Raw genomic sequence first — 288358 nt, forward strand, 5'->3', positions numbered from 1 at the left:
CCAAAACGCTGATCGAGTCGGCGCATCAGCTCCTCTAGCTGTGTCTGTGCGCTCGCGGGTAACGCTTCTACAAAATCGGCTGCCCGCCCATCAAGATTCATATTAAGTTGACGTACTGCCTGCGCGTCCGTCCATCCATTAATTTCCTTGGCCCCTAAGAGATTGCGGGCGAATGCCTTCCACGAAGGGGCCCCCCGGCCGGTAAATATCAGTCTTATTTTAGCGTGAGGTAACGCGGGGGTCCGTACCGCTTCCGACACCAATTTGTGGGGGTCGCTAGCCCCCGAGATCCCTCCCTCGATAATACTAACGGCCGGACTAACATCATCAATCGCCCCCCCGCTGCTAAGCGAACCGCCGCTAGGCTCCTCACCCAGGGTGTGGGAGCCGTCACCCGAGGGTTCCCCTCCACCGCGGGTCCGCGTAGCAGGCATGGATAACCACGCACGCGCACACCCACACACAGCTCTGCACGGCACTCACCCAACCCTGACCACTCACGTTAGGATCGCGCACCTGTGTTACACACGTCGTGAACGTGCGCGCACACACGCATACAGCTCCACACGCGATACCCACTCCTGCGCCGCTCTGCGCCGCGCTGGCCGCCCACGTTACGATCGCGCACCTTGGGCACGCCGATTACGCACGCCGAGAGCTTACGCAAGTAACGAGCGCACGCAAGCGGGGCACACGCCGACACGACGACTCGTCCCCTCCCCCACTCGCGCGTGCACGTCAACACAAATATCGTACAAGGACGATTCTCCTCTCACACGGCTGCGTAGTCACGCCAACACACCAAAAGTGCTCTCCCCGGGCGTTAACGCACACACCTCCGTACCCGCACAATCGTACAGAGACCACGGCCTTTATGCGTACAACGACCACACACTCGCGAATGCAGTGCACGCTAATACCACGTTCCAAAAACACCCAACAACACGGTTTTGTTACTACGCTCGAGATTTTATTAGCCCTTGCTAACCAACCGAGCCACCCGTGTGTGTGTGCGGGACAGCAAGGCGCTTCTAACCCACACTCTGGTGCCGTGTAGCCCTATTCTATGCTGCGCTCTCTGCTAAACCGCTTTCCTACTCGTCCTTACCCCGAACTAACCCTCTCCTACGGATCCTACCCTCCGCTCTGAGGTGTTGTAAGGCGCGCAACACGATACCGTCTGTAGTCCTTGGTGACCTTGCGGCGCTCAGATCGTCCTGCAGACAATCTAGCGGCTCGCCCGATGACTCCTTCGTCGCTGACCCCGTGTCCAAACTCCAGAAGAAGAGAGTTCCCTACTGCCCCTGCGTTTTCTTTTAAACTATTCACATCAAAGGCTAGGCGCCCCCGTCCCGACCGCCTTGGTCTCTCGACCAATCCTGAGCCTAGGATTTCCCGCTCTTTTGCGATCCCGCCGGCCTTTGAACTTTCGACCAATCAGTCGTCCCGGTTCCTGATCCCAGCTATCTGCCTTGCTGACCCGTGTTTGTGTTTGTATGCGTTTCTAACTGCGGGGCTCTCTGAGCTCGCCGTGGTCGTGCGATCTCAAATCCGCCCACGGCGCCGCAGTGTTACTTGGCCTGGGAAGGGTCCTGTCCAATTCCCTGGCCCTGAGAAACCGTGGGGTAACCCCCCTAGGGGGCCCTCGGGTGAAAACTCAGGGTAGGTGACCCGACCACGAGGCCCTACGTGGGTGCGGGTGCGTGTTTATGTGGGGGGGGTGATGGGGGGCAGTGCGGCGGTGGAAGCCGGGCGGCTCCCTGGCTCGGCCGAGCGGCCCCGTCGCTGTGGCACCACACAGCTCGGTGCGTCTGGCACCAACGGCAACGGCCGTTCACCACGAAGTGTCGGTGACGCCACCACGGTGCTCGTGCCATGCTCGGTGGATTTTTTAGGTCACTTTAAGAGTCGAAGTCCCGCTGACAGGAGGTCACGGAACAGACCCAGATGCCATGGGTTGACTGACTGAGATGACTGGCAGAAGCACCAACCGCGATCCCAACTGTGCCAACGCTCTGCGTTTTAGCTGCCTGGCGCTCCGCTCATTGTGTGTGAGCATCGCTCATCTGCCCTCCGTTGTTGTCGGAGGGTGACTGCCTTCCAACTCCCCAGTAGCGTCCTTCATGAACCTCCTCCACAGAGACCTATCTTGACACTGCTGGTACCAGGCATCGGCAAGTCCAATCAGCTCCACATCCTTCCATACCACATCAGTCAATCTTTTCTCGAGCCTGTGCTGCGCCCGTTTAGCCCCATCTATCCGGCTGAACAGAAGCTGCTTGGGCATGCGTTGGCTGGGCATAGGGGCTGCATGGCCCAGCCAACGCAGCCTCGACTGCTGGAGGAGCTCACTGATGGGACAGTGTCCAGATCATTCAAGGATCTGTGAACTCATCACACAATCCAGTCTGGTTAAACCCAGGATGGATCGTAGGCAGGCTAACCTGAATGTTTCAAACCTGCGCAGATGTTCAAATTCAGAATATTTATTTATACTGGAGCAATCGGATGCGCTATGAAGCTCCTTTTACAGATGTCCAGTTGGGGCAGGTCCGAATGTTACAACAACAAACAATACAAAAACACAATAGGATTGCAAAGTATAGCAAAGGTAAACAAATCACACAAAAAAACGAAACTATTTTTTATTTGACCAGGTACTATACAGCCCATTGAGCTTCTTCTTCAGACATCACCTGGCCACATATTATAGCTCAACGAAGTGGCCCATATGTGGACATGTATAGCAGGCAAAATAATCTAAACGATCTAAAAACATGTTTCTAAATGTGGAGGGGAAAACCAGAGGACCCGGATAAAAATAAAATTCCACGCGACCACGGGGACAGAGACATGCAAACTCCAAATAAACAAGCATTGGTTCGGGTTGGGATCGAATCCCCGATCTCCTGCATACCAGGCAAGGAAGATAACATCTCGCCACAGTTTCGCAAGCACAGAGAAGGGAGGGCATAACTGTGGCTTTGTATTTGTAGTGACATCGCTGGATGGCACCATGCTGTAAGTGAAGTGCCGGCCCTACAGGACACGGTGGTGGGTGTCGACCTAAGTGGAAGGTCTTTTTAGGCCATGGCCCTCTGGTTGACCCGGGAGGACACGTGACCGGTTAAGATGACAGGGGGGCCCCCAAGAGGGGGCTAGGGGAGTCACGTGATTGGGACCCAGGTTCTTCCCGATGGTTCTGGAAGGGGGGCGTGGCCAAGGGCGGAGCCGGCCATGCCGCAGGGAATAGAAGCCGAGTCCCGAGAGGGATCAGGGTTGTTCATTCCGGGAAAGAAACCCTTCGTCTACGATCTCCGTCCTACTAGTCTTCCAGCACGTGGACCCGAGCAGATGCTGTTGGTCCCAGGTCCGTAGTAACAGTTACTTGGTAACTAGTGTAGTTAGCCGGGTGGTCACCACCCAAGGTTGTCATTGTGTTAAGGGGAAGTGTACCCCGTGTGTTGGAACTAAATAAATACGCTGCCTCCAAAGTCTACATCTGCATAATAAGTTGAGCCCACTACATTTTGAACGACAGGCCAAGTAGCTTCCACACAGCGTTACGCAGCTGATGAAAAGAGAATGTCGCTAAACTGATTCTGAGCTGGTGATAAGCACACTGCCCAATAAGTTGGGCATCTGGCACCAAAACAAAGATCCCCCGTATCGCCTTAACAGACTGTGGGGGCAAGTGCTATTTGTGAGCACCTATAAAGGCCGGCACGGCACAAGAGGGGGTTGGGTAGCCAACACCACACCCGGCCGCCTTTGTTTCCCGCGTGGTGATGTTTACACACCACGCATTGGATGCTCATTTTAGGCTGAGTCGACCTAGGGGATGCTCAGGACCGGTTCAGATAATCGTCACTGGTGATGGTCGCGAGCGGGAATCGAACTCGGGTCGCTGGGTTCGCAGCGGAGTGCGCGAACCGCGACACGACCTCTCCCCATATCTGGCACCACCACTACCTCGACCAACCACGTGGAGGATGGAGTTACGGGCTGCTCCGTAAATTCTCCTCCTCCCTTACCCCCCTCCTCTCTCTCTCATTACCCTCCCTTATTCTCCACCACCCCCCCCATGCGATACACGCCCCTGCATTCCCCTTTCCTCCCTCTCCCTCCTCCCTCCCTCTCATACCTCTCTTTCTCCTCCCCCCCTCTTCTCCCTCCTCCCTCTCTTTTTTTTTACGATCGGTGTAGTCGGCACTTTTCTTCGTTCATCATTTCGTTTTTTTAATGTGTTGCTTTATGTAACCCCCCCCCCCCCTTTTCTCCTCCTTCTTCCCTCTCTCTCTACCCCCTCTCTCTCTCTCTTTTGCAATATCAACCAAACTGCCTTTTAATTTAAGAACACAGCACTTAGTAGTACATTTTGTACAAGGTACTCGTATGTAAATGATTACAATATCTTACAATCGTACGAGCATTTTACACCCATCGCTTACATCCCGTAACCGATGGAATTCCGTACTTGCGAAAAATGGACAGCAGAGGGCTGTACAACAAAATCCATTGTTGTACTGCACCTCTATGCTCCAGCATCTATGCTTCCCATTTTCGCTAACCAACACTGGCCAGCGTAGCAAATAGTCAAATAACCCCCCCCCACCCCCACGACGTGCATGACGTGGGGAGAGACGTTGACTAGAAGTGAATTGAAACTCCGCTGCACATGTCCTCAATCGTGCTTCTCATATACAAATATACATGAAAATACAAGAGGGCAGTTTCCAAGCTCTAAAATGCTTAAAGTTTACCAACACGTTAAGCTAAAAAGGTTCACCGGACACAAACTGAAATCAGCGTGACTATCAAAGCACCGTTTTACTTGACCGACACCCTTTTCAACCAGGCTAACCTGACGCACGCACACACCTGCAAACCTACCCCCCCCCCCTCTCTATCCCCCCCCCCCTCTCTATACCCCCTCTCTCTACCCCCCCTCTCTCTCTACACCCCCTCTCTTCCTACTCTATGTCTATGTTCCCCCTGTTTTCTATGTCATTTTTTTTACTACGACAAGTGCTGCATCTGCACCCCGCCCTTCTCGCAGTCCTACGGCCTCCGACGGTAGCTCATATCTGCATGCAGAGCTCCCCGTCTTCTGGCACCGAGCACACGGCCTCCTCCAGTGCCCACTGCTCCTTGAAGGCCGGCACGGCGTGGGTCAGCCACACCCTGGCTCCGACCAGAGCGCAGAAGATGCCTAGGCTGCTGGCCGGACGGTTCCCCTCCAGGGCCACCTTCCTCGCCCTGATATGGCGAGCTTGGCGTAGCCGACGAGCACGTTGACCAGCCCCTGAAGATGTTGGGATCCGTCGCCCTTCGGGTATCCAACGATGAGGACCGTCGGGGAGAAGTGGAGGCTGAACCTTAGGAGGCTGTTTCTCAGGACCTTGAACAGCGAGTCCAGGCTCTTGCACTCCACGTATTGGTGCGCCACCGTCTCCACTTTACCGCAGAACCGGCACTCCGGGGACGTGTCGGTGAAGCGCGCCAGGGAAGCGTTGGTGGTGACGGTGCCGTGGACGATGCTCCAGCTGAGGTCCTCTCCTCTCTCCCCTCCCTCTCCTCTCCTCTCTTTTTTACGCTCAGAGGAAACAAGAAGATGCTCGGTGTAGTCGGCACTTTGCTTCGTTCATCTTTTCATTTTTTTCAATGCTTTGCTTTACGTGCCCCCCCCCCCCCATTTAAATGAAAGATTTCACGAAATATTTCACGCTCTGCTCTACTCCTTCTTACCCCCCCCCCTCTCTCTCCCCCCTCTCTCTCTCCCCCCTCTCTCCCTACTCTATGTCGATGTTCACCCTGTTTCCTCTCCTCTCACTCCCCCCCCTCTCTTTCTTCTCTCTTTTTTTCTCCCTCCTCCCTCTCTCTTCTCTCCCTCCCCCTCCCTCTCATCTCCCTCCTACCTCCCCCCTCCCCCTCCTTTCCATCCCCCTCCTCTCCCTCCCCCCTCCCTCTCCTCTCATCTCCCTCCCTCTCCCTCCTACCTCCCTCTCTCACTCACGCGTCCCGCACCATTTCCACACAGACGCACGTACGCACGACTCATCCTCGCGTCTTCCTCTCGTCTTCCCTGTTGATGTAAAAACAACCCCCCCCCCCACGAACGACGCCACCACCCCGCCACCCACAGTAGCCATCGCCTGCAGCAGCATCAGCATCACCAGTCACCACCACCACCACGGAATTGCAGCATCTCGCACGGAGCGGCCACAGACACGGAGAGGGGGGAGAGAGACGGACCGGAGGCAGCCAAAGGCGACTGCTGCCGGGGCCGCTGCGTGAGAGCGGTGTGCGGCTGAGAGTCGGTGTGCCTCTTGTCTGCATCCATCGAGTGAGAACACACGCGGACACACACACCATAGACACACACACAACCAGACACACACCACCATAGACACACACACATCCAGACACACACAACCAGACACACACACACCATAGACACACACACAACCAGACACACACACACCATAGACACACACACAACCACACACACACACACCATAGACACACACAACCAGACACACACACACCATAGACACACACACACCATAGACACACACACACCATAGACACACACGCACCATAGACACACACGCACCATAGACACACACGCACCATAGACATATACACACACAACCAGACACACACACACCACGTGGTCTACACACAACTGTTCATGTGTATCGAACACTCTTACCATAGACACACACACAACCAGACACACACACACACCGCGTGGGCTACACACAACTGTTCATGTGTATCGAACACTCTTAACATAGACACACACAACCAGACACATACACACACCGCGTGGGCTACACACATCTGTTCATGTGTATCGAACACTCTTACCATAGACACACACACACACACCACGTGGTCTACACACAACTGTTCATGTGCATAGAACACTCTTACCATAGACACACAACCAGACGGGCACACACGGATAAGAGTGCCCGTGCTGTACAAAACTGTTCATATTCTAGTCAATACTTTACAGCCCGCTGTACACAGACGGCTACACACTGACACACACGTTGTGTATGTCATATGTAACTGTTCGCATGCACGTTATATACAGAACCATGTGTATGCTGTACAGAACGCACACCTAGCAACCCCTTATGAGTGTGCCTCCCTTATTACATACCGATTCAAACCTTATTGGTTCGGGGAAAGGACAACAAACTAAAAATAAAAAGCAATTCTAAAGAAATTATGTTTAAATCTACATTTAAAAGTGCATAACTACAGTGGCTTCCTAATATCAGAAAGAAGAACGTTACAGACGGCCGCAGAAGCGCATCTGAAAGCGCGCGATGTGGCGGCCGTCTTTGTTTGATGGTTAGCCAAAAGCCGCTGCGAGGATGACCGGAGTTTGCGTGATGGTTCATGCTCCTTGATAAGATCAGCAAGGTATTTTTATTTTATTTTTGGCAAACACTTTGTGTGTAATAAGTGCGATCTTATAACAACGTATTTGTTCAATAACCTGAAGCCAACGCAGCTCGGCGAGCACTGGACTGATATGGTCAGATCTTGCAGTACCACCCGTACACTGGTTTGCCAGATGTCCTGTGGAGTAGTGAGTTGCAATAACCGAGCCTTGTCGATACTATGCTCCACGCCACTGTGTTGGTTATGTCAAGACTCAATAGTGGTCGAATGTGTCATAGAGCCCTGATGTGAAAATTTCAGGACTTGACTATATTTTGCACGTGGTGATCAAACGGAATATTCTGGTCGAGTAGACGAGTCGAAAAACTGAATCCTGGAGTCTGCGACTGCCACACCTGATCCTCCCATAAATGTTGTCACCTGATCCCGAGGCACTGCATTCACCACTACCTGGAGTACAGAATTCACAGGGCTTGGACCTAGACTGTGGAATGCCGCTATGCCCTCCCACATCAGCAATTGTGACTCTGTCAGCACTTTTAAATCCAGTGTGAAAACCTATTTTCATTCATTGGCATTTCCTGAACGTAGTTTTATTGGATTTTACCCAAACTGTACTGTAATTGTATCAGAATCGTTATACTGGAGAAGGAATCTGATAAGCTATGAAGCTCTTTTTCACAGATGTTCAGTAGGGAGCGGGTCATCAAGTTACAACAAAAAACAATATTATTAACTTCTAACGTAGTTATTCATTTCATCTGTACTGTATTGTGAGTGCAGTTATTATTTTATTGGATTTCATTTGGAATTTATTGATACTTGGGAGTGCAGTTTTTTTTTGTACAGCGCTTTGAGATTTCGTTATGAAAGGGGCTTTTATAAAATCAACATCACTCTTTGGTTCTTTCGGTAAAGTCACGTAGAAAATAAAATAATAGAATACGACGTTTCGATTGCAACACAAGCAAAACAACATCAGGTAAAAATGAAGGAGAATAAAAACATAGTAAACTTAGAAACACAATACAACACAACACAGAGAGCCGGCCAACACAACAGCCAACATCCCACGTGGCTGTCCACGCTCCTCCATAGAATGACAAACAGAAAGACAGCGCCACTGTGTCGAGGCCTTAAATAGAGGGGGGAGGGGTTGGGGCATAGAGAGAGTGGGGGGGCAGAGGACAATGAGAGAGTTGTGTGGAATTCCGGACCATAGTGGCCGGAGGAGAGACAATGGACTCTAAACAAACCAGCACGGCAATATTTAGAGCAAGAAAATCGGAAGTTTGAGAAAGCAAATTTAGTAAAATTAGGAAGTGTAATGCAATGCAACACATTCTTACCTAGTGATGGTTGCTTGTGTTGCAATCGAAACGTCGTATTCTATTATTATTTTATTTTCTACGTTACTTTACCGAAAGAACCAAAAAGTAATTCCTGCAGTCACGAAAGCTTCGAATCGAGTTTAAAATAAACATTATTATTACTACAGACCGAGTTTTGACTGATGCATACACACTGTCAGTATATGGTAGATTTGGAATGAATATATTACATATGGTATTGTGTGTGCTGTGTGAGTTACTAGGACACCACAGTACAGTATAAGTATATTGTTATACGATTAGTGTATATACACACACACAGACACATAATACACTGTTGCGGGTGTGTGTATATTATGTCTGTGGTGTACAATTCAGTTGGTGATCCAGCCCTCGAGTCAAACAACCAGGCACCGAGAGACATCCAACCTTCCCACCTATTTATATCACGCAGTACAGATAGATAGACAGATAGCCAGGCAGACAACTGGACACGTGGAGAGATCAACAGAAAGACAAATCAACGGACAGGCAGACAGATAGGCAGACAGAGTGGAACATTGACGGATGGACATGCGAAATGGAGCTGCAACGAGGCATCGATTGGTCAATTAGTATTGATTCTTAAGCTCATGCTACCTGCATTGAATCACGTGTGTAAGGATAAATTAATCAGTTTTGGGCAGTGACACGGTCTAGCGGTAGTGCGTTCATCGCCGGTTACAAAGATGCGCGTTCGGTTCTAACCCAGTGGCTGCCCTGGTAAATACTGTGGGTGTGGTAACCGTAAAAGTACGCACCGTTTTGCTTCACAGTGAACGTTAAAGATCCCATTACGGCATTTGCAAGAGGAGGTCATCGTGACGTTCCAAATTTAGAAATTACCTGCAAATGTACGGTATTGGAATGTGCACAACAATAATCGACCCCCGTCCTACGGAAACTTGGCAGGACCCTCCTGAAAAGGTCATGAGACTCGGTGAAGCTTTCTTGGGTGAACAAAACATACAATTATCAGGATATTTTTTTCAAATCGCACACATACATTGCATGCGATGGGTTTGTCCAACCTCTGCAGCTGCATCAGTAACAGTGATAAACAAGATTCAATTCTTGAATCGTATCATGACCCTGAATCGTGACAAGTCATCGACTAAAGAGAGACAAAACACGCCAATAACGAAGTACAAGGTCAGACAGCTAAAAACAGACGGACAGACGGCTAACCAGACAGACAAGTCGACAGACAAATGCCATCTGAATAGGGGCCGTCTATAAATGACGTCACGCGGATTATGGACGATTTTTGACCTCCCCCCCTCGTCACACAGCGTCACAAAAAGTCAGACCCCCCCTCAAATATGACGTCACAAAGCTCTGCCCCCCCCCCCAAAATCATATTTCCATTTTGAAAATAAAACATGCTTCAAATCGCTTTAAACTATTGTCATTGTAGTGCCTATTTAATGTGGCGCTGCACTCTGATGTCGTAGGAGTGTTGTTATAACAATTAGTGTTGTTATAACAATTCTAAGTTGATTTAAAGTTGCGCATTTTGATGTAACGTCACATTTCTCCCCCCCCCCCCCTCGTCACACATCGTCACAAATGTCTGACCCCCCCCCCAGGTGCGTGACGTCATTTATGGACGGCCCCATAATGGCCACAGCAAGACCTGTGTGCTCTACTCATTGATCGAAGCCTGACATCGAGGCACTTTCTTTGCGCCGTACGTAGCCAGCCTATAGCTGTTACACACAGCAGTGCCTGCCAGCCCAACTGCTCGTACATCACGACAGTGGAATGGCGTGTGATGCATTATCACTACGGCATGCTCTGTAATATCACCACATGCTCTGTGTTGACAGTGACTGTCTAAGTTACTGTCGTCAATTTGGGAGCGGTAGTGTAGCGATTCAATCTAGATTTGAAGTTTTCGTGACTGCAGGGATCCATACTCTTTGGTTCTTTCAGCAAAGTCACGTAGATGTAAAACAAAATAAATGATATCTACGTGACTTCACCGAAAGAACCAAAGAGTATGAGTGTAGCAATTAACGCGCTGCGCTATGAACCCGGCCATCTGAGTTCGACTCATCGCCATCACCGGTGACGATGATCTGAACTGGTCCTGGGCCTCCCCAAGGTCAAGTCAGCATCAACTGAGTACCTGTGTGATGTGTAAACATCTCCGCAAGGGAGACAAAGGCGGCTGGGTGCGGTGTTGGTCACCCACCCTCTCATGTGCTGTGCAAGCCTTCATAGGTGCTCGCTAACAGCACTTTCCCCAACAATCTGTTAAGGATTCATACTCTTTGGTTTTTTCGGTAAAGTCACGTAGGTAAAAAACTTAAATAAATGAAAACAACTAAATTAAAACAACTAAATTAAATCACGACGTGTCGTGATTTAATTTTGTTGTTTTCATTGATTTAAAATTTTTACCTACGTGACTTTACCGAAAAAAACAAAGAGTATGAATCCTTGCAGTCACGAAAACTTAAAATCTAGAATCTGTTAAGGCTACACGGGGGATCTTTGTCTTGTAGCCACTGTGACGTGATGGGCACACTGTGTGAGCACCCATTTCACCGGATATGAATCCCACTGAATACCAGACCTATACAGCGAATGTGTGTAGCGGATGCGTCCGTAATAAATGTGACTATCGCGGCTGTGTCTATAGAGACTGCCTGGTCCGTACGCACGCGTGTGTGTGTGTGATGCACAGTAGTGTTCATTAGAATCCCCTGCATGTCCGCTGCAGAGGAGGGGGGGGTTCCTTTCTGCTGTAGGGCAGCCTGCACAAAGAGCTCGTTTCCTATTTTCATGTTTTTCATTCTTGTCGCTAAAACAAATGTGGGCTTTGACCTGGGGGTGGGAATCACGCTTGGACCGATTAAGTCGCGGATGAGTGCTGTGGGTGCAGGCCCACTCATGCATGCACACCGCTGGGCATGTGTGCTTGCGTGCACGTATGCATGTAATATTTGTGTGTGTCGGGGGGGGGGGTGTGATCTATGGTCCCCATACTTGGGCAGTGAGCTCACGACCAGCTCTGATTTGGCAGCGGAGGTCTCACTAAAGCAGTTGAGCGGAGCGGCATTATCTTTCCATCAGCTGCGTGATGCTTTGTGGAAGCCGCCTCCTGGCCTCTCGCTCCACGCGAAGCTCTGGGTCTTCTCGGCCACGAACTTTTCTTTTTTCTTATATGGACCCATTTACAGGAAAACCTGCGCCGGCTTGAAACGTACAGGCTGGCCTGTCTACAATCCTCATCCTGAGTTTGACCAGGTTGGATTGTGTGAGGAGCTCGCATATCCTTGCAAGATCTGGGCACAGTCCCATCAGTGAGCTTCGCCGCACTCTTAAGCAATAAATGAGGGTGAATGAGCGACTCTCACAACAACGCTTGAGCTGCCAGGCAGCTCAAGCACAGCTGGGTGGAACAGTGTGGAGCACGAATGGTGGATCTGGCAGCAATCTCAGTCACTCACTTAATCCATAAAACTTGGGCTTGTCACGCGACCTTCCAGAAAGCCTTCGACTCTTCACGTGGCCGACAATGCACCTAGCCTGGCACAAGCACCGTAGCGATGTCACCGCAGATCAATGGCAAATGCCGGTTGCTTTTTTGCTGCCTTGTGCCTTGGCACGTGGGACCACCACGTGTACGCCTGTGCGTGTATGCGAGTGTAATGATGTGCATGCACACATCGCCTACGCTGTCATGTGCTGACACTGTGCGTGCGTGGGTGGGCTCTGTGTGCGCGTGCGTGCGCGGTTGTTTGTTTCTTTGAGAGACGTCGCGCTGGTTACGCTGCGACCTGGGTGTGATCGATTTGCAGGTGTCGTTTTACTAAAAGGGGTGGCTTTCGGCTCACATGGCACGTCATGGTACAACGACTCATTCCAAAATTCAAAGGAATTGCAATTCAAGGGGACTGCATGTACTGCGCTGCAAGACCACCACGGCTAGGTATGGGTTTCACACTGTTGGGCTCCGAGTTCCCGCATTCTCAAATTCCTGCGCAGCATTCTTTACAGCCTCACCAGATGACGACGACTGGTCACCTTCAACATTGCACCGATTTGCTTCATTAAACAGCTGGGAGTGGACCCTTAAAGTAAAATCCTTCTTCAGATTATCGTTGTGAATGTACATTGGGTCTGACGAGAGTAACTCTAGGAAGATTAAAATGACATTGGTATTCATCAAGTCCGTGTTCGTTAGCAAAGGGGTGGCTCTCAACTCCACTGTAAGGCTATGGTAAATATCGACCATGACACTCACAATGCAACGATGCCTCCATTAACTACCACCATTTACACAATGATGTTCAGTGCTGGGCGTGGTGGCATACACTTCGAGTAAACAGTTATCATTGTAGTGACATCGCGGAATGTCACTGTGTAGTGCCGGCCCTAGAGAGGCACGGCGTGCGGTGTAACGACATCGCGGATACCACTTTGGTGTGGGTGTAGTACCGGCCCTAGAGGGGCTCGGTGAGTGCTGATTGATAGCGCGAGATGGCATCACGCTTGGCGTGCACTGCCAACACCACAGGATAGGGTGTGGGAGTGCCGGCGTAGGAATGGGGTTACTAAAGGACATGGCACTCTGGTTGACCCGAGAGGACACGTGACTAATTAAGTCTACAAAGGGGCCCCAAGTGGGGGCTAGGGGTGGTCACGTGGTCGGGATCCAGATCCTGCTCGAGGATTCTGGAAGGTGGTCGTGGCCAAGGGCGGAGCCGGCCACGCAGCAGAGAATATAAGCCAGGTCCCCCCAGAGGAACCGGCGTTGTTGTTCATCCTGAAGAAACCTTCGTCTACGTCCTACGTTCTACCGAGCCTCCAACACGTGGACCTGGACCCAAGCTGTTGGTCCCGGCCCGTAGTAGCTAGTTACGTCGTAATTAGTGTAGTTAGCCTGGTGGTCACCACCATAGGTCTTTCTGTTAAGGGGCAGTTTCCCCGTGTGTTAAATGTGTTGCCTCCAAGTGTACGTCTGCGACTCAGTTGAACTCACTACATTATTATTACCACTGCGCAAGCTTTCGCGGTTGTGCTGCACGTGGAACTTAACGTCGGACATTGCGCCGAGCGATACTCGGTTCAACGTGAAAAGACACAGGAGAGGAGTGATTGCGAGTTATCATTGCTGCAGGTGGTGGCAAACGCCTGCAAAACCTGGTGCTTAGGAGACGCAGTTGGTGGTTCATGCAGATGCGACATCCATATGCTGGTCTACGAGGTGGCCACTAGATGTCAGTACAGCAAGTAGGCTGCTAACCTGTCCGTGTGGACTTTTGAGTATTGTTCCTTTGTATGCATGGGCCTTCTTCAGCCACTCTGGCTCCCTCCCCCACAAACAATTAGTGAATGTGGAACTGGTTCCAGAATTGTATTTGTTTTTGTTTGCGTATTTAAAATATTTAATCTGGAATACGCCTTGATGGAACAGATCGTTTTCAAGGGTGTGTCTATAGTTTAACTCATGCATAGTGACCCAGTTATGACATATATACACATCAAATCTGTAACTGACACAGATTGCATTCATGCAATGAATACGTGCGAAAAAGTAAACAAACGTTTTAATTGCAATAACATGAATGCGCCCCCTCTAAGCGTGCATTCATAAACAAATGACCGTGGCTGGTGGCCGGCACAGGACGTTGCTGCAGGGCACAGCGCTTTCATAATCCGGCGGCGAGACATTCCGTGCGTGGCTCTGCGATGTTATCGGAGAGGGACTTCAGAGAGGGAGGACCAAGTGACCCAGACAACGGGGCACTGGGATTTGACACCGTCGTTTCACCACAGTGGGGGGGGGGGGCTCTCTCATCCACACTCCACTGCTCTCCCAATGCCCTCCGTTTCAGCAACCAAGGCCTCCCGTCAAATTTCCCCCATTTGATCGTTGCTCAGTAGGAGATCTCTCCTTCTCTGTTGCTGCTCCAGATGACATTAGCAGAGTGGGGGAGTGGTGATGCTTTAATCGGTACCCTGCACTATGACAAACCTGTCAACCCCTTCTCAGTGCCTACCTTATTACAGACCAATTCAGACCTTATTGGTCACTCCGTGCCCTTATACATCTCAACGTTCATCCCACAAAGTCCCATCACAAGGGAGAAACACAAACATATAGACATTTTTTTTTGCCCGTATTGAAACGGCTGTACGTCGTATGGGCCTGAAAACTCAATTTCCCTGTACAAGAATACAGTGGTACCCCAGAGATCGAACTTAATTCGTTCCAGAAGGCCATTCGAACACCGATTTGTTTGAACACCGATTTGTTTGAACACCGAATTAATTTTCCCCATAATAATTAATGTAAATGACATTAATTGGTTCCAGATACAAGAAATCTCTCATTATACAGCATTTTTACATGAATTTTACAGTAATTACATGTGTAGTACCGTCGAATACAGATCGACACCCGGGGTTGAGGCACACTGACGTTTATTTACAATAAGCACAGGGGACACGTAATACTGGAGGGGGTAACGGCCCCCTCACCCGGATAGCTGGGGACACACGGCTATCTACCCTGACCTGCCTCTTAATCCTCCAATCTCTGGGCTAGGGGAGGCTGTCTGGCCCGACACTGGTGAGTCGGGCTACGGCACCCGGAGTCCCAGAGTCCTAGCTCTGATTCACGGGGCCCCGCCGCTGGCTCGGTCCTGCGCGGCCCTTACAAGGGCGGCGTCCCAGGGGAGACCAGGGCTCTCACTAGGCAGTCTTCAATCTTCAAGAGTTACCAACACATTCTGCCCCGAGCCCTCCGGCTCATCCCCTTATATCTTGAACCCCTCCCCGCTGGGGTGGGCCCTGTGCGGACGTCGTTGCGAGCACCCTCCCGTGTGCTCACGAAGCCCCGCCCACTGTGCTAGTTTCTCATACGATCCCATACATATCACCTCTACACATATCTCCTCCGTAAGACCCCTACATCACCCCCCCCTGTACAGCTCGCAGCCGTCCCGGCTGCAACATTGACAATAAAAGTTTAAACCATCTCCATCCGCCCCAGCATGTGCCTCATTATTTTATCTTTCTTTTTTTTCTTTAACAATAACGCAACGAGAAGAACAACAGGAAGGAAAAGTAACCCGACGAACCCCCCCTGAATAAATACGAAATCCGTAGGACGAGCGTATATACACGTGTTTCTCTTCCTGGAACCCCCCCAGCACACACAGAACACACAGAACACACAGAACACACAGAACACACCCAACAATCGTACAACGCAACGTGCAACGTGCCGGGAACACAGCACGGACGCCCCACACCGTGAGCACAACATGCGAATGTACACCGGAAAGAGAACCCACAAAAGATGCAAAAAAAAATTTTTTCTTCTTTTTTTTCACAAGAGTTTGCGCATTTTTGCGCGCGTCCTCGCCGCAGGCCCGTCACACGGGACAGGCCCGGCCGGCAGGTCGTCGGCCGGCAGGTCGTCGGCCGGCAGGTGTTCATCACCGAGTGAGTCTGTTGCTGACGTCGCAAGACCCTCAGCATCCCCTGCGGGAGGAGGAGGAGGAGGGCCGGCGTCCCGGCGAGGCGTCGTCCCCCGCTGTCGAGGGGAGCGGCACCCCGAGGCGACGTGGCCCCGGATGCCGCAGTTATAGCAGCGCGGGAGCGCAGGTGGTGAAGACGTGCGGTCGGAGCGGGCCGACCCATCCCGGTCTGCCCGTACTCCCATCCGCTGCTGCTGTCGGAAGTCGGCGGCGTAGACCTCCTCCGTCGGTGGGGTGATGGCAGCCACCGTACGCCCGGCCGCTGCCCTGCTGGCCTTCCTTCGCTGCGACAGGAGGTTAGCGTGGAGGAGCCGTGCCGCTTGGAGGGAACCCATCTCTGCGTCCTCCTGCGCGACGATAGCGACGTCCAGGTCGTCCACCAGCAGAAGGATCTTCTCGGTGACCATGGCGTCCACGCCTTGGTCATCCATACGAGAGAAGGCCGTCTTTGCGAGCGCCAGAAGGCTCGTACGGTAGGCGAGGGGCGACTCCTTCGCACCCCGCTGGCGATCGTAGAATCGCTGCCTACACTCCGCCGAAGGTCCGTAGACCCCAGCCAGCAATTGCAGCGCCATCTGAAGAGTAGAGCGCTTGTCCCTCGGTGCGGACGTAAGAGCGGCGAGGGCGTCGCCGTCAAGGAGCGCCGGTAGCGCGCAGAGGGCTTCGGCGTCTGACCACCCCGCCATCTCTTGATGTGCGAGGAAGCGCTGCTGGAATCCCCCCCAGTCGCCGTCCTCAGCCACAAACTCCTTCAGCGGGGGCAGCCTTTGGTGTAGCGCAGCGACCGCCGTGGAGGCCCGCACTTTGCTGTCCCCGCAACTCGGCTGAGCGTCAGCCCGAACGACAGATGTAATCGCCTGTCGCGCAGGTAGTGACGCTTCGTCCGAAGGTGGTGACGCGGCAGCCCCAGCGGAGCCGATGTCGGACCCCAGGCTGAGGTTGGCCACGCCCTCGGCAGCTGCAGCGGCGATGGCGGGACTTTCAAAAGTGCCGTCGGTAGAAATGGCGGGAAGCCGAGTGATGGTCTCGAGTGTGGCGGCAGCAGCGTACAGCAGCTCCGCCAATCTCGCGTGCGCCAGCCGAAGTCCGTCGGACAGCGACTCCCCTTCCTCCCGATGCCCCGGTAATGGTGCATTCGGTCCCGGCTGCTCGTTGCCCCCATCAGCCGTCTCTGGTACCGCACTTCCCGCGGTGTCCTCCGCCTCATGCACCCCGGCCCGAGCTGTTCGGCGCGTGTCCATGTTCGTTGTTGTTTTTACTTCTGACGCCAGATGTAGTACCGTCGAATACAGATCGACACCCGGGGTTGAGGCACACTGACGTTTATTTACAATAAGCACAGGGGACACGTAATACTGGAGGGGGTAACGGCCCCCTCACCCGGATAGCTGGGGACACACGGCTATCTACCCTGACCTGCCTCTTAATCCTCCAATCTCTGGGCTAGGGGAGGCTGTCTGGCCCGACACTGGTGAGTCGGGCTACGGCACCCGGAGTCCCAGAGTCCTAGCTCTGATTCACGGGGCCCCGCCGCTGGCTCGGTCCTGCGCGGCCCTTACAAGGGCGGCGTCCCAGGGGAGACCAGGGCTCTCACTAGGCAGTCTTCAATCTTCAAGAGTTACCAACACATTCTGCCCCGAGCCCTCCGGCTCATCCCCTTATATCTTGAACCCCTCCCCGCTGGGGTGGGCCCTGTGCGGACGTCGTTGCGAGCACCCTCCCGTGTGCTCACGAAGCCCCGCCCACTGTGCTAGTTTCTCATACGATCCCATACATATCACCTCTACACATATCTCCTCATAAAATCATATAAAAAAAAACAAGAAACACAATCAATAAATGGAATAAATGAATAAATATATGGAATAAATTAAATAAATGAACATTGAACTCCACTTTACCTGTAGTAAGGAGAGTTGATGGCTTGAGTGGAAGGTGGTGAGGAGGAGGTGGTGGTGTTATTGTTTGGAAGGGGAGTCCCCTTTGTCTGGGCAAGCGTCATGCACGCTGGCCATACGCATCTCAGCCGTACAGGTTCTTTCAAGTCGCGATTGCCCGTTCGACCTCCGAATTTCGTTCGGTTTCCGGGACAAAAAATGTTCGGAAATATCGTTCGAACATCGATTTGTTCGAGTTCTGGTGCGTTCGATCTCCGAGGTTCTACTGTATAGGTAAGCCGTATTGGGTTGACAACAGGTATGCTATGAACTCAGCTGATTTGTAACGCGTTCGTGAACTGATGTTAGTCATGACAACGTTTCTTTTGGTAGGATTTCATAAATGTCAATGTGTTCTACACCCACCTCCACACTTTTACCAATCGCCCAATGATGCTAGTTGTAAGCGCCATCGAAACGTCATGCTCAAATTGTAAATGTTGTGAGTTTGCTCTCCAACACACACACTGGTGTGCTGAAGTAGTAACTAATTGGCATGTTCCGTTTACGTGACAACCTTCAAAATTGGCTGTCGGGTGGAGGTGGCTGTACGACACACTTACATTAACGCGATTCAACCCAAACAACGGTATCCGTGAGCTGAGCTAATTGTCTGGCCATGGCTAACATTAGTGGCAAGTTATATCGAAACCAGACCTGGACTCTTTCACCACCCCACACTGATCAGCATGGTGAAGTATGGTCAAACAGTACTCACGACTGACACGGCAGGGTGGAGGCCGTCATCCACCAAGGAAATTGACAAAGCACTGTACGTTAAATACCAGTATAGTAGACTCGATTATTTGCGCTAATGACGGGGAGGACGGCCGCGGATAATCCAAAAATATAAATTTTCCTTGGATCTGCTAAAAACCACTAATATAGATATACATTATGTTTGAGCCTAGGAAATTGAGGTTTTCATCACTAGCGTGCTCAGTGATAACACTTTCCTGCCCCCGCACAGAAGGCTCGGCACACTAAGTGGATGATAGCAGAGCCACGCCAATCAACATCAATCAAACGCTGCCCACTGTTGTAAAGATATTGCAACTACTGTACTGTAGAGATGATTCCGTGGATTTCTGATTAACTGGAGCACATATTTGTTCGGTTTAAGCATGTGACTTGTAATACATATTTCCAAGAATAACAATGTGTAACTGTTTTTAGATTATTAATTTGGGCTTAAGGGAAAATCCACGAGTTATTAATTTATGTCAAAATATCAGGTGCGCGGTTAATCCGCAAATTGTATAAAACTCACGCGGATTAATCGAGACTCTAGTGTATTTACACCGTGCAAACAGTATCAGATACTTGCTTTGCTTTCTTTCCCATCCCCACACCGATCACAGATGTTACGAAATGCCGTGAGACGTGATGACATCTCATCTCGGCAGCTTATTTTTTCGGAGTTCGCGTTGAGCTGACTGGCATAGCCTCTTGGTCGGCGATCGGCCGCAGAAGATGACGTCGTGGTCACTTTTGATGTCGCTTCAATCGGCCTCTTATCTACGCTAGGTGGTGGCTAGGTGATGGCGCACCCTTACGCCCTTCAAAGCATGTCGGTCTTTTGGAAATGAAACTGAAAAAATCTGTACGTGTAATATTCAGTTGGAATAAGCCAAATTGTGTCAGTACATTATCTATGGTGGCAGTCGTCATTGGACACCAGGCTGAGACCATACATTCACCAGATTTGAGAACAAAGTGTATTCATTGGTGGCTGAAAGCCAGATTTATTGTACATATTATTATTATTATGCTTGTTTACCAAGGAAAGTACCACTGAGAATCGAGGACCTTTTGTCATGAGGGTCCTACCAAGTTTTCCCAGTGATGGGAACGATGTTGCTGTGCAAAATCCCCATTGAGTAATTTGCGGCGCTGGTTTATTTGTCAAATACCGGTTGCACTGTGCGTGTATTTGTTTGGGCTATTTGAGGAAACTGGAGAATCCGGAGGAAACCCATGCAGAACAGAGGGAGAAGACACAAACTCCACACGAAAAGTCACCGTAGTCGAGAATCGAACCCAGGCTTTCTTAGTTGTGAGTGTTACCGCACTGCAAAAGATGCCAGTGTTTGATGTCTCAGTGCTTTGATAAAACCATGATGTGACCTCTGAGCTAATATGTAATTTACCCAGGCAATCTTCAGTCTCAAGACTCCTCTTCGTGCGTCGGAGGAAACCCACAAATAAGAGGAGCGGCCACTCAAAGCAATCCGTACAGATAGGTCTGTAATTCGGGGCTATCAATCTCCCATGTCTTACTTGCCATGTCAGAACGTTGCCATGTGTTTTTGAGAATACCAGCGTTATTTTAAGGAAGCCTCTTCAGATGCGTGACTGTATTAGTCTGACGTGAGCATACGTGTGTACATGGAGACCGAATCAATCCTGACACAGGAGCCATGGTGATGTCCCCACCACTTAGTGGTGATTCCTGGTTGTTGGGTTTTTTGTGTGCGTGCGTGTGGGTGCGCGCGCGCGCGCGCGTGTGCTTGCGCGTGTCTAGGGAATGATGTTGCAATGGTCTCTGCGCTGCACTACGCCCCCGTAACTTGGGTTCAATTCTTGCCAATGCTTGCAAATCAGTTACAAGCTGCAACTGAAACTGTGTTGAACCTTCCCTCGGTCAACGAAACCTTAAGTACGTTGCGAACAATGCCGGATTGCAGACAATGGTGGCCGGATGTGGTACTTGCGACACCACCTGTTCCTGCGGGATGCGGGCCTTCACAGGTGCTCACTAACAGCGCTTGTTATTATGGTCCATTAGGTTTGCCAGGAGATCCTTTTCTGTGTGTGTGTGCGCACACACATGGCATCTGGTGGGTGTGTGGCCTAGCCGCCCAGCAGTCCTTTCAATTTCGCTTGGATAGCATTGCTATCTCCCTGTCTATTTGCTCCTCTGCTTTCCTGCCTGTCTTTCCATTTGTCTTTCGATCTGCCTATCAGTCTGTTTATCTGTCTCTCCGGTTGTCTGTCTGCCTGTTTGTCTTCGTTTCCACCAATCCCTACCATACAGAATTAATGCAAACCAATGGCAGGTATGTGGGGCTACTGATGTGTGGGGTGACTGCACGCGTGACTCACCTGTCTGCCTCTCTGCGTCGTTCACCACAGACGCCGCATCCGCACCCTCTCCTCCTCCTCCTACGCCTCTGCGGGGGCAGCCAGGGCGCCGGTGTGCGAGCGCCACTCGTCCACGGGAGGCGGTGTGGTGGGCGCCAGGCGTGGGGCCGCCGGAGCCATGATGGAAGAGGACATTGAAGTGGCTATAAAGGTAGTGGTGGTGGGGAACGGCGGCGTGGGGAAGTCCAGCATGATCCAGCGCTACTGCAAGGGCGTCTTCACCTCCGAGTACAAGAAAACCATCGGGGTGGACTTCCTCGAGAGGCTCATTCAGTAAGTGCCTCTGGCAGCGCTGGGGAAACCCAGAGAGTGCCTCAGTGGTGATGGCTCATTGCTCTGATATGTGACAATTTAGTTTCCACCAAAGCCTCCCTCTCTGCCTCCCTAGTCGGTCACATACTCTGCATCTCATCCCCTATATTATGCATAGCCTCCCTATCTCAACCACATACTCTGCATATTGAACAGTTTCTCCTTATCTCACCAAAAGCCACAGAGAATCAAATCCACATATTTGCTGACATTTTTACCTCCTTCTGCCGGTCAATACTTTTCTAAAATGTCTCGCGTTAGTCTGCCCGTTTGTCATATCAGCGTGAAAATTGTACTTCCTTGCCGCACGCCACGCTTTGCCTCACCGCGATTCAGGCAAACCCCCCCCCGCAGCCACCGCTGAACTCTGGGACTCTCTCCCCCCTCCCCTCGTCTTCCCCACCAGAGTCAAACTCACAGTCACTTTAAGTCTTGCGACAATCGCTCTCCACTTTCACGTCTGCGTCGCTGACGCTGATAAGGTCCACGGTAGGCCCTGAGCTCGTGCCAGCAACTTTCAATAAAGCAACAACAAAAATCTGTTAGTTTCTGAAATTTGAAATTCTGTGTGGGGTGAATCCCTAAGGGAAATATCCCTGCAGCACTGACACACGCTGATGGAATCGTGAGACATGAGTACGCGTGTATTGGTGCCGATAGCCCGTGCCGCACAGCCGAGGCACGCCAGTTAGCACGGCGACAGCAGGTAATGCGTTTCGTGCCTGCATGTGCTAAAGAACAGCATGTGATATGAGGGTGTTGGAACACCGTGAACCCCGTAGTTAATGCATTTTCAGAGTTTGTTCAAAGATCACAGCCCTGGTCTTGTATGCCTGGAGGCTGTGCTTTAATAACGCCTATTGTGTTTTTCGATTTCTATTGAAAGCCATTGTTTAGATAATTATTATTCTAATCTGCACCTGCTGCACTGAATGGGCCGTAGTTGCGTAGAGTCACAGCAAGGGGTTGGAGCGAGGCCCAGGCAGGGACTGATTTATTTAAACGTGATTTATCGTCAGTGCCTGACCAAGCTCCTCCTTCCTGATGCGCACTCAACGATCGTTTGCATTGAGCCCTAACAGCAAGAGTCGCAATAAAACGAGTTGGCCAAGAGAGATTGCTCCGTGTGTTTTTCCTACTTGGATTCTCAGTTGTTTCGGTTTGGCTCTGAGTCTTGGGGTATTTTCACTTAATCCCAAGGATCATAAATACACTTCTGAGTTTGGCTTCGGCAATTTAACTATTAGCTATTCAACTATTTATTTTATTTTATTAGGTAAGGCCCACTGAGCACTATAGCTCTCTTTCAGACGCTACTTGGCCACAAACGATAGCTCAACTTAGTGGCTTATCATGTGGAAATGTGTAGCAACACGTGTTGATTCTAAATGCGGTAGGAAAAAACCGGAGGACTCGGAGGAGAATCCACACGACCATTGGGAGAACATGCAGACTCCAGGTATCAGGGTTGGAATCGAACCCACGACCTGCATACCAGGCGAGGGAGATAAGATTTCGGCACTGCGGCACCAGTTCATTGGTGACCAATGGTTTCCGAATCAAAGCAGCTGTGAAGGTGTTTATTCTTCATTTTATTTGAAAATAACATTAACTATTATTATTATTACTCCAGCGCTTTGCATTCTGTTCTTATCGGACAGCTCGGACCATACAGCGTGAACCCTGTATCCACCAAATTGAACAGTATTTGGGGATACCGCATTGGCAGTGGGTGCACAGGCACAAATAAGAAATAAACAGACAACTCAGCACATTCAACAGTAGCACTGGATATATAATTGGTGACGTTTTGGGCAATGGCCCTTTTTCGTAGCACATTAAGAAGGGCCATTCCCTGAAACGTCTCTTATGTCTGTTTTCTGATGACTGTGTTGAATTTTCTTTATCTGCAAGAGCCGATTCGTTTTCGGGTTCCATCCACCATCGACTCACAGGGCTCTCCCTTGGGGGGGGGGGATCTCTGTGGAACTTCTCGGGGAGAGGGCAGCGCTGGTAACAGGCAGCGGCGTTCTCTAGCCGTCTCTGCGGCGACCGGCACAGCTTGAGCCAGACGGAGCGCGCAGCACTCGCCCGGCCTCCCCGTCATCGCATGCCCAACAGTCTCCTGCTGTTGCTGCTGATTCTGCTGCTGTTGCCGATTCTGCTGCTGCTGATGCTGCCGATTCAGCTGTTGCTTTTGCTGTTGCTGCTGATTCTGCTGCTTACTTGTCTGATTCTGCTGCTCCTGTTGCTGCTGCGCAGGATGAAGGGGCAGGACGTGAGGTTGATGCTGTGGGACACTGCTGGGCAGGAGGAGTTTGACGCCATCACAAAGGCCTACTACAGAGGTGAGGCGCTGCTGCGGCTCTGCTGTGGGGGCGAACTAATTCACAGCGCCAAAGCACTGTGAACGCGCCGATCTCGACGAATATCGCAAGCCCAGCAGGTTTGAATCTGGTTAGTGCTTCGACAGCTTTCCACGTGTTGTAGGCTCGAGGCTGCGAGGTGACAGGCAGTAGTGAGTGTCACCCCCTCTTACGAGTGGTGGGTTTTGTCCGGGTTCTCCAGGTTTGCTCCCACGTGAAGCCAAACACTCATTCTTGGAGTTGGCCAAAAATCTCCCTTGGGAGAATGGTTCACGAGACTCGGCCAGACTTCGTTCTGTGACATAACCTCCCAGGGCTGCTCTCTGACACAAGGTGGTGCACTTCTCCCTGCTACAGTATCGAATGGAAATCTCTTTCGTCTCACGACATGATGCAAAATCAAATGTCAGAATTAGTTAAAGTCTCGGGATTTCAAGAATTGTCTCTACTCATTCTACACCACACCGGAGCCTCTTAGCAAAGTAACCGTAGTCTGCTAATGCTGTGTCTTTGGGCACGCCTCGAAGCCACACAAGTATGCAAACCAGCTCACTTTTTCGTTTGGCATTAAGAAAATAATTGAAAAAGAAAAACTGTCTGGGAGTGCAGGAGGCGGTTTAAAGATTTACAGATCTCTGGTTCTGTTTGAGAAGCTAATACATCACCCTACACATTAACGTGACCCGACATGCCGAGCCTGCACAGCCCGCCGATGGGAAACGGGGTCGCAGCACCTGCAGCTTTATCTGAACGCACACAGTCCCGATGAATGCCTCGTTACCCAGTCGACTTTCACCTTCAAGAGAAAAGGACATATGATAAAAAAAAATAATGACTTGCATTCATTGGCTGCCCATAACAACGGTACTTCTCAGAGCACAGTCTTTGGTGTACGGTGCTCTTTCTGGAAGACTTTGCAGTTTTTTCCTGGATTTTTCTGTTTGCGCATAGTCACTTTAAGATGTTTTCTTGTTAATTTTTTTTTTTGCGGTTGCACCCGATACAAGAGCCGAATGGCTCACAGGGCTATACCAAATAAACTGAAACTAAATGAACTGAAACTGAAACTTTTTATCCTAGGGGACCCCCTCTGCATTAGGGGGGTGGAGGGGAGCTCTGGAGCCGCATGCAGCTCTTTACGGCCTGCTTTGTGATGTAATGTAATGTACAGACATATTCACGTGCATTGCGGCTCTTGAAATATTGAGTTGTTGTGTGGAATTCGGAAGAAAAAAAAATGGCTCTTCTTGAGCCATTTTGGTCTGCCGATCCCTGCCCTGATGTCAGCTTGTCCCTACACACGGGGGCCCTTGGGGGCCCTGGTTGAGCAGCCGAGGGGAAGGATATTGTGGGGCACAGCAGGTGGCTGTTTGTGGGGAGCAGCTGCCCCACTGCCTCCCGTGCCCCAACAACACGTGACCAAATGTTGACGAGAGATCGCTGGAATGTGCTGCCTCTTGGCTTTCAGCCACAGCGAATGTTCGCCCCCTTTGCTGGCGCAAGGTGGGATGTCTGCTGCCGGCTCAGGGCCGCAAGGGGAGACCGGCACTACCCCAGTGTCAAGAGACACTTTCACTTTTGCGTCGTGCACTTTAAGTTTCGTCCTTTGAGCCTCGTCTTCAGAGATGCATTCCAGTGTCTTTAAACTACGGAGCAAGCGGTGTATTGATCTCTTTCTCTTCTTTTCTGTGCTGCCTACCTGCCTGTGTGCCCATTTGCCTGCCTGTCCATTTGCCTGCCTGCTTTTCTCTCTACGTCTGCATGTCTATCCTCTGCGTGTGTACGTGTTTGCCTGCGTGCGAGACTGTGTGTATGCTTGTCTGCGTGACTGCACGTGTCTGCGTGCGTGACTGCACGTGTCTGTGTGCGTGCATGTCTGTGTGCGTGCGTGACTGCACGTGTCTGTGTGCGTGACTGCATGTGTTTGTGTACGTGCGTGTCTGTGTGCGTGCGTGTCTCTGTGTGTGCGTAGGTGCGCAGGCGTGCGTGCTCGTCTTCTCCACGGTGGACCGCGCCTCCTTCGAGGCGGCGCTCTCCTGGAGGGTCAAGGTGGAGCGCGAGGTGGGCGCCGTGCCCATCGTGCTCGTGCAGAACAAGATCGACCTCCTCGACAACGCCGTCGTCAACAGGTGTCAGCGCCGGACCATCGTCGGCTCATCGTCGCCGTCATCTCTGACATTATCCCTCCTCTCATTGTCACCGCGATCATCAGCGACAATGTTGTTATCAGCAGCATTCTTGTCATCCTCGTCTTCTTCATCCTCGTCGCCGTCGTCACCGCCACCGCCTTCAGCGCCTTCTTCATGATTAACGGTATCGTGATAATCGTCTTCATCAATGTCATCATCGTCGCAAAGTTAGCATAATTGTCACCGCCACCATCTTGCACACTCCATGCTGGACGCGATTGTGAAGCCTGCCACGCTGCAGAGCACAGGAAGATACTAACCTCCGGGTGTAGTCGTAGCCCCGGTGTTCCGCGGTCTTGGCTAACGCTGCGTGCCGCGTGCCCCTTCATAGTGAGGAGGCGGAGGCTTTGGCCAAGCAGATGAAGGTGCGGTTCTACCGGGCGTCCGTCAAGGAGGACCTCAACATCAACGACGGTGAGCTCTGTGCACAGGGCACTGGGCACTTGGAGGTTTATCCATGAGGTTTTCCCTCGCATTGATATCTGTGTCATAGGGATCGGTGCACAGAGCAACGCAGCTTGTTCCATTCTGGTTTCACTATTTTCATTGTCAATTTGAGACGATGCCTGTGCCTGCGAGGAGCGGGGGGGAGCAGTGGTTCGTGCATTTTGCTGCGAACCCGACGCCCTGAGTTTGATTACTGGCCACGGCCAACATCAGTGGCGAGTGATATCTGAACCTGGTCCTGGGTCATTTCTTCACCAACCCACACTGGCCGGCTTGGTGAAGTATGGTCAAACAACTCCCATGACTGATAACGACGTGGGGAAGCCTTCGTCTCGTAATGGAGGAAAGCACACGGCGACACGTCCACATTTCAAATGAGGTCATCTCAATCGGGCTCCCATTGGTTGCATAAAACACCAATGGAGTTGAGATTTGGGTTGATCATTCACACTGTCGTGAGACGTGCGCACGGTCGTATAGGCTGATGGCGTTCAATTCCTATCCATCCACGACATTCGTGGCCGATGTAAACTGAACGTGGCCACCACATTCTTCATTTAACCCTTTCCCTTTCGAAACCAGAAGGAAAGATAAAATAACTTTATCGGTAGCGATCCTCCCACAAGGCCATGAAGGAGGGCGTGTGGCACAGTTTGACGCCGGCTATCATGGAGTGATCGTATCACTACGGTTCTCTGCGGTGAGTACAGTAAAATGTATTAAAAAAAGCAACGGCGCTACTCCTCTTTAAATAAAATGAACGTCGAGCTACTTGCACGTTCCGAGATTCAGCGGTGAGCGGGACACTCCCACCCTGCAACTTGCAGACGTCTCGGAACGAGAAGGGGTTAATAAATTCTACATTGAGCGACTGGTGCGGTATTTAGACATCAGGGCTGAGGAGACAAAGGTGGTCAGGCGTGGCCCTGCCCACACCCACCCACCTCATGTGCCCTGCCAGCACTTCTCCCAACAATCTATGCGGCTAAAAGTTGGATCTTTTGAATTGTTGTTTGTTTGTGTGAGACAGTGTTTAAGTACCTGGCAAGGAAGTATCTGCAGAGCCTGCAGCAGGGTGCCACAGAGGCGCCGCGGAAGCAAATCTCCAACAGCAAAATAGGCGAGTCATCTTCAGTCCAGATTATCCATTTGCTCAAACGCTGCAGCGAGCCGTTGCCATGGCACTCATGTGGCTCGGCAAACTGTGTTTGGATAGCGCTAAGCGGGCACCACTGATATCCTGGGCTTGAATTTAGGCAATCAACTGCCTCACCACACCGTCGCCACCCCTCGTGGTCTTGCCAAGCCATAATCCGTCTCACTCTGACGCTCGTCTCGGCGCTCCGTGTGTGCGATGTTCGTCCCGTTTGCTGCTCACCAATCTTGCACACGGCCCTCGTCCCACCGAACGATGTGCTCCCTCACTTACTAACCCGTGTGATGTCTTGAACTGCGTTTGTTCCACCTTTCTGTGCTTTGCACACTTTTCAGCTTTTGCCATATTTTCTGTTTCAGTGTCCATGTTTCTGATCCATGTCTCACTGATTGAAAACCTTCTCGCACTGCCTTGGTATGTTGCTTTCCATCATGAAATTCACGTTTCCAAAAGCACTCCATTCCGCTCTCATTTCATCATTTTCACCTCGATCCTTCCTTCAGTAATCGTCACATGTGTACCTGTTCTGCTGCGTCATACAGTTGCCTCCCACCAACAATTATTCTCTTGTCCAGTTCTATTAAGCTAGTAGAGTTCGACTTTTTTTTTATTTTATTTAACCAGGTAATGTCCACTGAGCTCTTTTTCAGAAGCTACCCGGCCCCAAATGATAGCTCAATGGGATGGCTTATCACGTCGAAATTTATAGCAGCCAAATTCTCGAAATGAATGTTTCTAAATGTGGAGTGAAAAAACACACAACCACAGTGAGAGAGAGAGAGAGAGCATGCAAACTCCAAATATACAGGCGTCAGGGTCAAGATCGAAGCCACGACCTCATGTATACCAGGCGAGGAGGTTAACATCTCGCCACCGCGACGCCCTCAGATTGCCCTATTCGTGGCTCTAATCTAGTGGTGGGGGGGGGGATCAATTCCACTTTGCCATTGCAGGGTCCCGTCTCCCCCGTAGAACAACCGCTGCTGTTGGCCTCTCTGACACGAGAGCGATCGCGAGCTGGGCGGACGGGGGCGAGTGACCGTCGTTTCTATCCCCACAGCCGTGTTCAACACCGCGAGCGACAGCAGCCCCACGCTGCCCGCGGCCAACGGGAGCGACATCGTGAGCCTGAGGCCCAACAAGCAGCGCGCCAAGAAGAGCCGCGTGCCCTTCAACAGCTGCGGCCTCTTGTAGCGATGGCGCCCGGCACGCCCGGGGAGGAGGCGCGGAGGCGGCACAAGGCGCCGCCCGTTAACGCCGTCGTTCTCGCAGCGGCAGGCGGCGCTGTAGACAAGGAGTCCTCGGGAGACGTGACAGAAAGTCAAGCACACGCGCTCGACCCTCACCGCTTAGAAAATGCTAAGGGGTGACGTCGGTGATCCCGGCGTTTCCAGAGCGGGGCTCGTGCCGGACCGGCTCCTAGATCATGGGTTGAGCAAAACAGGGTTTGGTTTTAATGTTCGTTGTCGAGTCGCAAAACGTTGCCTTGCTCCCCCCCCAACCCGTGCTCCTCGCCCTGGAGCTTCCCGCTCCACCTATGGACGCAGCGACCGTGCATGCGCCGCTCTGTGTGTGCGCGCCGCGCCGTGTGTGCGCAACGCAGCAGGCACCGGCAAACAAAACGTCGATGTAGCCCGACGCTCGGATCTCTCTCTCCGGCCGCGGCGACGCCGATTAATGCCGAGGGAAAGAACGTGCGGTGGCTGTGGATCCCCCGGCCTCTCGGGAGCTCACCGTGAGGCGGTGGAATCCAGGAGACGACAAAATCAAAGCTGCCCACTGCCTGCCGTTTGTGGAAAGGCGTCACCTGCATCACCAGAGGTGTCTCCACTAAAGCCGCTTTGCACATCGTCCGATATCGACGAGTAGAAGGTTTAAATTTTTTCTCCGTCCGCCCGGTAATTTTCACGGGGAGGTCCCAAAGCGGGCCGGCCGTTAAGACTCTTGTGATGCCATCGTTTTGCAAAAAAAAAAATGGCCGTTGTGTGCCACTTGCAGCCTAAATCCTTACATGCATAGAGCTCTTGCAAAAAAACACCCCTAAATGTTGGACTGCTCCTAGATACAAATGGCCTGCCAGGTCTCGATTGGAGGGGATGACGATTATCAGTAGATTTGCACCTTGTTAAAGGATGGGGATAACGAGTTTGTTTTATCTTAACGTTTCAACAGTACCCACGTTTTTTAAAATGTATTATTTGGGTCAAGGGAGTCAGAAGATGCTCATTTCTACTGTATATTAACATTTGACCCCAACGGTAATAAAATGTTCAGAATGCTTCATTTCTAGAACGCATACCTAGAAAGTGCCACACTTGTAAATCCGCAGTCCTTCGTTAATTCGCTGCTGGTTGAAGGCCTCCTCCCCACGCCGTCCCAGTCATGGGGAATGTTTGGCCATACTTCACGCCAGTCAGTGCGGGTTTTGCCAACACTCTGTACTGATGTCAGCTGTCGACAGAAATCGAACTCGGTTTGTCGGGTTTACAGCGCAGTGCGACAACTGCTGTGTCATTGTTCCCTCATTCCGCTTGTTGCTGATTATTAACAGTGGCTAGTGGCAGTCGCAGCCTGGCGTGTTGGGAATGAGCTGCTTTGAGCGTTACGGGTCGGGAAATAATGAACAGCGACATCCAGTGGTGAACTTTCATGTTTTGTAACTGTGTTCCTATGTCCGAGTGCTGTGTTATTGTGGAACGCAGGGTGGCCTAGCGACGTGGAGTCGATCTGGAATGTACAGTTTCCAATCTTTAAAGTTAAGTCGGCGTCTCCCTGTTGATCTCCATCGGTGGTCCCTGAGACGCACGGAAGCTCCACATTCCAGTTGGAAACACCAGTCTCTCCGTAGGACCGCAGGTGACTTCCAACAAAGGGGTATTCATTTTGACCACCATTCGAGGGATGATGGGGCCGAGTCATTCCACGGCGGGGGATTTGAACCTCGTAACCTTTCGATTGTGGATCAAGCGTTTTATCCGCAGCATCACCCAGCCGATTCAAATCTTTGTGGCTGATGGCCGCGTTTTCTGAGAATGATGCAAGCGTGCCAAGGATGACGCTATCGAACGTGTTCTATTGTTTGGAAGAGGAGGCCATTGGACACTGCTGCCTTTGCCAAAATCTCAACATCTCCACACTAAATTGTTAATGTATATTGAACAATCATGGGTCCAAGCGTCTGTTTCACAGGCCAAAAAAACATGTAATTGCATTTGGATCCATCGGTGAGCGAGCCTTCCAAACCAATGTGTGTTTCCCTGCAGCATTTCCCTAGGCGGCGGATCTTCGCCTGGTTTCAACATTGGGAGATGGACCAGAACAATGTGGCCAGTTAAACAAATGCTGACGGGTCTCATTAATAATATTGCCAATCACCGAGGGGTGCAACACCGAGTCTCAATACTTTTCTTTTTTTAAAGTAGGGTCCTTGGCCATTGGGTTCGATCGGCCAATTTGACGAACGGCTTGTGGGAGGAAGCCGGAGTTCCCGGAGAACACCCCAGCTCTCTGAAGGGGTGACACTCGGCACTGACACCGCCTGGCCACCCCACAACCCCATGTCGAAAGTGACTGCCAAGCCCTGATGCTTCCTGTCCACCTGCTAACCAGGCCCAACCCTGCTTATCTTCTGAGATCTGACGGGGGAGGCGAATGGTCGACACAGCTAATAACTGTGGCGACGTAACTAGCACGCAGGCCTCCATTTGAAAGAGGTAACGCATTTAAATGTGCCCCCATAAACAAGAATAATGTTACATATTTGTTCAACGAATAATGAATCCACCGAGTCTCAAGACTAATTTCTTCGGGGAGGGTCCTTGCTTAGCATACGTGGCCAATTCCGAGTAGATTTTTTACGATAGCATTCACGAACATTTTGGAACATCCGTGTGGTTCTGTGACCGCTGTTCCCACCTCAGACTGCTTCTTCTGCCAGAGCGCTGCCTACGTACAACGGCCTCGTGTCCGATTGATGATGGAGAGACACCTCAGTATACATGTGTACAGATCAGGGTTCGACGGTCAAATGACACGCAGCAAAGTTTGTAATCCTCGGAAATCGCACTGTGCAATCGGGTGTCGTGTTGCGCCTGCAAAACACGGGTTTTATGAGCTTTTGCGAGCCGAGCAGCGTCGTTTTATTCAAATAAAGTATTGACACGTGATGGGATTGGTGCAGCGGCGTGCACGCGGATCGGCAAGCATCGTGCGGCGAGGCACGGCGGCGACCGCGTTGTGCAATGAAACGCGTCGCGCTGGGACGCGCCTCGCTTCTCGAACGTTTGTAACACGACGTCTCACGCGAAGGGAAAAAAACCCACACCAGTCGAGCTTATTACTCGCTGGGGCTAGGTGTGAAATAATTGGAACCGTAATTGGCCGACGGGGCTACGCGTGTTTGCCAAGTTTGTGAGATGTGTCCGGGTGGCTCGATGGCTGCGTCAAGGACACTGAGCCTGCACCGCAAGAGGCCCTGGGCTTGAGTCTAAATCTGGTTTTTAGTCACAAGGAACTTAAACTAACTGCATAAGTGTCGCGAGTCTATGGTCTTGGCCTGGTCACCAACCAATAGCAGCACACTTGCCATACGAATGTCGTTTTTGTTTGCTTAACGTATCATAATGTAATAAAAGACTTGACCACGATCTCTGGCTCAGTGTCCTTTATTCGGTCCGTACTGCGTTCCCACACGGCTGTCTCTCTTATTCTCTCAGTGCTGGTTCCGATGTCACTCCAGTCACCATCAGCAGCCCCGCTGCTGTTCTTGTCGCTCTTGCAGCCCCACAGCAGCTCCGCTACTGTACTCCCACACAGCTCCCTTGGCTGTTCCTGCTGCAGCTCTGACAGCCTCGTGCTGTCTCGCCTTCTCGTCGCTCCTGCGACTCTTGGCAGCCACCCCGCTGCCCCTCACACACAGCCTTACTGCCTATCTCTATCTGCAGCTTTACACCTCCCAGTAGCTCCCTACTGTTCCCGGGGTTGGCTCCCGCTTCGACGGTGCCCCCTCGGCTCGTACGCCCGCGTGGCCCCACACCTTTCCATTCACACCCCGACTGCCTTCTCTTTCCGGTTTACCCGCTTAAGGACCCCAACCTTTCACCCACGTCACCTGGCTCCGCCTCCTCGTGACGTCACATCCGGAAGGTCGCTTTCGCCCGCATTACACCACCCTCCCCCATAGAAAAAACCCAGCCGACCTCGGCTGAACAATACCAAAGCGTAATGCGGTGAACCGACCTTCCCCCTTAAAGGACACTAAGCATGCAATATAACAACAAGAACAACAACACAAGTAACATCGACGAACGTACAATAGCATGCGATAAATACGACGGCAAGAACAAGAACAATAACAACATACAATCAACGAAACGTAAGCGATTTGGAACGAGTGCGGGTCGCCGGCCCATCCCGGACGGTCGGCGGCCCACTTGTAGAACGGGGACGCGATGGAACACGAGGAATGACAGGGGGTAATTCCCCTGCTGCGATTGGAAGTCCACCGACGTCTCGTGTCCCTGACGAATCAGTCTTGGTCGTATTCCACGAATGCGCCTGCAGCGGGGTCGGAAGGGTCGCCGGGCTTGAAGGTCCCGCAGCCCTGGCAGGCGCCCTCCGAACAGGCCCACTCCTCCCCCGCGGTGTCACGGTCGGCCTGTCTGGAACAGGTACGACAGGCGCTCTAGCAAGATCAATGGACGCAGGCGGGGAAGAGTCAGAGTCAGCAGCAACAGACCCCGGCAAGGCAACATTGGGAGATGACGCATCACGTAGGGGAGCAACATATGGTTTTAACCGCGACGTATGAACAAACCAACGGCGAGACCCAATCTGAACGCGCGCCGACTGTGGATTGGGAACCTCAATGAGGCGCACAGGACCATGCCAAGGTTTGTGCAATTTAGGAGAGGTCCCCGGCCGCACCTGCGGGCAATGGAGCCAGGCCAGGTCTCCCACCTTCCAGGGGCACTCCCCCTCAGACCGCCGAGCATACCGCTCGTTCCGGGCCTGGGCTTTGGCCGTAGCCACGCGGGCGTTTTCCCGCGCCTCCGTAACCCGGCGAACCGTGTCCTGAATGTATTCAGGGAGTGGTTTACGAGGTCCCTTCACCCCAGTACCCAATTGCACATCCACCGGAGGCACGTTTTCCCGACCATACATAAGGTAAAACGGCGAATACCCTGTAGCCGCATGGGGCGTCATCCTGTACGCCGAAAGCACTCCGGGGATGTGCAGATCCCAATCTGATTGCTGTTCACTCACAGTATGGCAAAGCATGGCAGACAATGTCCTGTTCAGCCGCTCAACCATACCATCCGTCTGCGGATGGTATGGAGATGTCCGTATTTTCTTAGTCCCAAGGCCTGCGCACACTTCAGCCAATAATTTAGAAGAGAAATTTCGGCCCTGGTCCGTGAGGAGTCTCTCAGGCGCCCCCTTGTCCATAATGTACCCAAACAAAAAGGCGTCGGTGATGGCCGCGGCCGACTGATTGGGCAACGGCCAGGCCATCGGCCAACGGGAGAGATACTCAACCCCTACCAGCAAATATTTATTTCCCCTCGCCGATGGTGGGAAGGGTCCCAATATGTCCAGTGCCACCAATTCATTGACTCGAGACACCTGAATCGACTGGAGAGGCGGCACGTAAGGATGTTTAGGCGGCTTACGCCGGGCGCATTCAGGGCACGCGCGCACGTGCCCTACGACATCTGTCGCCATGCCGTGCCAAAAATAATGACGTTGTAACGTCAACAAAGTCTTCTGCACCCCTAAATGCAATAGTGTGTCACAATGGAGAGTTCTAATCAACTCAAATCGCAAGGACGTTGGTACCACCACACGCCAGCTTTCCTGGAACCTTTCTTGCCACATAAGCAGACCATCTCGGAGAGCGGTTCGCGGCCCCACAGCCGAACTCGGACTCCCATTGTCCCTCATAGACCGCTTCCGCATGGACAACAACGACTCGTCCATCATCTGTTCCCGAATCCAGACAGACCGCGGCAGATTCAAAACCCCATCAGTCGGTCCCGGTTCCATCGGAGTATCCGACTTCCCGACGGCCAACGTAAGCGGCTGAGGGGGGTTCAGAATCGGCGAACACCTATGCGTCCCCGACGCACATTTACAAGGGGCGCGCCCTGGTAATCTGGAAAGTGCGTCAGCGTTCGCATGGCGCACTCCCTTCCGATGTTGAATTTGGAAGGAAAATTCCTGCAGCGTGTCCAACCAACGTGCCCACTGTCCCGATGGCTGGTCCATTTTGAGTGCATATTGCAAGGCCGCATGATCCGTACGCACAATAAACGAACGACCGTAAAGGTACGGTCGAAATTGGCGTAGGAAAAAAACAACCGCCAAAAGTTCTCTACGAGTGACACAGTAGCGTGTTTCCGCAGGCGACAAGACTCGGCTACCATACGCCACGACGCGCTCTACGCCCCCTTTAGACTGTGATAATACCGCCCCAATACCTGTGTCACTCGCGTCCGTATCAAGAATGAAAGGGCGATCAAAATCGGGATAATCCAATGTCGGGGCCGTAGCCAATAGATCACGCAGACTCCGAAAGGCCGCCTCTTCCGGCTCTCCCCAAACAAATTTCCGTCCTTTACCCGTAAGGAGATGCAAGGGCCTCGCAATCGTCGCAAACCCCGGCACAAATCTTCGGTAATACGAGGCAAATCCCAAAAACCGCCGAACATCCCCCACGGAGGCCGGAGTCGGCCAATCCCGGACGCACGCCGTCTTTTCCGGATCCGTGGACACCCCCTCTGCACTCACAATGTGCCCCAAATAACGGACGGACCGTTGCAGTAGGTGGCATTTCTTTGGTTTGAATTTCAAATTGGCAGAGCGCATCCTCGTGAACACTGTCTCCAGCCGCGTTAAATGTTCCTCGAATGTGCGGCTGAACACAATAATATCGTCCAAATATATAAGACACGTCTCCCACTGCAACCCCGTCAAAACGAGCTCCATCAACCTTTGAAACGTAGCAGGGGCCGCATTCAATCCCATCGGGAGGCAGTTGAATTGAAATAACCCCTGCGGCGTACGGAATGCGGTTTTCTCCCGTGAGGACTCGTCAAGGGGAAGCTGCCAAAATCCCGAAGAGAGGTCCAGTGTGGAAAAGAACTTAGCCCCCGACAATGCGTCAAGGGAGTCGTCCATACGCGGCAGGGGGTACGCATCTGCCACCGATATCTTATTCAATTTCCGGAAATCAACACAAAATCGCAAGTTGCCATCCTTTTTCTTAACTAAGACCACAGGAGCGCCCCATGGGCTGTTAGATGGCGATATAATGTCCGCAGCCAACATGTCTTCCACCGCCCCCCGAACGTGTTCTCGCTCCGCTGGACTCATCCGATGCGAATTTAACCGAATAGGGGCAGCGTCGCCCGTCTCAATGTGATGGGAAAGCAACGATGTGCGTCCCAAATCCAAATCGTCGGAGCTGAACACATCCGAATACGTCAGCAACAATTTACGCAGCGCATCACGTTGCCCCACGGACAGGGAAGAATTTTCGTCACATAAGGTAGCGATCCAACGATTATCCGAACCCCTTGGCTCGGAAACACCAGCGACCACTCCCCGGCGATGCGGGCAATCGTGCGTCGCAAACGCCGTAGTGGCATGTGCCACAACCGTACCGGCCGGAACACGGATGTTTTCCACCCCCGCATTAAGCACCTGTAAAACCGGTAATTGATCCGGCCGGACGATGGTCTGTGCCCCAACTAACGCCAATCCTGTTGTTATCGTGGCGGATGGCGACAACAAGACCCCTACTGCTCCTAGCCGATTGGGCAGGGGCTTCCGATACCGCAAGGGTATAAGCATCTGTGAACCAGGTGGGATGTCCACAGATGCGACGGACAGCGCCTGCACCTGTACGGCCGAAGCAGGTCGCCCCCAGGGCGACGGCAGAAACGAGATCCGACGGCCCCCCGGCAATTCAATACAATTCTCATTGATTTTAATCAAAATGGGCATCTTTGCCAAAAAATCCGTGCCTAGTAAGCAAGGAACCGCCAAAGATCTCGATATTAACACAACGCCCGAAGCCGACACATCCCCTATAGATATCTTAGCATCCACCTGGCCCACGATACCCATACTACCCCCGTTCGCAGCGACGCAAGACCCATAAACCGGACGCACAGCCCCCGGCGGAATGCCCAACAGATGGAAAATGACATCCGATATAATAGTCGCAGACGCTCCCGAGTCGACCAAAATGCGCACGTCCACACCTTGTATAGACCCCGGTACAGTGGACGAACCCGTAGCGGCCGCGACAACTCTCCGTGCCAATTTGCGCCACTGCGTAACTGAATGACAAGGCCCCGTCGATGGCCTTTCTTTAACAACAACAATAGGATCGCGCAACAAAGGTTTATTCAAATAAAGTATTGACACGTGATGGGATTGGTGCAGCGGCGTGCAGGCGGATCGGCAAGCATCGTGCGGCGAGGCATGGCGGCGACCGCGTTGTGCAATGAAACGCGTCGCGCTGGGACGCGCCTCGCTTCTCGAACGTTTATAACACGACGTCTCACGCGAAGGGAAAAAAACCCACACCAGTCGAGCTTATTACTCGCTGGGGCTAGGTGTGAAATAATTGGAACCGTAATTGGCCGACGGGGCTACGCGTGTTTGCCAAGTTTGTGAGATGTGTCCGGGTGGCTCGATGGCTGCGTCAAGGACACTGAGCCTGCACCGCAAGAGGCCCTGGGCTTGAGTCTAAATCTGGTTTTTAGTCACAAGGAACTTAAACTAACTGCATAAGTGTCGCGAGTCTATGGTCTTGGCCTGGTCACCAACCAATAGCAGCACACTTGCCATACGAATGTCGTTTTTGTTTGCTTAACGTATCATAATGTAATAAAAGACTTGACCACGATCTCTGGCTCAGTGTCCTTTATTCGGTCCGTACTGCGTTCCCACACGGCTGTCTCTCTTATTCTCTCAGTGCTGGTTCCGATGTCACTCCAGTCACCATCAGCAGCCCCGCTGCTGTTCTTGTCGCTCTTGCAGCCCCACAGCAGCTCCGCTACTGTACTCCCACACAGCTCCCTTGGCTGTTCCTGCTGCAGCTCTGACAGCCTCGTGCTGTCTCGCCTTCTCGTCGCTCCTGCGACTCTTGGCAGCCACCCCGCTGCCCCTCACACACAGCCTTACTGCCTATCTCTATCTGCAGCTTTACACCTCCCAGTAGCACCCTACTGTTCCCGGGGTTGGCTCCCGCTTCGACGGTGCCCCCTCGGCTCGTACGCCCGCGTGGCCCCACACCTTTCCATTCACACCCCGACTGCCTTCTCTTTCCGGTTTACCCGCTTAAGGACCCCAACCTTTCACCCACGTCACCTGGCTCCGCCTCCTCGTGACGTCACATCCGGAAGGTCGCTTTCGCCCGCATTACACCACCCTCCCCCATAGAAAAAACCCAGCCGACCTCGGCTGAACAATACCAAAGCGTAATGCGGTGAACCGACCTTCCCCCTTAAAGGACACTAAGCATGCAATATAACAACAAGAACAACAACACAAGTAACATCGACGAACGTACGAAAGCATGCGATAAATACGACGGCAAGAACAAGAACAATAACAACATACAATCAACGAAACGTAAGCGATTTGGAACGAGTGCGGGTCGCCGGCCCGTCCCGGACGGTCGGCGGCCCACTTGTAGAACGGGGACGCGATGGAACACGAGGAATGACAGGGGGTAATTCCCCTGCTGCGATTGGAAGTCCACCGACGTCTCGTGTCCCTGATGAATCAGTCTTGGTCGTATTCCACGAATGCGCCTGCAGCGGGGTCGGAAGGGTCGCCGGGCTTGAAGGTCCCGCAGCCCTGGCAGGCGCCCTCCGAACAGGCCCACTCCTCCCCCGCGGTGTCACGGTCGGCCTGTCTGGAACAGGTACGACAGGCGCTCTAGCAAGATCAATGGACGCAGGCGGGGAAGAGTCAGAGTCAGCAGCAACAGACCCCGGCAAGGCAACATTGGGAGATGACGCATCACGTAGGGGAGCAACATATGGTTTTAACCGCGACGTATGAACAAACCAACGGCGAGACCCAATCTGAACGCGCGCCGACTGTGGATTGGGAACCTCAATGAGGCGCACAGGACCATGCCAAGGTTTGTGCAATTTAGGAGAGGTCCCCGGCCGCACCTGCGGGCAATGGAGCCAGGCCAGGTCTCCCACCTTCCAGGGGCACTCCCCCTCAGACCGCCGAGCATACCGCTCGTTCCGGGCCTGGGCTTTGGCCGTAGCCACGCGGGCGTTTTCCCGCGCCTCCGTAACCCGGCGAACCGTGTCCTGAATGTATTCAGGGAGTGGTTTACGAGGTCCCTTCACCCCAGTACCCAATTGCACATCCACCGGAGGCACGTTTTCCCGACCATACATAAGGTAAAACGGCGAATACCCTGTAGCCGCATGGGGCGTCATCCTGTACGCCGAAAGCACTCCGGGGATGTGCAGATCCCAATCTGATTGCTGTTCACTCACAGTATGGCAAAGCATGGCAGACAATGTCCTGTTCAGCCGCTCAACCATACCATCCGTCTGCGGATGGTATGGAGATGTCCGTATTTTCTTAGTCCCAAGGCCTGCGCACACTTCAGCCAATAATTTAGAAGAGAAATTTCGGCCCTGGTCCGTGAGGAGTCTCTCAGGCGCCCCCTTGTCCATAATGTACCCAAACAAAAAGGCGTCGGTGATGGCCGCGGCCGACTGATTGGGCAACGGCCAGGCCATCGGCCAACGGGAGAGATACTCAACCCCTACCAGCAAATATTTATTTCCCCTCGCCGATGGTGGGAAGGGTCCCAATATGTCCAGTGCCACCAATTCATTGACTCGAGACACCTGAATCGACTGGAGAGGCGGCACGTAAGGATGTTTAGGCGGCTTACGCCGGGCGCATTCAGGGCACGCGCGCACGTGCCCTACGACATCTGTCGCCATGCCGTGCCAAAAATAATGACGTTGTAACGTCAACAAAGTCTTCTGCACCCCTAAATGCAATAGTGTGTCACAATGGAGAGTTCTAATCAACTCAAATCGCAAGGACGTTGGTACCACCACACGCCAGCTTTCCTGGAACCTTTCTTGCCACATAAGCAGACCATCTCGGAGAGCGGTTCGCGGCCCCACAGCCGAACTCGGACTCCCATTGTCCCTCATAGACCGCTTCCGCATGGACAACAACGACTCGTCCATCATCTGTTCCCGAATCCAGACAGACCGCGGCAGATTCAAAACCCCATCAGTCGGTCCCGGTTCCATCGGAGTATCCGACTTCCCGACGGCCAACGTAAGCGGCTGAGGGGGGTTCAGAATCGGCGAACACCTATGCGTCCCCGACGCACATTTACAAGGGGCGCGCCCTGGTAATCTGGAAAGTGCGTCAGCGTTCGCATGGCGCACTCCCTTCCGATGTTGAATTTGGAAGGAAAATTCCTGCAGCGTGTCCAACCAACGTGCCCACTGTCCCGATGGCTGGTCCATTTTGAGTGCATATTGCAAGGCCGCATGATCCGTACGCACAATAAACGAACGACCGTAAAGGTACGGTCGAAATTGGCGTAGGAAAAAAACAACCGCCAAAAGTTCTCTACGAGTGACACAGTAGCGTGTTTCCGCAGGCGACAAGACTCGGCTACCATACGCCACGACGCGCTCTACGCCCCCTTTAGACTGTGATAATACCGCCCCAATACCTGTGTCACTCGCGTCCGTATCAAGAATGAAAGGGCGATCAAAATCGGGATAATCCAATGTCGGGGCCGTAGCCAATAGATCACGCAGACTCCGAAAGGCCGCCTCTTCCGGCTCTCCCCAAACAAATTTCCGTCCTTTACCCGTAAGGAGATGCAAGGGCCTCGCAATCGTCGCAAACCCCGGCACAAATCTTCGGTAATACGAGGCAAATCCCAAAAACCGCCGAACATCCCCCACGGAGGCCGGAGTCGGCCAATCCCGGACGCACGCCGTCTTTTCCGGATCCGTGGACACCCCCTCTGCACTCACAATGTGCCCCAAATAACGGACGGACCGTTGCAGTAGGTGGCATTTCTTTGGTTTGAATTTCAAATTGGCAGAGCGCATCCTCGTGAACACTGTCTCCAGCCGCGTTAAATGTTCCTCGAATGTGCGGCTGAACACAATAATATCGTCCAAATATATAAGACACGTCTCCCACTGCAACCCCGTCAAAACGAGCTCCATCAACCTTTGAAACGTAGCAGGGGCCGCATTCAATCCCATCGGGAGGCAGTTGAATTGAAATAACCCCTGCGGCGTACGGAATGCGGTTTTCTCCCGTGAGGACTCGTCAAGGGGAAGCTGCCAAAATCCCGAAGAGAGGTCCAGTGTGGAAAAGAACTTAGCCCCCGACAATGCGTCAAGGGAGTCGTCCATACGCGGCAGGGGGTACGCATCTGCCACCGATATCTTATTCAATTTCCGGAAATCAACACAAAATCGCAAGTTGCCATCCTTTTTCTTAACTAAGACCACAGGAGCGCCCCATGGGCTGTTAGATGGCGATATAATGTCCGCAGCCAACATGTCTTCCACCGCCCCCCGAACGTGTTCTCGCTCCGCTGGACTCATCCGATGCGAATTTAACCGAATAGGGGCAGCGTCGCCCGTCTCAATGTGATGGGAAAGCAACGATGTGCGTCCCAAATCCAAATCGTCGGAGCTGAACACATCCGAATACGTCAGCAACAATTTACGCAGCGCATCACGTTGCCCCACGGACAGGGAAGAATTTTCGTCACATAAGGTAGCGATCCAACGATTATCCGAACCCCTTGGCTCGGAAACACCAGCGACCACTCCCCGGCGATGCGGGCAATCGTGCGTCGCAAACGCCGTAGTGGCATGTGCCACAACCGTACCGGCCGGAACACGGATGTTTTCCACCCCCGCATTAAGCACCTGTAAAACCGGTAATTGATCCGGCCGGACGATGGTCTGTGCCCCAACTAACGCCAATCCTGTTGTTATCGTGGCGGATGGCGACAACAAGACCCCTACTGCTCCTAGCCGATTGGGCAGGGGCTTCCGATACCGCAAGGGTATAAGCATCTGTGAACCAGGTGGGATGTCCACAGATGCGACGGACAGCGCCTGCACCTGTACGGCCGAAGCAGGTCGCCCCCAGGGCGACGGCAGAAACGAGATCCGACGGCCCCCCGGCAATTCAATACAATTCTCATTGATTTTAATCAAAATGGGCATCTTTGCCAAAAAATCCGTGCCTAGTAAGCAAGGAACCGCCAAAGATCTCGATATTAACACAACGCCCGAAGCCGACACATCCCCTATAGATATCTTAGCATCCACCTGGCCCACGATACCCATACTACCCCCGTTCGCAGCGACGCAAGACCCATAAACCGGACGCACAGCCCCCGGCGGAATGCCCAACAGATGGAAAATGACATCCGATATAATAGTCGCAGACGCTCCCGAGTCGACCAAAATGCGCACGTCCACACCTTGTATAGACCCCGGTACAGTGGACGAACCCGTAGCGGCCGCGACAACTCTCCGTGCCAATTTGCGCCACTGCGTAACTGAATGACAAGGCCCCGTCGATGGCCTTTCTTTAACAACAACAATAGGATCGCGCAACAAAGGTGGTGGGTGAGGTGTAAAGCCTTGCCGAGTGTCTGGTGCGTGCCGACATGCCTGTTTCGGAGGTTCCTTGGTCGGCTTGTCCGGTGTTGTGGGCTCCTGCTGCGGCGGACCCGGGAAGCGGGCCCAGCAATCTTTGGCGTAATGGCCCCTACGGCCGCAGCGGAAGCAATCGGCCTCGTTGCGCCGAAGCGCAGGTCTTGCATCCCGGCGGCCCCGTCCCGATGGCGTAGCGCGCGGCCCCGGCCTTCCGCGTCCCGACCATGGAGAGGAGGCGGCCGTCAGCTCCCGAGGACCCCGCTCATCCGGCACATAGATCGCCCTTGTGGGGTCCCACCCCATTGCGCCTCCTTCCTTGACGGGCCCACCCGTCCATGCCGCCACTTGCTTCCAGCGACGGAGATTAAACTGCGCATCCAGACACTTTGCTGCCGCCCGGGACGTGAGCTTCTCATGCCCACACACAGGCATGGGGATCCCCAGATCCCGAGACAGCTCCAGCATTTTCCCAATATGAGAGGCTCTAGCAGATCCTGTGGCGTGTCAGGATATGCTGCCATGGCCAGCTCCAACACCGCACCCCTGAACGCCACGGGCGATTCTTCGGGTGCTCGTTGTCGTTGAGCGAATCGCCGATGCGCGTCGTCAGGTGGCTCATAGGCGTCGGCCATTTCCTCAAAAACTCCACATAAAGTCTTCTTCTTATCGGCCGTTATGGAACGGAAAAATCGAACAGATTCGTCGTCCAGTAGAGTCGGCAACACTTCCAAAGCCTCCGCATCGGTCCATCTTGCTGAACGAACCGCCGCCAAAAATCGGCAGGCGAAAGCGCTCCAATCGCCCCCGATAGAGAATTCCTTAACTGTAGTAAGGTGGCGACTCCGACTCCTCTTTACGCCGTCTTCCAATGATGGTTGTTCTGGAGGCAAATTCAAAATGGCGTCGGCCCGCGGCGTGGCCAAGATGGCGGTTTGGCGCCGCGGAGCGCGCAAGATGGCGTCTTCTTGCCGCGTGGCCAATGGCGGCGGCAGGGCAGGCAACGTGGCGGCCCGTGGAGCACCTTCTCGTTCCGTCGTCGTCCTTGGCGTAACGAGGTGACATAGATGCGCCAGGACGTCCTTGAGTGTCTCCAGTTGTTCTGCCACCTGTTGCCATCTTTGCTCAGCGTCCGATGTTGTTGACGGACCCGCCATCGCGCCGACATCTTCCACGCCCATCCCCGTGCTCGCCTCAGCAGGGCTCTCCTCCACCACCCCAGCAGAATCCGTGGTCGGAGGGAATTCGTCGTCGTCGGACGAAGAAGCCGATGCTGGCGCCGGGGGAATTTTCTTCCTTACTTGCTTAGACATGCCGTTTCACTTCTGACCCCAGTGTAATAAAAGACTTGACCACGATCTCTGGCTCAGTGTCCTTTATTCGGTCCGTACTGCGTTCCCACACAGCTGTCTCTCTTATTCTCTCAGTGCTGATTCCGATGTCACTCCAGTCACCATCAGCAGCCCCGCTGCTGTTCTTGTCGCTCTTGCAGCCCCACAGCAGCTCCGCTACTGTACTCCCACACAGCTCCCTTGGCTGTTCCTGCTGCAGCTCTGACAGCCTCGTGCTGTCTCGCCTTCTCGTCGCTCCTGCGACTCTTGGCAGCCACCCCGCTGCCCCTCACACACAGCCTTACTGCCTATCTCTATCTGCAGCTTTACACCTCCCAGTAGCTCCCTACTGTTCCCGGGGTTGGCTCCCGCTTCGACGGTGCCCCCTCGGCTCGTACGCCCGCGTGGCCCCACACCTTTCCATTCACACCCCGACTGCCTTCTCTTTCCGGTTTACCCGCTTAAGGACCCCAACCTTTCACCCACGTCACCTGGCTCCGCCTCCTCGTGACGTCACATCCGGAAGGTCGCTTTCGCCCGCATTACAATAACATAGCTTTAAGGACTCAGTTTTATGAATATATCGGTTGAATTTCGATTTAAAGCTTTCGTGACTGCAGGGATTCATCTTCTTGGTTCTTTCGGTAAAGTCACGTAGAAGGGAAGTAATAAAATAATAAAAATAAAACATAAAATAAAACAATTCTCACGACGTTTCGGCTACAACGCAAGCAGCCGTCTTCAGGTGAAGAATGAGACACTACCAAGCTAGGAGCTTATATATAAACTGGGTTGGAGGTGGAAGAGCGCCTTAACAAAAAGAATGTGCATATGAAGAGGAATTTAGCATATTCATGGAAAATGCGTAGGAGGTGGGCGGGGGGGGTTTCAAAGTCATATTATGCCCATGCATTATGCAGGATCAGCAGCACCAAAGGGAGGGGGGGGGGTAGCATTAACAAAGGGAGGGCATGTTAATAGTATGTAGAAGCAATGAAACATGTGAATGGGAAAACGGTGGCAGGAGATCCGCAGCGGAGCAAATAATGCATTCCCTGTGGAGAACACAAGATACACAGTTGATGCCAGTGAGTGGACTGCGGTTTGAAAGTCACCATAAACGTGAACAACAATCAGTTAAGATCTGAAGTGGTTTATTACGTCCGTCCAATGATTGCTGAGCCAGAATCCATCTTCTCGGTTGAAATTGTCTCTGTGTTTGTATATGTGGATCGCCTCATGAACGAATCTCTCATGGTAGCCAGATGGCTTGCAGAGAACCTCTGTCTTGGAGAAGTCAATATCATGTGAACCCACTGAATTGTAACAGTGATCTGCCACGGCTGAGGTGTTTGTCCTACCGTGTTTCAGGTCAGCTTTATGTTCACGGATGCGGTCCGAGACATGTTTGGTTTCTCCAATGTAACTGCTACCACAGAGGCAACTTAGTTTGTAGACGCCAGGGTACTGTATGTCTGGAACCACGTCTTTTACAGACGGAACCAGATCACGGATTTTATATACTGTGTTGAATCGTACCTGAATCTTGTGTTTAATCAGGATTTTGGAGATCTTTTTTGTGACCCCAGCAATGTAGGGTAAGGTGATGGTTTTGAAAGGCTCCTCAGCAGGATCCTTCTTGACGGTTGGAGTGATGGCCTTGCGGATTGTGTAGTCGGAGTAACCATTAGCCCTAAGAGCTTGGCGTACGTGTTTGAGTTCACTGGCAATGTGTTCCTGGTCGGAGATGCATTGGGCTCTATGGTATAGAGTCTTGATGAGGGAGTTCTTCTGGGATGGATGGTGGTAGGAATCCGGTTTTAGGTAGGCATCCGTATGGGTGGCTTTCCTGTAGACAGAATGGCTCATTCAACCATCAGGTCTCCTTTTAATTAGGACATCCAAAAAGGGTAGCTTGCCATCTTTTTAGACTTCCATGGTGAATCTGATGGCTGGGTGTATGGAAGTGATGTGGTCGAGAAATTGGTCTAGAGCAGGTCGGCCATGTGGCCAGATGACAAAAGTGTCATCTACGTACCTCTTCCATAAGGTCGGGTGTAGAGTGGCAGTCTGGATGGCGTCAGTCTCAAATTTCTCCATGAAAATGTTGGCTACAACCGGAGATAGGGGGGAGCCCATTGGGGTGCCCTCAGTTTGCTTGTAGAAGGTTCCATTCCAGGTGAAGTATGTATTGGTTAAGCAGTGTCTCACCAGGGGGGGGTACCCCAGCATTCAGTCCTTGATGAACCAAATCTTCAATGATTGCGATGGTGTCAGGCACAGGAACCTTGGTGAACAAGGAAACCACATCAAAACTGACAAGCAGGTCATCTGGGGACAGGGAAATCCCCTTGATTGTCGATACCAGGTCAGTAGAGTTTTGTACCGCAGAGGTGGTTTTTCCAGTGAAAGGCCGTAGGATTTCAGACAAAAAACGAGCCAGTTTGTAAGTGGGGGAGTTGATAGTAGAGACAATGGGACGAAGAGGTGTATCTTCTTTATGTATCTTTGGCAAGCCGTACAATCTTGGTGGCCTGGCTGCAGAAGGTTTCAACGAGAACTGTTTGGTCTGATCAATTAATGCGGTTGAAGCAGAAATGATTTTGTTGGTTTTGGTGACGAGGCTGTTGGTGGGGTCTCTTTTTATTTTTGTATAGCTGCCATCGTTGAGCAGTTCTTGAATTTTGTTGTTGTATTCTATTTTGTCCATGATGACAGTGGCATTGCCTTTGTCGGCTGAGAGGATGACAATGTCATCCCTCTTTTTTAATTGAGCTAATTCAAAACGCTCATCTTTGCTGATGTTGCTAGCTGGCATCTTAGCGTTTTTGAGGGTTGCAGAGATTTCAGATCTTGCTACGTCTGCAGCGATGTGACTCAAGCCCTTGAGAGCTACATCTACTCGAGCAATTATATCATTAACTGGTATGTGTCTCGGTGTGACTGCAAAGTTTAGTCCTTTAGCTAAAACGGATTTCAGACCTTCAGAAATAGGACTGTTACTGCGATTAATTACGACTTTGTTAACATCTAGCTTTTCAATGTGTGGGTCCGGTTTCTTGTTTGAGAGGCGGTTGAATTTGGAAATCAAGTTGTCCTTACATTTAGTCGACATAGCGGCAGCTGAAGAGGCAGTCTACGGGGAGGGTTTCCACATAACTTTGAGATCCTTCAACAAGCTCCGTGATAAGAAGGCTCAGCTAATCGAGTCTCTCACCTTTCTGAAGAGATGCCGCGACTCTAAGGTAATACCAAACGCATTTACACTAACATCTGCTGCTGTAACTTCTTCTAATGCGAAACGAATTCTGTCTAGAACTAGCTTAGCTCTTATCTCAGAGAAAATCAGACTTACGCGCACCGAACTAGATCAGTTAGACAAGACACTCTACAAATCACACTTATCTTTGAGTGCAACAATGTCCACATCGGATTGGGAACATGTAGAAAAAATGACTGCCTCTTCAGCTGCCGCTATGTCGACTAAATGTAAGGACAACTTTATTTCCAAATTCAACCGCCTCTCAAACAAGAAACCGGACCCACACATTGAAAAGCTAGATGTTAACAAAGTCGTAATTAATCGCAGTAACAGTCCTATTTCTGAAGGTCTGAAATCCGTTTTAGCTAAAGGACTAAACTTTGCAGTCACACCGAGACACATACCAGTTAATGATATAATTGCTCGAGTAGATGTAGCTCTCAAGGGCTTGAGTCACATCGCTGCAGACGTAGCAAGATCTGAAATCTCTGCAACCCTCAAAAACGCTAAGATGTCAGCTAGCAACATCAGCAAAGATGAGCGTTTTGAATTAGCTCAATTAAAAAAGAGGGATGACATTGTCATCCTCTCAGCCGACAAAGGCAATGCCACTGTCATCATGGACAAAATAGAATACAACAACAAAATTCAAGAACTGCTCAACGATGGCAGCTATACAAAAATAAAAAGAGACCCCACCAACAGCCTCGTCACCAAAACCAACAAAATCATTTCTGCTTCAACCGCATTAATTGATCAGACCAAACAGTTCTCGTTGAAACCTTCTGCAGCCAGGCCACCAAGATTGTACGGCTTGCCAAAGATACATAAAGAAGATACACCTCTTCGTCCCATTGTCTCTACTATCAACTCCCCCACTTACAAACTGGCTCGTTTTTTGTCTGAAATCCTACGGCCTTTCACTGGAAAAACCACCTCTGCGGTACAAGACTCTACTGACTTGGTATCGACAATCAAGGGGATTTCCCTGTCCCCAGATGACCTGCTTGTCAGTTTTGATGTGGTTTCCTTGTTCATCAAGGTTCCTGTGCCTGACACCATCGCAATCATTGAAGATTTGGTTCATCAAGGACTGAATGCTGGGGTACCCCCCCTGGTGAGACACTGCTTAACCAATACATACTTCACCTGGAATGGAACCTTCTACAAGCAAACTGAGGGCACCCCAATGGGCTCCCCCCCTATCTCCGGTTGTAGCCAACATTTTCATGGAGAAATTTGAGACTGACGCCATCCAGACTGCCACTCTACACCCGACCTTATGGAAGAGGTACGTAGATGACACGTTTGTCATCTGGCCACATGGCCGGCCTGCTCTAGACCACTTTCTCGACCACATCAATTCCATACACCCAGCCATCAGATTCACCATGGAAGTCTAAAAAGATGGCAAGCTACCCTTTTTGGATGTCCTAATTAAAAGGAGACCTGATGGTTCAATGAGCCATTCTGTCTACAGGAAAGCCACCCATACGGATGCCTACCTAAAACCGGATTCCCACCACCATCCATCCCAGAAGAACTCCCTCATCAAGACTCTATACCATAGAGCCCAATGCATCTCCGACCAGGAACACATTGCCAGTGAACTCAAACACGTACGCCAAGCTCTTAAGGCTAATGGTTACTCCGACTACACAATCCGCAAGGCCATCACTCCAACCGTCAAGAAGGATCCTGCTGAGGAGCCTTTCAAAACCATCACCTTACCCTACATTGCTGGGGTCACAAAAAAGATCTCCAAAATCCTGATTAAACACAAGATTCAGGTACGATTCAACACAGTACATAAAATCCGTGATCTGGTTCCGTCTGTAAAAGACGTGGTTCCAGACATACAGTACCCTGGCGTCTACAAACTAAGTTGCCTCTGTGGTAGCAGTTACATTGGAGAAACCAAACGACATGTCTCGGACCGCATCCATGAACATAAAGCTGACCTGAAACACGGTAGGACAAACACCTCAGCCGTGGCAGATCACTGTTACAATTCAGTGGGTTCACATGATATTGACTTCTCCAAGACAGAGGTTCTCTGCAAGCCATCTGGCTACCATGAGAGATTCGTTCATGAGGCGATCCACATATACAAACACAGAGACAATTTCAACCGAGAAGATGGATTCTGGCTCAGCAATCATTGGAAGGACGTAATAAACCACTTCGGATCTTAACTGATTGTTGTTCACGTTTATGGTGACTTTCAGACCGCAGTCCACTCACTGGCATTAACTGTGTATCTTGTGTTCTCCACAGGGAATGCATTATTTGCTCCGCTGCGGATCTCCTGCCACCGTTTTCCCATTCACATGTTTCATTGCTTCTACATACTATTAACATGCCCCCCCTTTGGTGCTGCTGATCCTGCATAATGCATGGGCATAATATGACTTTGAAACCCCCCCCGCCCACCTCCTACGCATTTTCCATGAATATGCTAAATTCCTCTTCATATGCACATTCTTTTTGTTAAGGCGCTCTTCCACCTCCAACCCAGTTTATATATAAGCTCCTAGCTTGGTAGTGTCTCATTCTTCACCTGAAGACGGCTGCTTGTGTTGTAGCCGAAACGTCGTGAGAATTGTATTATTTTATTATGTTTTATTTTTATTATTTTATTACTTCCCTTCTACGTGACTTTACCGAAAGAACCAAGAAGATATATCGGTTGACTTAACATGAGGGTGTCACTCTTTTTTAGAGGGCACATTGGGAGCACCATCTCGTGTTGGGTGAGACTGGTCTAACGTGAAGTAGCTCCAGTTCTGCTGACCGTAGCAGGTTCAAGGACAGTTTCTTCAACTTGAGAACTTACTTAAGCAGAATAGCTTAGGAAATGTCAAAATGTATTGGAAATATTTTAAGTAGGGTACTGAAGCCTATATTGTCAAATTAGGCTTGGCACACTGTATCACCACCGTAAGGAACATGTGGCACTGCCAAAGACATTTGAACGATCAGCTTAGTCACTTATCGGAAATTATGAGGGGACATCACCAATGGGTTGGGATGCTTTTTTTCCATGATGCACACGAATATATTACAAGATGACCTGATTTTAAGTGCAGTGCTGTAATAACTGTTTCCGGTGAGAAATGTATCTGAATAAAGAATGCCCAAGGTTATATTGCCTTTAAGAATATCAAGTCGGGATCCACTGCATATTCATGTTGGTTTTATTCATAACATATGTATAGGAAATGAATCAATGGTGAGACCAGGTTTGAAAGTGGCTTGATCGGCCAAAGTTAATTTGACATCCATCATCCACGTGCACCGCCACACGTGAAGTTGATTCTGTTTAATCCAGGTGAGAACTGAATGGGCCAGGATAGTGTCATTTACAGGGGCTCTTCTATTTACGAACGCGTTAGGTTCCAGAAGTCTGTTGGTTTTGTTCACAAGTCCAACTTTAACTACCGTCGATTCCAAACATGTTTTAAGGCATGTACACTAAACGCGGGGAATGGTTTAAAAAGTTGTATAATCTCCTGTAGATGCCACTGGTTCTTCATGTTCTGCAGACGGAGATGCCACCACTGCATCTATTGCGCGGTTAAACTTATGACTATCGGTCCGAAGAGGCAACTGGACATGTGGACATGTTTCTTCGTATCTCTGAAAATGCGTAAGTCGAATGTTCGTAAGTAGAGGAGCCCCTGGACAAAAGTGACAGAGCCTGCCACTCACGAGCAATGAATGCTGTGTAATGCCAAGTGAGTAATTTGCGGTGTGATGTTCAAATCTTTTAAATTTGGACCATGCTGCCGGCACACAACGGACTACTCTTGCGAATGACTTCACAGAATCTTTAAAGTTCACTGGCGTGTGTAGTGTTCGGGTTATTATACCGACAGTAATAACCAGGGCGGCCGTTGGGATTTGAACCGTGAACCTCCGTAAGAGGTGAGCGCGCTCCCACAAGGCCACGTCACCGCCGCCGCTCTTCAATGAGAGTTTGTAATACGTCAACATTGAATTAAGTGGTTACGGAAATATTTTTTAATAATTATGTATCTGCAAAATACATTTCAAAGGCATAAGCACACCTGTGTCGCATCTTACGTAAGCTCGCCGACACATGGTTTCCTGTTATAAAACGTTAAATCGCATTATTACAATTTTGTGAGTTAAATAACGTAACCGGCTTGTGTATCCTTGGCAAAGTAACGGAGGCAGGTTAAAGCAGCACAGACTTTAAATTTCAGTTTGTGTGCTCTTTGTGCCGCATAGGGGTTCCCTTGCAGTATCATGTTCAGTTTGGTTCCTGTCTGTGCACGATGCAGTTGTAATAATTTGTTTGGAAATCTGGAATGGGGGCGGGTGGTACCTTCCCCTGGGCCAATTCACCCGAAAGTACTTGGTGCTGTGTTGTTGACGAAAGTGAAATAGACCATGCTCATGTGCCGGCTTTGCGAGCGCGTCAGCAACATTTGCCATAAACAGTCGATACAGACGAATATAAAATGGTTGTTTCATACACACAAATATAAAAGAAATTTGCGTTAACAATCTGGCTTATTCAGACGATTCAGGCTTGCGTTTCTAAACAGCTGTACGCTTACCATTCGCCCCCGAGTTGGAATAGTAGTGGTCTGTGCGTGTACGCGTGCAGTCAGGGATTCAATCGTCGATGCTGTACACGTGACGCATGAAGAGGGACCGCACCAGCAGTTACGTTGTTTTCTGTACTGTGATTTTGAGAGGGAAAAAAACCCACTAGGTATTCCAATTAAACATTGTGAAAACGAGCGTTTTAGTCTGGGTTGCGACGTTGCACGCATTTAACGCTGTTAGACTATGTAGAACTTCTTTCGCACCGTATGTAGCCAACCGTGCTAATCTTAGGTACGGGGAGGGTAACTACAAAGTAAACATAGAAGCGGTTCTAAATAAATTATTATCAGGGTTGGACACAAGAATTCCCCTCCTCCAAGGAAAAAGGGCAGTGGTGGAAATTCCACAACCATATGGTAGGGACCTACCGAACTTCCCTGTAACACATTCCTGCGTAGGAAGCTGGCAGGGACGTTGAGTTGCTCGGTCAATGGCCAGGGTCAACGGCGGCGTGGTGTATTCCGCAAATATGCCCGACTGAGGGCGGGCACAAGCCGGCGTGAGTAGGTTAAACGTTGAGTTTTATAAGGGCACCACGGGGTGACCAGCCCCTCCCCACCCAACCCCACCCCTCCCACCCCCCACCCAGCCCCACCCTCCTCACCCAGCCCCACCCTCCTCACCCAGCCCCACCCTCCCCACCCAGCCCCTCCCTCCCCACCCAGCCCCTCCCTGCACGACGGACGGATGGACACAATAATCCCCTCTGGGCTGATGTAACCAGGAAGTTCCTACCAGTAAAACAGCACATTGTCAACATTGCCTTGGCGACTGGATTCACAGATGTCCCTTGTGGGATGATGACCGTGCATTTTAACCCACCTGAGTAATGTACGGGAATTTGCGGCGATACGGTCAGAACCCAATTTGGACAAAATTACGCACAAAAGTTTTATTATCACAACCGATGGTCACTTACAAATGTTATGGCATTCTAACCCATTACTCTGGAGCTGTGGATTTTAAGGCATAGACAATCACTTATGATGCATGTAACTAAGTTCCAAAGGAGAATATATTTACAAAATACTCAACCCGAGGCCATAAAGATGCAGCAGCACTGCAATTGCTTGGTCAGGCCACTGCTGGTAAAAGGGCCTCCTCTAGAGGGTATTTGGCCTACTCTTCCACCCTGACCATAGGTCTTGGAAGCAGGAGTAACCACTCACAAGTGTAACCCCACCACACGCGCACTGCCGATCAATTGGAGGTGTGCAACTTGACCGGTTTCAAGTGCCACGCTGGGAGATCAACCCGGTGGCCATTACATCGTGGCAGCATCCTTACCCTATCAATCCGATGCCATACACGCTTATCTGATCCTAAGCGATTTTTGTTGTATGGTTTTAATAGAACTATGGGGAGTCCTCGCTTAACGCGTAGTTCACGTAACGTGTTTTCCACGTGAACGCGGTTTCTTCCATTGGGATTTTTTCACACAACGCAGACTGCGCAAACCGTTATCGCGCGGCTCACCGTTGTAATGTGCTTTCTGAGCAGTTGACGGCAAACTACTTTCTTGAGCTGCGCGGTCCCAGCAGTACGATACGCTACGCGGAATGATAGTAAAACGTGGCGGCGTACCCTCAGTGAATTGTACCGCTGCGTGCGGACGTCATCTCACCAAAAATTATTGTTGCCGTCATAGTTATAGGGAAATTGTTTTCGCTTAACGCGGCACTTTTAAGGAATGCACTTACGGCGCTGAACGAGGACTTGCTGTAAACCCAAAGTATGCTTAGGCTTACAGTGGAGCAGCAGCTGCACTGGAATCCATTGCACTTAGGCTGCACCGTCTATGATAGTACCTCTGATTAGCACGCTTGGCTACGTACGGTGCGAAAGATGTTCGACATACATATGAAGACAAATAATCCCCATATAGCCTTAAGACTGTTGGGCCAAGTTTTCAATCGAAATGCATTATCCCACAAAGAAGCCCTACCACAACTTCACCCTTCACTTTTAATTGTCAATTATTTTTTTGGAGAGCACAGGTCAAATAAAGCACATTACAGTTGAAGAAAAAGGCAAAAAAGGTTGAAATTGGAGTCGGCTCTGTTGAGACAATGATGTCTCAGAATTTGTGTAGCTGTAGGAGAGATGGACCCATTGTGGAAAGGTTAATAAGTGATGGCTCACATACCCGTGTAACTTGAATCATATTTACAAAGTTGAGAATACGCTCTGGGAAATTATAAAACATTTCTTGCAAAACGTATTTCTTTACATTTTAAAGCCAACATTTTTTTGGGGCAAACTGCTCACAAATAACTGGAGCATTTAAATTGGGCCAATGCCTCTTTTTCATCTTCTGATCAATATACACCAACTGTGAGTTAACTAAGTGACAGATAAATAAATGGCCTACCAAGATCCAGTGAGTAAATGATAAACATCCACCCTTTCATAAAAATAAAAAAAATTCTCTAGTTAATTTAATGACTGTTTTTTAGTTGCCATGCCATGGACAGGTAACAATACATTCCTGCGGAGGGAGCTGGTAGGAACTTTGGCTTGCTCGGTCAATGGCCAGGGTCAACGGCGGCGTGGTGTATTCCGCAAATATGCCCGACTGTGAGGACGGGCACAAGCCGGCGTGAGTAGGTTACACGTTGAGTTTTATAAGGGCACCACGGGGTGAGCAGACCCTCCCCACCCAGCCCCATCCCTCCCACCCAGCCCACCCTCACCAACCAGCCCCTCCCCACCCAGCCCCTCCCAACCCAGCCCCTCCCAACCCAGCCCCTCCCTGCACGACGGACGGACACAATAATCCCCTGTGGGCTGGTGTAACCAGGAGGTTCCTACCAGTATAAACAAAAGCAATCATCTCATTTCGCCAAGCAGTTACACCAGTAAAAATTTGCTGTTTTTTATCTTGCAGTCTTTATTTTGTTTGGTTTGCCTAAATGGAGCACACTGGCATAATCAGAATGAAGATTTGTCACTTTTAATGTGGATGATACAATAGTCATAGCTCAAAGCAGAGCACTGTCTGTTGATCAAAAATTAATGCTCATTAAAAAATTAAGGAAGGTCAAATGGAGGTTCTGAGGTGAACTGGGGGACAGGTCACGCAGAGAGGTTAGGATGCAAGAGGGGACTGCGTGGACCCCATGTCTTTCAGACTGCGCGCCAATGCCTCCCTCAGCTCGGCTTCCTCCTCGGCGTCTACTGCACTCACACGGCACGCATACACACAGCAGTCACACACGTGGACACACAACACACTGTCCTTTAGCCCACGAGCCCAGACCAGAAATTTCACTTATCGGTACCACAAGGCAGCATAGCTTTTTAGTGGCTCCAATTTCTTTATGTGGCCAATAACAGTGAATTGTGAGAACCCTTTGAAATGTTCGGGTGTTCAGATAATTAACGTCTCAACATACTGTACAACAGCAGAGGGGCTCTCACATCAAAGGGGACCTCGAAGAGGTTTAATTACCCATTGAGGGGACTACAGGGCAGGGAAAGGAGACGATGGTTTGGAAAGAAGTGTGCATTAAAACATTACATAGTGAAGACAGTCCTGGGCAGAGGAGCGGACCAGGGTCTTTAGCCTGGACGTATGAATAGAGGTCTTCATCAGCTGCAAATGATAGTTTGTGTCATAAACCCTTAGAAAGTTGTTACACTTCCTCTTTTGAGCAGGCCTTTCAGTTTACAGAAAAGGACGGTTTGGACATAAGGTTACTGGCACACAACACGCACCGGCATACAGACACACACGCACATGCCTACACACACAAACCTGCATACATGCCGTTACAAACAAAGATCCCCCATATAGGCATTTACAGACTGTTAGGGCAAGTGCTGTTAGCGAGCACCTATTAAGCAAGGCAGGCACGGTTCACAAAGGGGTGGGTTGCCAGCACCACACCTGACCGCCTTTGTCTCCCCAGTGCCAATGGTTACACAACACCGGAGGCCGAGTCGATCTAGGGGAGTCCCACGACCACTTCAAAAAATCATCACTTACAATGACCGTGAGCGGGAATCGAACTGGGGGTCGCCGGTTTTGTAGCGCATCACACAAACTGCTGCGTCACCGCTCCCCACAGACAGACACATGCGCACCCACGCAACCGCACGCAAAGATTCCGCACACACACACGGTAGCCGTACCATTGTCAGAGTCTGAGATGCTGTTGATGAGGGCGCAGAGCAGCTTGGCGTCCGTGTTGTGGGGGTCGAGAATGTGTGACGGGCGTCCCGTGCGAGCAAACTGCTCCTTGACCTCCATGAAGCCCTTGTCCCCCGACAGCACGGACAGGGGGATGTGCTTGGGCAGCTGCGCGTCCATGCGCCCAGCCTACGCGCGAGCAGTACGAGGCAAACGCAGACCATCAAAACACAGGTTCTGGCGCCGAAACGGTTGTGTAGCTAATTAATCATCGTCGCCGCCGCCGTCGTCTGCGACGTTGTCCCTACTCTCGTCGTCTCTGTGATCGTCACCGACGATGTTGTTTATCAACATCCTTGTTGTCGTCGTCGCCAATGTTGCCTTCAGCACCTTCTTCATCATTAACGTCATCGTAATGACTGTTGTCGTCAATGCCATCGTCTGGGTGTACACCCAACACCGGAGTGGAAGAAAGGCAGGCGCATCTTACAGATGACTAGTCGATGGTCAGAGGGCAGATCAGCTCCACGGTAGGTCCTGGTGTCAAGGACATTGGCTCGCATCCGCTGGTCCGTCACTATGTAGTCCAGCAGATGTTCTTACTTGGACCCGGCATGCATCCATGATGTTGTGTGGATGCGCCAATGCCGGAACAGAGTGTTGGTAATAACAAGCCCATGGGCTGCACAAAAATCTAGCAGCCGCCTACTGTTGTTATTGAGCTGATCTGGCCCATGCCTTCCAATCACTCCAGACCAGGTGCCAGCATCATGACCAACTCGGGCATTGAAGTCACCCAACAAGATGACTATCCCAAGGGGCCACTTTAGCCAGCACCTGTGACAAGTCATAGAAAGCATCTGACTCATCGGCCTTGCCTGCATCCCTCCATGGATGTTCGTCTTTGGTGGGGGCATAAGTAACCACGACCACCACTCCTCGCCTGTGGTTGATGGGAAGGCGAGCCCAAAGTAGCCTGGGGCTTACAGCCTCCCACACTTCACCGCCACGCTCCCACGCCCCCTTCATTATATTGTTCAGAAGAAGAGCCACACCCTGTTGTTTGGCAGTCTCCTGCCCCGAGTAGAGGACTGTCCACCCCTCATGGTGGCAGGAGCCAGATCCGGTCCACCGGACCTCCTGAATGCCAGAGATCCAGGCGGTACCAATCCAGCTCCCGACAGGAGTGGCAGCCTCTCCTCCGCAGTGAGCGTTCGAACATTCCACGTGGCCATCCGAAGTGGCTTTTCATTGATTCTGGAGGAGCCCCGAGAGATTCAATCTCCTGGCTCTGCCAAATGGGGTTTGGCCAGCAGACGTCATAGACGCCTGTCTGCCCGGGGCCTCCGGCACAAGCTTATTAGTTAGATATTTCAGTCGTGGTTTAGTGGTAATTTATTGAAGGTGGAGGGGTTACCAGCCCCTCGCACCCATCCAGAGCCCCTATTTAGCCGCCCTGAGGGGAAAGGCCAATCTGAATTGGCCCTCCCCTCACGGCACTGCCCACGACAGCGTTGCCCGTCCGGCACCATGAGGTTAGGGGGTTATTTTGCACAGACACAAAAAATATATACATATATACACCAACACACAACAATTTATAAGTGACTGAATGACAGACCAGACTATGCATCAGTGTTAATGACTGAATGACGCACCAGGCTAACTGTGTACGTTTGTAGGGGTGGGGGGGGGTGTAGCGTTTAGCGCGCTGCGATATGAAACCAGCCATCCGAGTTCGATTCCCGCTCACGGCCATCACCAGTGACAATTATTAGAACCAGTCTTGGGCATCCCCTAGGTCAATACAGTCTCAAATGAGTACTTGGTGCGATGTGGAAAAAACTTTGCCACTCGGGAGACAAAGGCGGCCGGGCGTGGTGCTGGCCACCCACTCCCTGGTGTGCCGTTCTGGCCTTCATAGGTGCTCACTACCAGCACTTTCCCCCAAGAGTCTGTTAAGTCTACACGAAGGGAGGGGGGGATCTTAGTCTTTAAAGTCTTTTGAAACTCACGTGCAGGCAGATGGCGAAGTCGGCGGCGTCCTTGCGCCCACTGCACTGCGGGTGTAGGAAGAAGCAGCCCTGCTGCTGCAGCTGACGGTATGCGGCACAATCCCTGGGTGGCTGCCACTTGTTGCTTCCGCCTTGGTTCGGCAACGCCACCCGGGGGACGAACGCAAGCACAGCGTGAAGAGGTGCAGCCACGCGACTGTCCGTTCACACCGCTGCTGGTGGAAGGGCTTCCACACACGGACTTCCACGCTAGCCAGACATCTTGGAAGTGGTTCAGATACCCACACTTTACCCCACCAGACGCGACCTGCCGATCGGTTAACTGTGCTGCACCCAATTTTTGGTGCTGTGTGGCAGAGGCCGAGAGATTTAAGCAACCTCTGTATGTATGTTGAACTTCTTCCGCACCATACGTAGACAACTGTGCTAATCGGAGGTGCGGGGGAAAGGACAAAAAACTAAACACAAAAATCAGTTCTAAAGAAATTAGTTTTTAAACTAGATGATTTAAAAATACATATCTGCAGTGGCTTCCTAATATCAGAAGAGCGTTCCAGAAGCCGCAGTAGCGCATCTAATAAGCGCGCGATGGGGTGACTGTCTTTGTTCAATGGCCAGCAAAAAAGGTGCTGCTGCGAGGATGACCGGAGTTAGATTGATGGTTTATACTTCATCGTTTAAACTGTCACGCAAGGAGATCAAACATGCAGCATGTGGATCACAAGAGTAACTGAAGGTACTTCATACTGAACAGTGAGCCAGAGCCTGGAATTGATGGCAAAAGCCAGCAGGGTTGCCTTCACATCCAACCTGCCATCGAGAAGTAGAATCCGAAAAGTTTATTTAGACCAGTACCAGAATGCCCGATTCACAATGGAGTGTTTATTTAATTGAAACAGTGATGATAAGAGGTTACACAGGAGTTAAAAACACATTCGGCAAAGCGCCAATCAACATTGTCCATCGCTAGCTTACGATGAAATTGGTTGTCATTTAATTTCCTCATGGGTAGAGGGAGGGGTAAGGATGACAACCATGGCTCATGGCCACTACTCTTACTCGCCCCTTTGCTTACTCCTCACCTTTGAAGCCCCATATGAAGATGCCAGTCTGCAGTTGTGCAGGAAGTTTCTGAAAGAAGTTGGGCCAGTTGTCCAGGTCAATGAGGAGAACGTGTGACATGGTGCTCAGGTAGTCGGCGTCCGGGAGCTCCAGATTGCTTGAGTCGGGGCCTGGTTGTTCAAAAATCCACCCCCCCCCCACCCACGCAGATATGTAAAGCACAAAGCACACTCCACACACACCAAGCACGTACATCATTGTGTCTTGCTCGAGCGATCAAGTCACATTTTCAAGAGGCCTGAAGGTGGCGACATGTTAACAACCTCGCCTAGTATACAGGAGGTCCTGCGTTCTATCCTAAATATAACGCCTGTATATTTGGAGTTTGCATGTATTCCCTGTGGTCGCGTGGATTTTTCTCTGGGTTCTCTGGGCATTCCCTCCACGTTTAGAATTGACATAACATGTTTAGAGTATCTGGCTGCTTTACATGTCCACACGATAAGCCACTTCCATAGAGCTATCATTTGTGGCCAGGTCACTTCTAAAAGAGCTACATAGCTCAGTGGGACTTACCTGCTAAAATAAAAGTTTAGTTTTTAGGTTAGTAAAAAAAAACACGACTTGCCAGACTAATAGGGTGGAGCCCTCGTTCCCAGATCTGAAAGGTCTGGCGCGTGTGTTAGTGTACAGACCAAAATAAGAGAGTACTTGTGGTGTGTTTTTTTTATAGTACTGCAGTCGTTTCGACGGTACACGGCTCCCCTCACTCCCCCTACCATACATCACCCACTGTCGCCCTCCCCTCTCGCTCCCTCCCCGTCACCCTCTACCGCTAATGTATTTCCGCAAATAATCTTCACACACAATGCAACTACATAAAAGTGCAATAGCATGCTCGAGCGCGTTCCGTCATGCATTACATTATGTAAAATATTCCAAACGTAGTGTGATAAATATTCTGAATAAATATACATATTATTTTTTTTATTAGCGGACCTGGTCTAGCTAAGTGCAAATCTGGCTCACTGTGGATTTTACTGTACTTTAACATCTAATTTGCATTATAATAATTCCTAAATAATATACTCTTTGGCAAACATGCACTCCTGGTGGAAGGCCTCCCTTCATGGTGTGGATCACGGCGGTTCTTTGACCGTGAGCCGGTTGGTGAAGTGAATGAAGGGTTGCGACGGGACAGGTTTACATTTCAATTGCCACTGGTCTCTCAGCAGTAGCGAAGAACAGAGCTCACCAGGATTCATTGTGTAACAAGCTAATAACCACCACGCCACCTCCCAAATCATCAGTATGTATACACTATGTCTTTGGTGTCTCTCAGTTCAGAGTAACGGAGAATCTCATAGAACAGAAGCAATTAAAGCAAAATGCCAGCACTCACTGCTTTCCGGAGATGGAGACGCTGTGAACTCAAATGGCATGGGCTTGGGCTCCAAGTCCAACTGAACTTTCATGTAGGCCGCTAAGAAGGGGTAACCACCTCCACCACTCCTCCCAACCCCATTGTTACTGCTGCTCCCACCGCCGCTGACCCTGTTCCCGCAGCGCTGGCACGTGCTTTTGCCTGGCAACAGCTGCGTTCGACACTCTGGACACAAAACCAGGTAGTACGGGCCCTTTTTGGATAGATTAGACTGCTTGTGACTTTTCAGGTGGTCATGAATAGCCTCCAGTAGATAGCTTGCCTTCTTGCAAAAGCAGCACTTGTAAATTGGCCCGCGATTGTCAGCAACCTTGTGCTTCTTCCTGGGCGGTTTCAGAGTCTTCTGCTGCTCAACACTGTCCCTGGGCCTCGCGGCCACGGTGTTATCCTTCTGCGGGGAAGCCCCGCTCGTGCCGGCCGCCTCCGAGCCCTGCGCGCCACCAGCCGCTGCACCGAGCGCCGGCTCTGTCGCGGGACATTCTGGCGCCGCTGCCGCCGTCGCTTCCGTCGCCGGAGTCTCGTCGTCGTCACCGCCGTGGCGCTCGAAGTAGAAGGAGTGGCCTGGGTGGTAGTTCAGCAGGTGGCCCGCAATGCCGTTGCGTCCACTGGGCACCTCAATGCGGCACGAGCAGCACCAGGGCTCGTAGTCGGATAAGTGCGCACCGCCGTGCGTGCGGCTCATGTGCAGCCTCGCAATGCTTTCGGCTTGGAAGACCGTACGGCACACGAGGCAGCGGAAGCGCACGCTGTTGGTTGCCACGAGGTGCTCGAAGGCATCGTCCTCCGTGGCCAGGACGCTGCCGCACTCACACACCCACTGCGGGGCCTCCGTCGCCCTGCCGCCGCCTGCAGCCTTGCTGCTGCTGCCACCGATGATGTTTCCGACACCGCTGCCATTGTCGTCGTTGTTGTTGCTGCTGCAAGCGGGATGTGGAAATGCACCTGTCGATTGCGCAATATACACACACGCGCACACACCAAGCGACGGTAACGCAGCATTTAAAAGGTAATATTTAGAAAAAACTGTTCTAAATAAAATACTCAGTCAAGATCAGTAAAAATGTATTTGTGTTTAACCCATGAAGACTCCAAATGAGCTTCGGGACTATTTCGGGATGGTTCTGCTCAGGAAACCTAGCCAATACCTTTGAGTATTTTTTTTGTAACTGGGAGATCAGAACAGGTGCACAGTAAATCGAAGGACGGCGTCATTATTCACTGCCACCCACTGGCACGGTCAGTGCAGGGGTGAATATCTCATACTCCTCGCTTCGCGCGTTTTCGCTATAACACTGTTCTTTTATTTGGGAAGACTTTCTGAACAACGCGCCTGTTAGAACTCGGTTCCTGAGCGGTGAACAACAAACTACTTTCTGGAGCTGCGCAGCCGAGTGGTACGATACAGTACGCGGAACGATACAGTACGCTGTGTACCCTCATCTCAGTTCTTTGTCCCGCCATGGCACGACTCCAGGCTGGTTTGAGCGCAAATGTTGCTTTTACTTAACACACCTTTCAGGAACGCATCTACCGTGTTAAACGAGGAAATACTGTATACACAGCTATCTGTATGTGGTACCTCACAAATTATAGCGTCCTGAGAACAATTGTTTAAGGGCGTGTTATAAATTATGATTAATCATTACAAATTGGTATCTGCTTCAATGTCGTCTGTTGAGAGGAGACCTGCATAGCTGCTGATTTAAACACCATTACAAATCGTCGTCATGACCTCACCAGGTCAGTATGATGGATACGAAATGAAATGACCAATCGTACCGGCTAAATTGCTCGACTAAAGGGAATGTCACCACAGCCCTTATCACAACTCTACGGCCATCACCCAGGACTGGCTATAAAACCTGAAAGCACGGCCTAGCCCTCGTATGCTTGGCGGGTGGTGAGATGTTAACTACCTCGCCTGGTATGCAGGCAGGAGGTCGTGGGTTCTATCCTGACCCTTATACTTGTATATTCGGAGTCTCCATGCTCTCCCTGTGCTGTGGATTTTTCTCCGGGTCCACCGGTTTTTCTCTCCACATTTAGAATCAACAACACGCGATTAGAGTATTCGGCTGCTATATATTTCCACACAATAAGCCACTTCGTTGAGCTATCATTTGTGATAGTCAGGTCACTTCTGAAAATAAGACCTACGCAGCTCAGTGGGCCTTACCAGGTAAAATAAAAAAAATAGTTTCTAGCTTTTTTGTTTAGTTTAGCCCTGGCTGGCCGACCTCTCAAACCGCATTACTTGCCGGTGTCGGTGGATGACGTGCTGGGCTGTGGACTGTGTGAGCCAGCCTTCTTTCCCTCATGGTTTTTGCCGATGCTGCTGCTGGTTTTGCCGTCGTTGACAGCGGCGCTGTTTACGCCCGAGCGGAAGTAGCAGAAGGCGATGAGGGCGACCTGCATGTTGTTGATGCGCCACACCAGGTGGCCCGTGGCCGCCTCGTGATTGGCGCAGTCGTCCTCCGTGAGCAGCGCAAGGCCAGCGCACAGCAGGCAGCGCCCGGCTGCCCAGAACACCTTGGCCACGTCGCTCACCGGTTGCTTGGCCAGTGCCAGTGGCCACCCGCCCTGGCACTGCAACCTGCCACAAGTCCCCCCCCACCACCACCGCGGGCAAACAAAAGACTTTAAAGACAAAGATCCCACCCCCCATAGCCTTCACATAAGAGCTATTCAGACAGAGGTAAAAAGCGCGCGATGCAGTCACCGTCTTTGTTCGATCGCTAGCCAAAAGCATTGTTGCGCTACACGGCGGTGTTAACGGTCCCGGTGGCGACGACGTGTTCTTGGTGCGGGCCTGCCGGGTGCAGCCAAGACTACCGCAATGCTCCGTTATCAATGGAGAGAAAGCGACCCCCGAGCCCCATGCTCGGTCACCTGAAATGTTCCGTGACGTGACTGTTGCTGCACAGTCCCTGCCCGCAGGAGACGCACGTCACCGTAAATTCCACCTCCCGGCACAGGGACACCAGCATGTTCTTCGCGTAGTCTGGGAACAGGATGGGGCACGGCTCCTTTTGCTTCTCTGCCAATCACAGACAAAGCGTTCAGCAGGTGGAGGGGGTTAGAGGTATCGATGAGTGTGGCTTAACCACAGCGAGCAGGTACGTACGTTGAACTTCTTTTGCACCGCACGAAGCCAACCGTGCTAATCGGAGGCGCGGGGGAAGGACAACAAACTAAACACAAAAATCAGTTCTAAAGAAATTAGTTTCCAATCAGGATTTAAAAGTGCATGGCTCCAATAGCTTCCAAAAATAAAAAAATTGCTCTCCACCGATATCAGCATCAGGTACGAGCGAGCTCATTGGGTGCGCTTACCAATGGGGTAGGTGCTCCGGAAGTGGCCCTGCTGCTGCATGTGCTGCAGGCACTGGTCGTGCAGCGTGAAGAGCAGGAAACAGTCGGGGCAGGCGAAGTGGCGGGAGGACAGCGGGGACGCACCAGGCTTGTGGGGGGGGCAGATGCTCAAGCTTGAGTCATCTTTCAGCTGAGGAGATCATTCGTAATTGGGGAAAATTCAGCACGGCTGCACTATGGGAATATATACGGTATTAGTAATTTGTTACGAGTCGAATTGCCGAACCGAATGGTCCAATTTTGGCATACACGTGGAACGATGCCGCACGCCACGACCAAAACACCAACTTAAGTCTGGTGGCGGCACGCATGGTGAGCGTCAGTGCAGACATGTCGCTTTGGACTTTACCTTGTTTATGCACTCTGTGCAAGCCAACTCCCTCAGAAATGTCTACACCTACATCAAGAAGTAAATCCCTAAGTCTGCGAGACAAATCCAAAGTTTTGGATAAAATTGATTCAGGTGTGTCAATGCCAATGTGTGAAGGGTTTGGGGCAGGAGGCACTGGAGAGTACCGTTGTACATAATTCGGAATATTGGGTAATTCGGCAAGGCAAGAGATCCGCATGTGTCGATTTAACAAGGGTTTACTATGTTTATTTATACTGCAGGAATACAATGAGCTAAAACGCGATTTTTCACAGATGCCCAGTAGTGACTGATCAGAATGTTAGAACAATCAATACGAGAACAAGATAGGAGTGCAATGTATAGAAAAAGTAAACAAATCATACTCTTTGATTCACGTAGGTAGAAAAAAATAATAGATCACAACGTTTCGATCGCCACACAAGCAATCGTCTTCAGGTGGGACAACCACAGCAAGAAAAAACTGAAGAAGCAGTGTGTGATGTCCTCTTCTCCCCCCCCCACCCCAATGCGTCAACTTACTACTATAGGATCGGTCGATACTACTGTAGTGAGTTCAACTGAGTCGCAGACGTACTCTTTGGCGGCAACACATTTAATGACACCAACACAAAGGGGTAACTGCCCCTTCACCAGATAACCTATGGTGGTGAACCACCAAGCTAACTACACTAAATACACTGGGAGTAGCTACAACGGGCAGGACCGCAGCTTGGGTCTAGGTCCACGGTTTGGTGACTATTCTCGGACGTCGAACGTAGATCTTCAAGATAACAACAGCAACACTGAACCCCGGTCCCTCTGGGAACCCGGCTAATATCCTTCACTGGTCGTGGCTGGCCCCGCCCTTGGCCACGACCACCTTCTCGAATCCTCAAGCAGGATCTCGCCCCGACACGTGACCACCCCTAGCCCCCACTTGGGGCCCCTGTGTAGACTTTACCAGTCAAGTGTCCTCCGGGGTCAACCAGAGTGCCACGGCCTATAGTAACCCCATTCCCTGGCCGATACTCTCACACCCCATCCTGTAGGGGTCGGCACTGCACGCCAAGCGTAGTGCCACTCAGTGCTATGACTCAGCGCTCACCGAGCCCCTCTAGGGCCGGTACTACACCCCCATATACGGGATGTCCGCGATGTGAGTCCATCGCACGCCAAGCCTCTCTAGAGCCGGCATTACACCTTAATGTCAGCGATGTCACTACACCACTGTAGAGATTGTATTTACTGCTATCGTAGAGCGGGCGGTGGGGGTGGGGGGGTGGTGTAGCAGCCCAGGACCAGGCTGCCAAGGTGCCACCTCAGCCAGCTGGGCAATCTAGGCGAGGCCGGGGGCTCTGCATGGGACTCGTCATCACCACGGCACTGATAAGTAGTTAACTGCTATAGAGTCGAAAGATACTATTATAAAGTCGGTATATACGACTATAGAGTCGGTAGATACAACTGTAGAGTCGGTAAATACTACTGTAAAGTCGGGCGATACTACTGCAGACTCGGTAGATGCTACTGTAGAGTCATTAGTTACTACTATAGTCGGTAGATACAGCAATAATCAGCAGAAACTGCTAGAGTCTGCAGATACTGCTATAGAGTCAGCAGATACTGCTATAGTCAGCAGATACTATTGTAAAGTTATTAGTTATTACTATCGTCAATTGATACTACTAGAGCCAATAGATACGACTATAGGTTCAGTAAATACTACTATAGTCATTAGACACTACTGTAGAATCAGTATTTACTACTATAGAGTTGGTTGATACGACTATAGAGCCGGCAGATACTACTATTGAGTCAGCAGATACTACTGCAGTCCGTAGATAACACTACGGTCAGCAAATACTGCTAGTCATTAGATAATACTATATAGTCAGTAGATACTACTATAACTTAAGGCTTTCGTGACTGCAGGAATTCATACTCTTTGGGTCTTTCGGTAAAGTCACATAGATAGAATTTTTTTTTAAATCACGACGTTTCGATCGCAACACAAACAATCGTCTTCAGGTGAAAAAATATCGCAGGCGAACTGCTAAGGCAGGAGAAATATAGCGAGAGAACTACTGCAGCAAGAGGTTATATAGGTTTGAGATGGGTACAACCCAAGGGTAAGTGGACGAGGCTAGAGATAGAATTTACAAGTAATGTACCTCGGCCATTGGATTGTTAGAGATTAGCATGTCAATCTGTTAATGTAACTCCACGACTACGGTGCTGAAGAAGCCATTGTATTGCTAGAGATTAGAGATTGGCATGTCAATGTGAGATGCCTCCCGCAGCAGCGGCTGTGTTAATGAGACACATTCAGCCTATTAAACAACGAGAGCCACCGCCACATCGAGGAAAAGGGAAGCAGCGGCTATGTTAGCGAGACATTTAGCCTGTTAATGTAAAGACATTTAACAAGGTAACGTAACTCAGAGAGTCGTAAATAACCGTTAACATCGGCAGGTAGGATGGAAGCATCACAGCCAGTTATGATTTTACTTGGTTAATAACATCCTTCTAAAGATTGCTCAGTTTGTACCCATCTTTTTCAGTTGAAATTGTGTCTGTGTTTATATATCTGGATGCTTCATGAACAAATCTTTGTTGATAACCAGTGGGTTTGCAGAGTACCCTCGCTCTTGGAGAAATCGATTCCGTGTGAGCCCACCGCATTAAAACAATGATCAGCCACGGCTGAGGTAAATGTTCAACCGTGTTTCAGATCTGCCTTATGTCCAAAAACACGGTCCGAGACATATCGCTTAGTTTCTCCAATGTAAATACTGCCGCAGGCACAGCTTAGTTTGTAGATGCCAGGATATTGCATGTCAGGGATCACATCCCTCACAGATGGGATCAAATCACGAATTTTGTGTCCTGTGTTAAATCGAACCTGGATCTTGTGTTTGCTCATGATTTTGGAAATACTTTTGGTGACCCCTGCTATGTATGGCAAGGTAATGGTTTTGATTGGGTCCTCAGATGGTTCTTTCTCAATGGTTGGGGTGATTTATGTACGGATTGTGTAGTCTGAATATCCATTCATCTTGAGGGCTTGGTGTACGTGTTCCAGTTCACTGGCTAGGTGGTGTTGGTCGGAAATACGAGCTCTATTGTGTAGAGTTTTGACGAGGGAATTATTCTGGGATGAATGGTGGTGGGAATCAGGTTTTAGATAGGCATCCGTATGGGTGGCTTTCCTGTAGACAGTGTCCCATTGAGCCATCTGGTCTCTTTTCGATTAAAACATCCAAGAATGGTAGCATGCCATCATTTTCCACCTCCATGGTGAATTTGATGGCTGGGTGTATGGAATTGATGTGGTTAGGGAATTGGTTCAGAGCTGGTTGGCCATATGGCCAGATGACGAATGTGTCATCTATGTACCTCTTCCACAAGGACGGACGTAGAGTAGATGCCTGGATGGCATCCGTCTCAAATTTTTCCTTGAAAACATTGGCTACAACTGGAGATAAGGGAGAACACATTGGGGTACCTTCGACTTGTTTGTAGAATTTTCCATTCCAGGTGAAGTAAGTGTTGGTGAGGCAGTGTTTAACCAGGGCCGGTACATCAGCATTCAGTCCTTGTTGGACCAAATCTTCAATTACAATGGTGTCAGGCACAAGAACTTTGGTAAACAAAGATACTACATCGAAACTAACGAGCAAATCACCTGGAGATAGTCAGATGTCCTTAATTAATGATACCAAGTGAGCTGAGGTAAGTACAGCTGAGGTGGTCTTACCAGTGAATAGTTGTAAGGTCTCAGACAGAAATCGGGCCAGTTTGTAGGTGGGTGAGTCAATGGTGGAAACGATAGGCCCAAGTGGTGTGCCTTCTTTATGGATTTTTGGCAAGCCATATAATCTGGGTGGTCTAGCAGCAGAGGGTTTTGAGGAAAACCACTTGGTTGGTTCGATTAAAGATGTCGAATCAGTGATGATATCGTTGGTTTTCGTAACCAGGCGGTTGGTGGGATCTCTATTGATTTTGGTATAGCTACCATCATTAAGTCCGTCCTGAATTTTGTTCTTGTACGTGGTTTTGTCCATGATGAGTGGCATTTCCCTTGTCGGCTGAGAGGATTACTACGTCATCTCTCTTTTTAAATTGAGAAAGCTCAAAGCGCTCATCCTTACTGATGTTGCTAATGGGATTGCAGCGATTTCCAATCTTTCCACATCTGCTGACATGTGTCCCAAACCCTTAAGGGCTACGTCGACCTGTCCAATGATATCAACTGGGATGTGTTAAGGGGTGACTGCGAAATTCAACCTTTTAGCTAGAACCGATTTTAGGCTGTCGGATATTGGACTGTTACTGTGATTGATAACAATCTTGTCAACGTCTAACTTTTTAATGTGTGGATCTGGCATTCTTCTTGGAAAGGAGGTTGAACTTGTGAATCAGGTTATCTTTGCATTTAGCTGACATTGAGGTGGCTGAAGAGGCTGTCGCGTTGTCTACATGTTCCTAATCAGATGCAGACATTTTTTATGTCAATGTTAAGTGTGATTTCAAGAGAGTCTTGTCTAAATTGTCTAGTTCAAATCGGAGCAATCTTATTCTCTCTGAGATCAGGGCTAGGCCGGCCCTGAACAAGATCCGTTTAGCATTAGGAGAAGTGACAGCAACAGACGTCAGCGTGAAGGCGATCGGTATTACCTGGCTGTGATGTTTCCATCCTACCTTCCAATGTTAGCAGTTATTTTCGACTCTGATTTTACATTAACAGGTTCAAACTAACAAAGCCGCTGTTTACATTGACATGCTAATCTCTCTCACTTTAACATTACTAGCCCCGCCCACTTCATTTATGACCCTTGGGCTACACCCATATCAAACCTTTAAAACAGCCTGCTTCAGCAGCTTTTCCCCCTCTTTTTTCACCTGATGACGATGCTTGTGTTGCGATCGAAATGTCGCGATATTTTTATTATTTTTGATTCACTTTATTTAAATTTGTATTATTATAATTTTATTTTTTATCTATGTGACTTTACTGAAAGACCCAAAGAATATGAGTTACTACTATAGTCAGTGGATACTATTGTAATGACAGTGTGGAGCGATAGCTGGAGAGTATAGTTTTCCCCGGGATGTTGCATATGTAGGCCTTTTTCCAAAAAAATATTAAGAATCAATCTGCCAATTTTTTTTTTCATAATCGATCGGGGTGAGCATGGGATATGAAAGAGTGAGGCACACCCCACCCCTCACACCCAGCTGCCTTGCCACATTAAATCAACTGGAGGAGGTCATAAAGAGCCTTAAATAATAAACTCCAGGGTAAAGAGAGGTTAACGACGATCTGGAAAATCTCCAGATTGTCAAAGGACCATATGACATGACCTCTACGGACGTTTTGGACGTTTCGCAAACATCTCCAGACACAGACACAGTGCAGGGGCAAACGGATATTACCACTGGCGTTTTCTTTAACGGTAAAAGTTCGAAGCTTGGCTATAAGAATAAGTCGACATTATAGACTGCAGTCTATATTAGTGGCTTTAATTATTACTTAATTTATTTCACCCTTATTCACCTCATATTGTTTCTTATTGTATATTTCTATCTACGTGATTTTACCAAGAGAACCAAGAAATATGAATTCCGGCAGTCAAGAAAGCTTAAGTGAAAACTTAGTTACATCTCCAACCTCAGGATATCAAAATATAACTCGAGAATAAAAAGCACGGATCCCTGGATACAGACAGGGAGGAAAGGTTAACAAAACCATTGAAATACCGGAGGTAACAACTAATGGCACTATACAAATCCTGGTTAAACATAAACCAAATAATAATCATGAGGTATTAGAGTAGATACAAAAAGTGGCTGGCTGCAGGGTGACGTAAGGTTAAAAAATACATGGCTCTGAAAGGGTTAAAGGCAATGGCCTGGCTGAAAAGCCGGTTGGCAGCAACTGCAGCGGCAACGATCCAGCTTCACCAAAGACGTGCCCAATGCTCGTGCCCGACCCCCGTGCGCGAAAGCGACGCTCTCACCTTCTCCAGCAGGTGCACCTCGTAATCGACCATGGAGTAGAACATCCGTTGGCACGGGCCACACACGTACTTCACAATCGGTACTCCCTTCAGCATCACGCAGGGATCGCAGGGTGAGTGGTCGAACCTGCAGAGAAACCCGGCCGATTCATGTCAGCCGAGGCCAAGGCCACCGGTCAGTACCCTTACAAAGCTGACAATCACAAGGGGCCTCGGAATACTACCAGCCGGGTTGCCTTCACATGTTTCAACTACAACATTCCTCAGCCGACTGCTATGAAATATATCGTACTTGTAAAGTTTTTTTTGGCAAGGTTGATAAAAAAAAGTTTAAATGTTGTTGTTGTTATTAATAAAGGTAATGCTGCATTCTAGTACAATTAGCAGTGCACATGCAAGGATGTGGATATAAATTCACGTGCTGCATGTGCATTCAGTTTGCATGCACCCAATTCTTTGTACAGTCGATCCCGCTAACAAAATGCAGGCTCCCATGATAGACTGCCTTTCCAGATTCCCATTCAAGTGAAGAGTGGGACAGCATCCCATTCAAGTGAGGATTTTTACATTGGAATCGCCAATAGAACTGCGATTCCTACAGGTATGTGTGCGTACTTTGTTTAGTGTTTGGCTCATGATAAAGGTTTTTTGGGTTAGATCGCATAAGTATAAATGTGTCATTAACCCGCCACCACCCGACACAACCAATTAGTAAGGTTTGTCACGTAAACAAAACGTGCCAATTAGTTACTTTAGCCCACCGGTGTGTTGGAGAATAAATCCACAACATTTACAATTTGAGTACGACGTTTCAATGGTAATTACATTCGGCATCATTGGGCGATTTTGCCAGAATTGTGTTTGGCTGCTATAAATTTCCACATGATAAGCCACACCATAGAGCTATCATTTGTGGCCAGGTTGCTTCTAAAAAAAGAGCTGTATTAGCCCAGTGGGTCTTACCAGGTAAAATAAAAAGTTTAGTTTAGACATCGCCCATGATAGAATTATAATAGAATGTTGGGATATGAATATAATTCCCGCAAAAATAACTTAAGTTAATTCATACCATGAGTAAAGTAAGGAACGGGCATGGCTCGTCATCTACTCCCTGCGCAGACTCACCTCTTCATGTGGCCCAGCAGCAGAGGGCGGTTGTCGAAGGTGCGCAGGCAGTTTTTGATGGGGCAGTTTAGGGCCTCGGTGAACGAAGAAAAAGTTGGGCAGCCTGGCGCCTGCTGGCGCCTGCTTGCGTGCAGGTTGCCTGGCCGCAGGGCTGGGTAAGGTCGCACACACAAAGGGGGATTTAACCAGCTACAGTCTAGATTAGAGATTTCCAGTACACTCACTCCGATTACGAACCAGGCTAGTCTACATAAGCATTTTTGGTTTTTATTCACTTTGTTTTTATTATTCTTTTTCTATCTACGTGACTTTACCGAAAGAACCAAAGAACATAGAGTGAAGTAAGTTGAACGTCTTAGCAAATACCAGTGAATGCACAAATATACCATATACCTACTATAATCACCCAGGAATGTCTGTCTTTAACGCTCGTGACATCATATCCACATCGACCAGCTCCCCTCATTAATATTCATGAGCAGGTGACGTCCTCCAAATGGACACCCCCCCCATTCATAATAATTAGCGGCTGACGTCACTCCATATGGAAGGCCGAGGTGCCTCCTGCCCCCTCCTCAGCGTCAACTTACAAACCTCACTACAAAGGCAGAACCCTCACGTCACACAATCCCCGTAACGCTATTGAGACATCAAAGTAAAAAGGACGTCATGATGAACAAGGGATTATAACCTTAAAATGAAATAGGTCTGTGTCACCATGCCCTTACACATTGCACACGCATTAATGCAATGAATATCACGTCGCGGTCTGCTTTTCGCTTGCAAGCTTCAGATTTACTGCAAAACACCCGTTCTTAGACGGGCAAAAGGCTAGTTAAGTTAGATTTTCAGAAAATGGATACAAATTTCCAGCGACAATTGGGTTTATTTAGCCAATGCGATGGACACCTCTTTAGAAGGACATATGAATGGTACACCAGCCAGTGTGGATAAGAAGAAATTTAAGGGACCTCATAGGTTGTCCTGGGATATAACCTTTCAGAAGTTGTTCTCTAATACGAGTGGCGGCTTCCTGCAAGTATTTGGAATGGAAATATCCTTCACTTCAAGCAAAATTACATCATAAAGCCATTGCAAAATAACTAGGAATAAGACAAAATGCTATCGCCTATTCAGGCCCTCCAGCTAGTTAAACGACCCATGCGACGACTGACCGGGCTTCTTGGCGTAGTACTCAACGCATTTCTTTGCCGCCTGCATGTCGGGGTTCTGTGGGCACAGCCCCAGCATGTAGGTGCCGTGTGCCTGCAGTGAGTCCCTCTGCACCTGCAAGCGCAGCGCGGCACGCGCCTCAATCAGCGCCGCACCATCGCCGTCCGCAACCCCCCCCCCCCGCAACCTTTGCGCAAGCTCCCACAGGGCAGCCACGGGAACTCGCGCGCACAGCTCCCTCCTTTTGACCACTTTCAGACTCGTGTGTGCAACAGCAGGGACTTCAGCTCTCCGGGCTGGACAGTGACACGCAGTGAATGTTGACGCAGCACAGCAGATGTTGACGCAGCCTAGCTGATGTTGGAAAAGAGGAAACCCTTAATATTCGTGAGGGGGGGGGGGTGGGGGAGATACATTCTCCAAAAACGGCACGAACATTAAATCTGCGAATATTAACAATTAAAGCTTAGGAGGAAAATAGGGTTGGCATAAACATATTACGTTTCAATATATGGCCTGGATGAATAAATAAAGATAATTATTGGGTTATTTAACTTACTGTTCATAATTATTAAAGTTAACATTTTTAAAAGTACACATCAGTGAATAAATAAATATTACACACTACGTACAGTAGACTCTTGGTTGTCTACGCTAATGATGGCGAGGACGGCCACTGATAATAATAAATCGCGGATAATCCAAAATGTGTCATTTTCCACAGATCTCTATGCCAAAAACCACCAATATACGTATAAATTATGCAGAAGTTGTTTTTATCAAACTCCGCCCAATCAAACTCCACCCACTGTTTTAAAGATATGCAACTACTGTACTGTTGAGGTGACCACATGGATTTCAGATTAACCGGAGCACATATTTGTTTGATTTAAGCACGTCACTTGTAATGAACATTTCCAAGAATAACAATGTATAACTGTTTTTAGATGATTAATTTGGGCTTAGGGACAAATCTATGAGATATTAAATTATGGCAAAATCTCAGGTGCGCGATTAATCCGCAAATCGGATAAACAGCTCGCGGATAATCGAGTCTACCGTAATTACAAACAATTGTAAAGGAAAGCACTCGCGTGTAATCCGTGTGGCAGTCAAAGATAGACCGAAATGGAGCGCCGCATGGGCAGCGCTCACGCTCTCACCATCCACGCCGCTCCCACGCCTCCGACTAGCACGGTTGGCTACGTACGGTGCCAAAGAAGTTCTCTATACGTACACACGCCATGCTCCTCCCTGTCGGGTAGTGGGGAGCTACGGCCACGAATATTTAAAATACAACCCCGCAAATTTAAAGACACGCTCCAATAAATGAATTGCAAAACCGCGGTTATAAAACCCGCAAACATTAAGGGTTTACTGTTTCCAGTTGTCATATCTGAGATTAAGCATGGAATTTCTATCTCGCTGTATTTGATAGAATTCACAGTAGAGCAATAAGGTTGATTGATGATCCAGCACTCACTAATTCACTCCAGTAACTCACTCACCAAAAGTCAGTCACCTCCCTATCGCTCTTCTATCACTACGAACATGTTTGCTGTTCATTCCTCTAAACCTCACTCATCAATTCCTCCACCCATATTGCAGACTCAGTCAAACAAAATTACTATTCCGTCCCCTCCACGCTGCGTTCAACTGCAGCTCCCAACATTTCTCTTTCCGCTTCTTCCCTCGCACGGCTCGACTTTGGGAATTCCCTCCCATTGTCTCTTTTCCCAAGCGCTTATAACCTTGCTCAATTAAAAAAAACGTGTTAACTCGTATCTAATATAACTCTGATAGTGTTGTATTGTTGCTGGTCCAGGTGCCATTTTAGGCCTTTAGGCCTGTGCTCAAGCAACCGTGTAAAAAAGAACGATTCTCAAACACAAGCATTGCCTCTTCCTTTCTCGTAATAGCCAGCGGGCATCGCCTTTTTCCAGAATCATCCCCCCACCCTGGCCGTAAAATGATGTACGTTGAACTTCTTTCGCACCGTACGTAGTCAACCGTGCTAATCGGAGGTGCGGGGGAAGGACAACAAACAAGGGGAGGTGACGTGGGCACTTACGCGCAACAGCTCGTTGTGCGCACGCCGACTCTCCTTGTCCTCCTCCACGTTGCGGGCGAGACGCTCCAGTGTGCTCTGCACACGCGCTTTGACACGGTCCACGTGATCCTCGGCGGCAGGCGTCTTCCCCTGTGAACAACAGCGCAAAAGAGGAGTCTCGAGACCTCCTCAAGGTCGTCGGCTTCACGCGGACAGGATGGCTCCCATGCCGCCTCTGAAAGTTGTTGAACACATGCAACCCTATCAGATCGAGGAAAGTAAGCAGAACTGAGCCTGGGTAATACTCTGAATGCGGGGCCAGCATGGGCTTGATACAGTATGGGGATGCAAGGTGGTCCAGGAGATGGCGGTGCCGAGCGTTACCCCTCGTATGCGTGGCTTTGTTTGGGTACTCTGGTTTCCTACCACATGCAAAACACTGCTTACAGAGGACTTGATCGAACATCCCAATGCAAAACCCTTATGAAAGATTCTTTAGATTCAGAAAGGCTTTCCCCTCGATAATTATTACGACGGACAAGTCACTTGACAATGATGATTGCAACAAGCATTCCTTTACCGTTCACCACATGCTAAGCGTTAAGAACAGAAAACGAGCTATTGTGCACAATCCATAACAGTGAGACAAGCAATCCTTTCACATGAACTGGTTCACACAAAGTCAGGAAAGTCGCCAAATATAATTTCGACGAGTGTGGACAGCGTGAAAACCGGCGGTGACTGCAAACTATTGTGTATCTTGCCTCATCGTTGGGATTGTTCAAGTTGCTCTCTTCGTCCGAAAGCTCAATGAAGGCAACCACTGGCCTTTGCAGCCCCGCCTGCAAAGGGGCACAGCCGCTTCCCATGAGTTTTTGTACAGCAATACTTTTTCCATTGAATGGAGTGTCAGATTATATGGAGTGCTCTTACCAATAACATCTGGTAATCCAGCAGCATATGTTAACAAGCCTGACAAGACCAACAAGGTCAAAACCGGTTCAGAGTTTCATTGCTTTGCTTAAACAAACATTGCTTGATCATTTTGGTCAAGAAAGCCATTAGGCCGATGGATATACAAATATTTATTTATGGAGCCACAGAACAGAGTTCGGCTTATATATGCAGTTTCCTGTGTGAGCGATGAAGATGTACTCAAGCATTGATGGCCGATCACTGCAGTTTCTCTATGATGGTACACAGAGCAAGTGCATCGCTTTTATGATTAAAATAAAATCTTACACTCATAATACACTAATCATTTGTGCTGATCAAGTGAAACTACAAAAAAGAGAAACGATGCAAAGATGGTCTAAAACAAGACAAGAAATGCATTAAATCACCGAGTTGGGGAATGGTTACAATCCCTAGTACCGAATGCAGGTAAGCAGAATGTCATATAAGCGATCAGAAAGTTGAACCTACGGATGTTCAGGTACGGTTTTCCAGTTAAGACAAACCGACTAAACCAGCTATGCGGTTCAATCGGCTTAGATTAGTTATAGAAGGTTCGGTTCCAGGTTAACCGTTGGCAAAAAAAACAGTTTTAAATCGGTTCAAATGTGCATTTGCTCAAAATTTATAAAACAAAGACCTCCCATGTAGCTTGCATTGCAGGATACAATGTATGCTACACAGGTATTCATTTTGCAAAATTTGGTATAATTTTAGCTGATATATTTTGTTGTGTTCGAGTCACATGTCTCTCTGCAAAGAGGCAGATGCCAAGAGACAAACGGAGATGCAGTAACAAATGGGGCAAAGAGACAATTGGAGATGCAAAGAGAGCATGATGCAGAGATGTAGAGACAGAGGCTGAGACAAACTGAGACGCAAAGAAACAGAGATAGAAAGAGGCAAATGGTGGTATTGGTCAACATGGAAAATAAATGAAGCGTTCATTATTTCATATTTTCTCTATATATTGGTAAAATTTTCACGGATTAGTTGTACCCTTTTCGGCATTATCATGAAAGTAGGAATGAAATGTTATTTTATAAATGTTCTGAAATGTATTTTCATGTTTACTGCTTGTGTTTGCATGAATGCAACTACTAAAGTACAGGATTGATCAAATATGCTTTAATTACTACTTTAATGACAATGTTTTAGAACCCAGCGACCCGAGTTCAATTCACGCTCACAACCAATATTAGCGACGAATATCTGAACTGTTCTTAGGCCTCCTCCCCATGGTCGACTCAGTCTAAAATGAGTACTTGGTGCAGTGTGTAAACATCAGCATTGCGAAGAACAAAGGTGGTGGTCAGTCGTGGTGCTGGCCACCCATCCTCTCGTGTGCCTTGTTGACCTTAATAGGTGCTCGCTAACGGCACTTGCTCCAAGAGTGCTGTTTAAGTCTTATACGGGGGATCTTTGTGTTAGCTGAAACTATGCATATTGTCACCATTGGATTCTGAGTGAGTGTGACCGTCTTACTGCCTGGTCTTGTGTTGACCGTTGAGTAGTGTACTTCTGAGTACAAGATGTCTCACCGAGTGACTCAAGTACCACAGCTAATGTGGCCTTCAGCATCATTGGTTAAAACTGCAAAGTTGGCTTTGAAACCGTATCCATTTTAACTTTTACACCCTGGCTACAAAAAGCAATATTTTAAGGGATTATCAATGCTGGGCAACACATTTTATATTGATTTGGTTTTCCGTTCGACTCTCTGGAAGAGAAGCACTTTTGTTGACAGGCTGGAGTGCATGGAAGCGTGCGGTACCTACAGACACAAAGACCACATCATCAGAGTCTTCTAAGTTATTGCCATTGACGGGCTGCTCAATGTCCGAGCTCTTCTGTTGCTCCATGTCTGTGCTGCGTGGAGCAGAGTGCAAGTTGAAGGTTAATTTGTTGAACCAGGTGAAAACTGAAGAGACCAGTGAAGTCGCATTTACAAGAGCGACTTGGGTTATCAACATGACAAAAAGCAACAGATTTAAGTTTTACGATGAAGCAAATAGAAATCGGTGCTAACACAACCTCGTAAGAGGAGAAATCGAAAATGTTGCAGAAATGTAAACCGACAACGAATATATATTTTGAAAGGTGGCTTGGCCAAATTACCTTTAAATACATTTCTATTACAAAGGAGTTAGAGAAATACAGATTTATAGTGATTGTTGCACGATGTAAACAGACACGACGAACACATGCCACGTTATACAAATACAATTGACGTTATCACAGAGCACAGGGCATGAGACGGAGAGTCTAGGGACCCATCCATAACTCATCAACCAAATGGCAAGTCTAAATGTATATTTCACATTCGTTTCTTAAATCACAAGGGCATTGTGGTGGCAAGGGTCGTTAGATCACACAAGACACGTGAAACTCCCAAACATGCCAAGTACACGAGGCTGCCCAGAGATTGCAGTATCTTACAACAAATTAGTGAAGTGAACCATCATGGGACCTCCTATGCCAGTACCAAAATATTAGAATAGGTTTTCCCCTTTTTTCTGGCAACAGGTGTTAAGATGTTAAAACACCAAACTGAAACCTTTTACAAGGAATCATGTGTGCATTAACCACAATACTTGTGGTCAGAATGCAAACAAAAAACATACTCTGATAGTATATGCATTGCCTTTGAAACTGATTGGTCCACACCAGAGACAGCTTTCTTTCGAGCCTAGTCCCAAAAAGCGTACAGCCTCAAACACATGCAACTTATACACATACACCGGATGAAGAGGGGTAACAAGGGCGTGTGTGCACCGTACAGACACTCACTGGTGCTCGCTAGCAGTTCGCAAGTGTTGGAGGCGTGAAGGAGCTAACTGTTAAAACGGAATGGTTTCTCCACGTCCGTATGTGATGTGTGTGCCTCAAAGTGCACCTAGCCTGGCACAAGCATCGTGGTGACGTCACCTCCGCTGAGTTGCGAATGTCGGCTGTTGTTGTGAGTAGTCTGTGGAGTATTTGTGAGTTGTTTGTGGTGTATTGGCGAGTTGTCTGTGTGCGTGTCTGTGTTCTACAACGTGGGGCGTGTGAACGTAATGGCGGAGGTCCCAAACACTCGCAGGATCTTGCAAAACATTTTCTGAAACTAAACGATGTTTTTTTTTACCAGGTAAGGCCCACTGAGCTACATAGGTATTTTTCAGACGCGACCTAGCCACAAATGATAGCCCAGTGAAGTGGCTTATCGTGTGGACATTTATAGCAGCCAAATCCTCTACACGCATTCTAAATATGGAGAGAAAAACCCGGAGGACCCGGAGAAAAATACACACGACCACGGGGAGACGTGCAAACTTCAAATATACAGCAGGCGTCAGGGTCGGACCCACGACTTCCTGTATACCTGGCGAGGGCGATAACATTTCGCACAATTACGCGACCCCCCATGCGTAAATCCCATGGAAAATTGTACTTTTATAATTATCATTTCGTACGGCCGATATAGATGCAGAGCAACAACTGCGATTTCACGTTGAGGTGGCCTAAGCCAGGTCAACCGCGTCTTGGAGTGGCGGAGTGTATCGTTGCTTGTGACGGCGAATCTTCACATGGGCCACGAATATTGACCCCACGCGATTTCACAAAACTGCGTGAAGCAGTTCGGTTACTCGAGGCCCCCAGGGCGACTGTTAAAAAGTGAGGCCTGCGTGCACTTGTGTTGTTGGTCGCACTAAAAGCAGCGGTGGTCGTTATCGGCAGCAAGCAACATCATTTAGCGTACAACAAACACATTCCTGCGGAAGGAGCTGGTAGGAACGTTGGGTTGCTCGGTCAATGGTCAGGGTCAACGGCGGCGTGGTGTATTCCGCAAATATGCCCGACTGTGAGGGCGGGCACAAGCCGGCGTGAGTAGGTTAAACGTTGAGTTTTATAAGGGCACCACGGGGTGACCAGCCCCTCCCCACCCAGCCGCTTCCCACCCATCCCCTCCCTTCCCCACCCAGCCCCTCCCTACAGGCAAGCAGTGTGTGTGTGTGTGCAAGCGGTGTGTGTGTAGCAAGCGGCGTGTGTGTGCTCGTGTTGATTTTTTTTTTTAAAGCGACGGCCTCACGATTATCGCAATTTTAGTTTTACCCCTCTTAACAACTGCGACCACTAACAACGACAAGAAAGCGGCGAGGAGAGCATTGCCAATGGGGTCAATGACCGGACACCCCTGAGGTACCGTGGTTGGTAGTTGTTGTTGGTGGTGGTTGTTGTTGGTTGTTGATGGTTGTTGTTGGGGGTTGTTGTTGGTGGTTGTTGTTGTTAGGGGTTGTGTTGGTGGTTGTTGTTGTTGGGGGTTGTTGGTGTTGGGGGTTGTTGGTGGTGGTTGTTGTTGGTTGTTGATGGTAGTTGTTGATGGTTGTTACCGTGCAGCCGCGTGCCGCCCGCGGGCGTCGAGACGTTGAACTGGCGGCTGCGTTGAGGCCTCCCGCCACTCGCCTGTACGGTGGCCGCGCGGTTTTTTTAAATAAATAAAAAACCGCGCGAATTCGCGTTTTTATTGCGGCAACGTTTCGCGACCCGTAGGCCTTGCTCTGTGCAAGCGGCGTGGTGGTGTGCTGAGTGGTGGTGTACGGTGGGGTGGTGTGTTCTGTAGTGTTTACTGTGGCGTGGTGGTGTATGGTGGGGTTGTTTGATGTGTTCTGTGGTGTGTTTACTGTGGTGTATGGTGGGGTTGTGTGATAAGTTCTGTGGTGTGTTTACTGTGGTGTATGGTGGGGTTGTGTTATGTGTTCTTTTACTGTATCGTGTTGTACCGTAGCCCTACCTAACCCACTTGTGCAGTACAATGTAAATTACTATCGCATTTATTAGCGACTGGAAGAATGCGATGAGCTATTAAGCTCTATTTTTCTTACACAGATCTCCAGTAAGGGGACATGCCAAAACGTTACAACAAGCAATACAAAAAACACGCATAGGAGTGCAAAGTATAGGAAAGGTAAACTAATCGCTTGCAAAAATATATACAAATAAAACTGAACTTTTTTTTTTATCAGCTAACAATCGTTGAGCGTACAGAGATGCACGTACCGGAGACAATTGTCCGCTTGTCATGTTCTTTTGTTTTCTACAAAACGAATTGTGAGAATTGATATACTGTTACTATTATTATTATTTTGCAAGAGAAATAACCGAGGGAACAGACCGCTTACCGGGGGCACACAAACGCACGTGTGGCCCCTACGGAGATTCAGGAAGTGAATCAAAGCCTCTGAATCGTTGCATGGAGGGCCTCACAAGAGGATTGGTCAGATGAGATGAGATATTCAAAGTTGATTGGCGGGGCGGGGGGGGAGATTCAAACGTTAAAGGCGGGAGACGAGGGCTGATTGCGTTGGATGGGCAGCAGGACGAGCATTGGCTGAAGGGAGTGGGGTGAGCGAAGGTTCGGGGAATATAAGCTTCAAATCTAGAATATAAGCTTCAAATCTAGAATATAAATGAGTTCTAGATTTGAAGCTTTCGTGACTGCAAGGATTCATACTCTTAGGTTTTTTCGGTAAAGTCACGTAGGTAAAAAATAAAATTAATAAAAGTAATAGAAATTAAAAAATATATAATATAAATATTATTTTATTTCTATTATAACTTTTATTAATTTTTATTTTTTACCTAAACATATAATATAATTATTATTGTATTTCTATTATTACTTTTATAAATTTTATTTTTTACCTACGTGACTTTACCGAAAAAATCTAAGAGTATAATATAAATGAGACAGAAGGGGGGAGGTGGCGGTAAGAGAGCGGTGGTGCAGCGGTTAGTGCCCTGCGCTGTGAATCTGACGCCACGAGGTTCGATTTCCGCTCACGGCCAACAAGTTGACGATTATTTGAACCGGTCCTGAGACTCCCCTAGGTCGACTCGGCTTCAAATAAGTACCTGGTGCGATGTGGAAGCATCGCCACTGGGGAGACAAAGGCGTGCGGGCGTGGTGCTGGCCACCCCACCCCCCCCCGTCGTGTGCAGTCACCGGCATTTCTCGGTGCTCGCTAACAGCGCTTTCCCCAGCAGTCTGTGAAGGCTGTGTATGGCAGATTGTTGTATTTGGTGACAGAGAGACGAAGACGACCTAGATAGTGTTATACTCTTAGGTTTTTTCGGTAAAGTCACGTAGGTAAAAATAATAGAAATAAAATGATAAATCACGACGTTTCGGAGGCAACACAAGTCTCCGTCATCAGGTGGGACCGTCACAGCTAAATTTACTTTATCAAGTGACGCAAAATTCCAAGAGACCAGCTCTTAAATACAAGTTAAGGGGGAGGGGAGGGACTTATCTGAATGTGGTAGCCAATGAATGGAACGTGTTGGGGGGGTGGGCGGAGCTAAAAGAGAACAATAGGTGCACTTGTTGTAACCGGTATTGGCTGACAATCCAAATACAAAAAGGGGAGTACTGTTAAACGCCGGGGATAAGAAGTCAACTAGATAGTGCTGTGTACGAATAAAGGCTCATAGTAAAGTGCAACGTGTGCCGGCGTCATTACACGGTTATGTATTTGTAAGGGATGTCAGGGGAAGGATTCCCACCAAAAGAAAGGGGGGGGGGAGCAGGTGAGATATAAGAGAACGGGCGAGGAAAAGGGGAAGAATTGGTGGGAACCGGATCGAGAAGGCTGGGGACGAGTGTGGACTGGGGGAAGCAATAAAAGACGAACCCCCTGCAAACTTGTGTCGGCTCACTTTCACATATTTATTGTTTATCATTTTGCATGGAAGTCTGGTCGCATACCTGAGATGAGAGGGCCCTTCCCTATAAACATCCGGCAGTTCAGCATTGCTTTCAAGCACAGCCTGACTGCTGATGACACTATTAAACTTCGGTATTTAATTGTAAATAAAAAAAATTATGTTACCAGGCAGGCCCCACTGAGCAATATATATCTTTCAGAATAGACCTGGCCACAAATGATAGCTCAAAGAAGTCATTTCTCATCACGTGGAAATGTCTAGCAGCCAAATAATATTGAACGCATGTTGACTCTAATTGTGTCGGGCAAAACTGGATATCTGTGAAAAATAGCTTTATAGCTCATCGGATTCCTCGAGTATGAATACATTCTGACATGCACATTCCAAATATGCAGCAGGCGTCAGGGTTGGATCGATCCCACGACCTCCTGCATACCAGGCGAGGTAGTTAACCTCTTGCCACACTGAGTGACGCACTGTTAAAACTGCCCCAGAGGTTTTTTTTTTTGTGTTGAAACAGTAAATATATTTGATCCTTATTGCGGTACCCCCAAATAATATAAAATGGCCGAGGCAATTAAATATTTTATTTCTGGGTCACTTTTTTTCCAGGGGTGTACTTAACTCCGCGACTGGGGTACCAATCAATCCGAAATCAGTGGTGCTACTCCGCGATGTCGAAACGCAGCGAGGACGATTGTGCTGAAACCCTGAACGCTCGTACGCACCGTAGTGGTGCATCGGGTAGAGCTCGTCCAGATTAGTCAATTGCCGCATCGCTGACCATCAACAGACTAAAAATGACTGCATCAAGGATATTATGCGAGAGCCGGGGTACCTGTGGGGGCTACTGCCCCCCGATTCCTCTCTGTGAGACATAACTCTCGGCTGGCCCCTTGGCCACCTTGGTCATTCAAACACCCTCCGCGTGCCTTCCCTCAAACATTGGTAATAACTACCCACACGCTACTGCTCAACCCCGTGCACACTCTAAAAATAACACGGCAGCTGGGGGTCGGAGGGCAGTGGCGTTGCTCGCACACGCGCGGCCGCCGTGAGCGGGTGATAGCGCTCGTTTAAAGGGCCGTGGGACCGGTGTTTACGGTGGGTGTGAGCCCTCACGCAGCACGAGTATCCACAGCCACAGAACGGAGCGTGCACCCGCGGAAACACCGACCACCTACGTTACGAGCGCACACACAGCACCACGCGCTTTCAGCACCCCCCCCCCCCCCCCGTGGGCACACACTAAACTAAAGCCGTATGAATTATCTCACATGTACCCATGCGAGTCTACCGTCGCTCCCAGTGGGCACACGCTAAATAAAAAGCCGTATGATTAATCCCACGTGTGCCCTTGCGGGTCTGCCGTTGCTCACCGTGAGCACACGCTAAGCAGTTAACGCAGCACAAACGTAAGTATAACCTAATAGAGGGTCAGATCCGCACGTTAACCCGTCATTCACGCCTATGCACACACGCAGCGCGGAGGGTAGGGGCCACAGGACGAGACGCGCCCTCGCGGAGTCCTGCGGGCGCAGCGTTTCTTCCACCGGGACGCGGTGCACCCAGCCACACACGTCAACGCGAGCGCACACACACCACAATTCACTTTCAATACACTCGTAGAATCCACACGAGACTGTGGTTAGTTATTAACTATTTATTACCGGCCGACTGTGAGCCACTCTCCTGAATTAATCTGAATCGGCAAAGCAGGATTAAAATTATCTCCCGTTGGTCTGAACTCGTCTGTTGTGACTTAAACTTATTTGGCTATTACGCTCAATACCAGCTCTCTCTCTCTCTTACTCACGGTTCGACGCTCCGGTGCGCCTGTCCTTGCAGCACTTCGACTCGTCACATGGACGTTCGATTAGCTGAACTGAAGAGACGACCGCCCCGGTGGCTGACTCGAGAAGCAAGATACCTTCTCCCCTTTCTGTGGCCCCTTTTTATCGTTACCCACATCAAAGCTGTCTCTCCCACCACACAGAAACAGCCACTTGAAACTCCGACCAAAACCATCACGTTACCATACATAGCAGGCGTGACCAAAAAGATCTCCAAAATTCTAAACAAACATAAGATCCAAGTCCGATTCAGTACAGTGCATAAAATCCGTGATCTGATTCCATCTGTGAAGGATGTCGTTCCTGACTTACAGTATCCAGGAGTCTACAAATTGAGTTGCATTTGTGGTGATTGCTACATTGGAGAAACGAAACGTCATGTTTCTGATCGTGTCCGCGAACACAAATCAGATCTGAAACACGGCAGAACTGATTCTTCTGCCGTTGCCGATCATTGCTACAACTCAGTGGGCTCTCATGAAATTGTCTTTTCCGAGACCGAGGTTCTCTGCAAACCTCCCGGCTACCATCAAAGGTTTGTACACGAAGCCATACAAATATACAAACACAGACATAATTTCAACCGTGATGATGGGTACAAACTTAGTAATCATTGGAAAGATGTTATCAACCACGCAAAAAAGACTTAATTACACTTTTTTGGACCATCTTATCTGACAGGCACTATTTTACTTTACCGAGTGTTAACATCCCCAGTTATTTTTTGGCAGTGCTCTCTTCATTGCTCAGCCAGCATTGGTATAAACATGGGCATTTTCGTTATTTTGTCTATCATGTGTATCAAACCTCCCCTCCCCCCTCTCTGTCCATTGTGTTGGCGTGTGCAGCGGCAGCCGCGTCCAAGCCGTCGTCCATTGTTTTGGCCCCGCTCCCCCCCCCCTCCCGATGCGTTGTGCTTAGCGCTCCCTGCTGTCTTTGAGCCCCGCCCCCCTCCCTCCCGATGCGTTCCATTCATTGGCTACCACATTCTGATGAGCTCCCCCCCCTCTTCTCCCCCCTTCAACTTGCTTATAAGGGATTACTTCTTGAATCATTGCCTCACTTGATGCAGCTAATTCGGCTGTGACGGTCCCACCTGATGACGGAGACTTGTGTTGCCTCCGAAACGTCGTGATTTTGTTTTTATTTTATTTTCATTAATTTTGATGTTTTACCTACGTGACTTTACCGAAAAAACCTAAGAATATGATTCCTTGCAGTCACGAAAGCTTCAAATCTAGAATTAATGCCCTCTACGGGGAGGAATTCCACCTATCTGTTAGAGTTTTTAACAGACGAGACAAGAAGTCACAGCTTCTCGAGTTGCTGGCCTTCCTCAAGAGATGCCGAGATAACAAGGTAATACCCATCGCTTTCACACTCACATCCGCTGCTGTGTCCTCACCGAACTGTAAACAGATCTTATTTAAAGCTAGCCTATCACTAATCTCGGAGAGAATAAGGTTACTCCGATCTGAACTCGATAATTTAGACAAGACTCTCTTACAAACACATTTAATGTTAACACAAAAAATGTCACCTTCTGATTGGAACCACGTTGATAACATGACTTCTGCTTCTGCTGACTCAATGTCAGCCAAATGCAAAGCTAACCTGATTTCTAAATTCAACCTCCTATCTAAGAAGAAACCAGAGCCACACATCGCAAAGCTGGATGTTAACAAGACCGTGATTAATCAGAGTAACATCCCAATTTCTGACACTAAAAACGGTACTGGCCAAAGGACTAAATTTCGCCGTCACCCCTAAATATATACCAGTAGAGGATATGATTTCTCAGATTGATGTAGCCCTCAGAGGCATAGGACACATCCATGCGGACGTAGCAAGAGCTGAAATAGCTACTATTCTTAAGAATGCTAAGAAACCCACTAGTAACATCAGCAAAAACGAACGCTCTGAACTCGCGGACCTAAAAAAGAGAGATGATATAGTCATCCTCTCGGCAGACAAGGGCAATGCCACGGTCATCATGGATAAAGATTCATACAACAACAAAATCCTGGACCTTCTTAATGATGGGAGTTACTCCAAAATTAAAAACGATCCCACTAAAAGCCTAACGACGAAAACCAACAGTATCATCACGAGTTCGACTTCCCTAATCGAACCAAGCAAACGTCCCTCTCTAAAACCATCGGCGGCAAGACCTCCCAGACTCTATGGTCTTCCCAAAATCCATAAGGAAGGCACCCCGCTACGACCCATTGTGTCGACTATAAACTCTCCAACGTACAAACTAGCCCGTTTTCTATCAGATACTCTGCTCCCTTTCACAGGCAAGACCGCTTCGGCAGTACTCAACTCAACCCAATTAGTCTCTATGGTTAAGGACATGGTACTATCTCCTGATGACATCCTCGTCAGCTTTGATGTAGTATCTTTGTTTACCAAAGTCCCAGTACTGGACACCCTAACAATAATTGAGGACTTAGTCCAACATGGATTGAATTCTGATGCACCTGCGCTGGTTAGGCATTGCCTCACCAACACCTATTTTACCTGGAATGGCACCTTCTACAAACAGAATGAGGGTACCCCTATGGGCTCCCCTTTGTCACCAGTTATAGCCAACATGTTCATGGAAAAGTTTGAATCAGACGCCATCCAGACATCTACCCTGCGTCCTTCCCTGTGGAAGAGGTATGTGGATGACACTTTCGTCATCTGGCCACATGGCCTCCCAGCATTGAACCACTTCTTGGACCACATCAATTCTAGACACCCATCCATCAGATTCACCATGGAAGTGGAGAAAGACGGTAAACTACCATTCTTGGATATTCTGTTTGAGAGGAGGCCTGACGGATCCTTGGGACATTCTGTCTACAGGAAAGCCACCCACACAGATTCCTACTTGAAACCGGATTCCCACCACCACCCATCTCAAAAGAATTCTCTCATCAAAACGCTATACCACAGAGCCCATGGCATTTCTGACAAACACCACCTGACCGGTGAATTAAGACATGTACATCGGGCCCTCAGGATGAACGGATACTCTGACCGTACTATCCGCCAAGCTGTCTCTCCCACCACACAGAAACAGCCACTTGAAACTCCGACCAAAACCATCACGTTACCATACATAGCAGGCGTGACCAAAAAGATCTCCAAAATTCTAAACAAACATAAGATCCAAGTCCGATTCAGTATAGTGCATAAAATCCGTGATCTGATTCCATCTGTGAAGGATGTCGTTCCTGACTTACAGTATCCTGGAGTCTACAAATTGAGTTGCATTTGTGGTGATTGCTACATTGGAGAAACGAAACGTCATGTTTCTGATCGTGTCCGCGAACACAAATCAGATCTGAAACACGGCAGAACTGATTCTTCTGCCGTTGCCGATCATTGCTACAACTCAGTGGGCTCTCATGAAATTGTCTTTTCCGAGACCGAGGTTCTCTGCAAACCTTCCGGCTACCATCAAAGGTTTGTACACGAAGCCATACAAATATACAAACACAGACATAATTTCAACCGTGATGATGGGTACAAACTTTGTAATCATTGGAAAGATGTTATCAACCACGCAAAAAAGACTTAATTACACTTTTTTGGACCATCTTATCTGACAGGCACTATTTTACTTTACCGAGTGTTAACATCCCCAGTTATTTTTTGGCAGTGCTCTCTTCATTGCTCAGCCAGCATTGGTATAAACATGGGCATTTTCGTTCTTTTGTCTATCATGTGTATCAGACCTCCCCTCCCCCCTCTCTGTCCATTGTGTTGGCGTGTGCAGCGGCAGCCGCGTCCAAGCCGTCGTCCATTGTTTTGGCCCCGCTCCCCCCCCCTCCCCCTCCCGATGCGTTGTGCTTAGCGCTTCCTGCTGTCTTTGAGCCCCGCCCCCCTCCCTCCCGATGCGTTCCATTCATTGGCTACCACATTCTGATGAGCTCCCCCCCCCCTCTCCTCCCCCCTTCAACTTGCTTATAAGGGATTACTTCTTGAATCATTGCCTCACTTGATGCAGCTAATTCGGCTGTGACGGTCCCACCTGATGACGGAGACTTGTGTTGCCTCCGAAACGTCGTGATTTTTGTTTTTATTTTATTTTCATTAATTTTGATGTTTTACCTACGTGACTTTACCGAAAAAACCTAAGAATATAAGAACAAAGAAAAGCCGTCGCTGATCCGATGGCCTTCCCGGCCAATCAGATTGCTCATCTTGCGCCGCAGCATTCGGCGCTCTCAGCGCCATCCACATCCCGGTTTCCATATCAAAGGGACTGCCGCTGGCTGCTGCGCTGGCGGCCGTGCACAAGCACATTCGTCCTGCCAATCAGACGCCCACCCTGGTTTCCCGCCGTTCGTGGCTCCGCCCCCCTACCTGCCTGCCGATCCGTGTGTGGGGTGTGTGTGTTAACCGTGGTGGCTGGGCAGCCCCGCCATGACCATGTAATCTCAACCCAAGTCACAGCGCCGCGGTGCGAGTTAGCATCGGGGGAGATCGCCCAATTCCCTGGCCGCAGGAAACCGTGAAGATTATCCCTATGAGAGGGCTTCTGGGTGAAAACCTGTCGGCCAGGTGACCTCCCCTCGGAGCTCTATGGGGGGGAAATGTGTGAGGGTGTGTTTATGTGGGGGGTGGTGAGGGGGAAGCAGTGTTGGCCCCGCCGCTTGGTGGTGGCGAGGTCGTAGATGGGGGGCGCCCGCAGAGCTGCTTCGCGGCGGCGGCATCACATACCGCCATAAGGTTCATTTCCTGAAAAGCTAGATGTTAACAAAGTCGTAATTAATCGCAGTAACAGTCCTATTTCTGAAGGTTTGAAATCCGTTTTAGCTAAAGGACTAAACTTTGCAGTCACACCTAGACACATACCAGTTAATGATATAATTGCTCGAGTAGATGTAGCTCTCAAGGGCTTGAGTCACATCGCTGCAGACGTAGCAAGATCTGAAATCTCTGTAACCCTCAAAAACGCTAAGATGCCAGCTAGCAACATCAGCAAAGATGAGCGTTTTGAATTAGCTCAATTAAAAAAGAGGGATGACATTGTCATCCTCTCAGCCGACAAAGGCAATGCCACTGTCATCATGGACAAAATAGAATACAACAACAAAATTCAAGAACTACTCAACGATGGCAGCTATACAAAATAAAAAGAGACCCCACCAACATCCTCGTCTCCAAAACCAACAACATCATTTCTGCTTCAACCGCATTAATTGATCAGACCAAACAGTTCTCGTTGAAACCTTCTGCAGCCAGGCCACCAAGATTGTACGGCTTGCCAAAGATACATAAAGAAGATACACCTCTTCGTCCCATTGTCTCTACTATCAACTCCCCCACTTACAAACTGGCTCGTTTTTTGTCCGAAATCCTACGGCCTTTCACTGGAAAAACCACCTCTGCAGTACTAAACTCTACTGACCTGGTATCGACAATCAAGGGGATTGCCCTGTCCCCAGACGACCTGCTTGTCAGTTTTGATGTGGTTTCCTTGTTCACCAAGGTGCCTGTGCCTGACACCATCGCAATCATTGAAGACTTGGTTCATCAAGGACTGAATGCTGGGGTACCCCCCCTGGTGAGACACTGCTTAACCAATACATACTTCACCTGGAATGGAACCTTCTACAAGCAAATTGAGGGCACCCCAATGGGCTCCCTCCTATCTCCGGTTGTAGCCAACATCTTCATGGAGAAATTTGAGACGGACGCCATCCAGACTGCCACTCTACGCCCGACCTTATGGAAGAGGTACGTAGACGACACTTTTGTCATCTGGCCACATGGCCGGCCTGCTCTAGACCAATTTCTCGACCACATCAATTCCATACACCCAGCCATCAGATTCACCATGGAAGTCGAAAATGATGGCAAGCTACCCTTTTTGGATGTCCTAATCAAAAGGAGACCTGATGGTTCAATGAGCCACTCTGTCTACAGGAAAGCCACCCACACGGATGCTTATCTAAAACCGGATTCCCACCACCATCCATCCCAGAAGAATTCCCTCATCAAGACTCTATATCATAGAGCCCAATGCATCTCCGACCATGAACACATTTCCAGTGAACTCAAACACGTACGCCAAGCTCTTAAGGCTAATGGTTACTCCGACTACACAATCCGCAAAGCCATCACTCCAACCATCAAGAAAGATCCTGTTGAGGAGCCTTTCAAGACCATCACCTTACCCTACATTGCTGGGGTCACAAAAAAGATCTCCAAAATCCTGATTAAACACAAGATCCAGGTCCGATTCAACACAGTACATAAAATCCGTGATCTGGTACCGTCTGTAAAAGATGTGATTCCAGACATACAGTACCCTGGCGTCTACAAACTAAGTTGCCTCTGTGGTAGCAGTTACATTGGGGAAACCAAACGACACGTCTCAGACCGCATTCGTGAACATAAAGCTGATCTAAAACACGGTAGGACAAACACCTCAGCCGTGGCAGACCACTGTTACAACTCAGTGGGCTCACATGACATTGACTTCTCCAAGACGGAGGTTCTCTGCAAGCCATCTGGCTATCATGAGAGATTCGTTCATGAGGCGATCCACATATACAAACACAGAGACAATTTTAACCGAGAAGATGGATTCAGGCTTAGCAATCATTGGAAGGACGTAATAAACCATTTCGATACACATTAGGGTGAGTTGAATAATACATAGTGTTATATTAAAATGTATAAAGTATAGGGTGGTTTACAGCAATACAGTATATAATTTAATGTTGGGTTTATCTATGGCAGTATATAGTACTGTATATGCTAAGAGAATAAAGTTTAGATGGAAGTATATTATATACTTCTTACGACGTAGAATTGTAAGTTATTATTTGTTGTTAGTAACTCAGCTTATTGTAGAGTATAGTAAGTATCAGTTTATATTTTAGTTTTTTATGTAGTTTTTACTTTGGTTTTCTACGTGGTTGTTGGGTAAATGCAGCTACATATCATTAACATTCCTTTCCCTTATTAACGCTGTTCCTTGTGCCCCCCCGTGGTGCTGTTGATCCTGCATAATGCATGGGCATAATGGGACTTTGAACCCTCTCCGCCCACCTCCTACTCATTGCCCATTGGTATGCTAAATTCCTCTTCATATGCACATTCTTTTGTTAAGGCGCTCCTCCTCGCTACACCTACATAAGCTCCTAGCTTGATAATGTTCTCATTCTTCGCCTGAGGACGGCTGCTTGCGTTGTGGCCGAAACGTCGTGAGAATTGTTTTATTATGTTTTATTTTTATTATTTTATTACTTCCCTTCTACGTGACTTTACCGAAAGAACCAAGAAGATATGTCAATGTCTTCTTCCACAAGCTTTGGCAATGTCTTCATCCAGAAGTGGATTACCAAAGGGGTGAAAATTTAAATGGCAGAATACGATCATGAAACGATTAAATGTCGTGACTCAAGAGATCACTCGGGGTTCACATAACATTCAGTGCTGACAAGAAGTCAGTGTTGTGATGAGTTGAGAGTGGTGGTGGTGGTATAATCGTGGTTTGTGTGGTGCGATAATAAACCAGCCCACAACACAACAGCGTCCACAACAACCGCATGATGCATTCAAAACACAACCAAGTCTTTATTTTGTACATATCAAAATGAAAACAACTCTCAAAAAAGCTATTCATAAAACAAAATCAATCTCTTTAAATTTAGAAGCTTTACCTGAATTGAATTGTGCATGACAAAATGTGCTCTGGTTTTTGTAACCAGTCTGGTGCGTGCATGTGGACTTTTGGTAACGTTCACAGCGCAGCACCAGCGATTAAGGAAGATGTCTCTTTCTGTGGCTCCAAAGTGCATTTACAGTATTTATCTTCAAAATTTATTTTATTGATGTAAGTGGAAGAATTGCTCCTAATTATAAATGCAGAAAAATGGGAGCACATTTGTCACTGCTTATTTCTGTAAGAGTAGAAGTTTTGCACACAAGACAGCACCACATTGACAATCTTAAATATAGCCTCTGAGATAATCACTGTGCCTTATCTTTTCCACTGCACAACTGAGCCATGCCAGGTCGTGTGTATGTCTGTTGAACTTCTTTCGCACCATGCTAATCGGAGGTCCATGCTGAGATAGTTTGGTGTGGCTCAGGAAGCGCCTGATTGCATTCCCACTGCAGAAACCGAGCTGTGCCACTCACCTCACACGCAATGAACGAGACACATGTCCGTGGAGATGCTGTCCTCACGGTGTACTGACTGACACCACATGCAGTGAACGCGTCTATAACCCAGCCCTGGACTTTCTTGTCCCCCTGAGCCAGATTCTGATGTCTTATGAGCCCAGAGTATTACAGCTTGGTACCGTCTTGGTAGTGAGTGGAAAACCACCGTTACTGTTAGGGCTCCATGATGGCTTAGCTCAGGTGTCCCAGTGGAAAATAGGTATTATTAGGTCAAAGCTATTCCTCCGGGTCCACGCTCGCTGGCCCAAGCAGCTCATCACCAGAAGATATGTCGCTTTTTCCCTCGTCGAATGCTTCGTCTTCTTCGGGAAGTCCCGCTGCCATGGCCTCATCGGCCAGGGGGTCCTGTTCAGGCTCTACCCATGCACCATCACTGGCTGAGGCTTCAGGATGGTGGTCCCCAGCAATCTCATTGGCTGGAGCATCCTGCGCAAACTCCTCCATGAAGTCACCATTGGCCAAAGCTGCTTGGTCTGGGCCTATTGATGGGCTCCTGGTGGCTCTAATCAGACGCATTTCTTTGGAGATAGCCGGCTTTCGGCTGAGAACATTTAAACTCCTGAAACAGAATCGTAAAAAACACGAGTTGGAAAAAATCTTGCACGCATTAATGCTTTTCAACATGCACCTGTACTCAGAAATGCTGTATTGCATCAGTAGTTTGGAAGCTGAATGGTGGCTGTCAGAGCAAATATATAACGTTTGCATTTTGAACAAATCATCCTTTTCGCGCTGGTTTGTGTCTGCAAGTTCTTTCCATTAACTCTTTGATGAAATTGGTGGATTTTACATGTGGAAAGTCTTCATCGCCAAGACAACTTTAAATGAAGGTTTGGCTTATATTGTATCATTTTTACGAACGTTATAGTGACCCTATGTGTGAGACACACAGCAGAGCGAATGCATTTTAACGCTTACAATTTAAAACGGAAGCATAAAAAAACAGGACATTTAGAACATGAACCCAGCTATTTTAACTCAAGGATACTCTTTTCACAGATGACGCCATGTGGGGTTTTTTACATCAAAATCAAGGTCTCCTTGGAAATTCGACTGCTGGTCTCAATCGGCTCTTACCTGGTCATAAATGTCATATCTATAACATCCAATGTACACTAGATGGCAACATTCAGTAATTCCCACATCATACTGGTAGGAACCACCTGGTTCCACCAGCCCACAGGGGATTATTGTGTCCATCCGTCCGTCGTGCATTCAAAAATGGGAGGGGTGGGGCTGGGTGGAGAGGGGAGGGTGGGGTGGGGCTGGGTGGGGAGGGTGGGGCTGGGTGGGGGGTGGGAGGGGTAGGGCTGGGTGGGGAGGGGCTGGTCACCCCGTGGTGCCCTTATAAAACTCAACGTTTAACCTACTCACGCCGGCTTGTGCCCGCTCTCACAGTCGGCCATATTTGTGGAATACATCACGCCGCCGTTGACCCTGGCTATTAACTGAGCAACCCAACGTTCCTACCAGCTCCCTCCGCAGGAATGTGTTTTAAGGGAGTGGCTGTAGCTTGTGCTTACCCTTCCAACTCAAACTCGTAAGTGTTGTCTGTGGAATCGGCATTCTTAACCACAATCTTGTCCACTTGAATGTTGTAATCTGTGAAGGAAATTACAAAATTGTACTTTTACAAAAACAAGCAGTACGTGAGGTCACAGAAAACTGCTTCTGTCCACGTTCAACAGTTTCAGTGTTAGTGACGATCACAGTGTGGCTTATGCATATGTAATAAAAGACTCCATCAGGCGATGCTGGTCTCCGTTTGTCTTTTATTCAGGTTCTTCTCCGCACCTCCACTGGCCTCCTCTCGGACCAGAGTCGTTCCGCGCGCGCCCCGCGCACGCTCCCTCTCGCGTGCCACGTATGCTCTCTCTCTCGCATGCTGCGCACGCTCTCTCTCGCGTGCCCCGCACGCTCCTCCGTTAGCTCCTCTATTCCCGCACTCCGCACACCGCTGGCCGACGGCGTGCAGAGGTCCTTCGGCCACGTGGCCGATGGCGCGGATCTTTCCTCACCACCCAACGTGGCTCAGCCTCTTAACTTCCCCGACTGCCCCGATCTCTTCCGGGCTCCCACTTATATACATTCCCCCCACGTGACCCTGATTCCTCCCCTTCCGGATCGTCAGATCCGGCCTTCCCATACTACCCCGCTGGCTCCGCCCCCATTCACCTCGCCTCCCATTGGAGCCGAGGTGAACGGTGGCCCCTCCCACACGCCCCGCAGACCAGGCTCCGCCTCCCAATACCCCGGGCTGTGTGATTGGACCAGAGCCCAGCAACAACCCCATTTACGCTCGCATTACACATATATCGGGTTCTGTGTGTGCAAATGTACTGTGGCAGGATAGCATGGTAAGATTGGGGAAGGTTCTTGGAAGGCTTTAAATAATAGTGTGGATTTAAGAAACAATTCCGTTGTGTGGTTAGAGTCAGCATATTCTGCGAATGGATGTCCTTCAGGAAGTTCAACAGCCAGCGGTCTCATGTCAGGGAGGGGTAAGTTTCCGTGTCACTGACCCGAACAGAGCCGACTGAAATCAAGCCCTGGTAGTGACACAGTGACACTGCAGTGACATCACTACAGTGCCATGGTGGCGTGCTCAAGAGTAGGTTGAGTGGGATTATGAAAAGCCACGCACCGATTTCACAGGAGGCGGAGAGGATGGCTCGCCGGAGCTCCCCCAGATCCACGGCCTTCACCTCAAAGACCATCACCTGCACGGGGGAGGGTCGATGATGGGACATCAGCCAATCAACGATCAATACGCAACCACAAAAAATGTTTCAATACCCGAAAACAATTCGTCAAACCTGGCCCAAGTGTACGGATTTGTTAACTCAACGATGAGGGCCTTTTCCCGGGTGAAGCGGAATTTCGCAAGGATACGGAAGACAACCAATATAGACGTCCTTGCGCTCCAAGGAAGCTTTGTTAATAGCGACTACATCACCGGCTGCAGCCAGCGCTGCGGGTTATGGGCACGGCCGGAATTAAGTTATAAGGGGCCTAAGGCCTACGAAGTAAGGGCCTGAGTAGTTATTACATATTGCAAGTTATAAAACATGTTGATTTGCCTTTGTAAAATTAACAAATTTATCGTACTCAAGGTAAATTCATCAAACATAAATCAGTCATGAATCATAAATCCCTCACGACACATTTTTTTTCGCTGTCACAAAGTCATGAACGATGCCATTCTCTTTGGGTCTTTCGGTAAAGCCACGTAGATAGAAAAATAATACAAAAAATATAAATAAAAAATATCACGACGTTTCGATCGCAACACAAGCAATCATCATCAGGTGAAAAAATTAACCCGTAAAAACAAAGTTTTTCACTATAAATCCTTTATATGCGTGGCATCGGTTTTATTTTATTATTTATTTCTGTTTTTCTTGAGTAAGAGTTTCATTTTTATCACATTGGTATTTTAAATTAAATATGAAAAAAAAAATTCCTAAAAAGTGGAAAATTTTGGAAACATTTTTTCACTAAAATAAATTGTCACGCACAACGAGTCTGTGTGCAAAATGTCAGCTCGATTGGATCACGGGAAGTGGGTTAAAAAACGACCGAAAGATTTGCACGGTCGTAAGCGCACAAGCAAGCAAGCAAGCAAATGAACTTAATATAAAGGATTAAAAAATACGGGGCTTTACCGAAAGACCTAAAGAGTATGAATTCTAGCAGTCACGAAAGCTTTAAGTCAATGATGTCATTGTAATTGAAAGAGAAAATAGATTGTGATGGCCGTGCCACCGGTTGCTGAGCTGTTACTTCAACATGGCATGGAGGGCCTAAAAGAGGGTCTTAAAAATATGAGGGCCTGAGGTCTCAGTTCTTATTAGCCTATGAGTTACTCCGGCCCTGGCAAGGGAGAGACGCACCGGCTGGTCGTGGACGCCCTGCTGGTCCCCGCGAGTCGCCTCGCCCAGCCAGCGCTCGCCCGAGTCGCCATGCGTGCCGACCACCATGAGTGTGACGCGCGGCGCCGACTGCGCCGCAATGAAGTCCTCACCGAACACCAGCACCTGGTACCGGAGCACTGAGCACCAACATGCAGCAGCACACACCGGGCCCGGGTCCATTCATTTAGAACGAATTGCAACCACAAGGCAATTGCAATTGTAACTGCCATTGGTTAGGATCTGACATTGGACAGCATCATCTGCAGGGATACGTAGATAAGCAATAATGTGCGGGGAACGATTGGTGGACTATGCGAAGATGGAGATTGTGTGACCTGGCCTAGATTTCTGCCCAGAGAAGGTGCATCTCACCGGGATCAGACACCAGGCCACAGGCGGGTAGAGAAAGAGAGAGGGGCAGTGACATGTGCAGAGGGGGGAAATACGAGGGACAGCATTGTGGGTGGGGAGTGAGCCCCAGAGCCTCAATGTACAAATTTGGTGTCGAGACTCACACCCCTTGTGTGGGGGTGAGATAGGGTCAGGCGTAGGAATATGGGTAGTATTGGCGTTAAAGGTAGAGTTAGGGTTAGAGGTAGAGGAATTGTTAGGCTTATGGCTGTGTTAGGGTTAGTATTAGTGGGGAGCGGAGGTGTAGCGGTTAGCACGCTGGGCTACAAACCCGGCGACCACAGTTCGATTCCTGCTCACAGCCAACACCGGTGATGATTATCTAAATTGGTCCTGGGTCTCCCCTCGGTCAACTCAGCCTCAAATTAATACCTGGTGTGGTGTGTAAACATCACTACTGGGGAGAAAAAGGTAGTTGGGGGGCCATTGTACTGGCCACCCATCCCCTCATGTACCGCTCCGCCCATCATAGTGCTGGCTAACAGCACTTGCCCCTACAGTCTGGAGGCTAAACGGGGGATCTTTGTCTTTGTTCGGGTTAGCGAGTGTTAGGGTTAGGGATATTGCGAGAATTAGCACGAGGGTTAGGAGGTTCAGAGTCGAGATAGACCCCATGCGTGCTGCACGTTGTGTACGGTATCCAGTTATCGCCACCATCGGCCCCGGCTCTCCCCGCACCCGTCGGCGCTGGTCTCTGGGGCCACTCGGCGGGGATCTCCATCCAGACGTCCCCGCCGGACGGGGGAGGCAGCGCCTCGCCGGGCGCATGGGTGAACGTGGCGCGCGTGCGCACGTCCGTCATGCGGAAGCGGCGCAGGTGCGGGGCGGCCGTGGTGTCGGCAGTGGTGCCCGCGCGCTCGTTCCCTCCGCCCGGGCCGTGCTCCCAGGGCGCCGAGCCGTCACGCGCCCCAAGCCGCACCTTGTACGGCACGCCCACGCTCACGGGGAACGACACCTGCGCGGCACGGGGTGGGGGAACCGTCCGCACGGTCATCGTGTGCCAGCCCGCCGGGTGATAAGACGGTCAGGCGAAGGGTCGGACGGTCGGTGAGTTAAACAGTCGGGCGCTCTTTAAGCAAATCAGAGCGGTCAGCAAGATAACAGCTGGGAAGCTAGGGAGCGAAACGATCAATGAATGAGTGATATTATTTGGTTCTTTCGGTAAAGTCATGTAGATAGAAAAAAGAAAAATCACGACGTTTCGATCACAACACAAGCGATCATCTTCAGGAGGAAAGAGGGGAAAGGTCACCGAAGGCAATCGTTTATAAAGGTTTAAAAAAAGGGACGTGGCACAAGAGCCCCGGCGGCGGCACGAAGTGGGCGGGGTATATGTGCCCTGTGGTAAGATAACAAGGAAACAAACATCAAGTCCTGACTTGACCTGTGCTCCCTTGACAAGAAAACACAAATCAAGTCATGACCCAAAGTGTTTGATGACATATTTCCAATGAGTTTTTAACCATCTTCTTGGTTGAAATTGTGTCTGTATATATGGAAAGCTTCATCAACGAATCTTTGTTGATAGCCAGTGGGCTTGCAAAGTACCATCATCTCAGAGAAATCAATTCGTGTGAGTCAGCCGCATAAAAATAATGATCAGCCACGGCAGATGTATTGGTCCTACCGTGTTTCAAATCTGCCTTATGCTCACGGACATGATCCGAGACATGTCGCTTAGTTTCCCCAATGTAACTGCTGCCGCAGATACAGCTTAGTTTGTAGACGCCGGGATATTGCATGTCAGGAATCTGGTCCTTCACAGATGGGATCAGATCACGAATCTTATGTACTGTGTTAAATCGGACCTGGATCTTGTGTTTGTTCATGAATTTGGAAATCTTTTTGGTTACCCCTGCTATGTATGGCAGGGTGATGGTTTTTATTGGATCCTCAGATGGCTCCTTCCTCACGGTTGGGGCGATGGCTTTTATGGATTGTGTTTTCAGAAAATCCATTCGCCTTGAGAGCTTAGTGTACGTGTTTGAGTTCACTGGTTAGGTGTTCATGGTCATTGAGCTCTATGGTGTAGAGTTTTGATGAGGGAATTCTTCTGGGATGGATGGTGGTGGGAATCAGGTTTTAGGTAGGCATCAGTATGGGTGGGTTTTCTGTAGACAGAATGGCTCATTGAGCCATCTGGTCTTTTTTTGATTAGGACATCCAAGAAAGGTAGCATGCCATCCTTTTCTACCTCCATGGTGAATTTGATGGCTGGGTGTATGGAATTGATGTGGTTGAGGAATTGGTTCAGAGCCGGTCGGCCATGTGGCCAGATGACAAACGTGCCACGCCCATTTTTGAAACCTTTATAAACGGTTGCCTTCGGTGACCTTCCCCCTCTTTCCTCCTGAAGATGATCGCATGTGTTGTGATCGAAACGTCGTGGGTTTTTTTTTTCTATCTGCGTGACTTTACCGAAAGAACCAAAGAATATGAATTCCTGCAGTCACGAAAGTTTTAGGTCAAAATGTAATGATTGAGTGAGTGAATTTTAAGCCAACAAACTTTAGAGTTGATGATAACGTGATCATGATGGTGATATGTACAGCACTCATAATAATGACAGGACTGATTATGATAATTATGATGATTCGGATAATGATGTTTATGATGATAGTGGCAATACTGATGACAATGGTAATCCAGCTTGACTGATGAGCCTGCTTATAATAATGTTGATGATAACAATGGCAATCATTCCGATGATGGTGACGATGGTGACGACGGTGACGGTGACAATGATGATGTTGACGACGGCCGACTTGCCTCGAACGCGATGGTGCTGCTGGCGCCGCCATCGCCCGTGCCGTGCCGGGGGCCCACGAGGGGCAAGGGGCTCGTCTTGCCCTCGGAGCCGTACACCACGAGGCACAGACCCGGGGGCAGCAGCAGCGTCTGCTGCTGCTGCTGCCGCCGCCCCGGGCTGCCCCGCGCCGACCCGCCACCATCGCCGTCATCGTCATCTTCGTTACCCAGCGTCAGCTCCACTCGCCAGCGTCCATCTGGTGGGGAGGGCACGGAGAGGACGGAGAGTGGCTTAGAGAGCGAATATGAGGGTGGTGATATGATGAGGGTGGTGATAAGATGAGGGTGGTGATATGATGAGGGTGGTAATAAGATGAGGGTGGTGATGTGATGAGGGTGGTGATGTGATGAGGGTGGTGATGTGATGAGGGTGGTGATGTGATGAGGGTGGTGATGTGATGAGGGTGGTGATGTGATGAGGGTGGTGATGTGATGAGGGTGGTGATGTGATGAGGGTGGTGATGTGATGAGGGTGGTGATGTGATGAGGGTGGTGATGTGATGAGGGTGGTGATGTGATGAGGGTGGTGATGTGATGAGGGTGGTGATGTGATGAGGGTGGTGATGTGATGAGGGTGGTGATGTGATGAGGGTGGTGATGTGATGAGGGTGGTGATGTGATGAGGGTGGTGATGTGATGAGGATGGTGATGTGATGAGGGTGGTGATGTGATGAGGGTGGTGATGTGATGAGGGTGGTGATAAGATGAGGGTGGTGATATGATGAGGGTGGTGATATGATGAGGGTGGTGATAATGAGGGTGGTGATATCATGAGGGTGGTGATATGATGAGGGTGGTGATAATGAGGGTGGTGATATGATGAGGGTGGTGATAATGAGGGTGATGATATGAGGGTGGTCATATGATGAGGGTGGTGATATGATGAGGGTGGTGATATCATGAGGGTGGTGATATCATGAGGGTGGTGATAAGATGAGGGTAGTGATATGATGAGGGTGGTGATATGATGAGGGTGGTGATATCATGAGGGTGGTGATATGATGAGGGTGGTGATGTGATGAGGGTGGTGATGTGATGAGGGTGGTGATGTGATGAGGGTGGTGATGTGATGAGGGTGGTGATGTGATGAGGGTGGTGATGTGATGAGGGTGGTGATGTGATGAGGGTGGTGATGTGATGAGGGTGGTGATGTGATGAGGGTGGTGATGTGATGAGGGTGGTGATGTGATGAGGATGGTGATGTGATGAGGGTGGTGATGTGATGAGGGTGGTGATGTGATGAGGGTGGTGATAAGATGAGGGTGGTGATATGATGAGGGTGGTGATAATGAGGGTGGTGATATCATGAGGGTGGTGATATGATGAGGGTGGTGATAATGAGGGTGGTGATATGATGAGGGTGGTGATAATGAGGGTGATGATATGAGGGTGGTCATATGATGAGGGTGGTGATATGATGAGGGTGGTGATATCATGAGGGTGGTGATAAGATGAGGGTAGTGATATGATGAGGGTGGTGATATGATGAGGGTGGTGATATGATGAGGGTGGTGATATCATGAGGGTGGTGATATGATGAGGGTGGTGATATGATGAGGGTGGTGATATGATGAGGGTGGTGATAAGATGAGGGTGGTGATATGATGAGGGTGGTGATATGATGAGGGTGGTGATATGATGAGGGTGGTGATAATGAGGGTGGTGATATGATGAGGGTGGTGATAATGAGGGTGGTGATATGATGAGGGTGGTGATAATGAGGGTGATGATATGATGAGGGTGGTGATATGATGAGCGTGGTGATAAGATGAGGGTGGTGATATGATGAGGGTGGTGATGAGAAAGAAAGTAATAATTGGAAGAGAGAATTGATACGAATATGGTGGATATCGGCATAGGGTGATGATAGGAATAGTAATTATGATAATCGGGATGTAATCAGAGGGTAAGCATATCAGAGATGTAATGATTCAGAAATGTAAAACCACAAATGATGCTCATGATACATGTATTAAAATCATGTGTGCAGGTACTGATTATTTCTGATTCAGAAATATGTATGCCACTATAAATGTACACCACCGTAGATGAATACACCACCATGTATCCTAACCCTTCACTTTGGCAATCGAACTGTGGATGGCTCGACTCATCACGTTCATCATGAATACAGTAACGAGCAAGGTTAGGAACGACCGCACGACGGGAGGGATCGATCGCACTGCCAGAGATTGTGGACAGGTCACGGTGGGGGTCTGCGCGTTGCCGTGCACGCGAACCACATGTGTCGCACGCGGCACTCACGGATACGAACACACCCCGCCCGGCGCGTCACCCATGCGCACAATACAGTACGGTCCCCACTTTTACGGGGACACCATGCGTTCGTAAATGGGATCATCATAAATCGGACCACTATTTTCCCACGGAGAGTAAAAACATGGGACGCGTCACTAGCCGTCTTATTTTTCCTTTTATCGGCCGCATTTAACAGGATTCAACAGGTAAAAATCCTCAGACGCATTCAGAGTCTTGTCAGTAGATTGCGTCGCAAACCGAGTTTCTCAGTCGTAAACTGATCCGTGGCGGCGTGATACGAACAACATGAATGCGCATCGTCGTAAATCGGATTCGCCGTCGTAAAACCAAAGCCCGCGTCTACAAACTAAGCTGTGTCTGCGGCAGTAGTTACATTGGGGAAACTAAGTGACATTTCTCGGACTGTGCTCGTGAGCATAAGGCAGATTTGAAACACGGTAGGACCAATACTTCTGCCGTACAGCCGTTGGTGGCATCACAGCGGCATGGCTCGGCTGCGTTACGCACCGGGGACACCAAAGGTGAAGCCGCCCACCGATACCGCACGCGCGCATCAGGACAATGAACGCTAGAATATCATCCGCCCCGAGGCGAGCGAAGCACTCACCGGACTTGGGTGCTGGAGCGTCGCTGGGCAGGGGGGCCATGGTCACAGCACTCGGCCGAACCTCTGTGGAGGTCACGAGGGGCAAGAGGGTACGGCGGAGACGGCCGGTTGGGGGGGGGGGGGGACGCACACACGCTGTTGTGCGGAGACGTACACAGAACGAACACGCATAATCCCATCACCAACATCGTCGTCATCACCAGCAACCATAGTTGTTGGATGAAGGATAATTGGGATTCCTCGTGATCGTGCAATGCTGCAATCCATCTCACTCCTGCACGTGCCCTCCAGGATGGTAGTTGTCTCCAGTTCGTTTGCCACCTACGACTGCCGGTCTGTCGCCAGACCTGTCCGTTGATCGTCGTCGCTTCTAGCCACGTTGTGTCTGACCCTTAACCACTTTTATAAGCAATATGTGTCTGGGTTGTGTTGCTCCTGGAAGCAAGTGTTCTATTTATGTCTCTCAGTGCAATTCACTTTAATTGTTTCCGTCCTCTCCGCTCTGTAGAGTCGCCATTGCCAAAATGTTAGCCGACTTTATATTTTACAGCTGTGAGGCAGTGTTAAGACACAGCCCAAAGACACTTTCAACTCACATTCAGGCTCTCTGTCAAAACAGTCGAACGATGGGACTGCATTCAAGTTGTATTAAAATAAACAAAAAAGCAATTGGCTCTGTCACGAGCAGGCCTGGGGTCAATTATCACTACAATTACAGCGGCATTGCTCGCTAAACTTACAATCATATTACAATTGGAATGAGACACCATAACTGCAGCTATCACCCCGGACAACGGGACGTGCTTCGCTGCGTCCGTCGGGTTGCGACCTCCCGCGCCGACAGGGGTCGGGGCAACCACCAAAACAACAACAGGAGTAATTTTTTTTCGAATTCGGTGAATACGAGACGGTGGTCCTTTGTAAATAACCGTCATGAAACGGTCCTGAATGAGCCGCATGCGGCTCTGGAGCCGCAGGTTGCTGAGCCCATGCGCAAAGAGGAAGGCAGCGACGACCTTAGCCTTGCGCTTCACGTTTGGAGCGTCGCCGCTCGCTTCACCCACCGGTGAGCGGGACGCGCACGGACGCGGTGGGGCCCGCCGCGCCGTCGCGCAGCCAGCGATGAGCCTGGAAGACAGCCTCGAACGGCGCGAAGGGGCCCTCGCGGATGCTCACCGCCTCCACGTGCCAGTCGCTGCCAGGCCCCTTCTCCACCAGCACCTCCCTCAGGGGCCCCAGCTCCACCGCCTCCAACGACCAGGAGGTCACCTGCGGGGAGGACGCAGCTCCGAGCCCGTTCGTAGTGGCGGTGCGCTACCGGCTACGCCACCGCTCCCCACGCGTACATGCAGAGATGCACGGGTGTACACGCACGCGCGCACACTGCACGCGCTCGTGGTGACGTACGCGCCCCTTGGCGAAGCTCCTCTCTCCGCGGCGCCGAGCGAGCGCGCGTCTCCCGGTGTCGCCGCGTTCGCCGGTGACGGTGAGCCAGACGCGCGCCGTCGTCGCAGAGCTCTCCGAGGAGCCCGTGCGCACGCTCACCACGTACTCCAGCACTGCGGGGACACGGGGCGGTGGGGGCGGGGGTCAGGGGTAGTGGGCTAGGAGTAGTGACTGACGTACGTTCTAATGATGTCAGAGTCGATGTCATCACGCCGGGTGGATTATTACGTCGTAGGATCACGAGAGGTCGTGGCGGCTTGGGGAGGAATGACCCTGACCGATGATGATCTTGTTGATATTATAGATTCTAGGAGGACTATGAATCAGAAATGTGTCTCTGTTATTAATTTAATTCATCCAAAAACCTAACATTTTATTTTCAAGCGAAGCCAGCGGATAAACTATTTTTATTTTTACCAGGTAAGGCCCACCGAGCTATATGGCTCTTTCTCAGAGGCGACCTGGCTATCACAAATGATAACTCAATAAAAGTGGCTTATGACATGGAAATTTATAGCAGCCAAATACTCTCTAAGCATCATGTCAATTCTAAATGTAGTGGGGAAAACCGGAGGACCCGGAGAAAAATCCACGCGACCACGGGGCGAGAGGCACACGAACTCCAAAATACAGGCGTCAGGGTGGTGATCGAACCTACGACTTCCTTCCAGCATACCAGGCGAGGTAAATAACATGAACACTTTTTTTAGGATTCTCGTGGCGAGGGTACCAACGTTAGGGTTATGGAGGTTATGAAGTTAGGGTCCAGGCAGGGGGGTGGGTAACCTTTTCTACCATGCTCGACTTGGTGAGTTTTATCCGGTTTTTGGAAATTATTTAACGTTCCCCCGAATACAAAGCTGTAGACCCCCAAATCGATATCCAAATTTGTATTGTGCTTGGTTCGCAGTGCAAGCCAGGCACGCGGTACATTGCCTGCACTTCGCTGCAAAGTGAATTTAAACAACGTCACTCACCCGCTCGCTTGCTCGCTCGCCCACTCGCCCCCCGTTTGCCCGCCTGCCCGCTCGCCCACTCACCCACTCGCCCCCCGCTCGCCCACTCACTCGCCCGCTCACCTGCTCGTCCGCTCACCCGCTCGCTCGCCCACTCACTCACCTGCTCGCTCTGACAGACTAACTGCTCACCGCTCTCTCAACGACTTGCTGTGGATGTTGAGTCGGGACAAGGTAAGGAATGGCACAAACACGAGCTGCCATGGCGATGATGATGATGATGAATTGGCAGGTGGCGGTGGTGGTGCACGTCTGTAATCCAGCACTGTTGAGGTGAGGGTTGGTGGCTCACACAAAAGTTGTGAAACTCCCTTCCCATGGGATTCGAGGAGGAGCCATACCCTGGCTCTGCCAGGAGAAGGCAGTACAGCAACATTGTGGACCTCACCTGTTCCATCTGTTTGGGATAGAGTGTTGCCCCCTCACATTGATTGGTCAACAACTCCTTAATATATAGAGGACCACAAAGCAGTCTGTAGATTGTTGGTGCCGGCTGACCGCGTGGCTCCCTTCCCTTCTCGTCCGCCTGTGGTTACTCCTCGCACCCCTCTGAGTCGTTCTCTCTCTGCGTGAGCGAGCGAATGTTGTCCGCGTTACAAGCCAATAGTATTGTGTTTATTATAATAATTATTATGATTGTTGTGTAGTGAAGACGACAGTGATGACTGTGCCAATGGGGCTGAGTCAGCTCTGGTCACAAATTAAACTTTTGACACCACAACTGACAGCCGTACTGCTGCTGCTGCTGAACCAGCGGAGCTACGTGCCAGCATTTAACATTCTGATGACAACAACGATGATGATGATGATGACGATGGTGACGATGGGGATGATGTTGTAGGTAACAGCAGAGTTCTCCATCGGGGCCGTGGCTGGCGAAGGGGGTCGGAGGAGACTCACCCACAGGGATCGGCGATTCTGGCGATCCTGACGAGAGCAGGGGCAGCTCGGACACCTGTCCGCCATTCTCCGGGGAGAACCAGCGCACAAACGGGAACTTGAGAATCTCTTTGCCGTCCCCTTCTCCTGAGCCTCCTCTTCCATCTCTCTCCTGCCGCTGCCGCCGCAGCGTCACCTGCGCGGGGAGAAAAAAGTCGTCGGGTACAGCACAAAAGGCAGAAACTACTCCAACCGAGCCAGGTTTCACTCACTGATGAATGCCGCTCAAGTTGTCGAACGACAGGCGTTCGCGGCGAGACATTGTTATTACGGGTGGCGAGCAGCGTCAGAGAAACGGGCGAATGTCAACTTTAGCCGAGGTATCAGCGAGCCATGGCCAGCAGCTGACTGCCAAGGAAAGCCCGGTACTAAGTAGGAGTCATTAACACGTAAGGTTTCATCAGTGAGCTCGATCCACAAATATGAAGGACACATCACAGCGATACACTCCGCTGCTCCTGAAGCGGTTGTCTGGCTTGGACCACCCGAATGTGAAAATGTAGCTGTTGCTCTGCATCTACATCAGCCCCCGTACGAAAGAGGAGTGAGCCCTGCACCATCCACAGACTGCAACAAACTCGATGCGGAGGGCGCTAATGTACGGAGGGAGATAACGGGGGACGTACTGTCGAACTGAGCTGTACAGCGTTCAACACAAGGCCGGCCAATCAGCCGGCCGCTGCCGCCGCCATCTACTACAGCTGCCATCGCACCCTTCACGCACCTTGCGGCAGTACCAGCTGTCTCTGGCCTCGCCCTCCTCCATCTCGACACGGACTTTGACGACGGGGCCCAGCTCCTCGGGCAGCACCAGCGAGGCCTCGTAGTGGCGGCCCCTGGCCCGCAGGGCACCCCGTGGCACGCCGATGGGCAGCGCCGCGCCGGCCCGGCAGCACACCGTCACCGAGACTCCCAGCTCCGTGCCGGCGTCCGGGAAGTCACCGGTGTGAAGGCGAAGGGTCCACGAGCCCCCTGCAGCGACAGAACAGGGGCAGGGAGAGACAGATGTGTGGCGCGAGATAGGGAGAGGCAGGAAAGGAGAATAAAAGAGAGGCAAAGAGTTAGAGGGAGGGAGAGGGAAAAGGATAAAGAGCCACTTGCAAGGATTACAACAAATTTCCACTTCATTTCACTCCCTGCACCCCAAGCGCATTTGCTTTGATAACCGATTGCATACGCACCGATCGGTGCAGATTGGTGACGGCAACAATGGAATTCCCTGCATGGCCCTCTGCTAGCAATGAAGCCCCGCAGCACCCTAGAGCACCTGTTGTGTGGATTTTAATTATATTTTTTACATCATACTCACATTTCACCTGGATAATCGCTTGAGATAGATCATCTCATTTTCAACAATACGCAAGCTGGTCAACGAACAGCTCACCCTGTGCACAGCTCACCCTCCACACAGCTCACCCTCCACACAGCTCACCCTACTCACAGCTCACTCTCCACTTAGCTCACCTAACAGGAAGCAGCTCTGCCTAGGGTAGGGGGTATGCTACCAAACTAACAAGAATAGCCATTTTTTTTCCAATTCCGTGAAACGAAAACCTCGATATTTCAAGAGCAGAAAATGCACGCGAATACAAGACGTTGGGTCCTTGATAAAAAAAACGTCACGAAGCGGCCCTCAAAGAGCCGCACGCGGCCTAGGGGGGAACCTCACAGCGGACAGAGCTCCCCCCGCAGGGCCCCAGCTCCTCTCACCGTGCGACGCCAGCGTCTCCCCGAGCCCGTCCCGCGTCTCCCCGAGCAGCCGCAGCGTCCGCTCGGTGCTGCGGTCGCCGACTCCGTCGTCGAGCCACTGGCGGCACGGGAAGAGGAGCTCTGCGTGGCCGGCTGCCCCTCGCGACCCCGGCGACCCCGGGGAGCACCGCACCGCCACGGTGTCGAGGAACCAGCCCGAGCCGAGCCCGGAGGCGCGCACGCCGACCAGCACAGACGTCAGCGGCCCCAGATCCACGGCGCGTACCGTGAACATCGACGTCTGCAGCGCACGCGCGGTGCCGACGCGGCGTTTCAGACGTGGGGTCGGTGGATGGATGCAGAGGTCGTGCGTGCGTGAGCGTCTGTGAGCGCGCGCGTGTGTAGGGAGCGGTGGTGCGCTACGATCCCGGTGATGTTACATTATTACGTGATGTATGTTATCAGAAATGTGGACACTGACGAGGAATAAAATATGTAAGGCATACGTATATATATGTATGTTCAACTTCTTTCGCACCGTATGTAGCCAACCGTTGTGGGGAGCGGTGGTGTAGTGGTTAGCGCTCTGCCCTCCAAACCCTGTGAACCGAGTTCGATTACCGTTCACGGCCAACACCGGTGACGATGATCTGAACCGGTCCTGGGCCCCCCCTAGGTCGACTCAGCCTGAAATGAGGAACTTGTGGAGGAGGAAGCTCGTGATTGATGGTACTGGGCAGTTGGAGGCAATCGCTCACAACAATGAGCAGAGCTCCGGGCGGCTAAAACGCAGCAAGTTGGCACAGCAGGCGGCCCAGCTGGCGCATCTGGCAGCAGTCATCTCGAGTCACTCAACCCACGGCACCTGCTGAGTCTGTCCCGTGACCTCCTGTCAGCGAGCCTTCCGACACTTCACGTGGCCTCAAGGTGCACCTAGCCTGGCACAAGTGCTGCGGCGACGTCACCGTAGTTGCCGTCGGGCTTGTGAGTGGGGACGTGCGTGCGGTTAACGAGCGGCGCCGGCATGTCAGGGTTGCTGCGCAGGGTTGGCGGCGCACGATGGGATGGGGGGGGGGGGCGAGACCCGGACCTGGCCGCGGAGGAAGGCGTCGCGGTGATCGCCGCGACGCAGCGGCCGGGGGCCCGTGTCACCGAACTCCCCGACGAGCGTGAGGTGGACGGGCGCGTGGGTGCCCGCGGCCGGCACGTCCCCGGTGCGCACGCGGACCTCGTACTCCACGTCTGCGCGCGTGCCGAGCGGCACACGTGGGGGGGGAGGGGGGGGGGGAGAGGAGGAGGGCGTGCGGTGTGGGGCACATCGGTTATTTGTTATCGTGGTTGCTGGGCACAGGCCCAGAGGTGTGAACATCGTGGTAGTGACAATGATGATGATGATGACGGTGGTTTCAAGTGAATTAAGTTGACCATAACATTTTACAAGAATGATGGTGGTGATGTGGATGACTGATGATAATGATGACCGGTGATGAAGGCGATTTCAAGTTCAAGGTGACTATGCTGATGACGATGATGATTTCATATAATGATGACGATCACAAAGTTTCTAATTCAATAACGGTGACGACGACGACGATGACGAACGGATCGTCACACGGGGAGGGAGACCGCGCCTCACCACGGAGGGGCTGGCAGTCCGGCCGGATCACCGCCAGCTCTGTCACGGGCTCCGTGCCGTCTTTGCCAAACAGCCACACGTTGGCAGCCTCGAAGCCGAGCTCCTCGCGCGTGTCACGGTCCTTCAGGCGCACCTGGAAACACGGGCAGATGGCGCCTGGTGATCAAAGGGGTTCGGTGGTAATTCTCAAGGTCAACAACTGCCAACAAAGCGGAAAAAATGTCAGGGACCCTAGAGGAATGCTGCTGATAGTGGGGCAGTGACGTGGCCTATCGGTGGCGCATTCACCGCATGTTGCAGAGGTTTCGCAGTTCGAAAGACGCAGGCCGCCATGGTTAATACTGCGGATGCATGTTGAACTTCTTTCGCACTGTACGTAGCCAACCGTGTTAATCGGAGGTGCGATCATCATAAAAACGCCACGCGCCGTTACCTTCACAGCACACGTTAAAGACCTCCTGTAGTCATCACAAAATCACCCACTATGTGCCGGCGTCGCGGTGCTAATTTTGCCAAATAAAAAAATTACCGCATATTATTTATTTGGCATTACACGTGATAATCATCGCCCTCTACCGGTAGACTCATGCCCACTTGCAGGCCAGGTGCTGGGTCACCTTGTGCCACACAGAGACAGCTGCCACTGGGGGTGCCTTTCGAATGTGTCGAGGTGAGATGTGGCGTAAGTTCCTTATCGCGCGTTGAGTGCTCTGAGATGCCCTGGCGTGAAACGCAGCGGCTCTATCAATGACAAATCATTCTCACGATTATGACTGATAATGACGAAGCTGTTGATCATTGGTTGAGTCGACCCCTTGACTGGGCTTTGGACCTGTGACCTTACGATTGGTGACCTTACACATAGCCAACTAATTATCCCGATTCCCACTGGCAGGCGAGGCTGTAAGTGTGCGGAACAAATTAATTCTGTGACCTGCGAGCACTTGAGGAAGGAGGTGGGGGGGGGGCACCTTGCTCAGGAGGATGCCCTTCCCATGCAGACCCTCTGTGCAGACGAAGGACAGCTTCCTGAGGTCCCCGACATCGCCGATGTGCAGCTGCCACCGAGACACGGGCGGCACGGGCGACAAAGTTCACGCGACATCGCGTCACGCTGCAAGGCCGTCGACGTCCGCCGGTATCTAATGCGCGGTCTTGTGAGGGGCCACGGTGGCCAGATGTTAACTCCCTCGCCTGGTACGCAGGAAGGAAGTCGTAGGCTCGATCTCGATCCTGACGCCTGCTGTCTATTTTGAATTTGCATGTTTTCCCCGTGGTCGTGTGGATTTTTCTCCAGGTGCTCCGGTTTTTCCCTCCACATTTAGTAAATGTGCATTCACAGTATTTGGCTGTGATAAATCTCCACATGATATCATTTGTGGCCAGGTCGCTACTGAAAAAGAGCAATACAGATCAGTGAGCCTTACTTGGTAAAACATTTTTTTTTATAGTTTAGTTTTAGCCTCCTGATCAAAAACCGCGTGAACGATTCACCACCGGAGGAGTCTCGCAAAGCCACCCATACGGCTCCCAGGTGCCTATGCTACTTCCAACACCGCCCAGTGCTCGGGTATAACCCACATTCTTTTGCCCATATCATAATTTGAGCGAGAAGCCGGAACACTTCAAAGTGGGACAAGATCATCATTTTCACGAACCCTTCGGTCGCTCTCCTCTCGGAGCTCGTCGTGGCCGTCTCACCAGGAAGGGCCGGTCGTTCACGTTGCCGACGGGCAGCGGCGGCGACTTCCCCAGCGTTCCGTACGCCACGGCGTGCACCGCCGGCGGCCAGATGCCCGGGCCCTCCGCCTCGGCCGACATCACCCACGCGTCCCACAATCCCCTGCTCGGTGCAGCCGCCCCCCTCGCCGGGTCGGGAGGCAGCACCTTTAGTTTTTCTGCGGGGCATGGGAAGCGGTGGGAGAGTAATGGCGGGGGGCGGGGCGACATGGACGCAGCAATGAGATCGCAGAACACGGGGACGCATCGGGCGAGGCAGTCGGGAGCTTCAATTCCGCGTCGCTTGTTGATGCGTAAGGTCACAAGGTCGTGAGGTTGCCGGGTCATGAGGTCGCAAGGTCGGGAGGTCGCACCCATAAGCGAGAGTGACATCTCCACGGGCCCGTGACCCCCGCCCGGCGCCGCCATGATCCAGCCGCCGTGGGAGAAGACGCAGCGATGCATGGCGGCCTCCCCCTCGGTCACCACCACGCGCTCCAGCAGCCAGCCCCCTGCAGAGCAACCGCAGCACACACATCATGCGCAGCACATGCAGCATGCGCAGCATACGCATTGGCATCGTGTACATAACAGCACGCGTAACAGCACACAGGTCAGCATGCGCACACACTGTGTGCACACAACTGCATGCACGCGCAAAAGCGGACGCACACACAGTGACCCACAAATACAACAGCGAGAATTACGTTACCACCACGAGAGTCACAGACATGGGTGGTAATTCCACATTGATGTAAACTAAACTATTTTTATTTTACCAGGTACGGCTCACTGAGCTATATATCTCTTTTTAAGAAGCGACCTGGCCACAAATGATAGCTCAACGAAGTGGCTTATCACGTGGACATTTGTATCAGCCAAACACTCTAAACGCATGTTTCTAAATGTGGAGGGAAAAACCGGAGGGCCCGGATAAAAATCCACGCGACCATGGGAGAGAACATGCAAACTCCAAATATCAGGGTTGCGATCGAACCAACGACCTCCTGTATATCAGGCGAGGTAGTTAACATCTCACCACTATGGCGATATGATGGGGGACAACCCCACTAACGTGGTAAAACCGCACACGTCGACGGCGGTTTAATATTTACACCATGCATGGCTGTACCTAGGCCTCGGCCAGGTAAGGTAATTTACCCTTTTTACCGGGTAAAAGGGTAAAGGTAAAGAGTAAAGGTGTCGACATGCCAAGGGGTAAGGTAAAGGGTAGGGTAAAGTTAGCTCGGAAGAATTACCCGGTAGGGTAAAGGTAGCGCAAAGTATTACCCGGTAAATACGGTACCTTGTTTACCGCTAAAAGCTCCGTGGCCCAGTCCGTGGCCTCCATTTAACAAGTAATATTTTAAAAAACTTTATTTTTTAAACACGCTTTTATTAAATGTACTCGTCATGGCAGAACTCCACGACTCCAGGAAGTGGCCCGAAGCTTGCCATAGCGTAAGGGGCCGTGGCCAATTACAGCCAACGTCAGTTGAGCGTGGACAATTAGACCCAAGCCGAAACAGAACATATACAAAAGTAATGTTTAAAAATATATATTTTTTATGATAGAACATATTGTCATCAGTATGACATAAATATATCAAGTGTGCAGTCGATACCACATTAGGAAGTGGGTTAAAATTGAGTTACAAGATTTGTGGATACGACAACAACAACGACAACAATGACAACAACGACAACAACAACGACAACAAGCGTGTAAAATTGGAATCATCGAGAGTATTCTATATGAATAAAGCGCTCTACCTATAGAATGTACCATTATAAACCTTTTTCATGTGTAGTTCCCTAGTAATTACCTTGTAATCGGGTCATTTGTATGGGGTAAGGGTAAAAGGTAGGGTAAAGGTAGGCTCGTTGCTTTTTACCTTTTACCTTACCTGCTAAAGGGTAAAAGGTAGGGTAGAGTGATTGTATTGTGGTAAGGTAAAAGGTAGGGTAAAGGTAAGCTCTTTGTTTTTACCTTTTACTCTACCTTGCCGAGGCCAAGCTGTACCACAGCAAAATTGCGACGTAAAGATAGCACGCAGGGAAGGACGGCTTATAAACATTCTCTCCCACCCCCAGGCCGAGCCATCGCCACCGCACCTTCCCTGTGGCCACTGTAGCCCACGGTGACCGACCGCAGCTCTCCCAGGTGCACGGCCTCCACCTTGAACACGTCCACCTGCACACGGGGGGGGGGGGGGGGTATGGGCGGACACGGAAGGGCACGGTGGGGGGGGGGCATGGGGGGACGATACAGTGGGAAGTGTCAGTGGTGGTTTTTCCACTGTCTGGTTACATGTTGGGGCGCCGCGGTGGCAAAATGTTACCTCTCTCTCTTGGATATTTGGAGTTTGCATGTTGAGATGTTAGCTGCCTCGCCTGGTATACAGGAGGTCGTGGGTTCGATCCCAACCAGTCTGCATGTCTCTCTCCCCGTGGTCGCGTGGATTTTTCTCCGGGTCCCGCAGTTTTTCCCATTCACATTTAGCTGCTATAATAGTCCAGATGATAAGCCGTGTTCGCGAACACAAGGCAGATTTGAAACACGGCAGAACCAACACCTCTGCCGTGGCTGATCACTGTGTTAACGCGGTGGGCTCACATGATATTGTTTGTTCCGAGACCAAGGTACTCTGCAAACCTTTGGGCTACCATCAAAGATTTGTCCATGAAGCCATCGAGATATATAAACACAGACACAATTTCAACTGAGAGGATGGGTACAAACTGAGCAATCATTGGAAGGACGTTATTAACCAGTTTAGGCCATAACTGGCTGTGATGTCCCCTTCCTGCCCGCCTCTGTTAGCAGCTTCTCTCGGCTTTCTGAGTCACATTCACTAACACAGCTTTTTTCTCCTCCTGCCCCCGATCCCTCTGTAAATTGCATCCCCACCCACTCACTCGTTAAGGCAACCCCCCTCCCATCCCTCCCCCCCTCGGATTAGCTGTTTGCCTTACATTTACTTATATAACCCCTTGCTTGTAGCAGCTTTCTCACCATTTTTCGCCTGATGACGGACGCTTGTGTTGCGTCCGAAACGTCGTGATCTATTATTTTTCTACCTATGTGACTTTACCGAAAAACCCAAAAAGTTTAATTTCAATTTCCAGTAAAGGTGAAGAGGTCACCACCTGGCAATCTCTTAGACTAGGGCAGGGGTCAGCAACCTGCGGCTTCGTAGCCGCATGCGGCTCTTTATGGACTGGTTCCTGACGCTATTTATAAAGAACCACCGACTCGTATTCACATGCAATGCCGAATTCGGCCACTTACCCTCTTCTTATGGGGCGGGCCCCCATACCCGACGGCACTAGCGAAGAGCCAGGTGCCGCCCCACCCCCTTACACTCACCTGTCCCCTGCGGAATGCGCGGGGGCGGCCATCGAGCCAGCGGCGGCCCGAGTCGCCGCGCTCCCCGTGCAGGTGGACGCACACGCGGCCGTCCGCCCCGCCGCCGCGTGCCTCCCCGGTGTGCACCTCCACCACGTACAGCAGCGCTGGCGCGGTGACAGCGGCAAGCAGGGGGGTCACGCGCGGCGACAGTGGCAGGCAGGGGGGGGGGGTCACGCGCAGCGACAGTGGCGCGGACGCAGAGAGACAAACGACGTCGCGCGCACGTAAATCCACGCGGATCGCCGTTAGCGACTAACGCAGCGCTCGAGGGGCGATGTGGCTGCCTTTGCCCGCCGCACCGTGTGCTCATTGAGGACTGAGCCGAACGAGGGTTCAGATATTCGGCACTGATGTTGACCGTGAGCGGGAATCCAACTCGCGTCGCCCGGTTCGCGAGGTTCACAAGCTTCCTAGTGCAGTGCGCTAACCACTACAATACTGCAACAATATACATGCGTGCACACAAATGAACGGACAGAAAGAGCCACAATTCGCCACAAAGTACCGGTGACGTCACCAGAGTGCTTGCGCTCGGCGAGGTGCACTTTAATTGCACGTGAAGTATCGAAGGCTCGTCGCTGACAGGAGCTCACGGGACAGACCCAGGTGCCATTGGTCGACTGACTGAGATGACTGACAGATGCACCGCCTATGCTCCCTACTGCGCCAACTCGCTGCGTTTTAGCCGCCTGACGCTTTGCTCGTCGTTGCGAGCGTCGCCCTCCGTTGCTGCTGGAGGCCGACTGCCACCGAATGTCCAGTAGAGTCCTTGACGAAGCTCCTCCATTGGCGCATGCGCACGTGCACACAAGCACACACGGACACACGCACACACACGCACACACACGCAACGCACACAAGTACTCACCGGGGAGCGGGTCGACCCCTGGCCGCAGCGCCGGTACCTCGGCGTCGTAGCGCCCGCCGGGGCCCCCGCCCAGCCACGCCTCGACGAGGAAACTCGTCTCGGGGGGCCCCCCAGCGGGGGGCGTGAGACGCACGCTCCGCAGGAGCCACGCCGGCAGGGGAGCCCCCCAGCCCCCACCACTCCCCCCGCCGGCCCCGCCGCCGCCACCCCCCTCCTGCGGCACGGAGGTCACGTCGTCCTCGGGGTCCACGGACGCTCGCAGCTTCAGCAGCTCCCCCACGCGCGGCACGTCCCACTGCACGGGGGGGGAGGGATGCGGAGGGGGGCAGCAGACGACGCGTTCTCACGGTGATGCCAGCGTAAGGTCGCAAGACGAATCTGCGCAGAACGTTTATGATGAGTGGTCATCGTGAGGAATTTAATGTTCATGGTTAGAATGAGCGGAGTTGTGTGAAGACCCCAGACGTAGTGATTTTTTGTTTGTACAGCGATTGGCCATGAGGCCGAGAAGATCAACTCAACGCCCTGGAACATGACCCCATTGCTCGTCTGGCTCACAAGCTATCGTGAGAAACTTGGCTTTCTTTTCCGTGCCCAAGCCTTCGGCGCTAACTGAAGGCAAAACACAAATGATGATGTCGGCGTCGTGTCGCACGACGATGAACCGATTGGCAAATCTCGGAGAGAGAGCCGAACGGCCCCATCCTGCACAGGCGAGCAACAAAATAAGCGTTACTCAATGTCGTGGCCTACACAAAGACACACTTGTTCCGACTTGCCTTCCTACAAAATAAAAAAAAAAACGGTTTTTCCATTGTTTATTCTTCCGTCACGTATATTTTGCATGTATCTATGTATGTTGAACGTCTTTCGCACCGTAAGAAGCCAACCTCGCTAACAAATATAAATGCAATGTCTTCATTGTGCACGGTTGCACTTTCTTTTGCTCATTCGGTGTTAGCCGCTGAGGTTGTGATGGAATTTTTTTTTTTTGTTCCACACTCCTGTATGCTGTAGCATTCCCATTCTGCTGCAATGTGCAACCAATGCCGACTCATTGAGGACGATATTGCCACGTTAAATAAAGATCGACTGAAGTGCCGGGGTGCGATGGGGGGTCGGGAGGGCGGAGGAGTGGGGGGTGCACCGTGAGCTCGTGGCAGGAGGACAGGACATGGGTGTGCAGGACGGCGCTGCCCCGCGTGCCGTACAGCGCCAACCGGAGGTGTGGGGGTGCCCGGGCCTCCCTGTGCTCCCCACCCTTTCCTTCCCCCTTCTCCCTCCCCTCCTCCTTCTTCTCCTTCCCTTCTTCCTCCTCCTCCTCCCCATCCGAGCGGGGAGCTCCCAGCACAGTGATCTTCCACTGCGAGGTGGACGAGAGGTCATCCTTCTCCTCCTCCTCCTTCCGCTCTGCCTGGCGAGACTCCGTGAGATGGTTCGGCGTCTCCGCCACGGCCCTCTCGCCTGGCAAGGCATGCGGGCACAACACGATAAAGCACAGAACCTCGGAACCAGCATTCTGTGATTGTCCATGAGGTCAACGACACTTTTGACATGTCACGGAAAGCAGCGATTGTTGAATATCAACAAAACCCGAATTTGAATTCTGAGAGCTGGAACCAGTGGAGTTAGATGAACGTTTAAACAAATACAGTCTGTTCACCTATGGCAGTGCACCATGCCATGCCAGTGTGCCATGCCGTGCCAGTGTGCCCTGCCAGTGTGCCAGTGTCCCAGTGTACTGTGCCAGTGTGCCCTGCCGTGCCAGTATGCCGGGCCAGTGTACCATGCCAGTGTGCCAGTGTACTGTGCCAGTGTGCCCTGCCGTGCCAGTATGCCGGGCCAGTGTGCCATGCAAGTGTGCCAGTGTACTGTGCCAGTGTACTGTGCCAGTATGCCGTCCCAGTGTGCCAGTGTACTGTGCCAGTGTACTGTGCCAGTGTGCCATGCCAGTGTGCCAGTGTACTGTGCCAGTATGCCGTCCCAGTGTGCCAGTGTACTGTGCCAGTGTACTGTGCCAGTGTGCCAGTGTACTGTGCCAGTGTACCGTGCCAGTGTACCATGCCCCCAGTGTACCGTGCCAGTGTACCGTGCCAGTGTACCATCCCATGCCAGTGTACCGTGCCCCCAGTGTACCGTGCCAGTGTACCATGCCCCCAGTGTACCGTGCCAGTGTACCGTGCCAGTGTACCATCCCATGCCAGTGTACCGTGCCAGTGCGCCGCGTCGTCTCACCCAGGAGATGGAGCTTGCGCACGGTGCGGCGCTCGCCCATGTGGTCGTCGAGCCAAGCCCAGCACGGGAAGAGCGACTCGCGCGCCGCCGAGTTGGACTCGCGCACCGTCACCATCTTCACGAAGAGCCCCGAGCCATATCCCTCCCCGTCGTGCCCGATCACCACCTTGCGCACCTGCCCCAGCGACACCGCCTCCACCAGGAAAGAGTCCGTCTGTACGCGGCGCGGAAACGTCGAGTTGAACGTTAATAAACGTGAGCGGGTCCCAGGGCGGGATGCCGGGCGAGGATCGTTTCGTCAGAATCAGAATCATTAGTTATCATGGAGAAATCCGATGAGCTATGAAGCTCTTCTTCACAGATGTCCAGAAGGGGCGGGTCAGAAAATTATAACAAAGTATCAACGAAGGAGAGAACGCGATCGAGGACACGTCCGCCGTGGAGACGGAGGAAATAACACGCAGAGGTCCCCCCAGGAACCTGGAACTTGCCGCACCTCCACCACCGGCCCAGCGGGATCACTCACCCGGCCCCGCTGGAACTTGAGACCCGGTTGCAGCGAGCGCAGCAGCTTGCGACAGCCGGTGTCGCCCGCCTCCCCATACAGCGTCATGTACACGCCGGCAAACGTCTCGGCTCCCCACCGCTCGCCCACGTGCACGGACACGACGTAATGATGGACTGGCACCGTGAGGCGGGGGGGGTGCGACGGGCAGGGGCAGGAAAGTTGTTCACCGTCAACATTCAGAGTATCTTTTAATAAATCATTTCTTTTTGACATTTTTAAATCCTGACTTAAAGCTTTCGTGACTGCAGGAATTCATATTATTTGGGTCTTTCAGTAAAGTCACATAGATAGAAAAAATAATAACAATGAAATAATAAAAATAAAATAAAAATGAAAATAAAGTGAATAAAAAATAATAAAAATATCACGACGTTTCGATCGTAACCCAAGCAATCATCATCAGGATGCAAAAAAAGGGGGGAAAGCTGCTGAGGCTGTTTTAAAGGTTTGAAATGGGTGTAGCCCAAGGGTCATAAACGAAGTGGGCGAGGCTAGTGATGTTACAGTGAGAAATTTGCATGTCAATGTAAGATTGGAAGAGCTACCTCCATGATGAGGGCGTGGAGGAGGCCATTGTATTGTGAGAGATTAGCATGTCAATGTAAGATCGCAGAGCCATAAAATATGAGTGGTCTAGCAGCCGAAGGTTTTAGAGAGAGCTGCTTGGTCGGTTCGATTAGAGAAGTCGAATTAGTGATGATAATGTTGGTTTTCGTGGCCAGGCGGTTGGTAGGATCTCTATTTTTTTTTTTTCTGGCTATTTGTTCTCTCTGCCTGTGTCATCTCCTTGAAATTTCACACTTAAAATTCTAACTTAGCAAATTTTGAAACATGTAGTAAACCAGGCTATGCGTTAATTGTGTGTTAACCGACTTTCTGTGTTGTATTACATCACATTTCGATAATTTACTAGGTTATTTAAATTTCGTGTGCTTGTCTCCTAATTTTCAGGCTTGCCTCCCGTGCCGCGTTTGTCCTAATTTTCAGGTTTGCCTCCCGTGCCGCGTCTATCATCTCACTTACAATAGGAGTACGTTGGCGTGCACCCATTGATCTCCCCGCCCTCTCCCTCCCCCCGTCCCCTCCCCCTCCTCTCTATATTTAAGGGACCGTCACAGAAACGACCATCTCTTTGTGCCGATTTGTGTCCTCTCTCTGTGTGCCGTTGTGATGTCTGTCTGCTTGTATGTCTGTCTATAGTTTTCTAGTTAGATTTTTGTTGCTCACACAGCCGATTTGTGTCCTCTCTCTGTGTGCCGTTGTGATGTCTGTCTGCTTGTATGTCTGTCTATAGTTTTCTAGTTAGATATTTGTTGCTCACACTTAAAATTCTAACTTAGCAAATTTTGAAACACGTAGTCAACCAGGCCATGCGTTAATTGTGTGTTAACCGACTCTCTGTGTTGTATTACATCACATTTCAATATTTTACTAGGTTATTTAATTTTCGTGTGCCTGTATACTCCTCTCTATGTGTGCCGTTGTGATGTCTGTCTGCTTGTATGTCGGTCTATAGTTTTCTAGTTAGATTTTTGTTGCTATTTCTTTTATGCCTGATGATGATTGATTGTGTTGCAATCGAAACGTCGTAATGTGTTGTTTTATTTTGATTTATTATTTTATTTTTAGACGTGACTTAACCGAAAAGAACCAAAGAAGAAGGATCTCTATTGATTTTGGTATAGCTGCCATCATTAATAAGGTCCTGAATTGTGTTGTTGTAAGTGGTTTTATCTATGACGACATTGTCATATCTCTTTTTCAATTGAGCGAGTTCAAAACGCTCATCCTTGCTGATGTTGCTAATGGGTTTCTTAGCATTTTTGAGGATAGCAGCGATTTCAGATCTTGCAACGTCTGCCGGGATGTGTCCCGAACCTTTGAGGGCTACGTCATCCTGGGCAATGATATCATCCACTGGGATGTGTGTCGGGGTGACTGTGAAATTAAACCCTTTAGCTAGTACTGATTTTAGGCTGTCGGAAATTGAGCTGTTACTGTGATTGATAACAATCTTGTTAACATCAAATAGAGGTCAGAAGGCTCAGCTGAGATCCTGGGATAAAATCTTCATGATTAAAATCGGTAAAGTAAAGAGCAGTTCATCCTTTACCCATTTAAACAAACGCTGCCGGAAAACACATTGATTCAGAAGGCTCCCAGGCTGCCGGACTGTGCGTGTACACGTACGTATATATGTCGAACTTCTTACGCAACGTATATAGCCAATCGTGATACTTGAAGTTGCGGTGGGGGGGGGGGACAACCTAAACACGAAAACGAGACTAAACACACACATTCACCATCACCACTGCCCCTCCCGCTGCCCTTGCCAGGGAACCACCAGCTCACCGGGCAGGAGCGGCCGTCCCTCGGGGGCCACGGCAAACTCCCGCGTGGTGCCGCGCTTGCCCCGCGTGCGCGAAAGCCACCCGCGGGCGTCGGCGGGCGCCAGTACGTGCCCTGTGGCCACCTCCTCGAGCCGCAGCGCATCCAGGTGCCAACCCTGCCACTCCGAGGGGTCCTCCACGCTCAGCCGCACCTTGTAGAGCTCCCCCACGTCACCCGGGTCCACCTGAAGGGGGGGGGGGGAGTTGCAGGATGAGCCCACAGGTGAGAGCTGGACGGTTTCGCGACGTAAGGGTGCGAAAGAAGTTCAACGTACAAGAAAAAATCCCCTCTATATCCCCTCTATAAGAGCTGTTAGCCAGCATCTATGAAGGCCGGCACAGCATACGAGGGGGTGGGTGGCCAATACCACGCCCGGTCGCCTTTGTTTTCCTCGTGGTGATGATTACACACCGCACCAGGTACTCATTTGAGGCTGAGTCGACCTAGGGGAGGCCCAGGACCGGTTCAGATAATCGTCACCGGTGTTGGTCATGAGCCAGAATCGAACTCGGGTCACCGGGTTCGGAGCGCAGAGCGCTAACCGCTACACCACTGCTCCCCACAATGGTTGGCTACGTACGGTGCGGAAGAATCTCAACATACATATATACTTACATATTTTATTCCTAGTCAGTGCCCACGTTTCTGATCCATGCATCACGTAATAATGTAACATTTCCCACTTGTAATGCGACGTCGCTGCAACATTTGCTGCTCACTCTCGAAGACAGATACCAACTTGGAGGTGTGAGGAGGAACCACAGGCGAGCGGGAAAGGAAGCAGCCGTGCGGCTAGCCAGCACCAAATTCCCCTGCAAGCTCTGCAGTCCTCTATCTATATTTATAAAGGTGTTATTGGCCGATTAATAAGGGAGGAAATCGGAGCACCCGGAGAAAACCACATGCGTGCTAAGGGGGCGACACTCTTATCACAGGGGTCGGTAAGCAGAATAACAAGAAGAGCCATTTATTTTCGAATTATGTGAAAAAAAACCTCAATATTTCAGGAGCCGCATTGCACGTGATGAATACGAGAGGGTGGTCCTTAATAAATTATGTCACGAAGCGGTCCTTAAAGAGCAGCACGCGCCTCCAGTGCCACAGGTTTGCCGATCCCTACTCCATCCCATATGAGAAGGGACAGGTGGAATTCAATGCGATGCCAGGCTGTGTGTGAATGCAGCGGCCAATCATCTCAGTCAGTCGACCCATGGCACCTGGGTCTGCCCCGTGACCTCCAGCCAACGGGCGTTTGACACTCCACGTGGCCTTAAGGTGTACAAAGCCTGGCACAAGCGCCGTGGTGACGTCACCGCCACTTAGTGGCGAATGGCGGTTGTTTTTGTTGTGTGAATGCTCTGTCCAGGGGGCTGCGTCAGTCGAACCAGGAAGGTGTCGGAGGAGCCGGGCAGGAAACCCAGGTGGCCCGGCCGCACGGACGGCAGCGTCATCTCGTCGGAGCGGCCCTGCGTGCCGTAGGCCACCAGGGAGGCCGAGGCGCTCAGCGGGGGCAGCGAGTCGGACGCCGTGATCACCGTCACGCGGTAGCGCGTGTCTGTGTGCGTGGGGGGGGAGCGGTGGGGCAGCGGTTAGCAGGCTGTGCTATGAACCCGGCGACCCGAGTTCGATTCCCCCTCGACGATTATCTGAACAGGTCATGGGCCTCCCCTAGGTCGACTCAGACTCAAATGAGAACATTGCCACTGGGGAGACAGCGATCAGGACTGGTGCTGGCCACCCACCCCATCATGAGCCGTGCTGGCCTTCATGGGTACTCGCGAACAGCACTTGCCCACAACATTTACAAACCGCTCGATGATGCTGGATGTAATTACCAGCAAAATATCGGACTCAAATTGTAAATGTTGTGGGTTTACTCGCCAACACTCCGGTGTGCTGAAGTAGTAACTGATTCGTACGTTACAAACCTTACTAATTGGCTGTGTCGGGTGGTGGTGGGTTAACGACCAAAAAAAAACGGCCTTGATTGTAAACTCACCTTTTTTCGGAGTCTTGCCAATCTGTATGGGAGCTGCAAAAGAAAGTGTCACGAGCGCAGATCAGATTCGCCTCCATGGCCGTACACTCTCACGTCGGAGGCCGGTCCCATTTAAAACCGAGATCTCTCTTTGGGACCCTTTTTTTTGCCAGAATCAGAGACAATACAAATAGAGAAATGGCTTCGCCCTTTCTGGTAGGCCTCGGCAAGGTAAGGTAAAAGTTAAAAGGTAAAAACAACGAGCCTACCTTTACCCTACCTTTTACCTTACCACAATACAATCACTCTACCCTACCTTTTACCCTTTAGCAGGTAAGGTAAAAAGCAACGAGCTTACCTTTACCCTACCTTTTACCCTTACCCCATACAAATTACCCGATTACAGGGTAATTACTAGGGAACTACTACACATTAACAAGGTTTATAACGGTAAATGCTAGGTAGAGAGCTTCATCCATATAGAATACTCTCGATTATTCCAATTTTAGACGCTTTCTTTTAACTCACTCTGTCTGTTGTTGTTGTCGTTGTTGTCATTGTTGTTGTTGTATCCTCAAATCTAGAAACTCAATTTTTACCCACTTCCTAATGTGGTATCGACTGCAAACTTGGTATACTTAGGTCATACTGATGACAATACTATATTCTATCATTAAAAATTTATATATTTTTAAAGAATCTTTTTTCTATGTTTTGTTTCGCTTGGGTCTAATTGTCCACGCTTAACTGACATTGGCTGTAAATCACCACGGCCCCTCATGTTGTGGCAAGCTTTGCGGCCACTTCCTGGAGTCGTTCTGTTTTTAATAAAGCTGTTTTAAATATTACTTGTTAAATGGAGGCCACGGACTGCGCCACGGAGCTTTTAGCGGTAAACAAGGTACCGTATTTACCGGGTAATTCTTCGCGCTACCTTTACCCTACCGGGTAATTCTTCCAAGCTACCTTTACCCTACCCTTTACCTTACCCCCTTTACCTTACCCCTTGGCATGTCGACACCTTTACCCTTTACCTTTACCCTTTTACCCGGTAAAAAGGGTAAATTACCTTACCTTGCCGAGGCTTACTTTCTGGCAAGTAAATACGGGAGACGTTAAGATGTCACACACCAAATGTATGTACTGTACGTTGAACTTCTTTTGCACCGTACGTGGACAACCGTGCTCATTGAAGGTGACACCTATTACGAGACATCACGTCTTGCATTCACCACACATACTTGTGGTGAAAATATGTTTGCATGTAAAACCTGTGGTTAAACATGGTTGCTGAATTTCAACCCCTCCATTAACATCTCTCGCCTGTTCTCCCAACTGTCACCATCACCACACCACCACTTTTAATAACCCCACCCTTTACCTCAACCACTTTCATCGTACATACCAGTTTTTTTTTAATAAATGCTGTAAAGCGCCTCGGAATAAGGCGCTATATATAAAATCTAGATGATATAAGATAAGTCCCTCGGCCGTGCGGGCTCGCGGTTCGTGGCACGGGCACCGCGTAAGCCCTCACTACCCGACCACCCTCGCCGCACATGGCCGCGCGTGGTTCCACCAGGACTTACCTTGAGCCTCCAGCTCCCGCTCCACCTTTCCGTCATCCCTGCCCTGGTCCAGCCACCTTCACGCCACATGTCGCACGAAATGCGTTATGGCCCGCGAACGTGATGGCCTTTCTCTCACTGCCACGCTCGCTATGTACGTATGTATGTTGAACTTTCTTTGCACTGTACATAGCCAACCATACTAATCGGAGGTGCGGGGGAAGGACAACAAATTAAACATCAAAAGCAGTTCAAAAGAAATGAGTTTTCAATCTAGATTTAAAAGTGCCATCGCTATCGGAAGGAAGAGTGTTCCAGACGGCCGGAGAATTACTAGTATAATAGCCCATAAATGTGTGTAACGCGCGTGACGTCACTCCACATGCCGCACCCCCCCCCCCCCCCCCGTCATTAAGCGGGTGGATTTTTACACTTACGCGGAAGAAGGTCGAGTGGAAATTTTTTTTTTCCGCAAAGTCGCTTCAAATATCACGTTTCTTTACAGAAAGTGACGGTTAACAATAAATCTACGCAAGCACAGTGCTACATCCGTACGTGACGTCACTGCAAAAATAGGCCCCCCGTCATTGCTATCATAAGCAATAAAAAACGCAAATTCGCTTTAAATTTGACGTTTCTTTATTGAAAGTTACTCAAAATAAATAACTCTACGCAGACGTTTATTTACGTAACTATTACAGCTTCCGTCCTAGGATGGGCAAAAGGATAGCTTATAATATTGATAACGTATTTGTACAGCCCCTTTGTTAATCCATTGCTGAATAAGGGCCTCCCCACAGCGTGCAGATTGCGGAGGTTGTCTCAACAGTGGCCAGGAATTGAACTCAGGTCAGCAGGTTCGAAGCGCGGCACGCTAACCGCTGCGTTGCCACTTCCGGCGCACATACACAGGCACCACGAGACGGGTATACGCTAAATAAAAACTTTTTTTTTCTATTAGACTAAACTATTTTTTATTTTACCAGGTAAGGCCCACTAAGCCATATAGCTCTCTTTCAGAAGTGACCTGGCCACAAATGATAGCTCAACTAAGTGGCTTACCACGTGTAAATGTATGGCAGTCAAGTACTCTAAACACATGTTGACCGGAGGATCCGGAGAAAAATCCACGCAACCACGTGGAGAGAGACACGCAAACTCCAAAGATACAGGCGTCAGGGTCGGGATCGAGCCCACGACTTTCGATATACCAGGCGAGGTAGTGAACATCTCTCCACCACGGTGCCCTCTCACGCACACGCACCCACCTCTCGCACGGGAAGACGTATTCCCTGTCCAATTCGCTGCCCGTCACTTTCACGACGACCCTGTCCAGGAACCAGCCCTGCCCTGCAGCAGAGTGAAAGGTTTCGTAGCTGCGCGAGGAGTCGGGGGACCGAATCACGCAAAAAACCTCGATCCGTCTCGCCAGTTTACCATGCGGCGCGCTCTAACGACGATAGCGGCGCTCATTCGAACAAAAGCGGGAGGGGAAATTTTTGAAGCCGGTCGAGCCACGGTCGGCCATGCTTTCGGAACGTCACCTGGGCTCGTGCCGTCGTGACCGATCACCACCTTGCGGAGCTCGCCCAGGGAAACGGCCTCCAGCCGGAACACGTCCATCTGCGAGAGAGAGCGAGCGAGCGAAAGGGAGAGAGGGAGGGAGATTGGCGGCGTGTGGCGCCAGCACCGTGAGTCGCCACCAGAACCAGGCCGGCTGCACGCGGCCATGGCCCGCATCCCACAAGTGAGAACTGTTTGCTGCTTCCATCTCGATGGGAGTGACATTCTGCAGGCGCTCTCCCGCTACGTTTGTTGTAGCTGTGGGGCTGTGAAGCTCTCCGACACGTGTGTGTGCGTGTAGGGGAGCGGTCGCGTGCGTGTGTGTACCGTGTGTGTGTAGGGGAGTGGTGGTGTAGCGGTGACCTGGGATCGATTCTTGCTCAGGGCCAATACCAGTGACGATTATCTGAACCTATCCTGGGCTCCCCTAGATCGACTCAGCCTAAAAGGAGTACCTTGTTTGGAGTGCAAATATCTCCACGAGGTAGATAAATGCGGCCGTGCGTGGTGCTGGCCACCCACCCCCCTCGTGTGCCATACGGGCCTTCATAGATGCTCACTAACAGCACTTGCCCCAATAGTCTGCCAAGGCTATACAAGGGTCTTTATCTTTGTAGGGTGGTACCGCGTGTTGTTCGGCAACGATGTCCTACGTTTTGCTGCACTCGCTGGGAGCTTAGAATACAATTCCTGAAGGTCCCAGCGTGCGAAGCGAGACGTCGGACATCATGCGCTCAAGTCAGATAGCGGGGATCTTCTATTTGTAGTTCTGAGCCAGCGTTAAGTACATTCCACGTGTATGTATCTACGTGTATGTATGTATGTTGAACTTGTTTCGCACCATACGAAGCCAACTGTGCTAATCGGAGGTGTGGGGGAAGGACAAGACACTAACAACAACAATCAGTTCTAAAGAAATTAGTTTGCAATCTACATTTAAAAGTGTATAGCTCCAGTGGCTTCTTTGGAAGAAAGAAAGGAAGTGTCTATGGAGAGGGACTATCTATCCATAAGGACAACAGCTTTTAACTTCACACAAAGTGGCGTTAATATTATTGGTCGGAAAAAAGGGCTGAGTCCACACGCCAACCGGAATGTGAATTCACGCGCGATCACAAACCATCCTCTCCTCGCACTCCCACATTATCCGTCCCCCACCCCGTGCCGCCCTCCCACGCCCAGTGCCGGCCTCCACACACCTGCCCCTCCTGGAAGGGGATGGGGTTGTTGAGGGAGCGGTGGAGAAGTCGGGCCCCCGAGTCGCCCCGCTCGCCCCAGAGTGACGCGTGCACGAGCGTGTCCGTGTCGGCTCCCGCGCGTCCGCCCGTCAGCACGCTCAGCTGGTACACCACCACTGTGGGCCACGAACAACCATCGACTTGTGAGCAACAACAACCATTGGCGTCTCAATAACAACGAGAGCGACATCTCAACCACGGCAGCGACAAGGCTCATGGGTCTGTTCATCGGCTTGATTAGGCAACAGCGTTGGCTTGACTGCGCATGCAGAAATATACACGCACATTTAGTGTGAATTAAATTATTTTCTATTTAAATTAATATGGACAAAAACAGCAGCCATTACTGCTAAGAGGTTGCTAGGAATGGCACGGCATGACAGGGTAAGAAACTTGGAACTTTGGATTAGAGTGTAGGCAAGAAAGCGTTGGAGAGATGCGATCTGGACTGATGGGTGGGACGAACCGTGCAGGAGGGCAGGTTACAGAGCCGGGTACCGGCGTAGCACCAAACCGGTGGCGAATAAAAGGGAAGACCCAAAGCCAGAGGGACAGCAGTGAGATGCATCGCCGTGAAGCAAAACTCAACTCTTGAGCCAAATGGAGGATGGGGTACGCGTAAGCGTGAACCGCGGAGGTTATGCGTCGACTCTCACGACAGCTGAAGAGATGAAGCGACGATGAAGACGCCCCTTTGACCGTGACCCTAGGCCCAAAGCGAGGTCACGTGCGTCACCGTGCAGTTACGACGTGTACAGGAATCTCGCGGCGAAACCGCGAGTGGTCGAGCCACAGGGGCGGTCAATCGGCAAACTGTACCCCAATACATTTGGCGCTGGAGAAAAGGGTTTGCTGTATATATACAGCACAGTGGGAAGCGGTGGCGCAGTGGTTAACACACTTCTCTATGAATCCCGTGGCCCGAGTTTGATTCCCATGTCGCAGCCAACAACAGTGACCAATATCCGAACCAGTCCTGGGGCCTCACCAAGGTCTGAATGAGCACCCGGTGCGATGCGTGCAAAACAACGTCACCACGGAGGAGACAAAGGGGAACCGCGGAGTGCGGCATTTCACCGGGCAGGAGGCGTTTTCCGGGCCGGGGAACAGGCACCTCCCTCCAGGTGTCGCCGTCGTCTCGGTCATCGGCGAGCCAGCGGGTCACGGGCAGCTCCAGGGGGCGGCCGCCCGCCGGCTTGAGGCGCACGCGCTCCAGGAACCATGCGGAGGCCTCGCCCACGCCCGAGTGGCCCACGCGCAGCTTGTACAGCTCCCCCAGCTCCGGCAGAGAGATCTAGAAGCCGCGGAACGCACAGGTGTATATATATGTGTTGTTTTTTAGCGGGAATCAAACTCGGGCCATGGGGTTCATAGCGCAGTGCACTAAACACTGCACCACCGCTTCGCACTATACAGTATATGGTTGTCTTGGCGGTACACCGGTGCATAATAATACACAGGTCCTCTTAAATCAGTCTTAACAATTTATATACAGTACATGGATAAAAAGTGGTTTATTTGATAACCCACTCATTTCAAGTGGTTATCACGTAATTCACTGTTAAGGACCACACAGAGACAATTGGAAACTTCAAGTGATGACACCTCAGGTTGTACTGACCAGTGAGTTACCTGGATATCTGGTTAGTGCTCATGGACTATCTGTGCCCCCCCCACTGCACCGACTGTTGAATGTGAGCGTTGCTCCCTCCACCTGCCATTGTTGCTGTTGCTGAGTGGCTGCCAACGATGCAAGGCCTCCTGCTCCTTTGAGGCATCATCATGATCACCTGATATGCTGCCCCTGTGAGGCACGAGGTGAAATCCCCAGCGGTCTGCAAGAGGGCATCAGTCTGCCAGTGGCGGCGATGATGCCGTGCGGCTTCTCAATTAAAACAAATTTGCGAGGAATTTACGAAATTTAGCAAAATGGCGCCGGCACACAAGGCCCAGGCAATTTCAAATAACATCGTGGGATCTCTAGTGGCCATTGTGTGTATCACTAAATGATAAACATTTTTTTATTTTACCAGGTAAGGCCCACTAAGCTATAGAGTCCTTTTTTTCAGAAGCGACCTGACCAAAAATGATAGCTCAACGAAGTGGCTTATCACGTGAAAATGTATACGTAGCAGCCAATCTTTCAAAACGCATGGTCATTCTAAACGTCGAGAGAAAACCCGTAGAAACCGCAAAAAAAAACCACGCCACCACGGGGAGAGATACATGCAAACTCCAAATATACAGCAGGCGTCAGGGTCGGGCTCGAACTCATGACATCCTGTACACCAGGCGAGGCAGTTAACATCTGAACATAGCGACCATAGCACGCACCGCGATTCCCCAGCAAAGAGCTGCGAACGCACGACCGCTCAGCACCGCGACCTCGGCCGTCGTCGCGATGGCTCGGCCTCCTCACCCGGAAGCTGTCGACGCTGCGCGGCTTGAAGAGGTGGCTCTCCCCGGAGCCGAGCAGCAGCGTCCGCGACGCCCCGTGCTCTCCGTACACCACGAGGCTCACGGTCGCCTCTGTGCCCGAGTCCGGCCCGTCGCCCGTCACCAGCAAAATCTTCCACTCGCTCTCTATCGGTGGGTGGGTTGGGAGGGAGGACACGCGCAATGCCAGCCGTTACCTAAGTGAAGAGAATAATGGGTTTTTTTTTTTAGTGAACGAAAACATAGACTTGACGGAAAGCGCTAATAAGTGCAACGATGACTGCGGCTGCCACGCAGCACAGAGAGCGCAGCACGAATGGAGACGCAGACCGAGATGACTCTGGGGCATTGCTCGAGACCCCAAGGCACTGATGAAGAACCAAACATGGCTATTGGCTACATATAATGTACTTCAAAATAGTTACCTGATAAACTAAACTAAAAACTATTTTAATTTTACCGGGTAAGTCCCACTGAGTTGTGTAGCTGGCTGTCACAAGTCATAGCTCAACGAAGTGGCTTAAGATGTGGAACTTTATAGCAGCCAAATATACTTTAAAAAGCGCATCGATTCAAAATATGGAGGGAAAAACCATGGAGAGAACATGCAAACTCCAAATACACAGGCGTCAGGGTCAGGATCGAATCCACGACCGCCGATATACCAGGTGAGGGAGTTAACATCTCGCCACCACGGCAGTGTTGGCTCATTGCTTCTGTCACAGCCATTACGTGCCCACTGAACCACGGCGCCACCTCAAATGACCACATTTCAGCCAACGTGACGTAGGATTCAGGAGACCGGGGGAGGCCCTCTGCTCCAGGATTTACCAAGTCCAATCATTGAGGCCTTCCCGTAGTTGTAAAATATCAACCGCTCAGCAATTGGGTGCAAACACAAGACAAGACACGAATGCAACTACGACAGGGAGGGCGCTACAAAGGTTTCCTTCCGGCCTTCCGCTTGTGCCCTTGATTGATTTAACACGGTAATACCTCAACTCCGCCACGATGCTGCCAAGTTCCAATGCATTGTCCCGAATTCCAGATTTACTCTCATTTCTCAAAACGGGAGGTGATCGGTGAGCTGTTGCGCTGAAAACGCGACAAGATTCAAGAAATATACATATCCAAAAATTATATAAAAATACATAAATACAATTTTTTTTTCATACGATGTGCCGGCTGGTAGTAAGAAAAGCATCAGCATTTAATAAAAACTGGCTTTAATCGGTCAACTATTTTCTATGTTTTTCAATGTGTTTCATGCGGGACGCCGGACAAATGGATGTCTATGTGAGACTTTAAATTTTCGGACAGCATGTGACCTGAAGCTGGTCTCTAATTGGTTTCTTAAAGATTCTCCTCAGGGCGCAAGTTGTTGCGTCCCTGGCCAATCAGAATTGGATACATGTTATTTTATCCAATCTGATTGGTTCTCGTCACCTGTCATTCAACTTTACGCTCTGGGCCACTACTGCGAGTGCGCAGGCGACACCACTTCGACACTTGCTAGGCTGATCAAATTTTTTGTGTAAACAATGGCAGCAGTTCATCCAAATTCTGTAATTTATTTACAAAAAAACCCTTTCACAAGGCTTTCGCTGGAAGAAATAAAAAAGATAAAGGATCTCGGACCGGACCAACCCGATTTACAAATCCAGCAGCAGGCCAGTGACAGAGGACGAAGCTACACACGAAGCTTCACCCGCGCTTGTTATGAGAAACGGAGGTGGCTGGCTGGATGTGATGTTAGCAATTCTCTTTTTTGTTTTCCCTGTCTTTTATTTCAAAGTGTCGGCACTGAAGTTTTGTGGACAACGACGGGGGTAAGAGACCTCAAACATCTCTCTGACAAATGCAAACGTCATGAAAGTAGCCGCAGCCATATTGATAATAGCATGAAACTAACGTTTTTGGGCAGAGTTAGCATTGCTGAACAACTAGATGAAGGCTACAGGATTGGCATTAGAAGGCACAACGAAGAGGTGACAAAAAATCGACACATACTGTCCAGGATAATAGACTGTGTGAAATTTTGTGGAGCATTTGAGTTGGCGTTACGTGGCCATGATGAGAGTGAGAGCTCAGATAACCCCGGTATATTTCGCGGGTTGGTGGATTTTGTTGCCTCTCTTGATGGAGCATTGAAAGAGCACCTTGACAGTGCTACTGTATTTAAGGGAACGTCGAAATCTATACAGAACGAGCTACTTGACTGTATTGTTGTCTGTTACAAGAGAAGAAATAATCAAAGAAGTCCAGACAAGTAGTTTTTTATCAATCCAAGCAGATGAAACAACAGATATTGCCACACAGTCCCAACTTGTGCTTGTGCTGCGCTACATCGACGACAAAAATAACGTGCAGGAAAGATTTTTTGAGTTCATCCCTCTGCAGTCAGCTACAGCTGAGTCCATTGCTACTGCACTAAAAGAGCGTCTTGCTTCTATCCTTCCTAAGGATCATAAAAGTAAGCTCATCTGCCAGGCATATGATGGGGCCAGCGTGATGAGGGGTGCCACTGCAGGTGTTCAGAGAAAAATACAAGATGTGTACCCAAATGCCCACTACATCCACTGCTACGCACATCAGCTCAACCTGATAATGCAACAGGCCACGTCTCACATATCCAAGACGAGAATATTTTTTTCTAACATTGGTGGATTTGCCAGCTTTTTTTCTAAGTCACCCAAGCGGACATGTTTTCTGGATAAAGTGGTTGCCCATAGACTGCCAAGATCCAGCAACATCAGATGGAACTTTCATAGCCGTGCCATTAATACTGTTTTTGAGCACAGAGAGGATCTCATTCACTGTTTTGAGAGCATACAAGACTCAGGTGACTTCGACCCCAATACTGTCAGAGAAGCAGGAGCCCTGGCCATGCTACTGGAGGATGAGGATTTTAAGTTCTTTCTGGAACTTTATCACCACATCATGCCACATGTAGACTTCCTCTATGCCAAGCTCCAGAAAAAGAACATTGATTCAGTCCATATCAAAGTGAGCATCCAACAGTTCCAACAAGAAATACAAAAGATCAGGTAACTTTATTCCTGTAATATGATCATTATTTGCTTTCTCTTTCATTTTTAACTCTCTTTATCCTTTGCCAAAATTATAATAAATTATTTTTGTCCTTTGCAGAAACTCTCTCCACTCCATTGGTGAGCAAAGCAGTGGTTCTCGTCCAACAAAGAGGCGCCGGGCGCTTAGTTCGGAAGACCGTGAAAGGATTGCAGCAGAGGTGAGTTTGTTATAGAAATCAGTCAAAATACCATTTTACATTATTGTTGTGCTGCAGAGATGTCCTGCCTACATATCATATTCTACAGACTCAAGAAAACATTTTTAGTTTGGTATAAATCCTAACAAAAATCTTAATTTTAATATACAATAGCATCCCAAAAATAATAAATTGGCAACATAAAAATAAATGATCAAATGAAATTTGAAGCCACCAAAAACTACAGTCTTGTATGGGACAAAAACTCAAATGGCTCTATTTTTCTTTTGAAAGTAATTGCAACTGTGACAATTAGTGGTCTACTCCAGGCTACTACCTTACATTTATATATCTATTTGTTTAATTATCTCTATAGGTCTGTGACACAATCCTGGGACACACTAGGGAGCGTTTCTCCTTCACAGACCACCTTGTCTGTGCCACCTTGTTGCAGGCGGACAGGTTTGATGAGTACAAGGATACCTTTCCTGAAGATGCATTGAGCAGCACCATGAAAGCGTACCCGATGCTCAGTGGAAGCAAGCTGAAGACGGAGCTCAGTCTCATCTACAGCAAGGAAGAGTTCAGAGCCTGCCGTGGTGCTGTGGACCTATTCCAGCTGTTTATGGAGAATAATCTCGAAGAAGTCTTTTCCGAAACTGTGACTCTCCTAAAAGTTATCATTACCACACCCATGACCACGGCTGAAGCTGAGAGGTGCTTCTCAACCTTGAAACGAATAAAAACTTTTCTCAGAAACACCATGACCCAGGAGAGGCTGAATGCACTGGCATTGCTGTCCATGGAAAAGAGACTTGTTATGGAGATGACTGACTTTAATCAGAGAGTAGTTGAGAAATTTGCTGGCCAGAAAGAAAGAAGAGCAAAATTTATGTTCAAGTAGGAAACATGCTTTTTGGTACTTTGGTCTGAAATGTATATAAAAGAGAAATATTTATGTTCAAGTAGGAAACATGCTTTTTGGTACTTCTTTTGGTCTGAAATGTAAATAAAGATCATCAAAATTTATATTCAAGTAGTCAAAATGGTTTTTGGTACTGCTTTATATTTATTTGCCCCCCTCAATAAAATAAAAAAAATGCGCCCCCCCAAAAATAAATATCACCAGCCGCCACTGGAGTATACACATCCACACACATAGCAATCATCGCCTCCGACTGCAAACATTTGGCAGGACCCTGCTGAAAGGGAGTCATGAGACTTGGTTATAAATTTCACCTCTTGTCCATATGCGTGAGGTCATCATCACAATCATCATCATAAACCATCATCATCGATCATGGTCAATTGTTTGAGATCAAAGTCTGATTACATCAATCTGTTCACGAATGTTTCAATTCGGAAAGGGCTGTCATGCGTGAGAGGGCAGGCTTGATTGTACGGAGAGATTTAAAAAAAGAAATCACACCGGAGAGTTTAATGTATTCGTCATGCAATTTATTTGAGATGAGATGTACAAGTGGTGAACATTACCACAGCACGGATAGGCTGGCACGTTCTGTCGTTTTTTTATTGTGTTGCGTCTTCATGCCAATTCGCATTACTTCATGAGTATCTTTGATCTCAGGGCTTGCGAATCATTATAAAGTTAAATTAAATAGAAAGATCAAATGTAAAGGTCTCGCATTCGACGATTAAAGATGCCGATAATTTCAGCAAAAAATTACGCCGAGAGACTCGCAGAGCTACACATTTTTTAAAAGTCAAATTTACAAAAAGCAAGGACGTAATCGAATGTCAGAACGCGACGGACACGTGCAGACACGATGGCAATCGCGATCATTTGCAGTCGACGGTGGCACTTGACAATCACGGATTATGGGGGGAGGGTGATTCACGCAAACTCATCGGTGTAAAAACAAGGAAGAGAAAAAAACTTGTGCGCACGCACGGGATCTGCAATGCGTTCCAACGTGCGACAGTGAGGCTGGGTTTCAAGCCGCACGACGGGACGAAGTCATAAACGTGCGGCAATGGGCGATGACGTCGTCGAGAGGCGGTGGGAGTGGGAAGAGAGACACGCGCTTCATTTTTGCGTTGGTTTTAAGAATTTCTTCGAGCACTGGGGTTTTTTTTGTCTCCACGTTTAGGGTAACAGCCCTTGAACAATGTGATCGGTGTTCTCCAGGGCAAAGTTCCGAATAGCAACACGGCTTTGTACTTTAAAATTGTATTCGTGTTGCACCATCCTTTAGGGGCCATCCATTTAGTACGTACGTTATGGAGGGGGGAAGGGGGGGTTAACCCAAATGCGTACGCTTGCGTATGGGGGTCTACTGACAATGTATGTAGCATAGGAAATGGGGGTGGGGTTCAAGCCTCGATAATAATGCAGCCAGCGGTGGACTATCTGTTTGCTTCAACACATTAATATTATTAATCCTTGATCGTTTCTGCGTGGATGAAATATCGGCCGTTTTATAGGATTCAGTGGGGGGGGGGGGGGTGCATCAAGCGTACGTACGCAGGTGGGGGGGGGGGGGTGTAAAAAGTCAGCGTGCGTACAGGGAGGGGGGAGTGGTCAAGTTTTGACTGATTTTTGCGTACGTACTAAATGGATGGCCCCTTACAAGAGTTGTCGTCAGAGCTAATGCAATAACGCTTTCAACCCGAGTTGAAAAGCATTAACAAGTATAGTTTAACATGTAGGTTTTCGCAAACAAATATAGTTTGCATTTCGATGGGCAGAATGTCGGTACCTCTACGAGAAGTAGCACCTACATTGCTAGTTGGGGTGGAGGTGCCCACATTATCCCACCTTGAGTTGCCGATACATCCTCTTACTCGCGGATAAACAGAGGCAACAGTAGATGGAGAAACATGCCCAACAATGCAACCACCGTCGCCACGAAATGGTACGCTCCACAGGTGTGCCAAAGTGAATGAAGGAGCGTTCTATTTCGGGCATGGGGGGGGGGGGTGTTTCGATACAAATGTCCTTTCCCCCTGGGGGCACGGTAACGAATGAGCGGACCGGGCGAGGCAGAGCGAAGCGGCCAAGGCGAGGCTATTTACCGTTCACCTCCGACCTCGCTTCCAGGGGCGTCACTTTCCGGATTTCTGCAGACGATCGCAAGACAGAAAGACGAGCAACCATCAGCACACGGCTCACACGATGTGCGTCTGCAGCACACTCTGCATGCAGGGCATTTGACACTTTCCCCCGACATGAGTCCTCATGAAACGTTGGGCCTCTCTGTCCCAGTCCAGCGAACGAGACTGGCGAATGGCAGGCCAAGAACACGCCCACCGAGAAGGTAGAGCGATGAGATCAGAACAATTTTTATTTTATTCCAGGAGCACCACACTGAGTCATAGGACTCTCTTTTTTGGGAGGGTCTGACATTGTTTTGTTTGAAGATCGTTTCAGCGAATTAACGAAAAAGTGTTTGTTCAACTATTTATTTTTTAATATAGTTGGAACGCTCTTTCTTCCGATATTAGGAAGCCGCTGGAGCTATGCATTATTAAATCTAGATTGAAAACTCCTTTCTGCAGAACTGCTTTTTGTCTTTAGTTTGTTGTCCTTCCCTGCACCTTCGATTAGCACGGTTGGCCACGTACGGTGCGAAAGAAGTTCAACATACTTACAGTACACACGTACTGCATTGGCAGCGGTGCACAGGCAGAAACGACGATGCCTCAACACGTTCCCCAACAACACGGCCCTGCAGAGGAAATCATTCTAGAATAGACGACGTTCGTGGCAACGGCCCCTGTCGCAGCAGAGAGCTGAGGCTGGGCCGTTGCCAGAGACGTCGGCTGTCACGCGTGCTGTTGCAGCGTTCCTCGTTCGGGCCGCGTTACTGACGAAGGTCACAAAGTTTCCGTGATCGCGGCACGACGGCTCGCCAGATTGCCTCGGTCTGTGCGGGAAGACAGCACGCACCTTCCAGAAGTAGCAGCTTCTCTCTCTGGGCGTCCTCGACAGAGAACTCCTCGGGGATCCACCTGAGAAGAAATCGGTCGATAAGAAGCGAGCGGTCGTGGGATGAACCCCAACTAGCCCCCCCCCCCTCAATCAGCCGTGGCGCAACACAACCCCTGGTGCCTGGACACCGCTCAACTGCTGGCGGAGCTCCGAGTTTAAGTTCGATTTTATTTCACCGGCGAATAACTCGAAGATAGCAGGATGAGACTCGTTTGGCAAGAGCGACCTGGGGCGTTAGCCTGCCAGTAGGGGGGGGGGGGGCGACGATTGCTGCAGTGTAAACCCAATTGAGTCATTTGCGGCGCCGAGTTTCGGGTTTGTGTAAATTTTGGACCCTGACGCCGGCAAACACCGGCCTACTCTTTATTTTTCACGAATGATGTCGGGGGACCTTTAACGTCCACTGTGAAATGGAAGTCGCGTGTTGTTGTAGTTAAATACACCCTCGGTGGTAATCAGGGCGGTTGCTGGATTCGACCTGTGGACCCCTGAATCAGGTCATAGGATACAATATCCTCACCCCAGCACACATCGCTAGAAGGGAAGATGGCTGATCATCTATACACATAAAAGGGAAATTTGTGAATGTGTGTCTGTTCGAAATGTTTAGCATACTTCCCAACATGCAACAAACTTGAAATTTGGCATGTGGGTAGCTTCCAGACTGTACACAATACAACACGTATAAAAATAGACTTTTGTGTTTGGGGGAGGGGGGGGGCGCAATAATGGATATATTTTGCACGGCAAGTGAGCGGTGACGTCATATCTGCGATGTCACCCGCATGCAGCAGCGTCACGCAGTGTGCCTGCTGACGTCACGCACCCCCACCCTCCGCGTAGGCCGTGTATTTATCCAAGACAAGAATCCAAGTCTCGGGTGAAGCCGGGTAGTAAAGCTCGTCAAGAATAATAGTGAGAGGATTTCCACTGAGAGAATGGTGTAGTGAAATCAGTTTGTGTGCAGATGAGAGATGGATTGCCTGTGGCTGATGATGATGATGATGATAACGATGATTCTCACCCGAGGTTCAGGTAAAAATGCAATCTCACAGCGGCCCCAGCGAACCCCACGGTGCCGTCACCACCACCATCACCGCCGCTAGCACAACCATCACTCCATCACCACTATCCCCCCCCTCCAAAAAAATAAAAATCCCCCGTATAACCTCAACAGAATGTTGGGGCAGGTGCTGTTTGCGAACACCTATGAAATCCAGAAAGGCACATGAGGGGGTGGGGTGGCCAGCACCATGCCCGGCCACCTTTGTCTCCCTAGGTACTCACTTGAGGCTGAGTCGACCTAGGGGAGGCCCAAGACCGGTTCAGATAATCATCACTGATGTTGGCCGTGAGCGGGAATCGAACTCAGGTCGCCAGGTTCGTAGCGCAGCGTGCTAACCGCTACACCACCCCTCCCAACACCATCACCACTGCTGCCACCACCACATCCACCGCCATCATCACCACCACCACCACCACCACAGCCGCCGCCACCCTCCGTGCGCCATCCTCACCCGTTGCAGGGGAATCCGTACTCGAGGTCGGAGTGCGGCGACTCCCGCACAGACACCGCGTGGCAGAACCAGCGGTCGTGAGCGGTGCGCGCATCGCAGCGCAGGGACACACGGCGCAGCTCCCCCAGGCTCACGGCCTCCAGCTCAAACACGTCCGTCTGGGGGCACGCACACGCAGGCGTGCATTCATACACGTACACGTGTGTGTGCGTGTCGTGTATGTCAACGTGTGTTTGCGTGTGTATGCGAGACAAAAAATACGTGGTTCTTGAATAATAATTGGTATTAGTAACATGCCGCTGCACAGTATCGACTCACTCTCGAAGAGAGAAAACAACTCAGAGGTGCGAGGTAGAACAGAGAAGCTGGAAGGCAGCCGAGTGTTGAGTTGGCACCAACAATCGCACAAGCTCTGTGGCCCTCGATATATGAAGCTGCTATCGGCCAGTCATTCAGTGTTTACACGTGGGAGGAATCCGGAGCATCCAGGGAAAAGTCAACGCATGCAAGAGGGAAACACTCTATCCCATACAGACAGGCCACGAGCGTGGCCACCGTCGCCAGGCAATTGCACCGTGACCGTGAATCAATCTGTTAGACAGCGGGATGGGGTGGATCGTCACGTGCCAAACACAGGTGAGTGCGGTGCCACCGCTGCTAGCTTTGGGGGGGGGGGGGGGGGTGGGGGGGGGGGGGGGTGGGGGGGGGGGTAACCACAACGCATGCGGCCGGGGCCGAGAGTGGGGGCCGAGAGTGGGGGGCGAGGGTGGTGGGGGGGAGACAGCGGCTCACCTGTCCCCGGCGGAAAGGCACGGCGTGGTCGGAGGTGAGCAGCTCACGCTCGCCGCTGTCTCCACGCTCGCCGTGCAGGCACAAGAAGAGGGGCGCCTGCGTCTCCGCGCCCGGCTCATCTCCCGTGCTCACCGACACGCGGTACCGCAGCACTGCACCGCGGTCGCACGTGCGTAACGTGTCAATGCACCGGTAAAGCGTCCCGACGCGCGCAAGCTAAACTAAACTATTAAAACTAAACTATTAAAACTAAACTCAACTATTTTTTTTTCCAAGTTAAGGAGGATGAGTCGACCTGGAGGAGGCCCGAGTTTCGACCCGTGAGCGGGTATCGAACTCGGGTCTCCATGTTCGTTCAGCAGGGCGCTAACCGCTGCGCCACCGCTCCCCACATGCACACACGCGTACGCCCGACTGCCCACCTGATTGCACACACGCGTGTACATGCGAGACTTGCGCACGACACGTACACGCTCGCCCAGCATCCACAAACACGCGCACGAGCGCGCGTCACCCACGGGCCCCGCGCCGTCTCTCCGCGTGAACGATTCCCCCACCCCCCTCCACCTCCCCCCCACCTGGGTGGAGCGGCTTCCCCGTGGCGTCGCGCACCGCCGGCAGCTCGCGCACCGTCTGCCCGTCGCCGTGGCGCCGCGACAGCCAGCGGTTGGCCGGGAAGCGCAACGTGTCGCCCCCACGGAGCCCCCGCAGCACCACCTAGGTCACGGTGGGGCAGGGGATGGGAAAGGAGGTGGGGGGGAGGGCGTTCACGTCACACCCCGCTGGTACCGGGACGTGAGCTCCAGAAACGAGAAGTCAGAGGGGGAAAAGGCAGCGATGGGAAGAATGGGCAAGTGGTGTTGGAGTGGAGCGGACTGGAAAACTCCTGCGAGCTGCACCCAGAGCACTAACCAGCCACTAGCGCTACCCCCCCCCCCCCACTGTGTCACCTGCTGTGTGTGCGTGTGCGTGTCACTTGCTGTGTGTGTGTGTGTGTCACCTGCTGTGTGTGCGTGTGTCACCTGCTGTGTGTGTGTGTGTGTCACCTGATGTGTGGTCATGTGTGTGGCACCTGCTGTAGCTTCCAGTCCGGGTTTTCGCTGGAGCTGTCGTGAGCCATGCGGATCTTGTAGATCTTGCCCAGGTCCGGGAGCGTTATCTGCCCGGGCATGTCAAGTTGATTTCATTTAGCACGGTGAGAGAGACCTCAAGAGACCAGGGGAATGATTTTCAATTTGCAAGAGGTGACCTCGGTCACCAATGTGACTAAAGTAAAACAAATATAAGATAATGCTATGCAAGGGAATAGAAATCGGCGCCAAAGCAACTGCGCGCAGGAAGCGCTGATTGTTCAAGGTCGATAAAAGGAAAAAATCGCACAGCCCACGCAAGCCTTTAGTCTTCCGCCCAACGGCAAGTGTTTTGACCAAAAACTCTCTCCTTCCCGACCGATCTTGAGCCTCCTTCGGCTGGCCGCGTGTTTTTTGTTGCTGTTCTGCGTCTCGGGCCTCTCTCGCACAAACGCAGCGGCCGTACGTTGCTCGGACCCTCATCCACCAAGTCGTCACCACCTCTGGCCACGCGCGCTGGCTTGTGGACGGGGCACATGCCCAGAGGTGGCCTCGTAGGCGAGGATGCTAATTCTATGCCGTGTTCAAAGTTGTGTTACTATTTACGATTAACTATTTTTTATTTTTTTTACCAGGTAAGGCCCACTGAGCATGTAGATTTTTTTCAGAAGCAACCTGGCCATAAATGATAGCTCAACGAGGTGGCTGATCATCACGTTGAAATTTATAGCAGCCAAATACTCGAAGGAAATGTTGATTCTATATATGGAGGGAAAAACTGGAATACTCGGAGAAAAATCCACGCGTCCACGGGGAGAACATGCAAACTCCAAATATACAACAGGCAAGATCCAGGTAAGTGGTCAACTCACAACTGTGCAATGGAGACCGGATGTTGGACAATGGACAACAGGAGCTGATATGGAAAGTGGACACTGGATAACTGACATATGAACAATGAAATCTAAAATACCAGACAATAAATAATGGACACTGGAAAACAGATACTCGACATAGAACAAGGGAAACTAGACAATGGACACTGGACAATGGACACAGGAAGTTGTACAATGAATTGTATGTATACGTCTTCAGTTTTTCTTCCAATTCCGTTCCAATTCCGTATGTCTACGTCATTGGAACGAAATCGATTACAAATGGAATTGGAAGTAAAAGGCCATGCAGGAGGGTGGGTGGCAGAGTTTGGCGCGAGTTCCCGTAGAGTGCGGTCATGTCGCTATGGTTCTCTGCGGTGAGTACAGTACAACGTCTTTAAAAACAGCGGCGCTACGCCTCTCTAAATACAAATAAAACGCCGAACCATTTGAGCAGTGAACGGGACCCACCCTGCAACTGGCAGACGTCTCGGAACGGGAATGGTTTAATAGACAACAGACGATAAACAAGGACATCTGGACGATGGACATGGGTCACAGGCACTGGTTCATGGACACTGTGACTGGGGGTGGGTTGGGGGTGGGGGGTCCTGGGGGGGGGGGGGGTATCACCTGGAACTCGTCCTCCTGCTTGGCGCTGAAGATGCCGTCGTGCTCGCCCTTGCCCAGGAAAATGGGGCCCGCGGAGCCGCGCTCCCCGTACACCCAGAGCTGCACGCGCGCGCCCGTGCCCTCGCTGCCCGTCGTGACCAGCACGCGCCACTCCCACCCTGCGACGATGGTCAGCCGCACGGTCATCGCTCTATCGTCACTCCGCCCCACATTGGGCGTCCGACGTTCATCACTCCCGACGCATCAGTGATCGCCAGCTCCGCTGCGTCGGCGTTTCGTCGCTCTCCTACGTCCGGGCGTGACGGCCGAACAGCCGGCCCGGTGGTGCCAGCGGCAAGGGCGCTCGATTCGACCGATGGAAGGTCACGGAATTAACATCCCAGTCGGGGGGAAGAGGGCGGGGGGGGCGTCATCCCGACTCGTGATTCAAACGATGCGGTCGCTAAAATTTGTGCCCTAGCGTGAAAGATCCCCAAGGCAATTATGTTTGAAAGTAGTTCCAGACATCATCATCCCAGTGATGTTTCTCAACTAGTGGTGGTGCATCCTCTGGTGGCCCAGAGCCGGCAGTACAAGCGGAAGAGTCATTGGGAGATGGAAGCGGAAGAAAACGTCCAACGGCGAGACTGGCCACCGTAACGGGAATGGGGAATTTCAGAATCTCGGCAAGGTGGCGAGATGTTAACTACCTTGCCTGGTATACAGGAGGTTGTGGGTTCGATCCCGACCTTGACACCTGCAGTATATTTGGAGTCTGCGTGTCTCTCTCTCCGTGGGCGCGTGGATTTTTCTCCGGGTCCTCCGGTTTTTCCCTCCGCATTTAGAATCAACGTCACGCGTTTAGAGTATTTGGCTGCTATACATTTCCACGTGATGATTAAAGCCACTTTCGTCGAGCTATCATTTGTGATTGCCAGGTGGCTTCTGCAAAAAGAGCTACTATTCAGCTCAGTGGGCCTTACCCAGTCAAATAAAAAACAGTTTAGCCGTCTAGTTTATCTTGACTCGTGTGGCAGAGCCACGTGTGACCAGTCGACGGCAGCGGCGGGTCAGCCCGCCGCGCGCGACACCCACCTTTGGGGGTGTCGAGCGGCACGGGGGAGAGGGCCGACGAGAGTCGCGGCGTCTCCTCCATCGACAGGTCGAGGTGACGCGAAGCCTTTTCTCTGCCGACTGCGCGCGCACACACACGCACGCACACACACACGCACGCACACACACGCACGCACAAATTCTAGATTCGCCCGTATAACCTTCATAGACCGTTGGGGCAAATGCTGTCAGCGAGCAGCGCCCGCGAAGGCCGGCACGGCACACGAGGTGGTGGGTGGCCGGCACCACGGCCGTCCGTCTTTGTCTCTCGGGTCGCGATGTTTACACATCGCACCAGGTACTCATTTGAGGCTGAGTCGGCCTAGCGGAGGTCTAGGACCGGTGGTGGTGGTGGTGACGTTGGTGACGGTGATGACGGTGGCGACGGTGATGAGGGTGGCGACGGTGATGAGGGTGGCGACGGTGTAGCCAAGGTGTTGGTTGGTAGTGGGGAGAGGCGGCCGGTGTCTCACAGGAGATGACTTGTGGGTAGAAGGTGGTGTTGGCCTCTCCGGCGTTGACAAGGGGCCGCGCCTGCCCGTCGGCCTGCAGCCCCACGAAGATGCCCTTGTGGCGCGCCGACTCCAGCCCCACCGAGCTCCAGTCGCGCTGCTTGTGCACGATGAAGTGGCAGTGCTTGTCGCCAATGCCCTGCGAATACGCACACACGTGCACACGTACACACGTACATACACACACCAGTAGATGTTCTCCTATAACGTGGCGGGAGTAGTTACGTTCCTGAAGAAAACCACCCTCTGGAAAAATCTCGCTATAATAAATAATCAATAATATAGGGGGTAAAGCACAGTCTGCGATAACACGTGAGATGCGTACACAGGCCGAACAAAAACCGAGGCGTGTGGGTAGCATCTAGAAGCATCCAGCGTTATAAAAAAAAAGTGTTCCCAAATACATTCGTCGCGTTATATATCTAATTCGCGTTATGAAAACAACACGCAGCATTATGGGAGAACAGACTTTTTTATTATTTACGTTTTTATATGGCGCAGCAGACCCAACAAAGGGCTTCAGAGCGCTTTGCTGACAAAAAAATACTTGGTAATCTATCCAACATATCCTAGGAAGTAATTAAATGTTTAGTTTCTTTATGAATGGGAGAATTCTCAGCAGTCAGGCGCAGTTCTTCAGGCAGAGGGCCAAGAACAGAAAACGCGCGAGCTGCGAAAAATGTTGGCTTTGGGTCTCCAATGCCCTGCACGGCACAGAGCTGATATGTTCGCCGGTCGTGAGTGACTCACGTATGTGCTAATGATGTCAAAGTCGATGTTATTGCGCTCGGTGGATTATTACGTCGCAGAATCACGAGAGGTCGCGGCGGAATCTTGGGGAAGAGCTGATCCAGCAGTGGATTGACCGTGACTGATGATGATGTTGATGGTGTTATAGATTCTAGGGGGGCTATAAATCAGAAATGCGTCTTTGTTATTAATTGAATTCATCCCAAAACCTAACATTTTATTTTGAAGCTCGGCCCGCAGATAAACTATTAAAATATTAACATTTTATTGGACATGGCCCACGGAGGTATTTCGCTCTTTTCAAAAGCGACCCGGCCACAAATGATAGCTCAACGAAGTGGATTATGACGTGGAAATTTATATCAGCCAAATTCCCTAAACGTGTGATGTTGATCCTAAATGTGGAGGGGAAAACTGGAGGACCCGGAGAAAAATCCACGCAACCAAAGAGAGAGAGAGACAGGCAAACTGCAAATATAGTATACAGCAGGCGTCAGGGTCAGGATCGAACCCACGACCTCCTGCATACCAGGCGAGGTCGTTAACATCTCGCCACCATGGTGCAGTTTTCAGGGGCCGCTGAAACCGCGCCGCTACACCTACCAGCCCGTCGCAGTGGCCGTCCTTGACGCGGAGGAACCTGCGCGGGAACGCGACACTCTCGAACATGCAGGTGCGCGGCGCCACCACGTGCACGCGCAGGTGCGACGCCTCCAAGCGCCGGCCCGCGCCGCTGCACCGCCCGTCCGCCGACACCGACAGCGCCTGCGTGGTGCTCGAGTTGAGCAGCAGCACCGCCCCGTCACGGAACACGCCCTGCGCGCGGCACGCACGGCACGTGAGCGGCAAGACACAGCGACCCCGAATTCTGGGAGGCTCAACCGAGACACGGTGAGATTCACCTGGCAGCTCCTGCCTCATCCGCTGGCCCTGCCCCACGCAGCGAGTGACTCCTCCGCTTCCTCCTCCTCCTCCCTCTTTCTTCCACTGGCCTCACCTGCGACCCGTGGCCCCGCCGACTCTCCTGACAGCCCCGCCCACTACTCAGGTAGCTTCGCCCTTTGAACAATTAACACGAGTTGAGCGTGAGGCCAAAAAGCATTAAACCGGTGATAGATTCCCATTTTTTTTTTGCAAGCTTTGAGAACACCGGGACAGCCGTTTGCGAGACTGGGACTATCCCAGCCAAAGAAGGACACCGGCCAGTGGGCCGTAACCAGTTTGACCAACGGTCTCAAGACGCCGGCCTACTGACCCCCGACACCGGTCTCCAGACACTCACCAGCGGGGGTGGGGGGCCGCGGGAAGCTCACCTTGACGTGCACGTAGAAGAGGCACGCGGGGCCCTGCGCGGCCGCCTTGGTGTCGCCGGGCCGGCCGTGTGGCGTGAAGAGCACGGCGTGGCCGGACAAGCGCACGGACGCGAGCTGCACGCTGCGGTCGTGCTGCACGCACACGCTGAAGTCGCACGCCGGCCCGTTCTCGCTCTGCGGGGCGACACGCCGCGCGATCGTCGTTAACCTCCGTTGTCGTCTTGTTAGCGCGTCTAACCGGTTCGCTCGTCGAGCCGCTTGGAAAAGTTCCACGGCGGGTGGTGAATTTGCATAATTAGTTTGTTGGAGAGGTGAGAGGTTACGGCATTGGCTTGTTAAGAATGTGAAGAGGGATAAAAGGCGCAGGCCCTACAATCGCTCGCTCACGCCAATGCTTCTGAAAGGGCCTCCACTAAGGGGGAGCTCTTGAGAGCCCCTTTAGAGGGTGTTTGTCTTCCACGCTGGTCAGACGTCCTGGAAGAGTTGGCGGTACCGACACTTTACCCCACCACATGCGATTTGCCACTCGACAAACTGTCGAGTGCCCATTTGTATTGCTGGGTTCACAGAAAAAAAACGTACTCATTCATTCAACTGCCGTGCCGGCAGATTGAATAGAACCAGCGCCCTCTGTATTGCAAGTCCAGTGGTGCGCTAACCACTACACAACGGAAGGAGCCCATTCAAAAATGTAACGGGTTATGACGAAGTTAGTTTGATCACTGGTTCATGACACCATTGGACTGTGCTCTGGGTCACTTTGTAGGCGTCGTGGCCCTCACCATGCCCACGACGTGGTTCTGCTCCACTGCTAGATAGTACGCGGGCAGCGCCAGGCTGTTGAACGCCCGCACGTTGCCACGCCGCCGTGCCACCTCAAAGTAACCTTAACACACAGATACACACAGGCACACACGGACGGACACACACACCACCCAGACAAGCCAGATCAGAGGTTTCACCTGCAGATCCTATTGTAATATGAGAATATATCCGGATCACTGACGTATCACAACTTTTCATGGTGATTGGCTCTGCCGGTCCTGGTTTACAGCCAATGGGGGGAAGCCTGGGGGCATGGCCCTGACGTGATGGAAAGGTGACAGCTATAAGGATTGGGTCTGCTGGCTTTGGCCTCAGCCAATGGGGAGATGAGTCAGGGGCGTGGTCTCGGGAGCTGACGAGGGAGCCTGGAAGATTCGATGCAGGCTAACGAGGATTGGCGGAAACGTGAAAACGAACGACACGGGGTCAGAACGGGAACGAACGGAGGAAGGGGCCACGCGGGAGCGGGGCTCCGAGTTGCCACGTGGCAGTGCGTCTCTCTCGGTCTATCTGTCCCTTTCACGTTGCCTATCAGCAGCGTGAAGTAACTGTAACCTAAAGTGAATAAAAGACGGATTCCAGAAGTCGTCTCAACGAGCTTTATTACACTATGATCACGATTATGATTCATCGCGACCAGAACTTCCCGTGAAACCTCAAGCCAGCACCACGGTTCTTCTCCGTGAGCCGGGTGGGGGGGGGCACGCCCTGCTCCCTCCCTTCGCTTCCCCACAATGACCCACGTGTGTGCTCGGAGAGGAGGTGGATAAGGAAGTGGAGGAAGAGATGGAGGTGGAGGAGGTGGAGGAGGAGGTGGAGGTGGATGAGGAGGAGGAGGTGGATGAGGAGGTGGAGGAGGAGGTGGATGAGGAGGAGGTGGATGAGGAGGTGGAGGAGGAGGTGGATGAGGAAGTGGAGGAGGTGGAGGTGGATGAGGAGGTTGAGGTGGATGTGGAGGAGGTGGTGGATGAGGAGGAGGAGGTAGATGAGGTGGGGGAGAGCGCTGTGAGGCCCTCACTGTATTTGTCGCCCTTCTCCCCGAGTGCGTCAACCGAGGCATCAGGCTTGATCCGCAGCAGGCGCCCGGTGAGCTTGTTCGTGAGCTGCAAGACGCTGCCACGCTGGAACTTCCAGCCCTCGGCTGCCCACTGCTCGCACATGCAGCGCACAAGCAGCGCACATGCAGCGCACAAGCAGCGCACAAGCAGCGCGACCCGTCAACTCTCACCACTCGTTTCCCAACTCGCGACAACAAACTCGACCTTTAACCATCAACTCGCGACATTCATCACTCAACTCTCAAAACTCGGCCATCAATTCACGACACTCAGCGATATTTTAGCAATTTTTTGTGCATGCAATTATCAACAACGATAAAATTCGCAACCCCACTTAACGAGAAGAGCACAACGCACACATTGCCGACAACATTACTGACAGCAAATCGCTAATCAACAACAATTAACCCCGCCCTTCTAAAGCCAACCCAGCAAGTGAATGAATCCGTCGCGGCGAGCGCAGCACTCACCAGCTCCTTCTCAAGCAGATCCTGCTCTTGTTCTGTGGAGTCGCACACGGATAGCATACGCGGTCAGAGCCTTCCCATGAGAGCCCGCAGCAGGACGCAGGAATGACATGGAACAAATACGAAGAAAGGAAGGGGCCAGATCCTCGTCCCCGATGGATTTACAAAAACGTCGACGCGTCTCCCGGCTCAAACACCGCGTGCGGTCGTGAACGCTTCCAGTGGTGTCTGTGGCAGAGGTTTTCCGCATTGCCTGTCTCCATAGGACCACCGTGCGTGTGTGTGCGCATGGGGTGCGTGAATTATACGCAACAACGGTTCGTTCAGAAAGGTCGGTGGGCTTGGGCCTGAGACGTCACTAGAAAGATTATCATGATGGCCGGTGGTCGAGATTTCGCGACGGAGCGGCAGACAAAGAAGGGAATGCGCCCGAGAGAGCATATCCAGCAGTGGACTGATCATGGGCGATTATGATGAAATGCATAACCACTTTTGCTGACCAATGCGGAGTTAAAGGTCTCACTCAAATAGAGTGGACTGAACAGAACAGACAAACTGCCCCTACATGTCACACAATCAACTTCACTGTCCAGTTTTTGTCAAAACTCATTTATTTTCTCTTGCTTAGACAAACTCCTCTTCTCCCTGCTTTCCCCATCATTACCACCATCATCACCTTTTCCCAACTTCCCTACCCATCCATCACATTCACTGTTAACCACTCACTGTCACTCTCATCGTCGTTTATTTCACGCATCGTCATATTCGTCATGCACCACCATCCTTCCCATCGACTCATCTCATCACACCTCTGCTGTATGAATAGCTAACTCAAGAGAATGGTTTGACGACATAAGGAGTTAGTGCCAGAAAGACGTGGCACTACTTGAGCCATATTGGCACAAGACAGAGGAAAGTGGAAATGTGCAGTGGACACCTACGGGGCTATCTGCCCATGGATCGTGATGATAATGATTAAGATAAGAACACGTACGTGCCGCGCTCAGCGTTCGATCCACGATGTTGAGATCCCGCGACGTCTTCCCGTCGTCTTCGCCCGTGTCCAGCCAACTGCGTGCGCACGCATGCCGTTAGCGGGCACCGTTGAGGCGGTGACAAGAGTGATGGGCAACCCTGATCCTTTATCCATAATTCACTACGCGGGTCAGCACAGGTTGGAGCAGGGGAGGCCCCAGAAATTGGTTTGGATATCCTCGTCACAGGTGTTAACGGTGGCCGAGAGTGCAACTCAGGTCGCCGGGTTCGCTGTTCCACTTTCGCAAGATAACAACATTGCCTAGCGTCACCGCTGGAGTCAGTCTGTAGACACTGTATGTGCTCCCCCCCCACACTCCCCTGACCAGGTATATTTTATAGCATCCCCTCTGATGTAAAGCAGGCGTGCAACGATGTACTTCTCAGCAATCTGATGAAATGTCACGGTTGGCGGTTGCGATTCCATTTAAAAATATATATTGTTTCCCCCCCCCCGTTCCCCCTACTTAATCAGACATTTTAACTGCCCCATATGAATACATTCCCTACAGGGAAAGTCACGAGCCCAGAGGACACAATCTGCAGGCCGCACGTCCACTGAATGTTCTCTCTCTTGTTGCCGTAGGACTTGCATTGGGTTCAATACAAAAGCAATGTATCATCTCGCTTTTGCTGTCTCGTTTGTGTGGGTACCAATGTTTTGTCTCATTGTACAAGTTTTGTTTGCTCCATCATCCTAAATATCACATAACCCTTTAGTTTGGATAAAAGTCACGCAAATCGCAAACCATGCAACTTTGGCGTGCGTGAGAATCGCAATCCCCGTCTGACCACGTCTGACCCCGTCTGTATGTATGTATGTATGTTGAACTTCTTTTGCACCATACGTAGCCAACTGTGCTAATCGGAGGTGCGGGTGAAGGACAACGAACTAAACACAAAAATACGTTTTCAATCTAGATTATTTAAAAGTGCATAGCTCCGGTGGTTTCCTAATATCGGAAGGAAGAGCGTTCCAGACGGCCACAGAAGCGCATCTGAAAGCAATGTAGTGACCATCTTTGTTCGATGGCCAGTCAAGAGCCACTGCTGCTGCTGCGAGGATGACCGCAGTTCGAGGGTGCGACCGGGGGCCTCACCGGTGGCAGAGGAACACGCTCTCCGTGTCGGCCAGCGGGTCCTGAATCACCACCTTCTCCAGGTACCAGCCTTTACCTGGAATCAGAGTCAGGGCACGGGTCGCTGCAGCAAATTCCCGACAAGAAAGCCCACAGCTCTCCTCTATAGCTCCCCTCTACAACTCTCCTCTACAGCTCTCCTCTACAGCTCTCCTCTACAGCTCCCCTCTACAGCTCCCCTCTACAGCTCTCCTCTATAGCTCTCCTCTACAGCTCCCCTCTACAGCTCTCCTCTACAGCTCTCCTCTACAGCTCCCCTCGGCAGCTCTCCTCCAAAGCTCTCCCCGACATCTCTCCCCTACGGGTTTCCTCCACAGATCTCCTCCACGGCTGTCCTCTACAGTCTGGAGCCCACTGGGACTCCCCATCTCTCTCATTGACGAATTCATTCACGGGCTTCACGCGTAACCAAGCGAGGGCAGCAGGCAGCCAGTGCTGTGTGGGGACGGAGGTAGACGTGGGGCGGAGCGAGACGCAGGGCAGAGGGAGACACGGGACGGCGCAGCGAGACGTGGAATGGTGGGACGGAGGGAGACGCGGGACGGAGCGGGGCGGAGCGAGACACGGGGCGGAGCGAGACGCGGGGCGGAGGGAGACGGGGGACGGAGGGAGACGCGGGGCAGAGGGAGACGCGGGACGGAGGGAGACGCGGGACGGAGGGAGACGCGGGACGGAGGGAGACGCGGGGCGGAGCGAGACGGGGGGCGTAGCGAGACGCGGGACGGAGGGAGACGCGGGGCGGAGCGAGACGCGGGGCGGAGGAAGACGCGGGGCGGAGGGAAACGCGAGACGGAGGGAGACGCGGGACGGAGGGAGACGCGGGACGGAGGGAGACGCGGGGCGGAGCAAGACGCGGGGCGGAGTGAGACACGGGGCGGAGCGAGACACAGGGCGGAGGGAGACGCGGGGCGGAGGGAGACGCGGGGCGGAGCGAGACGCGGGGCGGAGGGAGACGCGGGGCGGAGCGAGACGCGGGGCGGAGGGAGACGCGGGACGGAGCGAGACGCGGGGCGGAGGGAGACGCGGGACGGAGGGAGACGCGGGATGGAGGGAGACGCGGGGCGGAGCGAGACGCGGGGCGGAGGGAGACGCGGGACGGAGGGAGACGCGGGACGGAGGGAGACGCGGGACGGAGGGAGATGCGGGGCGGAGCGAGACGCGGGGCGGAGCGAGACGCGGGGCGGAGGGAGACGCGGGACAGAGGGAGACGCGGGGCGGAGCGAGACGCGGGGCGGAGCGAGACGCGGGGCGGAGGGAGATTCGGGGCGGAGGGAGACACGAGATGGAGGGAGACACAAGACGGAGGGAGACGCGGGGCAGAGAGAGACACGTGACGGTGGAGTGAGACGTGGGATAGAAGGATATGGGGGACCCACCCGGCTCCTCGGAGTCGTGGCTCACGAGCACGCGCTGCAGGCGGCCCAGGTGGACGGCCTCCAGGCGGAACACGTCCGTCTGCACACGGACGCGTGGAGACGAGGTGAGAAAAGACAAAGATCCCCCGTACAACCTTAACAGACTATTGGGGCCAGTGCTTTTAGCGATCACCTATTAAGGCCGGCACGGTACACGAGGGGGTGGGTGGCCAGCACCACGCCCGGCTGCATTTGTCTCCCCAGTGGCGACGTTTACACAATGCACCAGGTACTCATTTTAGGCTGAGTCGACCTAGGCGAGGCCCAGGACCGGTTTAGATATTCGTCACTCGTGTTGGCCATGAGCGCCGACACTGGGGCATAAATTCAGCCAGGGTCTGTCTGGGCCAGTGGGCAGCTAAACAACTGTGCACCCGGCACACCACATTCAGAATCCCTCTTCAATATCTCCAGTAGCCGCGCACCACTTGCTCCAGTCTACCGGCTGCAGACGTTCGGTTTCGTGATTAGGCAACTTAGTGCCTCATACGCTGGATCCAAAGAGTGTTCAACGTTGAAGTAATGAAGCAAGAAAAAGGTTGCACGTAGAATAACACCTGATGCAGGCAGTGACGAGAAGGAAACTGGCACTATTTGGACACGTAGCAAGATGAACAACAGCAGGAAAATGTTCAGTGTGTTGTCGGGAAAAATGGAATGAACCGGAAAGAGAGGAAGAGCTCACAGAGAATGGCTTGACGATGACGACGACGTTAGAAGAGATTGCCAGGAAGATGCTGCACTACCTGAGCATATTGGCACTACGAGACAGAGGGGAAAGTGGAAACAAATGACGAAATGTGCAGTGGACACCTATGGGGCTCTCTGCCCACGGATCGCGATGATGATGATAATGATGATGATGACGAGCGGCCTGGTAAACAAAAGGCGATCTCGCGTCGAGAAACTGAAGCCCCCGGACTGACGCCGACGCTGCCCACGAGGGGTGCCGCCGGCCGCCCGACCCACCTGGCCACGCTGGAAGGAGGTGGGGTGCCGTGAGCGCTGCAGCAGGCGCGGCCCCGTGTCGCCGCGCTCGCCATGCACCGCCACGTGGACGCGCCCCTCCGTGCCGGCGTTCCACAGCTCGCCCGTCGTGACGCGCACCTCGTAGCGCACTGCTGCGCACACAGCCCGGCACAACGGGGGGGGGGGGGGGGGCAGCATAGCTCGTGAATACAGCTGCGACTCCCACCGGCTCGGGCGGGGGAGAAGGCGATCCGTGCGTGGTGAGATGAAGGTAACAATGTCCGGCTTATAGCACTCATAGACGCAAGGCAGAGGTGCGGTGAGACGCCTCTAGCTGGAAAGTTTTGCAAAAAAACTTGATGCTCCCGATTATACATCGATGTGTACGACACATTGTTTGGTCTCACTTTCATTGAGGAGCCTTAATACAAAGAAAGTGCATGACCATGTGGCACGTGCTGTGCTGTGCGTGTCCGTGTGTCGTTTTTCTGTGAAGTCCCAGTTTTTAAGAAAGGCTGCTCCCGTTGTCTCTCTCTCTCCACCTGAAGCATCTGCGGATATCGGGATTTTGTCTCGGGTTTAAAAATGTCATGGGCCTCACACTCGACTGATGATGCGGGTAAAGGGTGAAGCTCCCTGAGCGGTGGGTGGGGCCAACGTGCAGTGATCGGGGCCAACAGCAGACGCAGCGAGGAGGCTGCTCCCTGTGCGGGGGGAGCTGGTGGTTGAGTGCGCGTGGCATTTAAAACTCGCATCCTTCCGAGTGTTTTTTTTTTACGTGGTTAGTTTGTTGCCCTTTCCCCGCACCTCGGCTTATAGCGCGGTTGGTGACATACGGTGCGAAAGGAGTTCAACATACGTATGCACATACAGTGACACCTGCGCGATATTTGCCAAACCTCCCCCCACCCACCCCAACCACCGACGACGGCGGACACCAACCACCGTACCGGACAGGACGGGCCCCGTGCGCCGCGGCACCGCCACCTCCCGGCAGATCTCTCCATCGTCCTCGTCTCGCGAGAGCCAGCGGTTCACGCGCATCTCGAACTCCTCCTTCGTGTGCAAGTCCAGCAGCCGCACCTGGACCCGCGGGGACAACGACGGTGACGGCAGACGGAATTAATGGGCCGGTGGAGTTTGCTCCGGGAGCACAGATCCGGAGAGGGGCCTCAGGAAAGATTTGAGGTGACCCCACAGGCCTCGTCTGGACCTTAGCCCCCGGTCCCCCAAAAAAGTTTTTGGTGGTCCTGGTCAGAGGAGGCGGGCGCAGTGCAAAACAGCGCTGCTGTAAAATGCAGCGCCGTAGCCAATCATCACGTGACGGAGGCTATCCGTCAGTCACGTGACCATTCTCAAACGCATCATTTCTCGAACCCATTGCAATGAATTGTCAAAAAGAGTCACGATTAAATTCAAGAAGAGTTTGTTTATGGCATGAGTATTATTGTATAAGAATAGGTTTTACCATTTCTGGTAATAAAACAGGTGTTAAGATGTTCAAACACCAAACATAAACCTTTTGCAAGGAATCATCTCCGCATTAACCACACATACTTGTGGTGAACATGCAAACGAAAACATGTTCTGGTAATATATGCATTGTCTTTGAAATTGATTGATTACTTTTTATGATTATCATTATTAGTTTTACTGTCCATCTCGTGTTGTTCACCTCAGGTTCTTCACAAGCTCAAGTATCTCACCTGATCTCCACCCCTCTTGTCTACTTCGCCCAGATTATCCTGTTGGCCTCCAGGATAATCTCGAGAACTGGCCGGCTCACCACCGACAATTCTGATCGGTTGTGTGAAATCAAACCGGGTTGTATGTATTGTACATATGTTGAACTTCTTCTGCACCGTGCGTAGCCAACCGTGCTAATCGGAGTGGCGGGGGAAGGACAACAACACGCATTGCCGGCCCCGCGGAAACCCTCGGTGCCTCACTCGTACCGCTTGGCAGAGCCATCCCGGGGACTCGCCAGAGTTGTCGTGGCTGATGCGGATCTTGTAGAGTTCCCCTACGTTCCCGGCAGAGACCTACAGCACGTGGTGTGAAACGACAGCGCACACGCACGCACACACGCACTGAGACACGGTGTAGGCGCACGACACACATCAGTTGCACTGCAGAGATGCGCGAACCCTAATGCCAGTGCACTGGATACACTTTCTTGCGTGCACCCATCCTCTATGGCAGGGGTCGGCAACCAAAATAACAAGAAGAGACATTTCTTTCCAATTCGGTACAAAATTCAGTATTTCAAGAGCCGCAATGCATCTGAGTACATACTGTACATACGTACATATCGTCAAGAAGCAGCCCGTAAAGAGCCGCATGCGGCTCCGGAGCCGTAGGTTGCCGACCCCTGCTCTATGGGCTCGAAAAGACAAAGATCCACCGTGAAGCCTTAACAGACTGTCGGGGCAAGTGTTTTAGCGAGAACCCATGAAAGCCAGCCATGGCACACGAGGGGGGGGGGGTGGGTTGCCGGTACGAGGCGCGGCCACCTTTGTCTTCCCAGTTCTGATGTCTGCACACCATACTCATTTGAGGCTGAGTCAACCTCGGCGAGGCCCAGGACCGGTTCAGATAATTATAGCCAACCGTAATTATCTGATAATTATCTGAACCACCACTGAGTGTCGGTGGACAATAAGCGGTGTCTGAACTCGGGTCGCCGGATTCGCTGCGCGGCGCGCTAAAACCGGCGCGCCAGCGCTCACGCCGCGGGCTTCGCTCACCGTGAACTCATCCTCGCTGCCCTTGCTGAAGGTGCCACCGGTGCCGCCGCTGCCGGCGCCGAGCAGGATGGGCCCCGCGTGCCCGCGCTCCCCGTACAACGTCACGGAGACGCGCGCGTCCGTGCCGGCGGCGGCCAGCTCCCCCGTGCTCACCCACACCTTGAAGCGGCCCTCTGCAAACACAAGACCCCCACCCCGTGTAGCCATTAAGGGACTGTTGGGGCGAGTGCTGTTTAGTGGGAGCACCTTTGAAGGCGGGCAGAGCACACCAGGGGGTCTGTGGGTGGGTGACCACCAGAAATCGTGCCTGCTTTTGTCTCCCTGGTTTTTATACATTTGCACCAAGTACTCATTGTGAAAGAAGTCACATGACGTGCGTACTACTTCATTGCATTACAGCACGACATCGTCGTATTGCGTGACATCATTGTCTCTGAACATGGCTGCTTAACTCAGTCGTTATTCTATGAATCTATAAGATCTGAGGCTGAATTGACCGAGGGGGAGGCCCCAGGACCGATTTGGATAATTGCCACTGGTGTTGTCCGCGAGCCAGAATCGAACTCGGTTTGCCGGGTTTGTAGAACAGCTACAACTACAAAGATTCCCAGTATAGCCTAAACTGACTGTTGGGGGAAGTGCTACCGCTCTCACATACACACACATATATATGTGTGTGTGAGTACCAGGGTTGCCATCTATGCTGGATTTCCCAGCACTCTCCTGTGAGCGAGGTGGCTTGTGCTGGGAAATCTTAAAGTCCTTCCCAGGACAACAAAAGTCCACGTGTCTGTCAGTTGTGTAATTATAAAACGACACGATGCATACACATTTCGCAGTATTTCTGCCAAATTCGTCTTCGCCTATATATGTATTTGGCGGCTATACATTTCCACGTGATAAGCCGCTTAGTTGAGCTATCATTTGTGGCCAGGTCGCTTCTGAAAAAGACCTATATAGCTCAGTGGGCCTGATCTCCATATATATAAAAGGCAAAGTTGTGATTATGTGTGTCTGTTCAAAATGTTTAGCGTACTTCCCGACATGCAACAAACTTGAAATTTTCCATGTGGGTACTTTCCAGACTGTACACCATGCAAACATTATAAAAATACACTTTTGTGGTTTTTTTTGGGGGGGGGGGGAGCTCAATAATGCATATAATTTTTTCACAGCAAGTGAGCTGTGACGTCAAATCTGTTACGTGACCCGCGCATGTAGAAGCGGTAACGCATTGTCGTGTAGTGGTTAGCGCGCCGCACTACGAACCCCACAACCCGAGTTCGATTCCCGCTCACGGCCACCACTGATGACGATTATTTTAACCGCTCCTGGGCCTCCCCTAGGTCGACTCAGCCTCAAACGAGGAACTGCTGTGGTGTGTGAACATCGCCACTGGGGAGACAAAGGCGGCCGGGCGTGGTGCTGTCACCCACCCCCTCGTCTGGTATAAACCTCACTGAGTCTCAAAACGTAATCTTTTTTCGAGAAGGGTCTTGCCAAGTTTTCGCAGCAGGTGGCGATGCTGCTGCGGCTGCTGTAAATTTCCACGTGATAATCCACTTCGTTGAGCTCCCATTTTGTGTGTGAGGTCGCTTCTGAGAAAGAGCTATAACAGCTCAGTGATCCTGATCTGGTAAAAAAAACCTCACCGAGTCTCAATACGGAATCTTCTTTTGAGAAGGGTCTTGCCAAGTTGGAGCAGTAGGTGTCGATGCTGCCGCAGCTGCTGTGTGTAACGTGTGATCCTGATTGAGGAGTTGTGCAGGTACATTTTCAGCACTGGGATATTTGCCCTAGACTCGCATTTAGATTACAGTATTTAGATTATTTTGCTGCTATGAATTTCCACGTGATGATAAGCCGCTTCGTCCAGGTCGCTTCTGAAAAATATAATAGCTCAGTGGGCTTTACCTGGTGAGAAAGCAAAATAGTTTAGTTTTATTTGCTTATATTCTAGATTTGAAGTTTTCGTGACTGCAAGGATCCATACTCTTTGGTTCTTTCGGTAAAGTGTTGCAATCGAAACGTCGTGATTTACTTTTCTATCTTTCTAATTTTATTTAATTTTATTTTTTTACCTACGTGACTTTACCGAAAGAACCAAAGAGTATTTGGTTATATTTTTTAAGTTATTTGTTTAGCTTTCCTATACTCTGCACTCCTATCATGTTTTTGTATTGTTTGTTGTTGTAACGTTTTTGCCTGCCCATACTGGACATGTGAAAAGAGCTTTAGAACACGTAGGCCTTCGTGGCCAATATTATTCATAATAAAGGCGTGTTTGGGTTGGAGCGCGTATATGTCGTTAAACCCGTCACCACCCGACACAGCCAATTAGTAAAGTTTGTCACGTGAACAAAATGTGCCAATTAGTTACTACTTCACATCGGTGTGTTGGAGAGTAAACCCACACCATTTACGATGTGAGCACTCAAATTGAAGCGCTTTATAGCTCATCGGATTCCTCCAGGAAAAATAAATATTTTCATTGGATACATTTTTTAAAAAGTGATTTGTTTACATTTCCTATACTTTACACTCCTATCGTATTTTTGCATTGCTTGTTGTTGTAACGTTCTGATCTGTCCCCACTGGACATGTGTGAACAGGAGCTTTGTGTGAGAATAGGTTTTCCCATTTGTTCTGGCAACAAAACAGGAGTTAAGATGTTAAAACACCAAACTGAAACCTAAAAGGTTTTGTTGCCAGAAAAAAAGGGGAAAACTTATTCTCATATTTTGGTACAGGCAAAGGAGGTCCCATGATGGAAGAGCTTTATAGCTCATCGGATTCCTCCAGTTTCAATAAATATTTCAATAAATGTTTCAATAAAATATTGTAATTCCGGCGAGTGTTTGTTTGGCCACAACCTTGACCGTCGTACATCACGGTCGGAGATAAGAGCCCGTGTCGGCAGAGGCTACTCTAACAGAAATTAACAAGTGACAAAATTAACGTGTCACTAACTCTTAACTAATTAACTATTAACGGGATCCGCTTGCACGCTCTTTTGGAAGACTGCGCCCACCCCCCGCCCCTCACCCGCGAATGGGGGCAGGGCCGTGTGCAAATAGAAGCTTGTGATTGGCTGGGAGAGGGGGCTGAATCGGCCAATGAGAGGCCGCCCCTCAGCGAGACCCCGCCTCTCAATGGAGCACCGCACGTGGAGTTATTAACTTTGAATTGATTCTGCAGAATGGATTTAAAATGACACAATAACATAACATTAAATATATTTTTCACACTGTTGGAATTCTTTTTTTTTTATACATAACAGTTTATTTATTTTAACAATAATTTGTTTTAAAGGAAATGTGTAGGTGGGGCGTCACACCAATTCCCCACGCACACACAGTCGCCACTGCTCCAGTTCAGGGGTCAGCCGATGAGTTCGGTGCAGGCGTGTCGTCTCGCTTAACGAGCGAGATACGTTCCTCGAAATGTTCTCGGTAAACGAACACTCGTTAAACGATCACCATTTTCCCCCATTGACCCCCTCCCATGTTGAAAGCTGTGAAACGTTACGGATCCAAAATGTCGCATTCTTGAACGATTTATACAAATTACTGTATAACTGTACAATAAGATAACATTTAACTGAACGCTTACCACACATGAAGAACCACGGTGCAAGATCCCCCCTATAGCCTATCACCTCCTTACAGCCATATACTTTATTTGAAATCAACGCTCTCACACACACTCTCAATCACACAGCCCTCTCCCACTCTCTCTAACTCTCTCCGTCTCTCATACATGTGTAGTGACATCGCGGGATGTCAACGTGCAGTGTCGGCCCTAGAGAGGCACGGCGTGCGGTGTAACGACATCACAGATACCACAAGGGTGTGGGTGTCGTACCGGCCCTAGAGGGGCCCGGTGAGTGCTGATTGATAGCACTAGATGGCACCACGCTCTGCGTGCCGGCCGAGGATGAGGTTACTCGAGGCCATGGCACTCTGGTTGACCCGGGAGGACACGTGACCAGTTAAGTCTACAAAGGGGCCACAAAGTGGGGGCTAGGGGTGGTTACGTGATTGGGACCCAGATCCTTCCCGAGAATTCTAGAAGGTGGACGTGGCCAAAGGCGGAGCCAGACACGCCGCAGAGAATATAAGCCGGGTCCCGAGAGGGACCAGGGTTGTAGTTGTTGTTCATCCTGGAAGAAACCTTCGTCGACGTTCTCCGTTCAACGAGTCTCCAACACGTGGTCCGGGTCCGTAGTAGCAGTTACGTTGTAATTAGTGTAGTTAGTCTGGTGGTCACCACCGTAGGTTGTTATTCTGTTAAGCGGAAGTTACCCCGTGTGTTGGAGTTGAATAAATGTGTTGCCTCCAAATCTACGTCTGCAACTCAGTTGAACCCATTACACATGCACACACACCTTCCCCTCCCCAAAAATAAAGATCACCCGTATAGCCTAAACAGATTGTGGGGCCAAGTGCTGTTAGCAAGCACCTATGAAGGTGGCAGGGCACACGAGGGGTGGATGGCCAGCACCACGCCTGGCCGTCTTTGTTCTTCGTTAAGTGAGACACGCCTGTACTCAGCTGATGAATTCAGCACTCAGGTGATGAGTTCAGTACGCTGCTGAGACACTGGATGTTGAATTGCTGTTGCACTTACTCTATTCACTCAGCAGGCCGTAGGGCAATTGGGTTGTGTAAAGAATACTTATGTTATCTGAAGAGACATATATGTTAAAGGGGGCATTGCTTATTTAATTTGTAATTGCATATCACAGATCCAGGCTCGGCGTCTGGCACGGTGTGTGTGTGGGTCAGAGCGCTCGACCAGCAAGCAGAAGGCAAAAGTTTAAATCCCTGTCGGGGGTAGAGTCAGCCCATCATCCCGCCATAGTTAAAAAATATACGAGTACCATTCTGTGGAAGTCAACAGTGGCTGTACTATGATGTGACTGGCCTCGGCCAGAAGAATAAGAAATGTCCGTCTTTGCTTGGGGCTGACAGCAGAGATGTGCTCTGCCTCGATGCTCGTTTAGACCGTGACAAAATGAGAGAAGTTAAAAATGAGAGAAGGGAGCTGCTAACGGACGCCGGAATTGTCCCGAGTGTAGCGCAGTGTGGTAGAGGCAATAGAGAGACCAAGGCAGACAACTTAAAAAACAAAAAAACAGGCGCCTTTATAAACACCGCACACAGCTAGAGATTAACAGCAGAAGGGGAGGAAAACGTTCAGGTACAAAAAGAATAACAAGCCAAGAACACAATGCGTGCCAAACAAAAATACAAGACGAGGAAGTGTTGTCCTCTGTGAAATTGAACACAATGGCTTTCTCCGAGTGTTGCGTGTCGCGCGCGTAGAAAAACAAACGTGGCCGGGCGAACAACTAAAAAAACTATAAACAAAAAAAACCGAGGAGCAGACGAACGTGGGTGCTCAACACAAAACACCTGGCAAGGTGAGAGAAAGTGTGGAGAAGAGACAACACAGGACAGCGGGGCCTGCCGCTATCGACACACCGTGCAACCCTTCCAGAAAAAAACGATTGCTACTACAAGTTACAGACCTTTAAAGTATCACGCACCGTGTCCGTGCGAATATTGGTTTAGTTTTTGTTCCCTAATTTAATTTTGATTGCACGCGCGTCGTGTAACTCGTGCAGAGCAGCCTCGTAGTAAAAGGGGGATATTACTGAACTACATCCGAGATCCCTTCACGTCACATTTTTTTTATCCACACACGCCCAGCTCAAGAGAAATGTGCATTTATGGCAGTCAAACGGACATTATTTTTAATTCTCAGGTGGATGGGTCCCAAATTAAGTGTAAAAAATGCAATATATTTTGATGGAGATTTGTTTGTGCTTTGCACCCATTGAGAGACCTTCAAGTTGCTATACTTGAGAATCCTGATGAATGACGGGTGGCTGAAACCAAGATTAAGTCCCAGAAGGCCAGCAATGCCAGCGCAGTGTTCAGAGCCACCTGGACACAGCGAAGATTGATTATTTCTACGCGAAGACAGCGATCCCCCCCTACCCAACCCCCAGCAAACCTCACGCCACCATCCGGCAATCCCGGACTACCACTGACAGTAGAGTAGCGTGGTCAGCAAAGGAATGAAATGAGGCCTGGCCCCCCTGTCCAATTTCCCCTCCTCTCTGTAGCCCGCCGCCTGGGCCCTCCATCCCCGTGGCGCTTACTAACTGACTATGTCGGGTGGTGGCGGCTTGAACGAATATGTACGCGATCCAACCTAAAAACCTCTATTATGGGTAATATTGGTCGCGAAAGCCTACGTGATAAACTCAAAAGCTGCTCGACAGTACGACTGCCAACTTGGCCATTCACAGCACTGACAATCTCTCAGCTTGAAAGGTCTGTAGTTGATACACAATGGCGTGATTGATACCAAACGCAGAACGAGAACAAAACATGCCTACATTTTAAAATACTGTCTTTTTGTTACCTTCAAAAGGCAACAGAGCTGATTAATATTTAAAAACTCATTGTGCCAGCGTCTTGGCGATAATCTACTGCGTTAACATTAACGTTTGCACAGTTTGAATGACTGTCACGACTGGCTATAATACTGATACATACCGTGTAGGATCGCACCCGACGGTGTATGGGCCACTTGGCAATAATAGCGATGATGTAATTTATTCATCAACTAGTTCATGAAGCCTGTCTTCACCAGTCAAAAGTTTTCAATAAATATAATAATTAACCTGATATGATATTTAAAAAAATTGTATCTACGATCAGACACTAACTACTACAAAAAAAATATATTTTTCCCGAAAAAAACACAAAAATTGTTGACGATTTGATTCAACTTCTTCTAAAGACGTACCCATCGGAAACCGCTCCATTTAAAGATTCCGTTCATTTTAATGAGAAAGAACAAAAATGAATTAACTTAATACTTTATGACACGAAGCTCTCCTATCTTTCACCGTTTTCGAATTATTTAGATTTTAACATCATAAAATGCGGATTTTTTTTCGTTCAAAACCGCTTTAATCCTAAATATCTTAAAAACAATAAAAGATAGAACAATGGTTCTCGCTTTAATTTTACTTGCTGTTTAACGCTCTACCAAACGAAAAAACCCACAATCATGCAAAAACATGATTATGGGGCACTTTAAATCGAGATTTTGGGGCCTTAAAATGAAAAATCTCGGATTTTCAGATATTTGTTGTTTGTGTACGAAAATCTACCCGTGTACCAAATTAAAGCTTTCTACTTCATCGGGAAGTACCCGAGAGGTTTGTGACACATACATGTATACATACATACAGATCAAGGTCATATTTATAAAGATGAGAGCGTCGCCTAGTCTCAGGATGGACGCTGTAGCATTGGAATATTTGGAAAGTTTTTGTTTAAGAAGTACCCGGCAACCCCCCCCTCCACACACACTTTTACGCGGAGATAACTCTCCAACTCTCCAACAGTCCGTAGCGATGGGTCGGGAGCCCACTTGCTTGTCCAGCCATCTCCCAGGCCAACTCACAGTCCAGTGAGTATCACATATCTGCACGTGATCCATCAACCCTTGCCCCTTGAATCATTCTGTTACTCGGCGTGTGCCACCGCACAGGCGATCCTACGTTGAAACGCGGTAAAAAAAAATTCAGCTTGCAAGTTGCGCAGCTCTTTCAAAGGACAAGCGTGAACCACAACGCCTTGAAACTGAACATCGGTGTCGTGTGGCAACTTCAAATTATAGTACAGGGGCTGCCTCGGCAGTGGTGCAGAAGGGCAGAAGGGTAGCGTTGCGACACTGTTTACAACACGCACGTGGGTGATGCAGGGACGCTTCATTGCGACAAACGAGAGGAATTCCACAACTCCCAGCAATCTACAAACAGCACAGTTCCTAAACGCACGTTCGAGAACCCGTCGGTAAGGTTCACAAGAAGCCCGAGGGTGTGGTGCAGCGGCATCAATGGCACCAGCTGCGATGAGCTCTTGAACTATTGCCACAGAGTGTTTGAATAGCTTGGCTCGAGTGCTTTAAAGGGTTTCTTCGTTGGCAGATCATGTTTTGCATCGAATACTGGAAACGTACGCGAATAGTGCACGTCTCCGATCATCTAAAACAGGGGTGTCGAACTCAATTTCATCTTGGGCCGCGTCGTCATTATGGGTGCCCTCAAAGGGCCGGTTGTATCTGTAAGACTATATAAATGTATCTACTCTTTATCATATTAAATAATCGCCGCTGCATTCGATTATTACTGGTTTTAGTAATCACTTAAGTAATAACTAACTCTGAAAGTAGAAGTCTAGGAAAAATAATGGCAAGCAGATATTCATTTTATTCATTTCAGTTTTCAGTTTCATTTATGAGGTATAGCCCATGTGAGCCATGCGGCTCTTGACTCAGGTGCAACCGCAACAAACAAAAACATGAACAAGGAACATCTTAAAGTGACTACACACAACAGAAAAATCCAGAAAAAAACAGCAAAGTCTTCCAGAAAAAACACTGTATATCAACACTATGTGCAAAAATCCCGGTGGGGGATGCAAGTCAAACAATAACCACCATAATACAATTTATATTAAAGTTATCAGCCTAACTCTGTACTCCAACAAATAAACATGGCTAAACAAAAACGTTTTCGAAATCACCAAAATAAAGCTATAAAACAATGTAACAGTGATCATAGGAACTGTGATTCAAATTTAACAATAAACGATATACATAACATGTACGACCAAACTTTGCAGCCATAGCTGACTGCATGAGTCACTCCATAACAGCAGGAGTATATCAGTCGCAGTATAAAAAATTTCATCTGTGTCCCGCGACAGTTTCACTTTGAGTACCGGGTTGTCACGTGACACTAGTTGGCTGTGTCGGGTGGTGGCGGGTTTAACAACACATTTATATATTTACGCGATCTAACCCAAAAAACCTCTATCATGGACACCACCCCTTCCCTGATCCATTATAAAGCGTGTATATCTCCCACTTGTCATTCACCAACCCAAGACATTAACAGCCATGAGCCGTGAGCTGCGTATCCTGGATTACTCCGACCCCGCGCGTGAATTACGCCTGGCTTAACGAGCAGCCCCTTGCGGCTCATCCCAGAGGGCATCGTGTAGGTTACACGTCATGCAACAAACCCAAGCTGCTGGACAAAGTGGCTTCTACCCAGAGCCAACTCACCGACAGACAGATATCTTACTTTTCAGACGAATGTGTAGTTTATTGTTTAATAAACGGGAGGGGGGGGGGGGGGATGTTCCACCCATCATCCTGCAAGCGCGAATCGTGCAATGAGAGACAACGGAGAAACAATTAGAGGAAAGCAGCGAGATAAAAAGTCCTCCACCAACTAGTGTTAACTCGCGTCAACTAGCATCAACTAGCGCCAACTAGCGTCCGTGCGGCTTTTTGCTCCCCCCGCATGTGCACTTGCAGCCACACGCCCTGACGACCGGGAGGCTCTCAGGCGCGCTCCGCTCTCGACCGAACTCCGAGCCGGAGTCTCCTCCATCGCTCGCGTCCTCCAGTTCCAGCGTGCTCCGGTCGTCGGAGCCGTGGACGGCGCGCATCGACGAGTTCGAGTGAATCGGCGGGAGCTTCTGCGGGGGCGCTCGATCTCTCGCGACGACGAAGCCGTTCCTGAAGGGCTGCAGCACCGTGACCGTGGACTTGTACCGCGGGAAGGCCTGCCCCCGCCCCCCACCATCACAAGCGGCGTTGCTCGCAGTCACCCTGCTCGCCATCTGCACCACGACCGCGGTGGCCTCGGCCAGGTCGACGATGGCCGGAAGCTTCGTTTGCGACGAGAAGTGGGACGTGTCGTCATCCACCGTTTCCGAATCCGGACTCGAGCCCTTTCCCTCATCGACCGAGCCCTGCCTGGTGGCTTCCACCTGGTGGTCCATGTTGCATTTCCGTCTGACACCGGGAATCCGCATGAAGCCTTCAGCGAGCCCGTTTCCCTCTTGTTGCTTCGTCGGTATGGAATTGTCTTCATTTACCAGCCCCCTTTCCCACAAACCCCTTTGCTGAACTTCTTTCACTACCATCATTGTCTCTGTATTGCCTGACATCTCCACCCCTATAGTCTGATAGCTTCCTTTGGCACCCGTGGGGGCATTTTCTCTCATCACTTGATTTAATGTATTATCCTTGACTTTATCTTCTTTTGCTCTCTCCTGCTTCACTAGATTATCTTCCTCTGCTGATTTACCTTTTGCAACCCTCACCTCTCCCCCTATGGCTTTCATATTATTTTCACGACTCACCTGTTCACGGTCTTTTTTGTCTGGCTTTGTCACAGCTTTGTCTTTCAAAATCGCCTTCAAGTCAAGTGTCATGTCCAGCATTGCATTGTCCCTGCTCAGTGCAGGCTGCCGCTTGGCATCGTCCTTCTGAACATTTTGGTCTTTCTTTTCACTCAAGATTTGTCTAAGATCAAACGCTTGCATCACAGGTGTGCCAGCGATCAGCTCTTTGGCACACCGACGTTTTCTAAATTTACTTGCTAAACAGTCCTCACAGGGACAGTAGTCTCCTTCATCATCTTCGTCATCTTCCTCACCATCCACCTCATCATCTACGCCTCCGGCATTCATGCCGGCATTCTCAAGATCATTGGCCTCATTTACGGAGGTTGAGCTGTCCACCGGCACCTCCGTTCTCTGCTTCTCAGCATGCTTCCGATTAAGCTCTTCGATGACAGGCGAAAACTTCTTGGTCTTCTCGTCCTGGTACGTCGGCTGCTTCCTCAACGATTCCATCCTCATTCGGCGCAGCTTGGTGGAGTTCGTCGAGCGATGAGAAGCCTCGGACAATGGCGGCCGTGGAACGGTCCTCTTCAGTATCTCAGCCTCAACGTTCTTCATCTCCAAGCGAATGCTCTGCCGTATCCTTTTGGATACCTCTTCCTGCACGGCTCGGATCATCTCATCCACCTCTTCGTTCTCGCTGAGGTCCCACTTGAGCTTGAACTCGCGCATCACATTGCTGTAGAGCTGCACACACGTCTTCCCCACTTTCTTCAGGAGCCGCCCCACCCACACGTTTTCTGGGTCCGACGGCTTCTGGTAGACAAAGCTTCTGTCTCTCCCATCTGGGGCTTCCACCGCTGTGAGGATAGGGCAGCTGTTCCCGCACGCTGTGTACATCCTGTCGAGGAAGTCCCCTTCGTCTCGAGCGGGAAGCACGGGTCCCCCTTGCGTGGGTGCCGGTTGCTTCGTGACAACCTTAGCGGTGTGCGTCACCTCTCTCGCGCTTTTCTCAGCATCGGAAACGGCTTCGGCGTCATCCAAGTTCACCGCCCTGGAGGTGCCCATGCCGCAAACGCCGGTGTCTGCAATCTCCTCAGGAATGAGCATACTTTCAGGAACATCGTGATCGCTTTCAGAATGTCTATCTTCACTACTCCTCAACATCAACGCAACAGATGCTCCCGCCACGTCTGCATTCGCGCCGGCCCCACCATTTTCCTCCGGGGGTTCTAAGGCCTCATCTCCGCCTACATCTCGAACGTCCTCTTCGCCAGGCATTTCCCAAACGCACGGCAGCGTGCGACGCTCGCTGATGACGCCGCATTCCTGTTCGTGCACGTTGCACTCGGAGGGCTCCTCCTCGGGGATTGTGTCGACGGGTCTCCTGTAGAGGGGCGTGTGACATGCGTTGAGATGCCAGTTCACTCCGATGTCCGACCTGGGGGTCTTCCCGGAGGTCGGCACAGAGCCGTACGTCGGGGCGGCACAAACATCGCTTGACTTCAGGTCTTCCTCGTCGCTCGTGACGGACGTCAGGGAAGACGTTTCCTCGGAAGAATGTCGATCGTTTTCGTCGCAAGTCGACTCGGCGGGTGCTACTAAGGAAGAGTGGACGCCACTGAATGAAGAATTATCATTGCATTGACCGCTGATGCCGTTTTGCACGCCCTGGGAAAATGATTCATTGTGGGTTGAATAATTGTCTTCAGATTCAAGGCCATCATGCATTTCACCGTCTTCTTCTCCATTCGTAATAATTCCATTAACAACGGATGATGGTAACACACTATCCCCATGTGTTTCCTGAACATGATTTGTGTGCAATACTGTCTCAGTGTTGCGAGATGGACCGGAGGATTTCTCAGAATCTACGGCATCGCCAGGCCTCTCCGCAAGAGGCGTACCCTCGGGCGGAAGACGTCTGATGTCCTTCCACGCCTTTAATAGTTTCTCTGAGGCGCTCGCCTGGACGGGCGAAGACCTCTTGGTGTGGATGCAGTCCTCGTCCTCGAGGCTTCCAAGCTGGCCAAGGAACTCGAGGAAGGAGAGGGCCTCATCGCGCAGCTGTTCGCAACGCTCGTCAGTGGCAGGACGGTGCCGGCATCGGCTTGGACAGCCATTGCACTGCACCTCCGAGGCAGGACTTGCGACGTAGTTTCTAGTTTTATCGAGAATAAGCTTGTCCTTGCACTTTATAATGTTCTTGAGAATCTGAACAGACATAAGCTCGTTGCCATCCCTCGGCAACAATTTAGCCTCCTCACAGCAATGCACCAGTTGCTCCTTCTTGCCTATGTCCGAAGGGTGCAGGTCTTTCTCGAAACTTCTTACCTTCATGTTTAGCGACTGAGTTGTAAAATGAGGTGACCTCTGGAGGGCCTCCCTTATCACAGAAATCTCCGTCTCAATGCCCTGCTTCCTCAGCCGACAGTCAACACCAGTGGACGGATCATCGCCCCTGAAGACGGGGCTTGAGGCACCGTCTTGCGCTTCCCCATTCACTTGGTGGGTTTCCCCCGAGCCCATCCCCAGCTCTGTGAGGTCGTCTTCCAATGCCTCGGGATTGGAGGAGATCTTCACCAGCCACTCCCTAATGGTGTCGTTTGGTGACGTGGACGGCAAAGACGCGGGCACCACGAAGTGCGAGGCGTCCCTCCTCGCGCCTCCCACGCGCCGCGTTCTCTCCGCGTCCAATTCGTCTCCATTGAGGGCGCCGCCGCCATCGTCCCCGACATCCCACGCACCGTTCTCGTGACTTCTGGGCACCGTGTCACATTCCCCTTCACCGCCGCGTGGTGTCTTCTGCGCACCGCTCTCCACCGGCTTGCGCCGAGGCTGCCGAGCCGTACTGGCTCCATTCTCAGCCTGCTCTCTGAGCCGCGTCTTTCGTGCCGATGCGCTGGGCCTCCCTTCCGGGGGCAGCGGCTGCCGCAACAGCCTCGGCGCCGTGTGCGGCTGGGCGTGCACGGCGTCGGCGCCATTCTCATCAGCACGCGGGGACCGCTCCCCAGTGTCCTCCCGCGAGGGCACACGAGCCACCGCGGTCCGACCGGCGCCATCGTCGTCGACATCGGTCCGCCGGTCTCCATCAGAATCGTCCACATCGGCCCGCCGGTCTTCGGCCATGACGTTGGGCATCGCCGCGCGTTTGTCGCATGATGCGGACGCAGCGGAGCGCCACTCGGACCGGTCGGTCTCGTCGACATCGGCCGCGGCCCCGTTGCTGTTGGTGTGCCGCGCGAGCGTCTCGGCATTGCTCAACGCGCTGCTCGGCCGCTCCTCGCCGCGCGGCTTCGTCACATCCACATCACCCACGCGCCTCTCGCTATGTACTGCAAGGCCGAGTGGAGGATCCTCTGCCTCGCAATTGCCTTCTACAGATACAATGCCCACATCAGCCTCCTGAAGTGAATTCGGACTCTTGAGCAAGTGTTCGCCACTCCCAGTAACTTTCCGATGATCCTCGACATCGTCAGTGTCCTCGGCATCGCTTCCCCTCCTGCTTACGACGTATGTGTTATCGCTGGAGCAATTCGATATTGCCACTTCCCGTTCATCGCCGCGGCTCTCAATGTTGCCCTCCACCAGCGTGTGGTCCACTTCTACGTCCTCACAACTTGCTTTGCTTCCCCAGCGACGTAGCGTGCCATTCTCCGCGTGCTCACGCATTTCCATCACGGCGTCCCTCGCTGCGGTGCCTGTCGAGGCCTCCTCCTCCTTGCTGCGCACGCACGGGGACGAGGAGGAGGAGGCGTCGCCAACGAGTCGGGCGCCGGCCGTTGAAGGCCTCTGCACAGATGGAAACACCCGGCCGCTTCTGCTGAAGACGCGCCGCCTCAGCGCGTGGAACTCCAACGCTCCCCCCCCATCTTGTCGCCGCTCCATGAAGGCCACTACCTTCTGCAGAAACTCCTCCCGAAAGTCTGAGCCCACCACCGATGACTGCCGTGACTCTTGCCGCAGCACGAAGTCCTCGTTCGCCGGTGGCGACGACGGCGGAGGCGGCAGGATATCCCTGTCGGGCGGGCTGGCGCTGGGGTAGCTGAGGTCCAGGCTGCCAACGTCGAAGGGGTTGGGGCTCATCCTGAATGCCGGATTCTTCCAGATGTCATAGTTCACCGGCCCTTCGAGGATTTCCTCGGCGGTTTGCCAACACTTTGACGCCGAGCCACGCTCTGAGCCGGCTCCCACTCGGCACAGTGCGGGGTCGCTGAATTCTATGGGGGGGCGGGTGTCAGTCAGCCTGCTTGTCTGCACGTCGCCCGCGTTGGCGGCGGCGGCGCCGCTGTTGTGCACCGTGCTCTCACGGCTCACGCGCGTGTTCCACGTCACCACCTCATTGTGCAGGCGGAAGCGCACGCGCATCTCCACCGTCATGCTGCCATCTGGGTTGACGTGGATCCTCTTCTCGATGTCATCCTCCTCCATCGGCACCACCTTGGTTCCACATTCTCCTCCGCCTTCTGCTTCTCTTCCTGCTCCTCCTCCTGATGCTGCTGTTGACAGCGGAAACATCTGATACAGGGTCTGGTCTTGTTGCTGGGACTGAGCCGAGGCTTGCGAATGGTCAGATGCCAGAGCGTGGGCTGGTGCGTTGAGGGTGCTGGTGGATGAGGCGAAGGCAAAGCTGTCGTTGTTTGTGTAGCCGCGCCTGTAACTCTCCGCCGCGCCGCTATCGCTATGTGCCCGGGGTCGGGCCTGCAGCGGCCTGATCTTCAAGGGCTTGTCCAGGTAGACGGAGAAGCGCTTCGAGCTGTGGCTGGAGGGCAGCTGTGGGTTTACACGCCTCTTGTGCAGCACCGCCCCAAGGTTGACTGCGCGGCGTTTATTTGGCAGCGTGAGTTAAGTGTGCAAAGGAGAGAAGCGAAGCCCGGTCCGTCGTATTGAGGGCAGCAGTGAGGACAGTGCAAGACAAAGGGGTGAAGGAGGAGGAAACAGAAAAAGGAAATCACAATTTACCAAGTTTCACGACAAAGTGATCAAAGTGGTGGATAACTCAGTGCCACTGGATGCACGCTTAGAAGAGGAAAGGAAACGATTTGCGAGAATCAAAGTGTCAGAACAATGTTGTTTTGTAAAGACTGAGGAACATTCAGGATTTCGTATGCAGGGTGAAGAAATTAGGATATTTAAAACAGCTTTCAAATTGTAATGCTAATAAATTGTTAGATTTTGTTACAAGACCACTATTTGTGTAAATACGAACATATGTTATCAAGTTATCAAGTGAAACTGCAGTAGTAGATGTTGGCATGTTTCATGGATGTTGGTGGGGTTTGTGTGTGTGTTATGGGGGGCACTAGTGTAGTGGTTAGAGCACTGGGAATCCCCTAGATTAACTCAGCTTTAAATGAGTGCCTGGTGCGATGCATACAAATATAGAACTGGGAATACAAAGGTGGTCGGGCATCATATTGGCCACCCACTCTCTCGAGTGCTGAACAGCACTTGCCCCAACAGTCTACTTAGGCTACAGGGGAGACCTCTGTCTTTTGTTCTCACGTTAACAAGCGATTACAATGCACGCGGAGTGATGGTTCTTGGCGTGCTTGTGTATTTAGCGAGAGGTGCCCTTCCTGCTTGTGTACAGCGCCGGAGTTGCCAGAGTTCTTGTGTGCGGTACGGCCAACCGCAGGCACTGGAAAGGAGGCGGCACCGTCACACAACACAAACCGAGGGTCACCGGAATCGCGCACTCACTCGTCTTGCCCTCGGCCCGGGCGGCACCGCGAGGGTTCTGCAGCAGCGGCAGCCGCACGGCGTCGTAGAGCAGCGGCTGAAACGGCTCCTGACCGGCGGCCACCAGCGTGGATGGTACATGCAGCAGGGCCTGCAGGCTCTCCACCTGCGCGACACGGCAACGCGTGTGTTCGGTGGGTGCGTGCAACGCTTGCGTGCGCCGCTCGGCGAACGCTGGCTCGACGCACGCGTGGGAAAATACACACACCACGTGCGCTCACTCACTCGGCACGGATTCAATCGATGCGTGGCAACATATACCAGCATATAGAGGCAACACACGTGCAGCAACATACAACGATGGCGATTCAGAAGATTTTGCTGATGTTGACCGTGGTGATGGTGAGAATGACAATGGAACTTCTGATGTTCACGACAATAATCATGACTCTTCCAACCATCCCGCTGCCACCTCTGTCGATAGCTCTTGATGACTGCGACAGACAACCTCGTTACTAGTCTCAGCAACGAGCCGATGCCACCTCCGCCACGAGCACCACCACAACCAGACGCACATGTGGGGCAAGTGCTCTTAGCGTGCACCTATGAAGGCCAGCACGGCACACGAGGGGGTGGGTAGCGCAATGTACTAACCGCCGCACTGTCACAACACACACCTACACACGGACACATGCGCACACAAGCACGCGCTCATCACCTTGCGCCCATCGGTGGTGTAGAGCCGTGCCACGCTGAAGCCCATGATCTGGGAGGCATCGGCGAGCAGCCCGGCGAGGCCGCTGGAGGCGGAACGGCGTGACAGCAGCAGGGCGTAGCGTGGCCCCGTCGCATCGCCGTTGCGCACCAGGGTGAGACGGCGCGGGGTGGCGCGCGCCAACCCCGGCTCCTCCGCTCCCCCTCCCATCTCCTGCCGCCGGAGCAGACGCAAAGCCTGGCGGCGGCTGCTGCTGCTCGTCAGGGGGCGGCGGCTGCAGGGACGGGGCATAGGGAAAGGTTAATATTTAGGTGTTGTTAGTATTCGGGTATTGTTAATGTTCGAAGTGTCGTTAATATTAGGGTGGCATTAATATTAGGGTATTGTTAATATTGGGGTGTCGTTAATATTGAGGTGTCGTTAATATTATGATATCTGAGTGATCAGTTGCACAACGCCACTCTGCAAACCAGAAGCAAGACACACCTATTCAGACTTGCTTTCCCATAAAATATAAATTTTCAAATAAACCTGTTTCTTTACTTGTTATTTATTTTGTTAATTTGTATTGACGACTCACCTTTCTCATGCTATTCGTTGAGCACGGTTGCACTTTATTTTGCGCGCGGTTCCAATTTACTCTGCTCAGTCGGTGTTAGCCGCTGAGGGCGTGACGGGTTTATTTTTTCATTCCTATTGCTGAATGCCCCCTGTACCATTCCCGTTCTGCCGTGATGTGCGCTGATGCACGACTTTATTGATGCCAATATTGGCACGGAGAACAAATCAAGAGTTGCACGACAAGTTGCTCGACTTTCACGCGTCGATCTCGCTCGGCGATTATCACGTGACACGCGTGCGAACTGCGATCGGCCGTCACATTCCTGAACACGACGTTTCATATCCAACTATCCACCGGGATGCGGACAAAGCGGCCGCGGGCTGCGACCGAGCCGCGCAATTCGAAGAGCGACTTTGGTCGCGCGAACCGACCGCTCAGGCGTGGGGCCCGAGCTTCGTCTTTTTTCCCCCCTCCGGCCGAGCCTGACGCTCAGACGTCCACGACTCGCGAACCGAAAACCGAATCCGAACGAGTACAAAGCGAGGGTCTCTCCACACGAACCTCGACCTCCAGGGCTGGGGGCGGCGCGAGGCCTGCTCCAGGTCCAGGGGCTTGGCACGGCGGCGGTCGGAGCAGACGTAGGCCTTGCCGTCCTCGAGCTGCTCGAGGTCGCGCACCGCGTGGAGGCCGCGCGGCGTGCTCACGGTGCGCACGCCGAAAGGCAGCGGCATGCGCCGCGACAGGTTGTCCAGCAGCGCATCGAACGTCTTGAACGTGCGGTTGTTGATGGCCACCTGCCGCGGGGGAAAGAGAGAATTTGATGCCGCCAGCAGGCGGGCCGCCGGAATAATGAGAATCGGAATCTTTATTTAGGCTGGAGGATTCCGATGAACTATGAAGCTCTTTTGCACAGATGTCCAGTGAAACGGGCAAGCGCCGGCGAGGCGAGTGGCGTCCTGCAAGGCCTCGAGGTCCAAGTGTCTCGTGCACAGAAGTTTGGATGTCACATGGGGGTCGTGACCTCATAACAGCTGTGCGTGCGACCGCGAGTGTTCACGTATTGTCTCCGGGTGTCTCATCTCTACCTCTTGTTTTTCATCTCACCGATTGTTATCGCTCACCTCCAGCGTTGTATTAAATAAATAATTTAATTGCCAATGTGTTTTCAGTCACGTGAGCACCAAATCGCAGACCCTCTATGAGAGTGAGAAAAAAATAACGCAGTGCGTAAAGATGTTTAATTTATTTGTCCACAAACATAGGTAATCCGCTCACAGCTAGCTAAGGGAGGACTGTATTCACCTGACCTCAAGTTGTTCAAAAGAGCACAGGTGCTCACTTTAGTCGCCCATACAGGCTATACCCACGGGGTGAAATCTGTCCACCCCGAATCTCATCTCACTTGCCATTGCAGCTATACCCGCCTGTACAACACAGCCGCCTTTGCTTAAAGCCTTGCGCTGAGGGAACGGCCGTTGCCAAGCCATCGAATTTCCCCTCCAGACGTCGTGACCCATCGACCCCAGGCCAAGCCTCCGCGAAACGCACCCCGCGCGCGCCCATCGACAGCGGTTATCGTCGCGTACCTTGAGGCCGCCGAACTGCGGGTCGCCGCTCTTGTAGAAGTAGACCCTCTTGGCGGTGATGGGCTCGGCCAGGGCGGAGGCTCCCGCGTGGCGCACGCCCAGATAGTGCGCGAGGGTGCCGTCCGGGGGATGCGTGAGAGCGCGCGACTGCTCGCTCGATGGCGTGCCGTTCATCTGCTCCGACTGCATGGGGGCGAGCGCTGCACACACACACGCGCGCGAATAAATCCACGTAGAAGGCACCGTTCGCCACTGAGTGGCGGTGACGTCACCACGGTGCTTGTGCCAGGCTAGGTGCACTTTGAGACCACGTGAAGAGTCGAAGGCTTGCTGACAGGAGGTCGCGGGACAGACCCAGGTGTTATGGGTTCATTGACTGAGATGTAAATGTTGTGAGTTTACTCTCTAGCACACCGGTGTGCTGAACTAGTAACGATTTTTTTTGTTTACGTGACAAACGTTACTAATTGGCTGTGTGATGGGTGGTGACGGGTTTAACGACACATTTATATTTGCGCAATATAACCCAAAAACCTCTGTTATGGATATGGTCCCAAAAGTCTACGTGTTAAACTGACTGAGATGACTGGCAGATACACCAGCTGTGCCCCCTACTCTGCCAAATTGCTGCGTTTTATCCGCCCGGCGCTCCGCTCATTGTTGTTGCGAGCGTCGCTCCTCTGCCCTCTGTTGTTGTTGGAGGGCAACTGCCTCCAACTGCCCAGTAGCGTCCTGCACGAACCTACTCCACAGAATCTGATCTTGACACCGTTGCAGGGGCGGTTTCTTCATTAGGGCGATTGGGCGACGCACCACCAATGTCATTCAACCACAGAGTCACGCTAGCCGTCACTGTGCCTCTAGATATAGTCCAATCAGCGTCATGCTACGTTCTGTGGAGTACCGCCTCTTTTTGGGCGATTTCCCTCCAGCTGAGAATCGCCCCGAGTGGTCCCATAGACTTACATTCAAAGATGTTTTTTTTCGAACGGGGGCGCTGCAATGCATTCTCTATGGCTTCCGGGAGGGCTCGCCCTAACGTGCTTACGTCATCATACGTGCTTACGTCATCATACGTAAGCACGTTTCATCCAACAATATAATTTGTCGCCACCTGGTGGAATCTTTAATAAAATAAACTTGAGTGGTTTGTTTTAATAGTGAGTATAGAAACAAACAAGATGTATTGTAAGAGTCACTTTATTTTTCATTAATATTAAAGAAGTGAAGTTGCCTTTACATGCTTAAGCTGTTAATTTATCCATTGCATGGGTGGACCTTATCCTTATCAATCATCCAGACATTTGCCCCCCCTGAGAGATTTTGCAGGAGCCGCCACTGCACCGTTGGTACCAGTTTTTGGCAAGTCCACTCTTTCAAGGACCTGTGAGCTTCTCACACAATCCAGCCTTATTCAATCCAAGATGGACCTTAGGCAAGCCAGCTTGAATGTTAAAAACCGGCACAGATTTGTTTATTGGCAGGGTCTACGTTTCGCAAGCATCGAGCAGGGAGGGAGTAACTGTGGCTAAGAAGACCAGGTTTCCACACAGTGTTACGCATTCTGAGTGAGACCATATAAGCACACTGCCCAGGAATGGAAACTTCTTCACTCTCCCCACAACTGCTTTATCACTCATGGGGAGTTGAGGAGGTGGAGAAGTTCATGCCATAAAATAGCCAGATCATCAGCATACATACAAATTTTGACCAATAGACAGCCATTCCTTGACAGCACCCAGGTATCGCTCAGCCTCCCACTGTATCTGTACCAGATGGAAATTCCTCTGGTACAGCCATGGAAAGCTTCTCGAACTACATGGTAAAAAAAATGTCAAATAATGTAGGAGCCAGAGGACATCCCTGCCATACCCAAGGTGAACATAGCTCTGACTCCCGGCCACGTGGCTGCCCACCATCATGAAGGTCCTTAATGATTGTGAAAAGCCAGTAACCACGAAAGCACACATACATATATCCAGACATCACAATCAAAGCAATCAAATGGCTTTTACTAAGATCAATTAACCTTCCTTCCTTCCGCACTTCTTTTAAATCCACTACCAATGGGGTCTTGCTCCCCCCCAAGAAGAGGCGACTGGGTAAGGGTTTATAAGAATAGGTTTTACCCTTTCTGGCAATAAAACAGGTGTTAAGATGTTAAAACACCAAACAGAAATCTTTTGGAAGGAATCATGTATTGTCTACATTAATCACACATACTTTGTGGCGAACATGCAAACAAAAAAACGTGCTCTGGTAGTATATGCATTGCCTTTGAAACTGATTGGTCCACACTAGAGACAGCTTTCTTCAGAGCCTAGTCTCAAACAGTGTTAGACCAGAGGACGCCAAAAGACGAACGGCACAAAGACAATGCACTTGCAAAAGGTTTCTATTTAGTGTTTTAACATCTCAACACCTATTTTATTGCCAGAAACGGCAAAACCCATTCTTATATTTTGATACTGGCAAGGGAGGTCCCATCATGAGCAAGGGTTGTTGAGAGTCGTGAAGTTTGAAATTAGGTCCGTGAACCTCGTTTGGAAGCGACTGTGCGGTGGCTGTCCCACCGCTAATCCGCGGCCACTCAAACGGTGTGTGGTAATGAGTTTGTCAGTAAGGTCCTGCACAACTGCCCCCTCCATATGTATGTCCCTATCCATAAGCAGATTCCTGCTTTCAATCCCGAAATCTGATTACCTAATCCCATAATCGGATTTGTCAAAAAAATCCCCCGTTGGACATGGCTGTCCCCCCGCAGCTGCGCGCATTTCCTCTCGATTGGGCCCAGTGGACAAAATGTGTGCCATGTGTGTTTGTGTGAGCGTGTGTGGGGAGAGTGGGGAGCAGTCGTGGAGCGGTTAGCGCGCTGCGCTACGAACCTGGCGACACAGGTTCGATTCCCGCTCACGGCCAACACCAGTGACGATTATTTGAACCGGTCCTGGGCCTCCCCTAGGTCGACTCAGCCTCAAATTAGTACCTGGTGCGATGTGTAATACATTGCCACTAGGGAGACAAAGGCGGCCGGGCGTGGTGCTGGCCGACCATCCCCTCGTGTGCCATGCCGGCCTTTATAGGTGCTCGCTAACAGCACTTGCCCATACAATTTGTTAAGGTTATATTGGGGGTCTTTGTCCGGCAAAAACAATCCCCTATCTCCTCGTGGTGGCAGACGGCAACGTTGTGGTGGGCAGTGCTGTGGGGGAGGACCAATTTAGATTGGCCTTTCCCTTCATGGCGTTTGTAACCCCCACAGCGGCCATATGGGAGCTCTGGACGGGTGCTGGGGGCAGGTAACCCCTTTACCTTCAATCAACTACCACTAAACTACGAGGTAAAAAAATGATTAAGCTTGTGCCGGAGGCCCCGGGGGTACAGGCGTCTATGACGTCTCCTGGCCAAACCCCAGTTGGCGGAGCCAGGAGACTGAATCCTTACCCTCGGGGCTCCTCCAGAAAGAACAAAAAGCCACTACGGATGGCCACGTGGAATGATCGAACGCTCACTGCGGAGGAGAGGCTGCCACTCCTCTGTCAGGAGCTGGACCTGTACCGCCTGGATCTCTGGTATTCAGGAGGTCCGGTGGACCGGCTCTGGCTCCTGCCACCTTGAGGGGTGGACAGTCCTCTACTCGGGGCAGGAGACTGCCAAACAACAAGAAGTGGCTCTTCTTCTGAACAAAAGAATGAAGGGGGCATAGGAGCGTGGCGGTGAGGTGTGGGAAGCTGTAAGCCCCAGATTAATTTAGGCTCGCCTTCCCATCAACCAGAGGCGTGGAGTGGTGGTCGTGGTTACTTATCCCACACCGAAGATGAACATCCGTGGAGGGATGCAGGCAAGGCCGATGAGTTAGATGCCTTCTATGACCTCCTGTCACAGGTGCTGGCTAAAGTGACCCCTTGGGATAGAGTCATCTTGTTGGGTGACTTCAATGCCCGAGTTGGTCAGGATGCTAGCACCTGGGCTGGAGTGATTGGAAGACATGGGCCAGATCAGCTCAATAACAACGGTAGGAGGCTGCTAGATTTTTGTGCAGCCCATGGGCTTATAATTACCAACATGCTGTTCCGGCATCGGCGCATCCACACAACATCATGGATGCATGCCTGGTCCAAGGAAGAACATCTGCTGGACTACATAGTGACGGAACAGTGGATGTGGGCCTATGTCCTTGACACCAGGACCTACCGTGGAGCTGATCTGTCCACTGACCATCGACTTGTCATCTGTGAGATGCGCCTGCCATTCTTCCACTCCGGTGGTGGGTGTACACCCAGCACCCCATTCAAACCCTTAGTGGCATGGTCTCAGCTAGCTGATTAAAGTTGCAAGCGAGAATTTCATCATCGCTTACGGCTGGGGATGGCATCATCCCCCACTCCTCCTGTTGACGAGGGGAAATGGGCGAGGTATAGGACTGTGGCTCATGCAATTGCAATGGCTATCCTTGATTAAAACTTTGATCTGCTGAGGCTATTTAGATCTAGACAGAGCCACGTACAACTAGCCATGGGAAAATACGGGATCATTGAGATAAATACCCACATTTTCAAAAGTCTGTGGGTGGCAACTGGGAGGCGTTTCGACGACGCTACGCCGCCTGCGATCTTGCGGGGTAGATGGAGGTGGAGGCGCTGCGGGCGCTTCCCAAAGCACTCGACGACGACACCTTGGCAGCATTTGATGCCATCTTGTCCGAAGACAAGTCGAGACTGCCTCAAGCCCTCGCACAGATGGCGGCAATTTTTGCACCGCCGTCCAACAAGTGCCAGAAGTTCACCACGCGAAGGCGGGGGGAGGCCAAGAGGCCACTCGCCTTCCGCAGCGTGCTCATGGCACTGGCGAAATCTGCGTACCCCGGGATAGACCACGTCGGAAGGGATTCCCCGGTCCTCGAAAGAATGTTGCTGCTGGCCCAAGAATTGAAAATCGTCATACCAGCCACGGAAGACTTGTCCTCACTCAAAGTCGCACGGTGCCTCCAGGCACATTTCAACATCTAGCTATGTGCGACCGTGACCGCATGTACCGGACCTTCCGAGGGCGAAGGTGCACCCGAAGACATGGAGCTTCTGCAAGCCTACGCTACACTGGATGGTGCAAAGTGGAAGATGGGCGATGCGAGACGACAAGGTGGCCGAGACCGGATGAAGGAGACCTTCCCTCGCCAAAGGGACGACCCGGTCGTCTGCTTCAGGTGCGACCTGCCCGGACACGTCTTGATGGGATGCCGTGCTCGACGAGGGAGCCCCTTCACGACGCCGCCATCCAAGGCACAGAGGCTCGAGTTGTGTGCACTTTTGAAGGAATTTTCAGACGTATTTAGTAAAACTAAATACGATATTGGCTGCACGCCGCTGTTATGTCACCACATTCATACGGAGAACGCCGCCCCCGTTCGCCAAAACCCATACAGATTAAGTCCCAAGGAGAAAGACCACGTGTGTCACGCGGTCGACGAGATGTTGGCCGCTGACATCATGCTTGTTAAAAAACAGGATGGGAGTCTGAGGTTTTGCGTCGATTTTCACAAACTCAACAAAGTCTCCGTGACTGACACGTACCCGCTCCCACAGATGGATGACTCTATGGATGCTTTGTCAGGGGCATGTTTCTTCTCCACCCTTGATTTGTTGTTGGGGTTCTGGCAGTTGCCCTTGGACAGCAGTTCTAAACCTAAGACTGCGTTCCGCACACCCCAAGGGTTATTCGAATTTAACCGGCTCCCGATGGGACTTCACTCGGCCCGTGCCACGTTCCAGAGGCTCATGGAGTTGGTGTTGGCGGGGCTCCAATGGGACACTTGTCCGATTTACCTCGACGACGTCATGTTTTCGGCCGTATATTCGAAGACCACCTACAGAGGTTGTGTGCGGTTTTTCTTAAAATGCGGAATGCGGAACTCAAATTTAAGCCGCAGAAATGTAATTTTCTGCAAAGATCTGTCCGGTAACTAGGGCACATTGTCAGCGAATCCGGAATATCGAAGGATCCGGATAGAACTGCATGCATGCGCACATTTCCAACCTCCAAGTCGGTGGGTGAAGTGCATAGTTTTGTCAGGTTCGTCTCCTATTATCGACGTTTTGTACCTGGGTTCACCACAATCGCAAAGCTTATCCATGTCCTCATGGTGAAGGGACAAAAATTTGGATGGGTGGAGGAGGCTGCATTTGCCGCACAGCGAGATGGCCTGGTCAACGCACCTCCCCTCCGGTACCCTGATTTTTCTTTGCCCTTAATCCTGGATATCGACACCAGTAACACTGGGATTGGCGTCGTGTTATCCCAGGTTGTAAACGGAGTGGAGTGTGTGGTTGCGTATGGGAGTAGAGTTCTGTCCCCGGTGGAGCAGTGCTACTGCGTGAGTTGCTGGCTATCGTTCACTTCATCCAGCAATACCGTCCATACCTCTATGGAATGATGTTTGAGTTATGCTCGGATCATGTGGCTCAAACAGCCATCCGGCCAACTCTCTAGAACTCCTTCAGAACTACTCCTTTGTGGTCTCATATAGAAAGGGGGTTTGCCATGTAAACGCTGACGCACTATCACGACTGCCACCAAGTGATCAGTGTGCATGCATTAAAGGGGCACGGCGTTGCAAGCCCGCTGCTACGGGACCGTCTCGCACTGTTGTGGCTGCAGCGGATGTTGCACACACAGACACTGCTAACATATGGGACAACACAATCGGCCACACCCACATGAAATGGGGGCGACTCCAGGAGGAGGATGCCTCCTTATTTAAAATAACAACTTCGAGGAGGGTGGGGGCCAACGAGCATTGTCTACGGTGATCCTTAGTGGGTGTCTATTGATGAGGTGGGACGGGGAATTGCGGAAATATAACATCGTTGTGCCCACCGTTTTGCGGGGCAAAGTAATATAGGCGACGCATGAGCGAGTGATGCATCTTGGTGTCCGACTTAACTTCTTCTGGCCCGGGATGGCAGGAGACGTCCATAATATTTTATAAGGATGCACGGAATGCGCTCGTCAGAAACTTTCGCCAAAAATGGCTTGTCCCCCTATAAAATCAGTCAGCATGTCCCATGTGAACGAACTTGTCGCTCTCGACATGCTCGGCCCGTTTCCTACCACCCCGCGGGGTAATACATATTTTTTGGTAGGTGTTGAGTATCTATCTCGGTGGCCAATGGCCTGGCCGGTGCCGGACCAGTCGGCTGCTACGATTACTAACGCATTTCTCCATGGTTACGTTTTGGATGAGGGGGCCACGGAACGCCTTCTTACGGACCAAGGCAAAAATTTTCCTCTAAATTACTAAAGGAGGTATGCGATCTGTTGGGCACCAAGAAGGTTCGCACCTCGCCCTGTCACCCAAAGACTGATGGCATGGTGGAACGTCTGCACAGGACCCTGACATCCATGCTATGTCAGCAGGTCAATGAGGACCAATCTGACTGGGACCTGCACGTCCCAGGTGTTCTCGCGGCGTACTGATTGCCCCCTCACACCTCCACCGGCTTCTTGCAGTTTTTTCTTACATACAGGAGGGAGCAGGATCCACAAATTTAGGTTCAATTGAACCCGGAGAAGAGTAATAAGAAAATGCCTAGCCCCAAGCGGTTATCAAAAGCAAGGGAAGCTTCGAGGGAATTCGGCCTTGCGGAAAGCTGCAAACGAATGGCTAGTTGGGCTCCGGAAATCGGGAACTAAATGGTCACCAGGAGATATGGCTTGGCTTCACTGCCCCCAAGTCCCAGTGGGTCCATCCCCCAAATTGTATAATCCTTGGTGAGGCCCGGTGGAAATTATAGAAGTTACATGTCCACAAAGTGTACGGATCCAGTTCGGTCGCAGGCGTTGGTTTGTTCATCCGTCGTGACTGAAACAATTTTTTCCGCCGGACGGGATCCCTTCATCTCCACTACCCAGGGGCTGTGTGTCGGGTGTGCCCGACAAGCTGGGGTGTGTGTCCGCGGAGGTTGCTCCTCAGGGGATTTCTAGTTCTCCGTCCGCAGGATACCAGCACCTAGAGCCCTTGGAGCAGCCGGTTGCACCGACCGGATGTGGATTGAGAGAAGAGAGGCCGTCATCCACTCCTCCTTTTGCCGGACTTCCTTCTTCTTCTCAGGAGGGGCCGCGCGCATAAGCCCATCTTCTGCCTGTCCCAGGGACCCCCGGGAAGCCCACCCTCACCCCGCCTCGGGGTCCGGCGACGAGGACCTGCTCAAAAACTGCCCGCTTTAAGTGACCCTCGTTCAACAGGCAAATTGTCCTGATGCCATCTGGTTGTGATCACACTCGAAAGCTGTATGGGTCATTGGCTGATCCTGGCTCTTCTTGTGCTCACGGGTAGTGACACACATACGGGAGTGGGATTGTGCTTGCTGCCTGGAGGTCGAGTCAGCCCTTGTACATAGCTAACATTTTTTCTTCTCTCTCTCCCTCCCCTTCGCGGAAATTGTATATATTGTACATTTTGTATTTATTGTATTTTTGCTCGTACAGTTGTTTTTTGTTGTTGTTACACAGAAAATTTTGGGAGGCTACATTTTTTGTTGTTGTTAACTGTTGCTGTTGTTGTTATTAGGGGTATATGTATCAGCCGGGACGGCTGTGTTTTAAAAGGGGGAGGGGGGGGTAATGTAGTGACATAAGTGGAGTCACTATGGCGTTTAGCGCCAGCTACCGTCACAAGAGTGAAGCTGTGTGTCTTGGGCCTCTCTAGGGCACCAAAGTGGGTATGCCATGTTTGCGGGCCCTAAGGGGTATAGTCCTGGTGACAGTGAGAGAGAGGTCGAGTGAGGACAGTCTGGGTGACCCCGAGGGGGCACGTGACCGGACAAGGTGGCAAGGGGGGCCCAAAAAGAGGGGAGAGAGACACGTGATGTAGAGGCCTGTGGCCAAAACTCAATTCCTATATCGAGGCAAAGAAAATCCATAGGGTGACCGTTCTTGACTTCCCACAAAGCGGAATTTATTATACAAAGCACAGGGGGGTGACGATGATGATAATTATAGGCTGCATAAACTCCTTCCTAGATTTAAACTTACAACTGCCATACTGTTGATTCCAGCTCTCCAACCACTGTGACACCCATCCAGCCAGACGCAGGTGTTGTGGGTTCAACTGAGTCGCACTCTTAGACTTGGAGGCAGCGCATTTTATTTAGTTCCAACACAACCGTGTAACTTCCCCTTTCACAAGACAACAATCTAGGGTGGTGACCACCTGGCTAACTACACTGGATACTGAGTACAGTAGAACCTCGGAGATTGAACGCACCAGAACTCGAACAAATCGGTGTTCGAACGATATTTCCGAACATTTTTTGCCCCGGAAACCGAACTAAATTCGGAGGTCGAATGGGCAATCGCAACTTGAAAGAACCTGTACGGCTGAGACGCGTATGGCCAGCGTGCATGACGCTTGCCCAGACAAAGGTTTTACCACCTCCTGCTCCTTACCACCTTCCACTCAAGCCATCATCTGTCCTTACTACAGGTAAAGTGAAGTTCAACGTTAATTTATTCCATATACTTATTAATTTATTTCATTTATTTTTGTTTCTTGTTTTTTTCGGATGATTTAATGCATGTAATTACTGTAAACTTCGTGTAAAATGCTTTATAATGAGAGATTTCTTGTGTCTGGAACCAATTAATGTCATTTACATTAATTCTTATGGAGAAAATTAATTCGGTGTTCAAACAAATCGGTGTTCGAATGGCCTTCTGGAACGAATTAAGTTCGATCTCCGGGGTACCACTGTAACTATTAACAACGGACCCGGGACCAACAACATACTGCCCGAGTCCACGTGCTGGAAGACTTGTAGAACGGAGATTGTAGATGAAGGGTTTCTTCCCCGGGACGGACAACCACGATCCCTCTCGGGACTCGGCTGATATTCTCGTAAGCTCCCTGGGGGTCACGGGAGGAATTTGAAAATATTCCGACGAGCCCGGCTCCTCACGAAGAGCAGTCGACCGGGAAGACGGGCACTCCACCCCTGGAGCTCCTGCAGACGGCGCAGGCTGCGGCTTGGAGGAAGTTAAATGCTCGGAACCTGAGGGCGAGATCACACCAACCTCAGCGGGTGCACGCCCCAGTTCGCCTGACACACCTGATACTCGGCCCTTGTGTACTGGAGATTAGATTAATTCACACGGCGCAATAAAAGGTTTGAGGCGGAAAGGGTGAACGAACCAATTCCGTCGACCCCAGCGAATTTGAACGCACTGAGGCCTGACGGCCCGAATCACGTCAACCGGCCCTCTCCAAGGCTCATACAATTTGGGCGACATTCCCACCGGTACCTGAGAGCAGTGCAGCCACGCCCTGTCACCTGGAGTCCACTTATGTCCCGAAAGGCAGAGACCCCTCAGCCGCTCATTTGCCAATTGGCGTGAATTAAAATTTTCCCTGGAAGCCTCGCGCGCTTCCAAAAGTCTCTGAAGGGCAACGTGCATGGGCTCCGAAATTTTTTACTTAGCCCTGTTTAGCTCGGTTTTCAATTGGACATCAAATCGGGGGGTCATGTTCCCTCCTGTACATTACAAAAAATGGCGAGTAGCCGGTGGACGCGTGAGGGGCCATTCTATAGGCAGCAAGGACTCTGGGGATATGCAAGTCCCAGTCACCCTGGGACTCACTGACCTGATGGCTTAACATGGAGGTCAGAGCCCTGTGCAACCTTTGGGGTGGTAGGGCGACGTTCGTACTTTATTTGTTCCCAAAAAATCACACACCTCCCGTAACAATTTAGAAGAAACGTTTTTACCATGATCGGTCAGGAGACGCTTAGGTGCCCCTTGTCCAGCACATAGCCGTCGGCCATCGTGAAAAATATTCAAAGCCCACTAGTAAATACTTATTCCGGCAGGGAGTGGTTGGAAATGGGCCGAGGACATCAAGAGCGACCAGCTCATGTATTCGGGAGACCCGAATGGAATGCAAAGGTGGACAACAAGGTTTAGATGGTGGTTTCCGCCGAGCGCACTGCACGCACCCCTTCAACACGTTAGCGACATCCTCCGCCATACCGGGCCAGAAGAAGTAGAGTTTGAGTGTGGCCAGTGTCTTGTGCACACCCAGGTGCAGCAGTCGCTCATGCACTGCCCAAATTATTTTACCCCGCAGGGCAGTGGATACGACAATGTTGTAACGGCGTAACCCCCCGTTCCAGCGCATCAGCAAGCCGCCTATGAGAATAACAGAGGCTACCTCACGTCGATCCTCTCCCCCTTTCGCATCCTTGACACGGTGTCACAACGTCAACAGGGAAGCGTCCTCCACCTGGAGGCGTCCGCACTCAGCATGGTGCAGGCTAATAGCTGCATTACGCGCATCGGGGCTGTCGGGATTTTCGGGGGTGTCAACCTCCACCGATGCCACAAGGGGAAGGGGCAAGGCCTCGGCAGCTGCCTTACAGTGCCCCGAGCCCGAGAAACAAGCGTCCTGCTTCTTAACAAGAATGATCGGGGCCCCCCATGGACTATTGGACGGTGAGATAATATTGGCGGCCAACATCTCATTAACTGCCAACTTTACGTGGTCCTTCTCTTTGGGGCTCAGCCGATAGGGGTTCTGCCAGATGGCGGCGGCGTTGCCCGTATCGATGTGGTGACTCAAAAGGGTAGTGCGGCCGATGTAGAATTTTCCTTGCTAAACATGTCGGAGAATTCCCGCAAAAGCGCCCGCAACTCCTTCCTCTGAGTCTCGGACAATTCTGGGTTTGCAGAGCAGAGCGCATCCATCCACTTCTCATCGGAATGCCGCTGCGGCTCCGTAACCAACGCGGCTCCCACTCCACCAATGATGTTCCCCTCACGAAGTGTGGGCGACATGTGGGCTAGCACTGTGCCTTGCTGTATAACTGACGTATCCAACCCCGCATTGAGGACCTGAATGAACGGTTCCTGGACCCCAACGAACATCAACCCACGAACGGCATTGTTTGAGGGCCCCAGAAAGATTCCTGTTCAAGTGGCTTTCGCAACCGCAAGGGCACTAACATTTGTGCCCCGGGAGGAATCGTTACGGTTTTGCTAGCAATCATTTGTACCGTAGCGTAGGCCGTATGTGAAGGTAAAATGGCCAACCGGTGGCCTGATGATAATTCGACACATCCCCCATATATTAGAATTTTCAGGGGCATCTTCCCCAGGAAATCAGTCCCAAACAAGCAGGGAACGCCAAGGGCCCTCTAAACAAGAACTGGTCCCATAAATGTGATATCTCCAATACACACTTCTGCCGTTATTTGTCCAATAATGCCCAATGAGCCGCCATTTTCAGCAAAGCATGAAACCCCGACGGGGCACAGGGTATGACACTTTCAGGGCAAGATGTTATAAATTAATTCAGAAATGGTCGCAGACGCACCGGTATCGACGAGCATCCTAATTTCTATTCCCTGTATCATACCGATAACAGCGGACAAACCCGCAGCCGCAGCAACTACCCTATAAGCCAACTCCGACCACTGATCCAGTCAGAGTGGCTAGCCAACCCCTGTGAAATCCGAACCGTCACACCCCGACACACGACGGGAATGAAAACCCTCCGAACGTGATAAGTGAGGTGGATGCAAAGGCCGAGCGTGTGGTGTGTCGCGACTCGCCTTGGGACCTAGTGGAGTTGAGGACGGTCGGGCGGATGATGGCGGCGGTCCAGGGAGGCATCATCGTGTAGCGCGGCAACCCAACGAGACGTGTCCCGGCAGGCCGCAGTTGTAGCACATGACGGAGCCGCTCCCTGGACGAGAAAAGGTCTCCCGCCGCCGGTGTTGTCCATCGCGTCAGACCATGCCGTCCCCCCGCCAGCCTCCGCCTTGGGCCGAAGCTCAGGCTTGGACGGGCTCCACGTCTTCGGGTGTATCACGTGTCTCAAGATGTGCAGTACACGCCACCAACCCCGTATGCTGTTACAAAAGCAGGTGCGCCTGGATGCACCTTACAACTTTGAGGGAAGATAAATCATCCTCATCAGCAACCTTTCGAGGACCAGCGAGTCAACTCCAGCGTGGTCCATCTTTGGGAAGGCAGCCTTTGCCAACGCCAACAGCATGCTGCGGAAGGCGAGGGGCGTCTCGGCCTCCCCCCTCCTCCGCGCAGCGAACTTGTGGTGAACATTCGACGGTGAGCCATAAAATGCCGCCATTTGGGCAAAGGCTTGCGGAAGCGTGGCCCTCTCTGTCGGCGGAATGGCGCAGAACGCCGCTAAAGCGTCGTCATCAAGAGTGGCGGGTAGCGATCTCAGCGCCTCTGCCTCCGTCCATCCTGCCAAATCACAATTCATCTGGAAGCGACGCTTGAAGGCCACCCAGTCGCCTCATGCGGCCGTGAATTCCTTTACAAATGGTAGACGTCACCTGAGGGATGGATCTCGACAGGCGAACTTGATGTGCTTTCAGATTTGGCGGGCTCTCTGTCCCACTCAGTGAACAAAATGTCGGCCGCGTGCGCGACTGCGCAATGGAGTTTTCCCGCTGGCGGGAAGCAGCGACGGAGGACTCGGCTCCGCACAGCTCCGGTGCTCTCTCCTCCTCCGCCGGCTCCTCATGGGCGAATTCGGCGACCATCGCGGCCACGGCTTCGAGAAGTTCAGCGAGGCGGGCACGGAACGATCGGCGCCCTCTCTCTGCCGGCGGCGAGCCATCGCCGCTGCTCCACCGGCAGCGCCTCACTCCCTTTTTCCAGGGTCGCCATCCCTGGGGTTGTCTGGGGAATAATACCCTCGTCGTTTTCGTCGTCCAACAACGTCCTGGTAGGTTGTCTGTGTCGCGTAAGCATTACCTAACTTGGCCTATCTCACTAAAAACGTTTGGCCACTTCTGACGCCAGTTGTAGTGGGTTCAACTGAATCGCACTCTTAGACTTGGAGGCAGCGCATTTTTATTTAATTCTAACACAACGGGGTAACTTCCGTGGGTGTGATGAAGAACTTTGTCAAAGCCAAGGACAAAACACAAGCAGCTTTAAAGTACCTCCGTGGAAAATTTCCAAGGTTAAGTGAAGCTTAGATAAAGGAAGATGTCTTTGTTGGTCTTCAGATTCGTGAACTTCTTCGCCAAGGAAAAGACGGCATGGAAAGCCTTCCAGTTAGTGGCAACAAATTTTCTCAGAAATAATAAGGGAGTTGGTGGAAAACCTCCTCAAGGCATACAAAAGCCTTGGTTGCAACATGTCACTGAAGACACATTATTTTCACTCTCATCTAGATTTTTTCCCACCAAACTGCGGAGCAGTGAGCGACGAGCATGGCGAGCGATGTCATCGGAGAAACGCTCTCAGGGCAAATGGAGCCCATCAATGCTTGCAGACTATTGCTGGACAGTGACAAGACATGCTCCATTTAATAAATACAAGAAACAAGCCAAAAAGCGCCGAGTAGACACTGAATAAAAACTAAACTATGCACTTTAAAAACATAATAGTTTTTTGCCTTTTATTTCATAATACATTTTATTTATATAACCCTTTTGTTGATTTTTAAAGTGTTAAATGAACAGGACAGGCAATGTGTTATCATGTAAAGCAACCATAAACACATGCAAAGACCTAGGTTTACAGTTTATGAGTAAAACTCTATGTACACAATATACAAAGACGTAAATGTTAAAACTTAAATATCTTGGGAACAGTAGCCAATCAGTTGTTGTAATGGCCATATTTGAATTCAGCACATCAAAATCCATAATAAACAGCACATTTAATTTCTGAAGCAGACGACGTCTAAAACATTGTCGACCAGTGCAATCGGTGACGTTTCGCTACTTCAGAGCACAGAGACGTTGTCGATTTCACGCATTTTCCTTTGAGGGCAGCGTTAACGATGAATGTGTTGAGTTTTTTAAATAGATTAAACGTCCGGTAGAATTTCTGTTCCAGACACTTTATGCACAAGTTGGTAATTTACATAAAAACAAAGCGTCATAAGCCATTCATAAAAAAAAACAGATTTTTTTTATGGCATGGTACCTTATTCCATAAGAGTCCACCTTGTAGAGAATGTGCTAGAAAATGGATCACGAGCCACGAAAGACCACTCTGACATCTTTCCACGGTTAAATATCCAGAGGGGGGAAACGCTTCCTTACCTTGACTAAGCAACGAGTAACATTTTATGCTTCATGACGAAAACGTCGAGAGAGAGAGAGAAGGTTGAGCCTGAGCAGAGGGAGAAGCGCTCACGTCAGGTGAAGTCGGTACGGCCCATGGTGCCGCGACACCGTGTGGCCTTGAGACCGTGAGTGTCTCTCTCTCTTTCGCGCGCGTGACACGGACGGTGATCCAATTTGGATTAGTGTGGCTCTTCGAGTTCGCACACCCCCAAGCATCACAGCAGCTGGCAACGCTGCCAGCGCCCAGCAACAATAACACCACCAGCACCCAGCAAAAATAACACCGCCAGCACCCAACAATGATAACACCGCCAGCACCCAGCACGACCAACAGCCAGCGCCACCAACAGTCAGTGCACCCAGTGCCACAACAGCTGGCAACACCAGCACCCAGCAACAATAACACAACCAACACAAACAACAACCAGCACTACCGGCAGCAAGCCACGACAACAAACAAACCTCCCATTTAACTTAATTTTGCCCTTTATTTCACAAAATTCCAGCTCTAAGAATGAAAAATATTAGTTTGAAACACACTGCACCCTATTGTGTGGACCAGAGGTCATTTGAAAAAAAAATCTCAAAGGTAGCTCTGTGAAATCCGCTTCTGCGGACCGTTGCCTAACAAGGAGGTGCTGCACTGCTCTTCGAGAGATCTGAACGGATTGTTTGCCTCGCGGATGACGCGACCATGGGAGGTGCAATCGGGGTCAAGCCAGGGAAACAGATTCGATTGTTTTAGTGACTCCTTCATGTCATGATGCGAGTGTTGAATAATAATAGCCAGGGTACAGTGCACGAAGGTTTGCGAGATGGGTAGCCGCTCCGTTATTTGCGGACCGTGTTGCTCTGCTCATTTGTTTGAGTATTTACTGACCGCTTTCCCAGGAACACCAAGGCACAAGCCTCAAGCCTGACAGATCAGTTGTCGGTGAAAATAATTTGCATATAAAAGGAAGCTGTTCCACGGTGAGAGATGGGGAAAAACTGCAGATAATGGGAAGAATAAAACTCATGGGTATTGGGGTCACAGAGAAGAGGAGTTCTACTCTACATGTTTAACGGAGCTTTCAAGACTTATGATAATGGTGCCGTAATTGTCTTGAACATACGTATCGTCATCTGGAACAAAAAAATCCTGAAAGCGGCAACATTTACAAACACTGCCTGAACTCCGGTCATCCTCACAGAGGCTTTAAGCTGGCCATCAAACAAAGATGGTCACTGCATCACATGCTTCCAGACGCACTTCTGCTGCCATCTGGAACGCTCTTCCTTCAAACATTGGGAAGCTACTGGAACTGTGGATTTTTAAATCATCTGTATTAAAAACTAGTTTGTTATCCTTCCCCCACACCTCCGATGAGCACGATTGGCTATGCACGGTACGTAGCCAAACAATTCATGTGGCACAATCGGGTAGCTGCTGCTGCTGCTGCCACGTCCATCGCCAGTGCATGTCCAATGGCTTAATTTTATGCCACAAACATCTCAATCCAACAAACGACTTTCCAGCTTCACTTTCAATGTCAGCAAACTGTGGCAGGCAATCGCAGTGAGCATGCATTTCCGCAGCTTTGGACCCATATGAGCGAAGCTGTGCAAACTCGCATGGGGATCGCAAACAGTCATTATTTGTCCATGTGAAGATATTGGTCCCACTCGCGGAACGATATTACACACATGCGATTCCATGCATGTATTGGGCCTGATAATTGATTTTCAAAGACAACTTATCAATGTACATTTTTTTAAACTGTTTCCCAGGTAAAGCCCACTGGGCTATGAGCTCTTTTTTCAGAGGCGACCTGGCCCCACATGATAGCTCATCAAAGCGACTTATTAGATGGGGGAATTCATCGTGACCAAATATTCTAAACACGCGTTGATGAACGTGGAGGGCAAAACCGGAGGACCTGGAGAAATTCCCACGTGACCACTGGGAAAGAGAACACACGAACTCCAAATATACAACAGGCATAATCAGCATCAGGATAGAACCCACTACCTCCTGCATACAAGGTGAGGGAGATAACATCTCTCTGCCACGGCTATATGCCTATCCAGCAGCATAGCGTATTTGGCATGGGCCCTGGTGTAATGATTGAAATGGGTACCTCCTCTGTCCAATTCTTCCCATGTTGATAGCCTGGCACCTTGGTCCCTCCTTTCCATGAACCCCAGTGCAGGTGCACCGCCTGCACACTCAATCACAACACCACTTCGCACTCGATAGCCTATCGCCTACCCACCCGACCACTACTTCACTATCTATCCACCTACCCATTCAGCTCAGCCATTATGCCGCCACCAAGGCACGAGCTGTGATATCCGTTCCGAACCTGATCGTGGAACCACAGCACCGCAATCAAACCTCTAACCCCATTACCCTGATTGGGTGCCGGATTGCGGGAGACGAGATAGGGATCCAAAGATAGCCTCTTTTCCACAGCCCACATTAGGCGCATTGCACCGTGGGTAATCTGGATGAGCAGGCCTCAGATGGGATTAACCGCCGGATCAAAAAATACACCGCGGTGTCCTGAATCGTCTCGCTGACCAATGCCGCACGACGTTGCTCCACACGCAACGGCGGCCGGCGTCGATGGCTGACTTGGTGATGCGTAACGGACGCTGGGCACTAGCCGTAGCTTCCGCCGGCACGGTTGATGGAGATTCCGCTTCTCTCCTTTTTCTAGCTGGCCCACGGCAAGACGGCAGCAATGACGGGGGCCCACTGGCCAATGGACGAGTGAGTTGCCACATAAAGCTGCGTTGCGTCATGCCAGGGTACACATGTCAACAGAGACAAAATAAACAAGCGCATACTAGTACTGTACTGCAAAACACCCCGCCACCACATTAAAAGTACATGTACAGCCCCTCTCGTCAACCCACTGCTGGATGAGGGCCTGTTCGCGCTTTGCGGGATGTGAAGGTGGGGAGAATAGTAGACATGGAAGTATATTCGTATATGTACGGTACAACAGTGCATTTTGCTGCACTGCCATCTAATATATATTTATGCGATATAACCCAAAAAAAACTATTATGTTTATTGGTTCAGATAGCCTACATGTTAAACTGCCCGCTAATGCCCACTACATGGCTCCTCATCCCCTATGCCAACCTGTTTGTATACGTGGGGGTCACTAGTCACGCACCCAAGCAACCCTGCTGAGTGTTTCCCAGATCTGATAAGGTCTCGAGCAATTTGGGTGATTCTGCAAAAGGTCGAGGACCGTTTGAAGTTTAGCTCAAGGATGCTCGGAATTTCATACAGCAGGATAGGGTAAGCAAGGGGGAATAAATAACGTGGCAGGAGAGTGTTGTAGGTGTCATCCACAAGAGAAGGTTCCAGTGGGTGGGACGCAGGCGCAGGATGGAGGAGGGCAGGTAACCGAGACGGCGCATCAGAGTGGCAATGAGGGTCAAGCAGAGGAAGTTGAAGGTCAAATGTCAACTTTACAAGAGCTAGGGGACTCAGCAGGAGGCACGAAGTGACGGTGACATGTGGCGGCATCAGTGGAATTGTTTGAGAGAACTCCTAACCTTGACGACGGACGACAACAAGCAGGCGTTGCACGTCCGTACGGAAATTGCGTTACCACCATCGTCGACAACAAACGCCGGATTGAAGCACTCTCAGGCTGCGTCAACGGCAGCCCCCGAAAATGCACGCGCCGTGGTGCCGGACTGCCTTATGTGTTTAGTTTGTTGTCCTCCCCCCCCCCCACACACCTTCCGATTAGCACGGTTGGCTACGTGCGGGTGTGCGAAAGACGGTCTCGTCTGATTACCCACACCGTGCGCTCGATTCGTATTTGATTTAATCCCGGCTGGGTCAACACGCTACGTCACCGTTTGCGCTGCTTCGCTCTCGTGAGCGGCGGGCGAGAGGCAAGGGGGCGCCGAGAGGCCACGACGCCGCCGCCACCGCTTTGTTTGTCCTGCCCCACGCGGCGAGAAAAGCTCGGCGTGCCAACTCAAAGCGCGTTGTGAAGCGCCGTCTAAAGAGGAGCCTAGCGCATGCCACGGCAGCGGCCACTGCCAGGGATTAACTCATTAACTCAGTGTTCTTCACTCATTTTCAGAGGGGGCGGCCACGTTCGCCGAAAAGACATCTTCAATGTGAGGGCCGCAACACATTTTAAACCATTGGTGGTTTTGACAGCACAATGATGATGAGGTGATGGGGGGTGGGTGGTGATTTCACTATTTGCGTATTGTCGGGGAGGGGGCACACGTCAGGGGCCGCACTAAAGGCCACCAGGGGCCGCCAGTGGCCTGCGGGGCCTTGCAATGAAGGACACTGGATTAACTTCAGTCGCGTTTGTGCCGAATCCCGTCTGCCGCATCCATTACAAATGTAATTGCGTCATTCAGCTGAAAAAACAACTACAAAGAAACTGGGATTGGCCAAACTTCCCAATGCTGAAAAATGCAAGCGAATTACTCAGTTGGGATTACGTATTGTGACATCGCTCACTGCTGCAAAACTATGACAGGACCCTCCTGAAAGAGGGCTTGAGACCCGGCGAGGCTCTCCTCGTTAAAAAAGACACGCAGAATAATTGGAGAAGCGGGCCTGCCCCCCGTCTCTCTACCCACTGCTTTTCTACAACCGTTTTAGTTCACGTCGACGGTTCGAACACGCAACATAATGTAACGGGCCCACGCATTGCCTCAATACAAAATAATTTTTTTAAAAACGTAACACAGAGACTCACCTCTAATACCGGACCGATACGTGTATTGTTGGAATAAATACCATACATTGAAAATGTGAATGAATAAAACGTGAGAAAAAACACGCAAAAACAACTGTAAAAAATCAATGTGAAGCGCCGTCAATTATATTGCACAAATCAATGATATTGCACAATGAATTGCAATTACTGTGTAATTGTAATTTAATCTAACAATGCTGCTATGTGTGTGTAATTAAAATAGGGCCCAGGTCTGACTCCAATGCACCTCTCGCTATGACTCTGGCTAAGAGTCGTGGTGTGCCACCTTTCAGTCGAGAAAGCAACCTGGAAAATATTCAGTGACAAATTAAGCCCTGGCCACACAGGTGGATGGGGCACCTCAGATTTGGACAATGATAATCACCACTCCGCCAAATCCTCGGAACACCGGGACACAAACCGTGTGTACTTGAGGCAGGACGTGTGTTTCTGTGCTGCACTGCAGTGGACAGGATTGTAGCAGACTGAGCGGAATGGCAACACAAATATTAAACACAATTATTATGAAAATAATATTGTCACGTATTTAATGCATGAATGCCTCCGCTGACTGTTGAGATTCTGATTCAGGAAGTGTTGTTACTTATTTAATTGTTTGGAGAAACAAACGATTGTATGAACCCTCCTCGTAAAATCTCGGAGTTTGCTGGGTTTGGGAGTTGGGGAGCTTCACTGAGTCTCAAGAGGCTTCAGATTCGGTGAGTTTTCAAGGACTGGACATTAGAACCAATTTTTTTTATAAAAAGCCATCATTACAATAGTTTGAGAAAAGTAAAATTTTCCCAAGCCACGTGACCAGCTTTGCCGATCATGTGACCACAGCTTAGAAGCACGCGTTTAGATTATTTGGCTGCGGTAAACTTCCACGCAATAAGCCACTTAGTTGAGCTGTTGTTTGTGGCCAGGTCGCTTCTCAAAAATAAATAATAGCTCAGTGGCCCTTACCTGGTAAAATAAAAATAGGATTTTTTTTGTATATTTACGTATTTTATTGACTTTCTTACCTTTCCTATACTTTGCACTCCTATCCTTTTTTAATTATTATTTGTTGTTGTAACCTTTTGACCCACCCCTCCTGGACATCTATGAAAAAATAAGAGCTTCATAACTCATCAGATTTTTCCACACTAAATAAAGAGTTCTGATTCTGGGAGAGCGCAGGCATTTACACAGGTGCGACCCCTTCACCCTGCGTCTTCCAGGAAACTCGAGTGGTCAACATTCTGTTCACACACACCCCTTCCCTATCGGATCAACAACTCTGCTCGCCGACTTCTAATGTCCTGCTGCCCGACATCTTCCGTTGTCAAGGGACGCCTCGTGCACGCCTGCACGCCGTTCTGCGCGTCTGAGGCTGACGCATGCTGCCCCGTTCGCAATGGACGATGCGTGGGCCAAAAGTAAAGTAAAAAATAATACCCCCCACAGTCTTGTCTGCGAGATGTCAAACTCAAAATTGTAGATTACGTCGACAAATCACATCTTTGGCATAAGGCCTCTTCCACCGCCAGTCACTCACAATATCACACGAGATGTTACATTCCTGTAAATACACGTGTATTTACAGAAATGTAATATATTTAGTTGGAAAGGACGTAACTTGCTTATCCGAGTGGGCAGCATTGAGTTAATAACTGACGTGCACAACAAATGCCGATAAATCAACAGTAAAACAGTGGCATAAACCTTTCATGGGTTCACCTTGCCGCTATTGACCTACAACCAGCGGGAAGATTCCGACAATTCTAGAGATTTCCGCAACAGTAAATAAACTTCCTACTCGCCACCGTCTACTGCTAAGCAACATTTCAAGACTGAAGCCAAAAACGTCAGAGGAGGCAGCCGTGACACGGCGAACTTCGCGAGCACCGGTCACGCAGCTCGTCTCGCCGGGTTATTCGCCTACGTACCTCACGTAAGAATGTCAAATAATCCACGGGCATCAATCGACAGCGGCCGCTGCTTGCTGGCCTCCACGCAAGCGGCCCAACAGCGTCCACAGTCCAACCTCCCAGATCTCGCCCGACGCCAACGTCCCCGATGGGACACTTCGCCCGTGCTCCCGGCTCCACCTGGACTCAGAACGACACCGGCAACGCTTCTGCTGTCCCCGGCGCCAGGTGGTGCATATTTTTCCCCTGCTCCTGCCCCGGCCGAATCGGACCCCGCGTGTTGTGCGAGAGCGGTCGTTTTGAAACTCTGAAACGAACCGGCCCCCCCGTTTTTGGGAAGCGCTTCTTGGGGTGTTTTTTTTGTGTTCTGGGCTGGCGCCGTGGATGGGCCCTGTGGCGGCGGATAGCGACCGTTGCTAGGCCGGCAAATATCTGTTTGGGTCTAACTCCAAACAAGTCGCCGAGATACGCGCGAGGCAGACCCCCCCCCCCCACCACCTCTGCTCCCACTCAACCCTCTCCAGCTCGCTGCCGCGGGGGCCCAAGCACCCAGCCCAGCACTGCAAACATTCGGACGCCCTAGACAAACAGGGCCAGCAACCCAGCAGCACCATCCGTTCCACCTCCCCCCCGCCAAATCCCCCACCCCACGCCGGGCGCCCTCACCTTGCAAACTGTCTCCTTACAGGATTTGGCTGTAAAACAACAACCGCCGCGTGCCCCCCTTGCAAGGGTCCCAACTTGCACGCCGCTCTCAGGTGAAGTGTTTTCGCATTTTCGATTCACAGCCGAAGCGGGGCCGCTTCAATGCAATCGTCCAGCTGTTGGTTTCAAAGCGAGGTTTTGTTTGGGGAATTTCACGCCCCCCATCTCCCTCCTCCCCGCCACCTTCCCCTTCCTCTTAAGGCCCAGCGGTCAAAATATGCCAGCGAGGGGTGGCCCACAGTTGGGACGTGCGTGGCCAAAGGCGCCCAAGCGTTGCTTAGGCGCCACTCGTTTTGGCGACGCTAGAGACCGCGCTATCTGAACCCCGTTCAGATATGCCCGCCCCCGTCGGCCGTTTGGCAACGAAGCTCAAAACGATCGGTGCAAACGGTGACGTTTTATAGAGTTGTTGGGTTTTGTGAGTCGAAGTAATTGCGGCTGTGGGCGGCGTCGCCATGCCCCGATCCTGGCAGCTATGAATTTTCTCGTCGGCTTTGTGCAAGGGTAGGCAGGGAGAAAAGGCCCTCGTTTGAATGCAGCACGCCTGGATAAACCTTTTTACCAACGGCATTATTTTGCACTTTGGTCGCTGCCGCCAGCACAAAAAGCCCCCTGAAAGCGTTCAAGAGGACGCGGCGCAAGCTCCAATGCAATGTCATCCATCTGGGTCTTCAGGTTCACGTCCCTTTATAGGTGACGCGGGGTTAAAGAGGAATTTGACGCACATTTGAATGGAGAAAAAAGCAACTGTTGAACGTAGACGTGACAATTTCTGAGCTGCTGTTTTCAGGCGTAATGCTTTGCCTGTCAATTCTAATCTTGGTAATTAAGGTAATGCATACCGGTTCGTGACACTGATTAGTGCTCGACTCACAGCTTAGAAGGTCGTGAGTAGGTCGATTCAGCAATCTATGTTCAATAAATGAACGACCGCTTTGTGGGAAGTTAACAGTGTACGTGCTATGGAGAAACTGTCTTCCACCATGGGAATGTGGAATTTCCACCATGTGTTCAGGGCCTCGAACAGAGGTGAGTACTGTACAAAGAGACCCACTTTGGCTTTTATTTTATTTCCAGAGATTTAAGACCAATCAATCAGTCAATTTACCAGAGGAAACCCAAACAGTATCAAGACATTTACAGAAGTAAATAACAAAACGTAATTATTAATATTGAATTCAACGTACTGGAGGGCATAACTTCCCATGGTTCTCTGTGCCACGCGTGTGTATTCCCCACCTTGGAGCCCTCTCCACCGTGGACAGGACAGAGCGTGCGTACTCATGGCTCCAGTCCAAGTGGACTTGGGCAGGGCGGCAGAGACAATGACAAAGATCCTCCGTGTAGCTTACATGGGTCTGCTGGGGCAAGTGGTGTTATTATCGAACCCTCATTGAGGACTGGGGTGTGGCCAGAACCACCCACGTCCGCCTTTGTCTCCCCATTATTAATGTCTTACACACCGCACCAGCTACGTGTTTAAGGCTGAGTCCCAGGAACCAGTTCAGTTATTCCCCACGGGAATCGAACTCGAGTTTCGAGCTTTAGTAGCGCAGTGCGCGAACCACTGCGCCACCGCTCCCCGCAGGGGACCTCGGCCGAGAGCAGTGGCGTCCGATGAGCAAGCTCCAGAGTCCGAGTCGGCACCTGGCTGCCCATGGCTACGATTAATCGCGATCCCAGAGTCAACGGTGCAAACCCCGAACAACCCAAAACAAAACATCTCCATGGCACTCGCCCGAACAGCCTGGTTACACGCCCACCGCATTGTTTGCGGACCTCTGGTGAACGGCGGGGGGCACGATGGCACGAGGGGCGAATCGGGAGCGGTCGCTCCGTGGCTCGGCATCGTAAACAACGCGAAGGCACGAGGCACGAGGCGACTCGGGCGGCACGACAAGCGATCGCTGCACTGCAGTGGCCCGCGTGCGATCGGTGGAGTCATGGCGCCAAGCTAGCAAATACTTTAACGAGATGATCAGACGAAGTTGGTGGGAGGATGCAGCGGCGATGCTTTCACGTCCATCCGCGCATAATTAAACGCTCCAGTAATAACAAAGATACAGATTCCCCCATATAGCCTTAAACAGACTGTTCGGGCAAGCGCTGTTAGCGAGCATCTATGAAGGCCGGCACGGCACATGAGGGGGTGGGTGGCCAGCACCACGCCCGGACGCCTTTGTCTCCATAGTGGCGATGTTTACACACTGCACCAGGTACTCATTTGAGGCTGAATCGACCTTGGTGTTGGCCACGAGTGGAATTTGAACTCGTAGCGCAGTGTGCTAACCGCGTACACAGTTTGTACTTATATTCAGTGACTTTCTAAGCTTTCCTATACTTTGCACTCCTATCGTTTTTTTGTATTATTTGCTGTTGTAACTTTCTGACTTGGCCCTACTGGACATCTGTGAAAAAGAGCTTCATAGCTCATCGGATTCTTTCAGTCTGATTCAAATCTGATCAGACACACACACGACCTTTGCTGTAATATACGGGGGCGGGGGGTGGGTTAAGTGCACCTTAAATGCGGATAATACGGAACCCGTGGCTGTAATCCAGTGGAGTGCAGCTGGAGTTGGTGGAGAATGTACTGTACAGTTGCAGGCAGTGCAAGACACCCAGGCATGAGACACTCAGTTGATGTGTGTGGGAAGCGTGACGAGATCAAGGTGTGTACGTGTGCTCCGGCCATCTGATATTAACTCCCTCGCCCGGTATGCAGGCGGTCGTGGGTACGATCCCGACTCTAACGCCTGCTGTATATTTTCAGTTAGAATGCTCTCCACGTGGCGGCGTGGATGTTTCTCCAGGCCCTCCGCTGTTTCCCTCCACATTTAGAAACATGCGTTTTAAGCATTTCACGGCTATAAATTTACACGTGCTAAGCCACTTCGTTGAGCTATCATTTGTGGCTAAGTCGCTTCTAAAAAAGAGCTATATAGCTCAGTGGGCCTTACTTGGTAAAATAACAATTAATTTAAAAGATAATTTAGTTGTGTCTGGCTTCCTCACATGTATGAAATATGCAAAGTGGAATCGACCAAAAAAATCCCAATTCAGAAACCTCCAGAAACAAAAACAAGTATTGGGACTCTGGATAAACATGCACTCAATAGGAACACAACCTCGCGATAAGTTTTTGCAAGATTATTATAAATTTCTCCCTTCTCTCAGATAAAGAGAGAGGAGAAGTGGAAAGACAAACGCGTCTGTGGAAGGAACGTTTGGACGAAAACGGGTTGAGGTTCAACATCAAAAAGACGGAGTATATGGAGTGTGGCCCCCAAACCGACGGCACCATCAGCATTGACGGAGAAGATCTGAAGAAAGTGACGGACTTTAAGTACCTGGGCTCCACCATCAGCTCAGATGGTAGCATCACGACTGATGTGAGGTCACGAGTCAATGCGGCATGGATGAAGTGGAGGCAAGTCACCGGAGTCCTCTGTGATCGGAAAATGCCGGATAGGCTGAAGGGAAAAATTTACAAGACCATCGTCCGACCGGTGGCACTCTATGGATCCGAGTGCTGGCCAGCCACAACTGTACACGAACAAGCTCTCCACACCATGGAGATGAGGATGCTCAGATGGAGCCTCGGACTCACTCGATGGGATCGTGTCATGAACGAAAACGTTCGGAAGCGACTTGGTGTGGCCCCCATTGCGGACAAGATGCTTGAGGCAAGGCTTCGGTGGTACGGCCATGTGATGCGAAGTGAAGAGTCATCAGTGGCCAAGACTGCCATGCGTATTGAGCCAGACGGCCACCGTCCACGCGGACGTCCGAAGAAGCGATGGATGGATCGAATAAAGGAAGACATAAAGACGGTCAACACATCCCCTGAAGATGCCCTGAACCGAGCCAAATGGAGAAGACAATGCCGAAAAGCGGACCCTGCGCCACAGCGGGAACAACGCTAGGAAGAAGATTATAAATTTCTCCCTTGTCAAGCCACAGTTTTTTTGTGAACTGCTTTTTGCGTTTGGTCTGTTGTCCTACCCCGCACCTCCGATTGATGAAGACCTTCCCTCGCTGTGTTGGCCACTAGTCTCACTATATATTCTTTGGGTCTTCCGGTAAAGTCACGTAGAAAGGTTAAAAGAAAATAATAATAAAAACTACGACGTTTCAATCGCAACACAATCGTTCGTCATCAGGAAGAAAAAAAAAGGGGGACAGCTGCTGAAGTAGACTGTTTTAAAGGTTTAAAATGGGTGTAGCCCAAGGGTGGAGCTAGTGGTGCTAAAGTGAGAATTGAGCATGTAAATGTAAGATCGGAGGGCGACCTCCACGACGAGGGCACGGAAGTGTCTATGTTAATGTGAGAGATTAGCATGTTAATGGAAGATCTGAGAGCGGCTTCTACGAGGGCACGGATGTGGCTTTGTTAATGTGAGAGATTAGCATGTTAATAGCAGAACGCAGAGCAGCAACGTCGAGCTGGGTGAGCGAGGTGGCTGTGTTAGTGTGGGAAATTTAGCCTGTTAATGTAAAATCAGAGAGCCGAAAATAACGACTAACATCGGAAAGTGGTAGGATGGGAACATCATAGCCAGTTATGACTTACACTGGTTGATAACGTCCTTCCAGTGATTTCTCAGTTTATACCCATCTTCTCGATTGAAGTTGTGTCTGTGTCTGTATATGTGGATAGCTTCATGAACGAATTTTTGTTGATATCCAGTGGGTTTGCAAAGTACCTCCATCATCGAGAAATCAATTTCGTGTGAGCCATCACCGCATTAAAACAATGATCAGCCACAGCCGAGGTATTGGTCCTACCGTGTTCAGATCTGCCTTATGTTCACGAACACGGCCGGAGACATGTCGCTTAGCTTCCCCAATGTAACTACTGCCGAAGACACAGCTTAGTTTGTATCAGGGATCACATCCTTAACAGATGGGATCAGATCACGAATTTTACGTACTGTGTTAAATCGAACCTGGATCTTGTGTTTGCTCATGATTTTGGAGATATTTTTGGTGACCCCTGTTATGACAAGGTGGTTTTGATTGGGTTCTCAGATGGTTCTTTCCCAACGGTTGGGGTGATAGCTTTACGGATTGTGTAGTCTGAATATCCATTCATCTTGAGACCTTGGTGTAAGCGTTTCAGTTCACTGGCTAGGTGATGGTCAGAAATACATTGAGCTCTATGGTTTAGAGTTTTGATGAGGGAATTCTTCTGGGCAGGATGGTGGTGGGAGTCAGGTTTTAGATATGCATCCGTATAGGTGGCATTCCTGGAGACAGAGTGTCCCATTGAGCCATCTGGTCTCCTTTTGATTAAAACATCCAAGAAAGGTAGCTTGCCATCCTTTTCCACCTCAATGGTGAATTTGATGGCTGGGTGTATGGAATTGATGTGGTTGAGGAATTGGTTCAGAGCTGGTCGGCCATGTGGCCAGATGACGAACGTGTAATCTACGAACTTCTTCCACAAGGACGATGTAGAGTGGATGTCTGGATGGCATCTGTCTCAAATTTTTCCATAAAAACATTGGCTACAACTGGCCGTCTCTGGCCGCGGTTTCGCTTTGCTCACCCTCTTTTTGTGGACCCATCTACTCCTCGACACATTCCCCGTGTACATATGTATTTCCAAAATGCCCCATGACACATCCACTGCTGGGTGAAGGCCTCCCTCCCTAAGTTGTCCCCAGCTCGGCCCTGCGGATGTAACAATACATCTAGCCCCAGCACACGAGCTCATGTCATTGCTCCCATCTCTGCATCGGAGGCGTGTTTTAACCGCCTCACATTTACTCGATGGCACAGCGCACTTGCAAATGCCGATTCCAGTAGAGTATTCACGAATGCACACTAACACGGAAACGGCAGGGTTATAAATACTCAGGTTGTTTAAAAGTGGCGCTTATTCGGAGTAAACGAAGTACGTACACGACTGCTGCATCACCCAATACAGGCAACCGAGCATACGCGCGTTGAACTTCCTTCGCACCGTACGTAGCCAACCGCGCTAAATCGAAGGTGCGTGCGGTGTGCCAAATGTTTATTTTTCCTCTGCAGCCTCTGAACGCGCACACACTCTCTCTCTCTGAAAAATCATCCACATGTACGCTCCCACTCCTACCCCCCCCCAGAGACACAATTGTTCACCACGAAAATGGAACCCTAAACACCGCACGCGTACAATGGTGAACTTGGCAGCTCGGGTCACGGCAGGCTGCACCCTAAGACGCGAGTGTTTTCGTTACCCACTCGCCGTTGGAAATTAAATACAGCGTGTGTACGCACGGGCCAGTTCGGGTTTGTTTACGATACTTATCACCGGAGAGTGCCCGTGCGACTCCGCTAGCCTGGCGGCCACAAACTGCCCCCTGAATCTGAAGATTTATGAACACCGGAGGAATCCAATGAGCTATAAAGCTCTTTTTGTTCACAGATGTTCAGGGGGTGGTGAGTGGGGGTGTCAAGAACGGTTCGACGATTCCTCGGCACGACGCCACGCGCCGTCCGTCACGTGGACGTGAACACGGCCTGGGGTCTCTGACAGAACACCCATCAAGCGGAGGATTGACAAAAAGTTGCCGCACTTGCACATCATGCGCTGTTGTAGGGGGAGCATTGTGAGTAACAAATAAATAGGTTTGTCTCGCTGTATGGTCAGGAGAGGAAACATATAAATGAGGAGCTTCAGACAAAGGCAATGAATGTGATGATGGCCTAACCACCTCCTCTAATAGGAGTTTGCCAACAGCATTTGTCAACAATCTATTCGGCTTTCGGTGCTTGTTTACCCAGTAAGGCATCACGAGTCTCAATAGTTTTTTTTTCAGGAGGGTCCTTCCTAGTTGTTTGCAGTAGGGGGCGATGCTGCTGCTGTGTGTACACCCAACTGAGTCATTTCCAGGTAATTTTTCAGCATTCGCATATTTGGCCAATACTAGTTACATAATACTGTACGGTGGGTTTTTTTGCAATGGGAGGAAACTGGACAGCCCAAAGGAAAGCCATGCGGAACAGGGGGAGAACACACAAACTCTGTACTTGAGTTCCTTGCTGTGAGTCACGTGTGTTATCACTGCGCCAGGGAATCTGTCTTTTACAACTTTTAATATCATAGTCGCCAATAGCACGCAACTCAGATGTCCGCACAGGTTAAGGGATCGCTTGATTGTTTGTCTCTGCCTTGTTCAGCATTGTCTGCTCTGACTAGTTTGGCCGATTCACAAGCCCTTCTTAGTACGCACCCGAGTGATGTTATGAACACATTTGACTAACACAGGAGGGTATATACTTGAATCAATTCCCAATGAGAATTCCACTTTTCAGCATTGATAAAATTTCTTTCATCATAAATTCCAAGGTAAATTCCGGAGTCACCTGGCTTTCTAAGGTCAATGCTCCAATTGAGCAGTCAGGCTCCGAGCCGCTGGCATTCCGAGCAGGATTAGAAGGCGATGCTTGGACAGTACACAATGGCCAGTGTGGCAGCGTAATCCTGAGACATTTTTGAACTCTGGAGTTCAGAGAGCGATCGTCGGTGTTTGCGAGAGCAGGCAGGGAGGCAGGAGCTCAGCGGTGAGGCTGATGCAACGCTGCAGATTACAGATAGCAAAAACAAGTCGGCCTCCCTTCAACCGATTCCAATGCTGTGTAAATTAGGAGAAACTAATCAAATATATACAAGTGCATGCAGACTGAAAACAAATAAGTGTATACATTACAAATAATATTAATACACACAAAAGGGGATTTATCGACAGAAAAAGGTGCGATCGTGACCGTAATATAGGTCCTCCCATCATACTTTGCATGTCCCCTAATATCATGACACCACATCGTGTATAACGCACACAGCCCCTTGTTTTATACCGACAACCCAACAGAGGCGAATGTTGACTCTTTTGGTGATGCAGAATGGGGACGTCACGATAACCGCGTTCCATCCCATGGGACGCGGTTCTCCGATCTCGCGTCCCATCCCATGGGATGGGCGCGCGAGGCAACAGCTTCACTTAATGTACAAATGGCAATAGTTCCAATTCAAGCTGGAAATTTGAGTTCCAAGTCCAGCTTTAGTGGTACTCTGTCACATTCACAATCTGTAATACACAAGTAATGAGCTACACTGCAGCGGTGGCCAACTGGCGTCTCCTGAACCACACGCGGCTCTTTAATCCACCACGTGCGGCTTTATTGAAGGGGCATAACCTAGAACGTACTATCACAGTAGCAAAAAATAAACAATGTCTCCCGTGCTGTACCGAAAACTGTCAATATATACACTTGGATGTTTGCAGACTTCACGTGTACTTTTTGGTTCTTAGTCTGTTACAGGCCACCCCTGAGCTACAGGCATTATTTTAATGGTAAAAGAATACATTAATTCATCCCTTTCACCGTTCCAATTAAGTAAATTCTTATTTCAGCTTGAAGCCACCACTGACTTCATGTTTTTGACTGACACACAAAGGCCCACCCATATGAACAGAGGTTGCTAAAATTTAGATTTTTCATCATATTATCCACAACACACAACTCCTGTCAGTTTAATTTGTGTCGATCTTAGGTCTGACCTTCAAACCATTGGACGAACTTCAGGAATGGCCCTCGAGTTCAACACATAGGCTCGAACCAACCAATGAACCCACAGACCAACGAACCAAAACCAAAGTGGTTGCGATGTTCCTCTTATGTTTCAGTTGGAATGACTCGTACGTCACTCAGCCGTGATGTTCGGTAGGGATCCTTCCTGCAGAGCCTGAGTTCAAATCGCAGCCATGGGTGACACAAACCCATCACCATCACCCATCTGCAGGTGGTAAACCACTCGTTCGGAATTTCACAGTTATAGTCCTCTGGAGTGACTAGTTCCCGCCAGAGGATTGTAGAATTTCCACTGATGTCTCTGGACCAGCAGGACGGTTAAGCGCCGCTCAACGCTCATTTGAGCGCTGAGAACTCTTGACGATTCAGAACACGGAGATGAGAGCAGTCGCATAACGAGCGTGGGACAGCTTTGCTCCCCCCCACCCCTGCTGGCCAAAGCTACGAGTTGGGGCCCCCCTGACAACCACCAGAAGATATGGTTTCAACAACAGTGTAATAGAACAACAAAACGTTCCACCTTTTATTTTATTTTAACGAGAGCAGTAACGTTTGGCTTCCGCAAATTGCGTACCGCACGTGTGTTTCTATGTTGTTGTCATGGCAGTGTAACCAGATAGACAAGCAGAACCATTCTTCCGGGTTGGCGCGACATAGGGCTTGAGCACTATGATGTGATAAGGCAAGAGGGAGCCGCGACATGTAATAGCCGAGGTGCGACCGTGCGAGACAAATCAAATATTGGGGCCCCACCTGGCGATTGCCGCACCCCCTGAGATGATGATGTCGTTACTACACCACTGACTCAGACGCGGACCATCCCTTTGGCTGCCACTGCCATTATCATCGTTCCATCATCCCTTTTAGCCACGTGTCATGCCCAAGCCCACTCAATTTCATTGACAGTTCTAATAATGCCATTAACCCCGGGTGTGTTCTCTAATCCGTGCGTTTTCTCTGTTTATCTCCGTGTGGTCGTGGGTAACACGACACGAGCAACAGTGGATGGACCGTGGCTGCTGCTGCTGCTTACGATTACTCTGAAAGGTGGTGATGTTATCCGACTTGCGGGCCGCTGTGTGGGTGAGTGGCAGACAGAGGTGAATATCCACTGCGAGTGGCTGTGAACCTCCACGACCCAGAGGTGTGGACTCGAGTCATGTGACTTGGACTCGAGTCAGACTCGAGTCATGAATTTGATGACTTGCGACTCGACTTGGACTTGCATAACAATGACTTTGTCCCACCTATGAGATGTGGACTCGAGTCATGTGACTTGGACTCGAGTCAGACTCGAGTCATGAATTTGATGACTTGCGACTCGACTTGGACTTGCATAACAATGACTTTGTCCCACCTCTGCCACGACCCTAACGCGACTCGGGATTAAAACAGACCGCCGTGCTAATTACACATGGGATTATTACTGTGCGCTGACAACTCACACCGAGCGGCCGCAAAGCACTTTACGGTGGAACACGCGTGGTTTAAATGGGGAGAGCGGTGGTGCTTTGGTCGGCGCATTGCGCTATGCACCCGGTCAGAGGCGTAGCTAGGATATTTTGCGCCCGGGGACGAACTATAAAATTGGCGCCCCCCCCCCCCCCCCGTTTATTCACATTTTCCTATTACATCGAATAAGGAATAACAATTTAAATGTTAATGAAACATTGTATTTAAAGAAGCAAATTTATAGAAATTATATTACATGGCTCACTCAGTCACTGTCGTAGACTGGTTGACATAGTCTACAAAAAAATAATTTTTCTTGATTTCACTGTCGCAAACTGGTCAATCACGTAATCAAAATCTGTTTTTTCCAATGTTTCTCTTTCAACGCTAAGAAGAGCAAGATCGCTGAGACGATCTTGTCCCATTGAAGCACGAAAATACGACAAAATAAGTTTCAATTTGCTGAACGACCGCTCACAGCTTGCAATTGAAACTGCTATTGTTATTAAAATTTGCAGTGAAATTCGCAAATTCGGAAATATGTCGTCTCCATAAAACACAATAAAACCAAGAAGATCCAAAGGAGTTTCTGGTAAAACTTAATTCCGGTTACTGAGCAGCATTTTGCAATCTCCAATTTCTGTGAAAAGTTCGTGGCCATTGATGTCGGTGTCATAGAAATTTCCAAAATCTGTGCAATTTCGACGAATTGCATCGACATCTGTGTTGGATAGAAGAGTTTTGACGTCCAGCAGAAATCCCAATTTTGTGTTCAGGTCTTTTAGTCGTAAAAATTGTGTTGACATCTCCTGTTGAAGTCGATAAAATACGCTCTTCATAACACGCACAATTTCTTCTTCTACTGAAAGTCCTGCATCTCTTGCCAGTTCTCCTGGCATCTTCCGACGTCGCCTAATTCTTCTGTCCACATCGATCCCCCAGGCTGTGCATCTTGTTTTGGCGTTTTCTACAGAACTTGGCTCAAATCATCACGAAGCTTGACAAATTCATGCTCCAAAGATTCAAGATCAGCTGCTGCTTCCTTGAAATTCATAGTAGGATCCTGTAAGCGCTTCTGAACACGATAAATGTTTCCAAGAATGACATTCCAGAAATGTAATAAAACTATGAAGTTAAAATGTAATACGCATGCCTGTAACTGTTCTGCATCACTTCTGGTTTCAGGCGTCATAGTTACGTCCTCCGATAATTTGTCTAGCAGCCCTACTAGTTAATCCAGTCCTTCATAGATAGCTTTAACAGCTTCTGATCGTGCACTCCAGCGTGTTTCAGACTCCCGCTTTACTGTGATGGGCACAGCTTTTTTTTAACTCTTCCCAACGAACGAGAGAAAAACAAATATATACTTTCAACTGTTCCAAAAAATGTGACAAGTGGATCCTGTTTAGCTGAGTGTACTCCTGCTAAGTTTAAGCTGTGGTTGTCACAGTTGACAAACAATGCTCTGTGATTTTTGTCACATATTCGTTGTTGAAGGCCGGATATATGCCCAGTCATCACAGCAGCATTGTCATAACATTGTGCCCGACAGTCAGCTAGAGGTATGTTGTCAGATTTCAGTCTCTCGACGATGACTCTTTCTAGGCTTGCTGCATCTTTTGCATGTATCTCAATATAACCTAAAACTTATTCTTTGATAGTTACTTTTTTAGTTTGAAAATCCACATCCACAAATCTTATGACCTGAGAAAGCTGTTCCCGATGTCCTAGATCAGGAGTTGAGTCAAGTAAGATACCGTAGTACTTGTTTTTCCTGATATCACTCAACAATTGGTTCTTTACAGTCGACGCAAGTATGTGGATAAATTCATTCTGGTGACAAATAAGAAACTGATCCCGGATTTTCTCCTGCGTGCTGTACGTGTTTTGCTAACAATGGGTCATACTGAGCAACGAGTTTGATCAGCGCGAGAAAGTTTCCAACATTTTTATCCTCATCCGCATTCAAATTTTCCTCATGGCCACGTAGTGCCAAATTGTGAAACCAGAAACTTAATACAGGTGAGTATTCTTTGCAATATATCTCGCCAACGTTGTTTTTCCAAATGAATCTGAGCTTGAACCACTGCGTCAATTCCAGTACCATCAATTATCCTTCGTTCGGCTTCTTTCCATGTAGTAAAAGCTGTGCGGTGGCTAGAATTGTTTTCATGAGAATTTAGTTTTTCAGGCTTTCTCCACTTGTTGAAACCGTTTGTTAACTCAAACGAAGCTCGTGAGTTTGAACTCGATGATGTAAATAATAGACAACAGAAACAGTAAGCAGCTTTATTGATTGGTGAATATAATAGCCACGAACGATTCACTTCCTCTCCTTTCGCTAGTCGGCGTTGAAACCATGCTGATGTAATTGAACGTTCTCTGGATACTGATGATAGATTGTCTCTGTGCTGAAAAGGCAAGGATCCGAGAGTAATCATTTCATTGCGAAGAGGCTGATATTTTCGATAGCTTTGTCGTTTTATCAAATTCTAAGTAGCCAACATCGTGAAACCTTAGTACAGCAGGAACAGCATCATAATTAGTATTTTCAGCTTCTCTATCAGAAGATTCTTCTATCTCATCTTCCCCGTTACTGTCAACAAGTTCATCATCATGTTGAACCTATTCAACGAGGACGCCCTGGTCTTCAGTGTTTTCGGAGTCTTCCTCAGCATAGACAGTAACATCTGTCTGAACCATGTTTTTCTCCGAGTCCTCAATGTCTTCAACCTTCTCGTTTACATGCTCTGAAATAGGTGGTTGATAGCCGCCATCTTCTGATTCTGAAGAGTTGGGAGTTTGCAGCTTAAGCTTCTTTCTTCTTGGCTTTCTTTAAAAAGCTAGCCAGTAATGTACTTGACTTTTTTGATGCCATTTCAGCTTTATTTCTTTTACGACATTGAGCTCCAATTCGTTTTCTTCCTGACATGGCTGACAAAAACTATAAATATATTATTATATCACGGAGTACACTGAAGTGGAAAAAATATGTGTAGGCCTAGACAATAACATAGTGGTACTGGCATAGTGCTACTACAATAACTAATAATTATAATAGTTAGGCTATACATGCAGATTAAAAGTACATAATTTATACGCTTAAAGGCAGATTATGCTGCAGATATTAAAAAATATCGATATAATAAATTGTATTCTATATTAAAAAAATGTTTTTAATTTATTTATCAACAAATATCATAAAACATACCTCTTGTTGTTGAAGTAGGTCGCCGCTTTGGACGCCACCGCCTATAAGCTTATACTGTCAGTCGTACGCGGCCATGTAACAGCATAGACTTACCCGCGGAGGTTGACGCTCGTCCGGTGGCTTGTAGTCGTGGCGCGGTGGTTTAGCTAACACAGTAACACTCTCACTTAGTGTCCGCCAGCGAGCATGGCTCGGCTCTTAGGTCAGTTCAAATATAAGGTACGAGCGACGTACACGTATAAGTGAGCCTTGTAGTAAATGCTGCTAAATGAAGGCCACGCTATGTTGACGTGCGTGGGCTGCTCCGGCTGCTGCAGCCGCCTGGAGCGTGGTGGTGTCACTAATAAGAACTAAAAATAGGCCGTCGTAGTTTCCGCCACCAAAAAACAGGCCAGTGACTAAGGCTGAAAGACTGCGCCTGACTGTTGTTTGGGACGTTTTTCCATGTAAGTTCTTAATAGGCGCGCGTAACCAAAATGTAATTACTTGACATGTAGGCTGTGTGTGGCGGGATATATAAACTTTTAGGTTGAGGTGTAGATTTGTGCAGTAGTTTCAGGCTGCCGCGCCCGCCGCAATAAGTTATAATGTAACGTTGTAAGCCTCATTTTGGCGCCCCTTTACCTTGGCGCCCGGGGACATATGTACCCCCCTGCCCCCCCTAGTTATGCCTCTGCACCCGGTAATTTAATATGATGGCGTGTGATTATGTAATAATGGTCCCGGAATCGTGCTTTAGCAACCCGAATTGACCGGCATGGCAAAGTATTGTCAAACAACCCTCATGGTTTAGAAGTCAACCGCATCGAGCGCTTTCAGATGGGCTTCCTGTGGCCGTCTGGAATGCTCTTCCTTCCGATATTCGGAAGCCACTGGAGCTATGCACTTTTAAATATAGATTAAAATTATATTATTGGATCTTTCGGTAAAGTCACGTAGAAGGGAAATAATAAAATAATAATAAAAATAAACCAATTAAATTATCACGACCTTTCGGCAACAACACAAACAGCCGTTCTCAGGTGAAGAACAGAGCTGTCGGAAAGACAGCGTTCAAATGAACACTGCTAAGCTTGGCAGCGTATTTTAAGATGGGTGGGAGGAGCAGAGCGCCTGGACAAAGGAGTTTACATATCAACAGAGGAATTTAGCATATTGACGCTAAATAACTGCTACTACCATACAATAAACCGTATGGTGTGAAACACGTTCTATATACGTACATACAAGTGCTGATCCCACAAAAATAGCTTATAACGTAAAGCCACCATTAAATAATATTGCAGATACTTGTTTTACTTGATCCAAGCTCACAACACTCTGCTCAGTTCCAACGTTGATTTTTTTTGTACCCATAACTCGAGGAGTGAATTACACGTCACTGTACGTCGAAGCAAACTGTTAAGATCAGCACAGAAGCCTGCCAGCCTCCAACCTTCTAGACAGCCATGACATATCTTCGTGATCCAACAACCTTGTTATACAGGCACACACGCCATACTGAGACCAGGCTACAGTCTACATTATAAACTGCCAGTACACTCACTCCGATTAAGAACCAGGCTACAGTCTACATTATAGACTGCCAGTACACTCACTCCGATTAAGAACCAGGCTACAGTCTACATTAATGTTTTTTTAAATGATTTGTATTCACTTTATTTTTCTATCTACGTGACTTTACCGAAAGAACCAAAGAATATGTGTGAGGGTCGCTAGCCCCCGAGATCCCTCCCTCGGTACCCCTAACGGCCGGGTTAACCTCATTACTCGCCCCCTCGCTGCTAGGCGAACCGCTGCTGCGTTCTTCACTCATGGGGTGAGAGCCGTCGCTCCAGGATTCCCCTCCCCCGCGGGTCCGCGTAGTAGGCATGGTTAATTACGTACGCGCACACCCACACACAGCTCTGCGCGGCACTCACTCAACCCTGACTACTCACGCTAGAATCGCGCACCTGTATTATACCCGTCGTGAACGTGCGCGCACACACACATACAGCTCCACACGCGATACCCACTCTTGCGCCGCTCTGTGCCGCGCTCGCCGCTCACGTTATGATCGCGCACCTGGGGTACGCTGATTACGCACGCCGCGAGCTTACGCATACACAGTACCACACGCGTTCACACTTATAACACGAGATCACACGAGGCCACGATCAGCTATTAATGATTTATTGTCTGCTACGTAGGACTGGTTGTTGAGTCAGTATGAATCGACGAGGCTGCCTACTCTACTAGCCCGGAACCTATTCCCTATTTATCGTTCACGAAACACTTTTACCTCCTTACTCACGGTTTGAGGCACTCGACGTTCCGTGGGTTTTCCTCGATGCTTGCCTCGACACGTCGCACGGACGTCCGGAGGGCAGAGCTGGGGCAGTCCTGGACGTTGGCTTCTCGGAGCAAGACCCGATTTCCCCTTGGCGCTCCCCATTTATCCTGATTCCCGGACCCCTACCCCCTTCCCACGCACCGTGCGCCTTCGCTATGCTAATTAATCCTTTGTCCGCGCGGCGTGAACTCCAAACAATGGCACGCGCCCCCCTCGCCCGGGCCAGGCAGCTCCGCGGTGCCTTTGTTCTGCTAATCAATGAGCGACCTGCACGGCGCAAATTCCAATCAATCCTTTTCTCACGCAGGCCCCCATCATCGAGGTTCATGCGGCGGTGTCCATCACAAAGGCCCGTCGTGGGAAGCTGTGCATGGCTCCTCGCGCGCCTCCCCTCTCCCAATTATTTATACTAATAGCCTTATCCTTTAACTCCCCTAACAATGGTGCCTGCGCGCTCAAGCGTAATTATCCCAACCCTCCATGACTATGCGCAACAGCTCCTGCGGTCCCGCTATTCATGCTGTCCCGTCCCTCCCCTGCTTGCCCCGTCGACCCGTGGGGGTGTGTGTGGGGGGAAAATGCACCTCAACCGCGGTGGCCGAATGCCCCATGCCGCGACCACACCATATTACGGCTGGTCGCAGCGCCGCGGCGCAACGTAGCACGGGGGAGGTCGTCCAATTCCCTGATCGCCGGAAACCGTGAGAGTTAACCCCGATAAGGGTTTCTCGGATAAAAACCGGTCGGCCAGGTGACCTCCCCTCGGAGCTCTATGGGGGGGGGGGAATGCGTGCGGGTGTGTTCGTGTGAGGTGAGGTGAGGGGGACGCGGGGTTGGCTCCGTTGTTTGGTGGTGGCGAAGTCGGGGGTTTGGGCGCCTGCCGAACGGCTTCGTGGCGGCGGCATCACATAGCCCCCCGAGGTGCCAGTCCCCGTCCCGGGTTGACTGGAGCACCTCGCTTGGGCCGCGCCCACGAGGAAACGTTGCGGGGTTCGGGGGATCCGTCCGGACCTGGTGGCTGGCCTCGTGGCGGGTGGTTCCGTCCTCTGTAGCTCCTGCAGCGGTCTCCTCCTCCACTCCAGCGGCTCTCCCCGTCCTCCGGCACCTGTGGGCTGGGGCACAAACTCAGCAGCGGAAGGGTTTAGTGGCCGCCGTCCTCGTCGCCCCCGGCCCCGCCCGGGGCCCCTCGGAGCCCGGGGCTCCGTGGGGCCCATATACTGCGCGAGGCCCCCGGGCACGGGGGGTGGGGGGACCCCGGGGTTTCGGGGTACTTGGACGGCGGGGCTCCCACCCTCGGGGGCTGCTCGCCACGGCTTCAGTCGGCGGATGTTGACCACCATCTCCCGGCCCCTCTCTCCTCCCTGAATCAGCACCGTCCATGGTGAGATCTGCCGTCTCACAATCCAGGGTCCTCGCCAGTAGGTGGTCAGCTTCCCCACCTGTCCGGCACCGACGCGGGGAGTGTACAGCCACACCTCGGAGCCCGCAGTGTAGAAGGGGGGCTCCATACGGGGTCGGGCGCCCTGCTCTTGCCGCTGGTGCGCGGCCTCTCCGTGCGGGTAGGCTCGGCCCCTGGCCCCTCGGAGGGTCTCCAGCAAGTGCTCCACGGGGTGGCTCCCTTCCTCCCGTTGCGGCTGGGGGACACCGAACAGCAGATCTGCGGGCAGGCGAGACTCGCGACCAAACATCATTAGGAACGGGGTCTGTCCTGTAGATGTGTGAACGGCGGTGGTGTAGGCGAACAGGGCGTAGGGGAGGTGTTCGTCCCAGTCCTGTTGATTCGCGGCCGCCATGCGTTTAAGCTTCCCGGCCAGAGTCTGGTTCATCCTCTCTACCATCCCGTTCGCCTGGGGGTGATACGCAGTGGTTCGGTCCTTCTGGATCCCGAACTCTCGGCACAGCGCCTGGAATAGTTCGGCCTCGAATTCACTACCCTGGTCGGTAATGACTCGTTCGGGGATCCCGCACTTAAGTACGTAGTTTTCCACGAAGGCCCGGGCCACTACGAGGGCTGTTTTATCCGGGATAGCCACCGCCACGGGGTAGCGGGTGAAGTACTCCACCGCTACGAGAATATATCGGTTGCCTCGATGGGATCGCGGGAATGGCCCCTGTAGGTCAATCCCGACCAGCTGATTCGTGCGGCTGACGCGGAACGGCCTTAGGGGTACCTGGTATCGTGCCGGTTTCGGCCCGCACTGCTGACAGGCGCGGCAGCCCTGTACCCAGGCCGCCACGTCTTGTGCCAATTTGGGCCAGAGATACTGGCGACGCAGGGTCTCTCGAGTGCGTCGTTCCCCATCGTGGCCCCCGAGTGGGTGGTCATGCACCAGCCGAAGCAGCTGGGGTCGCACCTGGGCAGGAACACAGATGCACCCCGGCTGGCCGGCCTCGGTTAACTCCCGTACCACTCCGTTCTGCACACACAACCGGGCATACAAACCGCTCCAGGGTCCTGGTAGGGCGCTCTTTTCCTCCCGCAGTGCCGCCTCCACTGCCGCCAGATCGGGATCTCGCTGCTGGGTCTGTCTCAGCTGCTCGTCGTTCAGGCCCGGGAAGGCGCAGCCGACGTCCTCCTGGATCCGTCCGATCGGGTCCCGAGCCGCGGGTCCCGCGCTTGCAGTGCGGTCGACGGGATCCTCGGTGCCACCTGTGAGGGCCTCTGTGGCGCACACTGCACTCTCTCTCGCTGGGGGGGGGTCAGTGGCCGCGGCCGCTCGGGGGTCCGTTGCCTGCCGGCAGCGTCCCCCCGTGAAACACGGGCAGGCCTCCTCCGCCCTTGTCTCGGCGTCCACCGTGGGTCGCCTCGACAAGGCGTCCGCGTTTGCATGCGTCCGGCCAGCCCGATACTCGATTTGCAGGTTGTACTCGTGCAACTGCGCCAACCACCGGGCCATCTGCCCCCGCGGCTCCTTGAATGTAAGAAGGAACTGCAGAGCATAATGGTCAGTGCGTACGCGACATTTCCTGCCGTACAAATACGGCCGGAACTGCTTACATGCGAAAATCACGGCGTACAACTCTTGGCGGGTCACGCAATAGTTAAGCTCGGCCCCACTCAAGGTCCGGCTGGCGTACGCGATGACTCGTTCCGTCCCATCCTGTACCTGTGACAACACCGCGCCCAGCCCGCTGCTGCAGGCGTCGGTGTCCAAAATAAAATCGGTGGTAAAATCGGGGAAAGCGAGGGTGGGGGCGTGGGTGAGGTGGTCTTTGAGAGTGGTGAAGGCCGTCTGGCAGGCCCCCGTCCACTGGTAGGGGTGCTTAGGGGAGGTGAGTTGGGTGAGGGGGCGTGCAATCTCGCTGAATCCCTTTACAAATCGACGATAATAGGTGGCGAGCCCCAAAAATGATCTGATCTCCGTCAGATTCCTTGGCCGTGGCCACTCCACTACGGCGCGTACCTTCTCCGGATCGGTGTGCACGCCTGCCTCGCTAACGCGATGCCCGAGGTACCCCACCTCGCGTTGTGCGATGTAACACTTACGTGGCTTGAGCTTGAGATGAGCCGCTCGCAGTCGCTGGAACACCTCTCGTAGCCTGGACCAATGCTCAGACAAAGATCTACTGAACACTATCACATCGTCCAAGTAAATCAGGCACTGTTCCCATTGCAAGCCCCGCATCACCAACTCCATCAGCCGCTGGAACGTCGCAGGCGCATTGGTGAGTCCGAACGGGAGTACTCGAAACTCGAATAGTCCCATCGGGGTGGTGAATGCGGTTTTCGGCCGATCCTCCTCCGCCATCTCCACCTGCCAGTACCCGGACGCGAGATCGAGGGTGGAAAAATATCGCGCTCCGGCGAGGCTGTCGAAGGTGTCATCGATGCGGGGTATGGGGAAGGCATCGCCGAGCGTGACTGCATTTAGTTTACGGTAATCGACGCAGAACCGGGTTGACCCATCCTTTTTCGTTACTAGTACCACTGGGGCTGACCAGGGGCTCGCCGAGGGCTGAATTATGTTATCACGAAGCATGTCCCCAACTGCCTCTTTGATTTGGGCGCGTTCGGGTGCGCCCACTCGGTACGCAGGGAGTTTGATGGGTCGGGCTGCACCGGTGTCAATTTGGTGCTTAACAAGATCGGTCCGATCCACGTCCGAGTCGTGCTCACTGAATACGTCGGCATACTCCCGCAGTAACTCGCGCAGCCAATCGGCCTCTCCCTTAGGTAAATCCGCCCATGGTACATGTAACGCGTCGAGCAGGGGAATGACCTCGGCTCGGGGAGTCGGGCCGACTCGCCAGGCCAGGTCCTGGTCACCCTCAGGACGACTGGGGTCTTCAGCCCAGAGTGCGAACACCGAGTCGTTAGAGTGGCGTGCGTGCAGGGGGTGTACAGTAGCTATCGGGGTGCGCCGCCGCAGTATCGCTGGGGTACTGTGGGGGTTAAACATCCGCATAAACAATCGGCCCCCATCTGCGTTTACCAACGTGGCGGATCCCACAACCCCATACCGTTTTGCCAACTCCGGGTGAGGAGTTAGCATTACCTCCCCTGATGGTCGGAGCGCGGGGTCGGTGGGGGATGTTGCCACCGGCACCAGCATCTCGGTGAGCGGGCCGATGGTGACTGCCGTCGCCAGGATAGCGGCCACAGGTGCGAAGCGGGGGCGCGTCGGTTCTCGTCCCAGGAACGGTATCCGCTCGCCGTTGCTCTCCATGGTGGCGCATCGCTGGCGGGGTTGCACGTTGAGTCCCAACCGTTCTAGGAGGTCGGTACCTGCGATACACTCGTGACACAACGCACTCGACACGTAGAACTCCTGGGTGCACACCTGGCTGCCTATGCGGACCTCTAGGGTGGCTCTCCCTAGCAACCCCATTCCGGCTCCGCTCGCCGTGTGCAGCGCGCGGTCCGGGGCCTGCAGGTGACGCACGTCGACCCCGATCGCGCTGCAGTGCGCTGCGCTCACGAGCGAGGCCACCGTCCCCGTGTCCAGCAGAATTCGGGTACGCACTCCGTTTACCTCCCCTTCCACCAGCGACGTGGCCCCCGTGATCCCCGCCACCAGCTCCCGCAGCCAGTCGTCAGGAGTCACCGTTTCCGTTGGCATTGTTGCTGGAACCTGTGTGGAGATCACTCGCTCGCCATTATTCTCACAGCTTGTTTGTGTCGGGGCTACGTCGATTTGACCCCCCGGTGGTCCCCTCTCTAGGGGGGCCTTAGTGTTTGACCTTAGCTCTTGTCTAGCTCGGGCGACCTGCGGACAGTCCCTCCTGAGATGCCCTCGCCGATCGCACACATAACACGCCCGGGGAGGGGTGGCGGTTCCGTAGCGGGTCCCCTGTCCGCTCCCTCTCCCTCCCCCAGTACGCAGTTGTCCCAAATCGGACTCTAATTGGGACACCCTCCCGGCTAGTCCCCCTACTGTCGAGCGTAGTTCCCCCATCTCAGTCTCAACGGTACACTGTAGCTTAACCATATTTCGGCTCATTTTATCGTCTATTTGGGTTACCCTCTCACCTACTTGGTTTATCATATCTCCCATACCGGCTTGTAACCCAGCTACCCACCCCGGGGTTTTCTCGCTGGGTCTCTGGGGCTCCCTTGCCCGTCCCCTTACTGCGATGGCGATCTCTTCCTCTTCGTTGGAGAGTAGGCTCGCTACGGCGCACTCTCGTCCCCTCCCTCGAGGCTGCGCGCGCTCACCCGAGAGTTTCTCGCATTTGCACGCGCGCTCGACGAGGGTGTTAAAGGAGAGGCGTGTACCGTCGACATTTGGCTGCCACCACGAGGTGTGTGCCAAATATCGCTGGATTTTACCGGCGGCGAGGCCCTCAATTATTTTGGCCTCGTACTCTGGGTACGCGAGCTGGGTCAACATGCGTACATCCTCGGCGTAATCTCGTAAATCTTCGCCGGGTTGGCGGCGGCGTGCCTCTAAGGCCGTCTGCGCATCCTCCTCGTCATAGGCGCCGAAGCGCCGTTCGAGTTCGCACATTACTTTTTCCCACTGATTTTGTGCGCTTGCAGGAAAAGCTTCCACAAAGTCAGCTGCCCGCCCATCTAAATGTAACTCTAACTGCTGCAACGCCTCCTCACCTGACCACCCATTAACTTTTTTAGCCCCTTTGATGCTGCGGGCAAACGATTTCCATGATGGAATTCCTTTGCCCGTAAATGTGCATTTGATTTTAATCTGGGTTGGGGGGCCTCTTTCCCTTGGGGGTGCGGGGGATCGTCCCGTTTCTGACACCAATATGTGAGGGTCGCTAGCCCCCGAGATCCCTCCCTCGGTACCCCTAACGGCCGGGTTAACCTCATTACTCGCCCCCTCGCTGCTAGGCGAACCGCTGCTGCGTTCTTCACTCATGGGGTGAGAGCCGTCGCTCCAGGATTCCCCTCCCCCGCGGGTCCGCGTAGTAGGCATGGTTAATTACGTACGCGCACATCCACACACAGCTCTGCGCGGCACTCACTCAACCCTGACTACTCACGCTAGAATCGCGCACCTGTATTATACCCGTCGTGAACGTGCGCGCACACACACATACAGCTCCACACGCGATACCCACTCTTGCGCGGCTCTGCGCCGCGCTCGCCGCTCACGTTATGATCGCGCACCTGGGGTACGCTGATTACGCACGCCGCGAGCTTACGCATACACAGTACCACACGCGTTCACACTTATAACACGAGATCACACGAGGCCACGATCAGCTATTAATGATTTATTGTCTGCTACGTGGGACTGGTTGTTGAGTCAGTATGAATCGACGAGGCTGCCTACTCTTCTAGCCCGGAACCTATTCCCTATTTATCGTTCACGAAACACTTTTACCTCCTTACTCACGGTTTGAGGCACTCGACGTTCCGTGGGTTTTCCTCGCTGCTTGCCTCGACACGTCGCACGGACGTCCGGAGGGCAGAGCTGGGGCAGTCCTGGACGTTGGCTTCTCGGAGCAAGACCCGATTTCCCCTTGGCGCTCCCGATTTATCCTGATTCCCGGACCCCTACCCCCTTCCCACGCACCGTGCGCCTTCGCTATGCTAATTAATCCTTTGTCCGCGCGGCGTGAACTCCAAACAATGGCACGCGCCCCCCTCGCCCGGGCCAGGCAGCTCCGCGGTGCCTTTGTTCTGCTAATCAATGAGCGACCTGCACGGCGCAAATTCCAATCAATCCTTTTCTCACGCAGGCCCCCATCATCGAGGTTCATGCGGCGGTGTCCATCACAAAGGCCCGTCGTGGGAAGCTGTGCATGGCTCCTCGCGCGCCTCCCCTCTCCCAATTATTTATACTAATAGCCTTATCCTTTAACTCCCCTAACAATGGTGCCTGCGCGCTCAAGCGTAATTATCCCAACCCTCCATGACTATGCGCAACAGCTCCTGCGGTCCCGCTATTCATGCTGTCCCGTCCCTCCCCTGCTTGCCCCGTCGACCCGTGGGGGTGTGTGTGGGGGGAAAATGCACCTCAACCGCGGTGGCCGAATGCCCCATGCCGCGACCACACCATATTACGGCTGGTCGCAGCGCCGCGGCGCAACGTAGCACGGGGGAGGTCGTCCAATTCCCTGATCGCCGGAAACCGTGAGAGTTAACCCCGATAAGGGTTTCTCGGATAAAAACCGGTCGGCCAGGTGACCTCCCCTCGGAGCTCTATGGGGGGGGGGGAATGCGTGCGGGTGTGTTCGTGTGAGGTGAGGTGAGGGGGACGCGGGGTTGGCTCCGTTGTTTGGTGGTGGCGAAGTCGGGGGTTTGGGCGCCTGCCGAACGGCTTCGTGGCGGCGGCATCACATATGCATTCCTGCAGTCACGAAAGTTTCAAGTCAAAATTTATACTGAGATGAGTTGAAATTCAGTGTCTCCCTGCTCAAGCAGTGACCAGGGAGCATTGGGATGTGGAAATTCCACATTCCTACGGCGGGGAACCGTACTATCATAATCCTTCTCCCGCACCTCCGATTAGCAGGGTTGGCTACGTTTGCTGTGAAAGAAGACCGACATACATACAGGAAACCCTTAAATAATGGGGTTAGGTACACTGCAGCCAAAAATAAACACATCACAATTTTAATAAGCACTGTACTGTATGCCAAAAAATGCTTTACATGTAAAAACCCAATGCAACAAAAATCATTCTGCGACAATAAATCATAGTATCAATACTGAATTAATATTGTACTGCCCGATGACGCTCATCCAAAGCGGGTTGTGTGCATTTGTTCGCGAGTGGGATCGGGAGCGGCAGTGTAGCGGTTAGCGCCCTGCGCTACAAACCCAGCAATCAAGAGGTCGAATCCCACTCACCCCCCAACACTAGTAACGATGATCTTAACCGGGCCTCTCCTAGGTCAACTCAGCTTCAAATGAGTACCTGGTGCGCCGTCTTAAAACATCGCCAACGGGGAGACAACGGTGGTCGGGCGTGGTGCTGGCCACTCACTCCCGCGCGTGTGCCGTGCCCGCCTTCATAGGTGCTCGCTAATAGCACTTGCATCAAAATCAAACAATATTATTATTCTGCCTATTTACCGAGGGAAACTTCTGCTCTATTCACCGCTGGACGAAAACGTCCCCATGTCATCGCCACCATCCTTCACGTTCTCGCGATGCAACAGCATCCCATCGAGGATCTGTCTACACACACGAGGCGATTTCATCGCTCCACGATCCATCTCTGCGGCGGACGTACCCTCCGGGGGGGGGGCACATTCTCCTCGTTTGGCTGCTGCTCCGCCGTCGATGAGACAAGCACGTGCGTGGCCACGTAGCCACATCGTGCGCTGTGTGGTGTCTGCAGCTTTGTGCGTGTTCTCTCTAATCCGCGTGCTTCTCGTTCCGTGTCCTCGGTACGCGGTCACGCACGCGCATGGATCGGTAACCAAAATAATAAGAAGTTCCATTTCCTTCGAATTCGGTATAAAAAAAACTATATACTTCGAAAGGCGCAATGCGTGTGAATTAATGAATAACATGACACCATATTTTTGTAATAACGTTTAAGAAAAGCACGAGCGCAACGAATCGTAATTGCCGCGTTACAAATCATTGTTGGGCTTTCAGACGTTCATCGTTTATCGAAAATAATTAGGAGGTTTTTTTTTACTTTGCAATTATAGTGTCGGCGAGTCACGAAGCGGTTCTTAAAGAGCCGCAGATTGCCGACCCGGGCGCACGTGGCAGCGAGCGAGCCACGTGACATCCCCACTGAGCCCCACATGACGTCATAAAAACCACACTAACGCGATGACGTCAGATGTTTCAAACACAATTTTTTTTATTGCAGCAAATGACGTCATCTCGGCAGAGTGAGTTAAACCAGGTACGAAAAGGTAAACAAACGGCCCTGGCAATTGCTCGCTCACGCCACTCCTGGCGGAGTAGCCTCTAGTAAGCCCCTTCAGAGGGCTGCTCTTACACACTGGTCAGATCTCCTGAGTGACGTCATACCGAGATATACCATTTAGTTACGAGTGACGTCATACCGAGAGGTTCCAATTAGATAAGAGTGACGTCACACCAATGAGACGTGACGCTAGATTAAATTATTCAGATTATTTAGATTACTGTATTTAGCTGCTATAGATTTCCATGTGAAAAACCACTTTGTTGTGTGGTCAGGTGGCTTCTGTAAAATAAGTTTATACCTCAGTGGGCTTTGCCTGCTAGAATGGGGATGGTTTCGTTTTATTTGTATATTTTTGGGTGATTTGTTTACCTTTTTAGACTTTGCACGACTCTCGTGTTTGTGTATTGTTTGCTGTTCTAGCATTCCTACGCGCCCCCTATTGGAACATCCGCGAAGAACAACTTCATCGCTCATCGGAATTCCTCCGGTGCAAATCAAAATTCTGATACCTATATTCTTGTTTTTTCCGTAAAGTCACGTAGAAGGGAAACAATAAAATAATAAAAATATAAAACAATAAAATTATCACGACGTTTCGACTGCAACACAAGCAATCATCATCAAATCCACAGCAATAAGATTTGATTTTTTTTTTAACTTTTTTCAAATTTTCTTGCTGTGGATTTCACACCTGATGATGATTGCTTGTGTTGCAGTCGAAACGTGATAATTTTTATTGTTTAATATTTTTATTATTTCATTCTTTCCCTTCTACGTGACTTTACCGAGAAGAACAAGAAAATTAATCCCTGCAGTCACGAAAGCTTTCTGATATTTACACCATTGGAACCTCATTTGCCAGTAAAAAATATGATAATTGTTTTTTTACCCTTCTATCTGGCAACAAAACTGTCGGTTTTGTTGCCAGATAGAAGGGTAAAAAAACAATTATAACATTCTGATACATTTTGTGAATGTTGACATTGTTGCAAGTGACGTCATGTCGCCGAGGCGCGACTCTGCGACGCGATGACGCCATACCAAACGCGTGACGTTGCGCGCACGCGGTTGCCATGGCGAGGGCGAGGACGCTGCTCGAGGCGGAGGCGCGCTCTGCCGTGCGACTCGAAGTGAGGAGATTGATCGATAAATAAACAAATAAAGGCTGTTAAGATCGATAGCCGAGGGCCATAGCACGTTACTGACGGCCACAGCGGTGGTTGTTGACAGGAACGAGAGGGAGCGGCTCTGTCGCCAATTCATTGTACCGATAACCATTTAACCGCTTTACGACCATTGTTACGGTGGTAATCGATTAACTACTGTTAGCACGATAACGAGTTAACCGCTGTTACGATCATAGTTAACCATTGTTACCGGGGTAATCGATTAACTACTGTTACCACGACAACGAGTTAACCGCTGTCACGTGCATAGTTGACCATTGTTACCGGGGTAATCGATTAACTATTGTTAGCACGATAACCATTTAACCGCTGTTACGATCACAGTTAACCATTGTTACCGGGGCAATCGATTAACTATTGCTACCACGATAACGAGTTAACCGCTGTCGCGTGCATAGTTAACCATTGTTACTGGGTTAATCGATTAACTATTGTTACCATGACCACTTCGAGCATGAGGATTAAACATTGCAAGCCCATGACAGTAAATTAACTATTATTGTAATGAACAATAGTGGCAATGGCAGTTCATTTTCTCATGTTAAAGTGACATTTACTGAAAAACTTAGAATTGTAACAAAATAATTCCATGGCCTAGCCAAACAATCTATTGTTCATAACATTTCTTGTGAGAACCCACGTGTTTTGGTTAATTGTAACCCATTCGCCATCGTTATGTTATAAAACATTGGTCACTGCTTGTGAGAGTAACCACTGTTAGTTAGTGTTGCCCTCCCTTGCTCCGTGGTGCTTAGACCTGCTTCATAGTGGCCCGTGCCATGTCTATGACAGGTCGCGCCATTTCTTGTGCTGGCCCCCACAGCTGTATACCAACGTTCGTTATGCTATCGACTCTTCTCCAGGTTAAATTAAATCAAGAGTATATCCCTACCGAATACGTACAATTTCGTGCATCAACATGCACTCTACGGGAGGGGGGAGGTCTCGTACAGCCAACAGTGGATCTCCAACTCAGCACTGCTGATTCGAACCACGTTGAACACAAATTCAATGTAATTGCATTGCTGTACTTTTTGGTGTTCACTCTTTTTATGCAAAGACGCTGCTTGATTAACACAGGCTGTGTGAGAGGTCCCTGCCTATGCGATGCCTCCCCACTGTCTAAACCCTGCTAAAGGGAATCTGCACTGATAATTGTATTATAAGTTAGAATTATAATTCTAACTTTAAACATCTTAGTATCGCATACGTTTCCTCCAACCACCCTGGCTTAATCCCAAATGCTAATTCATTTGGCAATTGGCCAAATATTCCCAGCAGGACCCTTAAAAAAGTATTCTAAGACTATATTGATGCTTTTTAAAATATATATATAAAGAACTGTTAATTTCCAATGAGTTCCAATGAGTATCTGGTGAAAAAGGAATTACCATAGTAACAAAAGAAATATATCAAAAATAGTGCCATGGCTGAAAATAACAGATGCCCTCTGAACTTTAGTGTGCCCCTCGGTGCACCCCTTGAGCTATGTGCTGGCCCCAAGAGGCTCCATTGTGAAATGAATAATGTGCCAAACTCAACATAATAATCAGGGCGTGACTGGCCCAGTGCAGCGATATTGGGCGACGCGCATTGTGAACCCACCATACGCAAATTAGCTGCTTCCTGGCCGTGCGTGCAGCCGGTGCTAGGAGTGTTTGTGCTGCTTGTGGTGGCCTGAACTCCAGAGAGCAGCAGGGCGAGGTAGAGATGTGGTGCACATGCAGCTAGGTCGGCATGCTGGCGCTGTGAATATCCAAAGTGAAAAGAGCATGGCAAGTGAAAAGGCCATTCTCGGTAAATAGGGGAAGCGGCAAACTGTAATAGGGCAGAGCATATTTAATGGGCAGGCCCTAAGTCTCACTGCTAATTCTAACCACACTGGTCAACGACTCCTAACACTCTGTCCCTAAACACTGGTTAACCATCCCCGAAAACACCACCACTTCTAACTACACTGCTAGACCAGCCATTAGCACCATCCCCAACTGTTACTAGCCAAACGTATTGTAGCTTGAACACTTACCACATCAGCCAGACACGAATCACACTAATTAACGTCCCTAGCCCTAACAACTGGAACCTATCCATACCCCTATAGTTAACCACATTAGTAACCCAAATACTAGCTTCAACGATAACTCTAGCTACACTATTTAACAAGACTCTAGCCTAAACTCTTACCCCACCCTTGGGTTGAACATGGTAGTGTCGGCATTTGGAAAAGCTATGAGGCTCTAAAGAAGGAAAACTAATGGGGTTAAAATAATATCCATTTCGCTGTCGCCATCATGAAATATTGGCAACGTTATGAGTACAAGTCCTCGGAGAGTGGTGGCTAAAGTGGTTCTGGTCTGGTCAAGACAGGAGTCCCCCTCCTGTAGTGACAATAACATCACAGTGGGGTCAGAATGAGAATCAGAATCTTTATTTAGACTGGAAGAATCCAATGAACTATGAAGCTCTTTTTCACAGATGACCAGTATGGGCGGGTCAGCAAGTTACAACAAAAAACAATACAAAAAAACGATAGGAGTGCAAAATAGAGAAAATGGTAAGCAAGTCACTAAATATTAATAATAAATGCATTTATTATATAAATAAGATTGATCAAACTTGGGTAAGGCAGCAAAAACAACAACAAAACAGTCGCAGACCACACCAAGATAACACGCATTCCCTCAATACAATGACAAATTAACATTGAACTATGGATACACAGGTAAGGATCAAAATTACTAATCACATTTGCAAATGTAGTGGGGTAGTTGGACCCTGAGTATTCATGGCATCACCAAGGTCAGAAGAGCTGTAGTGGCAGTGGCACCACTGTCACTAACCACCACACCATTGCATGACTTGAAAAACATGAACAGATTTACACCAAATAAGGAAATGGCCCCATCCATTCACTGTATTTTATATGGAAAACAATTCCAGGAATTACAAAATGCGGGGAAATGATTGAGGTCTCATATCACTCACTTTATTGCCCCCGATTGTTATAATAATACTCATTCACATTTATACTACGCGTTTCGTTAAATAAAAACCATGCTACCTTACATCTTCCACACCACATTGAACTGCTGTCATTCAAATTCACCCTCGGACTGCAATCAACCACATGCAATACAGACTTTTCTATTAAATTGCACTCAAATAAGAACATCTCTAATACAACAGACATTTTCAATCATGACTTTCATAATATAAATGGTTCTAGAATTGTTTGGCAAGTTCGACAAAAGTTCAGTCATCCGTATTGCAGTACAAACCCATTGGTTTGATGGGTCTACCACGAGAAAGAGGATGGGTTGTCCAATGTGCTGGGTTCAGTCAGATATGCAGGAGCAAGCCTATAAATTTAACATCGGGTGATTATCTTCACAGAATGAGCCAGCACCAATGAGATCCTGGGTTTGAATCTGGGCAGTTGCCCATGATTAAACCAGGTTCATGTTTATGTATTTAACCCAGTTACTAATGACCGCACTTTATTAGGCTTTTTCCAGCTCTGGTGGCTGAAAGAAATTTAAATAAACTGATTTTCTCGTGACAAACACGTCTGTAGTAGGACATGTGAGAAAATGCACCAGACATTGTTTTATAGAAGACAATATAGAACCTTAGAATTCGTCCTTCAGTGTAATTTTCTGGAGGCCATATTTTACGTGTGATGATGCTTCACTGCTTGCTGAGAAAGTTCAAAATTTAAATTCCTTCATCACGAAAGCAAAAGGAGTAGGATTTTAATAGCCATGTGTTCTTTCACTGGCAATTAATGCAATTATTCTATAACTGACTGTCAGGATGCATTCAAACGAATTTAGCAGCTGCATTTCGAATCCACTGCACTTTGTGGACTCTTTGCCTGCAGCCAGCGCTGGGAGTGTCTGTACTTCGCACTGGTCTGGGTTGGACGGAGCGGCAGTGCGAGACCGAGCCATGGAGAGCGCTGGCCCTCGACTGTGTTCTGGGCACGTTGGTACACTGCTCCACACGGGGCCTGCCCTGGGCCTGCCTACCCCTCGTGGTGTCACTCACACTGGCCCTGCTGCACGACACCACACGTATGTCGCAGGCTTCCCACTTCTCACACCAGCACATCTTACACACTCTCTGCAACTTGCACTGTGTAGTGATTTCAAATAACTTCAAATAACTGTTAATAATAAATTATAGTAGACATAATGATACAATGTATTGCCATATATTTACCAATGAAAGCCTCACTGACTCAAGACTGCACAACATCACGTGTGTGAAGCAGTCCCCAACTCTCAGCAAAGCACCTATTACATGCTCTTGAAATTAAATGTGTGCTGTAGACCTCAGAGCTCTCAGAGGCCAAATTAAGTGAAAACATTAAAATCAATGAGTGTTTTGTACAATGAATGGTAATTGGACTGAGACAATCGAGTCACTACACTTAAGAATCTCGATTCATTATGGATGTTGCCCAGATTCAAACCCAGTATCTCAATCATAGCAGTTCAGTGCCTTGGCCCACTATAACCAACTGAGCCACCCAGCCACTTATACTTTGATTAATTGGAAATACATGAAATTGGTACACGAACATTTCAGTTCCGAAGCCTTGCCCATCGGTATAGCTACAACAAATGTGTGCTGACAGTGTCACTGTACCAGAACCCACAGGCTGGAGGGTCCTAGACACCAGGCTACAAAAAGGTGGGACATTGGACCGGAGGGTCAATGTTAATCCTTGCACCTGGGACCATGCCAACCGCTCTACGCCATTGGGCCTGCCGCTGCCTCCTTGCTAGAGCTGTCACTGGAGGAGGTGCTGAGGAGCCTGGAGGAGCGTGTGCACGGCTGCCTGGGGTCTGGCCGCCCGGCCCGCATTGTCCTCCACTTCTTTTCGTCCACGTATGTACCGCACTTCCGCTTGTGGCGTGCCGCCCTCCTGCGCGGCACCTTCACTGCCTCCATTGACAGCCGCCCGCCACCCTTGAACCTGGAGGTGGAGGTGCCGCTCCCCATGCCGGCGCTGCAGCGCGGCATGGAGGAGGGCACTGTTGAGCGATGGCGGCGCGAGGCTGAGCGTCTCGAGCAAGCCGAGGTGCGCGTGCGCACAGACGCGCGGGTTCGCCAGGAGGAACTGCGCGGTGAGGGCCGGGATCAGCTGGAGAAGGTCCTGGCTCGACTCTCGGTGCAGGAGGGAGAGACGGTGGACGCAGAGGTGAGCTTTGCACAGGCGTTAGCGTCAGTGTTATTTCAAACCAGCCGAGCGAAGCTGTTAGAGGGTGCAGCTCGAAGTTAGATGTTTATGAGGTCACTCAGGTAACTCGACCCTGTATCTATCTTGGGTGAAAAGTGGTTGCTCTATGGAAGAAACCAGCCTTAGATATGTGGGATTTCCACGAACTGGCTCAGAGCTGCCAACGTGGAGCAGTAGCTTAGCAATTGAGTGTACAGAGGGTGCTACTGCTCCCACAGGCTGGAGGGTCCCAAGTAACAGGCTACAAAGAGGAGGTAAATTGGGCAGGGTGCTCCATATATCTCCTTGCACCATGACCCATGCCAACCGTGAAATGTCACATGACATAACATGAACTTAAAACCACTTGAGAGCCCAGTAAGACTTAATAGTCATGATTGTGTTGTGCCGCGCATCAGCTAACGCTCCCACTCCCGTCTCGGCGTGTAGACGCTCGCCCTGGTACTGAGGGAAGCGATCTCCGTGCAGATCCTCACGGCATGCGAATTGGCCCTGTCCGAGATCCGGGCGACGTTTCTCCTCACGGAGGCCCGTCTCAACACGCTCGCTTCCTCGCCCGCACCTGGCTCCTCGCTCCCCGGCGAGCTCAACGGACGCACGGCACCAACGCATGGCGGTGGTGGCGGCGGCAGCAGAAAGCGCAAGCCGCCAAAATAGCGCACTCGAGATGGCAATGTGGCGCTGTGGTGGGGGGGAGGGGGCGGTGATGCCCGGTCATTTAGCACACTGGTGTGTTGGAGAGTAAACCCAATTTGTGTTTACTCTCCAACACACCAGTGTGCTGAAGTAGTAACTAATTGGCATGTTTTGTTTAAGTGACAAACTTTATAGAAATGGCTGTGCCGGATGATGTCGGGTTTAACGACACTTATATTTACGCGATTTAACCCCAAAAAACTCTATTATCCACAAGTCAACATTCACAGGCAATGCAGATGTGGATGGAATTTAGAATTGCATTAGCCCCATTTGGCCCTAGTCATGAAGATGACAGCTCATACCGGACATCTTGTCAGGTCACTTCTCACAGAGTTGATTCTTTGCTTCTCACTATCCCCTTAAAAGTTGGGTGTTGTTTGACAGTGTTGTACGCAGTATTTCTAACTATATGTCTACCATTATAAATGAACAATTAATATTTTACATTTGCCATGCCGATTATGTAAATGTGCATGCATAATACTGTTTAAATTGTGTACACAAATGCACACTATACATACGCAAGTACATATTGTACAATTTAGCCACACCTGTTTGGAATTTCAAAGAACGTGGCACAGATCACACTATCCCGCCATTTAATAGATTATTTTTTCTCTCACTTGAGCTGACGTGTCCGCGAGTTCCGTGGCTGTTTTGAGCTGTTCAAGAAAATAGAGGCAGCGCTGTGGAAGCATTAAAACAGGAGCTTTGCTACAGCAGAGCTTTGTGTGGGTGCTGAAGTTTCCCTGTTAGGTCTCCCTTTTGAGGAAAACATGTCTGTTACAGAGCAGTTGTGTGGTTTGCTGTTCGTGTGGACAACGTGTGTGCACTAATTTATACATGGTCCACACTTATTCGTAGTGATAATGAGATGATTGAAACAAATGTCTGTTTGCACTTTATTAGGCTAACTTAGCATCGTGCGTAAGAGAGGATCGCCAGAAGGCCTGATGCAGCTCGTACAAATGAGGAGTGTGTTTCTGGTCTTAAATGTAGAAAATATGTTCATGGCAAGTTATGTGCTTTGCCAATAAACTTTTATGCTGAACTAAACAAAGTGTCATCATATTGTTTTACATGTATGTGCTTGTTTAAATCATTCCTGTTTGTGACAAAATTACCCAAAAACTTGCAAATCATGCATGAGGATCACTCCTTTGGCAAACCGAGGATGTTCAATATTTACGACTTATCATTCGCCACCAGGAGCGCACATGAACTTGATCTTCCCAGCAGCATGGTTTATAAACACTGGCGACATAGACATTGCATTGCCGAGGACAAAACAATGTGGGGAGATTTCCTTTGTTTTTGTGCTTGCTGCATAATTAAGGGAATGGCGTAGACTCTGAGAAGGTTTACACTAAGTGTCAGAACCTTTGAAGGACTTTCAGATACGAGGGGTAGAGAATCTTGTACGGTACAGTTGAAGAAGCCAGTGTGGTGTTTGCAAAGTGTTCACTTTGCGAGTTATGTTAGTACTAGCTATGCCAGTCATTGGAGACTTTTCTCTTAATACTATGAACTTACTCTCGTTGTAATGCATTTGACTTTTCTGATGCGTCACTTTGAATTACCAGAATAATATTTGGTCAGATAAATCAATATGCTTAGCCGGTCAGATAAGTCAATGTTAGTGCCTGCTGAGACGAGTCACTTTGTGTGCTGAGATAAGGCACTGTGCGTGACTGAAAGGATGTAACTTATTTTCCAGTGTGTGGGACACATGGCCAGGTCAAGAAAGGACATCCGAGTTACATGAAACCGCTCGTCACCCGCCCGTGAGGCCGCATTGGCGAGAATGGGAGGGCGTTGGCTGCAACCCAGGTCTCCCTTTACCATTCAACAGAAACTCACGCACTCGCTCACCCACGTACTCACCCACTCATACACTCACCCACTCACACACCTACTCACCCATGCACACACCTACACACACACAAACACACACTCAATGGCACACACTCTTTCCCTAACTCATCCACACGTTCATGCACAAAACACTCCAGCTCATGCACGCACTCACCCACCCACATATGCACCGCACCCACTCACTCAAACACACAAATTCAGCAACGCACTTAACCCCGCACTTGCCCCGCGCAGTCCCTCACATATACCCAAATACTCACTGACAAACTCACCCATCCACGACACACTCACCTACCCACCCACAAACTTGCACACTCAATCACCCGGACTCACTCATACACATTCACTCACCCACACATGCATCCACACACCCACTCACTCATCCACACATTCAGCAACACAGCCACCCACCCACTCACTCACACAAGCACACACACCACACGCCCACTCACTCGCACACACCCACCCTGCTCTGGCCCTGGGCTGCTGTAAACACCGTGGCTCCGAGCGCGAGACTCTGAGTCGGCGCAGCTCCGGGCAGGAAGCCGGGCTGTCGGGTCGAGCGAGAGATGTTAACGCGCTGCCTCCTCCGGGCTCTCTTCCTGCTGCCGACGTGATGAATTTGCCCACAGTTTCAGATTCAATTAAATAAATAAATGGCGTGCATGGAAATAAACAAAAAGACCACTCCGATATTCTCCAAAGATCAAGAGGATAATAAACTGCAAAGGTTGAATGATATTTTTTCTTTATAAAACGTTATGTATGTGGACACTACCGCACACCTTTTATACACAAAAAAAATTGCGAACCGTCAGAGTTCTATATGAACCGTGTCTTATCCGGCAGCCGCAGTTGCGCACACGGCGCACCACGTCCAGTATACTTCTTGCCAGAGGTGGGACAAAGTCATTGTTATGCAAGTCCAAGTCGAGTCGCAAGTCATCAAATTCATGACTCGAGTCTGACTCGAGTCCAAGTCACATGACTCGAGTCCACATCTCATAGGTGGGACAAAGTCATTGTTATGCAAGTCCAAGTCGAGTCGCAAGTCATCAAATTCATGACTCGAGTCTGACTCGAGTCCAAGTCACATGACTCGAGTCCACACCTCTGCTTCTTGCTACGGCTGTCGCTACCCGTCACGTGCCTACTCTAGTTCATTGTGAACGCAGCAAACATTTGGTGAGAAATGAAACCTTTCAAATTGCGACACAATTTCCTGGACATCAAATAAAATTAGGATTTCCATCGCATCATGTGGATATTAATAAAAAGTGAATTAACGTTTGGAGATGAGATTGCTGTGGAGGGTTTGGCACACATCGCTGTCCTCATGCTCAAACAAATATCACATGGTCATCATTTCCTGGTCCTGAGGCGTGGAAATTCCACGATACTATGAGTAGACTCAGTCTATTCTTAACACAACCACTTTCAATTTCTCACTAAACGATACAGCTTCATCGAGGGAAACTCTGTTTATACTTGAGAAATTATGATGATGGTGATTATCACGATGATTGCGATGGTGGTGGGGCAGAGATCAACCATGGCCAGGATGCGAACTCATGATGATCAGGAATTGGACCTCCACGACTCTGTTCAGGGGGTTTCAGAACAGGTGTCCTATTCCGCACCTCCGATTAGCACGGTTGGCTACGTACGGTGCGAAAAAAGTTCAACGTACATACACAAATGCGTGCATGACATGCACTTGCATGCTTGAGGATTTTACATATCACCAAATTATTGTTACATAGTGTATTAAGTTGGTGCTTCGGTAAACCGACGCAACACCTTAATGGCCCAAAAATATTACCAGGGTTTCTCCACTCGTTTTTAGATAATGCGAACATTTGGAGCTCAATGACCATCTTCAATATTTCCTGATACTGTCACTCGGTGACGATAAAACAATCCCTGCTATTGTTGACCTAGTAACAGGCATAGTAATCATGTCACGTGACGAACAAACGTGGATAATGTATCACTGCTTCATGAGCAGCACCACCGGTGCATTGTTGGAGAGCGGTCCACACTAAACACGTTCAGCAATTGGGTTGTCAGACGATTTCGTGTGTGTACAAATGTTGAACTTCGTTCGCACCGTACCAACCGTGCTCATCGGAGGTGCGGGGGAAGGACAACAAACTAAACAAAAAAAATCTGTTCTAATGAAATGAGTTACCAATCTTGATTATTTAAAAGTGCAGAGGTCCAGTGGATTCCTAATATCGGAAGGAAGAGCGCTCCAGACGGCCGCAGAAGCGCATATGAAAGCACGCAATACAGTGACCATCTTTGTTCTATGGTTAGCCAAAAGCAGCTGCTGTGAGGATGACCGGAGTTTGCATGATGGTTTACGCTCCTTGACGAGATCAGCAAGATGTGGTTCATTTGTGGCAAGCACTTTGTGTGTGCTGGTAGCTACACCCAAAATCATCAGGCAGTTGCCAGAATCATCTTTCTACCCAATTGTTAAGTGCTGTGTGTGGATCGCTCTCCAAAGACGCACTGGTGCTGCTTAAGCAGTGATACATTGGCACGATTATTCACGTGATAACGGGCGAAGGAGGGTGTATGACATTTTACGAACGCAACCTGACCAAAAAATCTATTATTAATCATATTGGTCGCAAAAGCCTACGTGTTAAATAATATTGATTTACCCAGGGAAGCCTTACTGAGTCTTCACACTGTTTGTCAGTGGGTTCCTGCTCGGCATGTTTGGCCAGCTATTATTGATAGTTATGTTTGGGTGTGCGTAAAAAACAGAGCACCCGGTATTAGGAAGCTACAGGATTTATGCACTTTTAAATCATCTACATTGAAAACTAATTTCTTGATTTTTGTGTTTAGTGTTGTCCTTCCCCCGCACCTCCGATTAGCACAGTTAGCTACGTATGGTTAGCTACGTACGGTGAGAAAGAAGTTCAACATAGATACATACATGCGTATGACAGGACGACGCTCCGACTGAACGCTCAACGGATTCGCAGGCAACCGACTTTTCGTTACCTTGTGCAGAAATACGGACGCTTAACGAGGACAATAGAGCACAAACTAGAAGGTGCACAGAGACGCGCGTGGAGAGTTGACTGCTTGTAATTACATCGAGGGGCAGAACGAGGAACACGCGGATCGAAAAACATACGCAGGTTAAGGGCATCGAATTTGAGTCAATAATTTAGTGAGGTATGATGGGCCGGCGGTCGAGACCGGCAACTTGGTGGCAGCCGAGGGGGTGAACATGCCCCAGAATGTCGCGATGGCACGTGGAGGCGAGATGTTCACTACCTCGCCTGGTATACAGGAGGTCGTGGGTTTGATCCCAATCCCGACCCTGACGATGACTAGAAATTTTGAGTTTGCATGTCTCTCTCCCAGTGGTCGTGTGGATTTTTCTCCGTGTATTCCGGTTTTTCCCTCCACATTTAGAACCATGCGTTTTAGAGTATTTGGCTGCGGTACATTTCCACGTTATAAGCCGCTTTGTTGAGCTATCGTGTGTTGCCAGTTAGCTTCTAAAAAAGAGCTCTATAGCACAGTGAGCCTTACCTGGTAAAATATTTTTTTTATAGTTTAGTTTTGAGTTTATCTGCCAGTGGATTGATCATGTTTGGCCACAGCATAACTCAGCAAGTTGGGTGGCTCTCCCACAACACAATACACCAATCCCACCTCCAAAGTGCTGGATTACAGGCGTGCGCCACCACGCCCGGCTTGGCATTGTTATTATATTGTGTTTAAGCCCAGTGCAACGAACCCAGTGACCCCTGGAATCAATGGGGCATCGGACAATGAAGGGGACCGAGTTGAGTTGCCACCTGTTATGGTTTTCCAAGGATCATCCCACTTTAAGGGTAGCCGTCCTGGGAAATCTGTAAGTATTTTAAGAACATGAAACATTAATAGCCCAATTGTTGTAAGTTACAAGTAATTGTCCCTAGTCTGGTCTTGTGGGATGTTCTTCTTCCTGTGACACTTCTTTGTTTTTGTTCCTCAGACGTGGAAACCCCATGACCCAGAGTGATATCCCCGAGCTACCTAATGTCAGCTACTTGTGCTCACCAACCACCCAAGCCGCCCGCACTTCTGCACAAGAGCACCGCGAGATGTTAACTACCTCGCCTGGTATACAGGAGGTCGTAGGTTCGATTCCTACCCTGGCGCTTATAAATATTTTGAGTTTGCATGTTCTCCCCGTGGTCGCGTGGATCTTCCTCTGGGTCCTCCAGTTTTTCCCTCGACATTTATAAACATGCGTTTAGAGTAATTAGCTGCTATACATTTCCACATGATACGCTACTTCGCTGAGCTATCACCTGTGGCCAGGTCGCTTCTGAAAAAGAGCTACATAGCTCAGCGGGCCTTACCTGGTAAAAAAAATATATATAGTTTAGTTCTTCTGTGAGTCACTCAGATATTCTCTTCCCTCCTGCAAATCACTCAAGCACCCTTCCCCAATCGGAGTCACTGCATGAGGCACCGTCTGGCTTCTGTGAGTCACTGATAAAGTCAGGCAGAATTTGAGTGCCGGAAATAAGTTCTGCCTCGCCGTTTGCTATTGGAAAAAGTTTCGTTCCCCAAATATGCATGCATCTGATCGCTGCTCCCTCTAGTGGGCAGAAAATTGGGATTGCAATGTGCAATCAGATCACCCAACAGAGCTCACATGACTATACAATTTTGGACTAACTCGGTTTTCATTGACCAAACAGAAATCTTATTCTGTGTTATTGCCAAACCAAGTTAGCACCGTTGCCAATGGTAAACGCTTTGCTAGTGGGCAATTAGCGCAAACAACCAGGACAGCCACCCAGCGTGCAAAGCTGTGACCCAGTAAATATACACGGTGTGGTGAGGCCTTCATCCAGCAGTGGATTAACAAAGGGCAGTACATCATTCGTATTGTTCTTCAGTTGTTTACGTTGGGTACAGTGCATGGTTTTACAAATTATTGCTCAGTTGGTAGGGCAGGAAGGCTTCTGTTTATGTGGTCTTGGGTTAAACTCCGGCGCCAACTCAGCCCCATCAATGATCGACCCTCCAGGGTTGAGAAAATGGAAACCATGTCGTAAGAGGGTTTCATTAAGGAACAAATAGTTTCAGGGATGGTTGTCCTCTCAGGAGCGCCGGATGGCTAATGCACAGCAAGTTGACACAGTAGGGGGCACAGGTGGCGCATCGACCACTCATCTCAGTCAGTGGCATGCCAGCGGGCGTTCGACACTTCACGTGGCCTCGACGTGCACATAGCCTGGCACAATCGCCGTGGTGACGTCACCACCACTTAGTGGCGAATGGCGATTACTGTGGTTGTTGTTGTGGTTGTTTCCTCCCTTGGTTGCCGTTCAAGCGCAAGTCTTGGCCAATGGTCATCGGCGGTGTGTCCTGCCCGACTCACTGTCCTCAGCAATCAGCGTGGAAAATGAGCCGTGGGATCGATCAGCAGCTCATGTGCAGAACTGTGATAAATTTCGGCATCGCATGGCAGTGAGAAGGGCAGTGTGGTTGAGGCCTTACATCCAGGAGTAGATGCGCAGTAGCTGTAGGATTGTTCGTGTGTTATTTATTTAGCTTGTTTACCCCGGAAAGCCTCGCCGAGTCTGATGACTCTTTTTCGGGCAAAATCCTGCCAAGTTTATTTTTTTCCGCAGGAGTACGGGACGACGATATTTGTCTGCATTCCAAATGAGTAACGTGTTGGTCATTTTGTCGCCGGTACACAATGGCCTACACTCGCGAAAGACGTAACGGGCTCTTCAATGTACGCTGTAAAGCAGACGGTGCGTACGTAGTATTTGTGTACGGCTAATACACACCGCGGTATTCACCAGGGTGGCCGCTCGTAACGAACCGTGATCCTCTGCAACAAGCGGTGAATGCGCAACCGCCGTGGGGGGGAGGGGGGGGCATGGTGACCATGACGGATTTGAGTTAAAATATTTAACGAGTTGCTCGTGCGCTCCCCACGGTGATGTCGAGCGGCAACGTCCCGGAATTGGACGCTCGGTGTGGCGGTGCCCGCCACCCCGTGGTTGGTGCCGCGGTTTTAATTGCCACCGCTATTGTAAAACCAAAACAACGCACGGCAGAAGCAGAAAAAAATCTAAATATATTATTTCCACATGAGCAGCCAAAAGCAGGCGTGGTGTATATCGGTTACCTACCAAAACGCACACGACCGAGACACGGTAAACAGGCGCGACAAAAACAAAATGTGAAGTGGAACACGTTCCACCTTAACCGTTTTTCATCCGAGAATCAATCAATCGCGTTTTTTCGGTTCTTGGAGTTTTAACTGGGCGTGAGATTTTGTTTTGCGGCCATTCCATGCATCTATCGGGGCATGCTCCGCGCGCATGCCCCGTTTGTGGACGGAATAAAAAAAACACGAGGCAGTGAGTGAGTGAGTTGACCGGATTTTTCCGAAACATCCTGGATTTTTCTGAGGGTTGCTGGAAAGGGAGGGGGGGTTTGAGTTTGTTTTATTTATTACTTTATTTTAACGAGCAGGAACGCGGTATCGTGCAGGAAGCAGGCAGGGTTTGTCTTCCGTTTGCGAACCTGCGTGTGTGTGCGTGCGCCACGCGTGTGTGTGTGTGCACGCGCGCACGCACGCGTGTGTGTGTGTGTGCACCACGCGTGTGTGCGCATCACGAGTGTGTGTGCACAGCACGAGTGTGTGCGTGCACCGCGCGCGTGTTTGCGCGCAACGCATGTGTGTATGTGCGCGCGCGAGCACCGTGTAATTCCAGTCCAAATTGCCATGGAAAAAGGGCAGCGCCAGAGTTTTTTTGGGGCTCGCCCAGTGGCTGCCGAAGCGCTGCTCGCACAACGCAGGCAGGCAAGGAGGAAAACTCTCCTCCTTGGGGGGGGGGGGGGGAGAGTTTCGGCTTGATGAGTATTGGAAATGGCTTAAACGCTGGGGAAGAAAAAACAACTGCGTACATGGCTCAACATGGGATTGCTACTCTGTCCTCTTTATTACACTAATATTCCTTGCGTTTATTGTTCGTAGTTTAAACTTACGCAGCCAGAATGCGCAGCTGAAATGCCACGTCTGGCTTGTTACATGCCACAGGAGAGACTCCCGTACGCCCATGGTGTTTGGCGAACATTGGAATTTAGGAGTGTATAATGATCTTAATGAAAATTCCCCCCACATTGTCAAGATAACTATTTATAGTAGTATTGGTCACAGCCATTGCTGAGACATCTAATGTGCTGGCAAATGTACCGAAGATTCTGCTATCAGCACATCACCTGCACGATGCGATTCGACGAGAGGCGGTTCCTAATCGTCTTCTGAGAATCGCACGCGGAACTCATGAGCGCACGGATTTACTGCACACACGTTTTCTTTCGCAAAAGCAAGTTTTTATTTACATTTCACACGCGTGGACTTTAGCGACCAATATTACAATTTATTATTGATTTTAGGTCAGAACATATCTGCATATTGTTTACCTCTTCAGCACTCCACCCGTGTTGGGGAGCTCAAACAGTAACACATTAATAGCACGTTTAAAACACGTCGGCTTTCGCGACCAATATTATCCATAACGTTTTTGGGTTAGGTCGCGTAAATGTTTTGTTAAACCCGCCACCACCCGACAGCCAATTAGTAAGGTTTGTCACGTGAACAGAACATGCCAATTCGCTGCTAGTATAGCACACCGATGTTGGAGAGTAAATCCATAACATTTACAATTTTAGTTCGACGTTTTGCAAACAATTACAACCAACTTCATCAGGCGGCAACAACACATCTGGTTCTGTTTACGTTAAAAACTTTACTAATTGGCCGTGTCGGGTGGTGGCGGGTTTAACGACACATTTATATTTACGCAATCTAACCCAATAAAAACCTGTTATGGACATTGGAGCACGTTTGTCCATCACGTGACAACTTCATTGATTGGCCATGTCGGGTGGAGGAGGGTGTACCACACATTTTACTTACGTGATCTGCTCCCCCCCCCCCCAAAAAAAAAGTTACGAATTTTACAACCATTCAAGTGTGCTCCTCAAGTGAATATTTCGGTCCGCAGTCGCTTTCTCACCGAGCCAATATTGCTCATGCGTTGTGTTTCGCGTTGGCGCCTCGACGTGCACTGCATGGGGGGGGGGGGGGGCACACGCAATCTGAAGGGTACATTGATGATGGGCGGGACGTCGGAGTTGTTCAATTCCTGAATTTTACAATCATCCGGAGGTGCCAAACACAATCAGCTGTGGAGACAGTCACCGACACGCCGCTACAGAAGTGTCCGTTAATGTACGTGTGCACGGTATATACACACATTTAAGTAGTAAATGGCCACACTATACAGATGATTCCTACATATCATGAAACGGGTACATCGTTTCATTACCTTATTTTGTGCAATTTGAACTCCATTCATTTGAACTGAATGGAGTTCAAGAGAACCTCACGAACAGCACGTTGGGAAAGACCCAACGCAGAAGATCCGTGTTTTGATCTTCCACGAAGCTCATGGTCCACCCTAAACCGCATCCACTGCACGAAACCATGGCAGATGCGGTTACCCGATGCACACATGGGAAAATTATAAACCCTGCAAGTGTGCGACTGTGGTCATCCAGAACAGAGCCTACAAAACGTATGACGCAATGCGCCGATCCACAAATACGGAGATACATCACGGCGATACACTCTGCTGTGGCTATCTGGGCTTGAACACCTGAATTCGAAATTGTAGTTTGTTGCTCTGCATTCTACATTACCCGTAAAGGAAGAATACGTTCTGCTACCAAATTAAAGATGCCACAATCTCGGCTCTCTTGACCCAGCGGCCATTCCAAAGACTCCGCAGGGTAGAATGTTTACGAGCAGGATGTCACCTTGACACGCCAAGCATGCTGGGGATTCCTCTCATGTTTGCCGTTCAGGACAACTTTGTGCCGGCGAGTGTGCTTTACTGTGCACGTGTTGGCGTTGTTTGGTTCATAACTGCGATTGTGGGACAGTCCAAAACATATTAAGAAGTGACAGGGCGGGCAGCACAGCATGCTGGGTAGCGCTTTGAATCGAGGCTCTGACCTCCACACAAACGCAGAGATTACGATACAAATTGAGTGGGACTTTTACACTAACGTTCGTGTCTTGAACACATCCCAGGACCAAACCACCAAGAAAGTACCCAATCTCGGCTACAGATCGCCAAGCAAAGTTGAGTCTCGATAACACTTGGATGGGCAACCATAATGGAGAGATTGTCATCGGCAAAAGCAGTATGCAAATGAGAAACGTAGAAAAAAAATCCAGTTGTACTTGACTTCAATACTCCGAAGGGTATGCCTCCCACCTTCACCATCCCACAATGGACAGCATGATAAAGTGGTAAAATATCCACCACGGTGGCGAAATGCCAACTCCATCGCCTGGTATATAGGAGTGTGTGGGTTCGATGCCGACCCTGACACTTGTATATTTGGAGTTTGCATGTTCTGGTGGCAAGTGGATTTTTTCTCCTGGTATTCATGTTTCCCCGCCCTCTACATTTAGAATCAATGTGCACTTAGAGTATTTGGCTGCTGTAAATTGCCACGTTAAAAATGCACTTTGGTGAGCTATCATATGGCCAGGTCACTGCTGAGAAAAATCTATATAGCTCAGTGGGCCTTACCTGGTAAAAATAAGAGTCCAGTCAATGCCCCATAACCCATAAAAGTGGATTGACAAAAGGTACATAGTACCCGAGACACACGCCTCTTGCTGCAATCAACCAACCCCACGACCCTTGCAGCGTTTGGCCAAATGCTGACAGCCTACAACGGAGCAGTATTGTACAAAATGCTTTCTCGGCAGATTGGAGGGCAATACTTGGAGAATAACAGCACAGGGGAAAGGGTCGGTTTTGTGGCTAAAATGTGCATCTAACTTTGTTGTCCCCACCTCCCCTCATAACAGTTAGTATAGAGCACCGAGCAAGTTTCAACAACTACAATTATCATCAGCAGGATGAGACCCAAAAACGCTTCCAGGTTTTTCCCAATAATTGTTACCACCCCCCCCCCCCCCCGGGGCAATTAAGTACGGCCGCGCAACGCCATCCAGAATATTTTTTGGATCATGCATTGGAGATGCGTGAGGGTGGCTACCGACGCAGCACCAACAGGAACGGGAGATTCCAAATCTAATCCCCATCAGCGCGCCGTCTCCACCGTCTCTGAGGGAAGGAGGCCACACCGCCACCGGGAGAGGTCAAGATAACGGAGGCATTCCGCGGGCCCGAGGAAGGAAGAGAAGTGATAAATACTGCAGCTGCGGGAAAGGAAGCTCAGCGAAACCGACACTATAGAAAAAAATCTCGACAAAAAAAAGTGAGTGTGAAATTACAGATCTTTATATATATATAAAAAAAATACACGTCCCCCCCCCAACCCCACATGCACAAACTCGCACGAACGCCGGGCCTAACCACGCACACTGCGTCGCTCCGTGTGGGCCCCCCAACAATGGCCGATGCCAACAGCACGTTGGCGCCTCTCGCTCGCAGTACACCGGAGGGAGGGGTTTCCCTCCTTCAGTGGTCATGGCACTACCAACGCAGCCTTCATTATTTACGCATCCCCCAAAAACCACCACAGCACACGTGCGCCGCACAACGCGGCTAACAAAAACAACAAACAGCATTACAGCGCAATTAAATATTATAATATATAAACAAGTGTGGTTTTTCGCACGATGGTGATAATGGCAAAAAAACACCTGCTTGGTGAAACTGTACACAAGCGTCATGCAAGGAAGGATGTTGCGATGCGGTGGGTGCGTACAGGCAAGGCGAATGTGGAAGGCAAGATCTGCCTTCAAACTGACAAAAGATGACGGGCGTGGAAAACCGCACGTCGACGGTGGCATCTCCACGTTGCCCGTCTTGCGTAATTGGATAATAATCACGCATGGCAACATAACCAACTACAACCACCACCGGGCACGTTTCGAGTCAGAGCAAATAAATACAAAAAAAACGCGTTTGACGGTTGCCTCCACAATAAATTGTGCATCGGCACCAATAGCATTCAGAAAGATGAAAAAGTTGTTTGAAAGTGATGTTAACGTAAAAAGAATAAAAGTCATTTAAGTAGTAACTTCCATTGGGCAACTTACAATGGGTTATCTTCTAACCTACAAGTATGCTTTTGTCTTTCCATCTGCCTGTCTGTGCACGTGCACTTGCGAGGGATTTGGCTCTCAAACGGTGGGGTTTTATGTGAACAAATTTTTGCCAGGTACCATGCCGTAAGCCCCGCGGTGGGCAAGCGCTATTCCGTTTCCCCGTCCATTACCTTTTCATTAGTTTAAATTGCATTTGTTTGCGATTTATCTTTATTTAAATATTACGTTTTGCCCTTATTTCCGTTAGCCACTCGGGGAGTGACAACGCAGCAGGCTGCACTTGCCCACAACGCCCACTAGGTTAGCCCCTAGCAGTCCACACGCGCCATTGCCGGAGGTGTGAGGCATTCTTTTTTCGCCTGCACACTCTACAGGGCAAGTCACACACATCTCTCAAATTACATTTTGCACTGCTGACATGGGTTGTCCCCTAGCAACGCACACACGATCGGCACAAATTTTCATTCACGTTAAACATGTAGCAAAAGTACACAAACACTTCCGTTAGTTCTTCACAGTGCGATGTCCTCTTCTCCCCACCCCAATGTGTCCTCAAACTATTATAGGGCCCCCGATATATTCTTATTATAGCGCTTACATTTTATTATTGGAGCGTGGACGGGGGGGGGGGGGCGGCCCAGCCCCCAGCCTGCCAACATCACACCTCACACGGCTGGAAAAACTAGGCGAGGCCGAGGGCTCTGCACGAGACTAGGCCTCATCACGCCAATGTTTAGGCACAATATCCTTTTATTCTTTCCCTAACCTCACCTTGATAGCAACCCCGGTTTTTTTATAATAACTTTCCTAATATTACATTGCCTACGTTTGTGTGCAGACAACTATTTTTGTTTGACTGCCTACAATTAATATTTTGAAATTCACTTGGTCATTATTATATTTTTTTTATTTGTCAACTCGCCTTCATTAGAAACATACGTCTTTTATCACCACCTTGCAAATATTACATTTATACTGTTTGTGTGCAGACAACCGACATTTCTATTCTTTGCTTCCTTCGCTAAACTCTCGTACATTGTAACCTATGCTTTCAATGATCACCTTCCAAACATTACATTAGAAAAGTTTGTGTGCAGAAAATTAGTATTCATCTTCCTTGCTTCTTTCGCTAAACTCGCATACATTAGAAACCTGCCATTTAAAAAAGCACCTTGGAAATAGTCAAACTTTGTGTACTCACACCTAATATTTTATAATGCCCTTGCCCATTATTACTATTATGTGTGTCGACTAACGTTGCTAGAACCCTGCATTTTAAAGATTCACCTTGCAAATATTACAATCATAATGTTTGGGTGCCGACTACTAAGATTTCTACATTTCGTTGATCTATACTTGTATATTCTAAATTGCCTCTAGATCCTTGTGTGCGCGAGTCCCTGCCCGTGTCTGCCACCATGTGCGTGTGTCTACGTCCGTGTGTCAGTCGATGTAGGTTTGTGAAGCTCAATTTCACTGTGTAAGTCAATCACTTTGTGTGCATGTAGGTGCATGTGTGTGCGTCGATGTGTCTGTATGTCTCTGCATGTGTGCGTATCTAAAGTCGATGCCTGTGTGCGCGAGTCCGTATGTTTGTGTGTGCATTAGCCGATGTGTGCGTCTCAGGGTCCATGTGTGTGTGTGGCTCCATGCGAGTGTTTAAGTACTTTTCTTTGTGTGCGTGTAGGTGCACACGTGTGTGAGTTACGCCATGTGTGTGTGTGTGTATCTAAAGTCGATGCCTGTTTATGTGAGGCTATATGAGTGTGCATTAGTCGATGTGTGTGAGAGAGTCGATATGTGCGTGTGAGAGTCGATGTGTGCGTGGTTCCATGCGAGTGTGTAACTCCTTTTCTTTGTGAATGTGTACGTGCGCGTGTGTGTGTGTGTGTATAAGGCGATGTCTGTGTGTGGGTCAATGTCTGCAAATGTGCGCAGGTCGATGTGTGCGCCTGCCTTTTTTGCCTGGGCAACGCTGGGCACTTCCCGCTAGTACAAGTATAAATAGGAGACGTTGAACAGGGTTCAGTGTATATCACCCTCCCCAGCCCAGAGTTGTATTAAGAGGCTGCCTTCACATACACACGATATATATATTTTAAAGTTGGTCTCGCATGTTGCATATGAAGAAAGACCTTTGACGTGTACAGACCCACCTCCCACCACAAACACACACACACACACACATAATAGACCACGTGGCAAAAAAATTGTACATGCAATTTCAATAGAAAGCAGTGAGAGCCAAAACATTTACCCAAAACAATCCTCTTTGGCACAGGGCTCGAGTCGGAGAAAACTAATTGCATTACAATACATACCAGCAATACACAAAGCATTTAAGGAGATCTTGACGGCAGCCCGTCTGACACCACACTCTGGTTGGTTATGAGGAACAACACCACGGGAACGGAGTTTTCAAATGCAGTACACAAAAAAACCTACAACTCCCCCCAACAAAACATTTTGCTGCTTTGTGAGGATTGTGGCCAAATTCCAGTCACAAATACATCCTGTGTGTGTGTGTGTGTTTTTTAAGGTGGGGGGGGGGGGAAAGAAACCCAACTTGGAAGTTTTGTAAATGAAAGACAAAAAAAACAATGGTCGTGTCAATAACCCTGGCCCAACAAGAGGTTGTTTTTCGTGCTTGGGTGTCGAACACGCTATACCACCAATACCAGGTGGATTATAAAAACTGCGTTTAAAAACAAAGTTAAACACAAACCTCCACACAAAACAACAAATAACAACCCGCCGCACACGCACGCAGTTTGCCCCCTCCACAGCTATCCGCGTCAACAAGCCACAGTCCACAGACATCGAGGGTGGGGCGTGTCACCACAACAACACCACCACCTCTTCGTCTCGTTCACCTCGTTCTCACACGTGACGAGGCCTCATCAATATTTTACCTCGCTCGCTGCTATGCTATGGTCAGGCCAACAGCTAAGGGGCAGGGCATTTTTTGTCATTCAAGCAACACCACCACCCACCCCCCATCAATCCCACTTCACGGTACTCGGGAAGAGAGAGATGAGACGCGTAGGCGCGCGCGCACACACACACACAGATGTTGCGCCCTGAATGATTAATGCACAGCACCTGCACCAGGGCTCCACAGCCTCGGGCCTAAATTCATGTTGGGCACGACGGAAACTTACGAGCGCAGCGTTGTGGCGACTTTAACAAGTTATATTTGAATAGATATGTTGAACGGAAATTGGTGATAAAAACGTGGATACCAAACGGTACGCGCATGCCTGTAAAATAAAAAAAGGTGAATTAACAGCGTTAGGATTTTGTTGGCTGTGCTGGTAATGGTAAAGAAGAGGAATTTGGCCAAGGTGAGGAATCTTAAACGAGAGAATGGAAATGTAAGGAGCAGCTAGAACCCACATTTTTGGCAAGTTCAATCATCTTTAAAATAATAAATCCGAGTCTACTAATGTTTACACAGGCCCACCCCGCTAGGACAAAAGCCACGCATTGGATTAAACAGACTCAAAATCTCGCCAAAGTTGGCTTCGTGACACCACCACCAGTGTCCGTGATTGTGTTTTTTTGCATACGGTGTAAGCAACTCGTAGGTCCCGTGCGAAAAAACGTCTTTGCGCATCTCGTGCCGATTGCGTGCGTTTCAGAAAAGGACTCGTGCAGAGGGTGGTGAAGGGATCCTCAAAACCACACCTCGCATTCATCATCAACCCCTAGAAACCACAAACTAAGGCCACTGTGGTGTCCTGTGGCCGACCGTTCCACTACGCCACAGGGAGGGGGTGGGGGAGACGCGCTGTTGCCTGCCTCCGCTAGCTGTAATAGTTGTTGTACACTGCCGTGGCGCTGGAGAGAGCCGAGATGAGGTTGGACTCTCCGGAGAGGCAGGTGGAGGAGGAAGTGGAATTTTGGATTGGTGTGGAGCAGCTGGCCGACACCTCCGCGCACGGTGCCAGCATGAGGTACTGGTCCAGCTCGCTGCGATCCACCTCCTCCAGGTACTGGCCGAACGGCTCCAGGACCTCCAGCACCTGCGAGTGGGAGGCCCTGGGTGGCTCCGGCGGAGGCGAAGGCTGCCCGAAGCTGAATGAAGTCGGGTCGGTCCCCACACCGTGCAGCGCATAGAGGGCACAGTGCGCAGAGCCCCCACCACCGCTACCGCCGCCGTGGTACGGAGATGCGTGGATCTGCTGGCTGGAGGCCCCCACCTCCTGGCCCTGGTAGCTGCCGCTGCCGCCGCAGGCCCCGAGCTGGTAGTATCCATACAACGGCGCGGGGACGGCCAACTCAGCGGCTGGGTACCCGTTCTCCACTGCAGCGGTGGCGTAGTAGTCAGGGTGAAGGTGCGCGCCCAGGTACATTGTCGGCGGGTATGCAGACGAGGACGAGACCGACGATGCGGGCGACGACGCAGAGCTGGAGTTGTCCGCGGGAGGGGAGCGCTCTGGGGTGGGCAGCCCACATGGCGCCCGTTGCTGCTGCTGCTGCGTGTAGTGCAGCGGCGCCGGCTGCAGCTCACGGTAGTGCACCACACCCTGCTGCTGCTGGTGCTGCTGCCGCCGTTCGCGGTGGCCAAACCCCGGCGGCAGAGGAGGCGGCGGCAGGGAGGAGAGGGAAGCGGGGCCCCCAGGCACCCGGGTCCCATCCCCCGGGCCCCCTGCTCCTGGCTGAGCACCACCGCCGCCACCACCTCGCTTGGCGCTGTGCGGGAGGCGCTTAGGCTGCTTTTTGCGCCGCGGGCGATACTTGTAGTCTGGGTGCTCGCTCAGGTGCAGCAAGCGCAGCCGCTCTGCCTCCTCCACGCACGGGCGCCGGCTCTCCGGGGTCAGCGCGCGCCAAGACTTGCCTGCCACACGGGGGGGGGGGGGAAGGGGACAGCCATGGAGAGGATAAGAAGGGGGATGGTGATGGCAATGTTTGATGGTGTGGGTGGCAAAAGGTGAATAAGTGCTTTGGGTGATCGTTTTGATTTCGGCGGTGGCGATGTTGTGATGGTGGAAGCGATTGAGGTCACGGCAACGATAGTGAACGTTGTTGCGGTGGCAATGTGGTGGAAGTGATTGAGGGTTATGGTGGAAGTGATAGAGGATGTGGTTAGTGGTGGCGGTAAGGTAGTGGTGTGGACATGGTGGTCGTGTGGTGGCACAGAAGGCACGCACAAGACATACTTTATACAAGTCTGACAAGGCTCGTAACGTCTACCGATCGAGCTCTCGTGATCTTGCAGCCAGGAGGCAGAGTTTATCCGGGTCACACTGCATTATAAAATTCCAGCGTTTGGACTTTCAACAACATGTACCGTGCCGATTAATATTTAAACCGCGCACAAAATTGGCACCACGCAAACCTCGCCATGGCAATGTGGAATTCCCAACACCGCTTCATGGTTACCCCAACAGACCTGGCACTGCTCCAAAAACGCTCGTTTTGATCAGCTGACGCAGCCTTAACGGGTGAACACCTTGTGGCTAACCACCGACTAAACCCTGGGGTCCAGTAGTTAAAGGGTTAACGACCGCGCGCGTCCGCACATTACTGTACTAAACCCCCCCCCCCCTCCCGGTGTGCGGCTTCCTCGTTAGAAGACTTGGGGGTTTCTCCCACCAAACAAAGCAACACCAACAACATAAATACATTGACCAAACGTCCCAATGCAGGACCCTCCCTCGAAGAGTTTAGAGACTCTGCGAGAGCCTTTTTTCCTGGACGATCGTCGACACGGGTCGACACGTTGGCGGTCACGAACTTCGGAACCGCACACGACATCCCGCGCGTAAAAAAAACGGACGGGCGGGGCAGCCACAACAGTGTTACGTGCACGGCGTTCACACGCCCTCCTCTCAAAAAAGCCCATCTTCGAGGTTTCAATAAAAGGGCTGCGCGTTTAACCATGTACTAGAGACTGTGCAGGGAATTACAATTATCGTGATGGTGATGATGATTATCATTAATCTAGAAACTTCAGCTCCAGATTTAAAATCATTGTCATCATTCTCAGTAGCCGCACATTTACACTGCGCCCGATGGAAGCATCTCGAGGCTTCAGACGCCAAGCCTGCGGGGGGGGGGGGGGGTTACCCCCTAATGGCAGCTTGTCCCAGCGTGCATATTTAGCCCCATTTGGTGTTCACAAAAAACACTTTTATAAATTCGTCAACGCAGTTCCCAAATCACCAAAATATATTAGATGCGCTAGAACGGACGATTACAACGCGCGTGTGTAGTGTATACAAGTCCATACCAGGGTCAAGTTGAGATCTCACCTCCGGCAAGCAACGAAGGTTCGGTGTGAAAATTTCTACACAAAATGGGAGGCTTCTCCGTGCCGTGTGCATGTCGTGATACTGAACGTGTAATGGAATAATCCAACAAGGTCCGGTTGGCAGCAATGTTAAATTTACTCTGCTTTCTGCTCTCCCACTGTCACCAACTCTTAACTGGCCCAACCACGGTAACAGTATATAGTTCGTTCAAATATCCCCGACGAGCCCAACTATTTGTAACCATTTTTTGTTTATTTTACCAGGTCAGGCCCACTGTGCTATATAGCTCTATTTCAGAAGCGACCTGGCCACAAATGAGAGCTCAACAAAGTGGCTTATCACGTGGAAATGGATAGCAGCCAAATACTCTAAATGCACGTTTTCTAATTTTAGGAGGGAAAAGTCTGATGACCCAGAGAAAGATCCACGCGACCACAGAGAGAGAGACACATGCAAACTCGAAATAGTCATCGTCAGGGTCGGGATCGAACCCACGACCTCCTGCATTACCAGGCGATGTATTTAAAATTCACCGTTGCGCAAAGAGCAAAAGGGGACCCCGTGTACACGAGCAGGTCTCGGGAGCTAATGGAAGTCACAAGTGGCAGTGGCGGTGGCTCGCGCTCCCGCGAGGAATAAAAACTCGGCCCGCATCTCAAGGGTTCAATCCGAGACCCCGGTGGTCAATGGGATCGCTAACGCTTACGAGACTCGATTTTAAATGGAACGCTCTCCGATACGCTCAGCACATTCGTCTCGGCTGCCTTAAAATAGAAATCACGTGTGACGTGTTGGGCAATGATCCTTCATCATAGCACCTGAACGGCAGTGTTATCGATTAATGCGCCAGTTTCGTTAACCGCAAAAAGGCCAACGCAGCAGCATCGCCAAATAATAAACGTTATTAAATCATGAGCGCTTGACATATACATAACAAATATTTGTGGCATCTGTTCCTGCGGGCACAAGGCGACTTCAGCACCTGGCCTGTAAACGACAATTAAGCCTGCCAGGTGTGTGTGGGGGGTGGGGTATAGCCACGATTGGCAGGTGTAATCCCTAATTAATAATTTGCGGGTAATTTTCGACTTTGCCTACTTAAAAATCGCGGAACTTCCTGCACAAAGGAACAGAGCTGACGCTATTAACTGTTGTTGGCGACGGCACAAACCACGCGCGCGGGTACGCGGAACACGCACGCGATACGAAGCACTCGCGCAGCAGGTCGCCATAGCTAAAGATGCTCCCCGAGATTCCTCGCTACTCTCCGGGCGCGATATAACTTATTATTATAATAGATAGAATATTTCAGAATCAGAATATTTATTTAGACTGGAGGACTATTACGGTAGCGTACTAGTAGAGATGCGGCTTTTAACAGTCTAGACCCGAGATGCGGCTTCCAGCAGTCTAGAGCATCAGGGTCTTAACATGGGGTGTACACGCACCCCCTTGGGGGTCCGATATGCCCTTTATGGGGGTACGAGACATTACCAGATCCTTTAAAAGGCAAATCGAAGCCCAACTTAAGCACGGACACGCAAGGACAACGACTTTGTTTCATCAAGCCCTATGTATATGTATTACCATTTTTTTAAACGATTGAGAACCAAAGGGGTGCAAGGCTGCAGTCAATGTTTAAGACTCACTGGTCTAGACTTTCGACGCGGGCAATACGAGTTGACCCTGGAAAAACGAACCACGTGCCAACCCCAGTCCAAATAACGTTGATCAGACTAAATCACGACGTTTCTATTTTAAACAAGCAATCGAAACGTCGTGATTTAATTTATTTTATACCTTCAAATCTAGATGGTTTATCAGACTACAACGGCACCAATTCGAATATAAAAACAAGTCGATTTAGAAAACTGGTGATTCGGAGACGCAAGTTAAACCAGATAATTATTTGATAATATTATATTTTTCTCGAAACGACAGTTGGTCATTTGGACAATATTCCCGTATTCGTGATAATACAATTAAATTAGCTTCCTGTTTAAGTCGGACTATCGGTCACGTTTTTAACGAGGTGGTGATGTCAACCATCAGGAATGTTACCGGTCCACGAAACGTCCCTCCCAACAATTCGTTAATTGCACAGTTGGACTCCGCCCCCCGTGTGCGACTTCACTGTAAGCCCTACACACGCGGCGACTTTGAATCGCCGTCGTGTTGCGCTAAAAAAAATCTGTCGGTGTAACCGTGAAACAAACGACTCCACTGGGAGAAGCTTATACAACGGCATCCAACCTTGCAGGCGAAGGAGTTGACGACACGCGAGCCTCGTTTAAAAGCCACGCGATTAGCCGCTAATTGCTGCCCGCGGAGTGCGTGGCACGGGTCACAAGACGGGGCGAGTTGATCCTCCCGCAGCGCCAGCGCGTTCGCGACAGATGCCCGGGGCACTTACAAACACGCGCGTGTACACCCCCCCCCACATCCACAGCCGATCACGTCCACACAATTCCGTTGTGGGGTTTACAAGTTATATTTGATGGATTTAATCAAGTTAAGAGTTTGTTTCGTCGCTAAAATATTCAAATTTATATTTCAAGATTCAAAGTTAGCCGCTATACTCTGCCATAGAATACACAAGCGGCAAAACAAAAAAAAGTCCCATCTTGGGACACGGATTCGCCGCGACTCGCCGATGAACGATCATGGTTCCACTCAACTGGGTAACTGTGGCACGTAAAATAAAACACTTTCTGGAACAGTTGAGAGAGTTCACGTACACGGGAAGAGTTGGTTCGCACATTAACCACAACGTAAAACACCGTTGTGTCTATTAGTTCAACGCGCATTAGGGGGCGGGGTTCGGTGTTGCGCTCTGGTAAATGGATCGGGTAGGCACAAGTAACTTGTAAAAACAAGACACCCCCCCCCCCCCCAAAAATAAATCGGATTGAATCTTAACCGTGGGTTTAGGCTGCGGTTTAGTTTATTGGACAACTGTTTGGACCCAACCCATCCTGAACGCGGCAAGAGGTGGCCCGAGACTCGTCCACGCGAGCTGCGGTGCGCGCTGTATAATATCTCCCCGCGTATGAAACACCATCACCGCAAAAGACACAATATATATCATTACAATTAGTAGAACAAACCTAGAAAAATAGGCGACAATAATAAAGTTTGAGATCAGAGTTCGTAAGAGGATACGTTAAGGGTAGTGATCGGGTTGTTAGGCTTATCGAGCGAGAGTTTAGGCCAAGGTGGTCTAGAGTCAGACCAGTCCCACATCTTGTTGGCGACCGTAAACCCCAATACACGTACGGATTTTGACAGTAATTATACACCATGTAAAAACACGATTTTTGTTCCTGGGTAGTAATTGTTATTTTCTAATTGCTCATCTCAAAAGTATAGAAAATGTCTATTATTCCCCACAAACTTTGCTTTTGTGACCAGGACTTTATGTGAAGGAATGACACAAATGCGCACGTTCTCACTGAAAATAATGGAAACTTCAAAATATCACTGTCCTGGTCACAAAAGCAAAGTTTTTTTGGGAATAGCCATTTTCTGTACTTTTGGAGGCATAAGCAATTAGAAAGTAACACTTACTACCCAGGAACAAAAATAAATTCATTTGTTACACAGTGTTACCAAAGCGCTGTGCAAATGAGACCCCGTCTCTCACTGGCGCCATCCACTGCTGCCGGGACACACAATGTCGTGCCCGAGGGACGGTGGACTACGGAGCCAGAGTCGATTCCTGTCGGGACTTTTTTCGTTGTTTGGTTGTTGCTGCAAGCTCCGTTTCCAGGGAACGTGGCCTTAACGGCGAACAACACAAAGGAGCATCAAAGTTTCCGAGTAGCGGGGTGGAAAGCGCTCGGGAATCGGAGAGGGGGGGGGGGGCACCGCGGTTTAGCGGTGGCGCGGTGATGGTTGTGGTGGCGTCACTTCGCTGGTTGTGGTGGCGGTCTCCGTTCGATTAAAGGGACCCATGGAACCATCCTCACCCACTGGCCACAGCGCGAGGAGGAACACTACCGGCAGACCCTTCTGATGGGATCTCGCCGAAGTCGAAACAGCGAGGCTGACCGCATCTACCGAACATCACACGCGATGTTGTATCCGACGCCCATAGGTCGATGCATTTACTACGAATGAGAGTTAAAAGCCATATTTGAGAAGGAATAAAGTTCACACGACACAATTCGCTTTAGACCGCATTCGGCAAGTAGCGTGACCTGTTGAGACACCATGGCCGACTCCTGTCAGAACCACGCCCGGCCGCCTTTGTCTTTTCAAGTCAACATTTGACACCCGGGATTATACGTTCAATTTAATCATCAGTATACTTAAGAGGCCCAAAAGAGGTTTGGATACTACTTACTAATGTTATCCATGGGTCAGGAATTGGAACCCGGGTTTACTAAGGTGCCCCAACGGCGCTTGTGCAAAGTTAGGTGCGCCCTGAGACCAAGTAAAGTGTCGACGGGGTTAGCTGCTATGAGATCACGGGACATGCCCAGATGTTACGGGTTAGCCAATCAAGGGGATTTCACCTGCGCTCCCCCACAGCCACACAAAGACAAAGACACTCTCCTTCCCTGTGTAGCCCGCACTGACCGCTGGGCAAGCGTTGCGAGCGAGCACCTAAAGGCCCACACGGCACTCGAGCGGTTTGGCCAGAACCACGCCCGGCCATTTACTGATATATTTACAGAGTACAGGACTTATTTAATGCCGAGTCTACCTAGGAGAAGGCCCAGGACACACACGACTCACCTAGCATCTTGCTGAGCTCAGCATTGTGCAGATCTGGGTTCTGTTTGGCCAGACGCCTTCTCTCATCCTTGGCCCAGACCATGAACGCGTTCATGGGTCGCGGGATGCGCGCTTCTCCTTGTTGCTGCGTCTTGCTGCTGCTGCTGCCGCCACTGGCACCGCCGCCTCCCTCCTGCGTCCTCTTCGCAACCTCCGTGACAGCCTGAACGCCCCGCGGGCCCGTACCTGGACTCGAACCCGGGCCCACCTGGACGGGACTCGGCGCCGCGAGGGGGGCCGCGCCACCCGGCCACAGAGCAGCCGAGGACACGAGCGGGGTCTGCTGCTGCAAGTGCAGCAGGTGATGCTGTCGTTGGCGCTGCTGGTGGTGGTGTTGGTGCGTTTGCAGGTGATGGAGCGGGTGGTGGTGAAGGTTTGTCTGATCGTCGCTCATGTAGCCTACATCTGGACTACTCATTCTCTATCTAAGGATTAAAAAAAAGTTACCGTGCAAGCAGGTAAAACGAAGAGAAGAATCCAGGTATGTTTCTGGTCCTCTCTCACGCGTGGAGCTAAATAACACAAGCAAGAACTGGCCTCCCCACGTCTCCAGTTTATCTGTCTGTCTCTCTCTCGCTGGGTCTGAGAACTTCCCAAGTTTTTTTTGTGGGAGGTGGCTGGGATTGTTTGGATTTTATAGCGAGCGCCCCTCCAATCGCCTCGCGCTCCGGGTCGCAGGAGCGGGTCCCATCACCGCCCCCTTTATCCAAGCGGGGGCTTCAACCCCAGCCAGACCCCCTGCCATCATCACGGCTTCTTTACCTCTCTCTCCCTCTCCCAGCGTGCGCCAATTAACAAACGCACACCTGAAATCGTTTCGGCTGCCGCTCGCGAATACCATGAATAAATGTTCAGGGCGCGGGTGGGGTTCCAGTCTGCTGTCTGGTGCGGGCCGCTGTGATTAATCGCGGGAGGCGCTCTCTGATTCATCGCTGATTAGAGGTGGGCGCACGTGGGATTAGTTTAAGATATGAAAGAACTGAGCTTGGGGGGGGGGTTCTTTTTTTAGCTAAACACTTTATTTGTGGAACGCTTTGGACGTCGCTCGGAAGTTAAATCGTTCAAATTCGCCGCAGTAGTTTTAAGCGTTGGGGAAACATTTGAGGTCATGAAATACGAACGTTACGATAAATTAATGCGTAATGTTCTCATGATATCTCATGTGAGATCCCGTGTCGTTGACAATCTCGCGAGAGTGGGGCTTCTCCGGGTGCTGCCCACGTGGATAACAAATACTCAATCGTTAATGACCTGGAAACATCCCAAAGTGAAAAGGAGTCCTGCAGCTCGGTGTGGCTCTCCTGGACGAATAGAAGTGAGATCATACGAACGTTGATCATGAAATACGTTCCATTTAAATACAAAATCTTTATTTGCCATACTGCATTGCCAGTGGTACACGACAGCACAAATAAAACAAACTCAACGCATTCGCACGTGTGTACAGTAACGCCGTATATATATGTTGAACTTATTTCGCACCGTACGTAGCCAACCGTGATAGCAACACCGTGGGCCATGGAAAATGAACCGACCAAGTTTAACCAACCAAAAAAACCACCGCGCGCACCCCGACCGCGTTTGTCTTCTTTACACTGATCACATCGCCGTTGCACCAAGTACGTATTTTAGGCCCCGAAAGACAAGCTTTGATACAATTCCATCACTGCTGTTGTTCCCAGCCAGGAATCGAACCCAAGTCACTGGCATCGTGACGGGATGCGTGAGCCACTGTGCCAGTTATTCTCACAGTTCGAAGCGACATTTACAGCAACACTGGGCGTACAGAGATACACAAATCTAGGACTCCTTATCATAGCCGCAACACGTATGATTAAATATAGGCTGCGTCGTCTTCATCATGTTCAAGTTATATCGACGAATATGGCGGAGCCATTGATCCGGCTACCAGAGTTCGATTCCCGGCCACGGATAACATCAGTGGCGAGTGATACCTGAACCTGCTCTGGTCTCCGCGCCTTCAACTCACCGTGGCATGCGTGGTGAAGTATGGTCAAATACTGTACTTCCCCTCCCTCCCCCCGCCATCTACGTGGGGGGGGCCTTCATTCACAAAGGGGTTGTAAATTTGCTTTATTGTTCTCTATTTGTTCGTAAACATGTAACCAGCAGAGAAATCTACGATCCAGCAGCCCTTTTTTCCAAAGCGCTGGATCACAAACATGCACCGCACGCAGCGCTCGTGTGTCCCCCACGATAGTAATCATCAACAATTATGCAATATTGCCGATTGCGCTGACGCTCCGTGATGTAAAGAGAATGGCACTTGCCAATGACATCGAGTAACCTAGGATAGCACGCCTGCCTCTGCTGATGAGACCCAGAAGGGAAATCCTTTTTCCAGAGTTTGTGCTTAAACGCATATGGTAAGGGTACATCTGGAACGGACAATCAATCGGCAGTCCGGCGACACGACACGATCTGTTTGTGTCGAGATACGGATCCGACGGCGGTTCCATCCGGTGGTCGATGATAATAACGGAGCGACCACCGCAATCACAATGTGCATTTATACTGGAGGAATCCGGTCAGCTATGAAGCTCTTTTTTCTCACAGATGTCCAGTAAAACGCAAACATTGTTCGGTAAAAAAACCATCGAATTCGGTTGATTTCCCGCAAGTGGGTGATGGTGATTCACGGTAATTATTTTTTTCACCCGGCACTGTTTTGCCTGACAGCGGCCAACAATGGCATTGGCAGAGAAACATCTCAGGAGAGAAGCTAGTTGCATTCAGCAGCAGTAGCAGCAGCAACAGCAGCACAACAATGAAATATGCGTGCGACCCTCTCCCCTTCGTTGTCCCGAGCGGGGGATATTTGGCAAACGCAGCGACCCAGGGCGGGCTTCAAGGGGTCCAGGCAGGCGTGCAGTGGGGTAAAGGTAACTGTGTTCACCCGCAACCCCTATGGGCCATATAAAGTAGACCACTGTAATATGCGCTCCTTCAACAGGAGGAGGAGGAATACCGGGGTTCTGTTTGTGTTCGCGTGTTCGTAGCACGACTCGTCGTCTTCCTGAGCTCACTTGCCTCGCGAGTTCAGTTTCATGAACGCCTTCCCAAATAACATCGGACTCGTTTAATTAATTTGACGTGTTATTGTCTGTTGAAATACAATATATGTTTGATATTAATGGTTTTTAATGCAACATTCTTGATTATTGTGCTGTGATCGGTCTAAATATCTGCCCGAGCCGGCTTGCGTTGCAGGCAATGTATTGCTTAACATTTTATTTAACATTGATTTGTGTTTGTGCAATTCGATTGCTTACGAGACACAGTGTTTTTTTTTCTCTCTGATTGTTTTGCTTTTGTCATTCTTGTGAGCCAGATCAGCCTTGCAAATGAGACTCCATACCCTGGCCTCGTGAGCGCTCACCTGGATACACAACGCAACATGAGCTTGACCACATCTCTGTCTGTAACAAAGCGGGGGAGATAACCCCACGTGAACATTATCGGTTAATCCGATGAGAAAGAAGTTCAACATACATACGCACAATATGAATGAAACTGTAATGCGAAATAGCACCGCTGTTCGCGACTCGCCGTGTTGAAAGGCGGCCAAATTGATCAAAGGGTTGCCCAAAACTTGGAGACAAAAACCTAACGCCAGCAGGTCTTTGTCAGAAGCGACCTGGCCACAACTGATAGCTCGACGGAGTGGCTTTTCGCGTGGAAATTTATCGCAGCCAAATACTTCAAACGCGTGCTTCTAAACGAGGAGGGGAAACCCGGAGGACCCGGAGAAAAATCCACGCAACCACGGGGAAAACACGCAAACTCCAAATAAACTGGCGTCAGGGTCGGGATCGAACCCACGACCCCTCATGTATACCAGCCGAGGTAGTTCACATTTCGTACGGGCTTCGCCTCCTCTCAGACGAATACTGATTCTAGATTTGAAGCTTTCGTGACTGCAAAGATTCATACTCTTAGGTTGTTTTTTTCGGTAAAGTCACGTAGGTAAAAAAATGAGTAAATAATAAAATAATAGAAATAATAATAGAAATAAAATATTTTACTTATATTTTATTTATATTTTATTTCTGACTTTACCGAAATAAGCGTGACTTTACCGAAAAAACCTAACAGTAAGACGAATACTGCTTGGACTGCAATTCCAAGATGTCGTCGCGAGAGATCTCACGAACATGGCCACTCATGCGCCGCTAACCTGGCCATGGAACCACGCCTGCCCCTCGTTCTCCGCTCACTCGCTTCGTGCGAGTTCTTCAGAGATTCGTGCGAGTTCGTTGCAACAGTCGTTGGAGGTTATCGGTTTGATGTCTGACGTTATTCGGAAGGGCTGCATCGAAAGTCTCTCACTTCCCAATAATTCAGACGTCGCCTTTCAAAGAATTGCATTGTCATGATGAACTACCCGGACATTAATCATAATCGATGGGGCTGCCATTCCTACACTCCAGTCATTGAGTGGAGCTCGATGAGGAGGAGCAGACGTGGCTTGTTTATCTTTAAACGCGCTGCTTTGTCCGCATGCAAACGAATACACATCGTGACTTACTGCTCAAAAACATCACCATCATCAGCCATGGTCAATCCACTGCTGGATGAAGGCCGCCGCCACCTCTCACGATCCCCGCTATGTAATGAATACGTCATCGCTCCATCTCCACGGCGCACGTCCTATCGGACGCGTTCACATTCATCGGCTCGTGGGGTTTAAAGTTGGATACGCGTCACCAGTGAGCGTTTACCAATATCCGTGTTTACCAATATCATTGTTTACCAAAATCGTTATTAATATCGGTTACCAATATCGGTTACTAATATAGTTACCAATATCGGTTACTAATATAGTTTACCACTATCGGTTACCAATATCGATGTTTTCCAATATCGGTTACCAATATCGTTTATCAATATCGTTGTTTACCAATATCGGTTACAAATATCGTTTACCAATATCGTTGTTTACCAACATCGGTTACCAATATCGTTTACCAATATCGGTGACCAATACCGGCGGTTGACTTGCAACCAACACTCGGTCGCAACCGCACGCGGAGGAGAGAGTGTGTGGGGGCGTGCGAATTCATCTCGGGACAACCGGGTGGTAAGTTCGGGGACGTCTTGATTGTTTTGTGTCTGGTTTGTTGTCCTTCCCCTGCACCTCCGATTGGCACGGGTGGCTACGTGCGGTGCGAAAGAAGTTCGACGTACATGCATCACACAGGGTGATGCACTGCTTACTGTGATAGTTTCGAAACGTGGCTCTTGGCCTCGTGACATGACGACGATGGCATAACTTTAATTTTAAAAAAATGGGGGGGGGAAAATATTCTTCTTGGTTCTTTCGGTAAAGTCACGTAGAAGGGAAATAATAAATTATGTTTTATTTGCATTATTTTATTATTTCCTTTCTACGTGACTTTACCGAAAGAACCAAGAAGATGAATCCCTGCAGTCACGAAAGCTTTAAATCGAAAAATAAAAAAATATTGTTCAACAAACAAAAATACGGTGCAAAATGTTGCGGACCGAGCGAGCGAGCGAGTGTGAGAAGCGCCGACACCGACAGCCTCCCAAATCCTCTGGGACAATAACCGCCACCACGCAGATAAGAAGCGGACACTTCAGAGCGCCGTCAGCCTTCCCGCGCAGGTGTAACGAGCGATAGGCGACAATTAATCCCTGATCAGACTTAATTAAGGCCGGCGCCAGGCATCAACCCGGATGACGACGACGTCATGCCGTAATAATTAGGCGAATTAGAGGGGCAAGTCTCCATGAGCCGTTGTTCATTAACCTCGGAGCGGAGGTGAAGTTTAGCCGCATTTTTATTTTATTTCACCAGGTAAGGGCTCACTGAGCTATATATAGATATATTTTCAGAAGCGACATGGCCACAAATGATAGTTCAACGTAGTGGTTTATTGCGTGGAAATTTATAGTAGGCCAAATACTCTAAAACGCATGATTTCTAAATGGGGAGGGGAAAACCCCGAAGACCCGGAGAAAAATCCACGGGACCACGGGGAGAACACGCGAACTCTAAATATACAGCAGGCGTCAGGGGTCGGGATCGAACCCATGTCCTCCTGTATACCAGGCGAGGTGGTGAACATCGCGCCACCGTGGCACCCCTGCACTGCACAGACGTGAACGGAAACGGATGGATACATCAACGGCCAATCTGAAATCAATGAACCCACAAATCCCGCCGTGAGAATGAACAATGCCCTCATCATTCACAGGTAGCGCGCGCTCCTCGCCCCCGATTGTGGAAACAATTCACATTTTGCAAAGGATTAACTGTTGGATCTATGACTTCAAAGCGACGACTGCAGCTGCGTAATTGAAATCAGATTGGTGGACTGTGAGGTTGAGCTCGGTATTGTGGACGCGGTCTGATTAACGCCTGAGAGCTGTTGCGTCTGTAATCTGTCTCGGCGTAGACTCCGCGGCTCCACCGCCGAACCCCGTGCCTTCTTCTCACGGGAGGAGCCTCGCCTAACCTGCCGCGTATCTCACTCTGCTGGTGCTAAAACCACGTGTGAGGATATTCCACATCTCCTTGGGCAGGGGGCGGGCAAGTCCGTCCACCTCCGATGAGCGCGGTTGGCGAGGTACGGTGCGAAAGAAGTTCAACATACAGTACATACAAAAAAAGATTCCCTTCTTTCGTAGGGCTGATGTCGTTGCAGAGCAACAACTACGATTTCACATTCACGTGGTGAAGCCAGACTGCCTCGTCAGGAGTGTATCGCTGTGATGCCTCCTTTGCATTTGTGCATCGGGCATTGCGTGCGTTGTACGTTGTACGGTATCTGTTCACCGCAGGCGCACACTGCTGTTGAGTTTTTAATGTTCCATTGATTGCAGCATCAGGTATCCGCATCTACTGCCATGTTTGTGCAGTGGATGCGATTTGGGGTGGACCGTGAGCTTCGTGGAAGACCAAACCCATGGATCCTCCTGTTTTGGGTCTTTCACAACGTGGTGTTTGTTTGTGAAGATCACTGCTGACTTCCTTTCTATACTCTTAGGTTTTTTCGGTAAAGTCACGTAGGTAAATAATAATAATAATAAAATAATAATACATTTCTCTTCACTTGATACAGTAAATTTGGCTGTGACGGTCCCTCCTGAAGACGGAGACTTGTGTTGCCTCCGAAACGTCGTGATTTAATTTAGTTATTTTCATTTATTATTATTTTATTTTATTATTATTTACCTACGTGACTTTACCGAAAAATCTAAGAGTACGAATCCTTGCAATCATGAAAGCTTAAAATCTAGAATTCCTTTCTATACCCAGTGGCGTGGTCTCACACAGGCGGTACCAATTTTACCGACCCCAGAGAGATGGATGATGATGATTGCCATTGCTCTTGTGAGGTCACAAAACAATGCAAGTAGTTGTTGTATCTTCTTGGTTCTTTCGGTAAAGTCACGTAGAAGGGAAGTAATAAAATAGTAAAATTAATATATTATTTTATTTTATTATGTTTTATTTTTATTATTTTATTACTTCCCTTCTACGTGACTTTACCGAAAGAACCAAGAAGATGAATCCCTGCAGTCACGAAAGCTTTAAATCGAAATTTAGTTGTTGTATCATTGCAAATACGGAAACAACTATATGAAACATCAATTCGCAATCCACTGTGATGATGATGATAATAATAATACTACAATGCAGCCTTTAAATATTGACTTAAAGCTTTCGTGACTGTAGGAATTCATATTCTTTGGGTCTTTCGGTAATGCCACGTAGATAGGTTCAAAAAAATAAAACTCCAACGTTTCGATCACAACACGTCATCCTCCTGATCGTCATCCTCCTGATGACGAACGCTTGTGTAGCGATCGAAACGTCGTAGTTTTCTTTTAACCTATCCACGTGACTTTACTTTATATGCAGCCTTTGTCGAGTCACTGCTGGATGAAGGCTTCCCCACTCCGTATTGGTCATGGGGGGCTGCATGGGGGTTGTTTACTCATAGTTCACCTCATGGGGGGGGGTGGGGGAGGCAGAATCGGTTCAGGAAGCACTCGCCGCGGCTGGCGAGCCGTGGCCGGGAATCGAACTCGTGTGGCCAGGTGCGTCACGCGCAGTACTCACCCCACGCACAGATAGAGGGCGGCTGTATGTCCATTAGAATAAGTAATATTTATAAATACTTTTTTTTTAAACAAGCTTTAATGAAATGTACCGTACGAGTAATGGCAGAACTCCACGACTTCAGGAAGTGACCCCGAGGCTTGCCATAACGTCAGGCGCCGTGATGATTTACAGCCAACGTGAGTTGAGTGTGGACAATTAGACCCAAGCCGAAACATAACAGAAAAAAAGATCGTTAAAAAATATGTTATTTTTAATGGTAGACTATAGTATTGTCATCAGTATGACGTACGTATACCAAGTTTGCAGTCGATACGGCATTGGGAAGTGGGTTAAAATTGAGTTACAAGATTTGAGGATACGACAACGGACAGAGTGAGTTTCGCCAATGGACGTTGTCTCATGTGCTATGAAGGACCATTGCCCGAAACATCGTTCCATTTAGACCCATTACGCGTCTAAAGCACAATGGGTCGCAGTGCGGTTGGGGGTGGGCGTGAAAGTCACAACAGGATTCACAATTAGCCGGGCGCCCGACCCCCCGCCCCCCACCACCACCGTCTCTCTCCCTGGGTGTCTCTGTCGCCGCGTGTGTTGATTGCAGTGGGGTTGGCGATTAACATGTCAATGACGACGGTGGGGTAGTAGGCGACGTGACGCGCCCGCCACTGCCTTACGTAAGCCTGAATAATGCGGATTATTCCTGTCTTATTGTTGTTGCAAGATAAGGGTTAGGGGCCGTCCATAAAAGACGTCATGCACACCTGGGGGGGGGGGGGGGGTCAGACATTTGTGACGGTGTGTGACGAGGGGGGGGGGGGTGTTTGAGAAATGTGACGTCACATCAAAATGCGCAACTTTAAATAAATATAGACAACACGTTCTTATTAATTAAATATACTTTTTAATGTTTTTTCCTACAACATCAGAGTGCAGCAGCATATTAAATACACACTAAAATGACAATAGCTTAAAGCGATTTGAAGCATGTTTTATTTGAGGGGGGGTGGCAGAGCTTTGTGACGTCATATTTGAGGGGGGGTCTGCCTTTTTGTGACGCTGTGTGACGAGGGGGGGGGGGTAAAAAAGTTTTCCAAAATCGCGTGACGTCATTTATGGATGGCCCCTTGGCGCAGTTCGTGCATTGCAATGCGCGCCCCGTGAACCTGGAAGCGGAGAGCCGCTCTTCGATCCGCCTGGGCGGAAGAAGAATAAGAAAAAACACGAAACGGCGAGCAACGTGCATCTGACCCTGCCACCGCGCGCGGTCCGCACTCTTTTTAACGACCCTGGTGGACACAGCGCGGTGAACAGCGCCGGATTATCCCAGTAACAAAAGTAGCTACATGTGTAGTAGCTACATGTGTAGAAGCTACATGTGTAGAAGCTACATTTGTAGAAGCTACATGTGTAGAAGCTACATGTGTAGAAGCTACATGTGTAGAAGCTACATGTGTAGAAGCTACATGTGTAGAAGCTACATGTGTAGAAGCTACATGTGTAGAAGCTACGGGTCCCGCACTCTCAAGGGCCCTGCGCTAAATGCTTTCAAGCTATCAGTTCCGGTCCAACTATTCTGCACTTGCTCTATTACTAAAGTACTATACTGCCTTCAGCTTTTATGAACGACTTGGTGTTTAAGATGAGCGATTTGTCGTATTATCTGGCTGTATAGCAAACGAAAAATACAATTACTTTACTGTGCACGTTAAAAGTTGCGTTTCAATATTGACGTGTTTTTTTTTTATTTAGGGCCCCTTTATAACATATGCTACAGGCCCCGCACTAGCTTAATCCGGCACTGGTGGTGAAGTATGGCTAAACGATCACTTGGACCGACGAAACGCCGTGCCGAGGCCTTCATCAAGCTGCGTGGTTCTCACTCTACTCCGGTTACGTTTCTTTAACAACAACAAAAACCAACAAGAAATTGGCCAAACATCCCAATGTAGCAGGGCCCTCCTGAACAAGCGTCGTGAGGCTCAGTGAGGGTTCTTGGATAATAAGTAACATTATTGTATTATATTAGATTTTCAAGTATAGAGAGTTAAAGGTCTTCATATAGAGCATTGTATGAACCGTGATTTTGAACGGAATTCAGTTGAACAAATGGGTGTTTGAGTGCTCACTCAGCAGACACACGGGCAGAATCGCTGACAAAGATCTCCCGTGTAGCCTTAATCAACTATTGGGGCAAGTGCTGTTAGCGAGTAGCACCGATAAAGGCCGGTCCGCCTTTGCCTCCAGTTTTAATACACCGCACCAGGTACTCATTTGAGACTTAGTCGACCTAGGGGCGTCCCAGGACCGGTTAAAATAATCGTCACTTGCGTTGGGCGTGAGCGAGAATCGAACTCGGGTCGCCGGGTTCGTAGCGCAGCGCGCTAACCGCAACACCACCTCAACACCACCTCAACACCACCGCTACACCACCACCACACCACCGCTACACCACCACCACACCACCGCTGCACCACCGCTCCCCACTCGGAGAGAGACGAATGGAAGAGACGCAATGCCCCTTGCAGGTTATTGGAGAATGTGAGAACGTGAATGTGATGTCCCCAAAGGCTGCTTCCGAAGCCAAAACAATAGATGCTTTGTTCTCTGCCCGTATTGGGATATAATTGTGGTTGAATATTGTCCGTTATAATAATGGCTTATTCTCACGTTAATAAATCGTTATATCAATGGCAAGGAGCATGACTCATGCATTGCATTGGGTCAGCACATTATGTAAGAGACTACCGGTACGGCGCATGAGGGTGTGGGTGGCCAACACCCCACGCCTGCCCAGCCGCTTTGTCTCCCCAGTGTCGCGCTACCAACCCGTCGACCCGAGTTCCTTCTCGCTCACGACCAACACCAGTGACGATGATCTGAACCGGTATTTGGCCTCCCCTAGGTCGACTCAGCCTCAAATTAGCACCTGGTGTCGTGCGTAAACATCGCAACTTGGGAACCAAAGGTGGCCGGACGTGGTGTTGGCCATCCGCCCTCTCGTGTGCTGTACCGGTATTACTAGGTGCTCGCTAACCAAGGCCGTCATCATTATAATATATATTGGGGGGGGGGGGGGACATCCCTCCCCCCCCCCCAATATTAAAATTTGCTCAAAATGTCCCCCCCAATATTATTGTTCTAAAATAGATTTCTGTTTATATGATTGTGGTTATGGTTGTACTTTATTAATCCCTAATCTCTGCCATTACATACAATGAAAAAAGAAAAGGTAAATAAGAAAAAAGCAGAGCAATGTAATACAATACACTATTAGACATTATTGTAAAAAATAAATAAAAAGTCCATCCTTTGTGTTAGTGCATTTTTTTATATTTTAGGCAGGAAATGAGTTTTCAAATTTAGATTTTTTTTTCTGGGGGGCGCCCCCAGACCCCCTGGAAGATTTGGTCCCCCCCAATGTTGACTCCATGGCTACGGCCTTGTCACTAACAATACTTACCCCAACAGATTGTTCAGGCTATACGGGGATCTTGTGGATAGCATCACAGGAATCTAGCGCAGTTCGCCACGTACGGTGCGAAAGAAGTTCAACATAGTGTACATTCATCGCGGGTTACGTGATAATTTCAGCTCCTGCCCACGGACTTAAATATAACCCATTTATATGCAGTATATAGAGGCTCCAAGTTGTTTGGTAAGATATCACATAGTTCACCCCTTGTAAAGACATTTTAACCAATTAAGTTATGCCAAATCAGCTGCTACCGATAAGTGACATATCTGGAATGGGCGCATGGACGAATTATGGATAGGCGTACCTTGTACTCTAGTGGTAGTGCCTTGCACCGAAGAGTCCGCAGCGTTCCGGAAAATATCAATCGAGAAGTTAATCATCGGGCATGTACGCAGCACGCATGTTTGTGTTAACCTTGGCAGTACGTACACAATGATATGCACACAATGAGCCAACGTGCTCTTGAATAATGGACTGACTCATTACCGCGGCACTCGAGGGCTGAGCCCTTTTCCCAGAAAGGGCTGCAGCCGCTGCTGCACGTGGAGCTGCGAGGCGTCCCTGGGAACGAGGTGGGTGGTGATGATGGGGTGGGAGTTGATTCACGTGAGCAAAGGGGGGAGGGGGGTAATACACAACACAGCGAGTCGCACACAAAGCCAAAGGTCGCCCGTTGAAGCCTTTAAACAGACCTTCAAACGGACAATTGAACCATAGTACCCCGGCTCTCGCATAATGTCCGTGATGCAGTCTATAATGTAGACTGTAGCCTGGTTCTTAACCTCGTGAGCGTACTGGCAGTCTATAATGTAGACTGTAGCCTGGTTCTTAACCTCGGTGAGCGTACTGGCAGTCTATAATGTAAACTGTAGCCTGGTTTTTAAGCTCGGTGAGTGTACTGGCAGTCTATAATGTAGACTGTAGCCTGGTTCTTAACCTCGATGAGCGTACTGGCAGTCTATAATGTAGACAGTAGCTTGGTTTTTAAGCTGGTGAGTGTACTGGCAGTCTATAATGCAGACTGTAGCCTGGTTCTTAACTTAAGCGAGCATACTGACAGTCTATAATGTAGACTTTCAGTAATAAAAATAAAATAAAAAACGAAAACCACGACGTTTCGATCGCAACACAAGCAGTCGTCGTCAGGAAAAGAGGGGTTAGCCTCTAACGGCAAACTGTTAATAAAGGTTTAGAGATTGGCATAGCCCAAGTGATGACGACCGCTTGTGTTGCGATCGAAACGTCGTGGTTTTCGTTTTTAATTTTATTTGTATTACTGAAAGAACCAATAATAAGTCTACATTATAGACTGTCAGTACGCTCACTCAGGTTAAGAACCAGGCTACAGTCTACATTATAGACTGCAAGTATGCTCATTCAGCGTAATGACCATTGCTACAGTCTACATTATATACTGCCAGTACGCTCACTTAGGTTAAGAACCAGGCTACAGTCTACATTATAGACTGCCAGTACGCTCACTCAGGTTAAGAACCAGGCTACAGTCTACATTATAGACTGCCAGTACATTCACCGAGGTTAAGAACCAGGCTACAGTCTACATTATAGACTGCCAGTATGCTCACCAGCTTAAAAAAACAGGCTACAGTCTAAATTATAGACTGCCAGTACACTCACCGAGGTTAAGAACCAGGCTACAGTCTACATTATAGACTGCCAGTACATTCACCGAGGTTAAGAACCAGACTACAGTCTACATTATAGACTGTCAGTATGCTCACCCAGCGTAATGACCATTGCTACAGTCTATATTATAGACTACCAGTACACTCACCAAACTTAATAACCAGGCTACAGTCTACATTATAGACTGCCAGTGCGCTCACTCTGATTAAGAACCAGGCTACAGTCAACATAGTGTTTTTTTATTTTATTTTTATTATTATTATTCACTTTATTTTTTATTATGTTTCTTCTATCTACGTGACTTTACCGAAAGAACCAAAGAATATTAATTCCTGCAGTCACGAAAGTTTTAAGTCAAAATCTGTTCATGAATATTAATGAGGGGGTCTGGTCGATGTGGAGTGACGTCACGATCGTTACACACAGACATTCTTGGCTCATTATAGTAGATAATAATAATGGGGTGAAGGGGGGTGTCCACTTGGAGGACGTCACCTGTTCATTAATATTAATGAGGGGGGCTGGTCGATGTGGAGTGACGTCACGAGCGTTAAGGACAGACATTCCTGGGTGATTATAGTAGGTATGTCCACGTGACGATATCCCACTTCGTTGGGCTATCATTTGTGGCCAGGTCGCTGCTGAGAAAGAGCTACATAGCTCAGTGGGCCTTAGCCTGGTGAACAAAGAGATGCACCTTATTTTTCCTGTAATATCTACTTCCAGCACATTTACAAGCATTGCTCGTCATCGCCATTAGACATTGTCTATCCACTGCTGGATGAAGGCCACCACATCATGCTCGTACAAAGCCGCAATCCACCAGGCTATTCGTGAACAGCAGCAAGTTGCGTTTAGAGTGCACCAGTGGCGTAGTGACGACATTATCAGCTCAGGGGATGCGCCATTGGGTCAGGTGGGACCCAAATACTTGTGTAATGACAGTAGAGTCGACATTGCGGTGTTAGTGGACTAGTGGCCACGGGAGGTAATGACAGGGGAGTCAACCTATAGTGTGAATGCACTAGTGGCCACGGGAGGTAATGACAGGGGAGTCAGTTGTGAGTGCGAAGGGACTGGTGGCTACGGGAGGTAATGACAGGGGAATCAGCTGTGAGTGTGAAGGGACCGGTGGCTACAGGAATGATCGAGAAGGGAGAGTGGTCAGGTGACGGAAGAGGACGGTGGAGTCTGCCGGTGGAGCGAGCGTCCAGAGTCAGCGAGAATGATCGAGAAGGGGGGCGTAGCCTCTGTCGGTATAAAAGGGAGATGCGCGGGAGAGTCGGGCCTGTTGCAGTATGGGTCTCCGCCTGTGTCAATTGAACGTGTCTTCAATAAAGTTCCATATCAAGAGAAGTGTGTCAAGTCGTCATTGCACTTGATTTGTCTCGCACAGTCGCACCGAGGCTATGATACATCGCGGCACTCTCTTGCCGAATCACATCAGTAAGCTTTTAATGGAAACATTATTTAAAGCGCGTTGTAAATAAGTGTTGTTCTTTTACAATGTCGTTGAAAACCACATCTCACGGCGGTTGTCAAGAGGGCCCCAACTCGTAGCCTTGGCCACCAGTGCGGGCCAAAGCATCCCCTGATTGGCCCACGCTGCTCGTTACACTGCTGGGGCGCACGCATTATGCAGGGCTTCCTAAACCAGGGGTCGGTAACCAAAATAACAAGGGCAATTTTTATTTGCGATTCGGTGAAACGAAAAAGAACTCGATATTTCAAGGGCGCGCTATGCGTGTGAATAACGGTGATGGAGCCGGGTCCTTAAGGAGCAGCATGCGGCTCCGGATCCGCAGGTTGCCGGCCTTCCTCGTCCTAAACAAATCCATCTCAGACAAACGTTACAACACATTCAGGTTAACGGCCATTTGGCTTCAACGATAAACACTCATGCCTGTCAACCCATACGGTTTGCCCCGTATTCTTGTACAGGGAAATTGCGTTTGCAGGTCCATACGGCGTACGACCGTTTCAATTCGGGCAAAAACCCGATCTGTTTGTTTGTGTTTCTCCCTTGTGATCGCACTTTGTAGGATGAACGTTGATATTTATAAGGGGCACGGGTGACCAATAAGGTCTGAATTTGTCTCTAATAAGGTAGGCACCGATAAGGGGTTGACAGGTATGAACACTCTGCAATTTATATGTCCGCAATGGACTCGCCACCTGTCTGGGTTTGACCCAGGTCAGTCGGGGAATTGCCCCCCCCCCCCCCCCCCCCTGTGATCGGGCGACAGGAATTGTATCTGCTGGTATACAGTGTTGTTGAACTTCATTACAGCTCGCCTACCGCACAGATTTTGTTTTTCCATAATAGACCTACAGTGCTGGCTGAGAAACGCGTGAGGGTTTGGTCTACGGTGGCGAAAGTGGCAGGCGACCCGAGTCGAGTAGAGGGCATCTCATCAAAGTGCCCCTGCTGCTATCGCATTGACAACAAAACGGTGAAATTGACGTGACGTGGAACTTTGCATTCGTCGCTTTGTTTTGGGGCTGTTCACGTGGAGACCCCACCACACACGCCCATCGCAAGACAAGTACTGATGCGTCACACACAAATGCCTGGCGACATAAGTCCGCACCTCCGATGAGCACGGTTGGAGACGTACGGTGTGAAAGAGGTTCGACATACATGCAAACAGACGTATACACATCGCACGCAATCCAGGCGTAGAGACGGAACTCTCTGGCCGCGTGTCGCGACCGCGCCACAGCCGCCAGATGATGGATCTGGCAGAAGGAAGCGATGGCGAGGTGCGGTGCCATCGACGGCATTGGCAAGCGAATTGCATCTCTAACGCTGACCTTGCTCGTGTGATGTGGAGCGAAGTCTCCAGGCGCTTGTTTTCCTCGCCTGCCACCCTACCCCGTGGGCTGACAACAAAGCGCGCTGCTCTCTGCCAGCGGCCCGCTAATTGTGTGGCCGGACTGGTGCGGAATTTCCGCTCTTAAGAGGGGAAAAATAACCACCTCGATGGCTTCAAACGCCGCTTCTAACGCCGCTTCCAACAACACGCTTCCCCCCGGCAACGAAGATCAGCACGCCGCGCTGGTGGTGCCTGGTGGTGGCAAATCACAACGGGATTTTCATATTATTTACAGCACAAATATGACCTCGTCACTTTTAAGACCGGCCAGGTTTGTGATGATGGTGAATATTGTTGTCATTGCTATTGTGTCTCTTTGTTTTTAAACGTGAACACTTGTTGTACACCCGTGAACAGCATCCTCACGTTTGGTATGGAGCACCGCGGCGGCAAGATATTAACCACCTCGCCTGGTATGTAGGATGTCGTGGGTTCGATCCCCACGCAGACGCATGCTGTATATTTGGAGGTCGCATGTTTTTCTCCCCGTGGTCGCGTGGATTTGTCTCCTGGCCCTCTGGTTTTTCCCTTCACATTTTTGTAGAGGGTTTGACTGCTATAAATGTCAACGTGATGATAAGCCACTTCGTTGAGCTATCATTTTAGGTGGCCAGGTCGCTTCTGAAAAAGAGCGATATACCTCAGTGGGCCATATTTGGTAAAATAAAAATAGCAAAAAAATACAAGTTTGGTATTCGTCGTAGACTCTCCACAAAATATGTCGCAGAAAACGTGCAAGTCTCCACCTTTGTGCCCAGCCGAAAATAAAACTTATCCGGAACGAATATGTCAGTTCCAAAGAACGTAGCAGATCCCATCACATGTCGGCGCGAGCTTCGGCGATGGCTGTGTAAACACAAATTAATGTTGTGTCAGCCAAGTCCCACGTGTTAGAGGTGGTAGTGGGGGGGGCCTTATGGGACCCTCGCACCCAAACATCCTGCCTCGCTGCCGAGCCCCCAACAGGAAGTGTTGTGTCGAGAGCGTGCCCTGTTTACGGGCGCTGGCTGCCAGGAAGCGCCTGTTATAACGAATGGCGAGCGCGCGTGGGGGGGGGGGAGTCCGCTTATCGTCGACAAAAGCCCCCGCAAGGAGCCTACACGGCCCGGCCCGCAGCTGCGAGTGCACCAGATGCATCGCTCGGCAGGAACAGATCTATCACCCGATCGCCACCAACAATCCGGGGATCACCTGGCACTTGACACAAGCCGCTGATTCTGGGAGCTCAAATTAGTGAGTGCGTGCCCTCCCTCCCCTTGAGCAGATAAGGCCGGATAGGGCTCGGGTTAGTTAGGATTAGGGTTTATATTGGGGTTGAAAACCTTGGCCTGGCCTGGCCTGGCCGTTACTAGTTGTGACAAAGCTGATCGTTTAGAAACACAGGATATTAGAGTGGTAGTGATTCATGAATTTGTCGCAATTCCGCAACTTCCCAACCCTACTGATTTCATAATATAATAAATGATTTACTCACTGAGTCATAGGACTACTTTGTCAAGAGGTTCCAGCAAATTGGGCTTTTATTTAAATATTCTTTTTTCAGCCAATGAATGAGATGAGGCCTTCATCCAGCAGTGTATCGATCATGGTTGATGGTAATCGGTTGAACATCAGTGCCACTTTTTGGGAACTCAGTAGTGTTGGCTAAATTGGCCCCTTCGATTAGACCGTGGAACTTTGACCACTCACTCATGGCAGCCAATGGGGACAAGTGCTATTTAATACAATTATCTTTGTTATTAATGTTTATTTATCCAGCAGAGCCGCAATGAGGCATAGGAAGGTTCTGCACTGGGTCTTCTTTTGTAAGGTGTTTTTTCAGTGAATGGGTTCTTATCACAAGTGGGAGTAAATCGGAGCGCCCGGAGAAAACCCACGGGCACGATGGGAGCAGCCCTCCATCCCCGTACAGATGGACACGGATGGCGATCACTGTAACCGCCTTCTCCTGGCGAGCCAGGGTTCGCCACCTTCTCGCCAACCCTCGCTGCACCCTCCAGTGCTGGTGATTCGAGGCGGCCACGAGCAGAAAGTAGCCACCACCAACTGCCGCCCGGCTGTAGGGTTGTCAATGTTTAGACCGATTATACCGCACACCGATTTTCAGTGAAAATTGCGCTAAAATTAGTGCATAGAGCGATACGATTAGCTCTCAAAAGCGGTGTGCGTGACCAGCGTTTTAACATTGGTACGCATACCGCTTAACATTTTCGTAGGCTTGGCGAGCGTGTAATTCAGGATTGCATTTCGATTCAAGAATTGAACCTCATGGCGGGACCCCGGGGTCCCCATAAGCCCCCGGCTCTCGCATAAACTGCGTTGCGACGTCATTTTATGTCTGTTGAAGGCGAACGATACGGCAATCTATTATTCTCGACGAGCTCTACACGATGCGCTAATCAAAGTTTCAAGGTTTTGTTTCTTCTTGCGCATTCGTCCTCGCTGCTGCGCTTGGACACGACGTGACAACAGAATGATCCGCGCCAGGCGGGTCGCGGCGTTGATGTGCGCGGTGGGACGGAGTCGCCAAAAGGAAATTAAATAATTACGTTTCGATTTAAAGCTTTAGTGACTGCAGGGATTCATATTCTTGGTTCTTTCGGTAAAGTAGAAGGGAAATAATAAATTACTAAAAATGAAACATAATAAAATACAATTCTCATGACGTTTCGGCCACAACGCAAGCAGCCGTCCTCAGGTGAAGAACAGGTCTGTCGGAAATACATTAGGACGCTCTGTTCTTCACCTGAGGACGGCTGCTTGCGTTGTGGCCGAAACGTCGTGAGAATTTTTATGATGTTTTATTTTTATTATTTTATTATTTCCATTCTACGTGACTTTACCGAAAGAACCAAGAATAGAAATAATTACGATTTAGACTTCCGTTTATTCGGGACGCCATAAGGTTTAATTATACCCCGATATACGTGAATTCGATAAACTTTTTTTAAAGTTAACGTTTTTTAATTTTTTTACATCTCGTTTGTTTCGCTCTTACGCTTAATTTTTTTTCAAATCTACATGATATTTTTTGGATGTAAAGAAAATAATAATCGAAATACCTGTTTAGTAAATGCACGTTGTGTCGTTTGTCCGTGCGTACATTTCATGCAGTTCCAGGCAGTTAATTCCCCTGCTCAAGCCGCATAGTTCAAACTACTGTACGTTACACAACGCTTTTTGATTAGACGCACTGCACGTACTGTACGCACCACCCACTGTATGCACTGTATGTACTGTGCGCACCTCGTGCATACTGTACGTACTGCGCGTACTCCCCTCCACACCTCACGCGACCTGCAACCACAAGTGTTGTGGTTCGTAAATGACACACAGTCTTTGTTTTAAATGGCCTGTCTAATTATTTTCCATATATTTACGCGTAAAATATCTTAGTTGTGTTGAAAAGTGTTCATTTCAGGTTTTTTGGGTCCGAAAATATTTTCTTGGGAACGCATCCTAGGTTATATGATGGGACCCTTATGAGAATTACGTTTCGATATACGATGTTTCGCTTTACGTTCAGGCTTTCAAGAAAACAACCCAACCGTCTGTGCTGTGTATATATTACACTTCTTAAGCACCATACGTAGCCGACCGTGCTAATCGGAGGTGCGCAATTCGATGAATGAATGCATCGTGAACCGAAGACTCAAGACGAATTTGCCAAACCGATGCCTTCTTAGACCACTGCTATGCACACACCATGTGGGGAGCGGTGGTGCAGCGGTTAGCGCGCTGTGCTACAAACCCGGCGACCCGAGTTCAATTCCCGCTCACGGCCAACACCGGCGACGATTATCTGAACCGGTTCCGGGCCTCCCCTAGGTTGAGTCAGCCTCAAATGAGTACCTGGTGCGGTGTGGTAAATATCGTCACTGGGGAGACAAAGGCGGCCGGGCGTGGTGCTAGCCGCCCACCCCCTCTTGTGCCGTACTTGCATTCGCGTGCAGCACTTGCCCCAACCGTCTGCTAAGGCTACATGGGGGATCTTTGTCTTTGTAGACAGAGCTGGTGTCTCACATCGTGCATTATGAAACGCTCGTCATGCTGGGCTGCGAGGCGGTGGCAGTACGGCAAGTGGGTTCTTGACCTATTTGTTTTTTACATGTAAAATTGTTGGGCCCCCCCCCCCCACCCCTCTGAGTGTGTGTCCGTAAGTTTTCTCCAGGCACTTCGGTTTCCTCCCACTTGCAAAACGCTCACGAAGGAATTTATCAGACATTCCAATGCGGGACCCTCAGTCTGGAAACTCGGCGACCCTTTCCGGGATTATAAATGCACATCCTGTGAGTCTCAAAAACGGAAAGTACAAAACGTTCCTCCTGTAACTGGTGGAGCACTAAATTGAGATGTAAGGAGTTTTTTTTTGGCAGTACACTTCTACCCTCTGCGAGTTCTCTACTTGTCTACGATTTTCTCGAAGACCCTTCACTATTTTTTAGAACAAAAAAAGATTCGACCAGGTACGGTCCACTGAGCTACGTAGCTCTTCATGAGAAGAGACCTGGCCGCAAACGAAAGCTCAACGAAGTAACTCATAAAGTGCACATTTATAACAGCCAAATACTCTAAACGGATGTTGATTCCAAATGTGGAGGGGAAAACCGGAGGACCTGGAGAAAAATCCACGCGACCACAGGGAGAGAGACATGCAAACTCAAAATATACAGCAGGCGTCAGGGTCGGGGTCGGGATCGGGATCGAACCCACGACCTCCTCCATACCAGGCAAGAGAGATAACATTTCTCCACCATCCGCCGCGCTGCCGCTTGACATTTTGCCACGGCTGTGACGCTTTATCTGGGCCTGACCATCGCTCGACAGTCTTTGTCCACGAGGTCTTTTGCCTTTGTCTTGTTGAAAAAAGGAAACATCAAACAACAACAAAAAACGACTTCAAGCACTTTCTTTAGCTGCAGAGGGGGCCAGACATCCAACAGCCAGACAATAATACGCGAGCAGCAGGCGGAAATATGCGACAAAACAAACAGCGTGAACGCAGGTGTCCTGAACAACAACAACAACAACCACAACAACAACAGCCAGTGACGGACTGGGACAAAAAATCTGCCCAGGCATTTTGCAAACACAGCGGACCCAAATTGTCGTGCGATCTTATTGGCCCACTGAGGCTGGGTTCAAAAAACGAATGTGGTCGGTTAGGCAGATTTTTTCGGGGCTACTTAATATGGTGACTTAATGTAAACAGAGAGCGTAAATAAGCAATGAAGCGTACACTTTAGAGGTAATAATAATGTTTTTTTTTATACTCTGACCACTTTTGTAATTTCCCCAAAGACCGGCCCACCGGCCCTCGGGATGGATCGGCCCACCGGGAATTTGGCCTACGGACTGCTGCCCGAAGGCCAGTCCCGGGGGCCTGACAACAACCACAACAACAACAAGAGCGCTCAGCGAGAACCTGCAGCACGCTTTCAAATGCCAGGATGACATCAGCCACATTCCGCTCGCACGCCACGCGTGTGATGGTCACCGCCGGTTCCTGGGAGAGGGGGAACGGTGATGTAATTTGGCCGCTCAGTAAGTATCAGCCCACCCGCAGGGGAAGGGAATTGTTGGAAACCACGCAGCCATCTCAAGCGACAGCCCCTGTCTGCTTGGCGAGAGAGCGACGGGAGGGACGACTTCAGAGGTGGCCTAGGGGAATTACAATAAACGTGTCTTAATGAATGGTAACACCGCTTTAACATCTATGGCATAAATGCAGAATGTGTGAGATGTTTATACACCAACTAGACATCGATTACAAGGCATCGAGTCTGCGTTAACCACACACACTTGTAAAACAAATGCATTGTTCTTGAAACTGAGTTCAGTTCAGTTTCAGTTGATTTATTAGGTACTAGCGGAAGTACCCGGCTTTGCCCGGGTGAAAAATATATTTCTTAAAAACCTTACATATATATACACAGATACTAAGGTATTGTCAAAGCCCGGTGGGCTGTTTGTACATTTCTCCACCAACAAATATATAAGAGGCTGTCACAAGTCCAAAAAGTTGTAGAAAGTGTGGGGTAAATAGTTGATGTCAAAAGGTTTCCGAAAATTGCGGTCTCCCCCCCCCCCCTCAAAAATATCTTTACCCCTCGTAGGTATATATACTAACAACACCTTACATACAACAGAGGAAGTGGTATCTATTGACTCTGTAGTAGTATCTACTGACTGTACAGTAGTATCAACTGAGCCAGTAGTAGCTACTGACTGTGTAGTAGTATTTAGTGACTGTAATAACTACTGACCATAGTAGTATTTACTGGGCCTACAGTAGTATCTACCGACTATATACTCGTAACGACTAACTGTATAGTATCTGCTGACTCTATAGTTGTATCCACTGACTATAGTAGTAACTACAAAATCTATAGCAGTATCTACTCACTCTATAATAGTATCTACTGACTCTAGTAGCTACTCACCGTGGTAGTATGTACTGACTGTATAGTAGTATATACTGACTGTAGCAGTATTGACTGACTGTAGCGGTATATACTGACTGTTTTAGTATTTACTATAGCGGTATCTACCAACTCGATAGAAGTATCTACTATCGCTACAGCAGTGTATACCGACTGAGGTCGTACCTGCTATCACTACAGCAGTGCATACTGCTGTGTTGGTACCTGTTATGATGACAGCAGTGCATTTTGTGGTGGAACCTGCTATGATTACAGCAGTGCATACTGCTGTGGTGGTATCTGCTATGATGAGAGGAGTACATATTGTGGTGGTGGTACCTGGTATGATAACAGCAGTGCATATTGACTGTACTCATCATTCACCCTCACCATTCACCACTCACAACTCACCCTTACCACTCATCCTCACCACTCACCACTCCCACTCACTATTCACCATTCACCCTCACAACTCACCACTCACCAACCTCCCTCACCAATCTCCCTCACCACTCACCCTCACCACTCACCCTCACCACTCACCCTCACCACTCACCAATCACCACTCACCCTCACCACTCACTCTCACCACTAACCCTCACCACTAACCCTCACCACTCTCACTCACCACTCTCCCTCACCACTCACTCTCACCATTCACCCTCACCATTCAGCCTCACCACTCACCCTCACCACTCACCCTCACCACTCACCGTCACAACCACCACTCACCCTCACCACTCAACTTCACCCTCACTACTCACCATTCATCCTCACCAATCACCACTGACCAATCACCACTCACCACTTTCCACTAACCCTCACCACTCAACCTCACCACTCACCCTCAAAACTAACCACTCTCTCACCACTCACCCTCACCACTCAGCACTCACCCTCACCGCTCACCACTCACCCATCACCACTCACAACCGCCACTCACCCTCACCACTCATCCTCACCACTCACCCTCACAACAACCACTCACCCTCACCACTCACCCTGACCACTCACCACTCATCCTCACCAATCACACCCTCACCAATCACCACTCACCCGCACTGCTCACCCTCACCACTCACGCTCACCCTCACCACTCACCCCTCACTAATCACCACTCATAACCGCCACTCACCCTCACCACTCACCACTCACCCTCAACACTCACCCTCACCACTCACCGTCACCACTCACCCTCACTACTCACCACTCATCCTCACCAATCACACCCTCAACAATCACCACTCACCCTCACAACTCACCCTCACCACTCACTCTCACCACTCACCACTCACCCTCACAACAACCACTCACCCTCACCGCTCAGCACTCACCCTCACTACTCACCCTCACCACTCACCACTAATCCTCACCAATCACACCCTCACCAATCACCACTCACCCTCACCACTTGCCACTCACCCTCACCACTCACCACTCACCCTCACCATTCACCCTCACCACTCTCCCTCACCACTCTCCCTCACCACTCACCAGTCATGCTCACCACTCACCCTCACTACTCACCACTCACCCTCAACACTCACCCTCACCTCTCACCACTCACCCTCACCACTCACCCTCACCACTCACCCTGACCACTCACCACTCATCCTCACCAATCACACCCTCAACAATCACCACTCACCCTCACCACTCACGCTCAACACTCACCCTCACCACTCACTAATCACCTCTCACAACCGTCACTCACCCTCACCACTCACTCTTACCACTCACCCTCATCACTCACCCTCACCACTCACCCTCACAACAACCACTCACCCTCACTACTCATCCTCACCAATCGCACCCTCACCAATCACCACTCACCCTCACTGCTCACCCTCACCGCTCACCACTCAACCTCACCCTCACCACTCACGCTCACCCTCACCACTCACCTCTCACTAATCACCACTCACAATTGCCACTCACCCTCCCCACTCACCCTCACCACTCACCCTCACCAATCACCACTCACCCTCACCACTCACCCTCACCATTCACCCTCACCACTCACCCTCACCATTCACCCTCACCACTTTCCCTCACCACTCTCCCTCACCACTCACCCTCACCACTCACCAGTCACGCTCACCACTCACCCTCACTACTCACCACTCACCCTCAACACTCACCCTCACTGCTCACCACTCACCCTCAACACTCACCCTCACCGCTCACCACTCACCCTGACCACTCACCACTCATCCTCACCAATCACATCCTCACCAATCACCACTCACCCTCACTGCTCACCCTCACCGCTCACCCTCACCACTCACCCTCACCACTCACGCTCACCCTCACCACTCACCCCTCACTAATCACCACTCACAACCGCCACTCACCCTCACCACTAACCCTCACCACTCACCCTCACCACTCACTAATCACCTCTCACAACCGTCACTCACCCTCACCACTCACTCTTACCACTCACCCTCACCACGCACCCTCACAACAACCACTCACCCTCACGACAACCACTCACCCTCACTACTCACCCTCACCACTCATCCTCACCAATCACACCCTCACCAATCACCACTCACCCTCACTGCTCACCACTCAACCTCACCACTCACGATAACCCTCACCACTCACCCCTCACTAATCACCACTAACAACCGCCACTCACCCTCCCCACTCACCCTCACCACTCACCCTCACCAATCACCACTCACCCTCACCACTCACTACTCACCCTCACCACTCTCCCTCACCACTCTCCCTCACCACTCTCCCTCACCACTCTCCCTCACCAGTCACGCTCACCACTCACCACTCACGCTCACCACTCACCCTCACTACTCACCCTAACCACTCACCACTCACCCTCAACACTCACCCTCACCGCTCACCACTCACCCTCACCACTCACCCTGACCACTCACCACTCATCCTCACCAATCACACCCTCACCAATCACCACTCACCCTCACTGCTCACCCTCACTGCTCACCCTCACCACTCACCCTAACCACTCACGCTCACCCTCACCACTCACCCCTCACTAATCACCACTCACAACCGCCACTCACCCTCACCACTCACCACTCACCCTCACCACTCACCCTCACTACTCACCACTCATCCTCACCAATCACACCCTCAACAATCACCACTCACCCTCACCACTCACGCTCAACACTCAACCTCACCACTCGTGCTCACCACTAACCCTCACCACTCACCCCTCACTAATCACCACTAACAACCGCCACTCACCCTCCCCACTCACCCTCACCAATCACCACTCACCCTCACCACTCAACCTCACCCTCACCACTCACCCACACCACCACCACTCTCCCCCTCACCACTCTCCCCCTCACCACTCTCCCCCTCACCACTCTCCCCCTCACCACTCTCCACCTCACCACTCTCCCCCTCACCACTCTCCCCCTCACCACATGTTAAGGGCGATCCTAAAGGAATCTACAACCTTCGATGATTCCTTTGCGCGATTCAAAGAATCGATTCCTGGCGCATAGGAGGTTTCCATTTTTAATTACAGAGTTTTATTTTCATTGTTATGTTATGTTTTCAAGTTTTCAGGAGTTTTTAATTATATTTTTGCCCCGGTCAACGCCGGATATTTCCCATTCGTAGCAGTTTATATCAACTCTATAACCAACTAATATTAAACGGAAAAAATGCGATTCTAAATGAATCTACAACCTTAGATTCCTTTTCGCGATTCAGAGAATCGATTCTTGGCGCGGTCGGGTTTAGAGTTTTAATTACACAGTTGTATTTTCATTGGGATGTTATGTTTTAAAGTTTTCAGAAGATTTTAAATGTATTTTTCCCCCGGGCAACGCTGGGTATATCGAGTTTATACCACAAAGTCGACGCCTGACAGACTTGCGTGTCGAGGCCTAGTACCGTGCAGAGCCTCCGGCCTCGCCTAGATTGCCCACCCGGCTGAGGCTGGGTACTGGGGCCGTTAACCCCCCCCACCCCGTGCTACAATAATACTGTCTAATCGCTATAATTTTATTATCTACCGACCCTATAATAGTAATTGCACACATTGGGGTGGGGGGGGGAGTGAAGAGGACGTGAAACTTTGATGAATTTACCTCAGAGTCGCGTGTTATTGCGTGCGCATATTTTTAACGGGAATTAAAAATGGCGTCCACCCCGCAGCGAAGTTGTTGCTACCCGTTGCCAGGGGCAACCGCCGTGGTCCGCGCCGGTCGGCGATATTAAATAAATAATTAAAGCGTTAAATAAATAAATACATAGAAATCGCACTAAATCGATAATCGGTCCGATTTAAAGTTTAGAGACGAAAAATCGGAAATGCCTAAGTTTACCGCGGGGCCGGGGGCGTGCCCACCTGCAAAATTTAATCTCGGCGAACCCCACGGTCCGAGAGCTAAATCCCCCGGTAGGGAGCGTACGCAGACAGACGGACAGACAGATAGACAAAAAATGAATTATATAGTTTAGATAGCCCTGTGAGCCATGCGGCTCTTGAATCGGTTGCAACCGCAACAAACAAATATGGCTAAACCAAAGCGTTTTCGAAATCACCAAAATAAAGCTATGAAAACAATGTGGTCATACGGACTGTGATTCAAATTTAACAATAAACGATATACGTAACATGTACGACCGAACTTTGCAGCCATAGCTGGCAGCATGAGTCACTCCATGAGTGGCCTACACCAGCCTCCTGTATGGCTGTGTCACCAGTGCTATAGAGCAAATGCCACCAAAAGTCAAGTTGTACAAGGACGAGGCAACCAAAAAAAAAGTTATCATTCGATATCTTGAAACAGGCAAACCTCTGTTATGTATCTTAAATGGGTATCTAGGTTCCGCGGTGGCGAGATTCTAACTCGCGACCAGCCAACGTGGAGTCAACTAGTTGAATTAAATTAATTCATTTTGGGCACCACCGTTCCGAAATGTTAACTACCTCGCCTGGTTTACTGGAGGTCGTGGGTTCGATCCCGACCTTGATAATATGGTAACTACCTCGCCTGGTTTACAGGATGATCGTGGGTTCGATCAAGACCCCGACGTCAGTTTATTTGGAATTTGCATGTTTCTCTTTCTCTCTCTCCCCACGATCACGTTGGATTTTTTTCCAGGTGCTCCGGTTTTTTTCCTCCGCATTTATAAACGTGCGTTTAGTGTATTTGGATGCTAAAACGTTTCCACGTGATGATACGCCACTTCGTTGAGCCATCGTTTGTGATAGCCAGGTCGCTTCTGAAAAAGGAGCTATATAGCTCGGTGGACCTTACCTGGTAAACAATTTAAAATATATAGTTTAGTTTATCTCGTGGGGTGTGTAGAGATCAGCACTGGGAAGACTCCAAGGCGGCTGGGTGTAGAGCCTCACCCGCTCATAATCCACAACTTCTACTTCCGAAGCCCCATTCCCATGCTCGCGTCAACTTCGAGCTGCGTGACAACTCCATCCCGGCCGCACTGATCGGGTCCTGGAGGCCCTCTTCATACTATGCGGAGGCGATGATTTGATTAACAGCAGAGGGGCGTGCACGTTAATGTGTGGCCTCCACCATAGGTGTTCGTAAATCCCGTTTGGCCTTCAGTAAGGGACAGCTTCCTCAAATGATCTCTCCCAGGTGCTCACTCATAGCCATTTCCCTGGCAGTCCGTTCATGGCCAAGTTGCCAGCTGCTGGCGGGGCCCGAACAGGCCAGGGCAGCTGCAGTGGGGCGCCTGTGCTGGGCATGGAGGGGGACAGACGGAGGAGGGCGAGGCGGGCGTCGAGGGGCGATACCAGCGGTGGCATGCGTGAGATACGGGGTCGGGGAGGTGACGGAGGGGAGGGAGAAGGGAAATAGTGTGGGGGGGGGGTCATGGTGGGGGGATGATGGGGGTAGTGGGAGGCGTGCATATGGAGCAGGAAGAGGGGTGGGAAGGAAAGGGGTAGGCACGAGCAAGCAGCAAGACGGAGCGGGAAGGAGGGAGAGGGGTAGGGCTTCGTGGCTCGCGGACTGGGGGAGAGCAGTGGGAGTGGTGGCGGCGGATGGTGTTGGAGCGGGAGGGGTGGAGGTAAGGGGTAGGCTGCGATGTTTGTTCAGGCGAGCTGCGGAGTTGCAGCTCTGCTGTTTGCCTGGCGTGGTTTGTTGCTGCGGGGGGGGGGGACGTGGCCGTGATGATGGATGCGGGCAGGGGAGGGACTTCGGCTGAGTCCTCGTCTCCCGAGACGCAGCGCGTGTTACGAGATAAGCGCGCGATTCTATTTTCTTTCTCTGAGCTCCCGACAGTCGAGAGCGATCGATTCCACCCCGTCAAGGTGTCTCCATTCCTCGAGTCAAAGCGGTGGGCCGTGAGGTCGCTGTGTGACTCGCAGCTTGGGCGACTGAGCCGGCAACCGCTGGAAGCCAGCCCTGGGTTCGAATCCATGCAGCCACCTGTGACTAATGAAGTCGGTTCCTGCAGTGTAGTGAGACCATCGTCTCTGCCTGGTCACCAATGACAGCACGCAAATAAAAAAAATAAAAAAATATTCATATCACCGTTGGATTTGCACTTAAATCGACTAAAATTGCAGCTCTGAGAAATTAATTCTCCAGTTTAATTTGACGAGAATGTGACGACAGTATTAGCAGAGTGTTGAAAAGTGCGACCCCTACTGGGTAAAGAAAGTACGCCTCAATGATGTATTGAGAAGTTCCGAGAAACCATTCTCGTCTCACGCGTGGAGCGCACTGCAGATTTATGAATGAAAGGTCCACGGCGTTGAGGAGGTGCCATACCCTGGCTCGCCAGAAGGCAGTACAGCAAGTTGACTAATCGCCATCAGTGCCTATAAAAACAAACATTTGTCTGAACATCTTAAAATAAAAAAATATATACAGGAGCCTCCTACGACTTACTGTGGCTCTTCTGGATAAATAACTACCGTATATTATTGATAACAAAGATAAAAGTGTTGGACAACACTTGTCTCTATTGGCTGCCATGAGTGAGTGGCCAAAGTTCCACGGTCTTATCGAAGAGGCCAATTTATCCACTACTGAGTTCACAAAAAGTGTCACGAATATTTTTACCCATTATCATCAACCATGATAAATCCACTGCTGGATGAAGGCCTCATCTCTTACGATGCTGCAATGCAACAATCCGCCGAGCAGGAATTCCGTCGCTCCATCTCCGTGGTAGACATCCACTGGGGTGCATTCCCTCCAGTGACCGTCCACTCCAACATGAGTCTCAATCCTTATAGAGTTATAAATGATAAACCAAGTCAACCTCTCACCGTAATGTGAACTCACAACTCTCTGACTGAAATGCTTCCTCGTCAGATCCAATGAAAAAACGGTAGAGAATTCACCCTCAGCCGACATGCTCAACTACGCGGGGTTACATTATGATATCACTTTGGTGCTTGCCGTTATCACCCAGAGGTCCCAGCGATAATAAGCGACACGTGGTATTAGCCCTGTGAATTCACATACAGTATTAATGAGCGACCGTCATAACAATTCTCATAACACGGGGATGAATGAAAACAGCTTTTGAATGAATCTTGTCCAATGCATAACCAGCCATGCGCGTTGCTGACAATGGCCCCGTATGGCGCGTTCCATACGAAGTGAACTAAACTAAAGTACTGTACACTGAAGCGAACGCATTAAAATGCATGTGAAAGGACCCTTGCAATGCACAACGCAATGCTTTTGCTACAGCGCTGTTAACACAAAACATGGATGAGAAAAGAACACGAAAAACATCACGCTTAAGGCAAAAACCGAATTGTTATAATGCGGAATGTTTACACGACCGTGTACGTTTGGAACTACCTATGCATTACACTTACAAATACACACAACTCTGTACGCTACATAAATGGGGGTTGGTGCAGTGTTGCAGTGGCTCGCACGATGAATGATGAAAATCATTCACGATCAGGGGTAATAAGAAATAATAAGTGCCATTTTTTTCTAATTCGGTTAAAAAAACAATCAAGATGTCAAGAGCCGCAATGCACGTGAATACAAGACGGTGGTCCTGAATAAATAACGTCGCGAGGCAGTCCTTAGAAGAGCCACGCGCGTTGCTCCGGAGGCCGACCGCTTGTTCGAGATGGACCTGAGTGAGCTGCAACAGCCTGGCCCCACTAGAGGGCACCCCGCCATCTCTCGAGCAGAGCAATGGTCTGCGGTTGCGGTTTTGAAACTTTTCCATTGCTACCTATGGGGCAACTCGGTAAGCCGACTTTCCAGAAGATCTGTCCGCTGGTGAGCACAAACGCTCGCGGGGGCTATTTCGAAACTCATTTGCTCTTTCCACAGGCCCTTTGCGCATTCTCCCGTGCGGTGCTTTCGCGAACACACGCGCGCACCGTTTAGAGTCCCACAGATGCAGTGATGTGTGAAGACATTATCAGCTCAAGGGGGTGCAGCAAACGGTCAGGTGGGGCCCCATTATTGAATTTGTTTCGCACGATCGCGGATCCTGTTGTCTAATCACATCGTCGCTACGCTCACGGCCTCGAACAGTTAACGCTGCAGGGGCGCACTGCGTCTTCAGAAAATAAGTGTTGTTGTTCTTTTACACTCTTGTTGAAAACATATCTCATGGTCCATAATACAGGGTTTGTCTTGGGTAAAATCACGTAAGTGTATAAATGTGTCGTTAAACCCGCCTCCACATGACACAGCCAGTTAGTAAAGTTTGACACGCAAACCGAACGTGCCAGTTCGTTACTAGTACAGCACACCGATGTGTTGGAAAGCCAAGCCACAACATTAACAACCTGAGTACGACGTTTCATCAGTAATTACAACTAGATTCATCAGGCGACAGCCAGATTTGTGGAGAAGTCCACCTGTTTCGTTCCTTAAATAGAAACGTAGATGTGATGACAACGCTTGTCATCACATCTACTTGTTTGACTTGCATCCCACTGGGAATTTTGCACACAGCGTTGGTGTACGGTGCTTTTTTTCTGGAATTTTTGCTGGTTTTTTCCGGGATTTTCAGTTTGCACATAGTCACATAGTCACTTTAAGATATTTTATTGGTAATGTTTTTGTTTTATGTTTGTTGCGGTTGCACCCGATTCAAGAGCCGAATTGCTCACAGGGCTACACCAAATACATGAACTTGAACTTGCGCACTCTTCTTGCACGAAGTGGGAGGGGAGGGGGATTAATGCATGTATATTTTTCATGGTAATCAACGTGCATGAGTGAGTGTTGGTTGTCAAGGAGGCCCCAACTCGTAGCTTTGACCACCAGGTGGGGCCCAGGCACCCACGCTCATTACGCTACCGGCACGATGGCAGCAAAGCACCGACGCAAGTCCTGCAGGTATCGCCGCGCCGCGCTGGCTCTGCTTTTGTCCACAAGTTGGGCCATTGCGAGGCAGCCTTGGCGTCGCTTAAATCTGTGACCGGAAAACAATGATGTTAAGTTCAAAGTGACGTCTGTAAGACTGCGTATGACGCGATTGTCGGTGGTGTGGTTGATGCCTTCGCACTTTCCACATTTCAAGACCGGGATTCATCTCTGCCCAAGACCTCACTGCTGGTGTGAAGCACTGGGTAGGTTCCTGGGTCTAGGTAATTGATGTCTGTATGGCTGCTGCCAACTCGGGTATCAGCACATTCCGGTTCAGATGCCACGCGTGGTAAAGGTTTTCTTTTTCTTCTTAACAGAATAAAAGTCTACATCATTAGACCTCCTTTGCTAGTACCAAAATATAATAATAGGGGTTTTCCCCCTTTTTTCTGGCAACAAAACTGAAACCTTTTTTACAAGGAATCACGTGTGCATTAACCACAATACTCGTAGTCAAAATGCAAACAAAAAACACACTCTGATAATATATGTATTGTCCTTGAAACTGATTGGTCCATACTAGAGACAGCTTTCTTTTGAGCCTCGTCTCAGATTTCAGTTTTATTTCCAGAAAAAAGGGGGAAAACCCTATTATTATATTTTGGTACTGGCAAAGGAGGTCTAATGGTGTAGATGCTTACCCCGAGCCCTCATTACTCTGATAGTGCATTGTCTTTGAGCTGTACGCCTTTTGGCGTCCTCTAGTCTAGTACCAATTGAGACGAGACTCAAAATAAAGCCTTCTCTGGTGTGGACCAATCAGTTTCAAGGACAATGCCAATATATTATCATTGTGTTTTTTGTTTGCATTTTGACCACAAGAATTGTGGTTAATGCACACAGGATTCCTTATAAAAAAGGTTTCAGTTTTGTTGCCAGAAAAAAGTGGAAAAACCCTATTATCAGAATAAAAGTATAACGTGTCTATCTCCACCAGGGGCCCTGAACCCGTGGTGTAAATTCAACATTCCCATGGCCAGTCTCACGGGAGGAAAATCACTGTCAGCTTGCCGCAGAGTGCGCTCGTTGTAGATGTTGGGCTGTGTGGTTCTCCTCTGATGTGTTTCCAAAGTTGCCCAGCGTAATGCCTCAATATTTCTCTGCGGGAGTTTTTCAGGAGCCGCAGAAGCGCGGAGCGCGTGGCGTAATGTCGGGCATCGCGCGGAACAACACTGCGGCACAACCCGAAAACACATCGGAGAACTATGCCCACCACAGAGCGACATTCAGTACATTCACTCTGGAGGCCCCGTTGCGCTACGGGGTCCGCCCTTGGGCCTCCTTGGTTACAGCCTCTTGGCTCATAGCGGGGCGGGGGCGGGTGGGAACCGATTTGTGAGCGTCACCTCGGCGATGGAAACTCCAGCGACGTGCATCTTTTGTCGCACAAAACCCAAATAAACGTTTGATAAGGAACCACGGAGGTGACATCAGTGCGCAGCGGCGGCGTGCGGGGAGCGCCACGGGAAATGGGAGAGGGGGGCGACTTCTGGGATGTGGCCCCGACTGAGATTGATGCTCCCCGCGTGGTTATGCGTCAATGAGCATAAACGATCATCACGCAAACTGCGGCCATCCTCGCAGCAGCGGTTTTTGGCTCGCCATCGAACAACGACGGCCACTGAACCGCGCGCTTTCAGATGCGCTTCTGCGGCCGTCTGGAACGCTCTTCCTTCCGAGACGAGGAAGCTACTGGAGCTATGCACTTTTTAATCTAGATACAAAACTAATTTCTTTCGAACTGCTTTTTTGTGTTTAGTTTCTTGTCCTTCCCCCGCACCTCCGATTAGCACGGTTGGCTATTAGGTATGGTGGGAAATAAGTTCAACGCAGACACATTATACATATGACACTTAGGCTTTCGCGACCAATATTATGAAGAAAGTTGTTTTTTTCTGGCAAAATCGCCCGATGATGCTGGATATAATTACCAGCGAAACGTCGTACTCAAATGTTGTGGATGTACTCAACAACACACCGGTGGACTGAAGAGGTTACTAATTGGCACGTTTTGTTTACTTGACAAACCCTTTCTAATTGGTTGTGTCGGGTGGTGGCGGGTGAACGGCACATTTATACTTACGCGATTTAACCAAAATTTGTTTTATTATGAATACATACATTTTAACACGTCGGTTTTCGCGACCAATATCATCCATAACACAGGTTTTGGGGGGGGGGGATTAGATCGCGTAAATTAATAAATGTGTCGTTAAAACCGTCACCACCCGACACAACCACATTAGTTAAACCTGTATTGTGGACATCCATACATATGAAGTATTGGAAAATGACGGCAGGAAACTCCTTGACGGGAACACACTTCTTTTATTAAATCTTGACTTGTAACAATACAACGCGTGGCCTCTCTTCTTCACAATGCGCTTCTCTTGACTCTGGATTCTGTGCTGCCGGCTCTCTGTGCCTCGTGTAGACTCCGCGCCTCGGCTACACTCCTCTCTCGCCTCGTGTAGACTCTGCGCCTCTGCTACACTCTCCACTCGCCTCGTGTAGACTTTGCATCTCTCTCTCTCTGGCTACACCGTATGCATACTCGGCTCGTGTAGACCTTCCTCTCTCGCTGGCTACACCGTATGCATACTCGGCTCGTGTAGACCGTTCTCTCTCGCTGGCTACACACTATACATTACTCAGCTCGTGTAGACCGTTCTCTCTCGCTGGCTACACACTATACATTACTCAGCTCGTGTAGACCGTTCTCTCTCGCTGGCTACACACTATACATTACTCAGCTCGTGTAGACCGTTCTCTCTCGCTGGCTACACACTATACATTACTCAGCTCGTGTAGACCGTTCTCTCTCGCTGGCTACACACTATACATTACTCAGCTCGTGTAGACCGTTCTCTCTCGCTGGCTACACACTTATACCTTACTCTCCTCTACTCTCCATTACTCTCCTCTCCGGGCTCTATCTCTGCACCTTCGTCTTCATTCTTAGATGGTTCCACTTCTGCCCCTGCTACTCTGTGCATCACCTTATATACCCCTTCTTCCCGGGAGACGGAGCGGATGCGGACCTCAACGTCGGCACCGCTCCTCAGTTACCCAATCCCCACGCGCTATCCCTACGATCCGGTTCCGCTCAGCGCGTGTTTCCACTCCCCGACCAATCACACCGCGCTGCTACCCGATCACTCCCTCTGGGCGCGTCACCGGCACACAGCCAATCAGCAGCACTACCCCCACCCGCGCACTGACGCCTGCTCCTCCCCGTCAGCGCGCGTCACCACACACACACCCGTACATACGCGCTGGCACACGACATATACACCCAGCGCGTATCACCACTACATCACCCCCTCCCACATAGCTCGCAGCCGGCCCGGCTGCTAACAACAACCAACCGCGACGATAAAACGACAACCAACAAAAAAAACCCCGTAACCCCCCGAGTGTGCCCCGTAACATAACACAACAACAACAACAACAAGAATAACTATGTACAGATTGACAATAAACCCGAAAAGTCAACAATAACACGATACGAGCAAATTCGAAACGAACGCGCCCCACGTCCCTGCGACTACACGCATTGACGAGGCGCTCCAACTGCCCCGACTCCTCACGAGGCAGGTCATGCAAAGTAGCACGACCTGGCGCGAGTCCGTCTGGCTGGTCCATCGTATGGGGCGGGACACTGACGACCGTCCGGCGGTTCCGGCTGCTCCAGACGGCGCGGAACGGGCCTGAAAGGGCCGGCCCCGCCGCGGAGATCCGGCCGCCGGTGATCGGCAGCTGTCAGTTCCGAGACACCGGGGATTGTAGAGATGACTTGGGCTCTCGGTCGTCGTCCAGCCGAGCTCCCATGGCGCGCTGCCGCGGAGCGCGGCACCCGGACGCCACGTGGCCCCGGAGGCCGCAGTTATAGCACGTGACGAGGGTCGGAGTAGATCTTGGTTGCTCCGACTTTCGGCCCGATCGCAGAGGCGACCGGGCCCCCGGCCTCCAGTCCCCTGGTCGTCCCGTGGCGAACGCCTCCTCTCGTGGGCTGACGACTTGGGGTTCGGCGACCACCAAACCCGGGGCTGCGACGACAGCAGCGTTGCAACCAACGCCTTGCTTCCGTTGTAGGGCCTCGTGCGCTTGAATACTCGTGGCGACTCTCAAAGAAGAAATATCAATCTCGTCAGCTGTGTTGATAGGGACCCCCAGGTCCTGCGCCAACTTGAGCAGCTGCTCCAAAACCATCGCGTCTTGGCCCTCCTCGTCCATCCGAGGGAACGCAGCATCAGCAAGAGCCAGCAACGCCGTGCGATAGGCCAGCGCGGTCTCCGTGGCCGCTTTCCGTCTTGCGTAGAACTGATGGCGGCACGTAGAGGGAGGCCCGTAGACCCTGGCCAACAACCCCAGCGCATCCTTCAGCGTGGAGCGGTCCGACTTCCGTGCAGCCCTGAAGGCCGCGAGCGCATCGTCGTCCAGCATGGCGGGCAATGCCCGCAGCGCCGTAGCATCGGACCACGCTGACATCTCTTGATGCGCCAAAAACCTTCGCTGAAATTGGCCCCAGTCTCCGCCTTCCGCCTTGAAGGCTGACAACGTGGGCAGGCGCTGCTGAAAAATGAAGTCATCCGCCTCGTGGTTCCTCTCCGCCTGTCCGTCGGTGTCTAAGATGGCGGCTCCAGCAGCAGACGTAAGATGGCGGACCCCCTCGCGCGCTGATGACGTCGATGCGCGCGCTTGGGAACCCACCACCACGTGGCGCTCGCCGTTCCCGCCAAAAGTAGGCCCAGGCGCAATGGCGGGAATCCCCCATTCGTTTTGGCGGGAATCTGCGGGGCGACCTTGTAAAATGTCCCCCACCGTCC

The 288358-nt window shown here is 50.3% G+C and overlaps 7 protein-coding genes across 16 annotated transcripts; 2 read left to right on the forward strand and 5 right to left on the reverse strand.

Annotated features, from left to right (window-relative positions):
- Positions 1-5985: 5985 nt before the first annotated feature.
- Positions 5986-29163, forward strand: LOC144717813 (ras-related protein Rab-23-like). 2 transcript variants are annotated; one of them, XM_078593479.1, is made up of 8 exons: positions 5986-6346; positions 20383-20471; positions 21364-21645; positions 23947-24032; positions 26023-26179; positions 26571-26653; positions 27717-27806; positions 28903-29163. In XM_078593479.1, exons 3-8 carry the CDS (start codon positions 21491-21493, stop codon positions 29034-29036), a joined length of 705 nt encoding a protein of 234 aa, XP_078449605.1. In that variant the 5' UTR covers positions 5986-6346; positions 20383-20471; positions 21364-21490; the 3' UTR covers positions 29037-29163. The 2 variants fall into 2 exon arrangements, with proteins under 2 accessions (XP_078449605.1, XP_078449604.1); XM_078593478.1 differs by lacking the exon at positions 20383-20471.
- A 25486-nt stretch (positions 29164-54649) lies between these two features.
- ZNF451 (zinc finger protein 451) lies at positions 54650-80696 on the reverse strand. 9 transcript variants are annotated; one of them, XM_078593484.1, is made up of 16 exons: positions 80524-80696; positions 77262-77352; positions 75294-75371; positions 74551-74679; positions 72482-72593; positions 71307-71457; positions 70182-70308; positions 63771-63939; positions 63327-63474; positions 62696-63030; positions 60396-61379; positions 59014-59163; positions 57932-58062; positions 55919-56105; positions 55305-55379; positions 54650-54961 (listed from the first exon to the last, which is right to left on the reverse strand). In XM_078593484.1, exons 2-16 carry the CDS (start codon positions 77343-77345, stop codon positions 54873-54875), a joined length of 2949 nt encoding a protein of 982 aa, XP_078449610.1. In that variant the 5' UTR covers positions 77346-77352; positions 80524-80696; the 3' UTR covers positions 54650-54872. The 9 variants fall into 9 exon arrangements, with proteins under 9 accessions (XP_078449610.1, XP_078449609.1, XP_078449613.1 ...); XM_078593483.1 differs by lacking the exon at positions 80524-80696 and adding an exon at positions 79857-79937; XM_078593487.1 differs by lacking the exon at positions 80524-80696 and adding an exon at positions 79857-79925 and having other exon boundaries at positions 77262-77347.
- A 10908-nt stretch (positions 80697-91604) lies between these two features.
- On the reverse strand, positions 91605-97559 carry LOC144717750 (uncharacterized). The gene is made up of 5 exons (XM_078593372.1): positions 97244-97559; positions 96134-96291; positions 94885-94960; positions 93764-93842; positions 91605-92799 (listed from the first exon to the last, which is right to left on the reverse strand). Exons 1-5 carry the CDS (start codon positions 97557-97559, stop codon positions 92457-92459), a joined length of 972 nt encoding a protein of 323 aa, XP_078449498.1. The 3' UTR covers positions 91605-92456.
- Positions 97560-98918: 1359 nt separating this feature from the next.
- On the reverse strand, positions 98919-115120 carry LOC144717815 (lipoxygenase homology domain-containing protein 1-like). The gene is made up of 15 exons (XM_078593490.1): positions 114986-115120; positions 114076-114221; positions 112821-112899; positions 111080-111217; positions 110688-110884; positions 109958-110044; positions 108987-109119; positions 108441-108592; positions 107372-107651; positions 106386-106633; positions 105623-105797; positions 103668-103819; positions 103325-103529; positions 102261-102323; positions 98919-99570 (listed from the first exon to the last, which is right to left on the reverse strand). The coding sequence occupies exons 4-15, from the start codon at positions 111168-111170 to the stop codon at positions 99263-99265; spliced, it is 2091 nt and encodes a 696-aa protein (XP_078449616.1). The 5' UTR covers positions 111171-111217; positions 112821-112899; positions 114076-114221; positions 114986-115120; the 3' UTR covers positions 98919-99262.
- Positions 115121-116249: 1129 nt separating this feature from the next.
- Positions 116250-195285, reverse strand: RP1 (RP1 axonemal microtubule associated; the record flags this gene model as incomplete). Its single annotated transcript, XM_078593385.1, has 38 exons — positions 194892-195285; positions 173124-173323; positions 172099-172331; positions 170979-171249; positions 170282-170426; positions 154353-154525; positions 153561-153647; positions 152556-152688; positions 151606-151757; positions 150598-150676; positions 149183-149258; positions 148042-148118; positions 147051-147082; positions 146541-146670; positions 145480-145583; positions 144698-144871; positions 143988-144200; positions 142596-142773; positions 142105-142203; positions 141031-141188; positions 139525-139611; positions 139031-139169; positions 138453-138604; positions 137661-137818; positions 136102-136163; positions 135228-135272; positions 128946-129109; positions 127604-127820; positions 126488-126642; positions 125270-125348; positions 124994-125075; positions 123747-123802; positions 122179-122211; positions 121565-121734; positions 120141-120363; positions 117747-117901; positions 117221-117434; positions 116250-116449 (listed from the first exon to the last, which is right to left on the reverse strand). Coding segments are annotated over exons 2-38 (5094 nt in total), but the record flags the coding sequence as incomplete, so codon positions are not given.
- A 26246-nt stretch (positions 195286-221531) lies between these two features.
- On the forward strand, positions 221532-228643 carry C4H8orf74 (chromosome 4 C8orf74 homolog). Its single transcript, XM_078593491.1, has 4 exons — positions 221532-221588; positions 225526-225718; positions 226436-226851; positions 227320-228643. The coding sequence occupies exons 1-4, from the start codon at positions 221532-221534 to the stop codon at positions 227545-227547; spliced, it is 894 nt and encodes a 297-aa protein (XP_078449617.1). The 3' UTR covers positions 227548-228643.
- Positions 228644-241633: 12990 nt separating this feature from the next.
- LOC144717818 (transcription factor Sox-7-like) lies at positions 241634-252409 on the reverse strand. The gene is made up of 2 exons (XM_078593492.1): positions 251614-252409; positions 241634-245456 (listed from the first exon to the last, which is right to left on the reverse strand). The coding sequence occupies exons 1-2, from the start codon at positions 252068-252070 to the stop codon at positions 244423-244425; spliced, it is 1491 nt and encodes a 496-aa protein (XP_078449618.1). The 5' UTR covers positions 252071-252409; the 3' UTR covers positions 241634-244422.
- Between the last annotated feature and the right edge of the window lie 35949 nt (positions 252410-288358).

The sequence above is a fragment of the Lampetra planeri genome, chromosome 4 (genome assembly GCF_965212315.1).
Source record: "Lampetra planeri chromosome 4, kcLamPlan1.2.h2, whole genome shotgun sequence".
Taxonomy (NCBI): domain Eukaryota; kingdom Metazoa; phylum Chordata; class Hyperoartia; order Petromyzontiformes; family Petromyzontidae; genus Lampetra; species Lampetra planeri.

Excerpts from the sequence above, each read along its gene's own strand:
- LOC144717813 (XM_078593479.1), top strand. The coding sequence starts at position 21,491 with ATGATGGAAGAGGACATTGAAGTGGCTATAAAGGTAGTGGTGGTGGGG. Across the intron at positions 24,033-26,022 it reads CACAAAGGCCTACTACAGAG|GTGCGCAGGCGTGCGTGCTC; the intron begins GTGAGGCGCTGC and ends GTGTGTGCGTAG. Across the intron at positions 26,654-27,716 it reads GGACCTCAACATCAACGACG|TGTTTAAGTACCTGGCAAGG; the intron begins GTGAGCTCTGTG and ends TGTGTGAGACAG.
- ZNF451 (XM_078593480.1), bottom strand. The coding sequence starts at position 77,067 with ATGATGCTGAAGGCCACATTAGCTGTGGTACTTGAGTCACTCGGTGAG. Across the intron at positions 75,372-76,968 it reads GGTCAACACAAGACCAGGCA|GCGGGGCTGCAAAGGCCAGT; the intron begins GTAAGACGGTCA and ends GCCCCTTTGCAG. Across the intron at positions 72,594-74,550 it reads CGCACAACGAGCTGTTGCGC|GTGCAGAGGGACTCACTGCA; the intron begins GTAAGTGCCCAC and ends CTGCGCTTGCAG.
- LOC144717750 (XM_078593372.1), bottom strand. The coding sequence starts at position 97,559 with ATGACCGTGCGGACGGTTCCCCCACCCCGTGCCGCGCAGGTGTCGTTC. Across the intron at positions 94,961-96,133 it reads AGGGCGTCCACGACCAGCCG|GTGATGGTCTTTGAGGTGAA; the intron begins GTGCGTCTCTCC and ends TCCCCCGTGCAG. Across the intron at positions 92,800-93,763 it reads TACGAGTTTGAGTTGGAAGG|GAGTTTAAATGTTCTCAGCC; the intron begins GTAAGCACAAGC and ends ATTCTGTTTCAG.
- LOC144717815 (XM_078593490.1), bottom strand. The coding sequence starts at position 111,170 with ATGCATCGCTGCGTCTTCTCCCACGGCGGCTGGATCATGGCGGCGCCG. Across the intron at positions 109,120-109,957 it reads AGGGCATCCTCCTGAGCAAG|GTGCGCCTGAAGGACCGTGA; the intron begins GTGCCCCCCCCC and ends CCGTGTTTCCAG. Across the intron at positions 103,820-105,622 it reads AGAATCGCCGATCCCTGTGG|TGCTGGAGTACGTGGTGAGC; the intron begins GTGAGTCTCCTC and ends GTGTCCCCGCAG.
- C4H8orf74 (XM_078593491.1), top strand. The coding sequence starts at position 221,532 with ATGGCGAGGGCGAGGACGCTGCTCGAGGCGGAGGCGCGCTCTGCCGTG. Across the intron at positions 221,589-225,525 it reads GCTCTGCCGTGCGACTCGAA|CCAGCGCTGGGAGTGTCTGT; the intron begins GTGAGGAGATTG and ends CTTTGCCTGCAG. Across the intron at positions 226,852-227,319 it reads GAGAGACGGTGGACGCAGAG|ACGCTCGCCCTGGTACTGAG; the intron begins GTGAGCTTTGCA and ends CTCGGCGTGTAG.
- LOC144717818 (XM_078593492.1), bottom strand. The coding sequence starts at position 252,070 with ATGAGTAGTCCAGATGTAGGCTACATGAGCGACGATCAGACAAACCTT. Across the intron at positions 245,457-251,613 it reads TGAGCTCAGCAAGATGCTAG|GCAAGTCTTGGCGCGCGCTG; the intron begins GTGAGTCGTGTG and ends CCCGTGTGGCAG.